This window comes from Schistocerca cancellata, chromosome 10 (genome assembly GCF_023864275.1).
Source record: "Schistocerca cancellata isolate TAMUIC-IGC-003103 chromosome 10, iqSchCanc2.1, whole genome shotgun sequence".
In the NCBI taxonomy this organism is placed as follows: domain Eukaryota; kingdom Metazoa; phylum Arthropoda; class Insecta; order Orthoptera; family Acrididae; genus Schistocerca; species Schistocerca cancellata.
Window position 1 is genome coordinate 101884801 of NC_064635.1, and position 288358 is coordinate 102173158.

Here is a 288358-nt window from a genome sequence, read left to right on the forward strand (position 1 = left end):
CTGACTTGTAATATCTCTCTGTACACAGTATGATAAACCAGTGTGTTACTTACGGTAACTTTATGCCAGACGTCAGGTGTGGTATCTGACAGAATGTGGGGTCGTGCAGCGAGTAGCTGGGCAGCATTCGTACTGTCCACCTCTACCACTTCATTTGTACTCTCCACCTCTGTCACTTCATTTGTATGGCCAATCACTTCATTTCGAGCATCTGCGATTTACAGCAATAAAAAAATGGAACATTTAGTAATTTTTTTAGTTCATTCAAGTTACATGAAATTCATATAAAAGGTGTTTCTAGTGGTGCAGTAAGTTTCCAATATACACAAATGTCAAAAAAATTACACGTAATCAGTAGAGGAAGATGGAAATAAGTAAGTTAGGCAAATTGAAGTTTAAGATTCCACTGATAATGAGGCCATGAGAGAATTCAAAAGATTAAGCAAGGATGGGTGTCGTATCCATGGATGAAAAGTCAAATCCTGACATCATTAAACAAAATGCTACCAGCAGAGAGCTTATAAGCACTCTGACTAGAGAAATAGGAACAGGAAGAAGGTGAAGATGCGACCTTATCAGACAAGTGGACACTGTATGTTTTTGGGACTGCAATGGTGTGATGCTATCAGATTATACTTGTAAGTGGCCAACTGTCACAGGCATACTACCGAAGCATCTCGACGAGCCTACAGGAGGTTGTCAACAAGAAAGGTCATGCAAAGCTGCCCAAGGAGGTGTGTTTGCTCCTTGACTTAGCATAGGGCACAGTCAGACATGTTGCTTCTTAGGGCTATTTACTTTTGCCCCTCTCCCTCCATCCCCCTAGCACCCCCTTATTGTCCTGACAATGCAGCCAGTGCCTTTTTCCTCTTTCCTCAGATGATGAAACTACTATGTGGCAGCCATATCCACAATGACGACTAGGTGACATTTCCTGAAGAATGCACACTTCTACAACCCAGAGCTCCATCTACAGTGGAGACAATGTAAGAGGATCCCCAACAGCTGGCACCGCTGTTGCCAGCTTTTAACTTCGAGGCTCAAACGCCTGTAGGGAAGAACAAAAGCCATCTGTTGATCTGTGACAATGTTGCGGTGTTCCCTCAGAGACATTTACAAAATCGTGTAATGTGATTGGATGTGACATGCACACAAAACTGTTGTGCGCAGTCTACAGTAATTGTCAGGGATCAACCTACACTGACTTGACTATAATCAGTTATCTTTGGGACAAATGTGGCACACGGAAGCAAGAAAAGGCTGATGGCTTAATTAAAACATTATGCCTACCCCTAGAAGTGTAGTTAAGATGCTGAGCCAGCATTCAAAATGTGACAGAGAGTGTAAGGTAAGAGAGCAGGAACGTGGGCCAGGAAGAGGACTCTGTAATGTTATAGGTAGGCAAAGAAGGCAGGAGATGCTAGGAATAACTCATCAGCTGCCAACAGAAATCAGAGCACCTCTCTCCCTCCCTAACCTGAGATCACTGCAAGGCAAGGAAGGTCTGAGGGTAGTGTGCTCTAAATCTCAGGAGAGAGGCCTCACAACATCAGTCAAATCAGGGCCAAGCAGTCAGAAGAAGTGATCGAAACCCTACACTCTAGTTTACTGTGTGCGCAGCTGTCTGAAGTGCAGTAGTCATGGACATATGCTGCTAGCTCTGGTTGAGTTGTGTACACATACTGACAACAGCACTGCTGTCCTTCCCATCTGAGCAACGTCAGATAAGTATGCATAAAATTGTATTTCAATGTGTTAATATTAGATTTATTTCCAATTAGTCACACAAATTTGTTTGTTTTCTGTTTCAAATGGACTTCACAAGATCATGATAAAGGGACATCGTATTTCTCTGCGGATGAAGCACTTTGCACTGCAAGACATCACAATTTTTCAGCCAATGGCAAGGATATGGTATCTGCATTTCCTAGGGCCTTGTTGTGCTTTGTTACAGTAATTAAAATATAATTGAAAACAAAAGCTTTGCAACTGATGTAATGAAAATGTTTATTATACTTTATGAGTAGGTTGACAGTGGATGTGGTCCGTGTCACAGAAAATATTTGTATTGTATGAAGTCAGAGAGGAATTTAAACATGTATCTCATGGACAGTCAACATCCATCTGAAATTTGTCAGGGAAACATATATGGCAAATATTTGTATTTTATTTTAACAACATTAAATATTTCACATCCCATGTGGTGTTACACATCACTGTTGAATGATTGTAACCCTTTGTCTTTCGAGCCGATGAATGATAGTCACAATCTTTAAATGATATAACAATTTTAGTCATTAAGAATATGAAACTGTTTGCAGGTTTTGTTACCAGTTTTAGCATGTAATGGGTGTATGGGGGGCCAATGCATGCCTACATGGTGGGGCAGTGATTGCAGTACCTCCATGAGATGAAAAACCTGTATGCGCTTAGTGTATATTCCTTGCATTGTTGTCATAAGATGGAGTAGTGCAGCACTCCAGGAATAAATGCAAACAATGTAACAATATAGTGAAATATATCTAAAAACAAAGATGATGTGACTTACCAAACAAAAGTGCTGGCAGGTCGATAGACACACAAACAAACACAAACATACACACAAAATTCAAGCTTTTGCAACAAACGGTCCACACATGGATGGATATGTGTGTGTGTGCGAGTGTGTACCTGTTTTTTTTCCCCCTAAGGTAAGTCTTTCCGCTCCCGGGATTGGAATGACTCCTTACCCTCTCCCTTAAAACCCACATCCTTTCGTCTTTCCCTCTCCTTCCCTCTTTCTTGATGAAGCAACCGTTTGTTGCGAAAGCTTGAATTTTGTGTGTATGTTTGTGTTTGTTTGTGTGTCTATCGACCTGCCAGCACTTTCGTTTGGTAAGTCACATCATCTTTGTTTTTAGATATATTTTTCCCACGTGGAATGTTTCCCTCTATTATATACATAACAATATAGTGAGATGTGTATGCACAAAAAGAGAAGAAGATATTCCTTCATTCAAGTGTCAAGCTGTCAGGCTAACATAAACTTATACAGGGTGCGATCAAACATAGTCTAGAAGTTCATATTTTAAGATATAGAAATCAATACATGCCAAATTATCAGTCAGCAGTTGGCAGTCAGTACGTGCATTAATTTTTGTTTCATTAACCCCATAACACATCTTTTGGCTCATAAAGGCATGACTAAAAAGCTCATATTAGTGCTGAAAAGATGAATGGTGTATTTTTGCGGTTGTGACAAGTTAAAATGTAAAATAAAATTTGTTATGTCATATTATGAAAAAGTGCCTTCATTTTGTCAGTAAAAAGCTCAAGGCTTGACATCTAGCAATATGATGAGCACTGTATTAAGGACAAACAATAAGGTGAGTACATCTTTCTTTACATTGTTATTCACAGAACTTTTTTAGTAAATGATTTCTCTTTTTATGAACTTAAAAGATGTGCCACATTAGCAATTTGTGATGCTAGAAGACTACATAATGTGAATACAAACTGTAAGAATAGTTTTGCATGTAATTTTGTGAAGAGGCTCATTTTAGACGTGAGGGCCTACCCCACCTTTCTCACCTCCCATGGCTTAAGTGCATTTAGAGTGTTGGCTGCACTTCTACTGTGGGCAATTTGAATTTGTTTCCACTGGTCATAGGCAGTCAAGTGAGAGTATATATAAACTAGTCAATGAGAATCACTGAATCTAATGACTTGTTTCAGTGGAAGATACAAATTGATTACTTTTGTTTTTAACATGGATAGCGCTATACTGATAATTATTGATCTGGCTATTAAGAATTATAAAATCAGTTACTGGTTTTTGTACCTGTTGCTTGTGTTGTACATTTCTCAGAGTATTACAGAATTTCCTGGGATATTGTATCACTTTCCAAAGTCATAATTTGGTTGTGAGTTGGTGATGTCAATAAATGTGACTGGTTGTAGTAATGGACAGATATGTAGCGTAGCCCTATGTCTAGGTTAGGTTGAAATATAACAGTTTGGTAGCGACTCGGCAAAGCCAACAATTGTGAATGGGGGAAAACTAGCAGTGGTGAAAAACTGATCTGTAGTGTAGCCCAATGTTCATTTTGAAAATTTTGTTGGTTACTTTTTAGATGTCCTGATTTACAAGGTTGTGGGGCTACACAAGAATCTAAGCATACAGGTTAAATTTTACAATATACTCTGTTTTACATGACAACATTCCACACAATATGTTCCATTACTCTGCCATGTACTTTCATACACTTCACATCATGATAACTTTTATCGAACACTACTTTTTCATTGGTTTTTCATGTGGTCTAATTGTCTGAGTCATTATTCTTCATGTTCTTCATGATAGGTATAAGATCTTCAATGTTCAGATAGTTACCAACTGCAGCATGCAATGCAAAAACCACTGACACTGTTAAGTGCTGTTTTACCACTTCCACAACCTGTCCCTCTTTTCTTCTTGAAGAATTAACTGGTAGTTGCTGAAGCTGGAACACTTCTGTTTACTCTTATAAGTGCCTATCAGCAGTAATGGAATTTTGTGTCTCGTACGTAAGTACTGACCAGCCATTCTGTCTCCTTCTAACCTTATATTTACACTTCAGACCATTCAAATTGCAACACTTGCAATGATAGCAAATAATGAAATTTTACTTATTGTTCATACACAGTATAGTACAAAGAATTCAACACTACATTTATGATTTGGGGTATACAGGGTGAGTAGCTTAGCACACCAAAGTCCCACCTCTAGTAGTAACAACCCTCTAATATGGCTGGGCACTAAGCCAAACAGCTCAGATGACAAAAAACAGTATGCCATTCTCTGCTGCTTCAGCTCTATGCCAGAGTTCGCTGGTCACAGAGAGTGGTGAGTGAGTCTCTCGTCAACTAGCGATCAGATGTTCCCATTGTGTGACATCTGTGAAGTCTGCTGTCAGGGCAACAGTCGAACATTGTCTGCATCAAGGTGTATCAGGAAAGCAAAGGAAACTGGTGCTATTGCATCGTCTAGTAGTGCTAAGGTGCCCAGGGGTACCAGCCGCAACACACACGATAGGTATAAGATGCAAGTAATGGAAAGCAACGCTCACACGGTCCATAGCAGACTGCCAAAAGGTGAACTGAGAGCTACAGACCACTAAGTACCTCGTCAGGCAAGATGTCGTTGGCTGCATTGCAAGATGACGCCTACATCCAGTCATGAGTTAATGGGGAGCAGCACATCTCTTCCTGAGAATAGCTATTTAAGGAAATCCAGGGAACACTGTAGACAATTCCCATCAATGAGAGCTGGCCGATTAATGTGCCAATTGCTTGCAATCTGTTAGTTATGCTCTCATCAACGTACCATCAGTGACGACAGTGCAACACCGAGAAGTAGGCTTCTGCATTGGAAAGCAGCTCTTCGAGTGCTGGTCATTTCAATGTCTATTCCAGCTCCAGAGAGATAGTTGCAGCCAAATCCCCAGAATGGTATTTTGGTCGAAACTGCAAAAGAGGTGGAATTAATTTGTAATTACAAATTGTGACAAACTTTTTTTTTGGTTTTCGGAAGGACAATAAAGAAGCTAGTGTGTTCCCACTGCTGTACAAATTATAGGCCATGTGAGGAAGAAGTTGTGGTGTAGCATGTCGCTTTGACAAAGTGATACGTTACCTGATGATTAATGTTTGCATCATTTAAATTATTATTATTATTCTTTCTCTTCTCAGATGTTATGTCTGGTCAAAAATGGAAAGTGATGTGGACCTTTATCAAGCGTGACTTCCTTTTAACTGTACGGTATTTGTTATATTGCATTTAGGAACTTTCGGGTGATTGAACATGTATCAATAATTTCGGATTTCTGTAGTTGTATATATAAGTTTGGATGTAGCTGTATTGCGTTGATGTACTGGTGGATACTGTGTGGTATGACTCCTGTAGTTGATAGTATAATTGGTATAATGCCAACTTTGTCCTGATGCCACATGTCCTTGACTTCCTCAGCCAGTTGGATGTATTTTTCAATTTTTTCCCCTGTTTTCTTTTGTATATTTGTTGTATTGGGTATGGATATTTCGATTAGTTGTGTTAATTTCTTCTTTTTATTGGTGAGTATGACGTCAGGTTTGTTATGTGGTGTTGTTTTATCTGTTATAATGGTTCGGTTCCAGTATAATTTGTATTCATCATTCTCCAGTACATTTTGTGGTGCATACTTGTATGTGGGAATGTGTTGTTTTATTATTGTTGTTGTTATTATTATTATTATTATTTTACAAACAACTGCTGTTTGGAAATTAATTCTTATCTCTGCATGGATGGGTGCAGCATGTCTGCAAGGTGGGATGACAAAAGCAGCTTTACTGTGCTTTGCAGTATGTGCCAGTTTGGAAGCTCTGTGTCATAGTGCCCTGTCTTGGAGACATGCCATGTGCTATGGAACAGGGAGTACAACGTCAGAGTGATGTCATAGCAGTGAGTCAAGGATTTGCTTTCAGATTTTGTGCTGAACTGTATGGAGTTAACATCTTACAGAGTAAATGACAAATTTATGTATGTTCGTGTAGTACATATATGAGCAGTCCAGGTGCAAACACAGCTAAGTCAAAGTTAAAAGATTTTGGGGTAAAGCGAAAAAATGTACCCTCAGTCTTTTGGCTGTGTTAAAAAGGTGATTATTTTCTCAATAAAACCGAAAAAGTCATGAATACCTGATTATATACGTCACGACAATCCTACATTAATCAGTTAATTATAATTTTTTTTAATTTATGTTTAGTCTGTTTTGCGATTGAATGGTCAAATTAACCACTTAGACAACTGCATCAGTGGACATGATGGAAATGCAGTCAGTTGCAAAACTGGCCACAAAAGTGATTTGGGTCCATATCTGGCTATGTCAATAAGTACAGTAGACTGCAGTAATATTTTAAAATAATGTGAAAGGAAGAAGTTTAAGAACAAAATGCTGAAATTTCTTTTTATTTTAAATCTTTAAAGACATTTAAAGCTTTACATAAGAATACAAAACTTGCTCTATTATGAAGCAGCAGCAGGGGAACACACACAAAATCGTTTAACTTTTACAAGCTATTGAAGCCAGTGACTCCTTCTTATGGCAGAAGAGTTGAAGGAGAAGGAGAGGTGAAGGAAAGTCACACAGAATCCAAGGTCAGAGGAGACTTATCAACTGGGATGAGAAGGAAAGACTGATTGTTGGGCAACTGTCAAAATGTAAGTACTGTTGCTTGTTAGTAGATTTGATGTGGACACAAGTGTGTAGCTGGCCTTCTTTGAAGTGTGTAGCTTTTGACAAGGCCATGACTTCCTAAAATCATGCCATGATATGAGATCCATTCTGTCTGACATTTTGCCACCCACACCTAGAATAGCTCTTTGTTGCCCTCCCAATCTCCACAATATCCTCACCAGACCTAGGGCCCTTGTGCACCCATCTCCCTAACCTATGGCTCTTACTCCAGTGACCACTCCTGCTGCAAGACTTGCCCTATGCACCCTCCTACCAACACCTATTCCAGCCCCTACAACTGGCAAAACATATGCTATCAAAGGGAGAGCCACCTGTGAAATGACACACATCATACACCAGCTGTCATGTAAACACTGTTCGGCCTTTTATATCGGCATGACTACCACCTAGTTATCAGTCAGGGTGAATGGGCATAGGCAGAGGGTGTATACAGGCAACACACACTATCCTGTTGCAGAGCATGGTGTGTAACATGACAGCCATGACCTCAATGCCTGTTTCACCACATGCGTCATCTGGATTTTTCCCCCAGACATGAGGTTCTCAGAACTCCACAGGCAGAAACTAGTACTACAACATGTCCTCAGTTCTTGCAACCCAACTGGCCTTAATTTATGTTAATCCTTCCATCTCAGCATTTCTTCACAGTAACTACTTCTTTCTTCAATCCATTTTAGTCTTCTACATCTTTCATTTTCTAACTGTCTATTTTTTGATGTCCCTCCTCCAAACTCTGTTACATACAATGCACTTTGCTTTTCACTATTATTAACTTGTGCATGATGTTTTAGTAGTAATCTCTGTCTTGCATGTTACCCTGTCTTCCACCTTTAAGCTCTCAGCTTTTCAAATCTCGTTTGGTGCAGTCCTCTACAATTTGCTTTTCCTTCTCATCCTGTCTGGTAAGTCTCTCCTGACCCGGAGTTCTAGATGACTTTTCTGAACTTTACCCCTTTCTCTAAACTTCTCCAGTCCTTTTCCTTCGCCACTCTTCCTTCCCCTTCCACTTTTCTGCCAGAAGAAGGAACCACTGGCTCAGAAAGCTTGCAAAAGTTGAGCCCTTTTGTATGCGTATGTTTGCCTGCTGCCACCTGGTGAGTAGATTTTTTATCTATCCATTTACATTACATTGTCAATAATTGGTTACTTCCATTGCTATATTTGCTCTATTATGAGTTATAGTAATAATTTTAGACAGTCTTGATCATTCAGTTCAGTCTTAATGTTAACAATACCTTTCATGGAAATGGGAAATCTTTGGACACTAATCTCCAGAAAATGAAATATTTCCATGAGCTCCTGCTGTTTTGGTGTAGAATTTTAACTTTTCCTCCTCGGGCCACGTCTCTCCCCACTGGACTGCTAGGAGCCACTTGTCCTCCATAATTTTACCTTTCTTCAGTGGCACCCCTTTTTTAATATCATTAGGAAGATCTTGTTTTGTGAAATTTTTGCCTCTCTTAAAAACAGATTTTGGCTCTCCATTCTAAAAATTGGACATTGGCTCTCCCTGCGCAATGCATAACTTCCTGTTTGTCATGTTTGTGAGGACAATTTTTTTATTACTTTTGAAAATGAAAGTGCCAAGATCCAGGAACTCTGATGATGTCATCAATGAGCTACTACCAGTCTTTCACTTCACAGCCATCTCTATCCCAATGCACTTTTTTCGACATTTTATTTCCATTCCTCTATATTTCTTTGTCTCTTCCTAGAACTACAATTTCTTGAGCCTTCTTCCCTGTCACCACTAATGCTGTTTCATCACTGTTTATGTAAGCCCCATTGACATTTTTTTTTCAATAGTAGAAGTTTTCTCTACATTATTCTTGTCCATTTCAGACTATCCTAAAATAAAGCTGACCACAAAGTACTTCTAAAATGAACAATGAAATGAGCACACCTTCTCGTACTTTCGTTCTTACAAGGGCTAGATGACATGTCTGGTTCTGCATCCATATCCTTTGTCAGCGCTGATGATTCCTTAAAACTTGGCCTCTTATGCAAACAATAGGATTTGGCCGGTTTTGCAACCCAGCACACTGAAGACATGGCCACCCTTACATCTGCACACCACTGTCCCACCTCATTTAAATGTCTTAGTGTCATTTTTGCAGCCTGATAGATGCCACATTGAATAATCAGTGAAATACTGTACAAGGGGGTGGTTCTAAATCAATTTTGGTTTTTAGTCACGTAGCTCCGTTTGTACCTGGAGTACCCACATGAAGCAATATACAGGTGTTCATGAAGAAGGGCTTTCTACTCTGCAGCAGAGCATTGTAGTTTTAAGAAAACTTTACAGTTTAAAAGTGTAGGACAAGTTGCAGAAGGGAAAAAGTCTGAAGTACAGAAGGAAAAATATAACAGGGTTACACTGAACAGTGAATAGGGAAGTGACAACTAAGAATATAAAAGTAATGGCTATTGTAATCCAAATATGCACATACAATTGTATCAAACTAGGGGTCACTTTGAGGTTATTGTTTTCTGTTCCCAATGGCATTCCATATCATTATCCCAGTTGCTAGACCTGTCATTGTACAATGATGACGAATGTTATTTGTAAATGTTCATTTTCCTTGGAAAGTACAAAGAACGGCTAGTGGGTGCTTCCAGACACACCCAGAACATAGTGTGTTAAAGTAGAATATCCCAAGCTTCCTTATATCAGACTGCCTAATACTATATCATTGTAAAAATGACCCCTGGATTAATAAATTACTATACTATATATCACTGTGATTCCATGTCATGTAGCCTAATTTTAGAGATAGTCATTCAGCTAAATCAACAGTTACATATAATGTTCAAAAGTCATGTGTGTATTTGATAAATGGCCTTGAAAGATTTTGAATTCTAGCCCAGTTAATGAAATACCAGCAAATCAGGCAAGGATAAAAATGACCAAGAATGGTTCAGTTGGGCAAAGTTGTGATTAAATTGTCAAATAGAAATCTGTAACAAACTGACTCCTGTTACAGTTTAACCTTCTGAGGCAGTAATGCAGAGGAAAGTGTGTGAAAAGTTTAACAGCAGTTTTAGTTCTCTTGGATCTTCTCTTATTGAACTTCAGAGTAAATGAAAACTTAATCAGGCACAGATCTTGGTAAAAGTTATGTCATGGATCCCCTTGCATTCCTTGTAGTTCTTGTATGGTATACATACTTAATATGCACCAAAATACACAGAAGCTTTTCTATTCTGAGTTTTACATCTACATCTACATTTATACTCTGCAAACCACTGCAAAGTGCATGGCAGAGGGTACATACTGTTGTACCAGTTATTAGGGTTTCTTCCCGTCCCATTCGCATATGGAGTGTGGGAGGAATAATTGTTTAAATGCCTCTGTGCATGCCATAATTACTCTAATCCTGTCTTCACAATCCAATGTGAGTAATACATAGAGGGTTGTAGTATATTCTTAGACACATTGTTTGATGCTGGTTCTTGAAACTTTGTAAGTAGTCTTTCTCAGGTTAGTTTCCGTCTATCTTCAAGAGTCTGCCACATCAGTTTCTTCAGCATTTCTATGATGCTCTCCAATAGGTCAAACCTGTGAGTAATCATGCTGCACTTCCTGCATACATTCAATATCCCCAGTTAATCCTATTTGGGATGGGTCACAAACACGTGAGCAATATTCTACAAATGGTGATTTGTAAGCCATCTTCTTTCTATACTGATTGCATTTGTTCAGTATTCTTCCTGTTGTTCATGTATTGGTACCATCCTATGGGCATCATAGCAACAGAATTGCAAAGTTATGTGAGAAGCTGACGGCAGTCATGCAGGATTTGGCAAACCCAACACAGCATGTCTGCTGAGCCATGCCGTAGTGACCTGGTATCATGAGCGCCCTCTGCTGCCGCAATATAAGACAGCAACTGGCAGTGATGTGCCCACTCGCACTTGGAGCCTCCTCGCTTTGACACCATAGTTTGTGCCATATTGCAGAGATCCTTATCCTTGTTGACATCGAGACTGCTGGATTCTAGTTCTTGTTGCATCATTTGTAATTAGTCTCTGTACCTTTGGAGAAATACAAGGTAAGTAAATATTCTGTTTTGCTGTGTTACTTGTTCACTAACTATTTCTGCTCCTATCCAGCTTTCTTAGGATGGCAGTTGCTGCACCAGTCGGTAGACAAACCTCTCCTTACTGTTGTATATGAAGTCGTACACAATGCCTGGTGATGAGTAATTGAACCTACGAGTGGCAGACACCTTGATTGCTTCTTCCTGTTCTGTTGTCTTTTTACTTGCTTTTTGCTGTTTTACAATGTCTTTGAGTACCTAGTGTTTGCCTTGCTTCTGTTCTTTAAATGTTCTAGATTCTGCAGCTGCTGCTTTTGCATCCCTTTTTGCTTTCTCTGTGATTCTTTGTCTTGCTATTTCTGCTTTTCACTGTTTGAATGTGTGCACTGCTTACTTATTTTGTATTATAAGGACAGAGTACAAGCAATGGCTGCCCATTACAAATTCTTTAGGTTTTGCAAGCAACAAGGATTGACATACTGTCATTGGGTGATGCATTGCAAGGCCTTGGTGCACAGCATAGATTCAAATGTGACTGGAAATTGTGATGCCATCACACTCAGTGTAGCTGGCTCTCAAATTTGGGAACAGAGTTTAACTATCCAGCTTTCCTTGCAACAACATCTGCAGATTCTTGACTATCAATATTCCCGTAAAAGTGCAGCAGACAGTTTTGAGGTAGCACCTGTTTGTTCTATTGATAGCTGCAATAAATAGGCCACAGCACTTGCATAAACATGTGGCACATCTGGCAGAAGGTGTGAAGTCGTATCCTTGCTATAACACAGGACACAACTGCCGATCTTAACCCTCACAGGAAGCTTACTTTGCGGCAAACAGGGATATGTACAGTCTGTGTGCTTAAAAAAGCATAACGCACCCACTTCTGCTACTACACAAATCTAGGTTTTGAAGTGTGTTTTCAGAGACCCACAGATTGTTTAATGCAAAACAACAGTGTAATAGCAACACAGAAAAGGGTCCCATCTTATTTACAGTGCTGCATGAAGACAACAAACTTTTTGTCTCTCTTAATATTGCTGGACAATCAGTCCATTTGCAACTTGACACTTGAGCTTCAGCGACTTTGCTAAACTGAAGCACTTACAAATTGCTTCACAATCCTAAGTTGCACACATCATGCCATGTTTTGACAGTGCATAGCACCCAAGAAATTTCTGTGTTTGGCACTCGTAACATCATTGCAATTTTCCAAAATTTGACAAAGACAGTGACATTGGCAGTGTTTTTCACCTGAGCCAGTGCACGTATTTTTGGTCTAGACTCTTTTGATTTGTTTGCGGTAAGCATTCAGGACAAAGTACTTCCTGTTTCTTCTTTTGATCATTGGGACAGTGTTGCTAAGTTATGTGCAGAATTTCAGGATTTGTTTTCTGAGTGTTTAGGCAAAGCCAATTAGTCAATAACTTTGTTGCCCATGTCACATTGAAGGACAGTTCACAGCCAAGTTCTATTACAGCTTCTCTTGTTACTCAGGTTCTCTGAGAACAGGTGGCCTGGAAATTTAGTGCTTTGCAAGACAATGGGGTCATAGCACCCATTACAGCCAGTCAGTGGATGTCTTCTCTTATTATTCTAAAGAAGTCATCTGGCATACTCCAATTTTACGCTGCTTTTAAGGATCCTGTGAATCCTCAAACAGTCATTGACAGGTTATCTCTTACTGTGCCTGGAAGAATTTATGGATAAATTTGGTGCCAGTTGTTGCTTTTCCAAAACTGATTTGTATGATCTCTACTTCCAAATACCTCTGAATGAGCAATTGCAGCAGGTCTTTGACATACTCATCTGGATCTCTTAAAATTTTTGAGATTGCCGTTTGGCAGTGCTTTCACACCTGTCATTTTCCAGCACTTACTGGAGCAGCTGAATGCAAAAGTTCCTTTTTGATTGGCACTGTCATTTCAGGTCACTCTCCTGAAGAACACATTGGTAATCTTCCCACTCTGTTTCAAGTGTTGTCTGCAGCTGGTCTCAAGGGTAACAGAGACGAATATGTTTTTTTTTTTTTTTTTTTTTTTTTTTTTTTTTTTTTTTTTCAGACTGAACTTGAGTACTTAGGACATGTCATTAATAATGAGGGTGTTCATCCATTACAATCACATTTGCATTCTATCAATGACATAATTTATTCCTAATGCTGCTCAAATTGTGGCTCCCTTATGTTGCATGTATAGGAAGAACTTTCCTTTTGTTTGGTCTCAAGAGCATCCACTTTCTTACCAAGAGTTGAAAGATGCTTTGCTTACTGATCAATGCCTTGTTCATTTTGATCCAGCCAAACCTGTGGTCTTGGCTATGGATGCTGCCTCTTACAGCATTGGTGCAGTTAAATCGCATAAATTTGGTGCTGTTGATAGGCTAATTGCCTCTGATTCAAAGTTGTTGAACAAACCTCAATGTAATTACTCATAAATTGAAAAAGAGGCTCTTGCAACTGTATCTGGTGTCACAAATGTTCGCAGGTATCTTTTTGGTAGAAAATTTTATTTGTTGACTGACAATAAACATCAACAATCTTAGTTTAGCTCTTCTCATTCAGTTCCAACTTACACAGTGGAGATGCTGCAATGGTGGGCTATTCTTTTGTCAAATCACCATTGTCAGATTATGTATCAGCCCACTTATAAGCATGCCAAAGCAGATTCTGTTTCTTGCCATTTTGTTGGCCCAGATTCCACACTCAACAAGAACTCTGCTTTTTGTTGCTACACCGATGCACAAAACACAGATTTTTTTACAGAGCTTTCCACTTAATCACCCAGAAATTTCCCAAAACACAGCAGCAGATCCTGATTTGAAGATTCTGTTGCACTAATTTACACTGGTTGGCCACATTCAGACAGATGGATTCGTAGATTTGTGGTTTGCTGATATTTTGCCAGTTGCCATGCCCTTACTGTTCACCAAGGTGTTATTTTGCTTCACACCAATAATGACCAGTCATGTGTTGTGATTCCCCAGGCTCTCCAGCATGATGTGCTGTGTTTGCTACCCAAGATCACTGGGGCACTATTTGCACCAAACAGTTGGAGTGACATCACTGCTCCTGGGACAGTCTGGATGCACAAACTGAACAGTTGGATTCTCTGTGCCAAGCCTGTGTTGGACTTCAGTTTGCCCTGCCTCAGTAGTCTTTGAATGCCAAAACCTCAAGCACCCTGGCAACATTTGCATTTGTATTTTATGGGTCCTTACTGGAATACACGTTGGCTCATCATTGTTGACACTTTCAGCAAATTTCCCTTCGTGGTTCCTCTGCACTCTACTATGGCTCATTCCACAGTTCAGACCTTGTCATTGATCTTTTGTCTTGAGGAATTGCCCAAAGTGATTGTGACCGACAATGAACCTCAATTTTTTGTTGCCAAGTTTGAACACTTTTGCTCCACCTCTGACATGAAACACATCATGAGTTCACCAGTCCATCCACAATCAAATGGCAAAGCTGAAAACTTTGTATGATCATTTAGCCAACAGATGGACACACTTCTTACCACCCACCCACAGGATCCAGCCTCGTCTTCCTACCACTCCCAGCCATGCAATGGACTATCACTGATGGAATTCTTACACGAACGGCACCACAACACCTAGCTTCAGTTGCTGCACATGCCATGCCAGGTGGCACCCACTCTGCCCAGACAAGCAAAGCAGCTCACTAATGATTCAGTCTTTTGCAGATTGTATGGCAGATACAAGTGCCAACAGCAGTGCACAATTGTGTGACATGTCGGACATCCTGTGCTTCTACTGCAGGGACCGAGAGGATTATTGAGACTCTACCAGAATCAAATTCGTCCTTGTGAATTGCGTAGCTCTGGTGCAGCCATTGTGCTTTCAGAGTCTGAGCCCAAGAGGAGATGTAGCAGCCCCACTGCATACAGCTCCTGCAGACCCTGCGCAGTCAGCGACGGTCCCAGAGCCGACAGAAGTTGACACCCTTTCATGATTGTCACCATCTTGAGAATCTGAGGGGGGGCCCTCTTCCTGGTGGATGTCCTGCATGCTGCCTCTGGCCCTCTACAGTCATTGAATTGCCTCCATCACCATTTGCTGCTCTGCCACTGAATGTGGGTGTGTGCCCTCTGCTCAGTTTTTGGCTCGTGTTCCTGGGCAGACTCAGCATGTATGCCAGGTCACGGGTGGGAGCTCAGCATCTGCATCAGTTTCAGGTCCCATCTCCTCTCAGCTACCTGCATCTAGCCCTCCCCCACTCCTCACTGTTTGCTCATCTACTCTAGAAGATGATGGTGAGGAGGTGTGGGGGAAGGGATACGGTATCACGTACTGATACCACCCCACGGATGTCATAGCAGTGGAATTGCAAGTTTCTGAGAGACACTGATAGCGGTCGTGCAGGATCTGGCAGACCCAATGGAGTGCGCCCACTGAACCGTGCCTCTACCGGCTCGGCACCGTGAGAACCCTCTGGCATTACAATACAGGACAGCTGGTGCCAGCCAAGCACCCCACTTGCCATTGGAGCATCCTCACTTGGACACCACACTTTGTGCTGTAGTACAGAGGTCCTCATCCTTGTTGACATCGAGATTGCTGGACTCTATTTCTTGTTGCATCATTTTTAAAGAGTCTTTGTACATCTGGGAAAATACATGTTAAGTAAATCTCCTGTTTTACTATGTTACTTGTTCACAAATCATTTCTGTTCCTGTCAAGCTCTTCTACGATGTCAGTTGTCTGTGGCCCACTTCCCTCACCATTGTGTACGAAGTCATACACAACAATCCTAATAAACCAAAGTCTGCCATCAGATTCACCCACAACTGAGCTATATGATTATTCCATTTCGTATACCTACAAAGCGTTACACCCAAATCATTGTATGAATTAACTAATTCCAGCTGTGACTCATTGATATTATAGTCATAGGATACTAGGTTTTATCATTTGGTGAAGTGCACTATTTTACATTTCTGAACATTTAAAGCAGGCTGACAATATTTGCTCCATGCTAAAATCTGATCAAAATCTGACTGAATATTTATGCAACTTGATTCGGACAGTACTTCATTATAAATGACTGATCCGTCTGCAAAAAGTATGAGGTTACTATTAATATTATTCCCAAGATCAGAAATATACAACACAAACAGCAGGGGACCCAACACACTTCCTTGGGGCACACCCAAACTTAGTTCTATATCTGATGACAAATCTCTATCCAAGATAACATACTGTATCCTCCCTATCAAAAAAATCAGTCCAGTCACAAGATTTCACTTGATACACCATATGCTCATAGTTTCGACAATAATCATAGAATTGGTACTGAGTCAAATGTTTGTCAGAAATCAAGAAATACTGTATCCACCTGTCTGCCTTGATCCAAAGCTTTCAGTATGTCATGTGACGAAACTGCAAGTTGGGTATCGCATGATCAGTATTTTAGAAATTGATGGTGATTGGCATGGAGGAGGTCATTCTGTTCAAGATATGTGATTATGTTTGAGCTCAGAATATGTACTAAGATTCTACAATGAATCGATGTCAAGGATATTGGACGGCAGTTTTGTAGATCACTTCTACTACCCTTCTTGTAGGTGGGTGTCACATTTGCTTTTTTCCGAGAACTGGGCATGGTTTTTTGTTTGAGGGATTGATGACAGATTATCATGAGGAGAGAGGCTACCTTAGCCACAAATTCAATATAGAATCTGTCAGGGATCCCATCAGTGCCTGGAGCTTTGCTCAATTTTAACAATTTCAGCTATTTCTCAACACCTCTGATTCTAATACCTATTTAATTCATCTTTCCAGTAGCATGAAGATTAAATTGGGGCAATTCTCCTAAGTTTTACTTTGTAAAGGAACATTTGAAAATGGAGTTAAGCATTTCAGCTTTACCTTTGCTATCCTGAATGTCACTTCTTGTATCATTCACTAGGGACTGGACACTAACTTTGTTGCCACTAACAACCTTTACATGCAACCAGAATTTCTTTGGGTTTTGTGAAATATCATTTGACAATATTCTGCTATGGCAGAAGTCACTGAAGGCTTCACACAATGCTCTCTTGACGACCATACACATCTCATTCAGAAACTCTCTGTCTGGAGTCCTGCACTTTGTTTCACACCCATTACTCAGAATTCTCTGTCTAGAAGTTTCTGTACAGCAAGTGTATATCACCGAAGGTATCGCCCTTTTATCAACTGCTCTGCTGGGTACATATTTACCCAGTGCATGGTCAACTATTCTCCTAAACTTGAGCCAAAGTTCATCCCTCCCCTGTCTTGCTGAGACAATCTCGCCTGTAGCTTCAATTTCTGTCTTGGAGGATGTGAGCATCTCGTCTATTGCAATAAATACAATGCCCCAATCTCCCTTCAAGAAACACTTAAATTTTTTCCAAAAATTTCACCGCTTTGATGGTTAATGGCTAAGAGTTTAATACTCCCACCTAGGGTTGGGGGGGTTATTCTTTTGAACCTTTTGGATCTCCTACAGTTCTCATTATCTGGATTGGATGGAGAGTCGCCTAATTTAAAAATCCTTTGCGTGAATTCCACACACAATCAGCTACCTGCGAAGTAGCCACTGATGTGTAGTGCACACCTGACCCATTGACAAAAAACCTACGTTCTCAACCCTATGGTGCAAGTCTTGGGACGGCCGGTGTGGCCGACCAGTTCTAGATGCTTCAGTCTGGAACCGCACGATCACTACGGTCACAGGTTTGAACCCTGCCTCGGGCACAGATGTGTATGATGTCCTTAGGTTAGTTACGTTTAAGTTGGTCTAAGTTCTTGGGGACTGATGACCTCAGATGTTAAGTCCCTTAGTGTTCAGAGCCAATTGAACCGTTTTTTTTTTTTTTTTTTTTCGCAAGTCTTGGGAGTTGCTGCCTAGCTTGTCACGGAACCTTCGAAGTATCTGACTCAATCCTTCCCCTCACCTCAGAACCAAGGGGCCATGATCTGTTCTGAGGACAATGCTGCAAATTGTGAGATTTACTGAAACTCTGTGCACAAGACTAATCTTCTCAAACTTCTCTTCCACTTGCTGGAATGATCCTCAACATTCTCTTCCACTCGTTGGAATGATCTAAGTGTAACATCAAAGCCCAGATAACAGGGACCGTTTGTTCCAACATGAACCACAGTCTGCAATTGGTTGCACCCTCTTCCCTCAATGGCTGGCTGAATAGCCTCTTCAACATGTTGAATGAGGCATACAAGCTGAGTGCACCTGGTGTTCTTTCCTGTTCCATGCTGGCATTTCCCTAAAGCATAGCATTATTCACCTAATGTTAGAACTGTTGATAATTAATAGACCCCTGCCCTTTTGTGTTTGCCGCCTCTGACACACTGGTGGATACATATGAGGGGCTGGTGGGGCGCCAGGCGCTCCACCCATCGCCCGCATTGCTACACGTGCCGACCCCGGAAGTCAGACCGCACGCTACTTGCTCCTTTCTTTTGTCAGTCGACTCGACTGAATCGAGTAGTTGTACTTTCCTATGCAGCTCGCGTGTCTGTGTCATCATATTATATACATTTCTGTCTGGCACATAGATGGCTAACACACACCTACGAGAGAAGTCGCGGCCATTGTAATGATCTCGGTACGTTATTCTGTCTTGCATTTGTTCGAGAAAGCCGCGAATATTCTACTGTTTTCTTTTACAGAGAGCCTTCGATACATAGCATTTATAAATACGGACTATTCGCTGAATAGGAAGCTAGTTTGCATTCAGAAGCAGAAATATTAAGACTGAAGAATGAATAAGTAAAAAGCCCTAGTTGTAGCAAGTGCAAGTTTGAAGATTAGTCAAAAGTGAGAGTTATCAGTTGATTGTGAAGTATTAATAATAGTAATTCATAGTAATGTCTCAGTAAAAATATTGTTATGAGACTTGTAACAATACTTTTTACTAATAACGTATCAACAGTTTCCCATACCGAACTCATAATATTTTTCAACATTGCGGCGTACAAAGACATGGTTGAGGTCGACAATGAAGGAGGATCGACTTAATGTCTTAGCTCTGTTGAACACTCACTCTGACATTGATTGTCCTATTGACGATGTAATTAACCAATTTGCCAGGAAGAATAGGGACATAGAATTCATCATTTAAGGAAGATAACCACAATTGTAAATTTTTAAAAAACAAGATGGCAATGTCTTGTGTATGTGTATAATCAGTTTTAAATAAAACTTTCATGTAACTTGATTATTTTTTTACTATGGTAAAAGTAAAGGTAGCTCAAGATATCCTTAGGGCTCCCTCCTTGACCCCCTCAGGAGACACCGCCTTAACGAAACACTGTCTGTGTGGGCGAGGGGGGTTTGTGTGATTCAATGAAGTGGAGGGCTATGCCGGCGGTGGTGTAACTACCAGCAGGGCCTCCCAAGCCGGACAGTTCTCCATAGAGGATCCAGACAAAGTGTGTCTCACAATGTCCCGTCTAGTGTCCTGTCCTGTCCTGTCCTGTCCTATCCTATTCTGTTCTGTCCCATCCTATACACTCCCTTCCTTTCCTTTTCCTCCTTGTGATTGTGTGGCAGCAGACACAGTCTCCTAATGTGGACAGCGGAATATCCTTGGAAACCAGGACAACGTTGATGCACATAGGCCTTACTGCGAAGGGATGGATAGCATTCTGTAGTCGTGGTGAAGACAAGCTATCTAAGGGGTAAGGTCCTGAAATAAAACCTTGGCAGGTGTCCAGGCCATGAGGTGGCAGCCCCACCAGGACACTCGGGGGCTGTGGGCTGATAACCTGCACCACCAAAATAAACACATATCACAGAAACTAAAAGGAGAAACAGCCGGATGAATCTTAAGGATATGACCTTTGGCCTGAAAAGGAAAACCCGTATCGGTTTTTGGAATGTAAGGACGTTGAGAGAGGCAGGGAGGCTGAGACAGGTTGAAAAAGAGATGGAGAACTATTGACTAGATATATTGGGACTAAGAGAAGTAAGGTGGCCAGAGTCTGGGGAATTACAAACTCAAAATGGTGGAGTGTTGCTGTATGCAGGTCAAATAGGTGAGGACGCGATGCATAGGAATGGTGTAGGGCTCTTACTATCTAAAAGCAGCAAGGAGAGCGTACTGGAGTGGGAACCAGTCTCAGAACAGATAATAACCGCACGCTTTAAAACAAATGTGCAATATGTCACTGTAATTCAATGCTATGCACCTACTGAAATAGCTAAAGGAGAATTAAAAGATGCATTTTATACAGAGCTTAACGGAGTCCTTAGACAGACAAATTCTAGAGACATAAAAATTTTTATGGGTGACTTGAACCCAAAAGTTGGTTCAGAAAATTAGGGCTTGAACATATCATGGGAGTGCATGGAATGGGGATCAGGAATGTAAATGGTGAAATGTTGATAGATACATGCGCTGAACATGACCTAGTCATTGGAGGCACATTGTTTCCACATCGTAACTGCCATAAAATAACGTGGGTTTCTCCAGACCACGTTACCGAAAATCAAATAGACCACATAGCCATAAGCCGCAAGTTCCGACACTCTCTGTTAGATGTCAGAAATAGAAGAGTGGCAAACATTGGAAGTGACCACCACCTAGTTTTGGCGGAATTCAGACTGAAGATAGTGGCAAATAGAACCAAGCTCAACCACAGGTGCAAGAAAATAGATGTGGCAAGATTAAAAGACCAACAGATCAAAGAAACATTTGCCCTTGAACTACAAAACAGATTCCAGGTCCTCTCTGAAGAAAACTTTATGGAAGAGGGAATTGAAACATGCTGGCAGTTATTTAGATGTGGGAAAAAAAATCTTAGGATTTAAGGCACATCAAAGGAAGGAATGGATCTCCGATGCTACGTGGAATGAAATCAGCCACAGGAAAGAACTAAAACTTAAGTTAAATTTTTGTAAGACAAGAGCGCAGAAGATTGAAGCGCATAAAGAATACATGGAGCCGAACAAAAAAGTGAAAACATTGCTACGTCGAGATACAAGGAAATGGATAGATGAGCAAGCAAAATTAGCAGAAGAGGCAGCAAGACAAGGAAATATGAAAGAGCTCTACAATATTACCAAACGGTTGTCAATGAAGAACTTCAGACATGAAGGACCAGTTAAGAACAAGGATGGGGTGATGCTTACAAATCAACAGGCACAGCTACAGATATGGGAGGAGCACTTCAAGGAACTGTTAAATTGTGAAGATAACCAAGAGGAACAAGTAAGAGATGTTCCATAGCAAGTCAAAGAAGATCAAGATATAAATTTGCAGTGCCCCACAATGGACGAAATTAGGATTGCCTGGAACACACTAAAAAATACAAAGGCTCCAGGCCTAGACAACATAGCATTGGAGCTCTTAAAAAGCCGATATTGAAAGTACTGTTAAAATGCTCCATCCTTTGCTGAAGCATATTTGGCTTGAAGAGAAATCTCCAAAGGAGTGGAAAAATGGTTTGGTGGTAAAGCTCCCAAAAAAGGGAAATTTGTCAGACTGTAACAACTGGCGTGGTATTACATTGTTGTGAGTGCCCAGTAAGGTCCTCACCAGAATTATTTTAAAGCCCGCATCTCGTAGTCGTGCGGTAGCGTTCTCGCTTCCCACGCCTAGGTTCCCGGGTTCGATTCCCGGCGGGGTCAGGGATTTTCTCTGCCTCGTGATGGCTGGGTGTTGTGTGCTGTCCTTAGGTTAGTTAGGTTTAAGTAGTTCTAAGTTCTAGGGGACTTATGACCACAGCAGTTGAGTCCCATAGTGCTCAGAGCCATTTGAACCATTTGAATTATTTTAAACAGAATTAAAGAATCCCTTGAAAAGCGACTGCATAAAGAACAGGCCGGTTTTAGGGCACAACACAGTTGTGTTGATCTTATTAACACTCTTAGGATCATTTTAGAGCAAAGCAAAGAATTCCAAGCAATCATGTACCTGGCATTCATTGATTTTCAAAAGGCCTTCGATTCCTTGAAACATAAAGTGCTCTGGCAGGTGTTGCGGAAGTATGGCATACCACAGGAGATCTTAAACATCATAAAAGATCTATATGATGGCTACAAGTGCTGCATACTCCACAAGGGAAATATGACAGAGCCCATAAAAGTAACAAATGGAGTCCGGCAGGGTTGCATTTTGTCACCAACACTTTTTCTACTCGTTCTAGACTCTGTTATGAGAAGAGCCACAGCAGGCAGGAGACAAGGAATCCAGTGGGGGATCCACGAACGTCTGGAGGATTTGGATTTTGCAGACGACATAGTTTTATTGGCTCCAAGGCTGACTGATATGCAAGCTAAATTAAACTTGGTGAAAGAAGAAGCAGAGACTGCTGGCCTCAAGATAAATATAGGCAAAACAAAGGAAATGAGAGTAAATTCAGGGAACATGGAGGTGCCACTGTTAATAGGTGAGCAGCAGGTGGAGACTGTCAACTCATTCCTGTATCTGGGTAGTATAGTGGCGGAAGATGGTGGAGCTGGAGATGACGTGAAAAACCGCATTAAAAAGGCAAATGCTGCCTTCATACAATTGTATCCAATATGGAAAAATAGAAATATCATGTACAAAACAAAAATCCGTATTTTTAACACAAATTTGAAGGCTGTCCTTCTGCACACCAGTGAAAGCTGGAAAATGGATAAAAAGATAACATCCCAGTTACAAAGCTTCATAAATAGATGTCTTCGACACATCATGAATATCTGGTGGCCAGAAAAAATATGTAATGAGGAGCTCTGGCGAATAACAAACCAGATACCTATAGAAGACCAGATACGAGAGAGAAAGTGGGGCTGGTTGGGGCACACCTTGAGAAAACCAGGTGGAGCCATTGAGAAAAAAGCATTGGAATGGAATCCCCAGGGAACAAGGAAGAGAGGAAGACCGAGGGGCACATGGAAGAGGACAGTGGAAGGGGAAGCAAAAAGAGTTGGCAAGACCTGGGCAGAACTGAGGCAAATGGCCAAAGACAGAGACGGATGGCAAGTTCTCCTGGATGCCCTATGCCCCCATAGGGGCCAAAGGAATTAAGTCAAGTAAGTCCCTCCTTGAGGTTTATCTGTATCTGCCATTGCTTGACACAGGACTAAGCAGGTTACTCCCAGAATGGACTAAGTCCACTGGCTTAGTTACAGTTTCATTGTAAGACAGCACCTTGAACTTATTGGTATAACACCTTGTGTCCTCCCTGCTGGCCGTATACTGTGTACCGGATGCCTTAATCTACCACTGACACCCCACTCGCAGTCAAGTGGACATGTACTGAAGATCCCGTAACATCCTGCAGAGGAGTCAGGATCCACAGCAGAGGATACTAGACTCTTCCAGTGCACCAATTTGCAGCATGTCCTGGAGATCTCCAGCATCTTACGAATAGCAACTAATTCTTTCCATATTCGATAACAGCATTCAAAGTATGTGGTGCAATGTATCACTGGACAGTGAACAAATAAGTTTAAGCTAAGCCTGCTGCATATTTCAATCTGTTGAGCTAAAAAAATTACTTATTCCTTATACGAATTGAAACAAATACACAAAACGTGATTGTTAGTGCATCAGGCAGAAGACATGGTTTGTTGGTGCTGCACATTTTAGCGATTTTCATCGAGATAAACTTACGCTGCAGTGTTCTCCTTCGGGACGCCAGTGTAGACGTGTGCACAGAATCAGCTAAGTGAGAAGTCCGCGCAATGCGCATATTTGTTTACATATAAAAAGCCGACTTAGGAATTTTCCCTTGTTTGAGACCGCTTTTACAAGATCGTGTGTCGATTTAAAGTTCTAGATTTACATATTTTACTGTTCGCATCGCGTCTTCTGTGTAATCTTTCGTTGATTGTACCAGTACCCGTTTGTATTGTGATATACTGTGAAATTTCAAACATTCGCGGGTGCCGCGTTAAGCTAGTATTGTTGCCGTCAATTGTAGGCTTAAACTACATTGTGCTCTTTTAAAATTTTCGAAGACAGTAGGTCTATCCTCGTTCAGATCAATTTTTCTCTAATTTCACTGTACAATTACGTGGGAAATAGGTTAGTTTCAGAATTTTCGAACGCTTACAAAATTATATTTTCGCAAGTTAGCGGTACGAATGTTTTGGATATGTAATTTAATTTGTAGCAAATCATCGTTTGTGGTTCACAATTCAGCCAAAAATATACATCATCCCTGAATTTCACTGCATATCAATATAAATAAATGTGAATTGTTGAGAATTTTCAGAAGCTACCATTGTCGTTTGCATAATCTACGAGCAATTTGTAACAAATCGGCTTTAGTGATTTAGTTATTGTAGTAGATTTTCTAACTAATATATTGTGTTACATCGAGTTTTTCCTTAAAGAGGAGTAGCGTTATACAGTATATGGATTTATCATAAATTGACTCTATTTTCGAGTTCGTTAACAACTATAATTAACGTCAAAACGTTTTAGGAAACTAGTAATTTTTACCTCGCATTTTTGTCTTGCCTTAATAGAAATCTCGTTTTGTGTATCTGCTTTAACTCGTGTAAAGTATTAGCAATTTTTTAGCTCAACAAGCCAAAAGTTATTTGTTCACTGCCTTGTAATATATTGCACCAGCCACAATGCAGTCCCACTATGAATGCTGTTCTCAAACACGGAATGAGTTAGTTGATGCTTGGAAGCACCTGGGAATCGCCCTGATTATTGTCAGACGACTGGCAGCTGATGCGAATCGGTGTTTTGGAAGAGTTACCGATGCTCATCTGTCTGTGATTCCTGCACCAGAGGTACCTCAAGTACTATCCTTTCCTGCGGATCCTGTCTCCTCTGCAAAAAGTACAAGGTCTGTCATTACCCAGCCACTTGACTGCGACTGCGGTTTTAACAGTAGAGCTAGGTGTCCTGTAAGGGTGTACGGGGACCAGGGAGGACTGAGGGTGTTGTACCATTCCCCCGACAAGTTAGACGTGCTGTCTTTCACTGTAACTGAAACTGAGCCAGTGGCACTCACTTCACCTGTTTTGGCGAAACCTGTTTTGTCCGGAGTCAGGAGGAGGCAAACGCAAAAATTAATCATTGGCAGCTCAAATGTATGGCAAATAATGGTACCCCTTAGGGAAATGGCAGCAAGGGACAGGAAAGGACACCAAGTGCACTCAGTGCGTATGCCAGGGGACCTCATTCAACATGTTGAAGAGGCTATTCCAGCAGCCATTAAGTGAACAGGTTGCAACCAACCACAGATTGTGGCATATGTTGGAACAAATGATGTCCCTTGTCTGGGCTCCAAGGTCATTGTTGGGTCATTCCAGCGACAGGCAGAGAAGGTTGAGAAGACCAGCCTTCCGTTTGGAGTTTCAACAAAGTTCACAATTTGCACCATTGTCCCCTGAGTCAAGTGGAAGGGATGAACCAGAGACGGTTCTGTGACAATCTAGGATGTGACGTCCTGTACTTGCGTCGTAGGATTGAGAACTGTAGGGTCCCCCTAAATAGGTCACATGTGCCCTACACATCAGAGGCTGCTACTCAGGCAGCTGACTGTGTGTGGGATGTACTCAAGGTTTTTTTTTTTTACATTAGGTGTCTCTCCATCCAGTCCAGATAACAACAGCTGTAAGAAACCAAGAAATATCAGTGAAAGATCGAAAGATTTGCCTCCCAAAGGTGAGAGTGTTAAAATCCTTAGGTTAACTGCCGAAACATTCACAATTAAGTGCCAGAGTTTAAAGCACTAATGAAAAGCAGTGAATCTCACATAATACTAGGTACAGAAAACTTGCTGAAAACTTAAATTGATAGCAGTGAGATTCTTGGGGAAAATTTAGGTGTATATTGAAAGAATAGGCAAATAGGAAATGGAAGAGGTGTACTTGTCGCAGTAGAAAAGAAACTCAAATCCACCGAGACAGAAACTGGAGTTGCATGTGAGAATGTTTGGGCAAGACTCAGTAAAAATCAGTGGTAAATATTACTATATTCCTAAAGCCTTTTGAGGTTATTAATAGTCATTAACAAACTCGAAAACAGAGTTAATTTGCGATAGATGTAGATAATACAGTGTATCGATACCTTAAGTTCCAGTTTCCAAACGGTGTAGAAAGGGAACCACTAATTAGAATGACATCAAAATTGACAAAGGGGAATCGTCATGGAAAATAAAACCAATAGATGGCACTGAAAGCCACTTCACGTGATTGGGGTCGGCTACAAATAACAAATGAATTGCAATACGATGGCTATGATTTGAGTTGCGCATTGTGGCATACGTACTGTTCAGTGTGCAATACTGAATAAGCTCGGGTATCAACAGTTGTGGCACTGCTAGTTACATAAGCCCATCCACCACAGCAAGGTCGTATCGTATCGTATGGGAAAAATAGGCTTTTAATTGTACAGAGGTCAAAAACAATATAAAAGGCAAAATGACTCGATTTTTAGTTGTCCTGGGGCCAAAAACCGCATACCGTACATAGCAAAATGACATCGGTTTCTAACTATCGTGAGATTAGCGAAAGATATGTTCAATATGCTTCCCACCGTTTTCTGTCACAAGTTGAAATCGAGAAATAGCATGTTTCACAACAGATAGGAGACACGTGCAAAACGCATTGCGTACCGCGTGCCTTCAGTTCAGCTGTGTTCGTAAACACAGAACACAATATTTTTCAGATAAGCCCACAGCCAGAAGGCCCACGGATTTAATCAGGCGATCTGGACGGTTAGACTGTGGAGAAATGATGGATGATAATTCTGGCAATTGCCGAAATGCCTCTGCAGTAGCCGCTTCACTGGCTGCGCAATGCGCGGAGGAGCGCCTTTTTGCAGAACAATGACTACGCACACATCCACGCTGTTTTAAGGGTTCGAATAACGTTGGTGCGTAAAAGACTCTCAAAACGTTTTCCAGTGACGGTACAGGTAATAGGACCCGCAGGACTCATATCCTCGAAAAAATACGATCTATAAATCAATTAATCATAAGAATAAACCTGATGTAAACATTGTACTATGTATTCTTCCGCGTTTGCTGGAACCTCGTCGGATTTCCGTTTCACGCGGGACTGCAGCCAAGCTGTCTCGAGTACAGTCAAGTACAATAATAAGGGTACGTTTTGCGCTGTGCGTTACGCTCACATCTACTTAGCGATAATACGGGACAACAGCTTTACCGGCGCATTTAACTTGGACAGCACTGACCGGTCAGCTGGTACAGCTAGCCTGCGATGACGTGGCCAGCTGCAGTTAACACGTAAAAAGAGACGAGCAGAGGAGCAACACAGCTTCGAATGTCATTCAATTTTCAAGCAGAACGAAATAATGTACTGCAAATCTCCCACAATACGCTCCTTTGACAACTAGACGAAAACCGCAACAGTTAATCGTTTTTAGCTAATGTACTATTGAAATTAAAAACAAGAATGTTGAAAATTCCTGACTTAACCACAGGGTAATTTTTCTGCATAATCTGTTTGTAACGTAAGAGAGTACCGAAGAATTTCACCGTATAGTTAAATATTCAAGCCACTGAAGGTAACCCGGCAATCTCTTAGCTCCTTCCTTATCCGAATACATGTCAGTTCAGGAAGTGTCACCTGCTACGTTGATAACGAGCCTATCAACAACAGAAACTACGAAGCCAACCAGGCACTGCATTTTCTCTTCTTTTATGACGAGCCGTTCTATATCCCGGCAGCGTTCGGCAGTTACGCGTGACCGAGCGAGGTGGCGCAGTGGTTAGACACTGGACTCGCATTCGGGAGGACGACGGTGCAATCCCGCGTCCAGCCATCCTGATTTAGGTTTTCCGTGATTTCCCTAAATCACTCCAGGCAAATGCCGGGATGGTTCCTCTGAAAGGGCACGGCCGACTTCCTTCCCCATCCTTCCCTAATCCGATGAGACCGATGACCACGCTGTCTGGTCTCCTTCCCCAAACCAACCAACCAAGTTACGCGTGAAAAAAGCTGCGTGCGTTAGTTACATAACGTCTGGCAGCTTAACAGTCTTGTCACTTCTCGGGCCAAGTCCCGCAGTTTGGCTCCGTAACAGTTCTGTTGGGTTCATATTGTAATGGTACAGTAGCAAATATAAGAATGCGGCATTTGTATGATGTGCTCGATGCTTTGAAAACGATTGTTTTTCATGTTTCTACGATGCTTATCTACCTCTGCGGCAAAAAACGATGGACATAGTCCAAATATAGAGGATTTGGTTTTCCATTTTTGCCTTAAAATTTAGATTGCTATGATTTCTTAATTTAAACAACTTTTATGGACAGTCTTTCATAAAACAGCCATAATTAAGAATTTGTATTTGAAATGGAAACAGGAATTTCGAGTCCAATATGTAATTAGAAACAAGAAGACGCGCATTATTCATAAAAAATGATGACGAGTCTTATAATTACGTGATGTAGGTATTTCAAATTGAACGAAAAAAAATGTTATGGGCGAGATTTGAACCAACGCACGAAGAACCGCATTTCATTACGCTACCGACTGCGCTATATGTTCGATAAATTTACGGTTATTAACTGCAGTATATAGAACGCTGGGAAAACTTCAAAGCCGATTATCTCCGTAAAATTTATGAAAAACATTAAGTACAGCCTGTTTCTGGGGCCTTTTTACCGTATTCCACTTGCGTGTTTCACTGAGGACCAGAAAGCAGCCTCAGCCATTTTCACGCTGCGAGTTAACAGCACGGCAATCGAAGCACAACGCTGCACAGGCTGTGACGGTACACGATTTTTGAAATAAAAACTACGTAGCTTAGGCGTGATTAAGAAAAACATTGATGGCTGTTAATACATTTGTATATCTTAAAGCTTAATTTAGTGTAACTTAGTAATAAGATATCTAATACATAAGTAGGACCTACTTCCAAGAGCGTAACAACACCAGTGTACGTGTGCTACGGCTTCTGACCGATCAGTCCGCCGCTCGTGGTCTCGCGGTAGCGTTCTCGCTTCCCGAGCACGGGGTCCCGGGTTCGATTCCCGGCGGGGTCAGGGATTTTCACCTGCCTCGAGATGACTGGGTGTATGTGTTGTCCTCATCATTTCATCATCATCCAGGAAAGTGGCGAAATTGGACTGAGCAAAGATTGGGTAATTGTACGGGCGCTGATAACCACGCAGTTGAGCGCCCCACAAACCAAACATCATCATCATCATCATCTGACCGATCATCGCGTTTGTGTTTGTTTGTATCAGGTTTTTTCTTATGATAAACGGATTATACAGGGTGATTCAAAAAGAATACCACAACTTTAAAAATGTGTATCTAATGAAAGAAACATAATATAACCTTCTGTTATACATCATTACAAAGAGTATTTAAAAAAGTTTTTTTCACTCAAAAACAAGTTCAGAGATGTTCAATATGGCCCCCTCCAGACACTCGAGCAATATCAACCCGATACTCCAACTCGTTCCACACTCTCTGTAGCATATCAGGCGTAACAGTTTGGATAGCTGCTGTTATTTCTCGTTTCAAATCATCAATGGTGGCTGGGAGAGGTGGCCGGAACACCATATCCTTAACATACCCCCATAAGAAAAAATCGCAGGGGGTAAGACCAGGGCTTCTTGGAGGCCAGTGATGAAGTGCTCTGTCACGGGCTGCCTGGCGGCCGATCTATCGCCTCGGGTAGTTGACGTTCAGGTAGTTACGGACAGATAAGTGCCAATGTGGTGGCGCTCCATCCTGCTGAAATATGAATTGTTGTGCTTCTTGTTCGAGTTGAGTGTACAGCCAATTCTCTAACATCTCCAGATACTGTAGTCCAGTTACAGTAGCACCTTCGTAGAAAAAGGGACCAAAAACTTTATTGGCTGAAATGGCACAGAAAACGTTCACCTTAGGCGAGTCACGTTCATACTGAGTTGTTTCCCGCGGATTCTCATCGATTCACTTCTGCCGTACTCAATAACATAAAAAGCTTTCTGTTGAGCGGTCGCCATCTTAGCATCAACTGACGCTGACGCCTAGTCAACAGCGCCTCAAGCGAACAAATGTACAACTAAATGAAACTTTATAGCTCCCTTAATTCGCCGACAGATAGTGCTTAGCTCTGCCTTTTGTCGTTGCAGAGTTTTAAATTCCTAAAGTTGTGGTATTCTTTTTGAATCACCCTGTACAATAAATGATGCCGTTTACTGGCCACAAAGTCACCTTTGCAGAATGAAGTGGTAGCTGTTGATGTGCGCGCGTACTTTCCGTTGTCCAAATTCTGCAGTTCTGCGTTAGTTACAGTACGTTTGGCAGCTTAACAGTCTTGTCACTTCAGTGGCCAGTCATTGTCCACTTTCATGTGAGCAAGAAATTCCAGAGCGAACATTTGCCTTATTGTCGGGTCAGTAGGAAGCAACTCGTGAACATGGATGATTTTCGAGCGAACGTTTGTCTTGGCGATTCAGCAGGAAGCAACTCCTGAACTTTGGTCATTTTGTATGGATGTTTCGTAGGGTTTTACGCATCGTGCTCGCTGGCATGTCCAATTTTTGGGCAATTTCCTGTGCACTACATGTTTGCACATCACTGCTCGACCTCTCCTGCAATGCTGTGACTAAATCTTCAACAGACGTCGGATCAACTGTTTTCCTCCCTCTGCCACATTCAACTTCATAAGAAACTAACTTTTTCAGATTTTGTAATCATTGTCTCCAAACCTTTAGCAGACATCGGACTATGCCGCACAATCACTGTTCTTGCAAGGAAAGGTTTACCAGCAGCGAGTGATCCTTCATGGAGACAAGTTGGACGCCTCAGATGCTAGGTGAGGAACAGCCGTGTGCACATGCTGAAGCTTACAGTGCCATCCGTTGATCAAAGTTTCGTGAAATTACTATTATTATTATTATTTTCCATGACGTTACCCCTGCTATTCAAACATGACGTCCTTCTGAGCAGTGGTTCTCTTTCTATGGCGTTTTGAAATTGAACTTTGAATTATAAACCCCCTGTGTATACTCCTCTTGAAGGGAAAACTACATGCAGCACAATTTGTCGGTTACAATATCTCATACAGTAACTAAATCACAAACACTGATTTACTACGAATTTTTCCTTCAGCTTTAGCTTTCGTAACAAGAGCCAGTGAAACATGGCACAAACATCGACATCTGGCTGTGCTACAGATCAATCTGTTACCATAACCGTTCGCTTCGCCACTCACAACCAAATTATAGGCTTTCAACCTTACCTAGACATTGGACTAAGCTACACAAAAAGTCGAATATCAGAAAATATAAAAACAGCAGAAGTAGATGTAAAAATCCACCTACTATACATGAAATCACTATATGAGTTTCCATGGAAATCTACTTTAAATGATTCGTTCACACTTTGACTCTTAAGTCTGTTCAGAATTCAGAATTGATTCAGCAGTTAAGTTACCTGATCCTCCAGATGTGCTAGTCACAGCAGCTGGCAAATCTTGACTTGACACTGATGAATGAGAGATGGGTGTGCGTCGAGTCTGTGATGCCGGCTTCTGAATATTCTTCCCACAGGTCCTGATCTCCTTCTTTGAATCTGCATTGAATTCCGACTGCGCTCTCGGGGGTTGTATATACACATCAGTGCCAGGGCGCTGTACATTCTTGCTAGAAATCTGTACATTTGATTTATATACAGGGCTGCAAAACGGGCAGAATATGAGCTTTTTATATCGTTAAAGAAAAAGTTCATACACATGTGTACAGGTGTGTTAAGTACATATGTGCACGTTAAGTCTTTATTCGCCTACCTTCTTTTCTGAGCCCAAGCCCTAGCTCTTGTTCTCTCGCTTTTATTCCCCATTCCCACGGAAAATGGAGTTTAAATTTCAAACTTTAAAACAATGTTCTAGTATAACCTTTGTATCCAGTCACATTAATTTTCGTGATACAATCACTACTCAAAGCAAAACACCCTAACGCTGGTTTTAAAAATCGCCGACGCACCACTATAATAGCGCACTGAAATATTTTCTCGATTACCATGCAAAGTTAAATAAACAAGACGTTTTTCTACCCCTTTTAAGGTTTAAAAACTAGTTCCACCGATTTGTTTATACAACTATAAATAGTGAGAACAAATGCCGTCTGTAGACCACCACGTTTACCGAGATCCTTGGATCTACAGGATTATTAAGCGTGTCCTAGACGCTCAATAATACTACGTAATAATATTATTCAATATTATTGACGTACTCCCTGACAGTTCAATAAAATTGTGCAATAAGATTGTGGTTCGAAATGTTGAAGATAGAGCTGCTGCTCATGTGATTATTGCCGTGCATTGTTGCAAGCAGAAAAGAAGTGGATGACAAATTTGGTCAAGGGCTGTCAAAGATCACTCACGAGAAATTGTTCGGAAAATTGGGGTTGAACAAAAAATCTTAACCTTGTGTGTGTTGATTGTCCAGCATCTGATATCTTACAGAAAATACATAGGCATCCCCATACACAGGCATTTCCCCACCCCTTTTCTCTCTCCTTGAAATCTGGAGTAAGATCTTTTGTTCATTGCAATATTTGTATACACTTCTAGAAGTGATTTCCCACGATCCGGCAAACCTCTCGTTTAGCCATATGTAGCAACCCGCAGCTGATCCCTGTGAGACAACACAGTTGCTTCGGGCAAGCCACCTATCGATGCACGTCACATATTGGCCGATGCCCCGCTCCTTGTGTAGGGAAATGCTACGAGATTATCAACACTTACCACTTTCGCCGAAAAAGCTTACTAATAATGATTTTCCTGTCATTAGGCCGTTACAGCAATAAACAGTGTCACACATATGTTGCATTGAAATAGATATTTAAAAGAACCCACATTACAGTATTATATTACAGTTAATAAAATACTGGTACTTTTAAGTCGTAGAGCGGGTGGGCGAGTAGCCAATCAAGCAGTGTTTGGTTAAACGCTGGTTCTGGTAAATCTTTTAAAATTTGTGAAAGGTTTCTAAGGGAACCTAGACGTCATCAGTTTAATGAAATGACGTCAGTGTTTAGTTTAATGAAATTCTGTGATTCTTCCTGCTTCCAAAAATATGTATTTTATATAGATTACTTCATCATTTTTGTGTTTAAATGCCTTTTTAAATCAGATGCAGCGCGTGTCTATTAAATGCTGTCACACTACTGTGAAACACAAAGCACTCCATCTTCAGGCCACAAGTGGCCCATCGGGACCATCCGACCACCGTGTCATCCTCGTGAAACACAAAACCTTGCCGAAAATGTTGCGGTATTTAATTTTGGGGCCGATATTACCATAGCAATCTTTAAGAACTTGTCGATTGTACAACAAGCAGGGATTTATTACAATCGATTTTTCTGTCGATACAAGTAGTTGCAGTGCTTCGTAGCCGGCACAATCAAGATATAAATGTCGATAATAAACTATAATGAGCACAGAGATTGTACAAGATTTTATTACATATAAATAATTGAATGGTGTGCACCCAAATTGAAATAAGCAAATAAAAAAATAAACCATAAAATCTTTGGCCTTTGCGTGGCGCTTAGCAGACGGCAATTGTTCTGGTGCACAATGTTTTGTGTGTAAACAAATCGGTGATAACACATCACTCGATGATTCAGGATTCAGTATGTAAAGAGGGGCAGGAAATATTTTGCTGTTAATTTAGCTTTGCACGTTGACCGAGGAAAGATATCAGTTCGCTATTATAGTAGTGTATAGGTGATTTGTAAAATTCTCGCTAAAAGTGTTTGTGTAGTGGTTTTATCTAGAAAATAATGAGAATGTGACGGGAAACAGACTTATAGTAGGACGTTATACTAAAGTGAGAATGGGGAGGAAGAGGATAAGGACGAGGAAGCGTACAGGCCCGAAAGGATTTAACCCTGTCAGCGCTAATTTTAAGTATGTAAAAGTTCTTAAAAACACTTATTAACATGATACATCCCCGCCGACGATTTGAAAACAACTCATGATTACCTGTTTTGCAGCCAGCAACCGAAACAGCAGACATATTTAAAGCGGAAACTACAGCCATATGTGAGTAGTACTCAGCAACTGGCATCAGAGTCGGATCACACATTGTCTGGTAAGAATTCTTCAGCTACTGTGACTAGTACATCTGCAGGAGCAGGTAATTGCAGATGGAGTGCTGGGCAGACAGTGTTTGAATTACAAGGCAAACGAATCTTTTATTGTATATAGTGAACTCATTTATATTAAGTAAATTTCTACACCTAGGCCTACTTCTGCTATTTCTGTATTTTCTAGTATTAGGCTTTTCTGTAGTATAGTCTGGGGTCTATGTTAAGTTCAAAGGCGAAATTTTTGTTCTAACTGGCGAAGCGAACGATTGTGAACGCGAATTAAAGGTTGTGGTGACTGATGCATCTCTAGCGTGATGTTAATATTTGTGCAGTGTTTAACATACTTTGCCATATGTAGCCCTAGCGCACTTTTTGTTACAAAAGCTAAAACTCTAGGGAAAAGTCACATTGTATTTTGATTCATATCATGTATAGGCCTATGTATGATTCATAAACTACAAAAAAGCAAGAATATACACGACATAACTTTTACAAAGCCTTGTGCATGACTGTGTTAGCATTTACTGACCCTCTGAAGCTCAGTAAGGGGAACTCAAAGAGAACTCAAACTGCTGTTAAATTTCGCATGTGCTTCTGCCTACGCAACTTCATCAGAAGGTTAAACTGTAACGGGTGTCTATTTGTTACAGATTTCCACATGTCAGGTCAACCACAACTTTTGCTGAACTGATTTGTTCATTGCTTCATTTGCTGGGCTAAAAAGTCTTATGTCTTCCATTGGCTGTTTATCAAATATGTACATGAATTTTGAACATTGTATGTGATAGTTTAGTGAACATCTCTAAAATTAGGCTACCTGACTTGGAATCACAATTCAGTATATTATACTAATTAGTCATTCATGTATTATTGTTGAGTGATGTATGATTAGTCAGTTTAGTACAATGCAGTGTGAGCTATCTCTATATTTCATGTGCTGGGCCCACTCATTAGCAATTTCTCTTTTCGCTGTACCTGTTACTCTCTAAGGAGAATTGGCAGTAAAGGGTTGCATTTGTCAAGCCCAGTGTCTGAAATTGTGGTATGTTGTGCTACTGGATACACAGAATGATCACCTCTTTTACCGCTTAGTGGTAATTTTGACTGCAGCCGTTCTATTTCTGATATTTTTAAACTAATAGCTGCACCCTGTTTTTAAGGTATCTGTGACATTATTTATCAAACAAGAACATAATTGACTGCTTGTTACCAATGCTACCATGAGTTACATAGATACAGTGGATGGGAGAAAAGATGGACAGGTTGTGCAAGGTGAGAAAGACGGATAGGTTCCACAAATGTCAGCTTGAAAGTGGCCCATCTATTGAGAGGACGAAGGGAAGCATGAATAATATTTTTTGTTCCCAATGACTATTAATAAGGAAGGGTGGAAAACGTGCTCAGTTTCTGAAAGTGTATGTTGCAAGCCAAAAGATCGTGTCATTGACCCAGTAAGATGTGGGACTTTAGCTATAATGGAACTATGTCTGCTGCTAATGTTTCATTAAGCCATCTTTTGAGTGAGACTGAAAGATTGACTGGAAAGTGTCCTCATTATGAGGCCGGCAGAGTGAGCATAGTGTGTATGAGTGCACCGCAAATTATTGTGGGAGAAATACCACACGGTTGGCAGATAAGCTCACCCCAGCCTTCACTGCACATAATTACCCCACCTCCTAGTTAAAAAGCAGATTTCCTGGGCCATCACATCCAATCCTGGTACTGCTGATCCCTCCAAAAACCAACTTCGGACTACACCATTGGTGACTCAGTATTATCCTGGTGTGGAATACATGTTAATCAGCTACTTTAACAGGACCATGAATGCCCTGAAATGAGATTCATTCTGTCTGAAATTTTGTACACCACACGTAGAATATCTTTCCGTTACCCTCTCAATCTCTGCAATATTCTTGTCAGACCCTATGCTTCTTTTGCACCCATCTTCCTTCCCTATGGCTCCTATGCCTGTGCTCGTCCCCACTGCAAGACTTGCCGTATTCACCCTCCTGCCACTACTTATAACAGTACTGTAACTGGCAAAACATATACTGTCAAAGGGAGAGCCACCTGTAAAACGACATGTCATATACCAGCTGTTATGTAAACACTGTTCGGCCTTCTACATCAACACGATTTCCACCAAATTATCAATTCGGATTAGTGAGCATAGGCAGAGGGCATGTACTATCAACCTGCAATGTCCTGTTGCAGAGAATGCGCTATAACATGACATTTGTACATCAGTGCCTGTTTCAGCACAAGTGCCATCTGGATTCTTCACGAAGTTTCTCAGAGCTCCACAGGTGGGAACCAGCACTATGGTTCTTGCCACCCACCTGGCCTTAATTTATGTTAATTTATTCTGTCTTAGCATTTCTTCACTGTAACTACACTTTGCATCATTATGCTTTAGTTTCCTACATCTTTCATTGTCTTTCCCATCTATTTTTCACCGTCCCCCTCCCAACTCTGATACATAAAATGCACTTAGCTTCAAATGCAGAAAACAAATTACTGCACGGTACTCCACTATACTGGCACAATTTTGTTTTGGCTCCTCTTCTGGCATGCAACGGTTTTGTGGCATGATGATTTAAGTGTGTAACAGGACTGCAGCATGAATCTGCAAACAAATAAAAAACTTTCTTTTCAGAGTGATAATAAGTAATTAGTGTCTGCACCTCAAATGCTTGTTATGTTCTTTCAATGCTTTTACCTTAGCATATTACCAATGTTCATACCAACTGCCTAAATGCAACAAATGTGGCACATAACAGTGACTCCCCCGTTTGCCAAACATTCTCATACATCTTTCTCGTTCCAGCTGATTGCGGATCTTATATTATCTGTGCTTTGGTGTGACGGTGTGATTCTAGACCTACTTCTGCGATTGAGCCTAGAGTCCTATCTTTTGATAGCATTTTGTTCAATAAAGTCAAAACTTGACTTCTTATCCGTGGGTATGACAACCATCCTTCCCTAATCCTTTTGATTCTCTAATGGCCTTGTCATCAGAGGAATCTTAAACTTCATTCTTCCTTCCTGCCGTCTTTTCAGTTTCCTCATCCAGTTATGTGCAACTTTTTGACACCACTGTATGTTATAGGTGTTCTGTGCCACTGGGAACTCTTTTTTATGTGAATTTCATATGATCGTCATGCACTAAATAAATTGCTAAATGCTACTTTTTTATTTTTTAGGAAGTACAACTACTCCGAAGGAAGCGATAGAAGTGGACCCTACGGATGAAGTGCTAAATGTGAAACATACAAATGAAGCAATAGTTGTGGACCTTACTAAAGAAGTGACAGAAGTGGAGAGTACAAATGAAGTGATAGAGGTGAACACTACAAATGCAGCCGAGCTACTCGATACACAACCCCGTATTCTGTCAGATACCTCACCTGATCTCTGGCATAAAGTTACCGTAAGTAACACACTTGTGCATCGTATTGTGTGCAGAGTGACATTCCAAGTCAGTAAATAAAGGAACAAGACTGGTAGTGTAGCACTCCATCTGCCAACAGCAGCTGCCATTCTAAAATTTCAAGAACCTGAACTATGGGCTAAAACTGTAATTGGACTATATATTTCTTTATTGTCTTTTGTAACAAAACTGCATTAGTGATATTGATGATGGGTGATGACAGTGTATGACCTTTCAGTTTTCAAATATGTATAAAGTGTCCAGAATGAGATTTTCACTCTGCAGCGGAGTGTGCGCTGATATGAAACTTCCTGCCAGATTAAAACTGTGTGCCCGACCGAGACTCGAACTCAGGACCTTTGCCTGGTAGAACACTTGCCTGCGAAAGGCAAAGGTCCCGAGTTCGAGTCTCGGTCGGGCACACAGTTTTAATCTGCCAGGAAGTTTCATGTATAAAGTGTGTTTTAATAGAAGTAAACTGTGCAACAAAAAAAAAAAAAAAAAAAAAAAAAAAAAAAAAAAAAAAAAAAAAAAAAAAACATTTCCTCCAAATACATATAATGAAGACATCAAATTATACTTATGGTAAAAGGATAAGCCACATCTTGTTTCCGTGAAGAAAGTAAAATTGTGAACAGAAATCAGTCAATTTGTAAAAATGTATCTGAACTTAAATTGTTAACCACCAAATTAGCTAGTAAGTAAGTAATTTGCACAGAAATCTAACATTTTGTGAATAATTCTCACAGTTTAGAACATAACAAAGAATTGTGCTGTATTTTGGCAAAATACTTGGAAATTACAATAATCGTAGCTCAACTTTGGAGCGAAAGAATGAAGCATCCATAATAAGGTCATACTAGTAGTTGCAATTGGCAACAATAATAGAATGATTAAATAAATTCCTGGTAGGAATATATGTTTAGTTCATTTGAACAAAATGAAAGAAAATATGAATCTGATAGCGTAAGATGCTGTTGGAAAGGCGCACGATTAAAGAAGAGAGAGAAAATATGAGTGTGCATTCCTATATAGAACAAAATACAGATGGAAATGATACACCACTCTTATTATTCTGGGCATGCATATTCGCTGACTTGCAGTGCAGTTCATTGACTCAGTGGTTAAATTAAATCTTTAAACCTTAATATTCCGATAGAAAAAGAAAATGGTATGTTATTACGTTGTGGGCAGGGCACAATATTATATCATTCTGCACAGAACATAGTCAAAGACACTGCTTCTTTGGGTTATCAGATTTTGTCTCATCCCTGCATTCTCCTGACACAGCACCTGATGACTTCATTCTCTTTCCTTAGATGCATAAACTGTTGTGTGGCAGGCATTTCCAGAATGATAGTGAGATAATTTTTAGTTTAAAAGTTTACCAAAAAGTCTAAGTGCGGACTTCTGCAATAAATTTCTCCAGCAAGTCATTCACCATAGGGAAAAATGTGTCCCATTGGGGGAGGGTGAATACATAGAGGAGGACTTGACACCGTGGTCTCACCTCTAATTTTTGTGGTGATAATTAAAACTTTGACACAAAAATATTTTAGAACTCATTTACAGAAACACACCAGAAGCAGTGACAGTAATCAATCTAGTTTCTTCTCACATATAAAAGACCAGCACCACACTGCTTAGAAAATTGAAACTGCATTACAAATACTACATTGGATAGCTGACAATTTTCACAACACATCAGAAGAAGAAAATTTTCAACTCTCAGTTATTAACACTTAATAAAATCATTTACTATTATAGATATGTACGTCACACCATAAAGATGATTGATGGAAATAATAAAGACATCCAAGAAATCTACATACAACTTAACAACCTACATCCCAAAATCAAATTTACCATGGTAATACAAACAGAAAATTGAATAAATTACCATGGCCTCAAATTTAGCAAAAACGACAATGACTAAACATTTGCACGGTTGCCACAAGTTCTGGAAGTCAGGGAATTTCAGAAGTGTCAGGGAGATATCAGTGAAATTTGAAAAAAAGATAAACACTGGAAAAATCTCGTTTTTGTCTCATTAGATGAAATGGTTTGTTTACTGAGATGTCATACATTGTCACTGGCTGTACGCAGCTAAGAACATGCGCTGCTTCCCTATTCTCCCATTCTTATTGCTTCTCCCCTTCCTACCACCCCCTGCGGGTTCGGGGTTAAGAATAGGCCCGCAGTATTCCTGCCTGTCGTAAGAGGCGACTAAAAGGAGTCTCAAACTTTTTGGCCTTAATGTGATGGTCCCCTAAGGGGTTTAACCACTACCTTTCAAAATTTTCTGTTAGTGCGTACCATTTGGGGAAGGATGCCTTACGTGGTGTATTATATATCCATCTTGCCCTAAGATCTGGCACACCCGATATTGTCCTGGAGTTGGACTTCCATCGAGCTTCCGGCCACATAGGCAGCAATGTGTTCCGGGTAGCATACGTTCCCTCCATCGTGCACTTCCATCTTTGCCTTCGTGATGTACATGGATATTTCGACACCCGACATCCAGCACGGTAGCCAGTCCGTTGTGGTGGGGTCATCATGTACCCTCTTGGTGGTAGCCCCCTGACTACACAGGGATCACACTGCTGATGCCTGAGCTGGTACATCCCCATGTATGCCGAGGAGTAGATGCCTATCTCTCTGGGACATCGGGACTCCTGGCAAAGGCCATCCTGCCAGGTGGTCTTTGCTGTGGCTGGGTGGTGCCCGTGGGGAGAGCCCCTGGATAGAGTGGATGGCATCAGGGCGGATGACCCGCAATGAAGCGTGGTACATCATCTCTCGCTGGTGGGCCTCCACCGGCAGTCTCTAAGCGATCGAGGTCTAACCTCAACGGCAAACAATTCAATCCAAGATCATTTCCCTCCCTGGCCACTCCATGGGAGGAACGCATGGCTAAAGACAGCAGTGGAGATTATTCACCCCGGTACCTTGTCTGTACACAGGTCGATGGTGAATCTTTTATGCCAACCAAGCCTCAGTTTTTTGTGGAGCATTTAGAGGACAAGTTCGGGGAGGTGGAGGGTTTGTCCAAAATGCGCTCTGGGTCGGTTCTCATCAAAACAGCATCCTCTGCCCAGTCACGGAGGTTGCTCACTTGTGACAAGTTGGGGGATGTTTCCGTCACCATCACTCCCCATCAAAGTTTAAACATGGTCCAGGGTATTATATTCCACAGGGATCTTCTACTGCAGTCCGACGATGAACTATGCGCCAATCTAGAACGACGAGGTGTTCACTTCGTCCGGCGCGTCCATCGGGGTCCGAGGGATAATCAGGTAGCCACCGGTGCCTTCATCTTGGCCTTCGAAGGTGATGTTTTATCCGAAAAGGTCAAGGTGATGGTTTACCGCTGTGATGTGAAGCCATATATCCCTCCTCCGATGCAGTGTTTTAAATGCTGGAAGTTTGGGCACATGTCATCCCGCTGTACTTCCGGCATCACATATCGAGATTGTGGACGTCCTTCACATCCCAATACTCCATGTGCTCCGCCTCCCATCTGTGTTAACTGTGGAGAACACCATTCCCCCTGCTCGCCGGACTGTATGATCTTCCAGAAAGAACGGAAGATAATGGAATATAAAACCCTGGACCGCCTGACCTACTCTGAGGCTAGGCGGAAATATGAGAGGCTCCATCCTGTGCCAGTGACGTCAACGTACGCCGCTACTGCAACGACGGTTCTTCCATCTCCTGTGTTGTCCCGTACGGTAGGTTCTATGATTGGTCAGAATCCAACAGCCCCCTTGATTGTGGGGGGCACTTCACACCCTGTTGCTCCTGCTCCATCTTCTTCAGGAGCAACACCCCCCCCTCCCCACCCCAACCATTGGGGACATCAGCTCCCCCTTCCCAGCCGGAGAAGTGTAAGAGTTCTTCGGCTACTCTCACCAGGAAGGGGTCCCTTGGGGACCTCCCTTCGCAAGTTCCAACCAGTGGAAAAGCGGACACCCGCAAGTGGCTGAAACAACCACCAGTCCCTGGTCGTAGGGCCTCACGGTCGTCGTCCATCCCTGAGACTGACCCAGTGAAGCCCATGAAGGCTGAACCACCGATGGCACAGCGGGAGAAGCCGAAAAAGAAGAAAGTCCCCAAGACCAATGACATTGCGGTGGCACCCGTCCCACTACTTCCTTCGAGCTCTGGGTCCGAGGACGAGGTGGAGATTCTGGCGTCCGCTGAGGACCTCGATCTTGCCGGTCCCTCAGACGCCATGGCTAGCACTAGCACTGGTGCTCAATTGGAGGCAGCAGGTGACCCAGCGGCGTAATTTGCCTTTCCAGTCCTGTCACACCTTTCTCAGACATGGACAATACCATCCTCCAGTGGAACTGCAGCGGTTTCTTCCACCATCTAGCTGAGCTCTGCCAACTTATCAGCCTTCACCCTTTCTTCTGCATTGCTATTCAGGAAACTTGGTTTCCAGCAATGCGAACCCCCGCCCTCCGTGGCTATTGGGGTTATTATAAGAACCGGGCAGCTTATGAAAGGGTGTCTGGTGGCGTCTGCATATATGTCCTTAACTCTCTTCACAGCGAGTCTGATCCTCTACAAACAGTTTTAGAGGCTGTCGCTGTTCAGGTGTGGACGCCACAGGCTGTTACCATCTGCAGTCTTTACCTTCCACCGGATGGTGATGTCGTGCAGCATGTCCTGGCTGCGCTGATAGCCCAATTGCCGCCACCTTTCCTGTTACTGGGCGACTTCAACCCCCCTAACCCTCTGTGGGGTGGGTTGGTGGCGACAGGTCGAGGCACCACCATTGACCGTTCATTGGCACAGCTCGATCTTTCGCTTTTAATTGATGGTTCCTTCACACACTTCAGCGTGGCACATGGCACGTACTCCGCCATCGATCTTTCGATCTGCAGCCCTAGCCTCTTACTGTCTGTCGACTGGAGTGTGTATGACGGCCTGTGTGGTAATGACCACTTTCCGATCTTTCTGTCACTGCCACAGCGTCAGTCCTCTGGGCGGCCTTGCAGGTGGGCTCTGAATAAGGCTGTCTGGGACTTGTTTTCCTCCACTGCCGCTATTGAGCCTCTCTCTAGTGATGACATTGATGCGGTGGTTCAATCGGTCACCACCGGCATTGTTACTGCCACCGAATCTGCCATTCCCCGTTCTTCTGGGTCCCCTTGGCGGCAGACTGTGCCTTGGTGGTCGCCTGAGATCACTGAAGCGATTAAAGATCGCTGGCGGGCGCTCCAGCGTCACAAGCGGCATCCCTCCATCGAACACCTTATCGCCTTCAAACAGCTGCATGCGCGAGCCCGCCGCCTTATCCGCCAACGCAAGCAGGAGTGCTGGGAGCGGTATGTGTCCAGCATTGGCCTCCATGTCACTCCATCGCAGGTCTGGGCCAAGATTTGACGCGTCTATGGCTTTCAGACCCCTGTCAGCATCCCTGCGCTCTCACTGAATGGAACAGTTTGTACTGACTCTGACATCATTGCAAACCACTTGGCAGAGCATTTAGCTATGAGTTCCGCTTCTGCGATTTACCCCCTGGCCTTCCGCTCCATTAAAGAGCGGATAGAACGTCAGAGCCTTTCATTTCACAACCACCATCCAGAATCGTACAATGTTCCATTCAGTGAGTGGGAATTTAGCAGTGCCCTAGCCGCTTGCCCTGATACCGCTCCTGGGCCAGATGGCATCCACTGCCAGATGCTGAAACGCCTTTCAGTGGACTGCCAGCGACGGCTCCTCAACCTTTACAACCGTCTCTGGGTCGAGGGTGAGTTTCCGTCGCAATGGCGGGAAAGTATTGTTATCCCCATTCTGAAACCAGGCAAGAACCCTTTGGAGGTGGACAGCTACCGTCCCATTAGCCTCACCAACGTTCTTTGCAAGTTGCTGGAACAGATGGTGAGCCGGCGATTGAATTGGGTTCTGGAGTCACGGGGCCTTCTGGCTCCATCTCAGGGTGGGTTCCGTAAAGGCCGCTCTGCCGCCGACAGTCTGGTGAGCCTGGAGTCGGCCATCCGTACTGCCTTTGCCCGCCGTCAGCACCTGGTCGCTGTCTTTTTCGACATGCGGAAGGTGTACAATACGACATGGCATCATCACATCCTTTCTACGCTTCATGGATGGGGTCTTCGGGGCCCTCTGCCAATCTTTATCAGAAATTTTCTGTCGTATCGTACCTTCCGTGTGCAAGTCGTGGCCTCCCATAGTTCCTCCCATGTTCAGGAGAATGGTGTGCCACAGGGATCTGTTTGAAGTGTCTGCCTGTTTTTAATAGCCATTAACGGACTCGCTGCGACGGTGGGAACGTCTGTCTCAGCGTCCTTGTATGCTGACAACTTCTGCCTTTACTACAGCTCTATTGGCATTGCAGCTGCTGAATGTCAGCTACAGGGCACTATCCGTAAGGCACAGTCTTGGGCTGTAGCTCATGGGTTCCAGTTTTCGGCAGCCAAGACCTGCGTTATGCATTTCTGCCGGCGACGTACTGTCCACCCGGAGCCGCGGCTTTATCTTGACGGCAAACTTCTTGCAGCGGTGGAATCACACAGGTTTTTGGGGGTGGTTTTCGATGCCCGGTTGACTTGGCTGCCTCATATCCGGCAGCTTAAACAGGCGTGTTGGCGGCATCTAAATGCTCTGCGATGCTTGAGCCACACCCGCTGGGGCGCCGACCGATCTACCCTGGTATGGCTCTACCAGGCATTAATCCAGTCCCGTCTGGATTATGGGAGCCTGGCTTATGGCTCGGCATCCCCATCTGTGTCGCGGGTGCTGGACCCAATCCTCCACAGCGGGATACGCCTTGCCACTGGTGCTTTCCGGACCAGCCCAGTGGACAGCATACTTGCGGAGGCAGATGTCCCTCCATTGCGGTTAAGGTGCCAAAATTTACTGGCCGCTTATGCTGCCCATGTTTTTAGCTTGCCCGGACATCCAAACTATCGTCTTCTGTTCCCGCAATCGGTCTTCCATCTGCCAGAATGTCAGCCCCGGTCAGGTTGTACGATCGCGGTCTGTGTCCAAGAGCTTCTCTCCGGGCTTAGGATTTTCACTGTTCCACCTCCTTTTCGGGCCACTTTGCGTACACCCCCATGGTGTGTTCCTCGCCCTTGCCTTCGGCTCGACTTGTCACAGAGCCCGAAGGACTCAGTCCATCCAGAGGCCTTCCGCTGCCACTTTTATTCCATCCTGGCCACGTATCAGGGCTCTGGCATTGTTTACACTGACGGCTCTATGGTTGCTGGTCGTGTCGGTTATGCGCTAACTCTAGGGGTCCATTCCGAACAATGTTCATTGCCGGCTGGCTGCAGCATTTACACTGCTGAGCTGGTTGCCATCTTACGTACCCTAGAGTATATCCGCTCCTGCTCAGGTGAGTCCTTCGTGATCTGTAGCAATTCCCTGAGCGGTTTATGAGCTCTCGACCAGTGTTGCCCTCGTTCTCGTCTGGTGATGGCTATCCAGGAGTCCCTGCATACTCTTGCCCGTTGCGGCCGCTCTGTGGTCTTTGTGTGGACACCAGGCCATTTTGGGATACCCGGCAATGAGAATGTTGACCGCCTGGCGAAAGAGGCCACCAGTAAACCATCTCTGGACATTGGCCTCCCGGAGACTGATTTGCGAGCAGTCCTTCGCCGAAAAGTTTTTGCGCTCTGGGACGCTGAATGGTGCGATCTAACCATGCCCAATAAACTCCGTGCTATAAAGGACACGCCGACTGTGTGGCGTTCCTCCATGCCAGCCACTCGCAGCGACTCCGTTGTCCTTTGTCTGCTCCGTATTGGCCACACCCGGGTGACGCACGGTTATTTATTCCGTCGTGAGGACCCGCCTCTCTGTCGCTGCGGGGCGGTTTTGACGGTGGTGAACATTTTATTGTCTTGTCCGCTTTAAGCTGTGCTCAGGCAGACATTTGCGCTGCCTGATACGCTCCCTGCCCTTTTAACTGATGACCCTGTTATGGCTGGCTTAGTTTTACGTTTTATTCGGGCAGGGGTTTTTTTATCATTTAATCTGAGTGTTTCTGTTTTATTTTAATGTTTTGTGTTGATTCTGGCCTTCGGCCTACGATTTTAAACTGAGTTTTTAATGTGTTCTCGGTGGTTGGCTTTTCCTTTTTATCTCTATGGTCGGCCAACCACCGTCACACTCTGTGTGATTTTAATTTGTTTTGTCTCATCTCTGTCTGAGTATTTCTTGTCCTGTGTCGTCTGACGTCTTTCCTGTTGTCCGTTTTTTCACCTCTTTGGGTGGTTTTAGTTTTTTGGAAAAAGGGACCAATGACCATAGCAGTCTGATCTCTTTAATCCCCCAACCAATCCATTAAAATCCTTCCTACCACTCCCCTCAGCTTGTAGTCAGCACTGCATCCACTTCTTGCTGCTAGCCTAGTAGATGTGGACAAGGGGCAGGGAGGTGTGAGGAGTGATTTGTTTGTAACTGATTCTCAGAGATTGTTGACACAGCAGCTGGAGACGGTGGTCATGTGTGCATGAGTCGTAATTGTGTGGGAAATACAGAAGCGTCCAATCCCGCCCGTCTGCTTTGACCCATGACGTCACAGATATGGCGGGCCGATTGGGCTGCCCTTACAGCCAACAAGCTTCGGGCCTTGAAACCTCTTCCCGTGGCTTGGACGTCCTCCTCACGCCCTTCTCGGCAGGAGGAGGTAGTTTTGGCCCGGTTAAGAATTGGACACTGCCGGTTCAGCCATCGCCATCTGCTGACGGCTGCGCCGGCGCCGTTCTGCCCATGTGGGCAATTGCTGACGGTCTGCCACATTTTAATGTCGTGTCCAGATTTTAACGCACTGCGTCTAGATCTTAATCTGCCATGTACTTTAGATGCCGTTTTAGCGGATGACGCACAAGCAGCTGCTCGTGTTCTTCGTTTTATCAATTTGACAAACCTCACTAAGGACATTTGATGATGCTGTTTTTAATCCTATGCCTGTCAGTCTGTCTTTTATTGTGTTTTCCCTTTTAGTTGTTGTTTTAAACTTGTGCCTCGCGGTGCATTCTTAATGTCGTCAGGGCGCTAATGACCATTGAAGTTGTGCGCCCTAAAACCACACACACACACACACACACACACACACACACACACACACACACACAAAAAACCAGATATGGCGGAAAAGACCATAAACCACAATTCCAATATGGTGCATATAAAATTGTTACGTACACATTATGAGGACGAAAATACATCGAAAAGCAAAAACACACACGTTCCACAAAAAGCCTAATGACACTAATGGGTCAAGTGCAGGAAATGGCTTTTGGGTGGGTGCAAACTAAATATAAACAAATTTAGACACCCACCCCCATACAAAACCATGCAAAATGACGGAAAAAACCGACATCACAAAACTCCCTAAATACCACTAAACACAATATCATCTGGAATCGGAGGACACTTCCCTTGACCTATATAACTCAACAGCAGCTCCCGATCCCATAAATTAGGACCTAACACTTCCCTTGACCTATATAGCTCAAAAACATCTCCCGATACCAATACCAACATTCGCAGCCACACATTGGGATCGAACACTTCCCTTGACCTGTTATCCTTACGACATTTTCACATACAGCCGTCCCTGGTCCGAGATGCTGGAACTTTAAGTAAGCCTCATTTCTTCACGACATACTGAACACTTCATGACTTCATCCAAAAATCCGAATAGTTGAAGAAATTTTATTAGAGACAACCCACTGTCCCCCATCATAGCTGACAACCGAAAACTGTTGACCCTGTCAGTCATATCCATACCTACCAAAGACATAAAAAAAGCAATTTACCAAAATTCACACAAGACGCCACACTCACAAACTAAACCAAAAACATCACCTAACACACCGCCAGAGATCACCACCGATCGCATCAAAACGATACCTACAAACATACCAGTCTCACAAACTAAATTCCGCGCCGTCGTGACGTCACACACCACAACAGCCTTACGTCACGGATCAAAGCTGACGGGTGGGATCGGACACTTCGGTCGACCTATTGTGTGAATGTGTGTGCGCTCTCATTTCCAGGCAAACGTTATGGCCAAAAATGTAGTTGTAAGAGTGTGATTGTCTTTTCTATGTGTCTGACTGCGGCTCTCAGTGATCATCTTTACGGTGAGCTGGTACCTATCCTCACTAGTATTGATTCTCAGAGTATTGGATCTAATCTCACCCATCAGCCGGCAGGCCAGCTCTGTTTGTGTGTAGTATAATGCGGTGATTTTTCGTGGTTTATCCGTGGACCCAGGACCGATGTGCTCCTTGGCACAGGCGATGGGTTTCAGGAATTGTGACTGTCTCACCGCAAGTACATTGTACAGTGTGGCATTTTATAGACAATTTTATTTATTGTCGTACATTTTGGCACTTTGAAAGTAGTTTATATATCAGAAAGTTTGGACAATAAGAAGAAGAAAATTGTAGCAGTCACTGGCGGTTTGTATGCTATCTACTCGTATATTTCTCCGACAATACCTGTAAAATATAGACAAATCACAGTGGGTAATAACCAACAATAACAAACATAGTAGAACCAACATTTTATTGGCAGTCACCTATAGTGTTGGTTTACAGAACTCTTCCCTGCCCGATACACTCCTTTCAAGAGGCCTACTTTTTTCTGAGGTTATTTCTGAAATCGGTGAAGGTATTTTAAATGTCTTGCAACTCCAAGGAAATGTGAATTTTTGTTTACACCTGTGGTGTGCAGGGTGCAGGACATTTGACAACCAAGCACCCAGTATACCACTGATAGTGGCAGAGGACAACTGTCAAATAAATGTCAAATCATACTCTATAGTTACGGAACTATCACATAAGTGTCAACGTGTATTTCTTATATTTTTAAATACCATATGTCATGTAATGTTTTAGAGCATTTAAACTTGTTGTTGCCTTATGTACATTTACATTTTCTAGTGATTATTGCCTTTTGTTTCCAGGTGAAACCAACAGGAGGTGACAGAGTAGCTGTTCTTTATGCCATCAACAGGCAAATTTCTCCACGGAAGCTCATTCCATATTTTGTAAGTTCATAGCTGCAGGCAGACAATACTGTCTTGTCCACCCTAATTTTTAATTTTAATGTTGTGCTTGAAAGGAATCTTTAGTGATATTGTTCGTACACTACTGACTGTAATATTTGTCCCAGCCGGCTCACAGAGGACAGTTAGTGCTGGACTTCTAAAAGAAATTCATTCTAGGCTTTAGGTAATATTTTTTAATGTTAAGACTGTGGCAGTTGTTTCTACCCAGTGCACCTGTCACTTATATACTCATGACCTTGATTTATAAGTTTAAGACTTACCAACCTGAATAGAGCCAGCAGTGCTGATTCACTTGCCTTATCAGAAACAATACAGAATATAGTTAGGAAGCTCAATCCACATAAAACTCCAGCAGTTTTAATCGCCCGTAAAAGACTTTTCCCATTTGTTCTGTAAATTTCTTCCAATTTTAACCTTAGCGTGTTTTCAAACAGTTTTCTCTTCCTGAGCAATGAATGTGAGCATAACACTGTTCCATCACATTAACACTAGAAATTCCCATGTTGGTGTAACAGGATGATTCGGTGGAATATTATGTTCCTCTTTTAAACACTTAGGCTGACAAAAAATGTTCGTAAAAACTGAAAAGATAGTTAGGTAGTTATTAAGTGAGGAACATTCCAATGTGCATGCCTTGGTTGGGTGTATGTGCAGGTGGGTGGAAAGGAAATCATCTCATCGTATCAACAAGGCGTGAGGGTGAATGCTCATCTCCACTGCTGTGGAGGCGTGCTTATGGTTTCACATTGCAGCTTGGTGGTGCCCTGGAAGTCGTGGAGAAAAGGAGTGCAGGCAAGAATGTAAAAGCTCTGACAAATATGGGAGAACTCTCATTCGGGCTGTATTGCCAAAGCAGTACATATACATGTTATTACCTTTTGTGAACTATGTTGTGTTAGCAGTTTGTACCACTGGTGTATGTAAAAGTAAATGTCCAGAGAAGAAACTGAGATTACAGTATAGAAGAGTTGTCACAAAAGTATTTACATTACTTAGTTGGTAGAACTGATCGAAACACACTTTCAGCACACACCCCAACTACAAGAGGCGATGAAGTAATACGGCACGGTTTAGTGGCACTGCATACCGGGTTCACTGAAGCAATGAATTTCAAGAATGGTGACCGCAAATTATTTGTTAAGTTGTAACACATGCAGTGGGTGACAGATCGTACAGGGAGTGGAACCCGATGACAGTGCAACACTCCATTTTGGTGTTATACGATAGGATGCAAATTAGGGGTACTAAAAGAAGAGCACTTGAATAATAAAAAATTTCAAGAATTTTGATGAAAATAATGGGAGAAGGTACGATATTGACCAGAGCAACGGAGATCTAAGCGGGCACACGCAATGATGTCACCTAGATTAATTCAAATATTTAAGAAGAAATAAATTTAATTTAATTAAGACCAAAGAAATGTTAACTGCTGTAAAGAGTTGAGAAAAGAATACTAGTTGATCAAAGCAACGGAGTCGACAGCAAAAGATATTCACATGATTAAGTAACCTTTGGCATATAAATGTAGAAGAATGTCATGAATGACAGAAGAATTCTGCGTGGCGATTTCAAGACCGTAGATGCAGCAGTGATCTGTGACAGCATCCCTGTGGCAGCTGGCCAGCACAACTACTGTGCAGCATCACTTTGCAGTGCAGTGGCCAGTAAGCTGTCAATGCAATGGCTGTGAAGCAGCTTGTCGCTGCGTCACTTAGCCCGTACATAAAGCGTAGACAGCGCTATGCGGCTAGCAGTATGCCTTCTTAGGTGAACTGTAATTATTTTGTGAAGAAACGTAAAGATGCATTTCACCGGGTTTGAATAGTTGTGTTGGAATCAAATGTCATTGTTTAAATGTGAATGAAATTTTACCCTTTGCTGTTAGTTATATGCTCATTCGGACTAGGATAATGGAAGAATTAATGGCTCTAATGAAGGCTCAAGCAGAGAAATTAAAAATTTAAATGAGTCCTCTAATAGTATTATTACTTGAGGAAAGGAATTAAAAAAAAACTTAAATACAAATTTCTCAAATTTAAAAATGCAAGAGGAGGAGATGTCTACAAAGGTAATAAAATTTTTGTATGTGTTGTGTACATAGTTCCGCGTAGTCAGCGCGTACACAACTTTCCCACTAGAGCGCGCCCCGCTAAGCACAACAGCGCAGGCGCAGCGCTCGCCCATGTCCGCACTACGAGATGGCATTGTCTTAGAGATGGACCAAATTCTGCTTCCTCCGATCCGTGTATTAATATGTAACGCAGCCAATGAGATTGCTGCTAGCGTAGAACCTTTTCTCCTCGTGGATCACACTCGCGCAGTGATACCTGAACGCTTGAGGTATTATAACGAGTGTACAGACCTCTGATTAGTCAGTCTGCATCAGCCTGTACCAGTCTGCATTTGTCTGTACCAGTCTGCATTTGTCTGTACCAGTCTGCATTAGTCTGTAGTCAAGTTTCAGTCTGCGCCTAATAAGATTACCGTATTCCTGTACATAGCCATGAAGAGAAATGTATAGACACTTTGTCAAGTATCAGAGATGTGATAATAAGATTAACGTACCAAGACCCAAAGGAACTTCAGATAGTCAATTGTAAATAGCATCAAGAACCAAGTTAAGTTATGTTTATGCTTGTTATTATTTTAATAAATGTGTGTGAAAATTAATCAAGTTCTGTTTAAAGTTGGTCACCGTCAATCTGCTACTCTAAGCGTGCAAGTGGCATTTCTATCGTCTGACCTAACGGCAGAAGATAAACACACCACAATAAGACCACGAGACATATTGTTGACACTCGCCTACTTAGTTAGAGCGACAAGTCAAATAATCTGATGGTGTGTGTACTGAAGGTCTTACAGTACACACACCACAATATGGAAGTGATCTTATTAAAGTTACCTAAGAAGTTACAAAGTGAAATAGAAAAATAATGCCATTTAGACCAGAATGAGGTTAAAGAACAGTTTAAAGAAGTAAATTCTAATGTGCAACAAATAGAGGAATTGTCGACCCAGGAATTTGGAGTTATATGTAATTAATTGGTGCCCCAAACACTTTAATTACGTTGGAGGGGTGTCTATGGTATTAGTTGAACAAAAGGTACAAAAGAAAGTTGGATCTACTAGTGCATCAAGTAATTCTTTGGACAATGCTGTAAAACACAAGAAGGAAATTCAGAAGTTATGGAAAGCATTACAAAATATCCAGAGAGAATAAGAAAATAATTGTCAGTAACACTGTGGTATCGAGTGATTTCATAGAACTGCAATTAGGAAATGGCATGAATTTATCAAAACAGTTTCCAAAATTCGGACCTGACAGACAGGTACATCCAACTTAGTTTTTGTATTTTCTAGATCATATTACAATAAAGTGTAACCCTAGCTTGTACAGGTGTGTCTATGTATGTATGTACGTACGTACATACGTACGTACATAATGTATGTGATACATTAAAGATATGCATAATGATTGGCTAAAGTAATTAAACTTTGGATTACTAAGGATGTGTAACTGTAATGACTTGTGGCTACTGCTTCTATACTTATAAAAGTTAATCTGATAATTAAAGGAAATTATTCTCGTTAATTATCCAAAGTCCAAACTAATGTAGCAAGGCCTAACGGTTTTGTATCATATTGTCAAAGTTGTGCAGAACATAAACATTAATCATTATGTCATTGCCAGAACTGTACGATATAATGTACTAAAATAAAATTGTGCTCTGCCAATAGTTGTAAAACTGCAGTTATGGAAACTCGTCGATTTTGTGGTACAGAAGGAGCTGCCGATGATCTCCAGTTGCCTGTGAATTTACTGTTCATAACTAGGATCATATATATAGAATCCTCAGATACTGATTCAGTGCTATGGTGTGTGGCCTTAAAGCAGATTTATCTTAATTGCAGGAAAACACTTCCCAAATTTCCTTGACTGTGCTTGCAGATTCACCCCCAGACATCACTAACCAAATGTCTGAAGTTCCTGTGTAGAAGCTTGACACAAATATGCTTTCCACAAATTCAATTTGTGGAAATAATTAAAACTGGCAGAATTGCCTTTTAACATACTAGTATATTCATGCTGAAACTTACACCAATGGCTTCTTTATGTCTTTCTGTGCTCATCAAATAATTCAGTTTAATCTATTTTACAAATAGCATCTACTAATAGACAGTTATTAGCATCAGAATCATATACCTATTCACACTAGCGTCTCTCATAATGGGGAGACCCCATTGATTGCTAATTTTTTGCCCAAGTGATCCGCTCACTGCAGAGAAACTGTATGTCACAGAGTAAACACATTTCTCCCACAGGCAAAATGCTCTAACCTGCTGTATTGTAAATATTTTCACCTTGACAATTGACAGATCACTGAACTGTCAGCTGATTGGCTCAGCTTTATTACAACAAATGATAGAATGTTGCAAACTACGAACTAGCACAGCTTGAGCCCTGGAGTATTGTACCAGTAAATGGGAATATCATAGAAAAATAGATTTTACACATAGTTATTTAGTAGGGTATGCCACAGAATGGGGAACTGCTCATTCAGAAGATTTTAAATTGTGGGATGATTTTCAGGAAAATTTCGAGAGGAAATACTGCTTGTCTAGCACACAACAAAAGTTGATTGTAGAATTATTAGATCCAAAGTACTGTAATAGTTCTTGGGGAAGTTATAAGAAGTACACTGAATGTCATTTAATTCGATCTAAATATTTAGGTAACCCAATCTAAAAATCGATCCCTGTGAGTGTTGGTATGCAGATTACCACACAGTATTATAAAGGAAATTTGATACAGGGGGTGGACAACTGTAAGTGATTTACTGGCCTTCGTGGAAGGGCAGACACTTTAAATAATGCAATGAAGATAGCCAAGGAGAAAAACGAGGCAATAATAACATGGAGGGTGTGGCGGTACAAGATTTCTCAGATGTTTTGTAGCCAAGGTTTTTCTAATTAAATCATTTCATTGATTGAAGGTGAAATCTTGTACCATTTTTGAATGTAAATGAACAAGCTTTATTAGCAGAAGTTCTGTTCATTTGTTTATCTGGAAAAACTGCCCAGAAGTCAAAAGTTTAATTATTATGTAAGAGGATTTATTAAGGAACATGTCTTGTGTTTTATGTTTTATTATTTTTGTCTGATGTATTCCACATGAGCTCCATTCTGTCCCAACAAGTGGCAAAGAATCTTCTGCACAAACCACGATCTCAAGCAATACAATTGACCAGAAAATTAGAGTAATAATGTAAATATGATGCATTTGGGGTAATATTATTACAGGAACTGATTATGTGCATAGAAAGTGTTATAATTGTGTCCAAAACATGGAAAGAGCATTGTACCATGTTAACAGAAACTCTGCAGGGGTTTAATGAAAATGATATTACCATTAAACTGTCAAAATCTTATTTTGGCGGGGAGGAATTAAAGCTCATAGGACACCTTGTAGGGGAATCCCACTATGTAAAACAATTACACCCTTTCCTCGGACTATCAATGATACGTGCAGGGGTCAGATAATGAAAGCTCCTAGACTACCATTATTAAAAACAAAGATCTAAATGAGTATGGGACATCAGAAGATTTAAGAATTTTCAACTCTGTTGAACCATCCTGTGATGTAGGAGCCATTTAAATTAGCAGCAGATGCATCAGAATGTGATGTCACTTCGGAATTATTTCAAGGGAAATGGAATTTTGAAATTGGTGAGTGCAAAACTATTGCTTTCACAAGTAGAAGTCTAAACAAGTATGAGTTTAATTACACAGCCAGGGAAAAGGAGTTACAGGCTATTGTTTGAAGTATTCACATATGGCTTACACTGACTGTCAAGCATTAGCATTCCTGATGGAAAGTGGATTGCTGCACAACCACTCGGTCCCCCCTGCGGGTCCGGGGATTAGAATAGGCCCGAGGTATTCCTGCCTGTCGTAAGAGGCGACTAAAAGGAGTCCATCCCCCTCACGGGGGTAGTTAGCGCCTGCGTCCGGAGACGGACGGTTTCACGACCTATAATCGTGGTCTTTTTGGTTTTTCACTTCTCGTTTCTTCCTTCCTTTTGTTGGTCCCTTTCTTTGCTCTTCTCCACCTCACTGTCTTCCTTACTCTTTCCCTTGACTTCTCCTTGCCTTCTCATTGCCTTTTTCTCCTTGCCTTCTCATTGCCTTTTTCTCCTTGCCTTCTCATTGCCTTTTTCTCCTTGCCTTCTCATTGCCTTTTTCTCCTTGCCTTCTCATTGCCTTTTTCTCCTTGCCTTCTCATTGCTTTTTTCTCCTTGCCTTCTCATTGCCTTTTTCTCCTTGCCTTCTCATTGCCTTCTTCTCCTTGCCTTCTCCGGTCTCCGCCTCGGCGTTTGAGACAGTCTGTCCTCTTTCTCCCTCTCTCTCTTCTTTTTCCTCTTCTTCCTTCCTCCCTGTGCGTGTATGAAGGCCGACCCACGCGTTCGCACGCGTAGCCGGTGACGGGGTAACGCGTAAGTCCCCGCCCTGGGTAGACATGTAAGGCACGCGCGTACCCCCTGGTAAAGGCCAGGCCCGGGGAGGGGTGATTGCCAGAGCTGATACCTTCTGACCATGCCGATTGTTCCCTCCGTCTGTTTCTCGGGAGGTGTGACCTGAGGTGTAAACATTCACCTAAGGCGGGAGTGCCCTCTGAGAGGGTCCCCACAAGGAAGGAGCGCGCCATCGGAGACGCTGGCAATCATGGGGGATTCCTCCGCAATGGATTCTACTCCATCGCTTTCGACTTCGACCCAAAAACGGAAACGTGACCAGCCAACAGTGACAAAAGTACTACCGCCTGCCCCACAGTTCCTCGTAGTTTCTCGCACTGAGGACGGAAAAGATTTTTCCTCTGTCAACCCTTTTGTTATTCAGAAGGGCGTTGATGCCATAGCCGGATCTGTCAGATCTTGTACCAGGTTGCGTAACGGCACCTTATTACTAGAAACTGAGAGTGCCTTTCAGGCACAAAAACTGCTTCGGGCCACCCTCCTGTACGCGTTCCCTGTCCGGGTGGAGGCCCACCGAACTTTGAATTCGTCTCGTGGTGTAGTGTATACTAGCTCCCTCGACGGATTGACTGACGAGGAGCTTCAATCTTTCCTCGCTGAGCAGGGCGTGACGGCTGTCCATCGGGTCATGAAAAAGGTCAACAACGACCTTGTACCGACCCGGACACTCTTCTTGACCTTCGATAGTGTTAAGCTGCCATCGCGCATCAAGGCGGGCTACGAGGTTATTTCTGTTCGCCCCTATGTCCCGACACCTACGCGCTGCTACCAGTGTCAGCGTTTCAATCACACTCGACAGTCTTGTTCCAATGCGGCTAAATGTGTCACTTGTGGCAGGGATGCCCATGAGGGTGACTGTCCACCTCCGTCTCCTCATTGTGTGAACTGTCAGGGTGACCATGCCGCATCCTCCCGCGACTGTCCTGTCTATAAGGACGAACGTTGCATCCAAGAAATTCGTGTCAAAGAGAAAGTGTCCACCTCGGCTGCTCGCAAGCTATTGGCTAGTAGGAAGCCCACGCTGCTCCCAGCGGGGAAATATAGTACTGTCCTCGCCTCTCCTCGGACTACCCGGGAGGTCGCAACCCAGACATGCGATCTGACCTTCAGCACCACGGTCGTCCGTTCGGCCAGTGCTAAGATTGCGCGGTCGACGTCTCCTCTTCCTCCCATCACACCACAGACACCAGCCACTTCCTCAGCTTCTGCTAAGTCGAAGACCCCGAAGTCAGATGCACGGTCCTTCAAGAAGGAACCATCCCGTGCAGACTTCCTCCGTCCCTCGACCTCCCAGCCTTCGACCGGTGCTTCCACCAAACGTCCTTCCAAAAAGGCGCATAGGAAGCACAGTTCTCCTTCTCCGCCACGGCGCATCTCTTCTCCTGCGCCACCCAGCGGTTGCCGCCCCAGGCCGTCATCCGTTTCGCCTGGCCGCACCGCCGGTAGCCGTACATCTGGCCGTTCACCGGCGGAGGAAGCTCCCCCTCCCGGCCATCCTCCCGAGATGGCCGATGACCCTATAGACCCCATGGACGATGACTGTCCGCCTACTGATGGCGGCAGTGCTCGCTCGAAGCCAGGCCCTAAGCGGCCTTCGAGGTGACCCCTTCTCTCATCTTCCTTTTCTTACGATGGCACTTATTCACTGGAATATTCGCAGCATTCGCTCCAACCGAGAGGACTTGAAGTTGCTGCTCCGCTTGCATCGTCCGCTCGTCGTAGCCCTCCAGGAAACGAAGCTACGCCCATGCGATCACATTGCCTTGGCACACTACACCTCTGTGCGTTTTGACCTACCCCCTATGGTAGGAATCCCAGCTCATGGAGGGGTTATGTTGCTGGTCCGGGATGATATTTACTACGATCCCATCACGTTGCACACCGGCCTGCAGGCAGTCGCCATCCGCATTACTCTCCCCACTTTTACGTTTTCCTTTTGTACCGTTTACACTCCCTCGTCATCTGCCGTTACCAGGGCAGACATGATGCAACTTATTGCTCAGCTACCTGCACCGTTTTTGTTAACTGGAGACTTCAATGCCCACCATCCCCTTTGGGGTTCTCCAGCCTCCTGCCCGAGGGGCTCCTTGTTAGCAGACCTTTTCAACCAGCTCAATCTTGTCTGCCTTAATACTGGCGCCCCTACTTTTCTTTCGGACACATCTCATACCTATTCCCATTTAGACCTCTCTATATGTACTCCCCAACTTGCACGCCGGTTTGAGTGGTATGCACTTGCTGATACATATTCGAGCGACCACTTCCCGTGTGTTATCCATCTCCTGCAGCATACTCCCTCTCCGTGCTCCTCTAGTTGGACCATCTCCAAGGCAGACTGGGGGCTCTTTTCTTCCAGGGCGACCTTTCAGGATCAAACCTTCACAAGCTGCGATCGTCAGGTCGCACACCTCACGGAAGTCATTCTCGCTGCTGCTGAATATTCCATCCCTCACCCTACTTCTTCTCCACGTCGCGTACCGGTCCCCTGGTGGACCGCAGCATGTAGAGACGCTTTACGTGCTCGTCGACGTGCTTTACGCACCTTTAATCGCCACCCTACAGTGGCGAATTCTATTAATTATAAACGATTACGTGCTCAGTGTCGTCGTATTATTAACGAAAGCAAGAAAGCCAGCTGGGCTGCTTTCACAAGCACCTTCAACAGTTTTACTCCTTCTTCTGTTGTCTGGGGTAGCCTGCGCCGGCTATCTGGCACTAAGGTCCACTCCCCAGTTTCTGGCTTGAAGGTCGCGAATGAAGTCCTTGTGGCCCCTGAGGCTGTCTCCAATGCCTTCGGCCGCTTTTTCGCCGAGGTTTCGAGCTCCGCTCATTACCACCCTGCCTTCCTCCCCCGCAAACAGGCAGAGGAGGCTAGGCCACCTGACTTTTGCTCCTCGAATTGTGAAAGTTATAATGCCCCATTCACCATGCGGGAACTCGAAACCGCACTTGGCCGATCAGGGTCCTCCGCTCCAGGGCCTGATTCTATTCATATTCAGATGCAAGAACCTTTCTCCTGCGGGTAAAGGTTTTCTTCTTCGTACATACAATCGCATCTGGATTGAGGGACATGTTCCCGCATGCTGGCGCGAGTCTATTGTTGTCCCGATTCCTAAGCCGGGGAAGGACAAGCACTTGCCTTCCAGTTATCGACCCATCTCGCTTACCAGCTGTGTCTGTAAAGTGATGGAGCGAATGGTTAACTCTCGATTGGTTTGGCTGCTTGAGTCTCGACGCCTACTTACCAATGTCCAATGTGGATTTCGTAGGCGCCGTTCTGCTGTTGACCATCTGGTTATCTTGTCGACCTTCATTATAAATAACTTCTTGCGGAAGCGCCCGACCGCGGCTGTGTTCTTTGATTTGGAGAAGGCTTACGACACCTGTTGGAGGGCGGGCATTCTCCGCACCATGCATACATGGGGCCTTCGCGGTCGCCTCCCTCTTTTTATTCGTTCCTTTTTAATGGATCGACAGTTCAGGGTACGTGTGGGTTCTGTCCTGTCCGACACCTTTCGCCAGGAGAATGGGGTGCCACAGGGCTCAGTTTTGAGCGTCGCTCTGTTCGCCATCGCGATCAATCCAATAATGGATTGCCTCCCAGCTGATGTATCAGGCTCCCTTTTTGTGGACGATTTTACCATCTATTGCTGCGCGCAGCGTACACGTGTCCTGGAGCGCTGTCTTCAGCGTTCTCTTGACCGTCTTTACTCCTGGAGTGTCGCCAATGGCTTCCGTTTTTCTGCCGAGAAGACGGTCTGTATTAACTTCTGGCGCTACAAAGAGTTTCTCCCACTGTCCTTACGACTTGGTCCCGTTGCTCTCCCAATCGTGGAGACAACCAAATTTTTAGGCCTTACCTTTGACAGGAAACTTAGCTGGTCTCCACATGTGTCATATTTGGCCGCCCGTTGTACCCGTTCTTTAAATGTCCTCTGTGTTCTCAGTGGTATGTCGTGGGGAGCGGATCGAACCGTCCTACTTCGTCTATATCGGTCGATCGTCCGCTCCAAGCTGGATTATGGGAGCTTCGTATACTCCTCTGCACGGCCATCCATCTTACGCCGCCTCAACTCCATACAACATCGGGGTTTACGACTTGCGATCGGAGCATTTTATACCAGTCCCGTAGAGTGTCTTCATGCTGACGCTGGCGAATTGCCACTCACTTACCGGCGCGATATACTGCTTTGTCGGTATGCCTGTCGGCTACTGTCAATGCCCGACCATCCGTCTTATCGTTCCTTTTTTGACGACTCTCTTGACCGTCAATATAGGTTGTATGTCTCTGCCCTGCTACCCCCTGGAGTTCGCTTTCGTCGCCCCCTTCAACACCTTAATTTTTCACTCCCTGCAACCTTTAGAGTGTGCGAGAGCCACACGCCACCTTGGCTCCAGGCTCAGGTCCGCGTTCACCTTGACCTCAGCTCGCTCCCAAAAGAGGTCACCCCCAGTTCGGTCTACCACTCCCGTTTTTTGGAACTTCGTTCGAAGTTCATCAACATGACTTTCGTTTATACAGATGGCTCTAAGACCAATGACGGGGTCGGGTGTTCCTTTATAGTCGGGGCACAAAGTTTCCAATACCGGCTCCATGACCATTGTTCGGTCTTCACAGCTGAGCTCTTTGCCCTCTACCAGGCTGTTCTTTACATCTGCCGCCACCGACATTCTGCTTATGTCATCTGCTCAGATTCCCTGAGCGCCATCCAGAGCCTCAGTGATCCGTACCCGGTTCACCCTTTCGTACACCGGATCCAACGCTCTCTTCAGCGGCTGGTGGACGTCGGTCCGCCGGTTAGCTTTATGTGGGTTCCTGGCCATGTCGGTATCCCTGGGAACGAAGCTGCAGATGCTGCGGCCAAGGCTGCGGTCCTCCAGCCTCGGACAGCTTCTTGTTGTGTCCCTTCGTCCGATTTTAGCAGGGTCATTTGTCGGCGCGTTGTGTCGCTGTGGCATGCCGATTGGGCTGCACTTACCAACAACAAGCTTCGGGCCTTAAAACCTCTTCCCGTGGCTTGGACGTCCTCCTCACGCCCTTCTCGGCGGGAGGAGGTCGTTTTAGCAAGGTTAAGGATTGGACACTGCCGGTTCAGCCATCGCCATCTGCTGACGGCTGCGCCGGCGCCGTTCTGCCCATGTGGGCACTTGCTGACGGTTAGACACATTTTAATGTCCTGTCCCGATCTTAACCAACTGCGCCTCGATCTTAACCTGCCTAATACTTTCGGTGCCATTTTAGCGGATGACCCACGAGCAGCTGCTCGTGTTCTTTGTTTTATCAATTTGACAAACCTCGCTAAGGACATTTGATGTTGTTTTTTAATCCTATGCCTGTCAGTCTCTTTTAGCGTGTTTTCCCTTTTAGTTGTTGTTGTCAACTTGTGCCTCGCGGTGCATTTTTAGAGTAGTCAGGGCGCTAATGACAATTGAAGTTGTGCGCCCTAAAAACCACAATAAAAAAAGAAGAAAAAAAAAACCACTCGGTGAAATGAGCCTTGTTTCTACTAGAATTCCAAACCGAACTTAATTACATAAAAAGCTTTCAGAACCAAGTTCCTGATGCGTTGTCAAGATTATTTTTAGGTATGAATGAAATGTGACCTAGTGAAGAACCTGGTCTCATTTCCCCAATAAATTCTTTAACCTTAAATTGTAACAATAAATAAAACAGGAAATAAAAATATATGAGTATTTTAGCTTAAAATTTCAGTAATGTGACAGACATTGTTGTTACCAGCTGAGATGGCTTTATGGACAATAATCCGCTATGAACCATGAACCTTGCCGTTGGTGGGGAGGCTTGCGTGCCTCAACGATACAGATAGCCGTACCGTAGGTGCAACCACAATGGAGGGGTATCTGTTGAGAGGCCAGACAAACGTATGGTTCATGAAGAGGGGCAGCAGCCTTTTCAGTAGTTGTAGGGGCAACAGTCTACATCTGGCCTTGTAACGCTAACCAAAATGGCCTTGCTGTTGTAATACTGTGAACGGCTGAAAGCAAGGGGAAACTACAGCCGTAATTTTTCCTGAGGGCATGCAGCTTTACTATATGATTAAACGATGATGGCATCCTCTTGGGTAAAATATTCCGGAGGTAAAATAGTCCCCCATTCGGATCTCCGGGCGGGGACTACTCAAGAGGACGTCGTTACCAGGAGAAAGAAAACTGGCGTTCTACGGATCAGAGCATGGAATGTCAGATCCCTTAATCGGGCAGGTAGGTTAGAAAATTTAAAATGGGAAATGGATAAGTTAAAGTTAGATATAGTGGGAATTAGTGAAGTTCGGAGGCAGGAGAAACAAGACTTTTGGTCAGATGAATACAGGGTTATAAATACAAAATCAAATAGGGGTAATGCAGGAGTAGGTTTAATAATGAATAGGAAAATAGGAATGCGGGTAAGCTACTACACACAGCATAGTGAATGCATTATTGTGGCCAAGATAGACACGAAGCCCATGCCTCCTAGAGTAGTACAAGTTTATATTCCAACTAGCTCTGCAGATGATGAAGAAATTGATGAGATGTATGATGAGATAAAAGAAATTATTCAAGTAGTGAAGGGACTCGAAAATTTAATAGTCATGGGTGACTGGAATTCAACATTATGAAAAGGAAGAGAAGGAAACGTAGTAGGTGAATATGGATTAGGGCTAAGAAATGAAAGAGGAAGCCGCCTGTAGAATTTTGCACAGAGCATAACTTAATCATAGCTAACACTTGGTTCAAGAATCATGAAAGAAGGTTGTATACATGGAAGAACCCTGGAGATACTAGAAGGTTTCAGATAGATTGTATAATAGTAAGACAGAGATTTAGGAACCAGGTTTTAAATTGTAAGACATTTCCAGGGGAAGATGTGGACTCTGACCACAATCTATTGGTTGTGAACTGTAGATTAAAACTGAAGAAACTGCAAAAAGGTGGGAATTTAAGGAGATGGGACCTGGATAAACTGAAAGAACCAGAGGTTGTACAGAGTTTCAGGGAGAGCATAAGGGAACAATTGACAAGAATGGGGGAAATGAATATAGTAGAAGAAGAATGGGTAGCTTTGAGGGATGAAGTAGTGAAGGCAGCAGAGAATTAGGTAGGTAAAAAGACGAGGGCTAGTATAAATCCTTGGGTAACAGAAGAGATACTGAATGTAATTGATGAAAGGAGAAAATACAAAAATGCAGTAAATGATCCAGGCAAAAAGGAATGCAAACGTCTCAAAAATGAGATCAACAGGAAGTGCAAAATGGCTAAGCAGGGATGGCTAGAGGACAAATGTAAGGATGTAGAGGCGTATCTCGCTAGGGGTAAGATAGATACTGCCTACAGGAAAATTAAAGAGACCTTTGGAGAAAAGAGAAACAATTGTATGAATATCAAGAGCTCAGATGGAAACCCAGTTCTAAGCAGAGAGGGGAAAACAGAAAGATGAAAGGAGTTTAGAGGGTCTATACAAGAGTGATGTACTTGAGGACAATATTATGGAAATCGAAGAGGAGATAGATGAAGATGAAATGGGAGATATGATACTGCGTGAAGAGTTTGACAGAGCACTGAAAGATCTGAGTCGAAACAAGGCCCCAGGAGTAGACAACATTCCATTAGAACTACTGATAGCCTTGGGAGAGCCATTCCTGACAAAACTCTACCATCTGGTGAGCAAGATGTATGAGACAGGCAAAATACCCTCCGAGTTTAAGAAGAATATAATAATTCCAATCCCAAAGAAAGCAGGTGTTGATAGATGTGAAAATTACCGAACTATCAGTTTAATAAGTCACAGCTGCAAAATACTAACACAAATTCTTTACAGACGAATGGAAAAACTAGTAGAAGCCAACCTCGGGTAAGATCAGTTTGGATTCTGTTGACATGTTGGAACACGTGAGACAATACTGACCCTAAGACTTATCTTAGAAGATGGATTAAGGAAAGGCAACTTATGTTTCTAGCACTTGTAGACTTAGAGAAAGCTTTTGACAATGTTGACTGGAATACTCTATTTTAAATTCTGAAGGTGTCAGGGTCCAATACAGGGAGTGAAAGGCTATTTACAATTTGTACAAAAACCAGATGGTAGTTATAAGAGTCGAGTGACATGAAAGGTAAGCAGTGGTTGGGAAGGGAGTGAGACAGGGTTGTAGCCTATCCCTGATGTTATTCATATTCAATATATATATTGAGCAAGTAGTAAAGGAAACAAAAGAAAAATTTGGAGCAGGAATTAAAATACATGGAGAAGATATAAAAACTTTGAGGTTTGCTGATGAAACTGTAATTCTGTCAGACACAGCAAAGGACCTGGAAGAGCAGTTGAACAAAATGGACAGTGTCTAGAAAGAAGGATATAAGATTGTCGTCGTCGTCGTGGTCTTCAGTCCTGAGACTGGTTTGATGCAGCTCTCCATGCTACTCTATCCTGTGCAAGCTTCTTCATCTCCCAGTATCTACTGCAACCTACATCCTTCTGAATCTGCTTAGTGTATTCATCTATTGGTCTCCCTCTACGATTTTTACCCTCCACACTGCCCTCCAATGCTAAATTTGTGATCCCTTGATGCCTCAAAACATGTCCTACCAACCGATCCCTTCTTCTAGTCAAGTTGTGCCACAAACTTCTCTTCTCCCCAATCCTATTCCATACCTCCTCATTAGTTACGTGATCTACCCAACTTATCTTCAGCATTCTTCTGTAGCACCACATTTCGAAAGCTTCTATTCTCTTCTTGTCCAAACTGGTTATCGTCCATGTTTCACTTCCATACATGGCTACACTCCATACAAATATGTTCAGAAACGACTTCCTGACACTTAAATCTATACTCGATGTTAACAAATTCCTCTTCTTGAGAAACGCTTTCCTTGCCATTGCCAGTCTACATTTTATATCCTCTCTACTTCGACCATCATCGGTTATTTTACTCCCTAAATAGCAAAACTCCTTTACTACTTTTAATCTAATTCCCTCAGCATCACCCGACTTAATTTGACTACATTCCATTATCCTCGTTTTGCTTTTGTTGATGTTCATCTTATATCCTCCTTTCAAGACACTGTCCATTCCGTTCAACTGCTCTTCCAAGTCCTTTGCTGTCTCTGACAGAATTACAATGTCATCGGCGAACCTCAAAGTAAGGATATAAGATGAACACCAAAAAACGAGGATAATGGAATGTAGTCGAATTAAATCAGGTGATGCTGAGGGAATTAGATTAGGAAATGAGACACATAAAGTAGTAGATGAGTTTTGCTATTTGGGGAGCAAAATAACTGATGATGGTCGCAGTAGAGAGGATATAAAATGTGGACAGCAGGCAATAGTAAGGAAAGCGTTTCTGAAGAAGAGAAATTTGTTAATATTGAGTATTGATTTAAGTGTCAGGAAGTCGTTTCTGAAAGTATTTGTATGGACTGTAGCCATGTATGGATGTGAAACATGGATGATAAATAGTTTGGGCAAGAAGAGAATAGAAGCTTTTGAAATGTGGGGCTACAGAAGAATGCTGAACATTAGATGGGTAGATCACATAACTATTGAGGAGGTATTGAATAGGATTGGGGAGAAGAGGAGTTTGTGGCACAACTTGACTAGAAGAAGGGATCGGTTGGTAGGACATGTTCTGAGGCATCAAGGGATCACCAATTTAGTATTGGAGGACAGCGTGGAGGGTAAAAATCGTAGAGGGAGACCAAGAGATGAATACACTAAGCAGATTCAGAAGGATGTATGTTGCAGTAAGTACTGGTAGATGAAGAAGCTTGCACAGGATAGAGTAGCATGGAGAGCTGCATCAAACCAGTCTCAGGACTGAAGACCACAACAACAACAACAATGGACAGTATGTTGTTCTGGAGATAAAATAATATGGTATCCAGTTGGAAATTGTGTATTTATTGAAGTTGGACGATGATCTTTTATGGTTTATCCATAAAAAGGATTGGGATATTTCTATATTTGCACGTGTATAAGACGCAGGAATAAATTTTATTACTTTAAGAACTTGAGCCAGAAGCTGTAAAGCTACTGTGATATTGTGAAATATTCCAGAAGGAAAAAGATGATAATAGCAAGTTACAATATAAGTTATATCCAATAATGCCAACAAGGTTATGTGATTAATCCACTACTGTTTTTTTTTTTTTGGACAGGTACCTACAAGTCAAGGAGGGGTCACTTACATATTTTTATTGATGCTGGTTGAAGTACATTAAACTTTATCGTGTCAAACAAGCCAACTCGGTACAGTAATAAAATGTTTAAGAGAATATTGTAAAGATGTAGGTAAGCCTCACAGACTTCTCAAGGGCGATGGGTAGCAATTCACAAGCAATAATTTTAAAGAATTTTTAATGTGGAAAAATATAAAACGTATAGCTGTTTCAAAAATTACTCGCAATGCAACCTTTGTGAACACGTAATGGAGGGGGTTGGACATCTATGTAGAACATATTATTCTAACAAACATACCGCATTGGGCTCAGTTGATTCCTAAGTTCCAAACTATTTTGAATGAACTACCCCATATATCTACAGGTTTATCACCAGTAGAATTTATGAATAAAACATTCATTGATGAACCACTATTATAGTTGTTCGAAGTGTCGACCTTCAGTGTAAAATACAGAAGAAGAACAATGGAATATGGTGAAGGGGAATTTTCAAGAACAAACAGAAATTATAATACACAAATAATAAAAAAAGCGGGGTTGATGTAGTATTAGTCAAAGATAACCGTCAACTTGAACAGGGAAACAATCGATTTCTTTCCAAGCTGCAGAGGACCCTTTAAGGAAGATACATCTCCTCCAAAAGCAGTATTTTTATTAGACTCAGAGACTGGTTAAGAAAAGAGCTTATACAATACTGAAATGCCAAAGAAATTCCTATCCCCAGGGGAATCTTCAGTTCTTGCAGAGCCACCCAGTTGATGGGCATCAGGTGTCTGAGTTAACTGACTCAGTATTTCACATTTCACTTTCCTTGGAGCAGTTTATTTTCCTGTTTCTGTCCTGTGATCTTTACCTTGAAGATATTTTCCACTATCTTATTCTAATTTTAATTGCAGAATGGCATTATCAGTGAGACTTACTACAGTTGTCTCATACGTAAAAGAAACAGTTATGATAATACACCACATACAGAACCCATTACTTTTGTGATACATGATACTGTTGAATGCAAATGATGTGCTGTGTCTGTTATGTGTAATAAGAATTTTATACATTTTCTGTACTGTGACACATTACACTGAGGTGACAAAACTACAGATAATTGTTTTACAAGTAAAAAATTTGCAAGCAGTTCGTGTCTAAGTAAAAGAATATGCAAAAACTGCAATTGAGATTCCCTGAATATACAGGGCTCTCCATATAGATGTATGTAGTAAAACACTACTTACTTGTTACAGAATGAAATTGTAAAGTGAATAGCATAACAATTCTATGATGATACAAGCAATCCTGTAGGGGGAACATCCTCAGCTGAGCATCATAATAGGCATGGATACCACAGCTTTGTTTGTAAGGATTTTATTTTTAAATTCACTACTGGTGTTGGGCTAAGAAATACCCATCATCAGATGCAATTACTGAAAACAAACATGAGAAGTGGCTAAAAACTAATCCTTACATACACTTTTATGCATGTAGTAAAACAAATGAGGACTACAATTTACAAAATTCTAACAGTGGTTAGCTAGATACAGTGGAGTTCTGCATGTTGCAATACCAAAGTGACAACTAATAATAAAATAGAGGAACTGCCTAGGCCCTAAGTGAAGATTGGTGATATAAGATAAGCACTAGAATAGTTATGTCATGTGCTGTGACCTTGAATCTTGTGAGTCTGGGTAGGGTGAAGGCGAGTGCTCAGAATGGAGTGATGCACGTGAAAGAGGTAAGCAAATTTGTATACTTTGGTGTGGCAGTACTGTAGCCATATGCTAGGATGGTTGGAAGTATGTGGCATGAGCCATTCTGTTACGGATGGTACGTCAATGACATTTTACTTCTTTATAATGGGACTGACACTCAACTGCAACTTTACAACAAGATTTCAAGAAAATGCTCCCTGAAATCCATTGTAGGTTAGAACACCACTATATCTTCCCTATCCCTTACCAGGGTCTAGAAATAACTTTACGAGATAGTAAAGTTCATTTTAATATATTCAGGAAACAAACAGTATCTAGTTCTATTATTCATTGCTCTTCAAATCATCCAAAGTAGTGCAGGCACCCCAGTGGTCCCGGTTGCCTACGGTGGACTGAAGGCTGAGCGGTGACCTCTCCAGTTGTCAGGATGCTAGGAAATGACTGAGGACGTGTCAGAAACGCCAAAGAAACATTATTAATTCATAACACCTTTATTCCTGCTGGGTACAATGTGGCCCGCGTAACACAGGCTGGCTGAGCTTGGTGATATCAACGACCTTCCCAGAGTCCTCGCTGACTCGTAGCAATGACACCAGCTCTGGGCCGCACATCTTCCTAGCGCAGCGCCGCATGCTGTGACGTAGTGGAGGAATGCCCTTACTTTGGCCGTACGTGGCTGGCAGTGCCCGGGCGGGCGGCCGGCTCGGCTGTGGACAGCAAGCTGCTGCGTGAAGGAGGCTCCGGGTTGGAGTTCCGTCACTGTCAGCACGAGAGGTGTTCTCATAGTGCGGAGTGTACTCTATCCCACCCCGTCTTCTTCCCTGTTCCTCCTGGTGGCTCGTCCGCAGTGGACGGGCAGAACGGGCTGCAGTTCCCCAGTGTCGTTGGCTCACCCAGTTGTGAAGGCGGATGCACAGGGCCTAGGCCCCGCACGATCTCAACGACGGCTCACCGATGTGGTCAGCATTGGCGGCGAGCGAGTCTGCTGCGATGTCTGCTAATGCTGGGTTGATGATTGACAGCGGCAGCAGAGAGGACCACAGCTGGTACTGTCCCCTCATGTCTGCTGCTAGATGGGCCGCCCTTACTGCAACATCTCCTTAATAAAGATTAACATGTCAATCACCGAGCTGAGCACTACGCAGTGACCCAGTACACATCTAACTGCGAGTGCTTTGTTGCTATCAAAGCTGGTGTATTTAAAGGAAGCACGAGCGACATACTGACGTCATGCTCGTTTGTAATGAACGCATTCGTTCCACCTATACTGCTGATTCATCTGTCGTACTCGCCCCTTAGGTGTTCTTGCGACAGAGTTATGTGTTGTTACGGCAGAATTACGCGAAGTTGTGAAATGCAGTACAGCTGACGCTATACCTCTGTCTTGCACTCTACGAAAGTCTCCGTCTAACACAAACCCGCATGCTAAGCAATTCTCTCTCTCGCCTGTTGTGTGTAACCAGGACATTGCTCCTGTGTGACAACACATTCCATACATGTGCAATCATCTTACATCTTGGCTAATCTACTGCCTCTGGCTCTCGGCATAGGCAGCGAAACTTTGACAATATTCCACATTTCCAACTCTTTACTATTCCGCGACACTACACATCCCCCTCCTTTAAGAAAATTCGTCCCGAATTTTACAATTCTGGACTTATTGGTTGTGCACACCATACTTCCTTATACCCTGCAGGTATCTTATAACTACCCCTTCAACACTGTCAAACTTTTCTTATCTGCTAATAATCTATTTACACTTAATACTGATTCCAATCTTATCATAGGTTATCTATTTATATTACGTTCCACTATTCCCGATCCATCCCATAGGTATTTGATGTATGGTTGTTATTTCAGAACGAGACATCTTTTTCCATATACAAAAGTAAGTTGTACAAATAAACACTAGAACTAAGATTATACTAGTCATCGACACACCAAATATAATTGTGTTTTGCTTAAGTTTCTCCCGATATTGATGCATGTGCTGCAGTAGTTGATTAACTGAGATCTGCTCTTTTTCTGAGATAATCAGGCTATCTAAAGATTGTAGCTATGTGGGATCCAAGGACTCGTTAATAGGTTCTGGCAAGGCAATATGTATGGTGGTTTCTCTGGACAATACAAGATAGGCTGTGTCACGTTAATCATTGTTGTACCCGTGAAAGTAGCTGCTAGTGAAAATGCTTCCCCACTATTTCACATTCAGTGCCATTAATCAGTAACCCACTGCCCTGCAATTCAAGCTTTGATATATCTGTCAATTTACAATTTCTGTAACAAGTGGCAACTACAGTCTCTAGTTCGAACACAGAGTAAATCCAACGTTCCCCAACTTTCTGAAATTTCAGTCTCAGAAGTAACACCTTCTTTTCGCATTCTAAGGTTCCTATATTCCCCAAGAACAACTGCATCTCACACGAATGATTGTGGGTTGCCACCTCCTTTGCTGGACAAATAAAAACACTTCCCCTGAAACAGTCTGTCAAATCTTTCGTAGACATTACCACATGAGCACTCCTCCGTCTTGACACTAACGACACTTCCAGAGTTTGCACTTGCACCCACTGCCCAAGTTCACCCCATGTAATTGGATACAGGTGTACTGTATAACACTGGTGCCGCGAATTGATACCCATCACTGGTATTTGCACTTCTGCGTGTATACTCGCCTGATCCGTAATTACTCTCACTTTAGACATGCGATAGAATAACGGTAAATTCCACTTCGCCGGAGGCACGACATGATGCACTCCTTCCGAGAATTCTTTCTGCACTTTCAGCAACACCTTCAGCATCTGATCTGGACATAACAAAGTGGCACTCTATTGCCCATGCACTGCGTGATGCATAGCTTCATATAATGCTTCCAATTCGACAAGCGTGTCATCCACCCTGTCTGCTAATGCCCTCAATATAGCTGCTACTTGTATTTTCCCGTCTATTTGACTCAATCTCGCCTGTATAGCCTCTATATCCCCATTCAGCACTTTCCTGGTATTTGCAGCATACCGTTCCAGGTATGACGTCAACTCCCGCACTGTTCTAGTGACATTCACTATCCCCTGCTCCATGTTACCTATACGTGTCGTGTGCCAAGCCACTTTCGACTTTGTCTCCTCCCCGAGGACATTTAATCTACTTATCCCTAGACCTAAGTGCATAAGGAACGTTCCTCTGCTGTTCTTTTAGCTTCTGTACCCTCACACCCTTTGTTACTGCTGGAGGAATCTGCGGTAATGCATCCACTGCACCCTTAAACGGCTTAATCCTACTCACATGAACTACTGACGACTTGGTTGGTAACTGCAACTTTACGTTCACTGGAGACACTATTTCATTTACCTGATCCAGTCCAGAATATTTCGTCAAAAACTTCTTCGTTTTACCCTTCAGAACATAAGGATTAGCCAACAATACCCATTGACAAATTCTATATTGCGGCAGTTTACCTGTTCTTTACCCAATACTCTCTTGTTTCTCCAAAGCTTTAGTATTAGCACGCCATACCCTTTGCCAAATCTCTCTCAATTTCTTGGCGAAATGCTTCACTGACTCATCCTGTGAACCTACCTGAGGTTTGAGCACATCAAATGGTGATGGCATTTTCTGACCATAAATTACCTCATGCGGAGAGAGCCCCGTTCCTGTATGAACTATCGCGTTATATGCGCTTGTCAACACATTTAAATACACGTCCCAATCTGTGTGTTCTGAATTTACGTAATGACTAATCATCTTGACTAATGTCCTATGACCCCGTTCTGTTCGTCCATTCGACTGAGGATGAAATGGGCTTGTCCACAATTTCTTAACTTTCAATAAACGGCATAACTGCTTCATCAGCTCCGACATAAAGTTACTACCCTGATCTGTAATTATAGTATCAGGCACACCATACTTGAGCAACCAGTTATTTACTAAGGCTTGCACAACAGTGCTTGCCTTCTGATCTGGAATAGCTACCATTACCAGGTATCAGGAAAAATGATCTAATATTGTTAATACGTACCGATTACCCGCTTGGGTCTTGTTAAATGCTCCGATTACGTCTAATCCGATGAATGCGAACGGACGATCTGCTTCAGGTAGTCTCTGTAACTGAATTTTCTGATGACTTAAATCTGCTCTCTGCGCACACGGTATACAATTTTGCACATACTGATGTACATCATTGCGACACGTCTTCCACGAAAACCTTTCAGCTACCCGTCTATCAGTCGTTCTTTTACCACCACGACCCGTCAATACATGGTCGTGCGCTTGTTTCAACACTTCTTCCCTCAGTGACTCCGGTACTACGACGCGTAGTCCGCACTTCGTCTTCCTGCAAAGCAACCCATCCTGCATTTCAAACTGCAGTTGCGTTCGGAACAATTGACATTCTCTGTCAGTGGCTTGCACCTTTATCCACTCCTTCTCACTTATGCCCACAACTTGTACAGCTGCTATTTTTCTACTAAGCGCATCTGCATTCGTATGTTTTACCCCTGGTTTGTGAATTACCTAGTAGTCAAATTCACTTAGTTTCAGTACCCATCTCCTTAAACGACTCGAAGTATCTTTCAACCCCAACAACCACTTCAATGCTGCGTGATCTGTAATCACCTTGAACTTATGCCCATATAAATAACAGCGAAAATACGAGATACTGTAAATCACTGCTAACATATCTTTCTCTGTAGTTGAATAATTCTTCTCTGCCTTATGCAGTTGCCTGGAAGCATAAGCCACTGGATGTTCCTGTCCATTAACCCTCTGAGAAAAAATACAACCTACAGCAATATTACTAGCATCACAAGATAGTATGAACTCTTGTTCGAAATCAGGAAGTATCAACACTGGGTCCAATGTTAGTGTCTGTTTGAGCTTCTCGAATGCCTCCTGACACTGTGCTGTCCATTCAAACTTGACACCTTTCTTTGACAGTCTCGTTACTCGATGTGCAATTTCCGTGAACCCATTTACATATCGTCGGTAGTAATTACATAAACCGACGTATTGCTGAACTTGTTTAGTGGTCTGTGGTACTGGAAAATCATGCACAGCCGACGTTAGATGAGGATCCGTTCTTACTCCATCCTGACTGATAATATGCCCAAGATAAGTCACTTGCGTCTGAGCAAACTGACATTTCTCGACATTAATCATAAGATTTGCCACTCTTAGCCTACTAAACACTTCGTTCAGTCATTCCACATGCTCTTCTACATTACCCGAGAAAGTAACAATATCATCGAGGTATACCATAGCAATCTTTGATTTCAGTCCCCGAAGCACACCATCTAACAGACGCTGGAAAGTAGCAGGAGCGTTTTTCAACCCAAATGGCATTCTGTGATACTGAAAGTGACCAAGGCTTGTTGTAAAGGCCGTCTTCGGTCTATCCTCGGGACTTACTTCTATCTGATGGTACCCACTCTTTAGATCTAGTGTCGAAAAATACTTACACTGACCTAGGTTGTCCATTGTTTCCGTGATGTTCGGTATTGGATATGCATCTGTTACAGTTCGTGCATTCAAAAAACGATAGTCACAACAAAACCTATACTTTTTAGTACCGTCCAATGACTTCTTAGGAACTACCACTATGTTGACAGACTACGGGCTTCCACTGTTCTCTATAATACCGTCCCTTAGCTGTTGATTAATAAATTCTTTCACTAGTGCTTGTAGGTGTTTCGCTATCCTGTATGGTTTTCTATAGACCGGCGGACTATCGCCAGTTGGTATACGGTGCTGTGTAATAGGAGTTGCTGGTAATGGACCTTCTGAATTAAACAAATCTAAATACTCTAATAACAAAGCTTCCATAGCTTTCCGATCACCATTCTCCAAATGACGAATCTTATCATGCAGTACAGATGCCTTGACGGTTTGTTTGACATTACAATCACCTTGGGATTCACCTATATCCTCATCGTCAAGTATTTCCAAACTTGCTACCACTAAACCCTTTGGGAGATCCACTTCATCTGCCCCAAAATTATCGACACTGACCAGAATCATCAGTTCCCCATTTATATCCGTTACGCGTGCAATGCTCCTCCTAATAAAACAGTGCATTTCATCCAGTGCTTCATTGCTCTGCAGTGGCTCCACCACACATAGTCTCTGCTGTGGTACATCGGTACCTACTGGCAACAAAACTAACTTCCCTGTACCCGAAGGCACTTTGACATGCGTAATCATCTTTAATGCCCTTGTACGCGGTTCAATTGGTGACATCTTAGCAACGGATGCACCTCGCAACGTAGAAACATTTACAGCTGTTGTATCCACTGAAAACAAGTTTCCACCAAGTTCAGCTGTACGCTGTGAAAGATTAATTTTGGCATGGTGTTTATCGAGGAAGTCCAGTCCGAGAATCACAGAATACCCTTGTCCCACAGTTGGCAACACTTCCATTTGCTCTCCAAACTCTACACTTCCAATCTTAAAAACGAGCTGTGTTGTCCCCAATAATTGCAACTCATTATTCCCTACCCCACGTAATCTATACCTAGGAGTACCTAGTCTTCTGCTACTCACGAGGTCTAGACTAGTAACAGATCCTGCATATGCCCCTGTGTCAATCAAAAACGTACATCTGTTATTCCTTACAACACCCATCAAGCAACAATCCGTCTCTGTACTAGTTTTCACCGTACTTCTGCTTACCGGGAGTGTCTTCCGACAGACGAAACATTCCCGTTCCCGTTTAACGCTTTTTCCTATTTATTCCCGTTATTATTCTGCTTACTACAACACTCATTCACCTTGTGACCATAGCGTTTACAAGCATAGCACTGCGGCTGTCTGCATTGAGCCTTCGCGTGACCTTTCCTCCCACAACGGTAACAATTCCTCTCCGACGCAAAGATGCGTTTGTCATTGGGAACCCTTGCTGCAATGTCTATCTCCTGCAGATGCATTGCAATATGCACTGCTGCAGCTAAGTCCCCAGGATTCTCCATCCTAACCCTACAAGAAAATTCTGCAGGAATTCCCCTTAGGAATACATCGAGGGCACTGTTTTCTGCCTCTCGTAGTAATACACGATCCGCATCAGGATTACCCGATAACTCATAGGTCTGCAACTTAATTTTTCGTATCCTATCTGAAAAAGACTCCACTGTCTCATTGACCTGTGTCAAATTAGCTAACTTCTCCCTAAAAAATCTTGCACTATTCTGCTTACGATATCTTTGCCATACCCATCTGCCGATTCTTCAAATGTGCTCGCCTTACTAAGTGTCTTGTGGTACATCACGAACATCTTGGCTTTCCCTGCAAGTCGCAAATTTGCCGTACATAATGTAGTTACGTCTGACCAATTGCTCATTGCAGCTGTTGCCAAAGCATCGTTACTGAACGCTGTGACATCCTCTGTTGTTTTACCCGAGAAAAGCGTGATCAGGTTAGCTACTGAAGGATATATTGCAAGGTTGGACAATGCTACTGACTTGCACTCACTTAAACCCGTTTGTGACTCTTGCGCCGAACGCAAGGTCTCCATTTGCGTAATTAATTCTACATGATGTAACTTATGCTGCGCATTCTCTTCTAACAATTTTGAGACTTGCTCCATCAGAGCAGCTATACTCACTTCAGTACTAACGGATCTTGTTTCCGGCATGGTTTGTGCAAATTACCAACAACTTACTCTATACTGAATTTACTCCTCAGAACAATAACTACAGTAGCTACTGCTCAACTCCTTTGTCACAGTTGAGCACTACACACAAGAAGACAAACCAAACTCACAATGCACAACTAAACAAAATTAATCCTTCTGCCTTGTTATTGCCCAGCGACACTCTCTACAATTGTGCGCTGCGTGACCAAACCATCTACAAACTGAACATTCTACTGGTACAAACTTCGTGCATGGCTCCCCATGCCCCGTTAAATTACACACAGTACATCTGACTGGTACCAAGTTCTTTTCCCAACTGTTTCCCTTAAACCCAGATAAATCTGCTGTTTCCGCAGGTCTCACAAAGTGCACTCCCAACAAAGAACGTGCATCCATAGTTATTAACAAAAATCGCCTCGTGCACTTACCACAAGGCTGCGTAGAGTCGGCAGTTCTGACCGCAACTCTGTGGTGCGAGTCCTGCAATGGCGGTGTCGACTACTCCAGATACCAGATCTGCAGGCCAATGCTGTAGTGGGCGGTTCGAACACTTCTGATACGAAATCCATAGGTGGTGGGCGCGAGGACTTTTGACACCAAAACTGTAGGTGCCCCGGTGGTCCCGGTCGCCTACGGTGGACTGGATGGTCGAGCGGTGACCTCTCCAGTTTTCAGGATGCTAGGAAATGACTGAGGACGTGTCAGAAACGCCAAAGAAACATTATTAATTCATAACACCTTTATTCCTGCCTAGTACAATGTGGCCCACATAACACAGGCTGGCTGAGCTTGGTGCTATCAACGACCTTCCCCGAGTCCTCGCTGACTCTTAGCGATGACACCAGCTCCGGGCCGCACGTCTTCCTAGTGCAGCGTCACGTGCTGTGACGTACGGAGGAATGCCTTTACTTCGGCCGTGTGTGGCTGACAACGCTCGGCTGGGCAGCCGGCTTGGCTGCGGACAGCAAGCTGCTGCGCATAGAAGGCACCGGGTTGGAGTCCTGGCATTGTCGGCACGAGAGGCGTTCTCGTGGTGCGGAGTGTACTCTATCCCACCCCGTCTTCTTCCCTGCTCCTCCTGGTGGTTCGTCCGCAGTGGACGGGCGGAACGGGCTGCAGTCCCCCAGCGTAGTCGGCTCACCCGGTTGTGACGGCGGATGCTTAGGGCCTAGGCCTCGCACGATCTCAACAATGGCTCACCGATGTGGTCAGCATTGGCGGCGTGTGAGTCTGCTGCGATGTCTGCTAATGCTGGGTTGATGATTGACAGCGGCAGCAGAGAGGACCAGAGCTGGTACTGTCCCCTCATGTCTGCTGCTAGATGGGCCGCCCTTACTGCAACATCTCCTTAATAAAGATTAACATGTCGACCACTGAACTGAGCACTACGCAGCGACCCAGTACACATCTAACTGCGAATGCCTTGTTGCTATCAAAGGTGGCGTATTTAGAGGAAGCACGAGTGTCGTACTGATGTCATGCTCATTTGTAATGAACGCATTTGTTCCACTTATACTGCTGATTCATCTGTCGTACTTGCCCCTTATGTGTTCTTGCGACAGAGTTACGTGTTGTTATGGCAGACTTACGCGAAGTTGTGAAATGCAGTACAGCTTACTCTATACCTCTGTCTTGCACTCTACGAAAGTCTCCGTCTAACGCAAACCCGTGTGCTAAGCATTTCTCTCTCGCCTGTTGTGTGTAACCAGGCCATTGCCCCTGTGTGACGACACATTCCATACATGTGCAATCCTCTTACCTCTTGGCTAATTTACTGCCTCTGGCCCTCGGCATAGGCAGCGAAATTTTGATAATATTCCACGTTTCCAACTCTTTACTATTCCGCGACACTACAGTAGCATAAAATCGCTGCTCTCTGTACAACGCTTCACTACGCTAATAGAGTCCCACTCTGGGAACAAAATTACCAGTGTGAGCTGGATAAAACTAAATTCTTACCGTGTGCAAATGGTTTTTAGCCAAATGTTACTGATGTACTTACTCAGCAAATGAAATTGAAAGTTGCACCTAAAAACCATTAACAGATTACTCAGTCACCCAAAGACAAAGACAACTTAAAAAAAAAAATGTTTTAGGGTCCCCTATGTATATGAGATAAATTGGTAAATGGCTTAGAAAAGTGGGGATTGTATCCACCTTCTATGCCTCCAGTAAAATTGGATACTAATTGAAATACTGCAAAACTAGATAAAATAGTCACTATGCTCAGTCATGTGTCAGTTGGATTCCGTACAATGATTGTCCGTCAGTCTACATAGGCCAGACCAGCCACTCATTTAATGTAAGGTTCTGAGAGCACCAAGATCTCAGCAATTGAAAATAAGGTCTGACAAGTCACTTGAATAATTGTCATTCCATCTCAGATATAAACATAGATTGCAGTATTTTACATCTTCAACCTGAGGGGCCCTGTTCTAAATGTTACAGCGGAAATTGAAATTCTCTGCAATGTTCACCATGATATGTTGTATGCTTTAAATGACACACTTCGCTTAAGCACACAACTCTGTTGAATAATTTTTCTTTTGTGAAGCTGAGTCTGACTTCACCTGTTCCTCTTCCTAGTTTCTCATAATTACATACTGCATATGTACTTCCAACAGTCTTATCAATTCCTGATTATGGCACATTACTGGAATTTTGCTAAGTGTGTGGCCACTAAATTGCATATGCTAATCGCCTACAGCAAAAACTTATGGTTCAGTTAGTTCCTATTCTGCTCACTTTTAAGAATTCTACTTCCAACAGAATTTTGCACACTTTTAATGAATGGTTTTAGTGGCCTTATTAACCTCTGATTATGGCAGTCTACTGGAACTTTATTAAATGTATGGCCACTAAATAGCATATGCTCATCACTATCATTTTATATTTTCTCTCCTGTTCAGCGTTGAATTGTCAATTTGAATCTGAACTGCCTGGCTAGTCAGTTTCGTGTCATGCACTTCAGCTGTCTAAACAGATGGCCACGGTATCGTCACACTGAATTTTACCAATGTAGCTCCTTCTTTCCCGTGCACTACTCTGCGCTCTGCACTCACTCGTGGTAGTCGCCTCTGTCCTAACCAGTCTCAAGTCACTCGAGGTCACAGCACACAATGGAAGTGTTATGATTCTTATGTTATGAGAAAAGTAATGACACTGATTTTTTGTCTGCCATAGTTTGTGTTTATTTCAAACAACAGTATTGTCCCCTTCAAAGCTGTTCCCTTTGGCAGCTATACACCAGTCTTGATAACAGCTCTTAGAGGCTTTGAGTGTTAGGGCCTTTAACATTCTCTCCCACTCTTTTGAATGTCCTCCAGAGTCCCAAAACAGCGTCTTTTTAAGATATTTTTCAATTTGTGGGGGAAAAAAAATGTCACAAGGACTTAGATCAGTTGAATTGTGGTTTGGGGGGAGGGGGGGGGGGGTGGTTCGGCTACAGAACAAGGGAAACGTATTTGAGGTCAAAAATTCTGTGATGAAAGTGACTGTATGACATGGGGTGTTGTCACCATCCGGCATCCACTTGTGTGAAATGTCTGATCTCACTCAATTCAGCCTTTTCTTCAGGCTTCGAAGGACATATTTGTAAAACAGTTGACAGGTTTCCCTGAAGGAACAAATTCCTTATGTGCGATGCCCATACTGTCAAAAAAAGCAAATCTGCAGTGTTTTGATCTTTGAAGATTTGTCTGAGCTAGGTCCATCTGCAGCATGTTTTTGGCATTCCAAAAATGATTTGTGCCAGGGAAAAACTTGTGCTCTAGATAAGGAATGTTCCTCATAGATCTGTTTCAACGTTTTGAAGGTCATGCTCACGGATTCCCCAAGTTTAACTCAAAACCTGATGGCATAATGCGGCTCTAAATTATGCTGGTCGATTTTTGTAACACACAGCAAAAACATGACTTCGCTAATGGTGCTCTCAAAATTCACGTGATAACCATACGGAGCTGAAACTTGGACTGAGCATCTGGAAGGAATGAACACACCAGTTTGCACAAGGAAAAGAAAACAGCATCACCATATCACTCACAGTATTGTAAGTCTTATAACTTTTCTCACACATCTAGCAGCGCTTTCTCTAGTTCATTATTAGGTGTCGCCGCAGTAATGTGACTTATTCCTCTCTCACTTTCCACCGTATCTAGCCAGACTGCTGCTAGAATTATATAAATGATAGCCTTCATTTGTTTTATTTTATGCTTACAAGCATCTCTTATTTGTTTTAGTAATTGCTCTTGATGATGGACATTGTTTGTATTGAAACTGGTTGCGAATTTAAAAATAAAATCCTTGCAAGTAAAGTGGTGATTTCTATGTCTGTTTATGATAACATCATTTGTTACCTATTGTTACATGATGTAAACCTCAAACACTGGAAATGTAAGCAGTTGTATGTAGTTCTTAATGCAGTGACACTTATTTTTGTCTGTTGTAATGTGGAAATAAAATATATCAGGTTCAAATAAAAGTGTCCCCTCATAATTATTATATATGGAAAAATAATAAAAGCAATATTAAAGACAAAAATATCAAGTAGTGTTACATTTTGGAGGCTAAAAAAAGAAAAGAAAATGCTTAAAAATGCAATGGAAACCTTAGCGATCAGTTAGCCATCATTGGGCGTTTTAAGTGATAGTTTGAAGCTGGGCAATCTAGTGTTTATCTCATTCCAGGCATGTAAGATACTTTTTAGAGCAAGAATGTCCCACCTGGGGGCTATGCATGGTATTCATTTTTAATCCACTGTTTTATAATCTGGGGACTCTGTAGGATTGCAGTAAGTCTTTCCCTTATGAAATTTGTTGACATTGTGTCCTTGTTTGAAAGGAACAGAAGCATCCAGTCACCAAACATTGGACAAGTTATCTACATGCAGGGAACACATTGTTCCCTCTCATTGACGAAGTCTTGTATCTTCTGCAAAAGCTGAAGGCAATGACTGACAATCTGAGTATTTTTAAGGCCAGGTTGAAGACTTTTATATAGGCAATCTCTTTCTATTCTCTGCAGTAAATGCCTAATGCCCTTTAGTAATGTGCATGGTATTTGGGATATATTATTATTACATAATACTGCTAGGTTATTATAAGCACATTGTAGTAGAGAGTCTAGTTTTCCCATAATTTTGCATACTTCATTTTTTTGCAGTTTTGTATGGAGGATGGACATATAACATTCTTAGTGAAAAACTGCAGTGCTGCCCTCACAGAATTGTTCAAACAGAACCTTAAAGTGCAATACGGTCCTACTAAGGTAAGTTTTTGATGGCCCTCTTTGTACTATAAATTAGTATGTGTAACTGTCTGTGGCTTTATCATATAATTTGCTCCCATTGAATTTAAATTTGGATAAAATTCCAAGCTGTCAATGAAATATATGGTGTGAAACTTAGTACACAGCTCTCACCTGTGGCAGCAACTGCAGCTCCGACCCAGCCAAGTGCTGAGTTGAACTGAGGTCAGATAACAAGTATGGCTATGTCACTCCAGTCTGCTTCATCTCTGTGTCAAAGATCATCAGTCATAGTGGCCATAAGTTGTCAGTCTGTCTGAGCAACTGATGACCAGATAAAACCCCCCCTTTTTTTTTTGTGTATCATTTTTTAACACAGTCTTCCTGCAATTCGACACACTTCTTCTAGTCTGTAGGAAGTGCACAGATTGCTCTGAAAAAAATTCTTTCAGTTGTGTGTGCAGCGAACGACTTTTGCACCGCCTGCTGCACCTCTCCATCATAACAAAGTTTCTTTCCTCCCATCACCACTTTGAATGGTCCGATATGTGGTAATTTCTCATTGCGAGGTCTGGTGAATGTGAAGATGTGGCAGAGTTTCAAAGTGTGGGCTGTTGACACAGTTGCAAGTGTTGCATCGGCAGTAGGAGACTAAGTGGTGTCATATCGCAAAATGACATCTGTAATCAGAAGTCGATGTTGCTTTGATGTTATTTGTAAGGGCGCAAATGTACATGGCAGTCAATGGGAGTTGACGATATGCACCCTTACTGCTGATTTGAGTTGCGAGATCATATGGGATTGTGTTTATAGAAAATACTGAATTGCGAAAGACTAAGTTTAAGTAATAACAGATTTAGGTAAAAGGAAATTAGGTTCTGTTTGGATTAGTGTAGTAATTTATGTCGGAGATATTGTGGGGCCACCAGATGGCTGCTGGTGACGTCAGAGCAGGCACGGCTCAGAGTCTGTAGAGTAGTGTAGTGCTCCATGGAGCTCCATCCATGGCGAAGTTCCGTGATAGCGAGACTTGATGACCTGGCAGACATAAATAACACACAACCAAATTTAACTCCGAAGCAACATGTGAGTCTGTTCTTGTTATTAATTGTAAGAAATTATTGTTACTCAGAAGCGAAACTAATTTGTAATTGGGATAATAAACCCTTGTTTGTGAACCTGCCAGCAACTGCTACTGCATTATAGTAGTCCTTTCACAGGAGGGGTCTTGTGGAAGGCAGTGTCCCTCCAAAATGTGTAAGATCATATTAAAAAGGAGAGAACTCTCGCACATGACAACTGTGGATTTGTGAACCTATGAACCTTAAGGGAGACAAAATGTGATGCAGGAAAAAGAAAAATAGTACAAACACCTGTACGACATTTCACAGAAGTAATTAAGACATAATAAGCAGTCAAAAGATATCTGCTGACAAGTATGCGGAAAATTCACAAAAAAACGGTATAAATAGGTGGTACTAATCTGCAATGTTCAATTACAATTGCAGTTACAAAACTGATATCGATAAGACAATACAGCGTGTGCAATTACAACACGAGAAACAGTGAGAATCACATTAATTTTGCAACTGAAAGTGTTGTACTCTGTTATATCATGGAATATTTATAATTACCAGGGAAAACTATAATTTCATCGTTAAGAATAACCGTAGTAACAAGAATCAATGACGTATTGCCATGCATATAAACAACTGGTAATGAGTTGATCCGTTGACAATATCACACGTTGTGGCCGGTTTGCATCTACAGATTATTAAATGTGAATCAATATAACAATGAAGACAATCAATTGTTGACAGAATAATTTAACTGGATAGATAAAAAATCTACTCACCAAGTGGTGGCAGATTGCATACATAAAAAAAGGTTGTAATTAGGCAAGCTTTTAGAGCCAGTGGCTCCTTTTTCAGGCAGAAAGATTGAAGGGAAAGGAAGAGGGGTGAAGGAAAAGGACTGGAGAGGCCTAGGGAAAGGGGTAGATTTTGGGAAAGTCACCCAGAACCGCGAGAGAGACTTACTGCCCGGGATGAGAAGGAAGACTCTCTTATCCCATGTGGTGAGTCTCCACTGATTCATGGTTCTGGTTGACTTTCCAAAAATCTATCCCTTTCCTTAGACCTCTCCAGTCCTTTTCCTTCACCTCTCTTCCTTCTCCTTCAACCCTTCTGCCTGAAGAAGGAGCCACTGGCTCCGAAAGTTTGCCTAATTGCAATATTCTTGTATGTGTGTTGTGCTGCAGCTAAATATGAGTAAAGCAATACATCAGGACATTTTGAGCATGCCATTTTAAAACTATCAAGAATTGCTGAATACGGGTACATCAGCTGTCTGCATCAGCACGCAGTGTCATGACCACACAGTAGCTGTAGTGGGCATGCATTCCAGCCTTTCATGTCAACACCTTGCAGCAGCGCAGCCTGTTGCTTAAGAGTGAAAGTCAACATTTACCTTTCTAGCTTAAATATCCAGTGGCTCAAAAATGAGATATGTTTGTTTGTTTGTATAATAATAAATACCTTCTATGGAAAGCCTTACCTGTTTAATATGATAGTATACCGTATTTACTCGAATCTAAGCTGCACTCGAATCTAAGCCGCACCTGAAAAATGAGGCTCGAAATCAAGGAAAAAAATTTTCTCGAACCTAAGCCGCACCTGAAGTTTGAGACTCGAAATTCAAGCGGAGGGAAAAGTTTTAGGCCACACCTCCAAATCGAAACACAGTCGGTTTATTGTAATATGAGAGACAATTTAGGTCGAATAAATGACGATACAGCTACAGTAGTTTGGTTCGAGTCGTAAGCTTAGCAGTTAAGCTTTACCAGGTAGCCATTGCTATGCATCAGGCGCTCTGTCCGTATTTATTTGGGTACCCTTCCTTTTTCACGTGCTTCGTCTGGTATGAATTGATTGCTTATTTTTCTTTGATCTGATAAGTGTCGTTCTCTTTGTTATAGGTGTTTACGTCACTCTAAGCTGAAAATGCATTACTGTACTGTGTCATGCATTGTTTGTCGCATTCTGATAATGAGTGTTTACGGCCTGTTGCCGCTCGCGGCATGACTTGCTTTTGTGCGCGCTACCGCTGCTTACAATTTAAAGAGAGAGAGAGAGAGAGAGAGGAATCGTCTCATTATCGAAACAATGGCAAGAGACTGCTGTTTGTTGTTACTTACACTACTGCTTTCTTTGATAATGATCAACAAGAACCAAATAATAGGCTGCGTATGATAGATGTTCTAAACGAGAGTTTAATGAAAATTTTTCTCCGTTTGAAAATCTTTGCAGACGCCTCTTTAGTACATTATATTCTGCACAGAAATTAGTCATCTTAGATTTAAAAATCTAGTCAATTGCCGTGCTTCAATTCTGACTGTATCACTATCAGGCATAAGAATAATACGAATATAAACATGACATGATATGTATATTCTTCCGCGTTTGCTGTTGTCTCACTCTAGTTTCGTAGTTTATTAGGAAGACAGGATTTAAATGAGATAGCAGCAAACACGAAAGAATTAATGGCAAAATGTTTATATTCGTATTATTCTTATGGTGAAGATAATAATGTGTGTGATTCACAATTCATAAAAGTTCCTATTAGCAACCATCTTTTCTCACAGGTAGGAAAAAATTCAGAACGTAGAATTGGCCATATTGACAAAGATCCCAAACAATCTCGCCAGTTGGATTTTCGTAGTACATTGAAATGCTGCTACATTCGAAGATGAACAATACGGAATTTGTATTTACTTCGTTGGACAATGTATGAAAATGAAGTGGTCGAAACTCGGGGCGGAGAAAAAAGCTCGTGTTCCACCGGATTTTTTAAATTTTTTTTACTAACACAGAGGTTTTGGTGCCAGTATTTATCTTTGTGCCTGCAAAGCATGCCTGTGTAGCCCTACATACATTCGACCGCAGAAGTTAGGTGTGGCGGCACCTACCAACATTTTTCAGAAATTCCGCTTACTTCGTACTCGATTCTAAGCCGCAGGCGGTTTTTTGGATTAAAAAAACCAGAAAAAAAGTGCGGCTTAGATTTGAGTAAATACGGTAGTAATAACTTTGTGTCGATATACCAAATAGTTAGGGCAAGAGTGTAACAACTGTGGCTCTCATAGATCACCACCATACAGCCGAAGTGTTGTTACATACATTCATGCTACAGATCAACAAGAAGTTGTCACAGATGGAATCATGATGTTGACAGATGAAATCGCATTGTCACCAGTTTGTGGTAACAATGACAGATCAGATGAATAACAAATTTATCCAATTAGATTCAAGGTTAAGGAAAATGGATACCAAATTACAACAGATGGAATTAAATATCAAAAATCTTACGACACAGGTCAATAGGAGAATGGATAGATTGGAAACTGGACTTGACCTAGGGTCCAGACCCATAGAAGAAATAGACATACAATTAGAATTATTAGACAGCAAGGTTAAGACAACCCAAGACATGATAATTAAAGGGATCCAAACAGCAGAAACCAGAGTACTAGAGACAAAAACAAACGTGCAAAAGTTGAAAGATGTAGGAACAATATTGTTCTTAATTAATGAAGTTGACGTTCGTGTACAAATGTCTTAAAGAGCACAAAGAAACTACATGACCGTCACAGCCGAATAATACCTCAAACATACAAGACATCCCACATTCATACATTGTAGTCAGACCAGCAGACATCAGGTCAACTACTTTAACAATAACAACAGACTCATACATTTATTGTCTGATAGTGACAATACATCCACTCAATACTGCCCACAACCAGAAAGAAAGAATAGCGATGAGGAATGAATTAAGAGCAATCAATACAGTAGTGACTATGATGATTTTATATCAACACTTAGTAAAGAAATCAACCATACATTTCCTAAATTTAGACTGGGTGGAGTTATGAGTCCTGTGTTATTCCTCAAGGCATTCTAAGATATGTTATCCAGCACTTGCTCAGATACAGCAAACTTAGATTCGTGGTCAGCACAATGGGGTATGCTTGAGGGTAGATGATTACAAGTCTTTAATTGATTTTCAAAGAGAATTCAAAGCTAAATACTGGGTGAGAGATCACAAAAGAAACTTTGCTTGGAATTATTGGGGTTGAAACTATGTAATAGCAATGAATGGATGGGATACAGAAATTTTGTTGAATGTGAACTAAACAAAGCCAAATATCTCAATGACCCGATTTGTGAGGAGCACTTATTGGAAGTTATTATCAGCCACCTACCTTAGAGAGTACGAGATAAGTTATTAGGGAAAGCCTTTTAGAATATTTGTAACAGCTGGATACAATAGAAAGCCTGTCAGAATGTTGGAAAAATAATCATGATGTAAACATGATTAGGGACAGTAGATAAGTTCAGACTAACAGTCAATTTACGGACAAAGAGAACAGAGAAATGAATATAATAACAATGTAACAATAGATGGAGAGATGGCAATCAAATTACTCCTGATGGAAGTCGGGACACCCAAGAATTTTATAACACCACACAGAGGGAAAACTGATAAGCTTTGGAAGAGAGGCTCAGTCTTCTGAAGCTGTTGCGATTGAGCCAGCATCATTGGAATCCCGTGTGTTAGGTGTGATAGAGGTAATATGATGCTGAATGTTTTATTAGATGAGAATCTATGTATAACTAAAAATTACATCCGACCAAAGCTACGTGGCACAATAGATGAAATACCAGTATATACTATTATGGATTTAGGCAGTGAAATATGTGTTGTTGACCACAATTTTCTAATGACTTATAATTTGATGCATCTATTCAATGCATATATTCCTGACACTGCTGGTCATGGGAGTGAAGTTGATAGGGATTATAGGAAAAGATGGTAAATCAATGTAGGCAGAAATATTAGTTCATTTTTTTATGGGCCATGTAAGTCTAGTTACCCGACATTCCGTGTATCTGATTTAAATATCCCCATTCTTCTGGGAACAGGCTGACTATTAGATGCGAAAACTATTTTAGATTTTTTTAGAGACATGTTACTTTTCTATATGGTGACACTCAGCAACTAGTATCATTACCACTCGATTCCATGGCAACTTTAAATGCGAACATATTAGGTTAGGCTTTACTGTGACTGTTATTGACATTAAATGAAACAAGTTTACTGTTACCAGTCACTGTTTATTTATCTCCACGGCCCATTTTAAAGGTTCAAACCTCCACTTGTGCCACAAGTTCCTCCAAAAAATCATAACACAACACACACACAAATGTCTCACTAACAAATGTAAGTCCATCTGATGATGGAGGTTTAAACCTTTGAAATTCGTCATGGAGATAAATAAACAGTGACTGGTAACAGTAAAATTGTTATTTCATCTAATATCCATGGCAGCTGGTCAGATGAATGCAATACTCGCAATAGAAACTACGATACATGAAACAGAGATACATATACGCATTATTGTGGCCAAGATAGACACGAAGCTCATGCCTACTACAGTAGTACAAGTTTATATGCCAACTAGCTCTGCAGATGACGAAGAAATTGATGAAATGTATGATGAAATAAAAGAAATTATTCAGGTAGTGAAGGGACACGAGAGTAGGAAAAGGGAGAGAAGGAAACATAGTCGGTGAATATGGATTGGGGCTAAGAAATGAAAGATGGACCCGCCTGGTAGAATTTTGTGCAGAGCAAACTTAATCATAGCGAACACTTGGTTCAAGAATCATGAAAGGGGGTTGTATACATGGAAGAACCCTGGAGATACTAGAAGGTATCAGATAGATTATATAATGGTAAGACAGAGATTTAGGAATCAGGTTTTAAATTGTAAGACATTTCCAGGGGCAGATGTGGACTCTGACCACAATCTATTGGTTATGAACTGTAGATTGAAACTGAAGAAACTGCAAAAAGGTGGGAATTTAAGGAGATGGGACCTGGATAAACTGAAAAAACCAGAGGTTGTACAGGGTTTCAGGGAGAGCATAAGGGAACAATTGACAGGAATGGGGGAACGAAATACAGTAGAAGAAGAATGGGTAGCTTTGAGGGATGAAATAGTGAAGGCAGCAGAGGATCAAGTAGGTAAACAGACGAGGGCCAGTAGAAACGCTTGGGTAACAGAAGAGATATTGAATTTAATTGATGAAAGTAGGAAATATAAAAATGCAGTAAATGAAGCAGGCAAAAAGGAATACAAACGTCTCAAAAATGAGATCGACAGGAAGTGCAAAATGGCTAAGCAGGGATGGCTAGAGGACAAATGTATGGATGTAGAGGCTTATCTCACTAGTGGTGGGATAGATACTGCCTCCAGGAAAATTAAAGAGGCCTTTGGAGAAAAGAGAACCACTTACATGAATATCAAGAGCTTTGATGGAAACCCAGTTCTAAGCAAAGAAGAAGTATATAGAGGGTCTATACAAGGGCGATGTACTTGAAGACAATATTATGGAAATGGAAGAGGATGTAGATGAAGATGTAGTGGGAGATATGATACTGCGTGAAGAGTTTGACAGAGCACTGAAAGACCTGAGTCGAAACAATGCCCCTGGAGTAGACAACATTCCATTGGAACTACTGACAGCATTGGGAGAACCAGTCCTGACAAAACTCTACCATCTGGTGAGCAAGATGTACAAGACAGGCGAAATACCCTCAGAATTCAAGAAGAATATAATAATTCCAATCCCAAAGAAAGCAGGTGTTGAAGGATGTGAAAATTACCGAAGTGTCAGTTTAATAAGTCACAGCTGCAAAATACTAATGCGAATTATTTACAGACGAATGGAAAAACTGGTAGGAGATGACCTCGGGGAAGATCAGTTTGGATTCCGTAGAAATGTCGGAACATGTGAGGCAATACTGACCCTACGACTTATCTTAGAAGAAAGATTAAGGAAAGGCAAATCTACGTTTCTAGCATTTGTAGACTTAGAGAAAGCTTTTGACAATGTTGATTGGAATACTCTCGATCAAATTCTGAAGATGGCAGGGGTAAAATACAGGGAGCGAAAGGCTATTTACAATTTGTACAGAAACCAGGTGGCAGTTATAAGAGTCGAGGGGCATGAAAGGGAAGCAGTGGTTGGGAGGGGAGTGAGACAGGGTTTTAGCCTCTCCCCGATGTTATTGAATCTGTATATTGAGCAAGCAGTAAAGGAAACAAAAGAAAAGTTCGGAGTAGGTATTAAAATCCATGGAGAAGAAATAAAAACTCTGAGTTTCGCCAATGACATTGTAATTCTGTCAGAGACCGGAAAGGACTTGGAAGAGCAGTTGAATGGAATGGACAGTCTCTTGAAAGGAGGGTATAAGATGAACATCAACAAAAGCAAAACAAGGTTATTGGAATGTAGTCGAATTAAGTCGGGGTGATGCTGAGGGAATTAGATTAGGAAATGAGACACTTAAAGTAGTAAAGGAGGTTTGCTGTTTGGGGAGCAAAATAACTGATGATGGTCGAAGTAGAGAGGATATAAAATGTAGACTGACAATGGCAAGGAAAGCATTTCTGAAGAAGAAAAATTTGTTCACATCGAGTATAGATTTAAATGTCAGGAAGTTGTTTCTGAAAGTATTTGTATGGAGTGTAGCCATGTATGGAAGTGAAACATGGACGATAAATAGTTTAGACAAGAAGAGAATAGAAGCTTTCGAAATGTGGTGTTACAGAAGAATGCTGAAGATTAAATGGGTAGATCACATAACTAATGAGGAGGTATTGAATAGAATTGGGGAGAAGAGGAGCTTGTGGCACAACTTGACTAGAAGAAGGGATCGGTTGGTAGGACATGTTCTTAGACATCGAGGGATCACCAATTTAGTATTGGAGGGCAGCGTGGAGGGTAAAAAACGAAGAGGGAGACCAGGAGATGAATACACTAAGCAGATTCAGAAGGATGTAGGCTGCAGTAGGTACTGGGAGATGAAGAAGCTTGCACATGATAAAGTAGCATGGAGAGCTGCATCAAACCAGTCTCAGGACTGAAGACCACAACAACAACAACTAAAGATAAAACCTCATGATCTGTTCTATGTGTGACCATACAAGGTTCCAGTAGCATTAAAGAATATGGCAAGGCATGAAATTAATAGGATGGTAGATTGGGATGTAATAAAAGTATCTAATAGTTGTTATAATAACCCACTGGTTGTTGTTAAGAAACAAGATGGTACAGTCAGGCTAGTGGTCGGTGCAAGGACACTAAATAGGACCACCCATAATAGATGAACTGTTGACAAGATTTGCAGTGTGAAGTACATTAGTATTATGGATTTAACATATGGATATGGGCAAATTAAACTACATAGATGCCACTTGAATATACAGCATTTCTGTTTGAGGGTAGAGCATATCAACTCAAGGTTCTACTACTTGGCTTGAACTTCTCAGTGCTTGCCTTCATAAAGAGTTATTGATAAGGCAGTCGGAGGTGATCCGAAACACCAAGTCTTGGTATACACAGATGACATTGTAATTGTATCGAAAACCTGGGAGTATCACATATGCACACTGGATAAACTAATACCTCAATTAAATTCACAGGGAATTGCCCTGAAACTTTGTAAATCTCAGTTTGCTAGGATTGAATTTAAATTTGTAGGATGTGTGATAAATAGGGAAGTAAGACCAGACCATATAAATCAGACACTATTAGTAAATGGTCACAACTGTTGAACAAAAACCAACTGTGAGCATATTTAGGGCTGGCACGATTTTACAGAAAGTTTTTGAACAAATTATTGAAATAATATTCAGTGTGGCAATGGCCACAAGAATGCACAACAGAGTTCTTTGCTATCAGGGAAAGTTTAGTATCAGCACCGTTACTGATACATCCCAATTACAACCAACCGTTTCATCTCGCAACAGATGCCTCAAATGATGGCTTCGGGGCCCAGTTGTACTAAGAAACATGATTGGATGTTATAGTTGTAAACACACTTACAGCATCTGTCAGGCACATGCTCACTTATACTGAAAGAAATTATGGCATAATGAAAAAAGAGACATTACCATTAGTATGGGCTTTTGAAAAGGTTTAAATACCTATTAGCAGGACACGGTAACATTGTCCATAGTGCTCACACATCTTTAACGCTACTCTCAAAAAGTACGTTGCTACACAGTACGTGGACATTATTCTTGCAGGAATTTATTTTTTCTATAAGGCATGTCACTGTGGGGAAAAAGTGTGAGGATTCTCTCCTCCTTAATATGATCTTCTTACTTGTTTTGGAGGGACCCTGCCTTCCACCAGACTCCTCCTGTGGAATGACTACTACTATGTAGTAACAGTCACTGGTGGGTTCACAAACAAGGGTTTATTATTCCAATTACAAATTGGTTTCACTTCTGACTGACAACAACTTCTTACAATCAATAACAAGAACAGACTCTCATGAAGTTTCTGAGTCAAATTCAGTTCTTTGTTACCCATATGTCTCCCTGGTCACCAAGTCCACAATCACAGAACTTTTCCACAGATGGAGCTCCATGGCGTGCCAGCTGCTCTACAGACTCTGAGCCGTACCTGCTCTGATGTCATGAGCTGTCATCTGGCACCTCCAGAATATCTCCGATATAAATTACCACACCAATCCAAACAGAACCTAATTTCCTTTTACCTAAATCTATTATTACTTAAACCTAGTCTTTCGAAATTCATTTCTCAGCCTTCTATATGAAGTCTGTTCAAAATTCCGGAACTTCGTCCACGAAATTTTTCTCTGCTTACCTTTTAATTACTGCGGGTGGCCTCCTTCAAAATACTCTCTCGCACATTTGATACATCTCTCCCCACGCCATTTCCACTTTGAGAAGCAGTCACAGTATACCTCTTGCCGTATTGTGCTAAGTGCCGACTGTGAATTTTCTTTTGTGCTGTCTGTTATTGCAAATCTTCGTCCTGTCAGTGTGATTTTCAGCTTTGTAAATAAAAAGAAAAGTTTGCAGGGGCCAGGTCTGGAGAGTGTGGAGGATGAGGCAGCAGAGTAATTTTGTTTTTTGTGCAATAGTCATGCACCAACAGCAAAGAATGTGCAGGTGCATTGTCGTGATGCAAGAGCCATGAATGATCTCATTACATTTCAGGATGTTGCCTTCTCAAATTTTCTTGCAGATATCACTGCACATCCCAATAGTACCACCGATTAACAGTTTGTCCCTCTGATACGAATTCATGATGAACTAATTCTTCAAAGTCAAAGAAATCTGTCAATGTGGATTTGACATTTTACCTGACCTATGAGATTTTTTTGGTCTTGGAGAACCTTTCCCGATCCACTGCAATGATTGAACCTTGGTCTCAAAATCATAACTGTTGACCCACGTCTCATCACCAGTTATGATTCTCATAAGGAACATCTCGTTCTCATTTCCGCTATCCAAAAGCTCTTCACAGATTGTGAGGCAAAGGTCTTTTTGGTCTTGATTCGTGAGCCTTAGGACAAACTTGGTGGCAAGACGATGCATTTCCAGTTACTGTGTCAGGATTTCATGACATGATCCAACTGAAATGTTACATTCTTCTGCAATTTCTCGGACAGTCAGTCTTTGATTGGCACGCACAATTTTGTTGACATTCCTGCTATAAGCATCATCAGTTGACACTGAAGAGTGTACTGAACAAGGATAATCATTAACTTCCATCCGGCCATTTTTAAACTGTGTGATCCATACGTAACACCAAGTATGGCTTCAGCATGCATCTCTGTAGGCTTCCTGCATCATTTGGTATGTCTGTAAAGGTTTCCTTGTGTTACACACAAAATTTAATGCAGACATGTTGCTCGTCTAACTCTGCCACCTCGAAATTCGCAAAACTGTGCAATGCAACGTTCTACTTAATAAAGCACTGAACGATAACTAACAGAAATACAACAGTGAAACTTCTGGTAGTTACACAGTAAACACAGGCGATTGCAGGGATGTGAACATCAATTCGTTCCAACACACTATTTGTGTGAAATTACGAATGTTCCAGAATTTTTTGAACAGACCTCATATTTTCTGTAAACACAAACACTCATGATCTCATAACCTCAAATCAGCAGTAAGGGTGCATATCGCCAACTCCCACTGGCCACCATGTGTATTTGCACCCTTCCATCTGCTGCTCCTCAATATTGCTTGACCGTGCCTGCTTACACACATGCCAATAATAAATGAGAGCATATAGTAACTTACGTAATTACTACTCATTTATTCACGACATATGCTTCTTATCCTGATTATGTTTTTCATTACTACTGAGAGGGTCTATCTGTGCATAAAACCATTGTTCATGTAGCATGGCCACTATAAACTTCTTGCTTATTATGGCCCCAACTGTTCATATACTGAAATCCTGATTCTTAGATACACAGTTATTTCATAGCATTCTCACTGTTCTAGTACACATCCACTTACTGTCATACCTATATCACACATCTGGTGGGTTCCTTAGTTTAATTATGTTTACCACCATTATTATTCTAATCAAAAAATTTACATCCATGAAGTTTGAACTATGCCATGCAGGTCCAAATTCTCTTCCAGATAGAAACAGGAGATATCATTCCTGAAGACCTGACGTGGATCACATCTTCTTATCCACTAAAGCTTCCAACATGTGCACCATTTAATACTAATACCATGTATCTTTAATCTAAATTGATTGAACCAACAATGTATTCTTAACTAATATACCCAATGCACGCCAAAAAAAAAAAAAAAAAAAAAAAAAAAAAGTGGAAATTTCAAATCTTAAAAGAACATCCCAGTGGACAGTTAATAACTATTTCTATTAGTAACTGTAACATTAATACTTAATTCTCCTTTATCATGTACCTCATGGTTTGATATCAACCATGACTTTCATAGTTACCATCCCATTCCTCTCTGAATTACTATTTTAATTTCCATATTTCATCTCTTTACTGCTTTGCATATGGATCATTGTTGACATCACACTCTCTAACCTAAAAAATGGTTGTGGGATTTTGTTGAATCCTACTTTGCTCCAAATTTGAACATAATATAGTGGGGGATTTATTGTTCACTGACTACAAAGAGTTTTGAATCTTGCATGTTAAACATCCATTTTTCTTTTCTAGTTATTGGGTTGGTTAGCACAGTTGCTTTCGGGTGAGTGATATGTGTTATTACATATGGTCCTTTGTAAGAATGTTAGTCCTTCACTCTTTAGACTTCTATTATGCTTCTTTACTAATACTAAGTCCCCTGATTTATGCACTATTGGGGCACTCCTTTCCCATCTTGTTTTTTCTCTTGTTACCTTCTTTATTTTATGTCTCTTTAATATTTGATTGTGGTACTGGAGTAATCCACACATTCTCTTCAGGCCAGTTGATATACAGGATGTATCGAGAAGAATTGTCCAATTAAAAAAAAATCATAACTATTATGTTGTTTGAGATATGTGCATAAGCAACATACTGTTGGAAAGAGCAAACTCCGAGTTTTGCATGGTTCCCCCTAGGTAGCAGCAGTGTGTACCCACTTCAGTTCTAGCAAAAATGGTGCCGGGACAACAAGAAGCATTTTGTGTTCTACATTATGCGCAGTGCAGGTCAGTAATAACTGTTCAGCATGATCTTTGTACTAGGTTTGGTGTGTTTCTGTGGATCCTCCCACAGAATGAAGCATTAAGACAGTGGCATGGAAAATTCTGAGAAATAGGTTGTATGGGCCATCCCCAAGTGTCTGACACATCTTGAACACATCTGCTATAGTTTCACAAGGAGCCTGCAGAAATATCTTCATCATGTAGCTTGACAGCTCAACATACCCCCACTGGCATATGTTGTGTCAACATTTACACATGGAACCATACAAAATGTAGCTGTTGTAAACTCTTCAAGAAGGTGACAAACAACAGTGTGTGGAGTTCTGTAATTTTGTTCATGGCAAGATGGAGGATGACAGTTTTCTTCCATGCTTAGTGTTTAGTGACGAGGCAACATTCCATTTAAATGGAAAGGTGAACCGTCATAATGTGAGAATGTAGCGTATGTAACAACCACATGAAGCTGCACAACATGAGAGGGTCTCTCCGAAATTTGATGTGATTTGTGCAGTTTATGGGAAAAAGTGTGTGGTCTAGTTTCATTTGCCAAGAATGCTGCTACAGGAAGCACTTATCTTGATATGCTTGAGAACTTTCTTTTCCCACAGTTGGAGACTGATTTGAACAACTTCATATACCATTTACCAACAGGATGGGGCATCGCTGCACTGGCATCTGGAAGAGAGGGAATTTTTAAATCAAAGTATTACTGCATGAAAGGTGCTAATTTGTTCACACCTATCAGCACCTGCTTTTTTTTTTTAAATTGGAAGTATGACATTCTTCTTGACATCTGGGAGTATTTTGACACACTCATATATTTTGCATACCAGGTTGGATAGTTTTGTCACAGTTGGCTCTCCCAAGGATCTCAGTAATACTGAAATCCTTTTCCCATCTGACCCTCAACTACTTCATCTTCCTTTTCTGTAATACTGTGTTCAGGCTCATTTCCCTTGTACACGTCTTCTGTATCTCCCAACTTTCAGCTTTTCCGTCTTTGCTTAGCACTGGCTTGCCATCTGAGTTCCTGATATTCATGAGCTTCATCTCTTTTCTCCGAAAGTCTCTTTAATTTTCCTGGCGGTATCTATCTCTCTCTCTCTCTCTCTCTCTCTCTCTCTCTCTCTCTCTCTCTCTCTGTCTCTCACCCCCTCCCTCCTTCCCACCCCCTCTCCCTGTCCTGCCCCCCCCCTCTCCCGCCCCCCGCTCTCTCTCTCCCGCCCCCCTCTCCCGCCCCCTCTCCCGCCCCCTCTCCCTACATATGCCTGCTCGTACAGTCTTGCATTTTTCCTCTAGCTGAGCCTACATAGCTCTTTTGCACTTTCTGTCAGTCTCACTTTTTACATCCTGTGCCCTCTTTTGCCTATTTTCATTTGCTGCATTTTTATTTTTCTTTCATCAGTTAAATTCAACATCTTGTTTGATATCCAAGTAAGTCTTATGTTTCTACTTACTTATTTTATTTACCCGATTATAAAACAAGTTTTTTTTTCCCCAAATTCATCATTAAAAAATACAGGATTGTCTTATATTTGCAGATTAAATTATTGCTGCTGAGGTTAACATTTTTACAGTATTTAATAGATTAATCTAGGGCTCATCTTATATTTACAAATGAAGCTTTGGTTACTGAGGTTTCATACAAATTTATTTTGAATGATTCTGAAGGGTAGAGTTTAGCAAACAAAGCTTACATTTGAAGAGGCTCGAGAGTTTCTGATATGCCAAAGAACTCTATACATTATCAACCTCGCTCGAACGGTCACCTGATATTTGACTCGCAGCACTAGTGCAAGGGATCAGTGAGAAACTGTGAACTAGCCACTACAACAACCTAAATGCTCTGCGTAAAAAATTGACAATTTTGTGAGACATTGGAGGAAATAGCATTAAATTCTACTAACTTACAGACCTTTGTTGCATTTGATGCATTTGAACAGGTTTACAATAAAAGTTCTCATACACATATGGATGCCATACACATACATTTATGCTGGTTTTTAAATAAAGATAATGTTCAAAGGTGAAAATCTTGTTCCTCATAAACCATTACTTGATTCTGAATGCAAGTCAGTATTTTATTTGGTTATGAGAAAATGTAATGATTTACTGAGAGTGTTTCAAATGAGAAATTACCTTGCTGTTCACGTATTAGAATACCAGGGGAAAACTTCACCCAGCTTTTAGTCAGCATTAGAAGCAGATGTAGACATTCAGATGGAACAAGAAAGAAAATTAATCCAGTACTGAATGTCTGACAAATGGAATAAGTCACATCAAACTGACTGCAGACTGCAGTTGTTACTGCAAGAATATATACAGCGGAAAGACACATTGTGAAGGTAGTAGCAACAGACATCCTGGCTCGCAGGACGAGCGAAAGTTATAAAATTGGGCTGCATCGTGATTGTGATCTTTTATTTATGTACAGTTGCTATTGTTGCATATGACCTGCACCCTAGAAGGCATTGCCATCTGTGTTTCACTATTGCATAAGCACAGCACTACAGAAGGGTTGAAGGAGGAACAGTGAAACCAACTTGGCTGAGAACTATGATGAGCACGGGAAGGGGAGTGTTGAGCAGACAGCAAATTTTGTCATGCTGCCAACCACAGGAACCTATGCTGTGCACTTTATATACTGTGCACTTTGGCTTTTTATGAACATCTGCCAGGTTTAAACTTCAGTTTACATGAATCTATTTGTACTTGGAATCGAACTGAGTTTAAAATTTGACAAATAGTCATCAATAGCATACATTTCTGCAAGAGATGTTAAAAATCTAGTTTGAGTGGCATACTTACATATTTCATGCAGCAGTGTTGTCGACACTCACTGTGAGGTACGATGGAAACAGCAGGGGGCCAGTGAGAGAGCAGTGGGCAGACAATATGGTTAGGAGCAAGGGACATTGTAACATTCTCACATCAGTGTAGAAGTGAAATCCACTATGTGTTCAGAAAAAAACAGCTGCATTCTTGGGTCCCACTGTAATCATAATCTTACAAATTGCAACATATTCGGAAGAAATAGCCAAATATTTGTGACAACGAAGAGAAAAGTTTCACAGCTGTCCTGTTATAATGATGATTAAAAAACTGATACCACAGATGACAATGAACAAAGAAGTCTGAAGATAATGTAAACCATTTCTTTTTGCTTATTCTATTTCTCCTAGTATTATCAAAATGTAGACAGTGCTTAAGTTTGGAATAGATTAATTGTTAATCTTTTAGGCAGAGACCTTACATCACAAAAAATTGTAATTTTGATTAATGAGGCATTTTAAAAAATAAATTTTTCTCAGGGAGCCTCTTAAAAAAAAGGGGATCGACTTATATTCAGGGTCACATTATATTCAGGTTAATAAGTAATCTTCTGCTACTTTCATTATTTCTTCTCTCAAAACTACCCATTTTGTAATATCTTTTTTTTATTTTTTCTCGCAATATCAATTGATATGCATGTTTTCTTTTCCTCATTAGTAAGAAGAAATTGGTACATTGCTGCAGAAGATGGCAAAGACAGGCTTTTAAAATTATCTTTGCAACAAAAGAACAATGTTTGGAGAATATTCAAATTTTTTTAACAACTTTTGTTTCAGTCTTACTTGAGAGTACTTATGTTTTAGATCTCACACAAAAAGGACATGTAATTTTTACTCGTGTGTCAACGATATGTGTAGTAAATGATATGTGTGATAAAAATGCAAACAAAAATATATATATACTAAGAGTTATTATAGACGCAAGAATATTTTTATTTACAAGCATGACTTTTATGTGCAACCATAAGAAGAGACAGTAATTTCTTCCATCGTGCAACACATTTTAAAATATATATGTGTTAATCATCGAGATTTAGTGGATGAACTGTACGATCGGCAACAACAGAAAATTAGAGGTAATTTAATAATATCAGCGCAACTTAATAGTGACTTCTATTAAATATATATATATATATATCTGTAATAATCGAACAATTGACTTTTTGTTAAGCACCAAGTTTGCTGCACATTACGGTTTGTGTGACTTCAGTATTGGTACACTGTATTGTATTTTTCTTGCGCTGCAAGGAAGGCTGTTCGTGGCACCAATTTAGTTTCAACAAGAATTCATGCTTTAATTCAGTACTGCAAGTAGTAACTATCTCTCATTACATAAATTTCATGCCAATTCATACTCTTTGTGTTAGCTGTTGGGCTGCATCTCAGCACGGTTATTCCAAAATCGGCCAAAACAGAACTAACACAATTGGCAACTGATTTTACAGGACAGAGTCAACATGAACAGACTTTTTCTAGCAAATTTTAAATGAATCATATGCAAAAATTTTGTCATTATTTTGTAAAAGAAAAACTACTTTCTTATTGCATGAATAAAAGTGCAACAAAATCCATATTATATGAAAATGAGGAGCAGAGAATTAAAAAGACAATTTATTCACCAACGGGAGATGTAAGTGAGCTGTTTGAGTACACAGATGGTGTAGGAAATTTGCACAATAGCTTGCATGATTATGCTTAGTAGCATCTGTCTTGTCATATTTAGCTTTTTTCCTTTTTCCTCACCGTTTCCGTAGTAGAAAATTTATTAATCGAAAGGACTTAAAAATCATACCAAACTTGACTCATCAGTATAGTGTAAATTATTATGAAAATTTCAATCATTTGTGTCATAATACTTTTCGACAAATTGACAGGAATTTATCGAAAAGTGATTTACAGGAAATTTCTGGTTCCAGGTGTTCCCACATTACGACCCTCTTCAACTGTCGGCGGTCTCTGTCAGTCAACAGACAAGGTCAGCCTGTACGCTTTTGTGCTGTACGTGTCCCTTCATGTTTCCACTTAACTATCACATCAGAAACAGTGGACCTAGAGATGTTTAGGTGTGTGGAAATCTCGCATACAGACGTATGACACAAGTGACACCCAATCAGCTGACCATGTTTGAAGTCCGTGAGTTCCGCAGAGTGCCCCATGCTGCTCTCTAATGATATCTAATGACTACTGAGGTCACTGATATGGAGTACCTGTCAGTAGTTGGCAGTACAATGTGCTTAATAGGAAAAATGTATGTTTTGGGGAGTGTCCAGATACTTTTGATCACATAGTGTAGGTTTGATGCTACCAAACAAGTGAGGGGCCGACCTGCACACAGGATACAGTCACTGCTTCAGAAACTCCCAACACCCATTTTTCTCTTTACAATATGTATATATGTATATGTACGTGATGATTATAAACAACATCATTTATGACAATCAAACACATGTCATGAATACTTAAGTTACATGTCATTTGTAGTAAACTATGTCTATTTCATGCAGTAGGAACATAACAAGGATCTACCATGAATAATGATGACCGAGAGTCTTCTTGTAAGACAATATATGAGTTATACGTTCTTTCCTCGGTAATCCGATGGACCTGTAGTCAAATCGATTCCTTCCTTAATTCCTAAAGGAGTAACTAAGTGTAGTTAGACAAGCAGCGCATAGTGTATTTGAAGTAGATGCCGATGCTTTCCCACCTTCTCCATAGATAAATGACAAGATCCCATGAATAATGTGAAAGGAATTATGTATAACGTTTCTCATGTAAAAAAATTCGTGATAGCCAAACATACGGATGTATATATGTATATAAGGATGATCAATGTAACTGAGGTTATGCATGTTTATTCTATAATATGAATGTAAATGAATCTATTACAGGGCTATTACAAATGATTGAAGCGATTTCATAAATTCACTGTAGCTCCATTCATTGACATATGGTCACGACACACTACAGATACGTAGAAAAACTCATAAAGTTTTGTTCGGCTGAAGCCGCACTTCAGGTTTCTGCTGTCAGAGCGCTCGAGAGCGCAGTGAGACAAAATGGCGACAGGAGCCGAGAAAGCGTATGTCGTGCTTGAAATGCACTCACATCAGTCAGTCATAACAGTGCAACGACACTTCAGGACGAAGTTCAACAAAGATCCACCAACTGCTAACTCCATTCAGCAATGGTATGCGCAGTTTAAAGCTTCTGGATACCTCTGTAAGGGGAAATCAACGGGTCAGCCTGCAGTGAGCGAAGAAACGGTTGAACGCGTGCGGGCAAGTTTCACGCGTAGCCCGTGGAAAATTGGCTCATGCCAGAACTGGAGACCGACAGCGCCGACTTCATCTTTCAACAGGATTGTGCTCCACCGCACTTCCATCATGATGTTCGGCATTTCTTAAACAGGAGACTGGAAAACCGATGGATCGGTCGTGGTGGAGATCATGATCAGCAATTCATGTCATGGCCTCCACGCTCTCCCGGCTTAACCCCATGCGATTTCTTTCTGTGGGGTTATGTGAAAGATTCAGTGTTTAAACCTCCTCTACCAAGAAACGTGCCAGAACTGCGAGCTCGCATCAACGATGCTTTCGAACTCATTGATGGGGACATGCTGCGCCGAGTGTGAGAGGAACTTGATTATCGGCTTGATGTCTGCCGAATCACTAAAGGGGCACAGATCGAACATTTGTGAATGCCTAAAAAAACTTTTTGAGTTTTTGTATGTGTGTGCAAAGCATTGTGAAAATATCTCAAATAATAAAGTTATTGTAGAGCTGTGAAATCGCTTCAATCATTTGTAATAACCCTGTATTTACAAACTAAACTTATATACTGTTTATGAAGTAAGTAAGTAAGTGCGAGTGGAATGTAAGCAATAATATGTAATATATGAATGTATTAAAATTGTAACTATGTAAATAACAGTTTGTAGTTTGTTTAAAGAGTAACAGCATACGAAAGCAGGCATGCTATGCAAAATAAGTGATTAATAGAGTTTGATGGCAGTTCGGCAAAGAACCTGTGTAATAGCGATTTTTTTTTTTTTTTTTTTTTTTTTTTTTTTCTTCTCCCTCCTCCTTCCAAAAGTTGAGTGTGTTGACACTTAGTACACATGTCCAGGCCTACAATTTTTTGTACTAAACCACACTCAGCTCTGAATAAATGGAGAAGTATTTATAAGGAGCTCACCTTATCATCAGGTGCTGATTAACGGATTTCCTCTCCGCTGAATAAGCTCATTATGACGGATAAACAGTGGGTCCCGGGCCAGAAAATTGGAGGTCTTCTGCCACAGCATCAAAATTATCACATAGATACCCACCGTTTCCAAGAAATGAATAAATATTTCTGGAAGAATCCACGGTGCAATACATAACAACTTTACTATCTCACTCCACGGGAAATGGACATGCACGAGTTATAAAAGTATTCAGCGAGAATGCAACTGTTAAAGTCCCAATGCCAGGCCGCCAACTACTTGGTATGTGCGTGGGTGCAGTAATGAAACAGACTGGGCCAAGCATTGTTGAATATGCACAGTATTTGATATTTGTACCCCCCTTTTTTTTATAACTTGTTTTCCTTTTAATTATTTGTATTAGTATATGTAGATATAATAAGGTAAAGCTGAAATCTCCACTTAACTTGATGTAAGTCTGTCTAAAAGATCGAGAATTAAAGGGCTTTGAGACACACCCCCCCCCTCCCCCCCCCCCCCCCCCCCCCCCCCCCCCCACACACACACACACACACACACACACACACACACATCGGTAATATAGCATCCAGTTAATCATTTGATACTGCCTAACACTATACACCTCCATACAACGTCAGTGTACAGTGTGGGACAATTGTGTAATACTGTTTTTTATTTGTCTTGCAACATCAATTTATATGAATGCTTTCTTTTCCTCATTAATAAGAAGAAATTGGTACAATGCCACAGAAGACGGCAAAGATAGGCTTTTAAAATTATTTTAGTAACAATAGAACAATGTCCAGAGAATATTCTTTTTTTTTTTTTTTTTTAACAGCTTTTGTTTCAATCTTGCTTGAGGGTACTTCTGTTTTATATCTCACACAAAAAGGATGTGTAATTTTTACTCATGCATCAACAATATGTGTAATAATTGATATGCATGATAAAAATACAAACAATATATAGTGGATTAACTGTACTATCGGCAACCACAGAAAATTAGAGGCAATTTAATAATGTCAGCGTAATATAATCAAACAATTGACTTTTTGTTAAGCACCAAGTTTGCTGCAAATTACGGTTTGTGTGCCATCAGTGTTGGTACGTTGCATTGTATTTTTCTTACATTGCGAGGAAGATTGTTCGTGGCACCAATTTAGTTTCAACTAGAATACATGCTTTAGTTGCAGTACTGCAAGTAGTAATTATCTCTCATTACATAAATTTCATGCCGATTCATAGTCTTTGTGTTAGCTGTTGTGCAGCCTCCAAGCACGGTCATTCCAAAATTGACCAAACCAGAACTAACACACTATTCTTCTTTTATTGTATTCCTTTCCATGTTTTAGCTCTAAATAGTCTCTGGTTCTTCCAATTTATCCGGACTCCATCTCCTTAATTTCCTACCTTCCCTTAATTTCTTCAGTTTTAATCTGCAGATAACACCATTAGATTATTATCAGAATCCACAGCACCCTCTGGAAAAGTTTTACAATTTGAAATATGTTTTTGAAGTCTCTCTTTTATCATTATATATTGTACCAAACGCTTCCAGAGTCTCCAGGGCCCTCAACTACTCTTCACTTAGCTATTGCAATAATATCCTTTTTCTCTTCATATATTTTTTTCAGTCTCTTCATTGTCTGTGCAGATTGTAGACATCTAAACTTGTAAATTTTTGTTACACCTTTGGAATTTGAGTTTAAAAATGGTTGCTTTCAACTTTGGTTGTGGTCATCGTATATTCTGTAGTGAAACCATTTACATGGTTTATTTGTCTAGTATTTAACATTTACAGTAGTTCCTTTTGCACAGTACTATCTGAGGATTTTTGTGTTGTCTTTGGCATTTGAAGTGACCATTTGGTGTTGTGTTTTATTCTTTCAGGAAATTTTGATAGTTTTCTATGCTGTCTAATACATATTTTTAATGACAACAGATTGAATTGAAAGTCGAGCTTCGTGCCAAGAAAGTGAACCTCTCTGCAATTCTGCGGAAAATTATCAGTGAAAGGCTCAGCTCTGACGGGACTTTCTTAGACCTGTCACACCTGACTAGCATTCCTGGTGAGTATATGACTTCATCATAAATGTTAATGTGTGTAAATTTTACGCACTTTATGGCTGTGCTTCTCAACAAAGTCTATATTGCTTCTGGGAGCAATTATATGGTAAGGTATTTTACACTGGCTTATGTGAAAGTGATGAATGCATCATATCAACTTTATTGCCTAGGTTACATTCCATCTTGGATTTTCCCTTGTTTTATATTGTTTTTGCATAGGTTGTTGTCCATCTTTTCCTGTTGTCAATTTTTTCCTTTAAGGTTCTAACTTTTTCTTTGGTCATTCCACTAATTAAATACGCTTTGAGAGGTGAAAATTCATGAAATATTACTGTATATATCTGCACCATCTAAATTAGTCACCTTCTTAATAGATTGCAGTGGTTGATTTGAGCACTGCAGACAGGTTCTATGGCCATCCACTTTTGATGTAAATCAGGGCAGTAAAGTGGCGTTATGTGCCAGTCTGTTCGTGAAGCGTGCTGGGAATGGTGGGAGGTGGAGGGCAGGGATAGATGCTGACAGTCCGTGGGGCCCAGTGAAAACTCTTTTAACAATTGCAAAGAGTTTTATTAATCTCGATACATAGCACAGTGAGTTGGGGGCACGCCTCTTGTCATTGACCTCGGCTGGGGCTGTTGTACGAGCGCTGCTGCTGAGCAGGCACCTTTCGCTGCTGGGTCAGCAGCCTCCGTAGTCCACAGCCATCGATGTCAGCGGTGCGTAGTGTTATGCTGCTACGGTGTCCCACTCGGGAGACAGCCGTCGGCTATGCACGCAGATACGGTGGTGGCGTGAGGAGGTTGATGTGCATGGAGTACAACTCGCTGCCCTCGGACAGCCATCTAAATCCATGCGGCTTTTCGCGGATGTTGCTGTAGTATACAGAGAAGTTGCAGCATTAGAAAACTGCAGCAAAATGCAGGAAGATCTACATCAGATAGGCACTTGGTGCAGGGAGTGGCAACTGACCCTTAACATAGACAAATGTAAGGTATTGCGAATACATAGAAAGAAGGATCCTTTACTTCTGTAAAATATCTGGGAGTATGTGTACGGAACGATTTGAAGTGGAATGATCACATAAAATTAATTGTTGGTAAGGCGGGTACCAGGTTGAGATTCATTGGGAGAGTCCTTAGAAAATGTAGTCCATCAACAAAGGAGGTGGCTTACAAAACACTCGTTCGTCCTATGCTTGAGTATTGCTCATCAGTGTGGGATCCGTACCAGATCGGGTTGACGGAGGAGATAGAGGAGATCCAAAGAAGAGCGGCGCCCTTCGTCACAGGGTTATTTGGTAACCGTGATAGCGTTACGGAGATGTTTAGCAAACTCAAGTGGCAGACTCTGCAAGAGAGGCGCTCTGCATCACGGTGTAGCTTGCTCGCCAGGTTTCGAGAGGGTGCGTTTCTGGATGAGGTATCGAATATATTGCTTCCCCCTACTTATACCTCCCAAGGAGATCACAAATGTAAAATTAGAGAGATTCGAGCGCGCACGGAGGCTTTCCGACAGTCGTTCTTCCCGCGAACTGGAACAGAAAAGGGAGGTAATGACAGTGGCACGTAAAGTGCCCTCTGCCACACACCGTTGGGTGGCTTGCGGAGTATAAATGTAGATATAGATGTAGACAGGAGTCGGCTGGCACCTCACGTCGCAGAGCCGAGTCATGCTAGGAACTTGGTGCCCGAGGCGGCAGTCGTGGACGACAGATTGGCGGTCCTGCGACACCGAGTCCCGTGAAGGACTTGGTGCAGATGGCGGGTTCACCCCGGTCTCGAACCTATGGCTGCAACTGGCAGAGTCCAGTTTGTCTTACCGTCCAGCGTTATTCTGTCTTTGTGGTGGCAAAGCTGGCCTCCGGTAATGACGATTGATCCCTGCCTTAAAATCCAGATTTGTTTATATGCCTCCAGTGCTCATTTGTTTCACAAAAACCCAGCAGCTAGTCACGTTGCCATAACCAGAGATTCACCCTGGTGTCATGACACTGCCTGCCTTTCCATTTGGCTACCACTGTATGGTACTATTATTGCCAAGCACTGCTATTCTTACTGCTGAGCTTGGCTATCCTCGCTGCAGTATCTGCTGGTGTGTGCGTTATTGTGACCCACCTGTCACCACACTGGCATCTACTGACATGCTACATGGTGCTTCTGTGCTACTTCTCCTTATTGTAAAGACTAAATAACTTTTTTATCAAAGACTGGGTTGCAGCACTACACTGCCTTCCTCTATAGAGAAGACCCAGTTTCTCGGGTCCTACCCCAGCCCAGTTTTCTGTTATAATTACTTCTACCCTCGACCTGTAAAACTAGTTGTTGTTGTTGTTGTTGTTGTTGTTGTTGTTGTGGTTGTGGTTTTCAGTCTGTAGACTGGTTTGATGCTGCTCTCCATGCTACTCTATCCTATGCAAGCTTCTTCATCTCCAAGTACCTACTGCAACCTACAACCTTCTGAATCTGCTTAGTATATTCATCTCTTGGTCTCCCTCTAAGATTTTTACCCTCCACACTCCCCTCCAGTACTTATTGGTCGTCACTTGATGCCTCAGAATATGTCCTACCAACCGATCCCTCCTTCTAGTCAAGTTGTGCCACAAATTCCTCTTCTTCCCAATTCTATTCAGTAGTTCCTTATTAATTACGTGATCTACCCATCAAATCTTCAGGATTCTTCTGTAGCACCACATTTCGAAAGCTTCTGTTCTCTTCTTGTCTAAACTATTTATTGTCCGTGTTTCACTTCCATATGTGGCTACACTCCATACAAATAGTTTCAGAAAAAACTTCTGGACACTTAAACCTATACTCAGTGTTAACAAACCTCTCTTCTTCAGAAACGCTTTCCGTGCCATAGCCAGTCTACAATTTTTATCCTCTTTACTTCGAGCATCATCAGTTATTTTGCTCCCCAAATCTACTACTTTAAGTGTCTCATTTCCTAATCTGATTCCCTCAGCATCGGTTAGACACTCGACTCACATTCGGGAGGACGACAGTTCAATCCCGCGTCCGGCCATCCTGATTTAGGTTTTCCGTGATTTCCCTGAATCGCTCCAGGCAAATGCCGGGATGGTTCCTTGCAAAGGGCACGGCCGACTTCCTTCCCCAGACCTCGCTGTCTGGTCTCCTTCCCCAAAACAACCCAACCCAACCCTTAGCACCACCCGATTTAATTTGACTGCATTCCATTATCCTCGTTTTTTGATGTTCATCTTTCATCCTCCTTACAAGACACTGCCCATTCTGTTCAACTGTTCTTCCAGGTCCTTTGCTGTGTCTGACAGAATTACAGTGTCATCGGTGAACCTCATAGTGTTTATTTCTTCTCCATGGTTTTTAATTCCTACTCCAAATTTTTCTTTTGTTTCCTTTACTACTTGCTCGATATATAGATTGAATAACATTGGGGATAGGCTACAACCCTGTCTCACTACCTTCCCAACCACTGCTTCCCTTTCGTGCCCCTCGACTCTTATAACTGCCATCTGGTTTCTGTACAAACTGTAAATAGCCTTCACTCCCTGTATTGGACCCTGCCACCTTCAGAATTTGAAAGAGAGTATTCCAGTCAACATTGTCAAAAGCTTTTTATAAGTCTACAAATGCTAGAAACGTAGGTTTGCCTTTCCTTAATCTATCTTCTAAGATAAGTCGTAGGTCAGTATTGCCTCACGTCTTCCAATGTTTCTACGGAATCCAAACTGATCTTTCCCAAGGTCGGCTTCTACTAGTTTTTCCATTCGTCTGTAAAGAATTCGCGTTAGTATTTTGCAGCTGTGACTTATTAAATCTCTAGTTCAGTAATTTTCACACCTGTCAACACCTACTTTCTTTGGGATTGGAATTATTATATTCTTCTTGAAGTCTGAGGGTATTTCGCCTGTCTCACACATCTTGCTCAGCGGGTAGAATTTTGTCATGGCTGGCTCTCCCAAGGCAAATAGTAGTTCTAATGGAATGTTGTCTACTCCCTGGGCTTTGTTTTGGCTTAGGTCTTTCAGTGCTCTGTCAAACTGTTCACACATTATCATATCTCCCATTTCATCTTCATCTATATCCTCTTTCATCTCCATAGTATTGACCTCAAGTACATCGCCCTTGTATAAATCCTCTACATACTACTCCCACCTTTCTGCCTCCCCCTCTTTGCTTAGAACTGGTTTTGATATTCATGCAAGCAGTTCTCTTTTCTCCAAAGATGTCTTTAATTTTCCTGTAGACAGTATCTATCTTACACATAGTGATATATGCCTCTATATCCATACATTTGTCCTCTGGTATCAAACACTAAATCTGCTATTCTTAAATACTACACAGACTACTGGTTAATTTCTGGCTCCCTAAATCTTCCATCTCTCACTCGAATTATCTGACCTACAGCAACTTGGATGAGCACTGGGTCAGCCTTCTGCACAGCATGCCGTTTCAAACATGCGAGAACTAGGAAGAGCAAAATTAGAGTCACTACAGCATTAGGAATTGTGACGCTTGTGGCCACAGTTACTTGTTGTCCACCATCTCTGCACTGTTCCACATGCTGCAACAACCGCTTCAGTGATCTGCCCCTCCTGTGTGCCTGTCGTCTGACTTTGTGAACAGTCGAGTCTTGGGTTCTCTGGTGTCATTTAGGAAGGTAGGGTTTTGTTTGGACATCATCTCTTTAGTTTCTTCTGACCAATACAACTGTGGCCATTTCACATTCAACAGAATAACTCATAGTAACTGTCAAATGAAACGTAGGTCCCTTAATATCACACACAGTCCTGTTGAACATCAGCTGACTGCCTCCTAATTCCAAACGTGTTCGGGACTTGGTAAGAATGTCTTCCACGAGTAATGAGTGTGTTGGGTAGGGACACTACAAATGTAGTGTGTGGATGTATACGGTGAGAATGTGGGTCTTGTGAGAGGCGTGCACGAGATAGTCCCTGCAGTCGCACTATCCTCTGTGCCCTCGGTGGCTCTGATGGATAGAGCATCTGCCACGTAAGTAAGAGATCCCGGGTTCGAGTCCCAGTCAGGGCACGCATTTTCACCTGTCCCCGTTGATATATATCAATGCCCGTCAGCAGCTGAAGGTATTAATATATAATTATATTTTCTTCTGTTAATAGCAGCACCTCTTCTTGTCTTACTTTAATAAATTTCCCGACTTGCTAACTTCACCACATAAGTGTGTACCGTGTAACACCTGAACACTGTGTTCATGCCCGCTACTGGTACTTTCACCGATACATACAGTCGTGTAGCATTCGTGGTTACACCCACTTTAGCACCATGGTAGTAGAGCGGCAAGTTATGGCTGGTCAGCTTTACCACTAGCTGTAATTCTAATGACAATTCTCCTTGTATCTTCCTCAATCATCTCAAATACTGCTCAAGTGACAGCAACTGCTCACGTAGCGCCTGAAGGATGGCTTCCTGCGAGCTCATTAACTTCAATCTTGCATCCCCGATACTATCCTCTGATGACTTCAATAGCCTCATGAACGATACTCTTGCATCTGGTACAGGCACTCGAGCTCATACTGCTTCCAAATCCCAGTTCAAAATACTAGTCGAGGCCCTGGCTTAATCCACAATTTCCTTAGACAGTTTTTGGATCATTCGTAACTTGTTTAGCATGCTGCTCCCTGTGTTCACTATCTGCATGGAACTCCACTCCACAGTTTCTTTATTTGCCTCTGCTAACCCCTGTGCAGTCTCTGCCATTTCGCTCAACTCACTCACATAACTAGTGTCTGCTGTCTCGAAGATGATCTCCAGTGTCTGACCTTCCCCTTTTTTACTCTTTGATCACCTACTGCATCTGCTCCTTTTGACATCTGTATGCCTCAAGCAAATTCCTGTGCTCCTTCAAGACCTCTCTCAGCCTCCTGCTACTAACCACTAACTGTTTTATCCCACTAAACAATTCGTCCAACCTACTAATTTCATTCCATGACTCCCACACATTAAATAATAACCATAATGACCACCTATGGCTGGATAACAATATGTCTGGTTGCTTGCAAAATATATTCCTCTGTCCAGGTGATGGTCCTGCAGTGGCCTCAGTCTGCCCCCAGCAAACAGGTACAGCACCCTCAGAACTAGCATCCTTCTTCTCCAAGTTTCCCCCCATACAGCAATCTGAGGACAAGGACCACTACCAGGTTCCCTCCCTCCCTCCTCCTCCCCCTCCCCCTCTCCTCCCCTTTCCATTTTTGGGCTAGATTTTGGCGCAACTTCTAACTGATGGTATCCACTCCATTCCATTGTCGAGATGTATTGGCTTTGCCCTAAATTGTCAATAGTCTTCGTGAAGTTCAGAATTTGGTAGGCATCGGTCATAATCTGAGCCATTAATAGACTTTCAGTACAATCACAATTCCAGTTCCCAGGAACTACTATTCTCTTCTGTAATTCTAGCAGCCAGTTGTTGGTTTATAAATTCCTCCGGAACTGGTTGCAGTAGTTGTGGAATTCTGAACAGACCCTGATACATGGGTCCCTTGTTTCCTGTTGGAATCTTGTTTTGTGTTACTGGCATAGCAGGCAGTGGCTCTATTGGGAGGGAGAGGAATCAAATCCTGAAATTCTAGCAACTGGTCCTCCAACTGTGTCCTCTCCGTCCCCTTTAACTGCTTCAGTTTCTTATTAATGCAGTCCTAGCAGCATCCTGTGCCCACTGTAGCCAACACCCTCTGTGTGGCAATTTTCCTCATCCAGAATTTCCATTGTAGCCAGTAACATTCCCTTTAACAACTTAAATTCTTTGGGTCCAAAATTATCCACACTGACAGGTACTACTGTGTCTCTGTGCCTCTCTTGTATGCATACAGTACTGTGTTTCACCAAATGATACATCCATCCACTGTTTCGCTACCCTGTAATGGTTTTCTATTAGGCGTAATATATCAACTGGTAATGCAGGATCCACATTCACTCCACATTCACTCATAGCGACTTTCCAGTGCTTCCTGACACACAATCATGTGAATCGAGCCTTCATGTCACTGCTTGTAGCATAAGTGGGTTGTTTTCCACATTAGATAGTTTTCGCAAAAGATTGGCATTGATAACAGTTTCCCATAGTCAGAATGTCTTCCCACTAAGTACCACTACACACTGTCAAAGGTCTATTATGGCATGATACTGCACCTCTAACTTAGATGAGACACCACCTCCTGCTTAAACCTGGTTGCCTCAAACGAAAAACTCATCACTACTGCTGCCTGTGGTCGTGTAATACTATTCCCCATACTGTGCAAATTATAATGTAATGGGTTCCAATGCCTCCTTCCCACTGATTCTGTTGAGGCCATTGATACATGCACCCCTGTGTCCAACAAAGCTTTATATTTTCTACGGTCTGTCACACCCATTATAGAACATTCCTCCTCTGAATTCGTTCTCACTCCTCCTTGCCTGGTAGCACTGCCTGGGCATTTGACCTGTTCGTCTACAATTAAAACACTTTATATTTGATGCAAATAAATGTCTTCGATCCATCACTCTCACCACTTTTTCAGTTTATTGGTATTTTTGTGCTTGTTTAACCCTTGAGTTTTAGCTGCCCCAGTATGCACCATCCTAGACATCTCTGGTGTCAAATCCCTCAGAAAAGCATCCAGTGATCATTGCTTGGCCTCCTGCAGCACCACCTTGTTCACTTCATAATTCTGTGATCTTGTAGGTGTGAACATTCAATTTCCTAGTCCTGTCCATGAAATTCTTCACTGCCTCGTCATGCATTCTGGACACAATACCCAACTCCTCACCAAAAACTGTGCACTATTCTGCTTCCTATACTGTTGTTCCAACCCCTGCCTCGGTTAATAAAAAGTCTCTGCAGTAAATGATGTTTCTGTGCACCTTACAAATAACTTCACTTCCCCATCAAACTTCCTAAGGATCTGCGATAACTGCTTATCCGACCAACCACCTAAATCAGCCGATGACTTGGGATCTCCTACAAATGCTACCACATCCTCAGATGTCCTGCCAGGGGAGGGAGAAACAAGGGTAGCAATAGCTGAAGCCGCCCTTAGAACCTGAGACCTCAACAATTCTGTTTCGTGATCCTTCTCTGCCAATAAATTATTTACAACCACATTATCTGCTCTCAACTGAGCTACCTTGTTGCAAATCCTCATCACTGGTGACACCTCGTATCTCTGACTTTGACTTTACCTCTGCCTCATCCTTACTCATTTTCATTACTCACAAGGAGAGGTTCTCTTGGGTGAGATCAAGTTTCTGAAACCATCTATACAGTCATGTAGGTCAAGTTCCCATGCAGCCATTCACCCTGATGTGCTCTCATTTGTGAGAAGTTGGAAAACAAAGAACCATAATTTTATGTGAAATTCTGGAGCCTTAAAAATTGACAGTAGAGGTATTGTAGTATACTGGTTAGCATATGCACCTGACGTGCAGAAGGTTGTCAGTTTGAAACTCATCAAGTAATTCAAAATGTTTTAATTTTTAATATATATCAAAATAAGTTTGATATTTGTTTTTATTCACTTAATTGGTTTACATGTGATTTTAATTTCTAACCTTCTGTCACACCATGCTTATCATCATATTAAATTTTATATTTATACTTTTTGCTGTTATTTTTTGCATTTGCTTTATTTGTGCACATGATTTTTTGTATTAATTTCAATTTAATTACTTCTGTTTGATCATCTCATGTTATTATTGCATTCATTCAGGGTTGCCACAGGTTCTGGAAATCAGGTAAATCAGGAAATTTCAAAACATCAGGGAAATATCTGGGAACTTTGAAAAAAAAAAAAAATTGAAAAATCTCGTTTCTGTTTCAGTAGATGAAATGGTTTGTTTACTGTGGCGTCATGCATCGTCGCTGGTTGGGTGTAGCTGAGTATATGTGCCACTTCCCCACTCCCTCATTACTACTGCTTCTCCCCTCCCCACCACTCCCCTCAGCTCTCAGTCAGTGCTGCCATCACTTCTTGTCACTAGCCTAGCAGCTGCCAACAAGAGGCATGAGGAGTGGTTTGTTTGGATCTGATTCTCAGAGACTGTAGACGCAGCAGCCTTAGGTAGTGATCATGTGTGCAGGAGTTGTGTCAGAGTGATTCTGTGATTGTGTGTGTGCTCTTCTTTTGTGACAAAAGCTGTGGCTGAAAATTTAGCTGAGAGAGGATGATGGTCTTTTTCTGTGCCTGTTTGTGGCTCAGCAATCATCTTTACAGTGAGTTGCTACCTATCCTCATTATTGATTCTCAGAGTATTTGAACAAGTTATCTGTTGCACGGATTGATCACCTCCGTCTCATTTCATTGACATGCTGTCTGTGGCTCGTGAATAGCTGGCCACAAGAGTGGATTTCTGTGATGGGCCAAAACTGCAGGCCGTTTCTGCAGGTGTCTATAATGGATTGGGCCTGCCGATCTGAAGCCATTCGGTTTCTACTAATGTGCAGGCCCTGCCTACCCGATCTAGTCTCACTGATCTGCCCACAGGCTTGGGTCTGTTTAAGTGTGGCATAATGCAGCGGATTTTCGTGGTTCATCCATGGACCCAGGACCGCAGTGCTCCTCAGCAAGCCAGAGACCATGGTTGGTCGATTTCAGGAATTGAGACTGTCTCACCACAGGTACATTGTGCAGTGTGGCGTTTGATAGATATTTTATTTGTTCTAGTACATTTTGGCACTTTGAAAGTAGTTTATATGTTAGAAAGTATGGATGATAAGAAGAAGAAAATTGTGTCAGTTGATGGCAGTTTGGACACTATGTACTCATATATTTCTTGAAAGAAAATCACACAATTCATGTAAAATAATAGGTATAACACAGTGGGTAATAACTGACAATAGCGAACATAGGAGAACCAACATTTTATGAGTGGTCACTTACAGTGTTAGTTTACAAATTCTCCCCTTCCTTATACACTTTTTTCAAAGGGGTCTACTTTTTTCTGAGGCTATTTCTGAAATCGGTGAAGATATTTTAAATCTGTCTTGCGACTCCATGGAAATGTGTATTTTTGTCACCAGATGTGTTTTGTTTTATTGAAATAAAATAACATCAGTGGTCCTAATGAACACATACACTATTTGGCTTGCTTTCTCCATAATTCCATCTGCCTACAAGATTTTTTATATATTTTTTTATTTTTTATATTTCTTCATTTGCACTATTGTTTCTTGTACCACAGCTGCAAAGACAGATTGTCAACTTACATCTTAACTTACCCTAGAGATCTCAAAATTTGTCAGGGAAAAATCTTAAAACTTGTCTGGAAATCAAGGAAACATCAGAGAATTACACTTGGGGAAACTTGTGACAACCTTGCCATTGCTTCTGTTCCTTGTTTTGCTAGAGTGGAATTTTGTTTATAGTACCTTTTTTCATTTAAAAATCTTCTTCTGCAATATTTGGTCCACAGTGAAGAAGAATTTGTTTTAAATGTTGGTATGGTGATTACCATTCTAAAAAAGAAAAAAAAATTACACCTTTTACAAAATGAAAAATATATTTTTGATACTTTTGCACAGCCAGTAGAAATAGATTATTTTGTATTTTGTTTTTTAACTGATAGATCGGCATTTTCAGATGTTTAAATTCAAATAGAAAAATAAGAATAGATAAGTGAATAAATAAATACACTATGCGATCAAAAGTATCTGGACACCCCCAAAACATACGTTTTCCATATTAGGTGCTTTGTGCTGCCACCTACTGCCAGGTACTCCATACCACTGACCTCAGTAGTCATTAGACATCATGAGAGATCAGAATGGGGCACTCTGCGGAACTCACGGACAGAGAATGTGGTCAGGTGATTGAGTGTCACTTATGTCATACATTCGTACGTGAGATTTCCACTCTCCTAAACATCCCTAGATCCACTTTTTCCCATGTGATAGTGAAGTGACGACATGAAAGGACATGTACAGCACAAAAGCGTACAGGCCGACTTCATCTATTGACTGACATAGACCGCCCGCAGTTGAAGAGGGTCATAATATGTAATATGCAGACATCTCTCCAGACCATCACACAGGAATTCCAAACTGCATCAGGATCCACTGCAAGTACAAGGCTGTGAGTGGGCTAACACCATATTGGATTCTAGCATTACCGATAGAGGGTGCCACGAACTTGTAAGTCATTTTCAGCCAGGTGTCAGGATACTTTTGATTGAATAGTGTAGATAAAAAATAAATAAGTAGATAAACAAAAAAAAAAATCCTTCGCACAAAGATTCCAAATGAAACCAGAATGTTAGGAAGAAAAGGTAAGAGCAAATGAAAAAGTTAATTTGTCGATTAAAAAGTTGTGACAATGGATTAGAAATTTATAGAAAATACATTTAAATCAGTTAACTGAATAAAAATAGTGATTAATTATTTCAATAACAATTTAAAAACAAAAAATTTTGAAGCTCCAGACAAGATTCAAACTCACAACCTTCTGCATGTCATACAGCTTAACTGCTCTACAATACTGTCATATCTAGTGTTATTAATATTAAAGTTCTAGAATGTCACACAAAATTACAATTTTTTTGTTGATTATTTGCAAACAAGGGCACACCAGGGCGAATGGCTGCAGAGTGAGATATGAGGCCTTAACCTACATCAGCATATAGATGATTTCAAAAAGTCAATCCCACTCCTTGGGACCTCTCCTTGTCAAACAAACAATGGGAAACCACAAAACTAATATAGGTAGAACAGATAGTTGCAGAACCTACTATTTTTGCTGATTGTGAGCCACCTGGACATTATACACTGTCTAGCTGTATGCCCAAAACAATTAACACGGAAAGCAATTCACAACTACTGATTCCGCACAACAGGCAGAGCGCCCAACTAAATTACACTCAGTACAACACACAGGCACCGAACATTCATCTCTAAAGTTTTCCTTGAAGTGATCAGTCAGCCGGCTCCTGTGCCCTCGAAAAGGTAACCCTCGCATAATTACGACTCATAAACTTTGACTCCAAGAGTGCCACCACGCGAGAGCAAAAATAATCTTACTCACTCTAACCACGATAGTGTGGGCTGCAGCTGAAACGTTGTGCTGTGGTTGCGGCAACATCGTTTCTCCAGACACTGCTCCTTAGCACGCTGGGCATGCTGTCGGGGGTGGTGAGTGAGTGTTGATGACAGGCCATGGGGCCCAGCACAAACTCTCTTAACAATTACAAAGAGCTTCAGTGATCTCGATATGGGGCGTAATGAGGCTGACACACCTCTCCTCATTTACGTGAGCTGGGGCTATCATACAGGTGGCAGCTTCCACGTGGCGCCTTGTGCTGCCGGAGCTGTCACCCTCTGTCGACATCGGTGTTGTGCCATGTTATGCTGTGACGGTGTCCCACTCGGGAGACGGCCTATCGGCTATGCACGTGGAAGCGGTGGTAGTGTGAGGATCTTGCTGCGCGTGGGCTGTGACCTGCTTCACTCGGACGGGCATCGGCCGGCAGCTGACGTTGTGGTGCTAAATCACACAAGTAAGTCAGCAACATAGTTGGCAAGAGTGGATGGCAGATCGGTTGGGCTGCGACACCGAGTCCCATGAAGCATTTAGTGCAGACTGCAGGCACAGCCAGGTCTCGAACTGTACAACTGGCATAGTCCAGTCGTCTCGCCGTCTGGAATCATTGTGGCGGTACTGTCGGCATCTGGTGATGACGGGTGATCTGTGTCGTGAAATTCCAGACTCGTTTGTGTGCCTCTAGTGCTCACTTGTTTCACTAAAACGCGGCACTTAGTCACGTTGCCATAACCAGAGACTTGCCCCAGTGTGGTGACACTGCCTGCCTCGTCACGCGGCTTCCGCAGTGTGGCACTATTACTGCTGAGCTTGGCTGCCTTTGCTGCTCGATCCACTGGCGTATCTGTTATTGTGGCTCACACTGGCAGCTTTAGACCTGCCACTGCTGACCTGACCTTCTGTGCCACTACCGTGCTACTTCTCCTTACTTTTGTTAAAAACAAATGATTTTCTGACCAAAGACTGTCATGGAACTACACTTGGAATTTGCACATTAATTTGAGTTGACGTGGAGATGTGACAAAATGACAGGAGGTAATTAGCGTGCGGAAATGTACCTGTTACCATACCGCGAATGAAGCTGCCCAATTTGTTGTATCGACAATGACTGTTGAATTTGTCTAAAAGGAATGGCATATCACTTAAAGCAATGCAAAACGACGTAAACACATTGGTCATTACGATATCCTGACCGACAGGGATCAGAGACAAGTGTCATGACTCATAGTTTCCAAATGCCTATGTAAGTGCACACAGTGGAGATTTGGAGTTGGGTGCCGTGCAAAAAACCATTGCTCACAGTGATACGCAAAGCTTCGTGTCTTCAGTGATCCAAGCAATACACAAACTGGATTGTACCTGACAGGAGGTGTACACTGTTGTATGACAAGTCACAATTCTGCCTCTTTTCAACTGTTGCAGAGTATCAGACACATTGATGGCCTAGTGAGGCCTTTAACCCATGATGTGTAAAGCATGCAGTTCTGGCCAGAGATAGTTCTATGATATTTCTGGTGATGCTTTCCATGTCACAACATGTGAACATGAATTACAATGTTTATTTCATCATTCTCAGTGACGGAGTGTTGTTCTTCCTACTACAACTTCATGATGAGTATGCTGTGGACACGTTTTCCAAGATTTCAAGAACTGTATTCACGGGTCTACATGCATAAAACCTGTGATAAAAAAGAAACAATCATATTTTAATTTCACGGGCTTTATACATCTGATTTTAAATGTGTTCTTACATTGTTCGCTTACATGTTTTCGATGTATCTTTGCATTTTCAACAGATTGAATATTTAGTTTATTGTTGACACTCGTAGAGGTAATACATGTTTGTGAGTGCACAGCAAATTGTTACTTTTGAAAAAGATAGATCAAAGAATATGCATTAAACTTTGCTTGAAAATGTAATAAAGTGCTGCAACGCATTGGAAACATTGACTGTGGCTTTTGCCGAATGTGCTACGAGTAAGACAAGAGTTTACGGGTGGTATAAATGATTCAAAGAGGGTCGAGAAGACATTGAAAATGACAACTGCCGTGGACACCCTAGTGTATCAGTTACTGGCGACGATGTGGAAGAAGTAAAGAAAATGGTTCTGGAAAACTGCCAAGTCACCATCAGAGAGGTTGCTGATAGTGCCGGCATGTCCTTCGGCTCATACCAAGCAATTTTTTGGATGTGAAACATGTAGCAGCAGAGTTTGTTCCAAAATTGTTGAATTTCAACCAAAAACAATGTCACGTGGACATAGAAGACGCAAGACCATAAAAAATTTGACAAATGTGATCACATGTGTAGGTTTTCTTACTGTTTTCTTTGAGTGCATCATGAAGACTGCCTTATGGTTGTACACCAGTAAGGAATAATACCTGGAAGTTATGTGCCACTTTTGTGAAGCAATGCAAATAAATCAGCCAGAATTGTGGCAGAACTGCTTGTGAAAATTACATCACGATAATGCTCCTGCTCACACCTCAATACTAGTTAGCGATTTTTTGGCAAAAAAACAAAACCGTTATGTTTCATCATCCACCCGATCCATCAGACATGGCCTCTTGCAACTTCTTTCTATTCCTGAGTCTGGAGAGAACCATCAATGAACATTATTTTGCCACGAGAGGAGAACAGAATTGCTGATGATGAACTGAACATGAAAACAAAGAGTGAGTTCCAGAAGTGCTTCCAAGACTGGAAAGAGCATTGTCACAAGTGTTTTATATCTAAGGAGATTACTTTAAAGGGAACATAGTTGATATTGATGAATAAATAAATGTTGTTTAAGAAAAACAAAAATTCCTCCTACTTTTCGATCACACCTTGTACAATCGCAGTCTGACACACATTAGGGCACCCCGTCTCACCTTAACTGGTCCACAGAAATCACCCTTTCTTAATTCTATAGAAAATATCCGAGACTATTTGGAACAGCAGGCAAAATTTGGTAACTCTACAGGTTGTGATCATCTACATATACATATATACCCTGCAAACCACTGTGATGTGCAGGCCAGAGGATACCTGCCATTGTACAAGTTTCTAGGATTTCTTTCTGTTTCATACATGTGTAGAGCACGGGAAGAGTGATTGTTTGAATGCCTCTGTATGTACTGTAATTAATTTAATCTTGTCCTCACAAGTCTTATGTGAGCAATATGTAGGGGATTGTAGTATACACACAGAACCATCATTTAAAACCGGTTCTTGAAAGTTTTCAGTAGATTTACTCTGGTTAGTTTATATCTGTCTTCAAGAATCTGCCAGTTCAGTTTCTTCAGCATCTCTCTGACACTTTCCCACAGGTTAAACATACCTTCGACCATTTGTGCTGCTCTTCTCTGTATACGTTTGATATCTCCTGTTAGACCTATTTGGTACGGGGTCCACACACGTGAGCAATATTCCGGAATGGGTCACATGAGTGATTTGTAACCATTCTCCTTTGTTTTCCCAGTATTCTATCAATAAACTGAAGTCTATTGCCTGCTTTACCAACGACTGTGCCCATGTGGTGATTTCATTTCATATCCCTACAAAGTGTTACACCCAGGTATTTGTATGAGCTGGCCAAGTCCAGCGTGACTCGTTAATATTATAGTCAAAATGTACTACGTTTTTTTGTTTAATGAATTGCGCATTTTTAGATTTCTGAACATTTAAAGCAGGCTGGCAATCTCTGCATCACTTTGTAATCTTATCAAGATCTGACTGAATATTTATGCAGCTTCTTTTTGACAGTACCTCATTATAGATAACTGCATCATCTGCAAAAAGTCTGAGGTTACTATTAATATTCTCTTCAAAGTTATTAATATACAACACGGTGTGCAAGGATCCCAGCACACTTTTCTGTGTAACACTCGAAGTTACTTCTACATCTGATGTCGACTCTCGATTCAAGATAAATTGCTGTGTCCTCTGTAGCAAAAAGTCCTCAATCCAGTCACAAATTTCACTTAGTATCCCATACGATCAAACTTTTGAAGTAACCATAGACATGGCACTGAGTCGAACACTTTTCAGAAACCAAGATATATTACATCTTACCCGGTTGCCTCAACCCAAAGCTTTCAGTATGTCATGCGAGAAAATATGAGTTGGGTTTCACGTGATCAATGTTTTTGGAATCTGTGCTGGTTGGCATGGAGGAGATCACTCTGTTCAAGATACCTCTCTGTGTTTGAGCTCAGAATATGTTCTTAGATTCTACAACAAATTGATGCCAAGGATGTTGGATGGTAGTTTTGTGGACTCTTTCTATTACGGCTGTTGCAAACAGCTGTGACCTGTGCTTTCTTCCAACACTGGATATGGTTTTTGTTTGAGCAATCTACAATAGGTTGTAGTTAAAAGAGGTGCTAAATCAGCTGCAAATTCGTTATAGAATCTGATTGGGATTCCTTTGGGCCCTGGAGATTTCTTCAATTTTAACAATTTCAGCTGTTTGTTAAGACCGCTGACACTATTTCAACTTTGCCTCGGGCGCCCTCAATTTCAGTTCCTGTCTCATTCGCGAGTGACTTGACAGAAATGTGGTGCCACCAATGGCCTTCGTGTGCAATCAGAATTTATTTGGGTTTTGTGAAAGATCATTTGACAATATTCTGCTAAGATAGTCATCGAAAGCTTCTCTCGTTGCTCTCTTGACAGCCAAATGTTTTTCATTCAGCATATCTCTATATCTGTAGTTCTGCGCTTAGTTTACAGCTACTGTGCAATAGTCTCTATTTCTTTAGAAGTTTCTTTACAGTGACTGTGTACCACGGAGGGTCCCTTCTGTCGTGAATTGTTCTGCTGGATACCTATCTGTCTAGTGCGTAGTCAGCCGTTCTTTTCAACTTGAGCTATAGTTCCTCTACAAGCTCTTCTCCTGTGCTAAAAGTTTCATGTTCCTTTTTCATATATAACACTACTGCTTTTTTATCTACTTTACTGAAAGACGTATCTTTCTACTTGTTTTATATGTTTTTCATAGTTCAGTAATCATTGTTTCCACAACCGCCTCTTGGTCACTGATACCAGTTTCAATGCGGAGGTCCTCAAAACTTTCATGTCTGTTTGTTGCTTATAGATATATTTCCATATTGAGTAGCGTTATGACCTGTCTCTTCTATGTAGTTTTCAGAGAAGACATTTAGTAAAGTTTGGCAGGGTATCTTGCCATGTCAACCACTAACAAAACTGTAATTTTCCCAGTTGGTTGTTGGACTTACAAGCATATTGAGGTTTCTCTAAAATTTTTGGCTACATCAGGAAGTGAGTGGTGGGTGATAGAAAGTTCCAACTATCGTTTTATGCACATTATGCCCATCCCTGATTCTGAGTTATGTCCAAACAGTCTCACATACAGCTTCGATTAGTGCCTCAGTGGTTACGAGTTTGTCTACTGAGATAAATACCACTCCTCCATTTCCCATTAGCCTGTCATTTTGAGAAATACTTAAAATACTTAAAATTTTCCCAAAAATGTCGCACCAATCAGGTTCAAGTTTCAGACTGCTTTCTGTATGTAGTGTTATGTGAACTTCACACTTTTCAGGAGCACTTCAGCCTCTGGCACTGTTGCAATTGCTTTGATAGTTAACTACTAGGATTTTAATACTCTCTTCTGTGAGGGAGGGGTGGTGTTCTTTTGGATCTTCCTCTTATTCTTATGGGTCTCCTACAGCTGTCATTATCTGGGCTAGATGGAGAGTCACCTAATGTAAGAAACCCTTTTCTGTACCCTGCACACCAGTCAGGTAGCTGGGTGGTAGCCTACAATGGGTAGCTCACCTGACCCATTTTGGGAAACCCTACAGTTCTCAGCTTCTTCTTCTTCTTCTTCTAAGCCTTTTCCAAGTCATGTGGGGTCGGTGTTGCCCTGCTGGATCCTTCTCTTCTGTAAATGCCTATCCAATGCTTATTCTCCAAGCCATCCTCTCTCCCATAGGTCCCCTGCTACCTTGTCTTTCCATCTCAGTTTTGGTCTTCCTCTTCTCCTTGATTCTTCATTTTTTATGTCTTCAACTCTTCTCCCCACATAGTATTCTCCTCTTCTCTGCACATGTCCATGCCACCATAGCCTACTTTCTTGGATCTTCTTCCCTATGGGCCCCACTTTCACTGTTCCCCTGATGTACTCTTTCCTTAGTCTATCCTTTCGTGTCACACCACTCATCCACCTTAACATTCTCATTCCTGACACTTCCATCTTTTTCTCTTGGGCTTTTGTAATAGGCCAAGTTTCTGCGCTATACAGTATTGCAGACCTCACCACCAACATGTAAAGCTTTCCTTTCATTCTGCAGCTAACCTTCTTATCACACAGTACTCTGCTCAGTTTCCTCCAGTTCATCCATCCACTATTTATCCTGTGCTGTATTTTGGCCTCCTGTCTTCCATCACTTTGCATGTAAGAGCCTAGGTATTTAAATTTCTTGACTAGTGTCAGTTGTTTTCCTTGCAGGTTAATATATACATCTTTGGCATCCTTTGTACACATATACTCTGTTTTCACCTTGCTAATTCTCATTCCCCTTTCCTCTAGAGCTTTTGTCCACCGTTCAAGGTTTTCTAGAAGTGCCTCCTGGGTGGGTTCACAGATTAGAACATCATCGGCAAACATCATGCTCCAAGGTGCCTCTTTTTTCACATCTTTGACTAGTACACCCATGACAAGGTCAAAGAGATGTGGGCTGAGAGCAGATCCCTGATGTAGTCCTACTCTCACTGGAAGTGCCCTTGTTGCAACTGCACTGCTCCTGACTTGTGTCATTGCACCCTCATACATGTCTTCTACCACCCTGATATATTTTTCTGGTAGGCATTTACTTCTCGGACATCTCCATATCTCTTGCCTCAGCTCCCTGTCATAGGCCTTCTCAAGATCAATAAAGGCCATATGAATTTCGGCTTGTACTTGTCTGTGCCTCTCCGTCACTTGCCTTAGTGCAAATATTGCATCGGTTGTTCCTCTTCCTGGCATAAATCCAAACTGTTCTTCACATACTTCAGTTTCTAGACGCAACCTCTTCTCAATTATCCTTTCCCAGATCTTCATTGTGTGGGACATCAGTTTTATGACTCTATAATTGCCACTGTTTTGGATATCCCCTTTCCCCTTATATATGGGAATCAGTATACTGCTTCTCCAAGCATCTGGCATTCTTTCTCCTTTCCAGATCTTCTGCATTATATCCCAGAGAATATCAGTTCCCTGTTCTCCCAGACTTTCCCATACTTCTGTTGGGATTTGGTGTGCCCGTAGGCCCTTCCCATTTTTAATTTTCTTCATCATGTTTTTGACTTCTTCTCTACTTATACTTTGGGTCATTCCTTCATTTATATCTACAGTTCTTAGTCCTATGGCACAAATCCAGGAAGTTGTGGCCTAGCTTCTCACAGAACCCTCAGAGCCTTCTGTTTGATCCTTCAATTTGACTCTGAACCAAAGACCCACAATCAGTTTTGGGGACAATGTTTCAAACTGTGAACATCGTTGAAACTCCTTTCACTTGGCTTGTCTTTGCAACTTTCTCTGCCAGTCACTGAAATGATCCAAGTATGACCTCGGAGCACAGATGCAGGTGGTATCGTTTGTTCCGAAATGCGTCACAATCTGCAATTGGTTGAGCTCTGTTTCCTCAGTGGCTGACAGATAGCCTCTTCAACATGTCGAATGAGGCATATACTCAGAGTGCACCTGGTGTTCCCTTCTGTCCATTTTCTCTACGTGGTACCATTATTTGCCATGTGTCAGAACTGCCAATGATTAATATACCCCTGCCCTCTTGGTTTTGCCTCCTCTCTACACAAGATGAAGCAGGTTTTCCCAAAACAGGTGAAGTAAGCCCCACTGGCTCAGTTTCATTGAAAGACAGCACTTCAAACTTCTTGGTTATGGAGATCGGTATAACACCTTGAGTCCTCTCAGGTCCCTGTCCGTCCCATACGGGACACCTAGATATACCAATGACACGACACTCACAGTCGAGTGGACGAGTACTGACAGATCCCGTACTTCGTGCAGAGAGAGGATCCCCAGGTGAGGATAATACTTTATATCTTTGTTAGCACAGGTATACGACTCTAGGGGGCTGTTGCAGCACACCACAGCAGGTGCCAGTTCGATGTCAGTCAGGGCAATTTCCAGCTTAATTTCATTTGTCATATTCAGTGATATAAACAAAAAAACTTGGAGAAAATCAGACATTAACCTTAAAATCAGATAAAAGCCACACATTTGTCATTATGAAAGAAAGTGAATACATTGTTCACAGAAAGCAACATAGTACAACTTAACAAAGATACAACAAAACAATTCCACAACAAAATCAAAGGACAATTAAAGAAAATACATTTCTTACTGACAGAGTATGGGAAGAAATACATCACCTGTATGACTTCTAAGGCTCCCCTATTAAGAACCAAATCTAAAGTACGCAAGGAAGAATGTCCTATAGGGCCTGTAATTAAAAGTATGAACAGCTGTACATACAAACTATCTCACAAAAAACAGTACCACACTAGTCACTGAAATAAAAGAAATAAACAATTCAGATTGTGCCTACTTAATATCACTAGACATCGCAAACCCATTCAGTGGCAACATTTATCGACAAACATATGAGCTACCCATGGACTCACCCATATCTGGCATAATATTAGATTTTTTCATAAACCATCTAAAACAGAAAATATTCAGCAACCAGGAACCCTGCTCACGATACATAGTATACTAAAAAAGATACGTGGATGATACCTTAATTTTACTCAAAAATGACACCAATAACACCATAGATTAGTTTAATGATATACATATGGAAATAAATTTCACGGCTGAATACAAAAAAGTACCATTAATTTTCTAGATTTGTGCACAGAAAAAAGACAACCTCAGCTAGCAAAATCCCTGCCACATCATGTACACAAGAAAGCTGCACACAAAATGGTGATACACAGAGCAAACAAAATCCCAATGAACAGTGAGGACAAGGAGAAAGAATTAGAGATCATTAAGCAAATTGCAGTGGCCAATGACCTCCCAGCTCAGTGATCGACAGTATGCAGAGACATGTAACAAAAAAAGAAAGAAATTTCTGGTTCTTTCGAAGAAACCAATAATACAACCAAATTTATGGCCAGCATACCTTACATAAGTAACATTTCTCAAAAAATAGCAAACCCACTTAGGTCACATAAAGTAAAACTAGCTGTCTCCACAAACAACAAACTACAACCGTAACTAGTCCACACATTAAATAATAAAAAGATAAATTCTCCGACTCAGTAATACACAAAATAACATGTAAAACTTACTCAAGCTACTAATAGGACAAAGTACCAGGAATTTTAAAATTAGATACAATGAACATGTCAACTGTTTCACACATAACCAATTTACAAATCTGCAATAGCCACACACCTAAAAAAACAGTGGACACCCATTCGGAAACACACAAGAAAATCTTAAGATACTCTACCACTTTTGAAAATCTTATACAATGAATTTAATGAGGGAGCTTTAAATTTTATGTACACCACAAACCCTAAGAGAAAAAGTTCTCAGGGACAAACTAGATAGTGATTCAGTTAATTTCTTCAGATGTTTCTCCTTCCTATGATAACTGTAACAATTTTCATAAATATGTACATATCATCATTAAGAAAAAAGTAATTGATAGTTTAGTTGTTATTAGCGGTATAAAATATGTTTTATAATTTACAACCTTAACTGCAACAACGCTGGCTGTGTACAAACTCTTTGTGAAGCCATGTTGTCGTAATATCTTTGTAGCATGTTTTGAAAACACAATGCATGTGATGATTTGCGTTTGTTTGATATTCTGTATAATAGAGGAGGCACAACACCTGTAAGCAGGCAAACAAAAATACCATTTCTAACATTAGCATTTAAAAACACTCAAAGATTCATTTTGTCGGATTTTCCAATTGCAGTCTAACTTCAAAAAGGTGCAAAAGAAGCAGAAAATCATGCATGCAAACATCACAAAACGTATTCATGTAAACAAATGCAAAAATGCACCTGGAAATGAGAATAAATTCTGGAAACCTGTTATGATAAGCATAAAAAAAGTAACTGTTACAGTTTTCATTATTTAAATTATGATTTCTAGCTGCTTACGAATATCAACTAAATCATCCTGTGTTCAAGAACAGCACTTACAATTGACAATGGAGCTGCATTGTGGGTGGTGCAGTGTTTTACATGACAATGAACAAATAACTTTAAACTAAGCTTGCTGACTATATTTTAATCTATTAAATTAAAAGATTGCTAATTCTGTACAACTGAAGCAAATAAACAAATCAAGATTTCTGTTCAGGCAACAGAAAAACCTGTGGTAAAAATTACTAGTTTCCTAAAACTTCTCGAGCTCAATTATAGTTGCTAACAGACTTGAAAATAGAGTTAATTTATGATAAATGTAGATAATATATAGCCAACTCCTCTTGAAAGGAAAAACTAAATGTTACACCATATGTTGCTTACAATATCTGATACATTAACTAAATCACAAATGCTGATTTAATACTACAAATTAGTTTATGCACAGGACAGTGGTAACTTCCAAAAATTATCAGAAGTGTGTGTTTATTTGCATTGATGTGAGTGACAGATGCTGATTAGGTGCAAAATAAATTATCCACAACTCTCATAATTAACAAAACTTTTCTAAAATATACACTGATGGGAAAAAATCTCAACACCAAAAAATAATTAATACAAGTAATAAAATTTTCAGAATACATTTGTCTAGGTAATGCAATGAAATGGTTAACATTGCAAGATCACAGTGTAATGTAAGCATGAGGTAAGCTATTGCAAACGTGAAATGTTCTACATTAATAACCGGTATAACTGCCAGAATGTTTAGTGCAAGCATGCAAATGTGCACACATTGTACTGTACAGGTGCCGGATGTCATTTAGTGTGAGGGAGTGACATTTGTGTTGCACTTCATTGGTAAATACAGTGGCAGTTATCGATCGAGCAGACCAGTGCAACAGGTTGACATTCTGTGGAGCACATTGGATTACAACAGCAGTATGTGGGCAAGTGTTATCCTGTTGGAGAACACCCCCTGGGATGCTGTTGAGGAACGGCAGCACAATGGGTTGACTCATCAGATTGACATACAAATTTGCCATCAGGGTGTGTGGGATAACCGCAAGAGCACCCCTGCTATTGTACGAAGTTGCACCTCAGACTGTAACTCCAGATGTAGGTCCAGTATGTTAAGCATGCAGACAAGTTGGTTACAGGCCTTCAAATTGCCTCGTCCTAACCAACATGCGACCATCACTGGCACCGAGGCAGGTTTCATCAAAAATCACAAGAGACCTCCACCCTGCCCTCCAATGATATCACTGAAGTAGCCAGTTGTGCTGGCTCAGGGTTATTGGAATGCACGCAACAGAACATCTCGCTCGAAGCTGTCCTGAAATAGCCAATTTGTAACAGTTCCTTGTGTCGTTGTGGTGCCAGCTGCTACTCAGATTGCTGCTGCAGATGCAGTACAATGTGCTAGAGCCATATACAAAACACAATGGTGTTCCCTCTCAGTAGTGCCACGTGGCCGTCTGGAGCCCTGTCTTCTTGTGACCACACTTCTCGTGACCACCGCTGTCAGCAGTTGTGTACAGTGGCTACATTCCTGCCAAGTTTTTCTGCAATATCACAGAAAGAACATACAGCTTATTGTATTCCCATTACATAACCTCATTCAAACTCAGTATGGTGTTGAAAGTGGAGTCTTTGTCACCTTACTGGCATTCTTCACTAACATCAACTCACCATATTCAGCCTCAATTCTAACTAATGCTGATGACCGTTACAGCGTGTATTTAAAGTAAACCTGATTTGCATCCTCACAGTGCCACTACTAATGTCTCTCTTATGTGATTGGTGTGAAATTTAAATAGACATTACTTTTCAGATCTAGAAACACACCTACCATCTTTCGTGTATGTCACACAAGTCGTTCTTGGTGTTGCGATTTTTTTCCGTCAGTGTAGTTTTGTAAGCATTTGAAAATTCTCAAAACTAACCTATTTCTCTCATAACATTCCATCCTGGATTTCCCATTGTTCTGTTTCTCACATAATTGTGCAATGAAGTCAGAGAAATGATTGTTTTGAATGGGGATAAGCCTCTTGTTCTCCATAATGTCAAATTTGTATGTATCCTGTAGGCAGATTTTCTGCTATTGTGCTCATTACATCTCGAGGGACCTGGAGTGTGATGGCATCGTGTCTGATTATCATCTTGTACCCATGTGGTATCTTAGCATGTTGCTTTTCTGAGGCAGTGTCACATGGTACAAATACAGGAAATCCTAACCATCTGATACTGTTGTGATACTTAGACTGTGTCATACTTGATCGGTGTTGTACCACTTTTTACATCTGCAAATTAACTAGCGTTCACTACATGTTGTCCTGGTGGTTATCATACCAATTAGTACACACTTTACTAAATATTCGAAATATCACACTATGAGATACCAGTTGATTCCTACTAAATTAAACACACTAAGTTTCTGCTATTTACATTGCCACTGTACAAATTCCAGCTAATAGAAGTCTCAACTAAAAGTTCCTTTAATTTCTTACCTAAAGGCACAGTTTAACGATCCCCAGTTCTCTCTCTGCTTTGCAAAATTCCTATTTACAGGAAAAACCTTATGGCTATTCTAGCTTATTCTTAAGCTTTCACAAACCCAAGCCTGAACCAGGTGCACTCTCAGCACAGGGTGGCGTAATGCCCTTTCTTTCGACAAACTACATCGTGCAACTTGTGCACGGGGCATGTGGGCCCTGGTAAATTAAATGGAGTTTATGTTGCAGGAGTTAATGGTTCGGCCCTCTGGCTTTTAACCAATACTGCCACTTTATCTAAACTGACATAATGGAACAGAACCATGTGTATAAGGATATCTGAGTGAAAACCCAAAATCTGATCTATTACTTGGATATGTTGTTTTTGTCCAAGACAAACCACTATTTGCAGTCTCCGTCTGATTCCGTCACCAGAATGAAGCAAGCCTTATTCTTCATGAATGAAATTTTGACTCAGCAGCAGAGTGTGGGCTGACATGAAATTTCCTGGATGATTAAAACTGTGAGCAGAACAGAGACTCAAACGTGGGACCTTTACCTTTTGTGGTCAAGGGCTCCACTGATTGAGCTATACAAGCACAACTTACAACCCATCCTCACAGCTTTAGTTCTGCCAGTACCTCAATTCCTATATTTCAAACTTCACAGAAATTCTCTTGGGAAACATAGAAGAGTAGCACTCCTGGGAGAAAGGAAATTATGGAGACATGGCTTACCCACTGCCTGGATGATGTTTCCAGGAAGAAATGTTTACTCTGCAGCGTGTGTACACTGAGATGACACTTCCTGGCAGATTAAAACCGAGTGATTGACTGAGACTCGAACTCAGGACCTTTGCCTTTCACAGGCGAGCACTCTTCCGACTCAGCTACCCGAGCACGACTCACGACCCGTCCTCACAGCTTTACTCCTGCCAGTACTTCATCTCCTACCTTCCAAATTTCACAGAAGTTCTGTGAAACTTTCCTGTGAAAGGCAGAGATTCCAAGTTTGAGTCTCCGTCCAGCACACAGTTCTGATCTGACAAAAAGTTTCTTATTCTTTTTTGTTGATTGATTGGACTCTGGGCCTTTACACTTCTGAATCCAGAAATGTATGGATGGGTTGTGGAATGATTGCTGGTTTTTACCAGGAACTGGGTTCGTGATTGTCAGTAGGCATTTGACTCCCACTTGCACATCCCCCTTTTGGATGATGTCGAGGAAAACTGGAGGATCTAGTAGGAGACTGCATCAAAACAGTCGGTGGATTTAACAATTCTTTATTATTCTGACAGACTCAAACAGTAACGTGTGCATTCTCATCCTGATAGCAGCCCGGTGTCATCCCGTAATGTCCCCGTGGGCAGTTGGAAGTGAGGTAGTGGACACGACAGATGTGGATATGGCCAGTAGAGGTGGGGTGGCTGTGGCCAAAGCACTGGATGCGTCTCTGCTGCTGGTAGGAGGCAGCTGGCAGCTTTTTCCAGAGCACCAGTACACAACAGCATCGTTCTCAGTGAAACTCTAGAGAGCAGTGGCGAGCAGCAGGCAGACCCCGGGGGATTGAGCTGTGAAGTCCGTCATTCGTACCTGACACTGAAAGGTGATGGCAGAATCCATGTGGCACAGAGAGCCACCGAATTCCGAGGCAGTCGGGCAGTGTAGGCATGGTGACGGCGGTGGCGACTGTGTCATAACATTGCCCAGCTGTGCGAATGGTGGTTGGAACACCCTGTGGGGTTTAAGTACAGCTATCTGGTGAGAACACCGGCAGGAGGAACCTCATAGTCGTATTCCTTTGTGCCAATGAACCCTCCAGCTATCACTGAAGATTCCTGAAAGGGGATCATTGTTGTAGACCCGACTGTTGCCTCCTGAAAGAGGACATCATGGAAGTGGCCGGCTTCTGCTGAGTTGCCGTGTTGTCAGTTCATTGACTGCAGGATCTGGCAACCACTGCATCCTAGAAATGGCTGCGGGCACTGGCTGTAGTCTGTGCCGTAACAGCTCAGCTGGAGATATTTAAGACATTTCCGTCAAGGTCCTGATGACTCGACAGCAGATGTTTTACATTAAATATATTTAATGACACTGAAGGTGAACTAAAAGTGTTAAGCTCATTTGATGTTGTTGACCATCCAAAAAGTTTCTAATAATTGTGTTACAGTTTATTTCATTTATAGTTTTCAGGAGTGTGCACATCTTGTGTGGATTAAACTTCCTTTACGTACTTATTTGCATAAATTGTTGTTTCTTTACCTTTTCTTTTTAGAATTTCAACAAGTGATGTACGACCCATCAGAAAACGTCCATTTGCAGCAGCAGTTGCTGAAAACAGGAGAAATGTTCCCGAACGTCATTAGTCTCAGTCTTGCAGGAAATGGGCTGTTCACACTGAGCCATCTCGCCACTGTCTTTGCCGATAAACTGAAGTGGTGCTCACTAAAAGTATTAGATCTGACTGACAACAAGGCAAGTATGCACTAATTTTTAGTTTTTTAATACAATACTGGAGCGTCCTGGGTGGAATACAAGCAGGGGACAGCATTCAGCATATAGTTGACGCATCTACGTGAATGAGATTGCAGTCGTAACTGAGCTTTCGAGCAACGTCCTGCTTTGGATCTAGATGCCCACATATAACCCACTCCACCTGTCGTCACACACACACACACACACACACACACACACACAATTGTTTGTTTGGGAACCACATGCTCAAAAGAGGTAGGGACAGAAAATTTCAAAAAAATTTGCCGGGTAGAAGACTTTCCACGGCCCACCTGTGGCATCGTGACTTGCTACTGACCTGTTGTCGTACACACGGTAAGGATAGGTTATTGAACTTAGGGTGACTCTGTTCACAATCTCTGGCCAATGGGGTTGCAGAAGAGAGTCACGGGAGTGTGCCGGACACGGGTGGCGAGGGATGGAGCACCATCACTTCACCGTCTCGCTCACCGGACTCAGACCAGCTAACACGGGCCTCTTCTGGACTTTCACACCATTCATGGGACTTAGGTCATATTAGCTACTTTTCCAAGCAATTAGTAGCTTCCTCATGTGCCTCAGTTGTACCCCCTGTTATCGTGAATAAATCCTTTGGGGCACTTCCTTGAATTTAGAACTTGATTATTCCAGTGGACCCCACTGATCCAGATGCCCACATGTAACCCACTCCACCTGTCGTCTCACACACACACACACACACACACACACACACACACACACACACAACACACACACCAGCAGACAATGGTTCAATCTCGTGTCTGGCCATCCTTTCCCTAAATTTCCTCAGGCAAATGCTGGGATACAATTCCTGTGACAGGGCATGGCCGACTTCCTTCCTCATGTTTTCCTAATCCGATGAGACCGATGACCCCAGTGTTTGGTCTCCTCCCCCAAAGCAACCCAACTCTGAATATAGCTTTTTTGTGGAACATAACTCTCCCTTTATTCAGTTGAAGTAATGAGTGTTGTCGACAGGGGATGTCAGATTGGTTTCACATTTTTAGATTTCCATAAGGCTTTCAACATCATTCCTCACAAGTGATTTCTAATCAAATTGTGTGTCTACACAGTATCACGTCAATTGTGTGTCCAGATTCACGATTTCTGTCAGAAAGGTCACAGTTCATAGTAATTTATGGAAAGTCTTGAGTAGAACAGTAGTAATATATGGCATTCTCTGAGGAAGTGTTATAGGCCCTCTGCTGTTCCACATCTATGTAAATGGCTTACCGTATTTACTCGAATCTAAGCCGCACTCGAATCCAAGCCGCACCTGAAAAATTAGACTCGAAATCAAGGGAAAAAAACTTTCCCGAATCTAAGCCACACCTGAAATTTGAGACTCGAAATTCAAGGAGAGACAAGTTTTAGGCCGCACCTCCAAATCGAAACAAAGTTGGTCCATTGTAATATGGACACAATTTAGGTCGAATGAATGACTATACAGCTACAGTAGTTTGGTTCGTGTCGTAAGCTTAGCAGTTAAGCTTTACCAGGTAGCCATTGCTATGCGTCAGGCGCTCCGTCCGTATTTATACGGGTACCCTTCCTTTTTCACGTGCTTCGTCTGGGTTGAATTGATTGCTTATTTTTCTTTGATCTGATAAGTGCCATTACTTTGTTATAGGTGTTTACGTCACTCTAAGCTGAAAATGCATTATTGTACTGTGTCACACATTGTTTGTCGCATTCTGATAATGAGTGTTCACGACCTGTCGCCGCTCTCGGCATGGCTTGCTTTTGTGCGCTCTATTGCCGCTTAAAATTAAAAAAAAGAGAGGAATCGTCTCATTAGCGAAACAATGGCAAGGGACTGCTATTTGTTGTTATTTATACTGGTGCTTTCTCTGATAATGATCAACAAGAACCAAATAATAAACTGCGTATGATAGAAGATGTTCTGAACGAGAGTTTAGCGAAAATTTTTCTCCGTTTGAAAATCTTTGCAGATGCCTCTTTAGTACATTACTTTCTGCACAGAAATTAGAGTCATCTTAGATTTAAAAATCTAGTCAATTGCCGTGCTTCATTTCTGACTGTATCACTATTAGGCATAAGAATAATACAAATATAAACATGACATGATATGTGTATTCTTTCGTGTTTGCTGTTGTCTCACTCTAGTTTCGTAGTTTATTAGGCAGACAGGATTTAAATGAGATAGCAGCAAACACGAAAGAATACATGGCAAAATGTTTACATTCGTATTATTCTTATGGTGAAGAGAATACTGCATGTGATTCACAATTCATTAAAGTTCCAATTAGCAACCATCTCTTCTCACAGGTAGGAAAAAATTCAAAGTAGAATTGGCCATACTGACAAACATTGCAGTCAGTCTTGCCAGTCGGATTTTTGTATTACATTGAAAAGCTGCTACACTCGAAGATGAACAATACGGAATTTGTATTTACTTTGTTGGATACTGTAAGAAAATCCAGTGGTCGAAATTCAGTGCGGAGAAAAAAGCTCGTCGGCCACCTTTTTTTTTGAAATTTATTTACTGACGCAGGGGTTTTGGCGCCAGTATTTATCTTTGTGCCTGCAAAGCATGCCTGTGTAGCGCTACATATATTCGACGGCAGAAGTTAGTTGTGGCGGCTCCTACCAACGTATTTCAGAACTTCCACTTACTTTGCACTCGATTCTAAGCCGCAGGCAGTTTTTTGGATTACAAAAAACCGGAAAAAAGTGCAGCTTAGATTCAAGTAAATACGGTAGGTGACAATCTGAGTAGCCGTTGTAGATTGTTTCCAGATGGTTCTGTCATGTACTGTCTTTTTAAGTCATTAGATCGTCAAAATGATTTAGACAAGAGATCTGTCTGGTGAAAAAGTGGCAGTTGATTCAAAATAACAAAAAAGTGTGAAGTCATTCACATGAGTACTAACAGAAATCTGCTAAATTCCAGTTACATGATAAATCACACAAATCTGAAGGCTGTGGATTCAAGTAAATACTGAGAGATTACAGTTACGGAAAACTTAAATTGGAACAATCACGTAGATAATGTTGTTACAATGAGTACGCATTTTGCACAGTGCCAAAAAAAAAGGTAGACATTGTTCCAACACTAGCTGCAAGTACTCCAGCAAGATTAAGTGAGTAATTGTTAACGTCACACAAACACTGATTTGGGGTTTTACAGCCAAAATATATATCTGAACACCACTAATGTGTCCAGCCACAGTTGCAGCATTATCATATCCACATTGTCCACAGTACTACTCCAGTCTTAGACCACCTTATTACAACTTTTCACAAATTTGTTGTGCAATTTCATTGGATGATTTCCCATGTAATAGGATGAAGTCAATGAAGATTTCTCTACAGTGACTTCTGAACCTTCAGTATATACTTGTATACACAACAATTACTCGAGACATTTGCTTGGTATGCGATATATCTGGTACGCTAGCAATTGTGACGGAGAAACACTTAGCCATACTTGTTAGCAATTCCTTAAATATCTCTGTTCTGATGTGACCACCACAAAGTTTAATGAATTCATTTTGACTTTGTGAAGAAAGATAAGATACAACACAGTCATCTGTCTGCTGAGCTTTGCGAAGATGACGATTCACAACAGGTTTGTATTTTACACGGAGCTTGAAAGATTTCTTTCCAGTTTTCAAACCCTTCAACGTGATGACAACTTTTTTTATGATTTAATACTCTGAGTTTAAAATTTTTCCATTTTTTAGAACAGTGTGACTGTACAGAAGAACTTGTTCCTTTATTTTTTTATAAGCATGTGAGAAAAGCAGTAAGTGACACACAGGAGAATACCACGACTGTATCCTTAAATTCCTCTCACCATTTTCTAGTTTCATACAAAAACAATCCTCAGATTAATCTGTTTTATCTGTTCAAAAAATGAGTCTTTATTCTGTTTTCACATGTCCCTCTCTTAATTCATTTTTCAAAGTCTTACCATTTTCTGTCCGATTGCTAATGTCAGTGAAAACTTTCAAATCAGTCTGCTCTTAGAGAGTGATTTTCTGCATAGTCGTCAAAGCATTTTCGGGCAAAGTTGTCTCTGCTTGTGCTGTAGAGAGTGAACAGCGTATGGACTTCAGATTGTATGAGCTAGTAAGTTCTGGTGTACTTAGAACTGGAGCAGTTTTCACAGTAAATCTGTCACGACTTCCAGTTCGTTTAGAAAGCAGTTCCTGTTCTGCTTTTTACCTTTCCTGCATTGGCCACCAGATTTCTTTCTTAAAGACATTATGGGTGAGGTACATTATGAAAAAATAATTGTAAAGAATGCATATAAACGACTAATAAATGAACACAACTAATAGCTAACTGATGTAGAAAGTTTTTAGTTGACACAGCAGCACTGGTGAAGGCAAGAAGACTACTGGGGCAACAGTAGGTTGTGGTACATATTTACGAGTAAGAACAGGAATGGCAAGCAGGACAAGACGTGCAAAATAAGCCGTGTAGTTAGTCAGAAATCACTGTTACAAGGTACATTGTGTAGAGTATTCATGCTACTGCAGCTTACTTCTTTAGATTTTTTATTTTTCTGGTCTACATTAAATTACAATTTTTTTCTTTTGACAAATGTTTCAGTGTGCAAATGCAAAAAATGTAGTCCATTATTTGCAATAACTAATAAATTGTGAACAAAAAACTTGCTTGGGGTAACTGTAATACCCCTCTCAAACAATGAAAAATCCAGGATGGAATGTAACAATATTATGAAAAGAAAAGTTGCTACTCACCATGAAATGTAGATGCTGAGTCGCAGATAGGCACAACAAAAAGACTTTAACAAATAAGCTTTCAACCACAAGACCTTCGTCAAAAATAGGCAACACACACACACACACACACACACACACACACACACACACACACACACACACACACACAAAACTGCAGTCTCAGGCAACTGAAGCCACACTGCAAGCAACAGCACCAGTGCACGATGGGAGTAGCAACTGGGTGCGGGTAAGGAGGAGGGTGGGGCGGGAAGGGGGGAGCGATAGTAGGGTAGGGGTGGGGAACAGTGAGGTGCTGCTGGGGAGCACATAGGGACAAGTTGGAGAGAGGGTAGGACAGCTATGTGCAGTCGGGAAGTTAGATGGTGGGCAGGGGGGAGGGGGAGGGGGGTAGTGGGGTAGTGGAAAAGGAGAGAAGTACACTACTGGCCATTAAAATTGCTACACCAAGATGATAAACGGGTATTCATTGGACAATTACATTATACTAGAACCGATGTGTGATTACATTTTCACGCAGTTTGGGTGCATAGATCCTGAGAAATCAGTACTCAGAACAACCACCTCTGGCCGTAATAACGGCCTTGATATACCTGGGCATTGAGTCAAACAGAGCTTGGATGGCGGGTACAGGTACAGCTGGCCATGCAGCTCCAACACGATACCACAGTTCATCAAGGGTAGTGACTGGCATATTGTGACAAGCCAGTTGCTCGGCCACCATTCACCAACCGTTTTCAGTTGGTGAGATATCTGGAGAATGTGTTGGCCAGGGCAGCAGTCGAACATTTTCTGTATCCAGAAAGGCTCGTACAGGACCTGCAACATGCGGTCGTGCATTATCCTGCTGAAATGTAGGGTTTCACAGGGATCGAATGAAGGGTAGAGCCATGGATCGTAATACATCTGAAATGTAACGTCCACTGTTCAAAGTGCAGTGAATGCGAACAAGAGGTGACCGAGACGTGTAACCAATGGCACCCCATACCATTACGCCACGTTTCTGAAAGTATTTGTATGGAGTGTAGCCATGTATGGAAGTGAAACATGGACAATAAATAGTTTAGACAAGAAGACAATAGAAGCTTTTGAAATGTGGTGCTACAGAAGAATGCTGGAGATTAGATGGGTAAATCACATAACTAATGAGGAGGTACTGAATAGGGTTGGGGAGAAGAGGAGTTTGTGGCACAACTTGACTAGAAGAAGGGATCTGTTGGTAGGACATGTTCTGAGGCATCAAGGGATCAGCAATTTAGTATTGGAGGGCAGTGTGCAGGGTAAAAATCATAGAGGGAGACCGAGAGATGAATACACTAAGCAGATTCAGAATGATGTAGGCTGCAGTACGTACTGGGACATAAAGAAGCTTGCACAGTCTCAGGACTGAAGACCACAACAACAACAGCCATCACGCCAGGTGATACGCCAATATGGCGACGGTGAATACACGCTTTCAATGTGCGTTCACCGTGATGTCGCCAAACACAGATGCAACTATCATGATGCTGTAAACAGAACTTGGAGTCATCCAAAAAAATGACGTTTTGCCATTTGTGCACCCAGGTTCGTCGTTGAGTACACCATCACAGGTGCTCCTGTCTGTGATGCAGCATCAAGGGTAACCGCAGCCATGGTCTCCGAGCTGATACTCCATGCTGCTGCAAACGCCGTCGAACTGTTCGTGCAGATGGTTGTTGTCTTGCAAACGTCCCCATCTGTTGACTCAGGGATCGAGACGTGGCTGCACAATCCATTACAGCCGTGCGGATAAGATGCCTGTCATCTCGATTGCTAGTGATATGAGGCCGTTGGGATCCAGCACGGCGTTCCGTATTACCCTCCTGAACCCACTGATTCAATGTCGCGGTACGATAAACTGCAATCACAATCTGACCTTTATCAAAGTCGGAAACGTGATGAAACGCATTTCTCCTCCTTACACAAGGCATCACAACAACGTTTCACCAGGCAACGCCGGTCAACTGCTGTTTGTGTATGAGAAATTGGTTGGAAACTTTCCTCATGTCAGCACGCTGTAGGTGTCGCCACCAGTGCCAACCTTGTGTGAATGCTCTGAAAAGCTAATCATTTGCATATCACAGCATCTTCTTCCTGTCAGTTAAATTTCGCGTCTGTAGCACGTCATCTTCGTGGTGTAGCAATTTTAATGGCTAGTAGTGTATGTTCAGCTGTGTACTTCTCAAGATGTTTCCGGGAGGGTTGAGGGTGGGGACGACACCCACTCCCACGACCAGATGTGTAAAATAATAACTGTTGGAAAAACATTAACATAGGACATCAGTTATGATGCGGATCCTGTGTGATCCCAGAAATATTGTTTTTTATTTTATGATAAATATTGTATTTTACAATTTTTTGTGCCCCTAAAAACCTTGCCACCAGAGGCATCTGCCCCACAGTCCTCTCCTGCTCCCCAGTCCCCACCCCTCCCACACACGATTGCTGACAGTCGTGATGTTTTCAGGTGCACTCACCCTTTTATTGGGACCCAGTGGCTTCTTATTAATAATGTGTCATGTTTTTATGAAAATTGTAGTCCATCATAGCATCATACTGCAATGAAATATCTGCCACCTTGCAATGGCTGGTGTGGTATTTAGGGCAATGTATGCAAAAATGCAGTGCCCTATTGTACTGTGTTCCGCTGCTACGAAAATACCAAACAGTTCTGAAGTGAAAGACATATGTGCCGTCTCCTACCCACCACTGACAGCTCTGTACTAGCCAATCTGAAAACATCAATTTTGTGTACACCACTGTTTGTATTGTCTGGCAGCATATGCTTCCTTACCTGCTCCAAAATAGATCACAAATCATTGCCTGGATGCTGGTTATAAAAGGCGTCGGCAACCCTCACAAATAGTTGCCTCAGGTTGCGACCATGGAAAAGTTACCGGAAGGTTTTTAAATTTTTATACTTAATTTAATTGAATCATTGCCTGTCATTAAAGAACAATAAATGTAATAATGAAGCAATGTATTTAGAAATCCAGTGCTAAGAAATAGATTTGAGGTGATGTATGTAAAACAATTCAACTGAAATTGCTACAACCAGGCTTGTCAGCAGGAATTTTGTAAAGTGGAAGCTCCAAAAATGAGATGTCTCTTTCACTGTGTTTTGAGAAAAATATGTCACTGTGCTTTTCCCAGAGTTACAAGATGTTGACATCTGATGTTTCTTTTCTAATTTGTACCATGTATGTGTAATATGAATGGTTGTTTTCCAACCTAGTTGTGTGAAAAAAGTAAGTTGTTAACGTGCAATTGAGAGTGTGTGCTACTTGATGTTCATTAACTCTGGAATGGTTTTCAGATTACAACTACTTCTGATCTGACGATCTTCAGTTCTGTACCTATCAGAGAATTGTATTTGAACAAAAATCCTGTGTGCGGGAGACACAGAAACGATGAGACCTACATAAGGTTGGTGGTGTCTACTTCTGCTTTATCCCTGTATATTTTTCAGTTGAATGTTATGTAGATTGAAAGTGAGTGATGTGTACTACCAAAATACAAAATTTTGTTCATTGTTTGTTTTGTGTTTATTTAGATACACAATGGGTTTATATTTCAAGGATACCATTGGTTTCTGAGTCCCTTTCATATAAATTAATTTTCCAGAGTGTAAGGAACTTAAAGCCTTGAACAAAAGGATCCACTCCAAAGGCAATAAACAAAAGAAAGCGCAACTATTCTCATTTGTGATTGAAATTCTTGAAAATACTGATTATTTTTATTTTAAATGAAATTATATTCATTGACTTTAATAGAATGAATAAAAATGAGCTTCTGGCCAAAAAGTCACTGTTGGTTGACGACTTGGTGGCAGTCGACTGTGTATGTAGTTAATGTCCATACAAAAGTAGTTATTTGTAAAAGTTAGTCAGACTTCAAATTAAGATGCAGGCTCAATTTTTTGTAATAAAATAACCAGTGATAGGATGCTTATGGTGCTTGATTGTTGCATCACCAAACAAGCACACCCAGTTTAATTTAAATAGCAAGAAATTAATTGCCCAATTTAAATAAAACAGAACTGCAGAGAGGTTTGTCTTCTTACTGAGTGAAAAATGTTTAAATTTCAACTTTCCAATAATTATTGGCAAAAAGATACAGCTCACATCCTTATAGTATTGATGCCAGAATGAGACCAAGAAGACAACCTAATGTCTCACAGTTCACAGATACAAGAATTATAATTATCGGAGAACAAAGATTTTTATAGCATCAGTGTACTGTGTATAATTTTTTTCAAGACTTTGCTTTTTGATAAGTACAACCAAAAGAAATAGCTTTTTTGCCATTCATTCAACATAACTGACATAATCTTGCAAATTTTCACTTGAAATGATATCGTATATATTCGTTCTTTTATACATGTAAGCTATGTACAGATAACGCCAAAGGTAAATTAACGAGTTGTTTTGTAGCAGAGATAATGTTTTGATACAGCTCCATGAAAAAAAAGGAGAAACATGCTCTTCAAATTATTAATTCATGTATCTTCACTAGTTTGTTTCCATAAGTATTAGCATGCAGACGTATTCTTGGATCCATCATACCAGCACTGTTAAAAAAATGTGTATCTCAACCGTACATTAAAGGTGCTATAAAAAGTTGTTAGAAAGGTAAAATTAATTTGCATATGTGAGATATGTGTCCCTGTCTGTTCATCATTTCGCCCACCACCGAGATCCTGCATCAGGAGGCATGGAGCAGAGAAGAGGAATTTGCACAAGCAGCAAAGGAATGATTCTGCATTGCTATTGTTATAATCAAAACTCCGCACAATGGAATTATTGTTAAGCAGTACGTCATGCAAATTGTGAATGTTGACCTTGAATGTATTGATATTGAAGGTCTGTTGATATTGGTATCAGTTATACTTCACCCAGGATATGTGTACAGATTTATAAATTACCTTGCAATCTCTTTCAACTTTTCTTTCCAATCAATTTTTTCTGTTTATTCAAGCAGCAGTTATTAATCAGTTCCCATTATTTGCCCGCCCACATATGCCACTATTCAGTAGCGACCGTTTAAAGTACGGTGCCGAGTGAAATATGAATGTACTTTCAATTGTTGAGATAAAAAAAATTTTGAGATAAATGAATCACTTTATTGTTACAAGAAACTAATGAAACTTTCATTGTATTTTTTACAAGTCTGCGAGATTGGGAATTGTAAAAACATTGAAGGAGCAAATTAAAATTAAATTCTGCCTACAAACGAGACACGCCAGGAATGCTGATTTTGAATTTGAAGCCATTTTCAGTGGTAAGGGTAGGAAGCTGCTGCAACTTTTGTTTACTTCTTTGATTCTTTTGAATTGATAAATATACTCCCACAAGAAATTATTGTACATTGAAAGGAAATGTATATCAATCTGTGCTATAATTGAAAACACACTCTATTATTGTATGAATGTTATACGAAGAATGTATAACCAAATGAGTTTAAAATGTGTACTCACATAATTTGAATTGAATAAAGTAATAGAAATGAAAACAAAATGACATGCAGTGACACTATATATAAAAAGGAGAGAAAATATCTTACAGACCCTAATGTATATAAGTGGCAATAATGGCATGTCAGCAAATAAATAAGTGTATTTTGTAATTGTATTTGTATTTTATTATGTGTGTAGTATGTGGAAAGGACACTACAGAAACTTTATGTAATGCAGCTTTATGAAAGACGTTCAAAAACAAAGCGCAAAAACATACGAAACCTGGCTGCAAAGTGTTAAGTGTGCGTGTGATAAAACAATATGTGGTTGTGCTCATGATAAATACTTCGTATAACATGAATTTTCCATGTTCGACAATGTCATAAAAGTGGCAAGGAACTTACCTTATTGATGGATGTCAGATGTACGGCTGGTGTCCCCACTGAATAAGTGAGAGTCACGAGGTGAAATAAATTCCTCGGGCCGCCGATATGGAAACCAGTTGTCACTGCACCAAAGATTTCACAAAGGATCACGCTGCTGAACACAAGCTTCATGAATTTGTGTAGTGAAAGCAACTGTGAATGCATGACACAGATACTCTGTCCACCTCGTATAACATATGTTACGTTGCGGGTGCATGCATTGCAAGTTGAACACTGTGCAGATGCTGACTGACAACAAATGGGCTATGCGGTTACAGCAAGCACTTTGTTAGGAGGGAAAAGTTATATGTGTTAAAAGAAGCTGACATGTCCATATAAATTGATAACCATTCAGGATAACTCCAATGGCTGAAAATAAAGGCTATGACCATACCATCCAGGATTATCAACCCTAAAAAAGGGAAATAAGCTGAGACACTGTGCACCTCAGTTAAAGGGGGGGGGGGGGGGGCAGGCAATTATGTTGAATTGTTGTTTTTGTTTCCCCCCCATACATGTAAGCTATATATACACAATGCCAAATGTAAATTATTTGTGGCAAAGATAATGTTTTGATACATCTGCATGGAAGGAAGGAAAAAAAAAAACCAAGCAAAGAAATATTCTCTTCAGTTTATTAATTGCTGTATCTTCACCTCTTTGTTTCTATAAGTAGTAGCATGCGGACGTATGCTTGGCTCTGTCTTACTAGCATTGTTAAAAAATGTGTGTCTCAACCATACAACCGAGCGAGATGGCGCAGTGGTTAGCACATTGGACTCGCATTCGGGAGGACGACGGTTCAATCCCGTCTCCGGCCATCCTGATTTAGGTTTTCCGTGATTTCCCTAAATTGCTTCAGGCAAATGCCGGGTCAGTTCCTTTGAAAGGGCATGGCCGATTTCATTCCCCATCCTTTCCTCACCCGAGCTTGCGCTCCGTCTCTAATTACCTCATTGTCGGCAGGACGTTAAACACTAATCTCCTCGTCCTCCTCAACCGTACATTAAAAGTGTTATAAAAAGTTATCAGGAGGATGAAATTAATTCACATATGTGAGATGTGTGTCACTGTCTGTTCATCATTTCGCCTGCCACCGAGATCCTGCATCGTGAGGTTTGGAGCAGGCGAGAGGAATTTGCACGAGGAGCAGAGGAGTGATCCTGCATCGGCATTGTTATAATCGAGACTATGCACAATGTGAAGATGATAGTAACGCAAATCGTGAATATTGACCATGAATGTATTGATACTGAAAGTCTGTTGATATTGGTATCAGTTAAAGTTCAACCAGGATATGTCTACAAATTTATAAACTACCTTCCAATATCTTTCAACTCTTCTTTCCAATCATTTTTTTCCAATTATTCAAGCAGCAATTATTAATCAGTTTCCATTATTTGCCAGCCCACATATGCCACTACAGTCCCTTAGCGACTGTTCAGTCAAGCATAAGAGTTCACCCTTGCATCTTTATCAAGAGATATGTTAGAACCTTACAGAATGGCCGTCTTTGATTTTGTTCAGACTCGTAGGTCATGAGACAGAGTCCAAACATCAATTTTGTAATCCAGCACAATACAGTTCTCAAAGATACTTGAAATAATGTACTTTGAAGTTTTCCAAGTGCTATCACAGTCAAAACTTTCCTACCATTCGAAGCAGAATGCATGTAGCATAGTGTATAGTGTTGCAGCCCTGTTGTTATGAGTTCACTGGTATGATTCTCAGCAAATACAGATTTCTTGAAGTTATGTATCAATTCCATATTTATTAATAAATTGAAATTTTAATTAACAAATTTTGATGTGACTCATGTTTTTAATAAAAATAATATATTTTCATTTTTGTAATTAATTAATATTTGGTACAAAAATGGGCAGAATCGAATAGAAGTTAAAATATTTTCTTATTTGAGGAGATTTTAAAAATACAAACATAATTTCAAAAATGCAAATATTAAATTCTTAAAAACATTTTATTTATATTGAGTATGGGAAAGAAATGTTTTATTTGTATTGAGTATGGGAAAGGTTTGGTGCAGACATCTCATGACTTAGTTGAGGGCTTTTATCATGTTCTAAGAGAAAAGGTATTGGGAGTTGGAAAACAAACTACTGGAATTCTTCAAGGAATGTGTGACAGAAGCTTCAGATGTGTCCAGACCCAAGTTGGAAGAACTGATTGGCTTAGTAATGTTAATCAATTGAGATAAGGAAGTGTGGTGTCGCCATTGTTATATATAATTAGCGAACCCGGAAATACTTCGCAATTGCTAAACATGTATTGGAATTGGACATACATTGTATCGTCCTCCTCCCCCCTCTCTCTTTGCCTCTCCTTCTCCCCTCTCCTTTTGTCCATCTCCTCCTCTGCCCTCTATCTGTCCATCTCTTTCCCCCTCTCACTGACCTTATTTATTGTTATTGCAAACAGAACCTCGATTGGGAATAGAAGTCGAAATGAATGGGTAAATCAGTTGAAACGATTAGTACACGGAATATGAGAGAGACCTTTTTTGATCTTTGAGGATAGTAGCACTAATGACAGAATTTCACATGGTTGTAATTTACGAACAGGTAGGATTATAAAGTTAGCCAAAACACAATTTTATTATTTTCTGTTAAAAATGACTGTGAAAAGGAAAACAAAAGTGCACAATTTCACAGCACAGCTTAGCATGTTCTTTCTCGCAGCTGGTTTAACTGGAAGTTTTATTTCATAATATGTCTCTGTCCCCAATTGTTTAGGCTTTGCATTATCTGTCAGTCAGTTGAGAAGGGATTCATCCTACTGAATCTTTCCTTGAATTTGTGTGAAGTGAAACGAAACAATTTCAGTAAGATCATGAATTCATTGAAGTGAAATAAATTGTTCTTTGATAATATTGCCTGAAGTGATGTTATTTGAAAGGAGCTGTTGTACCTTTGTTTGTTCTGCAAGAAATGCTTCAGTCGAGGTTCTTGGCCAGAAAGCAAAGCCGCCAGTCGATCTGATGGTGGTGTCAATTGTGGTAATTTTACCATTTTGCTCATACAACATAATCCTGGCAGTCCGCGTCAAAACCTCAAAGCATTGCAATGTTGACAAGCATTATTCATTGTTCCGAAGTTGACCAATACATTCGTGGCATAATCAACTGTTGGATTGTATTTGAACACTAAGTGTTCAGCTCGAATTGTGTTGTTTGGCCATCTGTTTTGTCGATGTTCCAAATTATTTTGTGTGTAAGCTCCTACTGAGCAAGTCAAACTCAATTGTACACATCATGATGGATCACGCTTGAGAAATTCTTATTTTATTTGTTTCCATACACCGTCTACACTCTTTGTCAGTTCTCATTGACTCAACAGTTGTGTAGTTGGCTTGTGTTGTGTGTGTGCTGACAGATGCCTCACTGGTGGCATTATTTCCAAAGAAAGAAACCACGAACTGAAATTGGGTGTTTGTAACACACCAAATTATGATGAACTAACATCACTTCAGTCTTCCCAGCACACCAAAAATATTATCACCATCAATAACACACTGAAATATCCCTTTCAGTCATATTCTTTTTTGAAGAATATCAATATTCAATGCAGAATTTGTAGTTGTTACGAAAATATGTGACAGCAGAGCTGTCAAACTAGGCATCACATCTTTTTGTATTGTTATGAAAACATATGACAATAGAACTGTCAAACCGACTATCACATTTCCTTTATTGAAATTTTCAAACAAAAATGCCATCTAAATTTCCAACTTTTCTGGTGGATTTTCCAAGAATATTCTTACATTTCTTTCAAGCCAATCTTGTTCCAACAATTATGAACACAAAAAATATATCATCCAAATCACCAAAACCGTTCTCAAGTGATGACCTTTCATACATGTGGCGATTGAATTTTATGTATATAGATGGTGAAGAATGAAATTGTGAAAGAGACAAAAGGAGCTCATAGAAGAAGGGAGATGAAGTTGTTGCTATTCGCCAATCATATAATGATGTGGGGGAACCAACAGTTGGGAGGTAAAGGAACAAAGAGACATGCTAAATAAAAATATTGAGATATATGGAATGAAATGCAATGTGGAGAAGATCAAGACTATGGTGGTGACCAGAGGAGACAGAGAACAAATTACCATTAAAGCACAAGATATTGAAACTGTGGGTAACATTAAATAGTAGGAATTGTGAAGATAGAAAATGCAAGAATGAAGGAAGAAATTATCAAAAGGGTGCAACGTACCATTACATTTTACCAATGCGTGGGGAGGCTTAGTATGGGGAAGACGGGTGCCTACGAAGTGCAAGGAAGTGCTGTACTAGGCATACTTTACACCAATACTGACATATGCAATGACAAGAAGAGGGTAGAGTAGAATTAAAGTTAGTGAAATGAAATGAAATTCCTAAGAAATATGTTATGGAAAATGGGGAGAGAGAAAGTGAGAAATGAAGATGTTAGGAATGAAATTAGATTAGGAATCCTGAATGACAGAATTCAGAAGAACGGGTTAAGATGGTTTGAACATGTAAAGAGAATGGAAGATGGAAGAATACCAAAATGGGTGATGGAGACCAAGTTTGAGGGCGAGAGAGAGTCCTGGAGCAATATGGATTGACTAAGTAAGGATAAGTTTAAGAAGAAAGAATCAGGACTGGAACAAAACTGTTATAGAAGGAGAATGCTGGGAGGACAGAGGAAAGGGGAGAAGTACCATAAATGTCCCAGCTGAGCCTGATGCTGGATAAAGGGGAAACAGAGATGACAATGACCCTTTTTTGTGTGATTAGTAATGAACAATGAAAAATGTTAGTTTCGTTAATACAGTATGATCCACATCACTATTTTTAATTAATATTTCAGTTTTATAGTACATATGAATTTAAATAAAACTTAAAAACATCTACCGGTAGCAGGATTATAATTAATGACCATGTTGTAAGGAGACCAAAGCACTACAAGCATAACCACACACCAATACACTTGAACATTTTGTGTTGGACAGCACTTGGAATCTTAAAATTTTTGAACTCTATTTTTTAATTATTTTTGAGAATTGCACCATACTGCTTTAGGATCCATTACCTACAAGTCATATAAATGTGATGAAAATCAAAAGTGCCAATCTGTGAGGTCACGTTGATAGCTTCATCCTGGTTCTGCTTTTAGATATTCTGATAGAGGCACTGAGGTTAGACAGGCAGTCACTCCTTAGTTGCAAAGATCATATGCCCACCTTTTATTATAAAATTGTGGAAAAAAATAAGTTTTTATGTTATGGTGATTCAGCTAAACAATTTACCTTAGATATTTCATGAAGAGTTTAAGATACCATAATACAGTTTTCACTCAAATAAATAGTGAAAAAGTCCTCACTAAATCACATATTGTTTCTTTGGATAGCTGTAGTAATTACAGATATATTAATATCGAGATCACTTTGTCAAATGGAATTATACTTATTTCTGCTGTTAGTGCCATAATCCTAAAAGAGAAGAATTGAATGGTGTTTCGCTCTTCAGAATCTGAGTAATAGTTTTGGAGAAATTGTAATATGTATAACTTCAGATTTACCTGTTTTGAACATGAAACCAATTGCTGTCTTATGCAGAAGCTCAAGATCTCGTACCCGGAAAAGGAAACGGGTCACATCGGGTGGAGAGGAAACACAGGATAGCAGTGCTGCAATGTAGCACTATAAAATGGGCACCAGGCTTTTATTCTGTGTGTGTCTGTCACATGTGTCGAATGCTGGTTAGTTTGAAAAATAAATGCCTTTCACAAACCAAAAAATGATACTTTACAGAGACTGCAGAAGGTATGCAAAGAGAACAGTTGAGCTGCAGATGGCACACACACAGAGTGAAAGCTACATGTCCTCTGTGGCCCATTTATACAGGTACCGTGGTGCTGCAACATGCTGTTCGCTCTATATCTGATGTGATGTATTTCCTTACTTGGGTATGTAATCACGAATTTCCACATAAAACACCTGACAGTTTTGTCTCCAAAACAGATAAATCCAAAGTTTTAAATATTGTAATTTCTAAGAAACTAGTCATTGATTTTGAAGAGTGGAACACCACTTTTCAAGGTACGGTTAGCTGCTTAAATTGCTATAATATTAGTAAAAAAACAAAATTGATGCTGATATCTCTATAATTAAAAGAGCTATAAAAAGTGACTATACGTAATTCATTCAGGACATTTTCATAAATCATCTGGGTAAAAACAGAATGATGATATCTTACGCACTTCTGTAAGTATTTAAGGTGAATGTCTTGGCTGAATCACCCTATAAACATAACGTGTTGGTATGGGGCTACATACCCCTTTACTTTGTTTATCATAAATTCAACTCATATGTAAACAAATTCCTGCTCAGCAAGTGCAATGCATTTAGATCAGATGTTGTGACACCACTGGAAACGGTTGCTACTTATCTATTAGTTATTTCATTTTTATTCTTATCTAAGTGGCACAATAAGACACAAAAAGCATTGCAAGTCTTCACTGTTTTTTTCCAGTCATTATGTTAGGTGCTTAACGAGTTTAATTCTCATTTCAATTCTAATTCGACAGTTGCTTTCCCTTTCCTGCTAGTTGCACATGTACAGTCCTGTTGTTCGTATCAGCTGTGATAACATATGAAATTGTTGTGTGTTCTGCAGTGAATGAGAGGTATGGAAATCCTCAGAAGAACAGCAAGAAACAGATTGTGCGTAGTGTCATTGAAAACTATGTAGGGAATAATTCGTCATTACTGGTACAGCGGAATTCACTAATGATATGTGGGTTTACTGGAGTTTCTGTCTTCAGTATATTAAGTATGCAGAAAAAAAAATTGGACGCTTGTCCACGGACTACTGCTGACAACACGAGAAGTCAGCAGTTGTGTGTGATAAGAAAATGTGACAATTTTGCGTGATTTTCTATGCAATTGAAGGAGCAGGTGTGAGAATTGGACGGCTTCACAGATGTCGCTGTCGATCAGCTTGTCATCTGTGTTGCAGACGACAGCATCAGTTGTAAACTGGATTCCTTGAATCCTGCTACAAAAGGAGTTGTGAGATTACCAGATGACTGATGACTGATTGTAAGTATCATCATATGTGGCTTTAGTATTTGGTTGTACAATGAAGTCTTGACAATCTGTTTTTACATTAAGTGTGTTGTACGTAAATAAAATATGCTATGTTTGTGACAGTTTTTCTGCTGTCCAGTTTCTCATAACTTTCACTTTCCACCTGATCCATTGTAAAGTGTATTATGGCATTATACACATTAGCTTTTTATTGTTCTTATAAATTATACTAAATGTAATTCAAAGTTCTAATTTGCCTACTGTGTACTACTTTTACAAATCACATATATAGAGAATTTGACATTTTTTGTTTGGCTGTTACTGTACATTGATTCTACAGCTGTAGCTTGATCGTCTCCTGCCTCGGATTCCAGAGATGGGGAGGACGGTGCAGCTGCAGACTGTAGTAATCGTAATTGGACGGACAAAAAAAAATCTACTCACCAGGCAGTGGCAGGAGAAAATATATATAAAAGTATTGAAATTTGCAAGCTTTCTTACCCTGTGGCCCCTTCTTCTGGCAGAAGGATTGAAGGAGGAGGAAGAGAGATGAAAGAAAAGAGCTGATGAAGTTTAGGAAATGGGGACAGTTCAGAAAAGCTTCCCCAGAACCCTTGGTCAGCGGAGACATGGCAGTCGTTTTCCTTCACCCATTCAACCCTTCTGCCAAAAGAAGATGCCACTAGCTCCATATGCTTGCAGATTTCGATATTGTTTCTTCACCCACCGCTTGGTGAGTAGGTTTTCTTCATCTATACAATTACATTATATTTTCAAAAATGATTCTTTTCATTGATATACTGTAATACTCATTCGGACACGCCTGTACTCTATACATTGTTACCTACATTCCACAGCAGTAGACTGCAATGAGGTAACACTGAACAAGGAGGAATATGTAGTACAATGTTTACTTCCTTGCTAAAATTATGATTGTTTGAGTATAAGTATTGTCATTGCTTGTGTTTAATAACAAAAATGAATGCATTACTCTTTAACGTTACTCACCGTACTTTTGATAATACTCTACGTTAACCGATGAACGTAAACGTAAAAGACTTTCTTCCTAAGTTATCATGTTCCCTTGCAATAAGAGACATTAATGACAGGACACATTGAAAATTTGTTAAGATAATAATATCAATACCTCTATGAGGTCTGTTCAAAAAATCGTGGAAAATTCATAATTTCATTGGTGCAAAATGCGGTTGGCATCGCTGCACAATCCTTTGTTTAATGCGTAACAGCTGGAAGTTTTGTTATTGTATGTCTGCCAGTTACTGTTTAGTGCTGTATTGAAAAGAATGTTGTGTCGCACAGTTTGTGAATTATGAGGTGGTGGTGTTAGAGGAACAACGTGTCTGCATTACATTTTGTGTGAAACCCAAGAAAGCCTTTACAGAGCCACACCAAATGATGCAGGTAGCCTACAGTGATGAGTGTTTAAGCTGTACTCAGTGTTACGAATGATTCACATGGCTTAAAATGGCCTCATGGAAGTTAAAGATGGCCCTCATTTTGGATGTCTGGCGGTTTTCGGTGAATAAGGGTGGCAGCGTGGTACTAGTGTGCAAGACTCACACTCCCCCTTGGCTGTTGAACTTACTTGGAGTTGCTTCGCCAATCTTCTTTCAGGATAGTCGGCTGCGATATTCGGCCCAGCTTCTTCTCCAAAGAATAGATGCTACTGTGGAGGAATTTTTCTATACTTTTAAATAACTCGGTACACTTGAGAATACTTTGAACTCAGTCTCACTGTATTTTTATAACACAACAGTTTTCATACACTGAAACATTTCCTGCAAGCACAACACCTTCCAGTCCGACAGAAGCTATTGCAATCATCTTTCTGTAAATACAGTTTATAAATCTCTCCAAGTTTAACAAGACAACTGTCCAGACTTTGACAGTAGGTGAGAGAATGAATGAATAAAAAGCCCCTTCTTTTCTTTCATTAACCTTCAGATGTTCACAACAATAATGTTTTACGTTGCACAGAGTACGACGCATTTATTCCTTGAGCGGGCTGTGTAACTTCTTAGGCGGGCTCAGCGACTACCTGCTCACGCCGATCATCCGTCTGATACACGTCCGTCCGGCACACACATAATTGTGGGGCAGTAGACATGTTTCTACTTTACCACACTTATCCCTAAAATAACATGTGTTCGAGATGATGGAATTATGAGTGTCTCTGGAATTTACCCCGAAATTCTCAAGGCACTACAGATGCCCTTCAACATCTACTGATGACACCCGTATTGAGAACATCAACGAAATTGTGTGTGCCAGTCGAAGACTGACTGACTGGGAGATTTTACAGAAGAATGTAACATTTCAGTTGGGAAGGAAATGGCCCAAAATGTGGCAAGACAAATCGTCACTCTTGCATCATGGTAATGCGCCTGTGCATTCATCCCCATTGTTGCAAGACTATTGCACAAAAAATGAAATCACTGTGCAGCGTCATCCTTCTTACTCTCCGGACGTGACCCCTAAAGACTTGTTTTCATTTCCAAAGTTGAAAACACCATTGAAAGGGCGAACATTTGCAACAATGGACGTGAAAGAAACTTCGCACATGGTGCTTCGCACAATCCAGCAAGAGGTGTCCCGAGACTGCTTCAAGGAGTGGGGATGACATTGGGAGCAATGTATCAGTTGTAGAGGAGAGTGTTTCAAAGGAGACCATACACAATAAGTAAAAAGTAAGGGTAGAAAAGTTTTGTGGACAAAGTTTCAGGGTTTTTTGAACAGATGTTGTACTCAGTAAGCTACTTTACAGTCTGTGGCAGAGGGTGTCTTTTGTACCAGTGTCACCTTCCCCATTTCCTCTTCTAATTGCTAATGGTGTATGAAAAAAACAACTGTTCATAAGCCTCCATATTACCTTAAATTTTTGTGATTTTACCTTTATAGCCCGTATGTGAGTTTTATGTAGGAGAAAGCAATTGAATGGTTAAAGCTTTTGCAAACATATGCTCTCAGAATTTTCTTTGCACAGTAAGGACACACCATGATACTAGATCCCAGACTGAGGAGCAGTGCTCAAGTGTTGGTCAAACTATTGATTTGCAAACTGTTTCCTTTGACACTGGGCTAAACATTTTGCAGGGACTCTTCTGCCAAATTTCAGTATTATTTACTTTTCCTATAACTAGTTTTACGTGGTTGTTGCAATTCAGGTAATTCCATAAAAATTCTCCCAGATATTTAAGAGATTTGACCGTTTCCAGTGACTGGTTTGCCTCGAAGAATAGCAGTGATGCAAAGAGTGAACTGTTATTGCAGTTGGTTATTGGAAAACAGGAATTTGTGCTGTAGTTTAGGTGAGAGTGAGTGAGTGTAGTATAGGTGGATAATTTTATGTAACATCATAAATCCTCTCTGAGATACTGAAGCATACATTGTAACATCTATCTGAATGTCTGGTTCTGTCTCGTTTTTTTTGTATTAGCAGTCATCATGTCATCCACATCAGAAACAATTTAAGTGCTTGTATTCACTTTTAATTAAGTCTGATTTTATCTAGGAGGAAATAAAAAGGTAATTTTATGTAGGCGAAAATAAAAGTGTAACGACAATTCAGAACTAGGGAACATCAGAACGTTTACGAAGTCCTAAGTACATAGAAAGTGGAATAAACTGTATCTGGAAGTGAAGCACAAAAAGTAAAACCAGGATAGCAATGGGGAAAGAGGCATTTTATAAGAGAAGGAGAGTTTTCTGAAGCAATATGGAATATGGTTTAAGGGAAAGACTGATAAAGTGCTTTGTATGGAGTGTTGTGTACAGTGCTGAAATGGCGCAATTATGAAGAGAGACGGAGTGAGGCGGTGTGGTTTTGAGATGTGGACTTGGAGGAAGACTGCAAAAACCAATTGGATGAATAGGTGAAAATAAGGCATTACTGAGAAGAGTAAGAGAGTGGAGATGATCACTGAGTGTAATAAAAAGAGGGAAGAGAAACTGGATAGGGCATATTTTATGAAAGAAGGAGGTTTGTGTGAAAACAGTCTGAGAAGGGCATGTAAAAGACATGCAAGGAAGAGATTACAGATTCCATACAAAGTACTGGAGGGCAGCACCTATGGCAGTGTTAAGAAGAAAGATATGGACCGCTAGAATTGGGGATGCGAAAGATGCTCTAACATAGCAGAACTATGATGATGATAATGGTGACGATGATATTAGAGTTTCTTCATCAGATTGAAATTAACTGTTGATCTTTCTATATTAATCATTTCCAAAATGACTTCCAACAGTTTTATTGACTAACCAACATTTATTAAGCGATGACAGAAGAAAATGCACATAAATTATATGGCAATGCCCAAGCTTTTGGAGCCAGTGGCTCTTTTTGGCAGAAGGGTTGAAGGGAAAGTACGAGGGATGAAGGAGAAGGACTGGTGAGGCTTAGGACAGGGGGAAAGTTATGGAAAAATTGCCAATAGTCCTGAGTCTGGGGAGATTTACCGAATGGGATGAGAAGGAAAGACTGATTGTTGGTGTCTGCACTGGGGTGAGATAAGTCTTCCCATATCCTAAACCGTGTCAATTCCTGTCCTTCGTCCCTCTTCCTTTCCTATCAATCCTTCTGTCAGAAGGTGCTAGTGACTCTGAAAGGTCGCACATTTCTGTATCTTTAATATATTTTTCTCCTGCCACCACGTGGTGAGTAGATTTTTTTATCTCCACACATTATACTATATTTTCAAATGTTGATTCTTTTTCATTGATGTAAATCAATATTTATTACAAGCTTGCATACAGAGTTGTATATCGAGCAGATACTAAGTTCTCTGAGTCCCTCCTCGGCAGGCCTTGTGGTGTCGGGGCACTATGCAGCATCTGCTGTGTTGTATGAACATCTGCTGACAAACACCAGCTGCCGTGTGCTGCACGAGGAGTAGCTCAAACAAATATTTGAACTAATACAGGATTTATACTTACAAGTGACACATTTCTGTGATATTTAAACATCGTACTCTTTTTTAATAACATTAATTTCAGATACACTTACTCATTTATAGATGATGAGGGTACAGAAAACTTTGTACCATTAACACTTTCAGGGAAAAATGCGAATTTCATTCAGCTAAATTGTGTGCCCCCACAATGTGTAGGTATTTACCATTACTATAGTGGTTATCAGCTAGCCACATCAATTTAATGTGAATCAAGAATTATTTTATACTGTTACTGTTGGTGTTATTCTGACATACTGAAAGTAGAAATTTATGCAGAACAGAATTAGTGAAGAACCTCAAAGTAGAGTAGCTTAACCCCAACGTTGCAACCCATATCTGCCAGATTTAATTGCAAGATGCAGTTACTTTAAGAGCCCAACCATAACACTGTAATGAGCCTAGGTATTTGATCTTTTTAAGGGATGTTACTAAATGGACACACCAACAGTTTTTAAATACTCTCGCCATACATGGTGCATGTTTAATTGACAGGTGCGATGAAAGTTTGTTGTATCTTATGTCTTACTTAAGTAAAACGGCTGACAAGTAATTTTAATATTGTCGTTTTCATTCCAGTGTCATCAGAGTGAACTTCCCTCGTCTTATTAAATTGGTAAGTTACAAAGTATATATCCATGATCTTTATAATTTCAGCTTCTTGATATTTTTTGAATTAGTTTGTTATTTATATATTAGTTCTTAGAATACTGCAAGAATTTGTGATCGTGCCAAGAAGGCATCCATTATTAATGTTATTTTATACCTTTATATTTTGATGGATTACACCAGGATGTATATTTAAAAAGGAAGGAGGGAAGAAGGACATTACCAATTTCCAGGTGTGAGTGTACAGAATTCGCATAAACATTAGAGATGAGATTTTCTGTACTCTCATCGTCTATAAATGAGCTAATGTGTGCATAACTAATTTTATTATAATTTCAATGATGATTAAATAGGACAAGGGTAGTACAAAATGTTGTTATTTGTATGTAGATGATATCCTATAAATGTTCAAATATTTGTTTGGTATTTTCATTATTTATTTGAGATACCCCTGGGGCAGCATGCGGTAAACGAGTTTGACAGCAGACATCCCTACATCGTAGCAGGTGCTGTCAGTGACTGCCAAGGTCGATCTCAGAGTATAATGTCGGAAGCCAGTCTTATAATAATTAAGCCGTGCGGTATTAGCCGAGCGGTCTGAGGCGCTGCAGTCATGGACTGTGCGGCTGGTCCTGGCGGAGGTTCGAGTCCTCCCTTGGGCATGGGTGTGTGTGTTTGTCCTTAAGATAATTAGGTTAAGTAGTGTGTAAGCTTAGGGACTGATGACCTTAGCAGTTAAGTCCCATAAGGTTTCACACACATTTGAACATTTTTTATAATAGTTAATATTGCCTTCACAGAATATATAAGGGTGAATTTTTCATAGCAACAGTACTCAAAAAGGAGCCTTCAGACATTCAACAGTGAGATCAAAAAATAAGAACTATTGTTCCGCAGCATGTACCAGTCACTATTAAATATGAGGAAGGAAGTCTCAAAATTTAATATATTTTTGAATGGTCTCGAAGGAGAAAGGATCAAATGTGAAAGTTGGAGCTGCACATATAGAAGCTTTGCATACACCATCCCTGTGATGGGCAAGTAGCTTATTTTCTGTGAAAAATTGTCTGGGGCAGTGGTCGCAGAGAGTGCAGTGGATGTGCTACACCCATCTAGCAACAATTCGCACCCAGCCGAGGCAGCCGGCCCAGTGCGGCATCTGGTGATGGCCTGGTTCACACAGCCTTTACAGAGGAGCAGCCGACATGTCCTGTACAAGCTCTAATTGGGGTTCACTTTACCAGAACTTGTGAGTTTAATTGTGTAGTGGAGCATTAATTTCAGTTTATACAGTGACCTTGTAAGGTAAATTTCAATTTATACAGTTACTGTGAGAGACAAATTTCAGTTTAGACAGTGAAACTGTTCAGTGAATGTCATTAATTTATAATCAAACGATGAAAAATCCAGGATGGAATGTAACAATGTGGCTGCAGTTGCGTGAGACTGCCCCCCCCCCCCCTCCCTCCCCCCGAAAGGCTTACTGAGCTTTATTTGTGACAGTCTTTTTGTTGTACCTATATGCGACTCGGCATCCCTGCTGTATGGTCATTAGTTTATAAGTCTTAGATAAAAAGAAGTGTGTAACATGTACTATTAGTAAGTTCTTAATTATTGTCAATACCAGTAATGTCAGTTATTGTCTTTTTAAATATTATTTGTGAGGAGATTGACAAACATAGTTCTGAAAGTGGGAAAATGAAGTATTCAAAAAATTTATACAGTTAGTGTCACACTTGACAACAAGAATGCACAAAGGATTTTCTGACACTGACAACAGATATTCAATAATTGATGAAAGGTTTTCGCAGAGAGACAAGAGATTCTGGAACTGTTTGTGGCACAGATTATAAACGCCTTGATTTAGGTTCAGAATTAAATGGGGTAACATATAAACTAGAAAAGAGAGTGGAATGAGCATTAAAACACTACAAGATTTAAATGATCATCTACATCTGGTGGAAGAGAAATTAGAAAGCAAAGTTGCACATTTACATATCATTAAATTGGTACAGAATGTTCTGGTGAATAGAAAGCAAGTATCAGAAAAAGTTCTACAAGATGGATGTTGTCTTGAAAGGAGAATATAAGATGAACATCAACAAAAGCAAAACAAGGTTAATGGAATGTAGTCAAATAAAAGCGGATGATGCTGAGGGAATTAAATTAGGAAACAAGACCCTTAAAGTAGTAGATGAGTTTTGCTATTTGGGCAGTAAAATAACTGATGATTGCCAAAATAGAGAGGATATAAAATGTAAACTGGCGATGGCAAGGAAAGTGTTTCTGAAGAAGAGAAATTTGCTAACATGGAGTATAGATTTAAGTGTCAGGAAGTCGTTTGTGAAAGTATTTCTATGGACTGTAGCCATGTATGTAAGTGAAACATGATGATAAACAGTTTAGACAAGAAGAGAATAAAAGCTTTTAAAATGTGGTGCTACAGAAGAATGCTGAAGATTAGATGGGTAGATCACATAACTAATGAGGAGGTACTAAATAGGATTGGAGAGACAAGAAATTTATAGCTCAACTTGACCAAAGAAGGGATCAGTTGATAGAATACATTCTAAGATGTCAAGGGATCATCAAATTAGTAATGGAGGGAAATGTGTGGGGTAAAAATCATAGAGGGAGACCAAGAGAAGCAGATTCAGAAGGTTGTAGGTTTCAGTAGTTATTCAGAGATGAGAGTAGTGTGGAAAGCTGCATTAAACCAGTATTCTGACTGAACTGGAGACATAGGATAACTTAGAACAAGTCACAACTAAGGATTTTGAAATGCTTGCAGTAATTAGAAATGAAATAGAACCTTGGTTGGGAAATCTGGAAACTGATTCCAATAAAGATTTGATAGAGGATAAGTTGCTCTCTGCTGTTACTACTGTACAAGCTGAGATTGGAACCTCATTAAATAATGAAGTGTATAAATGACCTGCTACATGGGATTCACATGTCAAAAAGAACCTGTCAGAAGTGATTTAAGCTAATAATTTTTATTTGGCTCCAGTATGTGTATATAAAAAACATTATTAATTTTAGAATAGTATATAAAATACTGAAAACATGTAGCATAAGTCTTAAAGTAATTACTTCACACATATATACTATTCCATAGCCAGTTATATTAGAATGCCTCATGACCAGGAAGTAGTGGTATTCGTTAAGGAATGTTTATCAGTGTGGGAGAGAAATAGAAGGAAAGATGGAAACATGAGACCTCTGTGGTGCCCTTTGAGGGAATTAGTTATTGTTAAAAGTCATAAGCACAGTATAAAAAGTGAGAAAATAGTTGAAAAATTCTATCCGTTATAGTAATATTTTTTACTTGTTACAGAGAAGTACCAATTTCATGGTTGGAAATTAAGCTTATACAGGAGAGTCTACCAGATAAGATAATGCTAGAATCGGCAATGTGAGACGAAGGAGAAGATCCTTTGGGATTCTCCCTCTCTGAGAGATAAACTCTAATGAGTGATTGAATCAATTCCCTGACAAGTTTCTAAATTAAGATTACTGGTTTATAATTTTACTTATTTTGTGTGGTGAGGTTTTGAAGGTTCGATTTATTGAGTGATGACTTTTTTAAGAGTTTGTATGTATTTCTCTGATTGATAACACTAATGTGGTATAGGTTTTGTACAAAGAGAATTTACATTTTCTGGAATTTTCTGAATGACAATATGGATGAGTTTCTATAATTTTCTGAGGCTGATTAGCTTAACAGCAATATAAGTTCCTGCCTGTTCATATGTAACAAATTTAAGAAAGGTCTGCATGTATCACTAATTACTCGTATCGATTTGTAGTCTGGTTCAAATGTCAAACTGAAGTGTTATAGCATCACTCTCCATAGGCTTTCCTTAATAGGGTGTAAGAACCTTTTTCTGGGCATTTGGGGATTAAGCTGGTGGTGTATGTCCTGTGGGTTTGATGAGCACCTGTATCCTCTGGTCCACCAACAAAGAACCTCCCAGGAAGGGATCCTGGTGTAGCGGATGGGAAAGGCATCTATCTTCAAGAGCTGTCTTCTTTTTTTATTCAGTCTTAACATCTCTAACCTTTCTTTTCATTTCTTACTTCCCCTTGTGGATATGATTCTATTGTCTTGTTATCCATGTTCAAATATTCCACTGCATGAACCTGTCTACTTTCCAGTATACTGAAGACCTGTTTTTAGAGATCTGCCAGAGTTGAGGCTGTGGTGTCGTAAGCACAGCACACACTACCAGGCAGCACGATAGCACTGATAGGTCGGCAACCCACTCCAGAGACGGTCTATAGCCCAGCAATTGCCCCACCAATAAGGCGCAACAGTGGCACCGCCAGAGAAATGATGTGTGTCTGTGCTACAGCAGAGCGGGCAGTTGCGAGTCAGCTCGACTATTGAGAAGATCACCTTCTACTTGTGTACTTCTTGCCACATCGTACTTCGTGCCACACCGTCTGCTTCTAGTGAGTCCACGCCAGCCCGTCTGTAGTGAACATTCTAGTTGGACAAGAAATGTTTACTATCTAGCCTTAGCTTCTGGAAACAGTTGAACTTCAGGATCTTCTGCCTGAGACAGTTGGTACAAAGTTGAGTATTTGTCATTAAATGTGTGTTCTTGTCATATATCATTATCAGTGTTCTCCTTGTTATCATCTCATAGTGTTTCCCTCAGTGCACTGTAAACAGTTGACAGAGGTGACAAATAAATTTTCGTTCTGTGATTCTGTCAATATTACAATATGACAATAACAGTTATAATAGTTTCCAATTTCTTTTTATATGGTATTGTGCTGGAAAGAAATTAAGATTTTTGTAAAAATGAAACCTTATTAAATATTATATTGAAAAATTGTGTCTTATCAAATATGGAGTATATATTTTTTTAATAGAGTAAAATAAGTAGAAGTTTGTGGTATGGCCAAATGTGACAGGTCTCTTAAAGTAGAAAGTGATTGAAATATTTATTGTATAATTACAATGACAACTCTTATTATGATATCTCATATTTGAATTAGATGGCTGAAGGGGTACAAAATTTTCCGTGGTAATAATTCTGGTTACAGTTAGTTGGTTAATCAGAAACTCCGATACTGTAGTTGTGTACAAATGAACAAGCGTGACAAATCTTGCATTAGTGGGAATTTATTCGGAAGTTAGATAAATCCATATTCACGAGATTTAAAGTTACCTATATTTTGTATCGATTTTAGTTTAGATCACATTCTGTTGTTGCTCTGTATGAGGTATTTCTTTTGGGATTCATGTAGCGACGAGAGTAGATGAGTGGCGCCTGATGTCATCACAAGTAAAGCGAAGATATCTCCACATTATACGCTGGTCTGAGGAATAGTGATGACCCAAATGTCTGACAAACAATAATGTTGACTCTGTTGATGTTATTTGTAATTTCATTTATTTTGTCAGTTAAATGTTAGACTCGGTGAAAATCAGAGTCACTGTATGCTAAGAAAAGAATAAATCATGCATTTATCTTCAAATAGAGTTCCAAATTAATGAATAACTATGGAGTATCTGTCAGGAACCTGACGACTTTTACTAAGTACAGAAGTGTTTGATGGTGACGGACTCTTGCTTAGCTTAGGAAATAGAAACAGGCTTATCCATTTATATGGGGTGGAATATATGAGCATACAGAATCTGATTAAATTAAATTCTGAAATTTTCCCACAAGTATTAGAGTCGTGAAAGTTTCTGTACCCTCATCATCTATAAAAGAGCTAATGTGTGTCCAACTAATACATCTAACATCGAAAGCACAAGAGTAGTCATAAAAGTTGTTACTTTTATGGATATGATATCCTGTACATGTTTAAATATTAGTTTTGTATTGTTGTTCTTTGTTTGAGGTACTCCTTGGGAGTCAAGGAGTGGATGAAGTTCATACATCATAGAAGGTGTTCATGGGGCTACCAATGCTGTACAGAGTGACAACGAGGACCTCAGTGTATGTCGTCCTGTGTAATTCTGCGAGGTGGAAAACTGCAGTATATTGAATTTAATTGATGAAAGGAGAAAATATAAAAACGCAGTAAATGAAGCAGGCAAAAGGGAATACAAACGTCTCAAAAATGAGATCGACAGGAAGTGCAAAATGGCTAAGCAGGGATGGCTAGAGGACAAATGTAAGGATGTTGAGGCTTATCTCACTAGGGGTAAGATAGATACTGCCTACAGGAAAATTAAGGAGACCTTTGGAGAAAAGAGAGCTACTTGTATGAATATCAAGAGCTCAGATGGAAACCCAGTTCTAAGCAAAGAAGGGAAAGCAGAAAGGTGGAAGGAGTATATAGAGGGTCTATACAAGGGCAATATTCTTGAGGACAATATTATAGAAGTGGAAGAGAATGTAGATGAAGATGACATAGGAGATATGATGAGAGCCAGTCCTGACAAAACTCTACCATCTGGTGAGCAAGATGTATGAGACAGACGAAATACCCTCTGACTTCAAGAAGAATATAATAATTCCAATCCCAAAGAAAGCAGGTGTTGACAGATGTGAAAATTACCGAACTGTCAGTTTAATAAGTCACAGCTGCAAAATACTATTGCGAATTCTTTACAGATGAATGGAAAAACTAGTACAAGCTGACCTTGGGGAAGATCAGTTTGGATTCCGCAGAAATGTTGGAACACGTGAGGCAATACTGACCCTACGACTTATCTTAGAAAATAGATTAAGGAAAGGCAAACCTACATTTCTAGCATTCGTAGACTTAGAGAAAGCTTTTGACAATGTTGACTGGAATACTCTCTTTCAAATTCTAAAGGTGGCAGGGGTAAAATACAGGGAGCAAAAGGCTATTTACAATTGTACAGAAAGCAGATGGCAGTTTCTAAGAGTAGAGGGGTATGAAAGGGAAAGCAGTCGTTGGGAAGGGAGTGAGACAGGGTTATAGCCTATCCCCGATGTTATTCAATCTGTATATTGAGCAAGCAGTAAAGGAAACAAAAGAAAAATTTGCAGTAGGTATTAAAGTCCATGGAGAGGAAATAAAAACGTTGAGGTTCGCCGATGACATTGTAATTATGTCAGAGGCAACAAAGGACTTGGAAGAGCAGTTGAACGGAATGGACAGAGTCTTGAAAGGAGGATATAAGATGAACATCAACAATAGCAAAACGAGGATAATGGTCAACAAAAGCAAAACGAGGATAATGGAATGTAGTCGAATTAAGTTGGGTGATGCTGAGGGAATTAGATTAAGAAATGAGACACTTAAAGTAGTAAAGGAGTTTTGCTATTTGGGGAGCAAAATAACTGATGATGGTCAAAGTAGAGAGGGTATAAAATGTAGACTGGCAATGGCAAGGAAAACATTTCTGAAGAAGAGAAATTTGTTAACATCGAGTATAGATTTAGGTGTCAGGAAGTCGTTTCTAAAAGTATTTGTATGGAGTGTAGCCATGTATGGAAGTGAAACATGGACAATAAATAGTTTAGACAAGAAGAGAATAGAAGCTTTCGAAATGTGGTGTTACAGAAGAATGCTGAAGATTAGATGGGTAGATCACATAACTAATGAGGAGGTATTGAATAGAATTGGGGAGAAGAGGAGTTTGTGGCACAACTTGACAAGAAGAAGGGACTGGTTGGTAGGACATGTTCTGAGGCATCAAGGGATCACAAATTTAGCATTGGAGGGCAGCGTGGAGGGTAGAAATCATGGAGGGAGACCAAGAGTTGAATACACTAAGCAGATTCAGAAGGATGTAGGTTGCAGTAAGTACTGGGAGATGAAGAAACTTGCACAGGATAGAGTAGCATGGAGAGTCTCAGGACTGAAGGCGGCAACAACAACAACAACAACAACAACAATGAGAATAATGATAACAGCAACAAAGATAATGAACTCACAGAAGCTAAAAATGTGATTGATATAACCCTTCAGTATATCAAACAAAGTGCTGTGTTTACCACAACAGACATTTTATGGTTTAGGAAGTGAAAGAACATTGCAGCAAAATGGAGATTATCATCTGGTAAGCAAAAGAACATTATAGACTTTTTTCATCCTGCCTAAGAACAGAACATTTTTATAGTGACTGAGCATTAAACTGCAATCTTCTTTCCTTTTTTAAAATTTTTTAGCATTTGATTTCTCATGTTTTAAATAGTTCAGTGCAGTTCAGTTGTGTGTCAGTGGAGTACTGTAATAAAGTTTGTACAGACGTTAAACTTTCACTCACAGTAACATTATCTTACTATATGATACAGATATATTTTACCGATATATTTTACAGATATATTTTACAGTATAGGTACTACTGTTCGTTACACTTTCCTGTAAGATTTTTAAGTGTGTCAACTTTTTATATTTGTATTGTCACTGTTTTAACATACTGCAATATTTCAGACAGTATTTCCAGTTGAAAATGAATGTTGTATTGAGCTGTTTTGTGCTATTATGGGTCAATAAAAGTTTTCTTCTGATAATCTGACCTCTTTTTGGGTTCCAACCATGCTCCCAGCCTCATAGGGGACAAATTGGCAAGGTTCTACTTTTTTCCAAGTGATTTATATTTATTTTGTGATAATAGCAGTTCTTGTAAAATATTATTTTTGTTAATAACTGCTCATAAATAAAAGACATTCATTGTTTCAATAGATTACAAATAAACTATCAGGAATAATAAAAATGTTAATTGAAAATTTATTTTTACTGAATTGTAAAGAAAGACATAAAATACTTCTGAAAATGTTACTTTTGAAATGAATTAGGTACTTACGTAATACCATACATCAATAAAAGCATTGCATCACCCCTTTGTCATGTAAATGTGTTGCTGTTGTAATTGTTCCTGCACCAGCCAGAAGGTCACCCTGACTTTGTAAATACACACAGTTACCACCATAGGTAGAAGAGTGCACTTGGATTAATTGGAGCATTTCAGTTGAGAATAAAGCACCAGTAGGGACGCATTACATATGTCTGTGGAACACAGAAAGTTTGTTGACAGGGGAAGTTGCGCCCATACATGTGCACTGGAGTCAAAGCGATGTGGTGCAGACATGGAATCAGTTCCAATTGACAGGTAGTTGACAGTTTTCAGTAAATTTGTTCCTGTTTGAAAGGCGCATGGGATGATTGATATCTGTGATTTTTTAAGTCAAAGGATATATGGGCTGAATGCTCTAGAATTGAATTCAGCATTCAGAAAGGCTCAGTGGTGTCATGGTTTGCATCAAAATCTTAGGAGATAATTACATAATGTGGATCTCCATTTCCAATGACTGTGGCAAGCACCACATTGTATACGACATTGTGGATTCCATTACAGATGAGCAAAAAATATTGTAGAAATTTGGATCTGTTTGTACACTTATGATCACAGACAACATGTTTGGAGACAACCCAGCAGTATCATATGCCTCCAACACTATGTCCTACATGTGCAACAAGATTATGGTGGAGTGATGTCCTGGGGTGGCTTTACATGTGGTCAGTGTACAGCTCTCATGGTTGTTGAGGGTAATCTCACTGCTATGTGGTACAGGGGTGAGATTCTGCAATCAATAGTGGGACCGTATTACCATTATTTTGGTGACAGTCATATTTTGATGGACAAGTAAGTTGCATGCTCATCATGCTGTTCTTGTGAACACATTCCATCTGCACACTGTGATAACCAGAATGGGATGGCCTGCCTGTTCCTTGTACGTGAACCCAAACAAACATGGGTGTGATCAATTGAAACAATGTTTTTGGATATTAACAGCGATCACTTACTCTGTCACACATATACAGAATATCCACTGAAGAGTGGGGTGATTTCTATGAGGTGGTGTGCCTCAAGAGATTCAATGCAGCATTCGAGCAATGGGACATTTCACCATGTATTGACGTTGATTGTGAGTGCTATGAAAAAACACATGAGAAACAGGTTGTTCTGTCATCACACAAGTGTTGTTGTTGGTGTATTTTTTTTTTTTTTTTTTTTTTTTACATGTAAATAAATAATAGATGTTTCAGAGCTAATTTTTGTTTTCTGTGCGATAAATTTCGAAATAAAGGGGTGACACAAAATGTTCGTTGATATGTGTACAATGTTATAATTAACCAATCATTATCTGTTTCATTACTTAGTTTTCAAAGTTCATAAACAGTTGTATGTTCAGACATTGAGATTGATATTTAGAAACATACATATATCACGAGAAGTCAACAATTCTTAATAAATAACCAGCTTTAATTGTATTTAAGCTTGTTACAATGGAATATGAATTTTATTATTAAAAATTTTATAAATGTGTCACACACTTACATCTGTGCTGCAGTATTTGGTTTGTCAGTATTGAAAAGCAGTATTCAAGGTACAGTATTTCATGGGTCAGTATTCGAGAACAGTATTTGATCAGTTCAGCACTGCCGTGTGTAAAAAATAACACTGGTTTCTGTGCATATTGCTATGTGAATGGAAGAAGCTAAGTTTGAAGATATTTATAATGATATTTTGTGATGGAAAAATAAAGAAGTTAGCAAAATAAATGTGTGAGGTTATTGATTTATGAAAATAACTTTGGACCAGTACATCCTGCATAGAAGATGAGTAAATTATTTTTATTTTTATTGTTCTAACAACATCCATTTTTAATTCTGCCATGTGGGTAGAGATTTTGGTTATTGTATCAAGAAAAATCACCTGCAAGTTAATTGTATGTAAAAGTGAAAATGGATTACATTAGAGGATGGATCCATGATGTAAGTGTAGGGAAGGAAAGACCATCAGTGCCAAGTAAGTGTAGAATCATGGAACAGCAATGGAAGTAAACACTTTTAAACGGGATAGGGAGTAAAGGAGTGAAACAATTTGCCAGCAGATGCCCTCAGCCCATTTTAAAATAGCATCCCCAAATTTGAATACCAGCCCAATAGTGGCAACACAGCAAAGATTATGGAAATATGGTTATGGTAAATTTGTTTTTATAGTAACTTATTGAATAATAATACTAGGGATACATAGAGATTCCATGATTTAAAAATGTTATGTTCACCAATTTGGCAACAGCCATAGTTAAGAGCAAATAAAAATTATCTGACAAAAAACAAAGCTTGTCTGCTGTGATGACTAAGTTTTAACACAAAAGAAATTATGTACTGTAATTTTATCAAACTGTATGATCTTGGAATGTATATTTATGATTGATCTTCTCTTTAGGATGGGGCTTACCTTCAACGCACTCCGGGCTTGCCTCGCTGGCGGCCAAATTACATTTTCTGTAGGAGTGGGGGTAACTCGGGTGAGCTCGCTGACCAGTTTCTCGAGCATTTTTTCACACTGTACGATGGTGAGGATCGGACGTGGCTGTGGGAACTCTACCACAAGGATGCCTACTTCTCACTCTCTAGCATGTACCTTCCTGATCAGAGCACATCACGCGATGCAAGGTAAGTACACTTCCACCGGTATTCTCTCATTATCTGTTGTGGGCTCCTAGTCTATTCTAAGCACAAATACAGTGTGGCCTATGGAACATTGATAGTTTTCAAAAGTGCGGTAGTGAGCAGATTTTTAAGAAAAACACCTTTATTTACACAAAATCAAAGATTAATGTCATATATTAGATTTACGTGGTCACTCAAGAAATTATGTCATCGTGGTGGCAGCCATTCTCTCAAACACAATTTTCAACTCTTAGCCATAAATTACTTGTAACTCAGGCCAACAGGTGTTGGTCAGTCAAACACACCTCATCTTCAATGGCAGCCTTCAGTTCCATTAACATTTTGGTTTGTTATGAGGGCAGATCCCCCCCCCACCCCCCCCACCCCCACCCACCCCACCCCCATTGAACCGTGGACCTTGCCGTTGGTGGGGAGGCTTGCATGCCTCAGCGATACAGATAACCGTACCGTAGGTGCAACCACAACGGAGGGGTATCTGTTGAGAGGCCAGACAAACGTGTGGTTCCTGAAGAGGGGCAGCAGCCTTTTCAGTAGTTGCAAGGGCAACAGTCTGGATGATTGACTGATCTGTCCTTGTAACACTAACCAAAACGGCCTTGCTGTGCTGGTACTGCGAACGGCTGAAAGCAAGGGGAAACTAAGGCCGTAATTTTTCCCGAGGGCATGCAGCTTTACTGTATGGTTAAATGATGATGGCATCCTCTTGGGTAAAATATTCCGGAGGTAAAATAGTCCCCCATTCGGATCTCCGGGTGGGGACTACTCAAGAGGATGTCGTTATCAGGAGAAAGAAAACTGGTGTTCTACGGATCGGAGCGTGGAATGTTATATCCCTTAATCGGGCAGGTAGGTTAGAAAATTTAAAAAGGGAAATGGATAGGTTAAAGTTAGATATAGTGGGAATTAGTGAAGTTCGGTGGCAGGAGGAACAAGACTTCCGGTCAGGTGACTACAGGGTTATAAACACAAAATCAAATAGGGGTAATGCAGGAGTAGGTGTAATAATGAATAGGAAAATAGGAATGCAGGTAAGCTACTACAAACAGCATAGTGAATGCATTATTGTGGCAAAGATAGACACGAAGCCCACGCCTACTACAGTAGTACAAGTTTCTATGCCAACTAGCTCTGCAGATCACGAAGAAATTGAAGAAATGTATGATGAAATAAAAGAAATTATTCAAATAGTGAAGGGTGATGAAAATTTAATAGTCATGGGTGACTGGAATTCAGTAGTAGGAAAAGGGAGAGAAGGAAATGTAGTAGGTGAATATGGATTGGGGCTAAGAAATGAAAGAGGAAGCCGCCTGGTAGAATTTTGCACAGAGCATAACTTAATCATAGCTAACACTTGGTTCAAGAATCATGAAAGAAGGTTGTATACATGGAAGAATCCTGGAGATACTAAATATCAGATAGATTATATAATGGTAAGACAGAGATTTAGGAACCAGGTTTTAAATTGTAAGGCATTTCCAGGGGCAGATGTGAACTCTGATCACACTATATTGGTTATGAACTGTAGATTAAAACTGAAGAAACTGCAAAAAGGTGGGAATTTAAGGAGATGGGACCTGGATAAACTGAAAGAACCAGAGGTTGTACAGAGTTTCAGGGAGAGCATAAGGGAACAATTGACAGGAATGGGGGAAAGAAATACAGTAGAAGAAGAATGGGTAGCTCTGAGGAATGAAGTAGTGAAGGCAGCAGAGGATCAAGTAGGTAAAAAGACAAGGGCTAGTAGAAATCCTTGGGTAACAGAAGAAATATTGAATTGATGAAAGGAGAAAATATAAAAATGCAGTAAATGAAGCAGGCAAAAAGAAATACAAACGTCTCAAAAATGAGATCAACAGGAAGTGCAAAATTGCTAAGCATGGATGGCTAGAGGACAAATCTAAGGATGTAGAAGTGAGTATCACTAGGGCCTACAGGAAAATTAAAGAGACCTTTGGAGACAAGAGAATCACTTGCATGAACATCAAGAGCTCAGATGGAAACCCAATTCTAAGCAAAGAAGGGAAAGCAGAGAGGTGGAAGGAGTATATAGAGGGTCTATACAAGGGCGATGTACTTGAGGACAATATTATGGAAATGGAAGAGGATGTAGATGAAGATGAAATGGGAGATACGATACTGCGTGAAGAGTTTGACAGAGCACTGAAAGACCTGATTCGAAACAAGGCCCCCGGAGTAGACAACATTCCATTGGAACTACTGACGGCCTTGGGAGAGCCAGTCCTGACAAAACTCTACCATCTGGTGAGCAAGATGTATGAAACAGGCGAAATACCCTCAGACTTCAAGAAGAATATAATAATTCCAATCCCAAAGAAAGCAGGTGTTGACAGATGTGAAAATTACCGAACTATCAGCTTAATAAGTCACAGCTGCAAAATACTAACGCTAATTCTTTACAGGCGAATGGAAAAACTAGTAGAAGCCGACCTCGGGTAAGATCAGTTTGGATTCCGTAGAAATGTTGGAACACGTGAAGCAATACTGCACGGGATAGAGTAGCATGGAGAGCTGCATCAAACCAGTCTCAGGACTGAAGACCACAACAACAACAACAACAACAACAACAACAACATGTATCCAAAAATGTTTAAAGACCAACAGGGATGCGTTTCAAAATCATACAGATAATCGATAGACCAACGTGTGCTGCATGCTAGGTGCATTGGGAAACAAGGTATTTTCCTCAAGAATATGAATTTGCCCCCCCCCCCCCTCCCCCTCCCATTGCCCCTGAAATTGCCACCTGAGACAGATACTCCAGTTTGCCCCTGCCCCCCCAGATCCAGGTGGTGGTAGTTGTTGGGATGTTTAAGGGGGACTAAACAACGAAGGTCATCAGTCCCCCCAGATCCAAGCCTGTTGTGCATGTGTGAATATGGCAGCCTGGGCATGCTAATAAAATTTTTCCGGGTAGCATCTGGCTGAATGCTGATGCTGCTTATACAGTTAACAGCCACACATCTGTAGCCAGAAATGTGAGAAGGTACTACTCTCACGCAACTCAACAGCACATGTGCATGAGCCTGCTCGCAACTGCTCAAACAAATCTAATGTAAACAGTTGTAATGTCACACTCGTGGGAGGCAAGTCGTTGTACTGAAGCATTGCATAGTCTTCGTACAGCCTTTGACACATTTTGCTGTCGGCAGATGCTTGTATGAGCACTGTGTTTTGTTGTTGTATATGACACATTTCCTTTGCAGCTTCGGTTTTATTTCCTTTTTTTGTTTTCTCTTGTTAATGTTTTATTACTGCAGTATTATTCTGCAGTACCGGAATAGAGTAATATCCTTTGTTAGAATATCGATTCCTACCAGCCAAAATTGCCAAAATCTAACTGAAAACTAAAACAATGAAAAATTCCTGGGTTTTTCCCAGTTTTCTCCCAGATGAAAAAATTCCCAAATTTTTCCCAGATCTCCCAGTTGTCCAGGGTCGTGTACACACTGAGATAATTTTTCTGAGAAGTTACATTGATTGAATTTTGTACATTTGAAAAATTGAAATTTGTGTTTTATTGCAAAATGTAACTTGTATTGAAATTGATTATTATTTTTATCTGGTTTCGTTTTAATTTGAGATTAAAAATGGCTGGATGACTGGTTTTACTGAATGCAAGTATTTTACTTACTACTTACTAAATATTTTTATAATTACCCAAAAGCATAAAGGAATAGAAATTATCAGTAAATATAATACAAAGTAGCACCTCAGCAAAAGCTGACAGTGACGTAAATATTGACAAAAACAGGTACCTAGTAGTTCATTAACAGTGTGACCCCAGCATCGTTAGAATGCCACCCTGCAATCTGAAAATCAAGTCTGTGTTGGGGGAGGACAATCAGTGGGCAATGAACCCAAGGCATTGGATTGTTGCAGATTTTTCAGCACTCACATGTGGCCTCACATTGTCATGCCCCATGTGCAAATGAATTCTTCATACTTGTGCTTTCATTTTTCTGAGGGTGTCACAGTACCTTGCAAAATTTATGGCATTGCCTTTAGGCATGAATTCTAAATGCCTCACATTTTGAATATCCCAGAACATAGTGAGCATGGCTTTACCTCCTGTTGGCATGATCTTGAACTTTTTTGTGTCGGTGATCCCTTGTGATGGAACTTCAGTGGTGCTCTCTTGTTTTCAGGGTCAAAGTGGTGAACCAGACTTTCATCACTTGTCACAATGTTGTTAAGGAATGATCTGCCTCACATTCAAAATGCAAAATAAATTGTCGACAAATGTCAAATCTCTTCTGCTTCAAGTCAGGAGCGAGCATTTGAGGCACCTATTGTGCACACAGTTTGCTGTATGACAGATCTGCTGTGACAGCCTGTATGTGCTCATATGATATGCCAAACTTACCTGAGAGCTGTATCTGTGTTAGTTAATGATTCCTTCCGAAAAGTGCAACCGGTTCCGATGAGTCTCGTCAGTTGACGTACGTTGTCATCCTTTCTGAACTCTCTCACACTATGGGGTAAACACCACAGTTCTCTTCATTACAAGTACGAGCAATCCAATTTTGGGCTTTATTAATGCCAATATAATCATCACTGTACACAAATTTCACTCTTCTATGAATTTCAATAGGAGCACATTATCTGCAGTTAGGATGTTGTTTACAGCAGGCTTTTTCTCATGCTCAAACATAATTACATTCCACACTGTCATGCTACAAGCTACAATTCAGAGCCCTCAAGTGGGAGAGAGTTGCAGCTTGTGTCAGCGAAGTGGGAAAGTCAGCCAAGTAATATGCGTGACTTGTAATACCTCAACCGATATTGAGAACAGACTTACTGAATTGTTTTTTAGCACACTGTTGTAAAATAGACACTCTCTTTCAAAAACTTCCACAAGGTGTTGAGTCTGGTGGATTTTACTGACACAGCATGTTGCTGAAAAGAGGAAATATGACATTCCTTTGTTTTATGTGAACTTTTAAAATTTTGAAACCTTGTAACTCATTTAGGCATACGAATAGTTTGACAACTGTTTGAATGCACACCTGTTGCTTACAGTTGTTAGTTTGTGCTTCCACTTGGTACTGTGCTGCCGTGACTTGTATGCCAAGAATAAAATCAGTCTCAGAACTTTTTGGATGGCCATTGTACTTTTCAATTGATTCAATTACTAGGACTGCAAAAGGACTTAATTCTGTTTTTTGTATGTTAGGTGGAAGGTAGTTTACATTATGAGAAACAAAAGTGGACCTCAGATTGAGTCTCGTGTGACTCCATAAGTGATTTCTTCCCAGTCACAGTTACCTCCCCCGGTTTTATTGGTCGAATTATTGAGTTCAACTTTCTGCATTCATTTTATTAGATATGGCATTACCAATTGCTTGGCTGTACATCAGTTCCATAACACCTCACATTATCTAGGTGGATGTTGTGATTCACATAGTCAAAAGCCTTAGGTAAGTCTCAGAAAATACCAGATGGTACTGTTTTGCTATTTAGAACTTGTAAAATTTGGTATATGCATGTGCAAGTGACATTCTCAGTATAGCAACTGTTTGGAAATACAAACGGTTTTCTACCAGTGATTCTATTTTTGCTCAGATGATATGCTATTCTAGAATACAATATCTCTTCCAAATCTTGAAAAATTAGGTCAGCTTAATATGCCTTGTTTTACCCATGTTATACGTGTCACTCATTTTCTCCTCTTCCTGTAGGCTGAGCTCATATATAGCAGAGTGCCGTAACCTCTTGCACACTTCTGCCAAACTGAGGTCAAAGACTGCACTGGCCCATGGGGCAGAGGAGGTCATCATGAGATTAGAGAAGCTGCCAAGGACTCGACATGACCCGTACTCCTTCACTGTAGATCTTCTACATGATTCTGTGAGTAGAAAACATTTACTACTGCTGTATTATCCCTTCCTTACGATTTCATCATTTGTCAGTATTGTTTTTACTCTGTTATTTAATTCTGAGGGGTGATGCAAGAGAAAATCATTATCACTGACTGATTAAAGAGATGCAGCCTTTTCTTTTCTCCTCCTATATTCTTCCTCAGAACAGTATGTTAGTAAGCACTGTTCCATCTTCAGTTCAGAGATTATAAAAGGCGCAAAGCGACAAGTAAAGTTGCATTAAAGAGAAATGAAAATTGTACAGAATAATACATTCTAAAAAAGTAGGTAGGAAGGGACAGGGAAGACAGAGACAGAGAGAGAAGATGGGAGGGGTTGTTAAAGAAAGAGAGGAGGCAGAATTAAAATAAAAAGGAATAAATTATGAAATGTTATTATTGAGAAAGGGGGGTACTAAACTGCAATATCTCAACTTCAAAATGCCTCTCCATCCACATCAGCCATTCCTTGCTTCCAGTTTAGACTTTCATGTGAATGTATCTGTTTCTACACCAAATTCCTCGATATGTACTCTTAATCTCTTCAAGGCGTTCCTCCCAAGCAAACAGCTCACATCAACAGTCTAATCTTGTGAACAGTTTCCTATAATGACACTCTTTCTTGAGATTTACTTTCAAATGGCAAGCTCAGTTTGAGGAAAGGATTTAGTTACGATCTAGTACAAAAAAATGGTGGCCTGTTATTTCCGCCGATACATAATATATTCCTCCATCTGTATTTGATTTTGCTCACTTGGGATCATTAACAAGCCTTAATACTTTTTGTGGTAAGCTTCTCAATCCAGTTAACCAATTAACAATCATTTGTAAATTATTTAGGAGTAAAAAAGACCACGCACTGAATAGCAGAAGCATTAAGTCACTAACAGGTACAAGCAGAAGAGAAAGGAAACTCGCCAGCTTTCAGAATCAGTCCTTTCTTGAGATACTGTCATCCCCCCCCCCCCCCAACACACACACACACACACACACACACAAAGAAAGAAAAAGAGAGAGAGAGAGAGAGAGAGCGCGAGTCGAGATTGTCTGGATTGAGTCTGTTGTGCTAAGCTGCATGTGGTGCCAGTGGATGGACAACATTGTTCTTGGCAAGTTTTGCAGTGACCATTCTGTCTGGTGGACAGCTGGTTGGTAGTCATATCGACATAAAAAACTGTGCAGTGTTTGCAGCAGAGCTGATACGACACGGCTGCTTTCACGAGTCGCTCAGACTCTTATGCGGTAGGATAAGTGTGTGGCAAGACTGGAGTGGGAGGTACTGGGCGAGTGAATCGGGCAGGTCTTGAACGTTGGTCTGCTACAGGGATATGATCTCTGTGGCAAAGGACTGGGAGTGGGAGTGGCATAAAGATGGACGAGGGTGTTGTGTAGATTGAAAGGGTGACAGGATGATGCTTTAGATGGTGGGAAGGATCTTGGGCAGGATGTCCCTCACCTCAGGACACGACGACAGATACATCTGCACTCTCAGCTGAGGGGTCAGAGCCTCCAACTGCCATGCAGTGGGCCCAAGCTTGATTACCAGCTGAGTTGGAGATTTTCTCCACTTTGGGACTGGCTGTTGTGTTGTCCTCGTCATTATTTCATCATAATTGACACACAAGTCACCCACTGTGACGTCACCTGAAAAGACTTGCAATCGGTGGCCGATCTTCCCCTGGTGGTGACACCCGGTCTTCAATGCCATATGATCATTTATGTCATTTCATGATGACAGATAATGAAAGCACTGGTGAAGGATATTAGTTAGCTGTTCCGATCCAGGGTGGTACTGGATGACTGGGGGAGCTCATTTGAAGCTCATTTGTGGGTGTTGTCAGGGGCTAGGGGTCTGTGAGGATACGGCATGGGAAATCTTTTTGTGGACAAGGTTTGGGCAGTAATGTATCTGTGAAAACCCTTGTGAGACTTTCATTATACTGGGCAAAGGAATTCTTGGCACAGTAGATATACTGTCCAAGGGTGGTGAGGCTGTGTGGGTGGGACTTTTTGGTATGGAAGGGATGGCAGCTGTTGAAGTGCAGGTATGTTGGTCGTTAGTGGGTTTAATATGGATATAGGTGTTATTGGAGCCATCAGAGAGGTTAAGGTCAACTTCCAGGAAAGTTGAATTTAGGGGAGCAAGTTGAAGCAGATGGTAGAAAAGGTGTTGAGTGTGTGGAAGAATGAGGATAGGGTGTCTTGGCCCTGAGTCCAGATCATGAAAATTTGTGTCATTGTGGAATACAATGGAATTATTAATGAAAGATATAAGCATTTCAGATTTTATCATCACATAACTGATGGAACCTTAAATAATTGATAGTAATTGAGAATGAAAAACATATAAATTCTAGTACATCAATTTTTTCTTTGATTTTTACTTTTATATTTCAAGAGAACCAGTACGTTCCCAGGGCAATATCTCTCATAAAAAGCATAAAAATTTTGGAACACCTCGAGTAACGTACAAAGGCGTATGTGCCACAATCAGATTTTTTAGTGTGGTTATCATTAGGAAAAGCAATCTCTTTAATGTAGCTAAATAGCTCATGATGAAGAGAGAATTTTGCAGCAAACTATGCATATTGAAGCATTTTCTCAAAAGTTGGAACCTTTTTATTTCTACACATTGATACATTACAGAAACCTGTTACCAAGAAATCAGTGGCAAAATTGGTCCTCGAGATGAGCAAAATGAAAAGCAATTAATGAAATGGCTTCAGAATGTATGCAGAAGAGCCACAAAATCTGTAAAGCTCACGAATGGAACCTATCATCAGTTTATGGAGAAATACCATTGTAATGAAGTAAACACACTGACGGAAAAAAAATTGTGACACCAAAAAATATTTAATGTAGAATAATGAAATTTTGGGAATACATCTACATGATACATTTAACTGATTAACGTTGAAAATTCACACAATAGTGTAAGTGCAAGATACACCATTGCAAATACGAAATGGTGGTACATTAATAACCAGAATGTTGAATGCAAGCATGCAAACATGAGTGCATGGTGCTGTACAGGTCTTGGATGTCAGTTTGTGAGATGGAGGTCAATGCATGTTGCACTTGGTCAGTGAATACAGATACAGTTAATGCTGGTTGTGGATTATGCTGGAGCTGTTGTCCGATGATGCCCCATGTGTGCTCGATTGGTGACAGATCTGATGATAGAGCAGGCCAAGGCGGAGTTATGACACTCTGTGCAGCATGTTTGGTTACAACAGCAGTATGTGGGTGAGTATTATCCTGTTGGAAAGCCGGCCAGAGTGGCTGAGCGGTTCTAGGTGCTACAGTCTGGAACCGCACGACCGCTGCGGTTGCAGGTTCGAATCCTGCCTCAGGCATGGATGTGTGAGCTGTCCTTACGTTAGTTAGGTTTAAGTAGTTCTAAGTTCTAGGGGACTGATGACCTCAGAAGTTAAGTCACATAGTGCTCAAAGCCATTTGAACCTGTTGGAAAACGTCCACAGAATCTTTTTCCAATCCTTCGTGAAGATAGAACTTTTGTCTCAGTGTCATAGTTATGAACCGAGCTTTCATCTCCTATTACTATACTTTGCACGATTATTTCAGTGTCATTGGTTCATTCAAGGAATTTCTGAGTAATATCCACTTGATTTTATTTTTGTTGTTCTGTTAGCAAATAGGGAACAAATTTTGCTGCAACTCGACACACTTTGTTTTTTCCATTAAAATTTCATGCTGTGACCCAGTTTACATGCTAATCTCTCCTCCAGTTTCTTTGGCAATCAGTTGGTGAGTTGTGCACATCAGATCATTGATTTCCTAAAAATGTGAGTCATCAGTTCAAGTGGGTGGCCTACCTGGCCCAGGATCATCTCCAATTATCTGACAACCACTTTTAAATTGTGAAAACCTTTTGTAACACCGCTTACGACCCAGAGTGTCATATCCGTAAACTCTTTTCAAAACTCGAAACAATTTCTGTAAAAATTATCCTACGTTTCACACAGCATTTTACATTGCATCATTACTCAGAAAATTGCATATTTCGAAAATTGCCTCTAAACTTAAACACATTGTGCTGAAATAACAATATCACGAAAACTAAACGAGATATCGACAATCCGAAAACATGTGGTTACGAAGGTGGTGATGTGTAAGGCAGTGGTGCCAACCGAATATCATTGACTACCTCTGTTGTCAAGTAATTCAAAATGTTCAGTTATTTTCTAACAAATGCCATGTATGGAGACTGAAACCTGAATACAATAAACAGGCTCAAATTGATGTTAGTTGTGGTAATTATGCACTGGCACAGGATAGACTAATGTGGAAATCTACATCTGACTGGTCTTCAGGTTGAAGATTACAACAAACATAAGAGCACTGGACAAAATATTAGTCACCCCTATAAAAGACTGCTGTGGTCACATTTTAGAGTTGTAGCTGTGCAAAACTGCCACTAGGTGGTCATGTTACCCTACTCCAGCGATACAAGTTGTGGCATTGAAACAGTGTGTATGTGCCTGTGGGTTGCACGGGATCAGTTGTATTGTATCCCTTTCAGAATAAAAGAAGAAATGTGATGGAAAAGTAATAAATGTTCTTACTTCCTCCAAAAACTAATTGTTCGGAGTCAGGATGCCTCACTGTGACCACAGAAGGATCAGAACAAGGAATGATACAGTGTAATGAGTTCAATATTGAATAAATTCTCATACTGATGGGCAAATAAAATGCTTCCATTACCTAATTTTGTAGCTGTCGTTGGAAACTGTATAAGCTTGGTGACAGCAGACTGCAATATTACGAAATGTAATGTGAAAGAATGTTTTTCATTACACAACAAACATTGATTGGACTTCACGACAAGAAATTTAGATTGTAAGGTTAGATTTATATAGAATGCAAATATACACATTATTGCATGCATATGGAACACAAGTTGACATGTCTCCGAATCGATCTCTTCCCGACGTAATCAGAACTGAAACACAGAAAATTTTAGGACTTATCATTAATAACAGAATCTATTGACTACTGTAAAATAAACATTGAATGCATCAGAATACTGTGGTTATTATTTTAGATATTGTAAGTAACAAAAATGTGTCCTTAGATTAAGGTGGATGGATGGAGAAAGATGATTGCATAAATCCTCTTCCCATTTACATGGAGAAATTTGATCCTGGGTAGAGAAGGTAAGAAAAGTTTTAGTCTCTCGTACCAAGAAGACACAGCTGAAAAAAATTCATGTGATAGAAGATTCAGACCAATGCAGAGAAATCAAGTAGGAGAATATATTCTGTCGAAAACTCACCTGAAGTACAGAAGAAACTGTAAATGGCAACTTCTGTATATGGTTGCGTAAAAGATAATAAGAATTCCACACAAAGTAAGTTACCTATTCGTAGCGGTTGGCATTCCTACCATGCAGCTGCGGACAGTTTCTGCCAACATACAGTGATTGGAGCTCTTGCATTGATTGTTCCGACGGCATGTTATACGTTCCTATACTGAAGTGGAACTCTCTAAATTAATTATAAGACCAATAAGATTATGGGACTTGAAAAAATACTTACACAAATGAATGGAGTTATTTACATTACATGTGATACTTTGTGTTGGAATGTAATTATTATTTATAATCTGTGACTGAATAGATTAGTGTTGTCTGTGGAAAACTTAGTGCTGAATGCAAGAAAGATACTATATGAACTGGAGAAATTCTAGGAGTCTAATGCTACTAGTATTTGGACGTTCATTTGAAGAAGGAAGTTTAAGCTAATAGTATCCAGGATGATCATTTCTACTTACTGACTGTGTGTGTTGAATATGTTACTTGCTAGGCTGAGTACTGCCTAAGCAGTTCAAATACTAATTCGTATATAAAAATATGTAAATAATAGTTATAAGGAGAATAGAGCAAAAATGCTGGATTTCTAATTTATGCTCTGTTTGGACAGTAAACTGTAACATAGAGCCAAAGTGCTGTAACGATCATTGATGCAGCCATTTTAACCTGTGCACTGAATCAGAAGATTCACTGCTTCTTATTGCTAGATAATAAGGGGTTGGACTATTCCCCTGGAACATTAGTATATTTATGTTAAGAAAAGAAAATAAAGACCTGATATATTAGTCTCAGCTGACTTTCCATGATATAAACTGTTTATTGTAATACCTGCAGTACTTAGTAGTACAGTTGCACAACATATAATTACCAATATTCTTCCAGTACTTCTGGAATCAGTAATAGAAAAAAAGAAGTACTTGGCACAAGAAAATGCAACCTTATTACATATTTATATCTACATCTACATCTACATCCATACTCCGCAAGCCACCTGAAGGTGTGTGGCGGAGGGTACCTTCAGTACCTCTATCGGTTCTCCCTTCTATTCCAGTCTCGTATTGTTCATGGAAAGAAGGATTGTCGGTATGCCTCTGTGTGGGCTCTAATCTCTCTGATTTTATCCTCATGGTCTCTTCGCGAGATATACGTAGGAGGGAGCAATATACTGCTTGACTCTTCGGTGAAGGTATGTTCTCGAAACTTTGACAAAAGCCCGTACCGAGCTACTGAGCGTCTCTCCTGCAGAGTCTTCCACTGGAGTTTATCTATCATCTCCGTAACGCTTTTGCGATTACTAAATGATCCTGTAACGAAGCGCGCTGCTCTCCGTTGGATCTTCTCTATGTCTTGTATCAACCCTATCTGGTACGGATCCCACACTGCTGAGCAGTATTCAAGCAGTGGGCGAACAAGCGTACTGTAACCTACTTCCTTTGTTTTCGGATTGCATTTCCTTAGGATTCTTCCAATGAATCTCAGTCTGGCATCTGTTTTACCGACAATCAACATTATATGTTCATTCCATTTTAAATCACTCCTAATGCGTACTCCCAGATAATTTATGGTATTAACTGCTTCCAGTTGCTGACCTGCTATTTTGTAGCTAAATGATAAAGGATCTATCTTTCTGTGAATCCGCAGCACATTACACTTGTCTACATTGAGATTCAGTTGCCATTCCCTGCACCATGCGTCAATTCGCTGCAGATCCTCCTGCATTTCAGTACAATTTTCCATTGTTACAACCTCTCGATACACCACAGCATCATCTGCAAAAAGCCTCAGTGAACTTCCGATGTCATCCACCAGGTCATTTATGTATATTGTGAATAGCAACGGTCCTATGACACTCCCCTGCGGCACACCTGAAATTACTCTTACTTCGGAAGACTTCTCTCCATTGAGAATAACATGCTGCGTCCTGTTATCTAGGAACTCCTCAATCCAATCACACAATTGATCTGATAGTCCATATGCACTTACTTTGTTCAATAAACGACTGTGGGGAACTGTATCGAACGCCTTGCGGAAGTCAAGAAACACGGCATCTACCTGTGAACCCGTGTCTATGGCCCTATGAGTCTCGTGGATGAATAGCGCGAGCTGGGTTTCACATGACCGTCTTTTTCGAAACCCATGCTGATTCCTACAGAGTAGATTTCTAGTCTCCAGAAAAGTCATTATACTCGAACACAATACGTGTTCCAAAATCCTACAACTGATCATGTTCTAATAAGCTAGTCTTAAGAAAATGGTTTAGCTTTAGTACCCTTAAAAACCATATACATTTTTGCTTTAGTAAAGCAAGTACAGTTTTGCTAGCCTCTCAAATGTTTAAATATATATTCTGTTTAGCTTTGAGTCTAAGCTCAGCCCCTCCTTCCCCAGTTTCACGTGTTGCTTTGATCCAACACGCTCTGCAACAGTTAGATTTTTTACTTTATAACTAGATGATGTATGAAAAGTCATTCTTATGCAATGCAGGAGTACATAAGATCAGGACAGAATCACATATAAAAGAAGATTGATGATTCTGTGTCCATTTTTGTTGTGGTGTATGGCAATTGTTTCTACACAGAGATACATGCAATTGTTTTGTAAATACGAGGGTTGAAACTTAAATAGTGGCAATTATTTATTCATAACCGATACGAAAGAGTTACATGTTCACACCTGTTACTGCCCTTCAAAGTAGTCACCAGCGCTGTGTAGAACCCATGCCAATGATGTGAAAGGCGTAGTATACCGTTGGCAGAGCCAGTTCTGTTGATGGTGTGTATGGAGCGGTCCACTGCCTGTCGAATCTCTGGAACAGTTCTGAAGCAAATGCCATGAAGTGGTTCCTTCATCTTCAGAATCAAATCAAAGTCACAAGGACTTAAGTCTGGGGTATATGGTGGATGGTACAGTACTTCCCAGTCCTATCGACCAAACAAAGCAGCTTATTCACTCCTGAACGACCCTGAATGTGACAGCTACAAAATCAGGTAATGGAAGATTTTCTGCTGTCAGTGAATGCGTTAAATCTCAGACAGTTAATAAGCAAAAATTGTTATGGTAACTGCATGTAACATATGAGGTGATCAGAATGTAGTGGGAACTTCTGCTTTTCTTAAAGAAGCTTTATTTATTCATCATCAACATCAACTTTCTCCCCTTCAAAGTAATCCCACTCAGATATAATAGACTTGTACCATCACTTTTTCTAATCTTGGAAGCACTTCTGGAACTCACTTTTCATTATAGTATTCAGCTCCTTCAGTGATTCTATTTTTATCTGTGGCAAAGCAAAATTGTTTCACAGTTCTCTTCAGCCTCGGGGATAGAAAGAAGTCACAGGCGACCATGTCTGGCAAATATAGTGGCTAAGGCAAAATAACGATTTTGTTTTATGCCAAAAAAATCATGAATAAGCATGAGTTGTGAATGAGAGCATTATTGTACTGCAGTTTCCACAAATCGTTTTGTCACAATTCTGGTCCTTTTCTTCAGATCGCTTCACGCAAACAGCGTGTAATGTCCAGATAGTATTCCTTATTGACTGTACGACCATAAGACAGGAATTCATGATGCACTGTCCCATTGTAATTGAAGAAAACAGTGAGAAGAACATTCACACATGATAAAGCTGTCAACATTTTTTCGGTCTCGGCTCTTCAGGCAGTTTCCGTTGCGACAGTTAGGCCTCAGTTTTTATGTCGTACCAGTATATCCACGTTTCGTCATCTGTGTTCTGGACCATTGTCGACTTCATCCAGCAATTCCTGAGAAATGTGTACGCAGTGTCACTTTTGGTCAAAGTACAACAGTTTCGGAACAAACTTTGCTGCTATACTTATTGTGCCCAAAACACCCAAAAAATTGCTTTGCACGAGCCAAAGGATAATGTTGACATTGTTGTCAGAAATTGATATGCTGGGGTGTCCAGTGTGGTTGTCATCTTCAATGTCTTCTTGACCCTTTCTGAAATGTTTATACCACTCGTAAACTCTTGTCTTACTCAAAGTAGATTTGCCAAAAGCCACAGGCAACATTTCAAATTTGGTGCTTCACTTTATTCTGTTATTCAAGAAAAATTTTACACAAATTCATTAATCCATATTTTCTGAAAGTAAAAATTTGTCGGTCACTCGAAAACACGTATAACTTTCTCGACCGTCAACAATAAAATAAATATTCGGAACAGCTGGAAATGCAGACATACATCAGGAACACGTATACTGACAAGATAAAAATATGTTTTGAGAATCTGACGTATAAAGCCTGCGAAATTAAAAATTCCCTTTATTATTTTATCACACCTCGTACATTCGGAGACGGGTGCCTCGCAAAAGTTTTACCTCTGTAGCCGAGAGGTCAGTGCGGTCAGCTGCCTGTGGAGGACTCCTGTTGGATTCCTGGCTCTATGAGGGAATTTTTCCTCGGGGGACGAGGAACTGGAATGGGGTGCAGTGAGCCTCGTGATGCCAATTGAGGTGCTACTAGATTGAGGAGCAGTGGCTCCAGGTCATGAAAACTGACAACATCCAGGAGATGGTGTGAGTGGGGGAAGGGGAGCATGTAGTGCGGTCTGCTGAATCATGATTTTGCCTTTTTTTGAAACAGTGTGATGTGTCGAGTTTCCTGGTGGCCCAATGAAATGTTGCAACCCACAGTGTGTGGAGGATGTAGTTTGGGCTGGAGGAGGATCTGTGATGTTGTGGGGGTGTTTTTTTGTACCGAGACTTGGTTCCACTATCTTTATTACAAATAAGCTGCAGTTGCTCACATCTTCCAAGATGAAAGAAAATAGATTACTACTCACCGTAAAGATGACGTGAAGATGACACGAAGGCTGTTACACATTTGAGCTTTCAGACAAAGCCTCCTTCAGAAAGGAAAACACACGAGTGAGCACACTTCATGCCCCCGTGATTGCTATTCTGGCCGGAGGTAGCAGTCATTTGTGCACGAGGTGTGCTTGTTTGTGTGAATTGTGTGTTTTCCTTTCCGAAGAACTCATTGGCTGAAAGATGAAATGTGTAACAGTCTTGCTTGTCTGCAATTCCGTGTGTCATCCTTACAGTGAGTAGCAATCTATCTTTTTCATAATATTGTCGATATTCCGACCTGGACTTTCCATTGTTTGAGAGGGCATTAACTGTAATCACAGGACTGCAAGCATATGTTCCACGGCAATCAGTGGGGCACACTATATCACCTCGAGTGGCCCACTAAATAACCTGATCTCAGACCTGTGGAACAGGGGTTCCCAGACTTCTTCTCACTATGCACCACTTGACATTTTTAAAAATTTATGTGTACCGTGATAAATTGTTCACCTTTTAACGAACACTGATTGGGAGAGAGCACTTCTGAAGGTCAGTCAATGACTAATGCGAGGTCAGGAACAGTAGGGGGGGGAGTTTTCACTATTTTGCTCAGTGCTGACAACATACGTATGTTCCCCGATTGACTATCATGTAGGATAGAAAAGTGATATGCACAAGTCGTAAGGTTTTATGGAAGGGGTTTTTTACAGAGTCGTTCATGTCCACATGTGGTACTTACTTGTAGCAAGTAATTTGAATGAATAAGAGATGAATTACATTTAAACACTTAAAGAATTTATTGAACTTTTATGGTAGTTTTCGTCATACTCACTGTCAGGTGTAGATTTAGAATTTTTTAACTGCATCGTTTGAGGTAGGAGCTTTGTGCCATAAAAAATCACTTCATGGTTAACTTAAAAGACAATCACGTACATGTCACACAGTCAAGTTTAACTTCACATCACACTTATAGTAGTCAAGAATCTGCTCATTGTAATATGCGCACTCCAGTTCGCCATTTAAGATAATTTCCAACAAAGCAATAATAACAACACTGAACCGTTCACTGCATAATGACTACTGCATTTTCACATGTGGGTATATCGCATGAGGTGGCAGCAATTGCAAAGTCGCACAAAAACTTTTGAATGACCACTGACGAGATCCGATCGAAATATCACTGACATCAAAATGAGGTGAATCATTCCCGTCAAAGGCAGTGATGACTAATGAAGGGAAGGGTGGGGAGGGTACTGTTTGAACTTCCTGTGTCCTGCCAACAATCCAAAAGAGCCGTTCTGCTGTAAATCCATTTTTTTAATGTTTTATAGAGTCACTTTTATCAATCAATATAATTTTACTTTAAAGATAAAGTAATATAAGAGAATAATTTTACTTGTGTCAGTATGTATTTTGTTTACTTGTACATGTACCACCTGATACGTCCTTGTGTACCACCAGTGGTACACGAGCCACTGTCTGGGAATGTGTGCCATAGAATGTCTGTGACTATTTGGAACAGCAGGTGATATGTAGCAGTCAGTGTGTCCACAATTTGTAAGCTCCAAGTAATTTAATGTAAATGAGTGGCCTCAGTTTATATACCATACCTGAAGAAACTTGTGGACTTTCTTTCTCACCAAATAGAGGTTCTTATCAAGTCTAGAGGAGAGTGTAATGTCTTGTGGGGTGACAAACTTTTTGGCTACTGGTTGCATGTTGTGTGCAATGTTGTAGAACTACTTTCAAGCTGGTGTGCAGGCAGAACTGAGGACAGGTGTTCCACATTCAGAAGTAACATCACCTCACCTTTGGCTGTTTTCCTACTGAGGTCATTCTTTCTGTGGTGGCTACAGCATCTCCAGATAAAAGCATCAGCATCTCTTGTTTACACAGACACAGGGGCTTTCTCTGTGCCAAGAGTGGCAGTTCCTTCTTATGACTGCTGATCCCATCCGTGTGGGAGCCGTTTTACTCAGAAAATGATTCTTTCTCTTTGCTTTGTGCACACTTTGCAGAGAGATTATGTAGTTATACATAAGTAATAGAATTTTGAGTATATGCCACCTGTATATCTACTCTTGCTGTAGCATATATTAGGATACCATATCTACTGGACCACACTTTGCTGCAACGCAGTGTGCTTAATGAAAAAGAAAAAAAGAGGAAGTAGACATTTCTAATATATATATAGGAATTGGTTGTACGTCCTAATTACTGCCCCCCCCCCCCCCCAATCTGGGAAAAAAGGACAGGTATACACTCGCACACACACCCATGTACAACCGCACATACACCACATTGTGTTTGTTTGTGTGTCTATCGACCTGCCAGCACTTTTATTTGGTAAGTCACATCATCTTTGTTTTTAGATATATTTTTCCCATTATTGTTATTTAAAATTCAATTCAGTAGTATTCTAATCATAAACCAGTAAGCGCTTAATAAACTTTCCTGTTTGCTAACAATGTTTCTTCATCTATATGTTAAAAAGTACATTTATCACAGTAACATGTAAAAATCTGAAATAAATCAGAAAGCTACATTTTGAAACGTTTTGGTAACAGTGTTTCCCCTTTATATATTACATATCATATGTATTAAAAATATACATGTACTGAAGAATTAGGTACATGGGAAAACACCCGTAACAGAATTCAGCATTTTGTCAGAATTTCGGAGCAATCAGTCAAGTACTTTCAGAGATCAGAGATTTTGAACAAACCAACATTTATATTTTTATAATGTTTCCTGTTCTATTACATATATTTTACATATATGTAAGAAGGTATTCCAGTAGGTATATTAAAACACGAGTATTTGAATGCAATGTTGTGTCAGAATTTCAAAGCAATCCATGGAGAACTTTTGGAGATTTGAATTTTGATGAAATGAAGATCTACAGTAACAGTCTAGGAAAAGATAGATTGTTACGTATGGTAAAAAAGACAGTCAGGTTGCCGACAGGCACAAATAAAAGACACTAACATATAGCTTTTGGCCACAGCCTTCATCAGTAAAGAGAGACACACACACACACACACACACACACACACACACACACACACACACACACACGCACACACACTGCCCAAGATGCTGGAGTTCGTTAATCGTACATCGTACCTGTCTGCAACTTGACGTGTCTTTTTTACGGTAAATAGCGATCTATCTTTTCCTACACTGTTGATATTCCTACCTGGAGTCTTGATTGTTTGAACATCTACATTTGTACTTATGTAGAAACTATTAATGTTCCTAATTGCAAGTCTCCAAAAATTTTTGCTGAATGTTTGAAATTTTGTCACAGTGTTGCATTGGAATATGCGTGTGTGTTTTTATATACCTATTTTTTAAATGTATGTAATATAAAGTTTTTATAAATTTAATAATAGGGAACCATTGTTACAAAAAATGTCTAAAAGTTACATATGTACACATTATATATTATAGAAATAGGTACCTAAAAACATGCCTGTTTTAGAATGCAATGCTGTGTCTAATTTTTCATGCAATTGATCAAGAATTTTTGGAGATACATGATTTTGAATGAATAAACATTTACATTTTTATTTATATATATATAATGGTCTTTTCAAATATCTAATTTTTATTTAAGTGTCTGAAGTAGCCAGTAGAATGATTCTAATGACTGCAAGATATTGCAATGAACATTTTCCAAAATTATATTTATTTTTACAGGACAAAAGTACTATATTGACTGTTACGGGCGTGTTCAAAGAGCAAAATCCAAAACAGAAGACATCACCTCGACATTTTATGCGCACCTTTGTCCTGGTCAGACGACCAAATGGTGAATACCAGATAGCAAATGACATCATGTATGTTACAAATGCAACAACAGATGAGGCGGAGGTAAGCTGCATTACTAGAATTGTATTATGTCTCATGTATTTATATCCTAGGCTGCATTTGGACAAGTTTGACTGTGCATTGGGGGTGTAATGTAGATGATGAGATGCAGAAATATTGTACATGGATCTCTTCTTCTGTGGTCTTTGAAAAGTGAACCATGTATGTATGATTCAAGTTGAACTACTTCTGCTTTAATTCTCTGATTACAGCACCGCCACTTTCTCCATTCCCATCCATGAATAATTTTTTTTTCCTTTTCTGTTCTTGGTGTAATAAATAATTAGTTTCTCAGATTGTCTCAAGTACTTCCATTTAACCAAGACAAACTTGTAATAATTTACAATCTGCTATTCTTTCATGAATACAGTCTAGGCTCCCATGAACTGTTTCTGTTTCTGTGGCCAGTATCTACGTTATTTCTTTATCCAACTCTGAAGAACACTAAATCACAATATAATTTAAAATTACAATATAGTATTAATCACAAAGAATTTGACATTTTATGAGTCCATTGTCCAGCAGCCAGGATGACACAGTCATTTGCTGCAAACAAGTCTTCGGTTTCATGTGTTTTGCTCAGATTATTGCAAACTGAGAACTATTCAGAGTCCTGTCTTGCCCCACATTCACAAAATTCATCATCACTGATAAGCCACTTCTTTAAATTAGTCTTGCAGCTCATCACTCCTTTTCTTAACCTGTTGAGGGCCTTCCAGGTCCCACATTTGAGATAACAGCCTAACTGTAGCATTTGTTTGCTGTCCATAATTCTCCAGGGGTCTTTGTTTGCTACAGCTCAGTTCAGTGGGCTTCTGCTGGACTTGAAACTGATGCTGTTGTAAGTGGGAATTTTTTTTATCTGGATCTCTTTCGTGCTGCTTCTTTTCATTCTGTGCTGCTACCTGTTTCCTTGCATCTGGAGGTGCTTGCTCCCATTAGTGGAAATATCTTGTTGAGTGGGGCTGGTCTGAGGCACCCTCTGACTATTTGGCTTGTCTCATGAAGAGACAGCAGAGAAACAGTGAGTGAGTGGAGAGGTGCAGAGGATGTTGGACCGCACTCCCCATGTGGTGTTTGTCAGTTTGCAGATAAAATTGTTCCTGGTACAAACCTTTGATATAGTGACTGTCCAGTGTTGTTTGCAGGTTAAGGTATCCTAGGTATTGGGGCTAGACACAGGGATTTAGATTTTATCCTTTCCAAATGATGTACAGTTTTCTTCTTGCATCCTTATTGCGTGGGTGGAACACACGAGTTTCAAGTGGTTGTTGTTGTAGTAGGTGGCAAGTTCTTTGACATTACATGTTATCTCGGATTCTGCTTCTGCAAGTGTCACTCCTTGAGCAGCAACAGCTGTGTCATCTGCATAGATGAAGGAGCAGGTTCCAACATTGAATGGCTGATCATCGATATATAAAGTAATATTGGAGGCAGCACACTTCAGTGGGGGAAGCCATTCTTCTGCATTCTCCAGTGACTTTCTGTCATTTAGAGAGACATAAAAGTCTCCTGTTCTGCATCATTAGTTGTTATGTTCAGCTTATTTGTTAGTTACTTATGATTCATGGTATCATACACATTTAAGAGATTAACAGGAAGAATCAATACACAAAGAAGTGGGATATGGAAGTACTATGGAATGATAGATACGCCTGAAGTTCAGGGAATAGTACAGTAGGCAGTGCAGTTGAAGAGAATGCACATCTCTAAAAAAAAGCAATCACAGAAGTTGGAAAGAAAAACATAGACAGAACGAAGGTAACTGGGAAGAAATCATGGGTAACAGAAGAAATATCTGAGTTGATTGATGAAAGAAGAAAGTACAAAAATGTCCAGGGCAATTCAGGAATGCAGAAATACAACTTGCTGAGGAATTAAATAAATAAAAAGTTCAGGGAAGCTAAGATTAAGTGAAAAATGTGAATAAATTGAAAAAGAAATGATTATCGGAAGGACTGACTCAGCATATAGGAACATTTGGTAAAATTAAAAGCAAGCGTGATAACATTAAGAGTGCAGAGGAGAGAACTGATAGATGGAAAGAGTACATTGATGGCCTCTATGAGGAGAAAGATTTGTCTGACGTGATAGAAGAAGGAACAGGAGTCAATTTAGAAAAGATAGGAGATGCAGTATTAGAATCATAATTTAAGACAGCTTTGGAGGACTTATAATAAAATAAGGCAGGATAACAGTCCATCAGAATTTCTAAAATCACTGGGGGAAGTGGCAACAAAATGACTATTCATGTTGGTGTGTAGAATGTATGAGTCTGGCGACATATCATCAGACTTTCTGAAAAATACACCAAGCCGTATTACAGAGAGACATCAAAGCAATTTAGGAGTCGGTTGCTAGTTTTGTTACTATTATGTTCAGTGTGCAAGTATTACGGAGATGCTTCGGGAACTCAAATTGGAATTCCTGGTGAGAAGGTGACATTCTTTTTGAGATCAGAAAATTTAGAGATCCAGCATTTAAAACTGACTGCAGGAAGATTCTACTGCCATCACTGCACATTTTGCATAAGGACCATGATGATGACACTGTTTGGGAGTGGAACGGGGAAATAAATGAGTAGTAACAGTACAGTGCACCTTCCACCACACACCATATGGTGGCTTGCGGAGTATGGATGTAGATGTAGAACTCCTGTAATCTGCTTTCTTTTGTACTCTTCCTCTGTTTATTTGGTTATATCAAGTATCTGACTAGTACATGACTTTCCTGGTCTGAAACCTGGCTGTTCTTTAATGATCTTGTTGACAGACTCATACATCTGATTCAAAACCATCCCTTCCATAACATCAAACAATGGCACAGAACTGATACAGGTCTGAAGTTGCGTGGGTTATTCATGTTTTTGCCTGATTTAAGTTGCACCACAACTTTCTCCTTGTGCCAGATCCTTGGGATTATCATTCTAGCAACACAAGTGTTCATGATGTTCAGGATTCAGTTGATAGTTACAGGGCCAAAGGACTTTGTTTGCTCTGATCTCATGCCATCCAAGCATTTTCATCAGACAAATAGTTCTTCATCTGTAAACAGAATGCCAAGATGAGCATTCTCCTCTTCACATAGTTCGAGTTTTATTATGTAATTGTTGTCTCGGTTATACGTAGAAGTAAATTTTATTAGAGTACTCTGAGGTCCCCCTTGGCATTCTTGCAGCACCTGTTGTGATGTCGGGTTTTTGTTGAATAAAAAACCAGGATGAAAAATACTGCTGTCATAGTACAAAAAAGTCGAATATGTTCAGGACAGCATGAGGGACGTTACACATATGCTCTTCAGCCTGTGATATTATATAGGCCCTATTGTTTCTATAGCTGGTGAATCTTCTGGATTTTGGGCAGAGGATCAAGGACCTTATTCTATAAATTGCAATATTCAGATGTGCCGACACCTTGCAGCTAAGAGAAGTAGGTTTAACTCATAAAAAACACTGATATGTCGAGATGTTTTGATTTAATGTCTTTGAAGCTGCCGGATAAGTCAGAAAGCTATTTCCCTTCTTTTGCATCCCTAACTCTGCCCAGGATATCTTTGCCTTTTTGGTGCTACAATACAAGCATTTTTCATTCTGGTTCCCTACTTTACCATAATTTTCACGTTAGACTGGCATAGCTCGACACCTGATGTAAATTTTCGTTGACTCGGCTGATGAATGATTCATTGTAGGTTTGTTTATTGTCTTTGAACCATGCTGCTTGAGTTGGGCATTGTTAGTCTGGCTCCTCCATGGTTATTCGCCTGATATCATTGAATCTGGTCACTGTAGCCTTCTGTGTTCTCAGGGCACATGAGCCTCACCACTATGTCAAAGTCACAATCCTACTGGAGGTGTTATGTTTTACTTTTTCTCATATTTTTTTAAATTTTATTATTTTGTTTTGTATTCTTTATTTTTTTAAATTTTGTTTAATTTTTATATATTTTTTACATTTTATTCATATACACATGAGACTGTATAAGCAAACATATGAAAAATAACCATATATACTTAATGTTGTTGTTCATGTTGTCGCTGTTGTTTTCGTGGTCATCAATCTAAAGATTGGTTTGATGCATGTCTCCACACTATTCTATCCTATGCAAGCCTCTTCATCTCCAAGTAATTACTGCAACATACATTTTTATGTCTCTGCTTACTGTATTCATCTGCTGGCTTCCCTCTACTTCCGCTGGCTTCCTACTCAACCCAACAAGCCACCTTCTTAGATGTTGACCTCCACCTCAAAGATGACTACATCAGTACCTCCATCTATACCAAATCTACTGACTGCCAGAAATACCTCCACTTTCACAGCTGTCACACGTGTCTTATCAAGAAGAGCCTTCCATCCAGCCTAGCCACCCATGGTCGTCACATCTGCAGTGATGAGCGATCTCTCTCAAAATGTACCGAGGGTCTAGCTGAAACTTTGACAGGCCGTAATTATCTTCCCAACCTTGTACAAAAACAAATCTTCCGTGCCTTATCTTTCCAGTCTCCCACGACCTCCCAAAGTCCCACCGTCTGGCCACAGAGGAACATTCCCCTTGTAACTTATTACCCCCAGGACTGGAGCAACTGAATTACATTCTCTGCCAGGGTTTCGACTACCTCTCTTCGTGCCCTGAAATGAGAAATTTTGTGCCCACTATCCTTCCCACCCCTCCTACAGTGGTATTCTGCTGTCCACCGAACCTACACTATAAACTCATCCATCCCTACTCAATCCTCATGGCTCATACTCCTGTAACAGACCTGTACCATACATCCTCCCATCACCACGTATTCCAATCTGGTCACAAACATCATCTATCCCATTGAAAGCAGGGCTACCTGTGGAAACAGTCAAGTGATCTACTAGGTAAGCTGAATCATGCTATATCCTGTGGCAATCTGACGGGGGGGTTTGGATTTGGCAAATGCCTAGAGAACATTACTTGCTGCTGTGTGTTATGCCAGCTGCAAAGTACGGGGGAACTGGTGTTACAGTATAGAGCTGCTTTTTGTCGTTAGATTTTGGTCCGTTCATTGTGCTTAAGTAAACACTAAATCCAGAAGGGCACAAATACATTTTCCAGCATCATGTTCTGCATACAGGAACTGAATTGTTTGGAAATGATGACTATGGTATCAGTTTGAGACTGCATATATCAGTTTGAGACTGCGCCCTTGTCATAAAGCAGCATCTTGAGGCAATGGTTTGTGTGCAATGACATTCGTGAATGAATTAACCTCCCTAGAGTCACAACCTAGAATGCCTCTGGGATGAATGAGAGTGTCAACTTTCTTCCAGGCCCCAGCATCCAACATCAGTATCTCCTGTGGCTTCAACTCTTGAGGAAGAATGGGCTGCCAATCCTCTACAGACATTCAGACGCCTTATTGAAAGTAGTCCTAGGAGAGTTCAAATCATCATAAAGGCGAAGGTTGCACACACCGCATTTCCATTAAAAGATGTCCAGATACTTTTGATCGAATAGTGTATTTCTTGTGTCTACTTGCACTCACTCTCTGAAAGAACCGACACCACTTTAGTCTTCTTTTCCTAATTTCGTCTGTAATATATGTTTGTATCACTTCTTAATTTAAATATTTCTGCCACTGTACTATTTCCTGTTATATTCACTACAATCTTTCTTTTCTTTTCGTAATGATTTCATTTTTTTAAACTGATTCTAAAATGCATTTGTGCATTCTGAACAATGGTTTTTTTATGATAAACATATTTTGTTATGTGAAGTGCTAAAACCATAATTTTTTAGGATTTAAAATAGTATTGGGCCACGATTGTTTTTGTAATTTAATGACAAATTTCAATTGAAATATTGTCATCAAACTGTTATATAAAACACAAAAATCTTGTAGCCAAGATAGGCACCGTCAAAAGGCGTAAAAACATAGTGAAACTGTGATAAATGCAAAGCACCTGTAGTGTTGGATCACCATACCTGTAGTGTTGGCTCACCATCAGTCGCTGTTAGTATGTGGGCTATTTCTGTTTGTTTATTGAAATTTTAATATTTTTTATGTCCTCTAATGGTGCAGATCATGGCTGCAAGTGTAATAATGCCTGTGTGATTACAAAACTAGAACTGTGTGCTGTAACAGCAGTTAAGTTATTTGGCTGATAGGCTGAAGTCTGTGGGTTCACATCTTGTGGAGTGCCCTCTGTTTATGTTTAAATCTTTATTGAAATGACTGATAATCAGTTTTATTCAGTCAATTTGTTTAGTTACAATTTCTTTCATATGTAATCCTTTACGTTTTAAAAGACTGAATGAGGAATGACAGCCAAAAAACTATACACTTAACAATGAAAGGTAATTTTTGACACTATTGTACAGCCAGCAGAAATAGATTATTTTAACTTTTGTTTTTTAATTGATAGGTCAGTACTTTTAGAACTGATTTGATACAGTTCTCCATCCTACGATATCCTGTGCAAGCCTCTTCATCTCCAAATACATACTGTAACCGACATCCTTTTGAACCTGCTTACTGTATTCATCTCTTGGTATCCCTTTGTGATATGTACACACCTCTCCTCCTAAATGGCGATACCTTGATGCCTCAAATGTGTCCTATCACTCATTCCCTTCTTTTAGTCTTTCCTCCCCAATTCTATTCAGTATTTCCTCATTACTTATGTGATCTACCCATCTGATCTTCAACATTCTTCTGTAGCACCACATTTCAAAAGCCACTTTTCTCTTATTGTCTGATCTGTTCATCATTCATATTTAATTTCCATACAAGGCTACATTCTAGACAACATTTCCTAACATTTTATATTTTATGTTAAAAATTTCTTTTCTTAGAAACATTTTTCTTGCCATTGTCAGTCTACATTTTATATCCTCTCTACTTCAACCATCATCAGTTATTTTACAGCCCAAATGACAAAACTCATCTTCTACTTTAGTGTCTCATTTCGTAATCTATCTCCCTCAGAGTTGCCTGATTTAGTTCGAGTACTGTATTTACTCGAATCTAAGCCGCACTTTTTTTCCGGTTTTTGTAATCGAAAAAACCACCTGCGGCTTAGAATCGAGTGTGAAGTAAGCGGAAGTTCTCAAAAATGTTGGTAGGTGCCGCCACAACTGACTTCTGCCGTCACACAGGCATGCTACACAGGCATGCTTTGCAGGCACAAAGAAAAATCTGGCATCAAAATCTCTGCGTCAGTAAATAAATTTAAAAAAAAGGTGGAAGACTAGCTTTTTTTCTCCGCCCCGAGTTTCGACCACTGCACTTTCATACATTATTCAACGAAGTAAATACAAATTCCGTATTGTTCATCTTCGAATGTAGCGGCATTTCAATGTACTACGAATATCCGACTGGCAAGACTGTTTGGGATGTTTGTCAATATGGCCAACTCTACGTTCTGATTTTTTTCCTCTCTGTGAGAAGAGATGGTTGCTAATAGGAACTTTTATGAATTGTGAATCACATGCAGTATTCTCTTCACCATAAGAATAATACGAATATAAACATTTTGCCATGTATTCTTTCGTGTGTGCTGCTATCTCATTTAAATCCTGTCTGCCTAATAAACTACGAAACTGAAGTGAGACAACAGCAAACGCGGAAGAATATACATATCATGTCATGTTTATATTCATATTATTCTTATGCCTAATAGTGATACAGTCAGAAATGAAGCACGGCAATTAACTAGATTTTTAAATCTAAAATGACTCTAATTTCTGTGCAGAATGTAATGTACTAAAGAGGCATCTGCAAAGATTTTCAAACTGTGAAAAATTTTCACTAAACTCTCGTTCAGAACATCTTCTACCATACGCTGTCTATTATTTGGTTCTTGTTGATCATTATCAAAGAAAGCAGCAGTGTAAGTAACAACAAATAGCAGTCTCTTGCCATTGTTTCACTGATGAGACGATTCCTCTCTTTTTTTAAAAAAAATTGTAAGGTAAAATTGGTAAAAGGTATGTTCACTGTATTTTCTAGAAGGAATTTTTTTTTTTATTTTACACAAAAATTGTAATTATAATGGATACAGTATGTCTTATCTACAGTAACCTCCTGTAACTATTTTAGGATGCAATTTCGCTCTTTGTGTGGTAAATTCTGAAGCACAGCATTTTGCACAATGCTACTTTACATTCACTACACTGGTAGCTTGTGTCTTTCCGCTACACTTTTCCAGTTAGTTTTTTTTCCTCTCAGAGAACACACTGAACACTGTTTTTGTTTCTGTTTCTTACCTACTTCTGTCTCAATCTCTTCCAGGAAATGATTTCCAGTTGATAGTCTTTAGAGTCCAGATGGATCAGGTTGGGGTTCAAGATCTTTGCTTTGTGCAAGATCTGCACAGATAACTGTCATGAAGTGAGATGTTGTGAGGCATTTTCCAGTAACATTATTGTATAATATGCAGGAATTTACAATCTCTATCAGTATAACATGGAATGCCAACTTTCTCCACCACTTCACAGTTCAATGTTCAAATGTGCCGTACGACAATCACTGATCTGATAAGTCAACACCAAATTTGTTTTATTGTAGTCCACTACACAGGCTAGCTTTGACTTCTCTCTTCCTCTCTGATCAGTGAAAGTGACCATCTCAGCAGTGTGCCTTGTACTTATCATATGCACATTTCTTTTGTCCCTCCAACACAGTGCTAACATATTTCCTTTACTCCTAAAAATAAGTTCACCTCGCTGAAGGTTCGGATCTTTTATAGCACGAGGCAATCCCTGCCGATATTTTCTTGTTGTTCCCACAATCGCAGTTTTTGCAGCTTCCAGTTCTGAAGCAAGTGTTGGACTTGTGTAGAATCTGTCCGTAAACAAAGTGTAGCCTTTTCCTGACAGATTTGCAAGCAATGTCTTTACCAGAGTCACTGTGTCAGACTTTTCACCCACGTAATCAGAGGAATTCCAGATGTAACCTGTGTCAGATTCGGATAACATGTACAGTTTCATACCGTATTTATTTGGTTTTTGTGGCATGTACTGTTTGAAATAAACACGACCTCGAAATTTACACATGCCTTCATCTATTGTAATTTTTTGAGATGGTGTATATGCACACTGGAAATTAGCACACACATTATGTAAGAGGGGTCTCACCTTGTGCAGTGGGTCATAGCCAGTTTCTCCTTTCCTCTTAGCTAAGGAATTATCGCTAATGTGGAAGTTTCTCAAAATAGAAAGAAATCTGTCACGGTTAAAGATATTTGGACAGAAATTCCACAACACAACAGGGTTTTTGGACCAGTGCTCTCGTATACGTGGCCTCACACTTACACACATATGGACTATAGTTGCCAGAAACTTCCTTACTTCCATAAGTGTAACTCCTTTCCACTTTGATAATGAGCAAGTGGGTGAAAGGGAATTTGTGCTTCGTAATTTCCTGATGCATTGTTGAGCATGCAGATTAGTTTGTTCCTTTATATGTTTCATCATACTGTCTGTCAGGAAATATGAAAAAAAAATCTAGAGGTGCACTGTTCTGGTCTAAACTGACAACATTGCATATTCCGGATTGTCCTGAGAATAGATCAATATCTGGTGCACGATCAGTAGTTGTCCAACCGTCCTCAGAATCGGTGCAGCACGCAGGTCTCGGCTTCCCCTTCGCCTTCAGTCTCGCTCGTTCTTCAGGCACAATATCGACGGGATTACTTGCTGCTGAAGTGCTTGGACACCTGCTCTCCTCTTCTGAATCTATCAGAAGAGTAGTATTTGCAAATAAAATCATAATTACTTACTGAGAGTTTTTTCAGTGAAAATCTGAACAAAAATTATACATGTTTTGTTGTCAGAATTCTTTACCTGAACTGCCAGAAACTTCTTCTTCAACATAGTCCACATCATCATCAGAGTCATCTACAATATCTTCCTCTGACAAATCAACGTCACTTTCTTCTAAATCACGATATAACTTGCGAGCAATTTCTTCGTCCGTCAAGCCACGCTTTGCCATGTCGACGCTACTGACCGCGTGGGAAAAAATCGCCACCCACGAAACCCGACGAATAAAAAGGGAAGCACACCCTTCCACAGCACGCCAGCACCATCTAGTGACCAATACTCGAACTACAGTCCATGCAGCACCTCCTAGACAAGTGGGAGCCGTAAGAACACACTAAGGAAGGAAGGAGAAGAATGAGAACATGCGCCCATAAAATTACGGGCGCCGGACTTTCGGGCAGGCCGCGCACGCCCGTAATTTTACGGGCGTCGGCACCTAAGTGTTAACAAAAATCCCTGATATGTTACCTGCTTAAGACTTATGCTTGTTTAAGGTGGCCATTTTGTGACAGAATCCAGTTACAAATAATTTTGTTGTACCATTCTGACACTTTCAGCGTGTCATTTGTATACATGTTAGTTCTCTATGACATACACTTTATTGTTTCCTAGTGATTGTTGCAAATGGGTTGTACAGGTTTGTTTGCTGTGTCCTTGTTAACTTTTTAGTATTGTTAAACAATAACTAACTGTAGATACTGTATGATGACACAATGGTTAATTATTTATCTTTCTCTGCAGGATGCATTTAGATTCACAAAGCCAAATACAAACCTAAATAAAATCAGGCCACCAAGGGAAGTAACAGAGAGTGATAAAAATTCCATGACAGAAAAGTACTCACAACTTACCAACATGACGTCTGAGTGGTCACACAAGTATGTACACCATTTTTGTACTGAGTTCCTATAGGGGAAATTTTGCATTTCACTTTCTTGTACTTTGCTTTTATTGAGTTACACATCTGTTTTAATGTAAAGATAATTAAATTTGTAGCAACACATCCAGAACTTGTTAAGGGTAAGAAGAAGAAAATTTGATAGAAGTAGAATAATAAAATGTTGATCTGTGAGATTAAAAGAATGATAAAAATAATTATAATATAACAACAATGATAGTAAGTATGGTGTATAAGAATAATTTCTGTCATTTTACAAATATAATGAAACTGTAGGATTTTGATTATGGCCTATAGTGGGAATTTTTCTATCATTTGGCTGATATGACTTGGGAGCTCAGTGGGGCTGGGTTAGGTAAATGAGCCAGAATAAATTTTCATGTTTTATTATACATTTTCATGAGCTATAATTGACTTAAGTACAACATAAACATGGACAAAATTATTGATTTTGGTGAATAACATTGTCACAATGTAACAGTATTCCTACAGGGAGTAGAGGTAACTATCCAGGAAGGAAGCTTTCAGCTTGTGCTTGAGAACAAGTCATGCAGATTTATTGTAATGCGCAAGCATTGTGATCTTTCTCTAAAGGCATAGCTGTACATCTTATTAGTAGACTTAAGTCCATCATAATCATTAACAACAACACAGCTGCATCAACCGTGGTGTCCCACGAGGAATGGTCAGTATCCAGGGATATGACAGGTATAATCATTTGAAGCAAAAAACTTCATATGGACATATGACGTGTTCTGAATGGTTCCCAAGATAGAATGCATATAGTGTACATTGTTGTTTACTTTCTTTATTATTCAATAGATTGTCAGTAAACATTACAACATGCATTTTCAAAGTATCAATTGAAAAATACATATTTTTAACACATTCTCCTCTATGCATTATTGTTCACATCACATTACAGCTGTTGCACAGTTCAAATTAAGTGTTTGAATATGCTATTGTCAACTTCAGTGCATTTGTGTGCTCTAGGGAGAAGATTTGTGTACTTGTATGAGTGGCTCTGCACATTCCTTAACAAGGGCAGCAGTGTCCGTGATGTGACCAAAGTGTTCATCCTGCATATTCACATTTTGTTTGTACACTTCAAACTTCATCCAACACCCTCACACATCTCGCAAAATGTGGACAGCTCTGTCATGCTAGAAGTAAATTGTACATGGCCAAAGGAATGTCCTCAGGGTACTCTACAAATGAATTTTCCGAAAAATAGAAATAATTCTATCCCATCACTCATTCTTCTAGAATAACTAGACCTATCAGTGTGTTACCGATCATTTCGCACCAAAGATTGATCTAAAAATGAACTTGGAAATCGGGGTCCACTGTGGCGTATGGATTTTCCTGTGACCATCAATGCTTATTATGGATGTTGTTGATTTAATTTTGTGTAAGTGTGGCTTCATCAGCAAATGATGATTGTCATTTAACCAGTGACAAAATTCAAGTCATGTGAACTGTTGCCAATGTGAAAACTATTGACATGTACGTGAAATGTGTACAAGGTCTGCGCATTTAATGTTTGCCTTAAACATGTTTGTTGGATATTGATACATGCAGAAAGATGATGTGTGCTGTTTCATCAATGTGTTGGTGTTCCTCCTCAAGTTGTTGACCTTCATGTTCTGAACAAAAATGGGAACTTGGAGCGCTACCTGTTTCACACTTGTAAACCCCCTACTATCAGTAATTCGATGCATCAGAAACAACCAACATAATTCTTTGACAGCAGCAGTAGCACTACCATAGCAGATACCGTAAATACGCACTATAGATATGTGACAATTTAGCCAGTGTGTGTACATAACACTTAATTGATGCTTCTCTCTGATACATTCTCAATCCCTCACACTACTTCACTCGCAACACATTGTGGACAACTAAATGTCCAGTGGGCCAGTTTTAAAAGCAGAAAGATATCCCAGGCAAAGAGGTTAAAAGCAACAAGCGGGTTTACTTAGAATAAAACATTGAAGATGTCAGATGGGTACGATGTTTATGTGTGCGCCCTTAGCCCGGAAACAAATGTGCATTAAATGTGTCCTGTCTCTTGAAATAATTTGGAATAGTGCATTTGTCCATGTGAAGTTTCCTGCTTCAAATGAGTGTTCCAGTCATCCCTGAATACTGACCTTCCCTCCATGGGCATTCTTTATCATGCAATGACTAGGAAACGAGTTGATCATCTTCCTGTGAATGGGTTTGCAATATTGTTATTCCTCATAACAGGCATGTTACCTGAATCACTTTTAACCACATGAATAAGGCTGCCAACAATTGAGAGATACATAGAGACGACAGAAAATCCCTGAGCTTCTGACTAAAAACCTTTCCTCATTCCAGCTTTCCTTCTCTCTCTCTCTCTCTCTCTCTCTCTCTCTCTCTCTCTCTCTCTCTGTCTGTCCCTGCACTTCTCCCTCCTACCCTACCCTCCCCTGCCCCCCTCCCTCAGCTTTCCACTTTCATTAGCTTTCAGTGTGAAATATGGCATCCCGGCTACAGTCCCCAGTTGAAATATGTTTTCCCGGCTACGACACAAGTTGAAAATATGCTCACTATTTTTTATTTACTTAAATTTGCCATATTTCGTGACAGTACCTTTTCCGTTAGACATTTGCAAGGCGATATTAGTCTTGGCTTCAGTTGTCTAAGTATGATTCCACAATGCATCGTTGTCGGTTGCAGAAAAGACGTGGTTCAACGTGTTTCTCTCATTTTGGTGTTTCAAATAGTTTCTTCAAATGTAGTTTCTTCTTTTTCGTTAATACAAAAATAATAGTAACATAATTCAAAATTATTTATGACGGCGACCTTCACATTGTTCTTCCGTCAACACACACCAAGAGTTCGCTGCCGACTGACTATAGTCAAAGACGACTCCAACGTCAAAGATATTTTACACAATTCACAAGTTTCCACTTGTAATCAGTCTCTTTGCTATTCTTCGATACATTTTCTAATAGTAATCAATATGCTTTTACTCTCAAAAACAGAAGTAAATTAACATATAATAAGACAAATTATAATAAATCCTGACAAAAATATAAGAAAACATTTACAATTCGGTATCGACAAATACGGTAAAAAAAATACCATCTCCCAGATCCATTACAACTGGGTTTGTTGCATTCTGATGAGACCATTGCTGATTTCATCTGTAATTAGTCACCCACAACAGAATGCTTCCCATCATACACAATCAGGTTGTGTAGCACCAGTGTTCTAGTTGTCTGTCACACAGTATTTGCTCATTACTGTTGATTTGTATACTGAAGTTTGTTACGCTCTTCCCTCCCTTTCTATATTTATAATGTTCATTGAATTGTCACAAATTTAATTAATGCCATTGGAAATGATTTGAGGGAAAGAAATGAGTTTAAATTTAATATGTCCGAAGCTTTACTGTGATTTAATGGCTGGACAGATTTAGGTGTTCATTTTTCCCACTTTACTATTTGAGAATGGAACTGGAGATATAGTAGTCTGAAGTGGTTTTATGCACACTCTGCTAAACACTTAAGCATGAGCTGAAGAGTTATTATGTAGTTATAGATATAGAGAAATAAATCATTTGTTTTGGAAAAAATTATTTCTCCTTCCCTAACAAAGGTGTTTAATGAATTTCCCATATATGTTTGTTTGGATACTTGTTTTTCATATAGGCATGCATAGAGATTGTGCAAAAAACTACAAGAAGCAGCTCTCATTCATATTTCAGAAGATTCTAGTGCCTTAATTAGTAAAAAACACTCTTTTCTTTTCAGGTGCCTGGAAACTGCGCACTGGGACCTAAGAAAAGCGCTCATATCATTCATTGAAATGTACAAAGCACGCAAAATTCCAGTAGAAAGATTCATAAAAGCAAAAGAAGCTGCAAAATCTTAAAAAGGGAAAAGCTGTAGTCCTCCTTCGAATACCTGTGTCTGTATAGTACTTGAACCAGCTACTGACAAACGTTACACGTATTGTGAATGTGGTAATTGCTGTAACTGCAACAGCATTATTCCAGAAAAAGGTGCTGCAACTTAGTTTTGTGACTGGTTAGCGCAGGTTTATCAGCAGGGAGCAGTATGCTGAGAGTAGTTAATCTAATGTGCATTGTGTCAGAAGAAAAATTCAGTCGAAAAAAATATTAAATTATGAGACAGAATTACTAGGCAGTCCTTACCTTCAGCACTGCTGATACACACTATCCTAACTTTTGGAACTATCAGTTTCTTTCTCGGAGATTAGAAGGGCATATCTCGGGGAAGGCTAAAAAGAAAGTTCAGAGCACTCTGACCTGAGGATGAGAAGGAATGAGCAAGTCACTGAGGATGGATCGTCAGTGCTTGTGGTGATGTTTAAGCAAATCGCTCTTGACCTAAGTATGGTAAGGAATGTTCTAGCAGAGTGAAAATAATTTAGGAGTAAAGCATTGAGTCGTCAGGCACACAAAAAAGAATGAAAACCTTGCTAGATTTTGGACAAATGCTGATAGGAATGGAGTATACACACACACACACACACACACACACACACACACACACACACACACACACACACACACACATTTGCAGCTGTATTAGTCTGGCTGAACACACTATATTGGAGCTGCAGATCGGCAAGTAGACGGGGTGAGGGGTTGTGTGGGGTAGGACAGGTAGAGAGAGAAATTTGTGGAAAGTGGGAGGAGCATTGGTAAAGGCTGGATGACGGCTCAGAGGAGACAGTCCGTGTGTGAGATAAGAATGAGATGCATGGGCACCGGAACCAGTGAGTTCGAGACAGTCCGTGTGTGAGATAAGAATGAGACACGTGGGCACCGGAACCAGCGAGTTCACGTAATGGACAGTGCCAGTGATGTGGAGGTGTGGATTGGAAGGGGGTGACAGGAAGGGGAGAATGTTGGGTAGAGAGTGTGGGTGCAGTGAGTTAGCAAAGGTTTAGGCTGGAAGGATTACGGGAATGAAGTGTGAGGATAACTGCTACCTGTGTAGCTCAGAAATGAGAGCAGAGTTGACCACCCAATAGTGGAAAACATTAAATGGCTGCTTCCCAGCCCTTGCCATCTGGATGCTTTCTCCCAGCACCAGTTTTTTTTTTTTTTAACTACATAAATGGGCATTTCCTCACAACACGCCCTTTATTCCATAATCCCCCTGGCCTCAGTTTCTCCTACCCCACTACAGACACCTTCTACCCAACAGGCTCCCCTTCCTATGTCCTGTCGCCCCTCTCAATCCACTCTACCACATCGACAGCATTGTGCACTGCACAAACTCACCAGCTCCTGTGTCTGTGTGTCTCATTCTTATCCTGTGCAGATGAGCAGTCGGCCATCCTTCCCCAAACCCTCCCCCTACTTGTGCCTCTCTTGTCCCTCTACCCACACCACGTGAGACAACCCCTCACCGTAGTCTACCTGTCATACATGTGTGTGTGGGGGGGGGGGGGGGGGGGGGGGGGCACATGTCAACATCAGTTGACAACTCAACACTTCTCCTATTTGGCAAGTTGTCTCCTTTACTTCCAAATTATTTATCTCCCTCTCCAACTAACTTTGACCTGTGTGCCTTGCCAATGCCAGTGAATATCTAACTGTCATTTATGCTGGATGTAGGTCTCATAACAGGCTTCACAGAAAATAAAATCAGCAGTTTATGCCAAATTGCACTAAGAAGACCAAGTCTTCAGACAACACAAGTTTATTAACCAAAACCTGGTGCCAACCGACATTGTTTTGGCTCAGTAACCTACATAAACAAATTATCATTGATTATTCTTCAATATTAATTTGTTACATGCAACATTCATATTATTAAATTATATTTTGTAAATACGATCTCCACAGTTTCCGTGACATCCCAAAACTGGGGAGCTACAAAATGCGTATGCTCACCTGTCACTGCTACCTTGGCCGTGTGTTGTTGCTTCTCGGACACATGGGGACCTCAAATACCATCCGAACAAACTACTAGCACTAGCTATTCTAACATAAAATAATCCAGCAGTTAATTACTCAAGATAGTTAACAACATAAATTTTTCAAGCAACCCTTTCTTATATATATTTTACTTTGATGTCACATGTGGCGGCCTTTTAGAGACATAATTTATAAGCACAATTTGTAGCCCCACACTGTGTCATAGCACCCTTTCATCTTGTAGTGTTGAGTGATTTTCCCTCCCTTTTGAATGTTCCATAGCTTATTTCTCTCTCCTCCTCCGAGGAATGATCTAATAGTTCTGAAAGCTAGTATGTGTCGTGTACATTTTCTTTTATATACGTTTATCGGTAGCACTAAATATTTTGCCTCCTGAAAGTAAGCAGTGGCTAGTAATTCTGTCTGATAATTAAATGTAATGATCATTAGACAGTAAGTAAATAAATGATTTCATATGTGAAATCAGCCTTAAAACATAATCTCGAGTCAGCTATATTTTTTTGTATTTGTACATACATTACGTGAGTTATGTTCTGTGGCCCACAGGAGTCTCTGTGATGTGAAAAATGTAAATTTCATTTTAGTTCACTACAATAAAGATATAGAAGTTGGAATATAACAGTGCTAATATGAATTTTAACACACCCAAATACGTGAATTTAAATCGTTCCTTGCATAACAGAAATTTCTTTGATCAGCTCCTAAGTCTACTATATTAACAAGTTGTACACACACACACACACACACACACACACACACACACACACACACACACAGGAACAACTCTTACACACATCGACACTATCATTTCTGGTTACTGAGGTCTGACTGTAGTGAGCAGCAATCTTGGGTAGGTGTGTTGTGGTGGAACAGGAGAGGTGTGGTGTAGGGAAAGAGAGGGATACTGGAGTAGGGGTAGGGGAAGATGCTGCACTGCTGCCTCTGGGAGTGTGTAGGGCGACATTGGGGACAAGATAGTGGGCCCCTAGCTGCAGCACGGGAGGCTGAGCTGGATGAGAATAGGGGAGGTAGAGAAGGGATTGTGCAGGTGCAGTGGGGTACATCACACACGTGTGAGGCTGGAGATGAAGCAGGGAAGGGGACAGAGGAAGGTGGGAACAGGGACTAGCGGAAGTAGAGGCCAGGGTGGCGGGAACAGAGGAACAGAGAGAGTTCCCACCTGCACAGTTCAGAAAAAGCTGGTGTCAGTGGGAAGAATCCAAACAGCACAGGCTGTGAAGCAGTCATTGAAGTTGGACACACCGTGTCAGGTGGTACGCTTGGTAACTCTTACAGACTGTTTGGCAGTGGCCGTTCGTACAGACAAGCGGCTTGTTGGTGGTTGCACCCACGTAGAGTTCCACAGGGTTTCAGCTAAATCAGTAGACCACATGCCCACTCTCACAGGTGGTCCAGCCTCTGGTGGGGTAAGATGTGCCTGTGACAGAACTGGAGAAGGTGGTAGTGGGATGATACGTAGCGCCACGTAAGAAATGGAACACGGATAGTTTTTCGGTACGGCATCAATGTTACATTTTTGTGTGCAGTCTGTAATCCTTTTGTGTTTGGTATCAGTAGATTTATTCAATAAAATTTCTTTTGATCACCTTTCTTGATTTTTGCTGAGGTGGAACTGCTATTCGATATCACCTAATATGTTCCAGCAGTCTTCACAGGACTCCTTTTCTTTATGTGTGGATGGATGCTGAAGGAGAGCACCGCACCAGCTTTTCCGAGCTCCTTGAATAACACAATCTTCTGCACTTTTAACCTTCTGTATTCAAAATTTATTTTACAACAACATCATCTTTCAGAACACAATATCATCTACTAAGCACGTTTGCACATCATCTTAAAACATACAGGGTGAGTAATTCGGAAAGGTACATGCTTTGAGGGTTGATTGTATTAGTGATTCTGAACAGAAAAGTAATATGAACGTATGTCCTGTTCTTAACAATTTCTGAGGAAACTAATGAAAACAATGGTGAACAGGATAAATGAAACATTGTGATCAAATGTTTTGTTTTATTGTGTGTGTTTCCTCACAACTGCAGTGAATTTTGCAGCTCTTGTAGACAGCTGCTGTGTTGCTGACACGGGCTCATTTGTGCAGTTCTTTACTTGAGCACACGCATGTAAAATACGAGCATAAAGTTCATCCTTTGTGTCTACTCTTTGCTTGTAGACCTTACCCTTAAGCCAGCCCCACAAAAAGTAATCTAATGGAGTAAGATCAGGTGACCTCAGTGGCCAAGAAATGACACTGTGGCAGTCGATTCGATGCCCAGGATATGTTTCACTGTGTCACTAGCTGTAAGTATGCAAGTGAAGTGCACACTGAAATGGTCAGTAAAGACAACACTATGTGGCCTAATGTCAGTTTGGTTGGATTCGCATGCGAGTGTTGGTGAAGAAGGACACGCGACTGATGCTTGCAATTTTCAAACAGCCATTTGCGGATACAGTTAAAAAAAAGTGCATATGTTCGTATGAATATTTTTGTTGAGAAGCATTAATACTGTCACCCCTCAAAGCAATTTTTTTTTTCTCCTAACTCACCCTGTATGTAGCTTGTGAAAGATCAAGACAAGAAGTATCTCCTTAAATAAACCAATTCAACAGTCATTTGTCACGGGACCATTTTAGCTTTTATCTGTGAGTTTTCTCTTTTTTTCCTCGTCTTTTTAAATACTTATAAAGCCTGATGCCAACGAACAAAAAAACCCCCAGCAGGAGGAGATGCTCACTCGCCATCTCGCATTGTAGAAGCGATGCATTCAAGCTGTTCTCCCACCTGCATATATTGTAGTAATGTGTCCTATAGAGGCACTCTGCAATACTTATTCATTACTAAATGTCACAGACATCTTTTGGTGTCACCAAAGCTGGGAACTGGGACATGCCATCCTATACATGTCATGTCACACTTCAGTGGCCAGGCTGGGTAAAGTAGCCATTGCATATTCTTTGCCCTGCACAGTGCAGTTGCCTGACAAGTTCTGATACACAGCTTCCTTGTTGCCAGTGGGTTTGACAGAGGAGGTTTGTTCTGTTATTTTTTAGTAAAAGCTTTTCTGATTTTCAGGCACCTGACATAAGATAGCCATTAGTATTATTTGTGTTACCTTCCACATACGTATATTTAGATTTTAAAGCACTTCAGTAACATCACTTCTCATTTACCCTTCTACACCAATTCAATGCTTTGAAAGTTTAAACGTAAACAAATCACATGAAATGTCAGTTCTGGTCTGAATGCAGCTCACTGGCTGATGAAAACAGCCTGCCGCAGTGTGATGTCAGTGAGCAGCAAATGCGTAGGTGAAGCGCAGTGTGTCGAGGAACGGAGCCGCAGATGATATGTGGAGATCACCCACTGCCATGTCGACCATCAACTGCTGTAGTGGCATTGAGGACTGCTGAGTCAGTTATAGCCCTCTGACCCAACAAATAAAATCTCTTTTATATATATATATATATATATATATATATATATATATATATATATATATAAAAAAACAAAGATGATGTGACTTACCAAATGAAAGTGCTGGCAGGTCGACAGACACACAAATGAACACAAACATACACACAAAATTCAAGCTTTCGCAACAAACTGTTGCCTCATCAGGAAAGAGGGAAGGAGAGGGAAAGACGAAAGGATGTGGGTTTTAAGGGAGAGGGTAAGGAGTCATTCCAGTCCCGGGAGCGAAAAGACTTACATTAGGGGGAAAAAAGGACGGGTACACACTCGCACACACACACATATACACATATACATATACACACACACACACACGCACACACACACACATATATATATATATATATATATATATATATATATATATATATATATATATATAAACAAAGATGTATCTAAAAAGAAAGATGATGAGACTTACCAAACAAAAGCGCTGGCAGGTCGATAGACACACGAACATACACACAAAATTCTAGCTTTCGCAACCAACGGTTGCCTCGTCAGGAAAGAGGGAAGGAGAGGGAAAGACGAAAGGATTTGGGTTTTAATGGAGAGGGTAAGGAGTCATTCCAATCCCGGGAGCGGGAAGACTTACCTTAGGGGGAAAAAAGGACAGGTATACACTCGCACACACACACATATCCATCCACACATATACAGGCACAAGCAGACATTTGTAAAGGCAAAGAGTTTTGGCAGGGATGTCAGTCGAGGCGGAAGTACAGAGGCAAAGATGTTGTTGAAAGACAGGTGAGGTATGAGCGGCGGCAAATTGAAATTAGAAAAAACAAAGATGATGAGACTTACCAAACAAAAGCGCTGGCAAGTCGATAGACACACAAACAAACACAAACATACACACAAAATTCAAGCTTTCGCAACAAACAGTTGCTTCGTCAGGAAAAAGGGAAGGAGAGGGAAAGACGAAAGGATGTGGGTTTTAAGGGAGAGGGTAAGGAGTCATTCCAATCCCGGGAGCAGAAAGACTTACCTTATGGGGAAAAAAGGACAGGTATACACTCGCGTACACACACACACACACACACACACACACACACATCCATCCGCACATACACAGTGTATGTGTGTATGGATATGTGTGTCTGTGTGTGCGAGTGTATACCTGTCCTTTTTTCCCCCTAAGGTAAGTCTTCCCGCTCCCGGGATTGGAATGACTCCTTACCCTCTCCCTTAAAACCCACATCCTTTCGTCTTTCCCTCTCCTTCCCTCTTTCCTGACGAGGCAACCGTTGGTTGCGAAAGCTAGAATTTTGTGTGTATGTTTGTGTTTGTTTGTGTGTCTATCGACCTGCCAGCGCTTTTGTTTGGTAAGTATATATATATATATATATATATATATATATGTGTGTGTGTATATATATATACTCGTCCTTTTTTCCCCCTAAGGTAAGTCTTTCCGCTCCCGGGATTGGAATGACTCCTTACCCTCTTCCTTAAAACCCAAATCCTTTCGTCTTTCCCTCTCCTTCCCTCTTTCCTGACGAAGCAACCGTTGGTTGCGAAAGCTAGAATTTTGTGTGTATGTTTGTGTTTGTTTGTGTGTCTATCGACGTGCCAGCGCTTTCGTTTGGTAAGTCAAATCATCTTTGTTTTTAGATATATTTTTTCCCACGTGGAATGTTTCCTTCTATTATATATATAGTTTCTTCCGTGAACCACTAACACTGACATGGTTTCCTACTGTGGAAAGTGATCACGTTACTCACCTTAAAAAGTGGCCAAAGTGCTCACCCCAGTAAGAGTTAGTTTTTACACATATCGTGCAAAATACTGTATATTTAATCAGATCTTCAAATCAGATTGAGTTCTAGACCCTTTTATATAAAAAAACTATTACTGTCATTCTAGCCTTTTGGTATGATTTTAAATTAATATGTATTACTTATAACACTCTCTGTTCTATTATATTTAGAGTAATAAAAAAGTTGGACTGAAAATGGTCTGCTCCAGCAGCCTAATACTGTTTCAGGTATGGCGACATCAAGTTGCCTAGAAAACATGTCTGGAAATCAGAACAATAAACTTGGGATGCTGCTGTGATGGCACTGGACACACTACATTTACATCTACCTCTTCATCACATTCAGCAATTTGCATTTAAATGCCTGGCAGAACGTTCATCAAACCAGTTTCACACTATTTCTCTTCTGTTCCACTCTCTGACAACACACAGGAGGAATGAACACTTAAATCTTTCACTGCAAGCTCTGATTTCTCGTATTTTATTACAACAACTTAAATTGGAAGGAACACACAGAAAATGTTGTGGGGAAGGCTAACCAAAGACTGTGTTTTATTGGCAGGATACTTAAAAAATGTAACAGACCTACTTAGGAGACTGCCTACACTACACTTGTCCATCCTCTTTTAGAATACTGCTGCACGATGTGGGATCCTTACCAGATAGGACTGATGGAGTACATCAAAAAAGTTCAAAGCAAGGCAGCATGTTTTGTATTATCACAAAATATGGGAGACAGTGTCACAGAAATGATACAGAATATGGGCTGGACATCAGTAAAAGAAAGGCGTTTTTCGTTGTGACGGAATCTTCTCATGAAATTCCAATCACCAACTTTCTCCTCCGAATGCAAAAATATTTTGTTGACACTGACCTACAGAGGGAGGAACGATCACCATGATAAAATAGGGGAAATCAGAGCATGTATAGAAAGATATAGGTGTTCATTATTTCCGCACGCTGTACGATATTGGAATAATAGAGAATTGTGAAGGTGGTTTGATGAACCCTCTGCCAGGCACTTAAATGTGATTTGCAAAGTATCCATGTAGATGTATATAGATGTAGACAATGATCGTTTCTCCCTATGTAGGTGGGTTCAAAAAAATATTTTTGCATTCGGAGGAGAATGTTACAGATTGAAATTTCGTGAAAATATCTTGGTGCCATGAAGAACACCTTCGCTTTAACGATTTCCTAACCCAAACTCGCATATTGTATCTGTGACTCTTTCTCCCATATTTTGCATAAACGAGCTATCCTTCCTTGAATTTTTTCGATGTCCTCCATCCTGCCAATCTGCTGAGGATCCCATACTGCACAGCAATACTGCAGAAGTGGATGCACAAGCGTAGTCAAGGCAGTATTTTTGGTAGGCCTATTGCATTGTCTAAGTTCTGCCAATAAATTGCAGTCATTGGATTTTTTTTCTCCACATTATCTATCTGATTGTTCCAATTTAAGTTATTTGTTTTCATTACTTTGGGTCAACTACCACTTTGTACACCATACGGATATCTCGTCTCAAGTCATTCTCCAACTGGTTTTGATCTTCTGATGACTTTACTAGAAGGTAAGTGACAGCATCATATGCAAACAATCAAATATGGCTACTCAGATTGTCTCCTAAGTCATTTAGATAGATTAGGAATGCCAGAGAGCCTATAACACATCCTTGGGGAATGTCAGATAACACGTTTTATTCAATGACTTTCTGCCAATTATTATGAACTGTGGTCTTTCTGACAGGAAATCACAAATCCAGTTGCATAACTGAGATGATACTCCATAGGCAGGCAACTTGATTATAAGCCACGTGTGAGGAACCTTGTCAAAATCCATCTGGAAATCTAAAAATACAAGTCAGTTTGACGTCCCCTTTTGGTAACACTCAATACTTCATGAAAATAAAGAGTTTGTTGTGTTTCAGAAGAACGATATTTTCTGAATCCATGTTAGCTGTTACGTAATGTCAGTAGATCATTTTCTTTGAATGTTGTTATTAATTTAGTCTCGTTGTCAAGTATAACGTCTACCCATACTAACTCACAGGTTCTATTTCAATTTTGCTACAAGATAGACTACTTCTAAGAGCAACAAACGTGCCACTACCAACTGTATTTAATCTATCCCTCCTGAATACTGTCAGGTCCTTTGTGAAAATTTTGCTGAACTTATCTTCAGTTTTAGCCACATTTCAGTACCAATAATGATTTTGCTTCAGTGCATTTCTATTACTGCATGAAGCTCTGATTGTTACCCAACAGAACTACAACAGTTTACTACCACAATACCTATTGTTCCTATGTCAGCACTAGTCGTGTTTGACATGTGCCCATTGAAACTAAAACTCTTTTGGTTCTCTCCCAAGACTCTCTGAACCTGCTAACCTAAAAAACCGCCCAGCACACTTCAAACAGCCCTTGCTACCACTTTCTGTATGCGGTGGATCCCTGACCTATTAAGCAAGACACAATAGCGCATCACATTACGGTGTAAGTCGAGGGATCTGCAGCATACACAGTCACAGAACTGTCTGAGCCTCTGATTCAGTCCCTTCACCTCACTCCATGCAAAGGTCCACAGTTGGTCCTGTCAAAGATACTACAGATGGTGAGCTCTGCCTTCATCTCGCAAGCAAGACTGGCAGTCTTTACCAATTCAGCTAGCTACTCGAAACCAGAGAGAACCTCTTACAATACAAGTGGCATGCATCATTAGTATCGACATTAGCCATCACCTGTAGTTGGCTGCACCCTGTGTGTGTAGAAGGACAATTTACAAAACTTGGATGACTCTCCCTGGTGTGCATACTGTATTTCTTCACCTCTTTGGCACCCGTGTCCCTAAGTGTCCCCATTACATACCTAACATTGGAGCTCCCAAATACCAGTAATCCTGCCCTCCGTGACTGCCCAGATCTAGTAGGCTGAAAGGCTTCCTCTTGAAGAAATGAAGTGACCACATCTGGCTCAGGGTCTACATCAGTCACAGATAGGGCGTTAACTTATTTGTCAAACAAACTGGGGAGGCCTTTCAATTGGCGTCCTGAAAAGTCTTTAATGCCTTCCGCACGTTGGAACAATCTCCCACTCAACCAGTGGTGAGGGATCAACCTCATGTGGGCAGTAACTGGGACATAAACAGTAGTGGGCTGATGGGGGAATCAAGCAATGTGCTGGACATTCCTTGGATTTTTTCATCCGGCCTCAAACAGTGATGTTCACTAGCAACAGTCTCAATCTGCATGATCACAACCAACAACACCTGGAGCTATGAGCAAGGGGCACCAACTCACCTGCATCCATTACAGAGCAATCACAGTCCCTATGGCAAAACTCTACCATACACAGCTTTTAAAATGCTAGACTGCGCCTAGTATGCACACAGACACACAAGCTATTTAAGAAACAAACTAGTAACCACTCGGGTGACTAAAAATAAGTCACTCCTGGTTGGAGCTCATAAAAATAATTTCAAAGAAATACTGTTCTTGCCTGTTCTCCCGTAGGATCAGAAGGAGCTGCCTCATTGATGGTCTAACTAACGCCACCCCCCTTTTTCCATGTAAAGAAAAGTGGTCATTATGTAAGCCTTCAAACTTCCTATGTATTACTTTCTTTTTCAGTTAAAAATATTTGGTGTGATAGTTTATAACACGTAGATACAAAATGTGTATCGGGCAAACTTCTATCAATAACCATGGTTTGGTGAAAATTCAATTTCCCTTTGAGTGGCCACTTTACCCCTCCACTCATTAAGCATAATTGTCTGAATTCTTTTTGGAAGTTTTAGATTGGCACCTGATGTTATACTTATGTGTTCTGAAATGCCCTTTTGCCCACAATGCTTACACAAGTAATAATTTCGTAACTTAGAAGTACTTAGTAAAATCAAAATTTATTGGCAGTCCATTTGTGTTGAAACATCCAATATTTAATTAAGAATTCCATCAATAAGGGCCAGTGTTATTTTTGTTAATAATCTTGGATTACCTGCAAGATGAATAAAATTGATAAACTGTGACACTGCTAGTGGAAGATTATTAATATTTATGGAAACAATACAAAGGCCATTTATATTTACTTTGCTTCATCATATGTAGGGAGTTACACACTGTGAGGTAATCATCACCCCGCATCGTCTGTCACAGATCTCTGACATCTGCCTTTACATTAACGCATGTATAGAAATATCTCATTCACTAATGAGTGTATTCAAGTCTCTATGTACTTTACTAATTTGGAGAACTCTCCACAATTGGGAAACAAAATTCACTATCACTCCTTACTTCTGTAAGAACTGCTCAGACACTTTCTTCTGTAGGAAGATACTTCTCAGTCACAAACAATCTTTACAGTACTATTGTTACTCTCAAAATTCATCTATCCACCTCCCTAACGTATGTAACACCCCAAATACAGAACCCATAATGAACACTCTTTTCAGTTTGATTAACTGGAATGTTTATAAAAACTGTACTAATGCTTATCATAAAGAAAGGACTGAATGAAAGAATACCGCGTGATACAAAACAGAAACTTTAAAGAAAGAATTCAAAAATTATTATTTACGAAGGTTAAAGCCCAAACCATAAATCGACCAAAGACAACATTTATCCCACAAGAGAGTTGAGGCCACATCGTGCTGTAAGTTCGCTGTGACTACAATGCAACTCGGCAATTGAAATGTTAACTTCACTTCTCTCTTGTATTCTGCAACAGTAGTACGCATGTTAAGCGCTGCTAGATGGTTTTAAAACTGATTTGAAGTTTAAATTTTTACGATGTAGATTGGAAATATTAATCAGAAGTCGGACTAAAGTAGGATCATCTTTACCGTTAGACAAATAACGGGAGTTCGATGTATGTGACAGAAAAGTGAATCGTGTGATTACCGATTTGTGATTAGACTTATCCTTCGTGATACTCAATAGCCAAGAACATCAAAGAACACAGGAAGAGACTTATCGCCGACATAAACTCCATTGTTAGACTTGAGTAGGCTACAACGAAACGCAGTCACGAAGAAATTGCAATTTCGCCGTGTTGTCAGAAGTCGACGTCAAGGTCAGAATTACTGATGTTAACATATGCAACTCCCTGAATGAAATATCGGTGTGTGTGCTCAGCGTAGGGGACTAACAATAATTACGAAAGAAAATAAACCTTAATTCATCTTTAATTTTTCGTGTCGCCTACATCATTTAAGGGACATTTAACATTTAAAGTGTATTCGTGAAATTAACTGATTATTCTGATAACATAAAATTGCTAAGTGATTTAGTTAAACTGTGAACAGTAATAACTTTTCGCTAAAAGTACGACGCATTCTGAATATTGCTCAAGGGTATGTTATCTCTGGAGTTACGTAGTGTAGTTGTTGAATACGCGACGTAGCGACACCTTGACTACGCAATAATAATTAACAAATTAATATCCTCGCAAAATTCATAATGTGGCCTTGGCTTGAGTGATGGAATGATGATTCAGGACACTATTTTCTAACGTTTGAATAACCATTCTCAAACCGGGCATAAGAACTATAGTCAGCAAGTTAGCGTAAACACGCAAGGGACTTTTGGTTATTTCAGGTTGTAGCGACGCTGCCGCGCGCTAATTCAAGCTCGCCGGTGTGTGTGTGTGTGTGTGTGTGTGTGTGTGTGTGTCAGTCAGTGCAGTGGTGTGCGGTCGTAATTCCTTTACGCGACGTTTGTGTAGTTCCGCGCCCAGCCTCTAGAGGCACTGTGTTTTCTAGCTTTTATATACGTTCTGTTTATTATTATTATTATTCCTTGTTTTTGAGTTAGTTAGTAGTTCCGTGCCTCCTGACTTGTGTGGGCGAGTACTGTTTTCTCTCCTAACTACGGAAGTTTTCCGAGGATTAAGGATCCTGTGTATAGGCCGGAAGCAAATTTTATAGCTCCGATCTGCCCATGCATGCCGGGCGTCGTCAGATACGCGCTCGCAATGAAGTTATTGTTGCTCAACTGAAGGTCTTCATTCTTCTGAATCACGTTAAGCAAAGGTCGGACAGCCACCAGTTTAGCTGAACCGGACTAGGGGTGACCCCGACGTGATTCAGCAGCCGTGAGCTACGTAAGTAACGAGCACATAATGACCGAACAGCAGGCCGTCTCCAGGATTGCAGTCCGTTTGCCGCCGTTCTGGCCCGACAACCCGGTACTCTGGTTCGCGCAGGCAGAGGCAAGTTTTAGCTGCGCTGGAATAACGGTCGAAACAACTAAATTTGCGCTGATTGTGAGCCAACTCGACCAACGTTATGCAGCCGAGGTGCATGACATAATCACACCACCGCCCGAGGCTGGAGCTTATGCCAGGCTAAAATCAGAGTTGATTCGACGGGTGGCCGCGTCACAAGAGGACCGGATACGTCAGGTTCTGACACAGGAAGAAACTGGCGACAGGAAGCCTTCTCAATACCTGCGACATCTACGCAGCGAAGTTGACACCGTTACTGTGCCAGAGAGTCTGCTCAGAACGTTGTGGAGCAGTAGGTTGCCGCCGCAAATAAAAGCCATAATCGCCTCACAAACGGACATGCCGCTGCATGACGTGGCGCAGCTAGCAAACCGGATTCAGGACGCGATCACATCAGCTCCGGTCAGCGCAGTCGCGGCGTTGGACAACAGTGCAAACAGTACCGCGTCTGTAGCACGAGCCGACCATGATTCTCTCACTGCCAAGGTTTAGCTTTTGTGCACCCAGGTCAGTGCGCTGCTGGCACGTGACGACGACAATAATAGAAGAAGCCGATACAGACGGCGGCGTTCGAGAAGCAGATCTTCCGGCGGTACTACCACTCCGCAAGGCGAGGTACCGTTGTGCTGGTACCACCGACGATTCGGCGATCAGGCAAGGAAGTGCACATCGCCATGCTCGCACCCAAACGCCACCGGCGGTCGACAATAGGCGCAACCGACTGCCAGTTATCCTCCAAGCGCCTGTTCGTTACCGATAGGAGTTCCGGCGTAAAGTTTTTAATTGACACTGGGTCGGACCTGAGTATCATACCACGAACAGCCGTACATCGTTGCCGGCCGCCAAGTGCCTTCCGTCTGACGGCTGCCAACAATTCTTCCATCGCAACATATGGCACACAGAGGATGGAGCTTAATCTCGGCCTACGTCGCGCGTACGAGTGGAATTTTACAGTGGCTGACGTCACGGAGGCGATCGTCGGGGCTGATCTCCTCGCGCACTACCACCTGCTGCCGGACGTCGCGAACGCTTGCTTGGTAGACAGCGTCACTGGCTTAGCAGTCACAGGTTTCCGTCGAAACACCGCAACGCACAGTGCCAAGTTGGTCCATGCTACGGAGGGTGAGTACACTGAATTACTGCTTAACTATTCGAACTTGACCAGGCCGCCCGGCGCTCCCAGGTGTATACCACATGACACGGTGCATCACATTCAAACGACTGATGGTCCCCCAGTGGCATGCCGACCTAGGCGTCTCGCTGCGGACCGATTGAAGATAGCGAAGGCAGAATTTGACGCCATGATTCGCGAGGGCATAATGCGGCCATCTAAGAGCCCGTGGTCCTCCGCATTACATCTTGTTCCGAAGAAGGGTGGAGCTTGGCGCCCATGCGGTGACTATCGTGCGCTTAACGCGCGAACAGTGCCGGACAGATATCCCGTTCCGTTACTGAGGGATTATAATCACGCTTTACATGGTGCCACGGTGTTCACAGTTCTGGACTACGCTAAAGCGTATACACAGATTCCGGTGGCCAATGACGACATTCCAAAGACTGCAATAATAACGCCTTTCGGTTTATTTGAAAGCAAATTTATGACTTTCGGTTTACGCAATGCCGCTCAGATCTGGCAAAGGTTTATAGACTCGGTTCTCCAGGGGCTGCCGTTCTGTTTCACCTACCTGGACGATGTGTTAGTGTTCTCTGCTGACCACGAACAACACCGACAACATCTGCAAGAGATTTTCGAGCGATTGGAGCGTTACGGTGTCTTCTTGAACGTGGACAAGTGTGTTTTTGGGCAGTCAGAGGTGACATTTCTTGGCCATAAGATTTCTGCTGAAGGCTCTCTTCCTCTGTCCGAGAAGGTGGACGCTATCTTGCAGCTACCCCGACCAACTACGATCAAAGAATTACGTCGTTTTTTGGGGATGCTCAATTTTTATCGACGACACCTTCCTCACGCTGCGGAGCTGCAGGAACCTTTGACGGTGGCATTATCAGGCCCTAAAGTAAATAGCAAGTCTCTGATACAGTGGACAGAGGACATGCATTCTGCGTTCGAGGCAACAAAGAGGAGCATGGCCGACGCGGCGCTTCTCGCACACCCACGGCTCGACGTGCCATCAGCAATTGTCGTAGATGCGAGCCAGACGGCGATCGGTGCCGCGTTACAACAATGGTCCGACAACGCATGGCAGCCATTGCCGTATTATTCCCACAAGCTTTCGCCTGCACAGAGAAAATGGAGCACATATGACCGTGAGCTCCTGGCAGTATACCAGGCAGTGAAATATTTTCGCCCCCAAATGGAAGCGCGAACTTTCACGATATATTCCAACCACAAGCCACTCACGTTCGCCTTCCGTCGGAATAGTGTCAACTGCTCTCCCCGTCAATTTCATCACCTTGAGTTCGTGGCCCAGTTTACTACCGACATTAGACATATTTCTGGGATCGACAACATTGTTGCGGATTGCCTTTCACGGATCAGCAGTGTTTCCAGTACCATAGACTTTCCTGCACTGGCACAGGCACAGAGAGACGACGAGGAACTCCTTGCCATTGTTAAAGACACGGCTTCCGCATTGCAACTGAAACTCGTTAATGTTCCGGGGGAAGATACACAGCTATACTGCGACGTTTCTCGCGGCCGACCTCGTCCCTTTCTGAAGCCGGCTTTTAGAAGACAAGCCTTTGATATAGTACACGGATTGTGCCATCCCGGGGTACGCCCGACATTCCGCCTAGTATCGCAACGTTTCGTGTGGCCAGGCATGCAAAAAGACTGCCGCGAGTGGGTCCGATCTTGTCTTCAGTGCCAACGCTGCAAGATTAACCGCCATGTACACGCACCGATCGGCGATTTTCCGGATACCACCGCCCGCTTTGCCCACGTTCATTTAGATGTAGTCGGACCACTTCCACCTTCGAACGGGCAAAGATATCTGTTTACAATGATCGACCGTTTTACACGTTGGCCGGAGGCAGCGCCGGTGGATAGTATCACAGCAGACACATTAGCTTCCGCTTTTGCAATGACTTGGTTGGCAAGATTTGGATGCCCACTACATATTACCACTGACCGCGGACGGCAATTTGAAGCAGACCTGTTCACACAGCTGGCCAAGTTTTGTGGTTACACCCACCATAAGACCACAAGTTATCACCCTGCAAGCAACGGAATGATCGAACGCTGGCACCGTTGTTTGAAGGCCGCGCTGATGTGGCACGAAGAAACCTGGACAACCGCGCTACCAGTGGTCTTGTTAGGCTTACGGTCTACTTTCAAACCAGACCTGGGGTCGTCAGCGGCAGAACTGGTTTATGGAGAAACACTGCGCCTTCCTGGGGACTTTGTAGACGCCGATGCCACAGAGACAGTTGCTACTGGCCAGCCGGATTTCTTGCGACGATTGAGGGACCCTGTATCAAAGATTCGCCCTCCGAAAGCCACACGTCATGGCAAGCCGCCCACTTTCGTGCACCACGACCTGGAACAATGTCGTCACGTCATGCTCCGCACTGAGGGCGTTAAACCGCCTCTACAAGCTCCTTATTCTGGTCCATATGAAGTGCTACGGCGCAGTGCCTACACCATGGATAGCCTAGTGAACGGCAAAACCACGACTGTTGCGTTGAATCGGGTTAAACCTGCGTATGTTTTTCCTGACACTCCACTAGCGGCACCTCGTCGTAGGCATCCACCTACCGTTGTTCCAGACACTGACGCCACATCTCCGGCGCCGGCTCTTCGACATCCGCCGCCCAACGCAGCACAACACCCGCCTCCTGACGTTGTTCCTCCTCCTCCGACGAGGACGACCCGTTCTGGACGTCGGGTGCACTTTCCGGCGCGGTATCTCGACGCCGACGCTCCGCTTCCGCCCGGGGGGCTGATGTAGCGACGCTGCCGCGCGCTAATTCAAGCTCGCCGGTGTGTGTGTGTGTGTGTGTGTGTGTGTGTGTGTGTGTGTGTGTGTGCTGTGCGCGTGTGTCAGTGCAGTGGTGTGCGGTCGTAATTACTTTACGCGACGTTTGTGTAGTTCCGCGCCCAGCCTCTAGAGGCGCTGTGTTTTCTAGCTTTTATATACGTTCTGTTTATTATTATTATTATTCCTTGTTTTTTGAGTTAGTTAGTAGTTGCGTGCCTCCTGACTTGTGTGGGGGAGTACTGTTTTCTCTCCTAACTACGGAAGTTTTCCGAGGATTAAAGATCCTCTGTATAGGCCAGAAGCAAATTTTATAGCTCCGATCTGTCCATGCATGCCGGGCGTCGTCAGATACGCGCTCGCAATAAAGTTATTGTTGCTCAACTGAAGGTCTTCATTCTTCTGAATCACGTTATGCAAAGGTCGGACAGCCACCAGTTTAGCTGAACCCGACAGGGTCAATGGAGGCATCGCGTTATCTAGTGGTGCAGTAACTACATTTATAAGTGAAGAAGATCGACAGACAATGAACTCAATTGCTTTCATTACAAGCAAGGAAGGTGCCCACACACTCCGGCGTGCAGTTCCAGTGATATTATTTTCGAGATACAGTATCTGAAAACAACCAAACCATGCGAGGAGGTTGGTTTTTTTTATTTTTATTTTTTTTATAGTTACAGATTGGCGTTGTCGTAATCGACGGATGCTGTTCCACATCATCTTGACTGGGACAACCATCACCATCGAGCCGAGAAAGAACAGCGCCACACACAGTATATTTCTTCCCTTCTATGGGCCCACCTAACCTTTTCTTCCAACATTCAGTTTTTCCACACACACACACACACACACACACACACACACACACACACACACACACACACCACCACCACCACCACCATTCCTATTTCTATGTTTGTAGAAATTGCTTCTTACAGGTATTAATTCGGCTGATCTGTTAAATCCATTTACGAATGACCATTTCCTCCTTTCTCCTGACCATAAAAACTTCCACCTACATTTCTGTGTTAAAGTCCTTGGTGGATGGTCGTAAGTCATATATTTCTTGACTCATCTGATGTCACACTTTCATTTACTCCTAGGCAATTTGTGTGTTCCTCCTGAGGCATTCCTGTGGAATGTGCAGTGGAATTAAGAATGGTTTCTGCGATAGAAACTATTGAATACTGATAGGAGGAGAATAGAGCCAGTAGTCCTGTTAGAGAAGGAAGAAAGAAAAAGTAAGACTAGGTGTGAAACTTCCTGGCAGATTAAAACTGTGTGCCGAGCCAAGACTCGAACTTGGGACCTTTGCCTTTCGCAGGCAAGTGCTCATCCAAATGAGCTACCCAAGCATGACTCACGCCCCGCCCTCACAGCTTTACTTTCACCAGTACCTCATCTCCTACCTTCCAAACTTTACAGAAGCTCTCTTGCGACCCATGCAGGACTAGCACTCCTGAAAGAAAGTATATTGCGAAGACATGGATTAGCCACAGCATAGGGGAAGTAACGCTGTGAGAATGAGACGTAAGTCGTGCTTGGGTAGCTCAGTTGGTAGAGCACTTGCCCACGAAAGGAAAAGGTTCTGAGTTCGAGTCTTGATCTGGCACACAATTTTAATCTGCCAGGAAGTTTCATATCAGTGCACGCTCTGCTGCAGAGTGAAAATCTCATACTAAGACTAGAAGTGTTAGGATCTAAGAAGGATAGAAGACAGACCTCAAAGATTGCTTTCCATACCACCCTCTCACCTCAAGATTCCGTACCTCACATGTTCTTCACTGAATAGCCAAGGCTGAAGGTCACCGTATCCTACAGAACAGACATCCATCGCTTCACCCATACAGGCCTCAAAAAGTGAACATAACAGTTCGCCCCCCCCCCCCCCCCCCATGAGCCAAAGGAGAGCGAGTGACAACACATAAAAAAGGACGCATTTTGTAATAGGATATGGCCAGTTTAATTGTATGCTTATCAGTGTGAATTTTTTAGGCAGGTAAAGTCATCTAATGGGTTACAATTACCTGTTTGCCCATTTAACTTCCCGCACAAAAAATGGTACCATTGGACCTTCGTCGCCTTTTCAGGCAGAGTTAAGTTGCACATATACAAATTTATTATAAAAATTGTTAAGATTCTAATCAAGAAGTTAACCAAAACTATACTGACTTTATGATTATTTTCAAGACTATATTATCCAACCACAATATTATTGCACTTGGCCTTCGGTGGCTGTTGTCAGAAACATGGTGACATTTTGGCAAACAAATACAGTAGCTACTAAGGAAAGCGCATCACATTTGAATGGTTTCAAGACAGATGTGCATATGCTATCAAGAGGTTCGGAGTGTTGTGAAATATCACGATAAAGGCTCACTATGAGCCGACTGAAGCGCCCTCATTCTCAAATGGTCAACCTGATATTTATTGACCAAATGCTCAGATTTGAACTGCGAGAAAGTACTTCAGTTGCTCCTTAGCATTTTAGATTAGTTTAGATTTACTTTCATTCCAATTCATCCGTAGTGGGGAATTCCTCCAGGATGTAGAACATGTCAGAAAAAGACTAATACATGACAAATATTTACAACTAAAACAAAGAAGCTAATACACCTTTCACAGGTCCCAAGTCGAATGATCGTCATTTTTTTAATGAACACTATATGAAAGGAGCATTTTACAACACTTATTTACTACAACTGCATTAATGCACTGAATAAAAAATTAAAAAAAATGTTTTTTATTTATAAGGTATTAAACATATAACAGAACTACTACAATACTTATTTACAATGAACACATTACTGCACTGAAATGGAGCAGAAGTCAGATTGTACAAAACAAACAGACACACACACACACACACACACACACACACACACACACACACACACACACACACACACACACAAATCCTTTAGGCTTCTCTTAAACTGAATTTAAGCTTTTTATGGCTGCTGGCAGGTTATTGAAAATGTGTGTTCCTAAACAATGCACATCTTTTTGTACAAAGGTAAGTGACTTTAAATCCTTCTGAAGATTATTCTTATTTCTTGTATTGATTCTATGAACTGAACTGTTGGTTTGAAAAAGTGATATATTTTTAACAACAAATTTAATTAAGGAATAAATATATTGGGAAGCAGTAGTTAGTATTCCTAGGTCCCTAAACAGGCCTCTGCAGGATTTTATTGAGTTCACACCACATATAACTCATATTGCACATTTTTGTGCCTGGAAAACTTTAGCTTGGCTTGATGAATTACACCAAAAAAGAATCCCATATGACATTATGGAGCGAAAGTAAGCATAGTATGCCAGCTTTTTCATTTTTATATCCCCTATGTCTGACAGAACTCGCACTGCAAATAATGATTTGTTTGGACGTTTTCAGCAGTTCTGTGGTGTGCTCCTCCTAGTTGAATTTATCATCAAGCTGTAACCCCAAGCATTTAACACTGTCCACTTCTTTTATCAGCATGTCATCATATGTTAGGCATGTACTCGTGGGACACCCCTTACAAGTTCTGAACTGCATGTAATGTGTTTTTTCAAGGTTTAGTGAGAATGAATTGGCTAGAAACCACTGACGAATGTCCACAAATATTTTATTAGTCGATCTTTCTAAGACTACACTTCATTTACTGTTTATTGCAGTGTTTGTATCATTGGCAAGCAAAGCAAACTTGGCATCTGGTAATGTTACTGATTAAAGGTCATTGATGTACGCAAGAAAAAGTAAGGGCACTAAGATGGAACGCTGTGGGACCCCACATATAATTAGTTTCCAGTTGGATGATACCTGATAGTTTAATACATGTTTCTTTCCTAATAACACCCTCTGTTTCCTGCCAGATGTAAAAGATTTGAACCAGTTTGCAGCATTTCCTGTAATACCATAATATTCTAATTTACTTAAAAGATATTGTGATTTACACAGTCAAATGCCTTTGACAGATCACAAAATAATGACATTGATGCTTCACTTGATGACTTCAGCGTGGATCAACTTATTACATCGTAAACAACTATATCCTGCGTCAAGTAGAACGTCGCCTCTTTGCATAGAGGCAGGGCGATAGGGGAGCATGGAGGAGATGGAGGAGATGTGTGGCGGCAGAGAGCGGGCAAACAAGGTCCATGTTGCCAAAGCGTGTTGCTGCGGACAACAATCAGGCTCATTCGCCGCCGGTATATCGTATTATACGTTCAAATCTATGAGGGAATAATATATTTTAAAACGGATTTCAACCAGTCTCCTACATGAGAGAGGTCGTACATCACATCTTAAGATTGTGTCCACCACTCCAAAGCAGTTGACAAGTCGTTTTTTTTTTTCAAAAACGACAATTGTCTAACGACAAAATCATAGATAATGGTTGCAGTAATTGCCATTTATTGCGATTTGGACTATATTATAAGTAAAAATGTAATACACAACAAAATAAACATCGAACTCAAACCGAAATCACTACATTTGTTTGACAGTTGCTTCTACTACATGTAATTTTTTAAACGTATATAATGCGCGTATGTGGATACGTTTCACTGCAGTTCAATGTAAATCACTATGCGTGAAGAACAATTACTGGCTGCAAAGATTAGTGCAAAAAACTATCGTAAAAATTGTCAGTGTGTTATATTTTTCGGTATCAGGCGGCAAACGCATTTATGATCGATTTGAACAATTAACCATCTTCCGGGAATAACTCGACGGAATGCTCACGATAACGTCGAGAACCACCGATATCTCGACAGGTAACTTTCCCTTTCGTATTTTCCAATTCGTTCCTTGAAAATGACAGGGGTTTACTTGTCGAAATATTGCAGTTTTTGACGAATTTATCCGGCCACATTCCCGTGATTAATTACAGCTACAACACGCTGTGAAAAACTTAACTTCTCCTTGGGCAATGTGCTGAGCATTATAGTGTGAAAACTTCATAGGCTACATATCCCTGATCCATAAAGCCTTGGAAATTCCCATGTACTATGTATGCAGTTGATATGCTGACAAAAACATTTTTAAACCATGAATACTTAGAACCAAGAAAGATTATTACTTTACTTTCTTTCAAAGTCAACCGTCTGCTATCCGAGTCCACGTCCGAACCATCGTATTGCAAATCTAAGATGATAGGTTCAGCGCTTTTATCCATCTTCACCTCCCTGTCAAAGTCTTATTTATGACACTTTTCAGCATGCCGCATGCAGTGTACGCACGACGAAGGGTAATGTTTTCTATTGCCTCATGCACAAGTGTTTCCAGTGTCTGTTATCTTGAATGTGTTATCGTTTCCACACATAGCTTGTAACCTGTACGCAGATTAATTCTATCGGATTATACTGACAGTGGTATGTGAGTAGACGCAAAACTGTGTCACCACGTTCATATGCAAGAAAGTAGAATTTGTATAACGTGTCGCGTGACTTTTATAAAGTAACGAGTTGTAGGAGTTTAGCATGGGTCTGGCTTATATTGCCCGGGATATTTTTATTTTTCAGCCAGAGCACAATATCCCATTTCCTGGTGATCGTAATGAATGCAACTGAATGATAATTGCCATGGTAATTACAATGGTCGACTTTGAAGCGAGCAAGGCAAGAATTGAGAGAACCACTTCTTGAAACTGACAGCGTTCGTTTCCGAATGGTAGCCACTGCTGATTTTCTTACGCCTAAATGCAAACTTACTCTCAGGAACCAAATCAGAAGAAGAGCCAACATGAAGAATAAGTATGAGGGAACCTTTTTTTATGGGATATTAAACCGCCAGTACCATCGCTCGTATCCCAGCAGGTATTAATTAATGATTCTGATTAATCCGTGTTTCATCAGTGTAATACACTGTAAAACTACCTCCCCTTCTTGTATCGTGCATCTTTAGAAGGGACATGGTTCGTACTGCTTCTATATATCGCTTCTTTCAGTCAAAAACTCTCTTCTTAACAGATTTGGAACCCATGTATTTTAAAATTCTTTGCATTGACGAAGCGTTTGAAGCCAATTTGCTGAGACATAGTTGTAATACTTTTATATGTCTGGTATTCCCTGCTTATTTACATTTCAAACATGGAGTGCTTTAAAATAATGTAGTCAAAACCATTCATTTGTGTTACAGGTTTCTTGCAATTTCGCTGCTTTCCAGGTGACATGAAAACAAATTTTCCTGAGGTTTCTATAGCTCGGACACTTCTGTTTAGTATTCTCTGTACAGTTCCCTTGACAACACGCGCTTCTGTAGTTCATTTTTGAGTTTTCAAATTGTCAAAAATAAGAGGTCTCACTTTCCGATTCACATTTGAAAAAGTTATAAATGCGGGACATAAACCTCCTCGACTGCTTGTGAAGTATCTGCGGCTACATCACATGATTACTCTGCAATTCACACTGAAGTGCCTGGCAGGGGGTTCACCAAACCTCCTTCAAGCTATTTCTCTACCGTTCCACTCTCGGACAGCGTGCAGAAAACACAAACGCTTTAATCTTCCCGTGAGAGCTCTAATTTCTCTTATTTTGTTATGGTGATCACTCCTCCATATGTAGGTGTTGCATTTTCTAAGTGTTCTACGAATGAACCGCAGTCTTTGGTTTGATTTCCACACAATGTTATCCATGTGACTGTTACAATTTAAGGTATTTGTAATTGTAATCCTGAAGTATTTAGTTGAATTTACAGCTTTTAGATTTGTGTCTTTTATCCTGTAAACTGAAATTTCTCCGATTCCTTTTAGTACTCACGTGGATGTCTTCAGAGTTTTCATTATTTAGAGTCAATTCTCATTTTCCTCACCACACAGATATCTTGTCTAAATCGTTTTATAATTTGTGTTAATCGTTTGATGACTTTATAAGACCGTAAATCACACCATCGTGTGCAAATAGTCTAAGATGACAGCTCAGATTATCTCCTAAATAGTTTGTGAGATCAGGAACGCCAGAAAGCCTACAACACTTTCTTGCAAATGCCAGTTATCACTTATGCTTCACTCGACGATTTTCTATCGATTACTGTGTACTGTGACCTTTCTGACAGGAAACCATCTAGTCGCACAATTTAAGAAGGTACTCTATAGGCACGCAATTTAATTAAAGTTATTTGTGAGGAACTTCACGTCTAATGCCTTCACCTGACATATTCATTTGGAAATCACACTAAAACGTTCACTGGTACACAATCGCAGCTATACTGTTACAAGAAAGTAACATCGACATCTGGATGAATAATTCGGTGGCTACATGAATGAAACTACACTGTCGCGAAATACGGCAACAGCGCACCTTGAGGGAGAGAGGTTCTCGCAGTCTAGTTTGTAACTCGCGGCTAGCCGCTCAGAGAGAGAATGAGCCTTATAGGCTGCTAGCAGTTACTGTTGGGGGATGTGCAGAACGGTTGAAAATAGGGCCGCCTTCCTACATGACGCGAACGTCAGGTACTTACAGCCAAAGATGTTCAGCAAATATAATTAACATTTGCTAACTAATAAAAAAAGGAGAGAATTTAAGGAGACCTGGATAAACTGAGAGAACCACAGGTTGTAGAGAGATTCAGAGAGGGCATTAGGGAACGACTGACAATAACGAGGGAAAGATATATAGTAAAGAAGAATGAGTAGCTTTGAGAGATGAAATAGTGAAGGCAGCAAAGGATCAAGTAAGTAAAAAGATGAGGGCTTAGTAGGAATCCTTGGGTAACAGAAGAGATACTGAATTTAACTGATGAAAGGAGAAAATATAAAAATGCAGTAAATGAAGCAGGCAAAAAGGAATGAAAACGTCTCAAAAATGAGATCTATAGGAAGTGCAAAATGGCTAAGCAGGGATCGTTATATGACAAATGTAAGGGTGTAGAGGCCATCACTAGGGGTAAGATAGATACTGCCTACAAGAAAATTAAAGAGACCTTTGGAGAAAAAAACCAGTTGTAAGCAAAGAAGGAAAAGTAGAAAGGTGGCAGGAGTATATACAAGGGCGATGTAGCCTACTTGAGGGCACTATTATGGAGATGAAAGAGTCGATGTAGATGAAGACGAGATGGGAGATATGATAATGCGTGAAGAGTTTGACAGGGCACGGAAAGACCTAAGTTGAAACAAAGCCCCAGGAGTAGACAACATTCCATTAGAACTACTGACAGCCTTGGGAGAGCCAGTCCTGACAAAACTCTACCATCTGGTGAACTAGATGTATGAGACAGGCGAAATACCTCAGAATTCATGAAGTATAGAACAATACCAATCCTAAAGAAAGCAGATGTTGACAGATGTGAAAATTACCGAACTATCAGTTTAATAAGTCACAGCTGCAAAAATACTAACACGAATTCTTTATAGACGAATGGAAAAACTGGCAGAAGCCGACCTCTGAGAAGATCAGTTTGGATTCCGTTGAAATGTTGGAACATGTGAGGCAATACAGCGTATCTTAGAAGATATGTTAAGTAAAGGCAAACCTACGTTTCTAGCATTTGTAGACTTAGAGAAAGCTTTTGACAATGTTGACTGGAATACTCTCTTTCATTTTCTGAAGGTGGCATGGGCTATTTACCATTTGTACAGAAACCAGATTGCAGTTATAAGAGTCGAGGGGCATGGGAGGGAAGCAGTGGCTGGGAAGGGAGTGAGACAGGGTTGTAGCATATCTCTGATGTTATTCATCACAGGGTGATTCATGAAGATATGCAAATATTTTCATATGTTATTTTACACATAAATCTAACGAAAAAAGTTCATACAAATATAGGTCCGCAAATGTATAGTTACGGAGTCGCGGTTAATAAAAGTTTTTGCCTGAAATTTGGCAACTTTGCTAATATGAAGCCATCACAAAACTATATGACCTTAAAGTAAAGCACAGTTTACATTTATTTTGTTGTTATTGATCTGGTGAATCCTAATAAAACACGTCACAGACGTGTATCTGCTGTGCTTTTCTAGAACATTCAGAGAAGCAAAGAAGTAATTTCGTAATTTTTTAAATTTAGTAACTACTTGGCCCAATTTGTTTCTTAAATTCCAGTCAATTGCTCAAAGTTTTCAACAGAAGATGTAAAGAATTTAATTTTGGAAAAATAATGGTAATAACGTTAACTGAATCTGTATGAATGTACAGATAATCTGCTTTTATTTATACATAGCACATGTGAGTTCAGGTTAAATTGCAAAAAACAAAGCTCCATGTTAAGGAAGTTGTACAGTGTACATAAAATTTCACAATACATCCACAATAAATGTTAAAAAAGTCTCCACTGAGTTCAATGCATTTAGCTGCATGAGTATGAATAGATTGCATTGCTCGTTTCAGTTTCCACTCTACTACACTAATAGTTCTTGCATTTAGAATATTTTTTTTCACTTCGAATCACTCATCTTTGGGGTGCATTAGATCAATCACTTCTTAAACGCGTATGGTCTCTTTTTCTCCAAATAGCTCTTCATTCTATCTGAATTCTTCTTTCTTTCCTCCTCTTATATCTGAAGCGGTTTCCTGCTGTTTATCTTAACTTGGAACCTCTTAGTTTTATCTTTGTTCACAGTCTTGGCTCTACTATTCTTTAACATGACTTCGATAATCTGGAGTTCTCTCAAATCCTTTGCCACTTCCTTAAACCAATTGGGTTCAGGCCTTTTTTGTAAAAGAAGTCAAAGATTTGTTTAGTTAGTCCGTCAGGATTCATTCAGAGTATGTGTCCATAGAAATCAATCCTCCTTTTCCCAGTGGTTTCCGAGAGTCTGTCTGACTCTGCATGGAGGGCTCCATTTCTATAGAAAACTTCTTGTTATTTTGTAGATTGTGGCCCATGATCTTCCTCAAAATTTGTCTCTCCTTGATTTCCAATTTCTCCATTTGCCCTTTCCTCCCCACAACTAGTGTGTCTGCAGCATAGAGTGCTTACAGCTTAGTTACTGTCTTATAATGCCTTTTTTGGTGTTTCAAGAGAGGGCTTTCTTGTTGTATACGTTTTGTGTTTTCTGTATAGCTAGTTCCATTTTTATCCTTTTTTGTTTTTATTTGTTATATTTTATTGCGAGTTCCATTGATCCTGATAGCAATGGAGTTGCAAGGATATGGTTTGAATCAGTATTTGTACAATTCTAACAATACTGCAGCACACAATATGGTTAATACATGAGAAAACTCATAGTAACGACATAGGACAATAGAAGAAATAAAAACATATTACATACATCAGAATCAACACATGTGTATACATTCAGATTAACAATATCAAAGTATTTGAGCAACAATATAACTTTATAGCAACAAATAGTTTATATTTATGCTTACATTGCGTGGCTAACTCGGTTGTATAATAAAAACTTGCTACTACACAATAAAATAATTCAATAATTGAGTGGAATGACTTTTGTATTAGGTATTCCTTCAGCTTGCTCTTGAACTTTTGTGTTTCAGGGGAAAAACTTTTGATTACACCAGGTAGAGCATTGTAAGTTTTAATGCCCATATAATTTACTCCTTTCTGTACAAGGGTATAGTTTGACTGGTTACTGTGGAAGTTTTCTTTTAACCTTGTGTTGTGACCATGGTATTCACAATTGGTTTTTAAGAGAGAGTGGTTTTTATTGATGAAACATACAGGGGGGTACATGTACTGAGATATCATTGTAAATACCTCTTGATAAATACTTGTTTTAAAGACAAGTAACTATTTTGTGGTATATAAAAGAGAAAACTTTAATATATCATTCACTTATATACAGCACTACAGCATGCTTGGATATTGCATGGAACTTGGATCATATATAAAAACACCTTGCATAACATATTACAAGACACAGAAAATAATTAACACTTAACACTCCTCCTTAATTAGTTTTCTTCTTATTTCTTGAAGCACTTTTACAGTCTGTGGCTTAGTGAGTATGTCAGCAAGTTGATATATTTCAGTTTGACAGTCGTTCCCATGTGTTGTTAAATAAACTTTCGTGAAATTTCGATGTGTTTCTTGCCTCTTGCAGCTTGATTATCAACACAGAGTTCTAAGTTCTTGTCCAAGGCGTCGTCTCCAAAATATATCATCAATTGAAGAGACAGCAGTTTGGTATACTGCTTCAGCAGTTGAAGTTGCCACAAGACATTGCTTTCGAGCATACCGGACAATGGGCCCTCCTCAGATAATAAGAACTCCGCTGGTGGAGCATCTGATTGCAACATCACCACCATAATCAGAATCAGTATAAGCAAGCAATGTTGAGCCTCCATCAAATCATAAGCAATACTTCATAGTTCCTTTTAGGTACTGAAAAATTCGTTTCACCATTTTCTAGTGACTAACCATTGGTTTGTTACTGAATCTGCTTAAGTAATTAACAGCAAAACTAATATCTGGACATGATATTGTTGCAAGATACAGTAGACAGCCTATAGCTTATCTATAAGGTTCAGTCCTTTCCAATGGTTCATGATCGACAAGATTTACTTCAATTGTCATCATTTAATGTGAAATGTCCCCTTTGAACAATTATACATGCCTGTCATTAAACTGACACACAATATTTTTAGCGCAACGCAATCTGACTTTCAATAATCCCTACAAAAGAATGGCCTTGACTAATATTAACCTATACCTTTCACAAATCACTTACCTCACAAAAATCTTCGTTACTCGAACTACTGCAATACAGCGAGCGCCACTACTGCCAGCTAAATAAAAGATTCAAACTACGGAAGGCACTAACTGCTGATAGGCATAGTTAACAAATGAAAGATTTTAATAGAGAACAAACAATGTATTTACCTTAATAGTGTTGAAAAATCATAATATACATAGCAGTTCATGCCATCCAGTCTTACAAATTTCCAAACTCCGCCATTTCTCTCCCCACATCCACCACTGCTGGCGGCTCACCTCCAACTGCGCAATGCTACGCGCTGTTCACATCCAGCTGCCCAACACTACAATGGCAGACAACAATGCAAAGTAGCCACAGACTGTACACAGCACAGCCAGTGATTTTCGTACAGAGTGCTACGTAATGTTGCCAATAAAAAAACATAAACAGCCTACTTACAAATGCTCCATAGGTGTGGCAACTGAATTCAAGTCATCAAACTTAAATTGTCTTAAGATTTTCTTTGTAGATGTAGATTGATGTACAAAGATTCCTTGTGGACTTACTTTAATTTCCATTCCAAGTTATGTCATTTGATTTCGCATTTTCCTGTCAAATGTTATTTTGAACATCTGATTAAGTATGTTCAAAACTTCAGTGATGTTGTCTGTCATCCTCCCAATGACTAGTCCATCAGCAACAAAACTGCTATAATGATGCTTCTGTCTTCATTGTAATAGATACAAGGATCATTGTCTGTATTTTCAAATCCTAATGTCATCAGATAATTTTTCCGCCCTGATAGCTGAGTGGTCAGTGTGACGGATTGCCATCCTATGGGCCCGGGTACGATTCCCGGCTGGATTGGAGATTTTTTCCGCTCAGGGACTGGGTGTTGTGTTGTCTTCATCATTTCAACCCCATCCAGTGTGCAGGTCGCCCAATGTGGCGTCGAATGTAATAAGACCTGCACCAAGGCGGCCGTACAGGGCCTCCTGGCCAATGACGCCAAACGCTCACTTCACTTCACGCCTGTAAGATGATGTGGATGGTATCAGGGCTCCATTCATTCTTTACGGAGCGTCCATAAACTAATATGCACACCAGGACGCTCTTCACTGACCTGTGACTCGTCTGAAAAAGCGAAGCGGTGCCGGTGTCATGCACTTTCTGACTGTGGGCTCTGCGACCCGTGACGTCAGTGTGGAGTTTCCCACCAGAAACATTTTAGGCGTGGCCTTTTCGATCGTCACGGAAGATTCAACAGTGAGGGAAGCCCACGAGTGCAAAACTCACTGGTGTCAGTCGTCACTTTTCCGACCATTTTGTAGTAAGAACATCACTTTTATCCAGGCTTAGGACAGGTTACACATTGTAGTGGGACGCGAAATTGAAGCGTCACCCATCCACCAGTGTCAGCCCAGATTTCAGGTGAATATAAGTTTAATTTAGTTTTTGTCTATGTATTTTTGTAATATTTTGTAATGGTTGTGAATTGCCTAAAGTTTTATATTTTTTTAATGTTTCATGTACGGAGAGGGCGGCGCAACGAACGGAGACAGCATCTTCGCTGCCGCGACCAGAGAGAAAATTGCTGGCCACTATACGTCGCGGGTCGACAGCCAAAGAGCAACAGAAGATTCTGAAACCGAGTTGTTGCGTCGTGCTTCTAAAAATTGATAAATGAAAATATGTAATTTTTTTGTACAACAATGACGTGATAGAGAGCTTAATCTTATTGAAAAAGTCAGTCCTATCTTGTCAAGGCTCAGGTTCACGTCTGTATGTAGGAAGATAATAAAATAGTGGATGCTACTAAAGTTGAAACACGTGTTCTGAGGATTTATTTATGAAGAATTATGTGAATTGATTAATAATATATTTGACAAGATTATTGAATTTTGACAGCGTTCATCGCAACTTTGAATCTCAAAAGTTTATTCAATGTGTGATTCTAATATCGATTAAATCAAGATAACGTGTGTCAATATAATTTCTGAGGAGAAACAAACGAAATTTAAATTGAAAAAGTTACGCAAACCAATTGGCCCGAGCGACGTAATTCTGTGCAAACGACTCAAATGATGTTTTACAGTTTCGTTCAAGAACCATTCTGAGCCAATTTAAAAAGAATATAAATAATTTTGAAGTGGGTTGTAACTGACGTAGGTGACGAAGTCTGCACATAGTCATATATCAAAAGAAAACCATTTATAAAAACTTACGTCGTTACACTACAACATGTGGTACGCAGGCATGTTTAAATGTTTTTTTAATTTTTAGTCTGATTTGCCACACCCCCCCTCCCCCCATGAGCCATAGACCTTGCCGTTGGTGGGGAGGCTTGCGTGCCTCAGCGACACAGATAGCCGTACCGTAGGTGCAACCACAACGGAGGGGTATCTGTTGAGAGGCCAGACAAACGTATGGTTCCTGAAGAGGGGCAGCAGCCTTTTCAGTAGTTGCAGGGGCAACAGTCTGGATGATTGACTGATCTGGCCTTGTAACACTAACCAAAATGGCCTTGCTGTTCTGGTACTGCGAACGGCTGAAAGCAAGGGGAAACTACAGCCGTAATTTTTCCCGAGGGCATGCAGCTTTACTGTATGATTAAATGATGATGGCGTCCTCTTGGGTAAAATATTCCGGAGGTAAAATAGTCACCCATTCGGATCTCCGGGCGGCGACTACTCAAGAGGACGTTGTTATCAGGAGAAAGAAAACTGGCGTTGTACGGATCGGAGCGTGGAATGTCAGGTCCCTTAATCGGGCAGGTAGATTAGAAAATTTAAAAAGGGAAATGGATAGGTTAAAGTTAGATATAGTGGGAATTAGCGAAGTTCGGTGACAGGAGGAACAAGACTTTTGGTCAGGTGAATACAGGGTTATAAATACAAAATCAAATAGGGGTAATGCAGGAGTAGGTTTAATAATGAATAAAAAAATAGGAGTTCGGGTAAGCTACTACAAACAGCATAGTGAACGCATTATTGTGGCCAAGATAGACACGAAGCCCACGCCTACAACAGTAGTACAAGTTTATATGTCAACTAGCTCTGCAGATGACGAAGAAATTGATGAAATGTATGATGAGATAAAAGAAATTATTCAGGTAGTGAAGGGAGACGAAAATTTAATAGTCATGGGTGATTGGAATTCGAGAGTAGGAAAAGGGAGAGAAGGAAACATAGTAGGTGAATATGGATTGGGGCTAAGAAATGAAAGAGGAAGCCGTCTGGTAGAATTTTGCGCAGAGCATAACCTAATCATAGCTAACACTTGGTTCAAGAATCATGAAAGAAGGTTGTATACATGGAAGAACCCTGGAGATACTAGAAGATATCAGACAGATTATATAATGGTAAGACAGAGATTTAGGAACCAGGTTTTAAATTGTAAGACATTTCCAGGGGCAGATGTGTACTCTGATCACAATCTATTAATTATGAACTGTAGATTAAACCTGAAGAAACTGCAAAAAGGTGGGAATTTGAGGAGATGGGACCTGGATACACTGAAAGAACCAGTGGTTGTAGATAGTTTCAGGAAGAGCATAATGGAACAATTGACAAGAATGGGGGAAAGATATACAGTAGAAGAAGAACGGATAGCTTTGAGGGATGAAATGGTGAAGGCAGCAGATGAGCAAGTAGGTAAAAAGACGAGGGCTAGTAGAAATCCTTGGGTGACAGAAGAAATACTGAATTTAATTGACGAAAGGAGAAAATATAAAAATGCAGTAAATGAAGCAGGCAAAAAGGAATACAAACGTCTCAAAAATCAGATTGACAGGAAGTGCAAAATGGCTAAGCAGGCATGGCTAGAGGGCAAATGTAAGGATGTAGAGGCTTACCTCACTAGGGGTAAGATAGATACTGCCTACAGGAAAATTAAAGAGACCTTTGGTGAAAAGAGAACCACTTGTATGAATATCAACGGCTCAGATGGAAACCAAGTTCTAAGCAAAGAAGGGAAAGCAGAAAGGTGGAAGGAGTATATAGAGAGACTATACAAGGGCGATGTTCTTGAGGACAATATTATGGAAATGGAAGAGGATGTAGATGAAGATGAAATGGGAGATATGATACTGCGTGAAGAGTTTGACAGAGCACTGAAAGACCTAAGTCGAAACAAGGCCCCGGGAGTAGACAACATTTCGTTAGAACTACTGACAGCCTTGGGAGAGCCAGTCCTGACGTAACTCTACCATCTGGTGAGCAAAATGTATGAGACAGGTGAAATACCCTCAGACTTCAAGAAGAATATAATAATTCCAATCCCAAAGAAAGCAGGCGTTGACAGATGTGAAAATTACCGAACTGTCAGTTTAATAAGTCACGGCTGCAAAATACTAACGCGAATTCTGTACAGACGAAATGAAAAACTGGTAGAAGCCGACCTCGGGTAAGATCAGTTTGGATTCCGTAGAAATATGGGAGCACGTGAGGCAATATTGACCCTACGACTTATCTTAGAAGCTAGATTAAGAAAAGGCAAACCTACGTTTCTAGCATTTGTAGACTTGGAGAAAGCTTTTGACAGTGTTGACTGGATTAATCTCTTTCTGAAGGTGGCAGGGGTAAAATACAGGGAGCGAAAGGCTATTTACAATGTGTACAGAAACCAGATGGCAGTTATAAGAGTCGAGAGACATGAAAGGGAAGCAGTGGTTAGGAAGGGAGTGAGACAGGGTTGTAGCCTCTCCCCGATGTTATTCAATCTGTATATTGAGCAAGCAGTAAAGGAAACAAAAGAAAAATTCGGAGTAGGTATTAAAATCCATGGAGAAGAAATAAAAACTTTAAGGTTCGCCGATCTGTCAGAGACAGCAAAGGACTTGGAAGAGCAGTTGAACGGAATGGACAGTGTCTTGAAGGGAGGATATAAGATGAACATCAACAAATGCAAAACGAGGATAATGGAATGTAGTCGAATGAAGTCGGGTGATGCTGAGGGAATTAGATTAGGAAATGAGACACTTAAAGTAGTAAAGGAGGTTTGCTATTTGGGGAGCAAAGTAACTGATGATGGTCGAAGTAGAGAGGATATAAAATGTAGACTGGCAATGGCAAGGAAAGCGTTTCTGAAGAAGAGAAATTTGCTAACATCGAGTATAGATTTAAGTGTCAGGAAGTCGTTTCTGAAAGTCTTTGTATGGAATGTAGCCATGTATGGAAGTGAAACATGGACGGTAAATAGTTTGGACAAGAAGAGAATAGAAGCCTTCGAAATGTGGTGCTACAGAAGAATGCTGAAGATTAGATGGGTAGATCACGTAACTAATGAGGAAGTATTGAATAGGATTGGGGAGAAGAGGAGTTTGTGGCACAACTTGACAAGAAGAAGGGATCGGTTGGTAGGACATGTTCTGAGGCATCAAAGGATCACCAATTTAGTATTGGAGGACAGCGTGGAGGGTAAAAATCGTAGAGGGAGACCAAGAGATGAATACACTAAACAGATTCAGAAGGATGTAGGCTGCAGTACGTATTGGGAGATGAAGAAGCTTGCACAGGATAGAGTAGCATGGAGAGCTGCATCAAACCACTCTCAGGAATGAAGACCACAACAACAACAACAGTCTGATTTGAAAAAAATAAAAGGCTAAGTTTCTGCGAGTGAAACAAGTAACAACGACATTTACATTTTGGCTGTTTTTTTCCTAATGTTGTGATGCTCCATATTTTAGTGGGGAGCATCATCCTTATCTCCCGTTTGAGTGACATCAGGTATCTGTCGTCACCGGACATCTGTTGTATTGCAAAATGGCATCAAGTCAAGCAGCAATGAAATACAATCCTTCATTTGCTTTAAAAGATTAAAGATTTGTCTGCCTTTTCTGTGAAGCAATAAAAGAGGTGAAAACTATGGTGACAGTAATAAATTAAAAACTTAACAACGATTCATTAATATTATACAATAAAAATAGAAAGTAGCTGATCTGCTACCTGTGTGTACATAATACGCCTTTATCTGCTTGTAGCCTTTGAAAACAAACAAAATAACTCGAACCGGCTTTAAGGTCGGATTGTAGCCTATCGCGATTGCGGTTTATCGTATCGCGACATTGCTGCTCGCGTTGGTCGAGATCCAATGACTGTTAGCAGAATATGGAATCGGTGGGTTCAGGAGGGTAATACGGAACGCCGTGCTGGATCCCAACGGCCTCTTAGCACTAGCAGCCGAGATGACAGGCATCTTATCCGCATGGCTGTAACGGATCGTGCAGCCACGTATCGATCCATGAGTCAACAGATGGGGACGTTTGCAAGACAACAACCATCTGCACAAACAGTTCGACGACATTTGCAGCAGCATGGACTATCAGCTCGGAGACCATGGCTGCGGTTTCCCTTGACGCTGCATCACAGACTGGAGCGCCTGCGATGATGTACTCGACGATGAACCTGGGTGCACGAATGGCAAAACGTCATTTTTTCGGATGAATCCAGGTTCTGTTTACAGCATCATGATGGTCGCATCCGTGTTTGGCGACATCGCAGTGAACGCACATTGGAAGCGTGTATTCGCCATCGCCATACTGGCGTATCACCCGGCGTGATGTTATGGGGTGCCATTGGTTACACGTCTCGGTCACCTCTTGTTCGCATTGACGGCACTTTGAACAGTGGACTTTACATTTCAGATGTGTTACGACCCGTGGGTCTACCCTTCATTCGATCCCTGCGAAACCCTACATTTCGGCAGGATAATGCACGACCGCGTGTTGCAGGTCCTAGTACGGGCCTTTCTGGATACAGAAAATGTTCGACTTTTTCCCTGGCCAGCACATTCTCCAGATCTCTCACCAATTGAAAACGTCTGGTCAATGGTGGCCGAGCAACTGGCTCGTCACAATACGCCAGTCACTACTCTTGATGAACTGTGCTTTAATGTTGAAGCTGCATGGGCAGCTGTACCTGTACACGCTATCCAAGCTCTCTTTGACTCAATGGCCAGGCGTATGAAGGCCGCTATTATGGCCAGAGGTGGTTGTTCTGGGTACTGATTTCTCAGGATCTATGCACCCAAACTGCGTGAAAATGTAATCACATGTCTGTTCTAGTATAATATATTTGTCCAATGAATACCCGTTTATCATCTGCATTTCTTCTTGGTGTAGCAACTTTAATGGCCAGTAGTGCAAGTATTAGTGTCAGTGGTGCCGAGAAACAGTCGAGATCGTTACATCTGAACAAAGCTCCAGGCCCCGATGGAATCGCTGTCAGATTCTGTACAAAATTTGCGGCTGAGTTAGCTCCTCGTCTAACTTTAATCTATCGCAGGTCCGTCGAACAAAAACTGTGCACAGGTCACACCAGTCTACAATAAGGGTAGTAGAAGTGATCCAGAAAACTACTGTCCATTATCCTTGACCGATTTGTTGTAGAATCTAAGAACATATTCGGAGATCAAACATAATGAGGTATCTTGAACAGGATGACAATACAATGAGGTATCTTGAACAGAATTACTTCCTCAGTGCTAACCAGCACGGATTTCGAAATCACCGATCATGTGAAACTCAACTTTTCTCTCATGACATATTGAAAGCTTTGGATCAAGGCAACCAGGCAGATGCAGTACTTCTTGATTCCCGAAAAGCATTTGACTCACTACCACACCTACGCTAACTGTCAAAAGTACGATCATCTGGGGTATGAAGTGAAATTTGTGACTCGATTGAGGAGCGGCTACACGGGTAGCAGGGGTTGTGTGGCGTGGGCTGGGCGGTTTTTTAGGTTAGATGGCCTCGGGCAAGTACAGAAAGGGCAACAGCCTCAACGGGTGCGGGGCAAAGTCAGGACATGCGGGGACCAAGCAGCAATCGGTATTGTAATTGTAAACTGTCGAAGCTGCGTTGGTAAAGTACCGGAACTTCAAGCGCTGATAGAAAGCACCGAAGCTGAAATCGTTATAGGTACAGAAAGCTGGCTGAAGCCAGAGATAAATTCTGCCGAAATTTTGACAAACGTACAGACGGTGTTTAGAAAGGATAGATTGCATGCAACCGGTGGTGGAGTGTTCGTTGCTGTTAGTAGTAGTTTATCCTGTAGTGAAGTAGAAGTGGATAGTTCCTGTGAATTATTATGGGTGGAGGTTACACTCAACAACCGAGCTAGGTTAATAATTGGCTCCTTTTACCGACCCCCCGACTCAGCAGCATTAGTGGCAGAACAGCTGAGAGAAAATTTGGAATACATTTCACATAAGTTTTCTCAGCATGTTATAGTCTTAGGTGGAGATTTCAATTTACCAGACATAGACTGGGACACTCAGATGTTTAGGACGGGTGGTAGGGACAGAGCATCGAGTGACTTTATACTGAGTGCACTATCCGAAAATTAACTCGAGCAATTAAACAGAGAACCGACTCGTGGAGATAACATCTTGGACCTACTGATAACAAACAGACCCGAACTTTTCGACTCTGTAAGCGCAGAACAGGGAATCAGTGATCATAAGGCCGTTGCAGCATCCCTGAATATGGAAGTTAATAGGAATATAAAAAAAGGGAGGAGGGTTTATCTGTTTAGCAAGAGTAATAGAAGGCAGATTTCAGGCTACCTAACAGATCAAAACGAAAATTTCTGTTCCGACACTGACAATGTTGAGTGTTTATGGAAAAAGTTCAAGGCAATCGTAAAATGCGTTTTAGACAGGTACGTGCCGAGTAAAACTGTGAGGGACGGGAAAAGCCCACCGTGGTTCAACAACAAAGTTAGGAAATTACTGCGAAAGCAAAGAGAGCTTCACTCCAAATTTAAACGCAGCCAAAACCTCTCAGACAAACAGAAGCTAAACGATGTCAATGTTAGAGTGAGGAGGGCTATGCGTGAAGCGTTTAGTGAATTCGAAAGTAAAATACTAGGTACCGACTTGACAGAAAATCCTAGGAAGTTCTGGTCTTACGTTAAATCAGTAAGTGGCTCGAAACAGCATGTCCAGACACTTCGGGATGATGATGGCATTGAAACAGAGGATGACAAGCGTAAAGCTGAAATACTAAACACCTTCTTCCAAAGCTGTTTCACAGAAGAAGACCGCACTGCAGTTCCTTCTCTAAATCCTCGTACAAACGAAAAAATGGCTGACATCGAAATAAGTGTCCAAGGAATAGAAAAGCAACTGGAATCACTCAACAGAGGAAAGTCCACTGGACCTGACGGGATACCAATTCGATTCTACACAGAGTACGCGAAAGAACTTGCCCCCCTTCTAACAGCCGTGTACCGCAAGTCTCTAGAGGAACGGAAGGATCCAAATTATTGGAAAATCGCACAGGTAGTCCCAGTCTTCAAGAAGGGTCGTCGAGCAGATGCGCAAAACTATAGACCTATATCTCTGACGTCGATCTGTTGTAGAATTTCAGAACATGTTTTTTGCTCGAGTATCATGTCGTTTTTGGAAACTCAGAATCTACTATGTAGGAATCAACATGGATTCCGGAAACAGCGATCGTGTGAGACCCAACTCGCTCTATTTGTTCATGAGACCCAGAAAATATTAGATACAGGCTCCCAGGTAGATGCTATTTTTCTTGACTTCCGGAAGGCGTTCGATACAGTTCCGCACTGTCGCCTGATAAACAAAGTAAGAGCCTACGGAATATCAGACCAGCTGTGTGGCTGGATTGAAGAGTTTTTAGCAAACAGAACACAGCATGTCGTTATCAACGGAGAGACGTCTACAGACGTTAAAGTAACCTCTGGCGTGCCACAGGGGAGTGTTATGGGACCATTGCTTTTCACAATATATATAAATGACCTAGTAGATAGTGTCGGAAGTTCCATGCGGCTTTTCGCGGATGATGCTGTAGTATACAGAGAAGTTGCAGCATTAGAAAATTGTAGCGAAATGCAGGAAGATCTGCAGCGGATAGGCACTTGGTGCAGGGAGTGGCAACTGACCCTTAACATAGACAAATGTAATGTATTGAGAATACATAGAAAGAAGGATCCTTTATTGTATGATTATATGATAGCGGAACAAACACTGGTAGCAGTTACTTCTGTAAAATATCTGGGAGTATGCGTGCGGAACGATTTGAAGTGGAATGATCATATAAAATTAATTGTTGGTAAGGCGGGTACCAGGTTGAGATTCATTGGGAGAGTCCTTAGAAAATATAGTCCATCAACAAAGGAGGTGGCTTACAAAACACTCGTTCGACCTATACTTGGTATTGCTCATCAGTGTGGGATCCGTACCAGATCGGGTTGACGGAGGAGATAGAGAAGATCCAAAGAAGAGCGGCGCGTTTCGTCACAGGGTTATTTGGTAACCGTGATAGCGTTACGGAGATGTTTAACAAACTCAAGTGGCAGACTCTGCAAGAGAGGCGCTCTGCATCGCGGTGTAGCTTGCTCGCCAGGTTTCGAGAGGGTGCGTTTCTGGATGAGGTATCGAATATATTGCTTCCCCCTACTTATACCTCCCGTGGAGATCACGAATATAAAATTAGAGAGATTAGAGCGCGCACGGAGACTTTCAGACAGTCGTTCTTCCCGCGAACCATACGCGACTGGAACAGGAAAGGGAGGTAATGACAGTGGCACGTCAAGTGCCCTCCGCCACACACCGTTGGGTGGCTTGCGGAGTATAAATGTAGATGTAGATGTAGCCCATAGCATGTTATCTTGGAAGAAGTGTCACCATTAGATGTAGAAGTAACTTCGGGTGCGCCACAGGGAAGTGTGTTTGGACCCTTGCTGTTCATGTTATATATTAATGACTTTGCAGACAATGTTTAAAGTAGAATCAGATTTTTTGCAGATGGTGTAGCTATCTATAATGAATTACTATGTGAAAGAAGCTGCATAAACATTCAGTCAGTTCTTGATAAGATTTGAACGTGGTGCAGAGATTGGCAACTTGCACTAAATGTTCAGAAATGTGAAATTTTGCACTTCACAAAACGAAAAAACGTAATATCGTTTGACTATAATATTAATGAGTCACTGTTGGAATTGACCAACTCATGCAAATACCTGGGTATAACACTTTGTAGGGATATGAAACGGAATGATCATATAGGTTCAGCCGTGGGTAAAGCAGATGGTAGACATCGGTTTATTGGTAAAATGCTGGGGAAGTGCAATCAGTCTACAAAGGGGATTGCTTACAAATCACTCGTGCGACCGGTTCTAGAATACTGCTCAAGTGTATGGGACTTATACCAGATAGGACTAACAGGGGATGTTGAACGTATACAGAGAAGGATGGCACGAACTGTCACAGATTTGTTTAATCCGTGGGAGAGTGTCACAGACATACTGAAGGAACTGAACTGTAAGACTCTTGAAGATAGACGTAGGCTATATCGAGGAAGTCTATTATCAAAGTTTCAAGAGCTGTCTTTAAATGATTACTCTAGGGATCGTAAGGATAAGGTTAGAATAATAACTGCACGCATAGAGGCATTCAGACAATCATTCTTCCCGCGGTCTATGCGTGAATGGAACAGGAAGAAACCCTAATAACTGGTACGATGGGATGTTCCTTCTGCCGTAAACCTCGCGGTGGTTTGCGGTGTATAGTTGTAGATGTAGATATAGCATTGGATTACACCACTGTGGTCACTGAGACATCGCACTGTCCCTGTGAATACTTGTCTCGTTCTAGACGAAGTGTTTCTCGACTCAAGGTGTGTGACGTGGCTAGTGAGCATTGAGTATGTGCCCTCGTACGCTACTTGTACTGGACTGGTGAGATCCCGCGTGGAGCTGAACCCACGGATTCCATACTCGGGTGACAGCCGTGAGATCTCGACCTAGACGAGCAGATAAACCGCAGTTTCGACCGGCTGTTATGACTGGACAGTACCTTGCATGACATGACCATCTGGAGAGTGTTCATAATGTGCATAATTTTTATTTATTTACCTCGATCGCCCAGCTTTTTGAGTAGAACTACCAGTTTCGGCTATGTAATAGCTATCTTCAGACTCTACAGTAGAAGTAAAAGAAAGTGCATTACTAGCTATTAAATTAAGAGATTAAAAAAATGACAGACGTTATAACAAAAACACTACATATCTCTCATTCTGCTGCACTACAACGAGTCATGACATGTAAAAAAATGACACGAGTCAAAACTGCCATGCATACTTCACCCAGTTACATGTAGGATGCAAAGCAGTCGTACAGGTCGTTCATGCATGCATAATACACAAATAATTGTACAAAGCAATTAAAAGTGCAGGTTTTTTACAACTATTCTCAACAAGAAGGAAGATTTATTAAAAATGTTTAACTTTTAAAAATTCATTCATGTTCTGACAGTTTAAAGCTGGTCAGAATTTAGCAAATTGAGCAAAATATAAAAAATAACAGCGGATTACAGAAATATCTCTAGAATATAGCACATTGTGACAGCTTTAAAATTAGTCTTACAATAGAAGTAGATGGAATAAACTTTGAGAACATGCATAGTGTCCCGTTTATCATATTCCACTTTATATTTGGATTGGGACAGAAAGTAATGAAGGTGAAAACAGATAGCATAATTCATAGTGGGAAGGTCAGAAGACGAATACATTTTAATGGTTAAACATTTTTTTAAAATCTTGCCTTCTTGTATACAAATACTCCAAACGCGTTCTCCTAAGCGTGAAAATATCAGTACTGATTCAGTTTCTCATTATTTAAATCATTAATGACACAGTTCCAGGCTTTCCTAAAACATCGATTGTGGTGAGCAGAATTAAACATTGAGAATAATTTTAAGAATTTCACTTTTAAATGAAATTTCTTTTAATTACTTTATACTACTATTTGTGCCTTATGCATCCGATAACGAACTTAGGATTGCTTTGCATCTTACGTCGGACTGCGTGAAGTGTGCATGGCAACTTGGATTCGTGTTTTTTTTTTTTTTTTTTTTTTTTTTATATGTCATGACTTGGTGCAGCGCAACAGAATGAGAGGTGTGTGGAGTTATAACGTTTATCATTTCTTTTTAACTCTTAATGTAGTAATCAGTAATATCCATTCTTTTACTTCTATTGTAGTGTCTGAAGATTGCTACTGCATAGCCGCAACTGCTAGTTTTTTTTTTTTTCAAAAATCTGGGTGATCAGGATAGTTAAATAAAAATTATTCTGTTATGACTGATATCTCTGGTGTCTTCGACAACCGTTGGTAGCCCTCTCCATTTGCGCAGCTGAGATACGCTAACAGTACAGGTAGAACGAACAAATGTCTTGCAGACTACTGTGCGCATAGGAAGATTACTCTGTCGAGTCCTAACAAGAATCTGACCAAAATATTCACCGAACGCTGCCCTCAAACCTCAAGCCTTGAGACTAAATTTGGGGACATTAATCTCGAAGCTCTTCTCGTTTTTTTTTTTTTTTTTTTTTTTTTTTTTTTTTTTTTTTTTCATCAGTCTACTGACTGGTTTGATGCGGCCCGCCACGAATTCCTTTCCTGTGCTAACCTCTTTATCTCAGAGTAGCACTTGCATGCAACCTACGTCCTCAATTATTTGCTTGACGTATTCCAATCTCTGTCTTCCTCTACAGTTTTTGCCCTCTACAGCTCCCTCCAGTACCATGGAAGTCATTCCCTCATGTCTGTACAGATGTCCTATCATCCTGTCCCTTCTCCTTATCAGTGTTTTCCACATATTCCTTTCCTCTCCGATTCTGCGTAGAACCTCCTCATTCCTTACCTTATCAGTCCAGCTAATTTTCAACATTCGTCTATAGCACCACATCTCAAATGCTTCGATTCTCTCCTGTTCCGGTATTCCCACAGTCCATGTTTCACTACCATACAATGCTGTACTCCAGACGTACATCCTCAGAAATTTCTTCCTCAAATTAAAGCCGGTATTTGATATTAGTAGACTTCTCTTGGCCAGAAATGCCTTTTTTGCCATAGCGAGTCTGCTTTTGATGTCCTCCTTGCTCCGTCCGTCATTGGTTATTTTACTGCCTAGGTCGCAGAATTCCTTAACTTCATTGACTTCGTGACCATCAATCCTGATGTTAAGTTTCTCGCTGTTCTCATTTCTACTACTTCTCATTACTTTCGTCTTTCTCCGATTTACTCTCAAACCATACTGTGTACTCATTAGACTGTTCATTCCGTTCAGCAGATCATTTAATTCTTCTTCACTTTCACTCAGGATAACAATGTCATCAGCGAATCGTATCACTGATATCCTTTCATCTTGTATTTTAATTCCACTCCTGAACCTTTCTTTTATTTCCATCATTGCTTCCTCGATGTACAGATTGAAGAGTAGGGGCGAAAGGCTACAGCCTTGTCTTACACCCTTCTTAATACGAGCACTTCGTTCTTGATCGTCCACTCTTATTATTCCCTCTTGATTGTTGTACATATTGTATATGACCCGTCTCTCCCCATAGCTTACCCCTACTTTTTTCAGAATCTCGAACAGCTTGCACCATTTTATATTGTCGAACGCTTTTTCCAGGTCGACAAATCCTATGAAAGTGTCTTGATTTTTCTTTAGCCTTGCTTCCCTTATTAGCCGTAACGTCAGAATTGCCTCTCTCGTCCCTTTACTTTTCCTAAAGCAAAACTGATCGTCACCTAGCGCATTCTCAATTTTCTTTTCCATTCTTCTGTATATTATTCTTGTAAGCAGCTTCGATGCATGAGCTGTTAAGCTGATTGTGCGATAATTCTCGCACTTGTCAGCTCTTGCCGTCTTCGGAATTGTGTGGATGATGCTTTTCCGAAAGTCAGATGGTATATCGCCAGACTCATATATTCTACACACCAACGTGAATAGTCGTTTTGTTGCCACTTCCCCCAATGATGTTAGAAATTCTGATGGAATGTTATCTATCCCTTCTGCCTTATTTGACCGTAAGTCCTCCAAAGCTCTTTTAAATTACGATTCTAATACTGGATTCCCTATCTCTTCTAAGTCGACTCCTGTTTCTTCATCTATCACATCAGACAAATCTTCACCCTCATAGAGGCTTTCAATGTATTCTTTCCACCTATCTGCTCTCACCTCTGCATTTAACAGTGGAATTCCCGTTGCACTCTTAATGTTACCGCCCTTGCTTTTAATGTCACCAAAGGTTATTTTGACTTTCCTGTATGCTGAGTCTGTCCTTCCGACAGAAGGCCTAGAGGAAATATCTGAAGCTTTGGACGTGACTGCTATTACCCCAAGATAACAGCAGACTAAAACTAGTAACGTACGTAAAGTTGTGCGTGAAATAGTTCAGGGAAGGTGCAGAGGAGTATAGCATTTTTAATCGTAAACTAAAAATGTTACAGTTCTTTTTTTGCATACATGGTATTTAAAATTAAAAAAATTAAACTTTAATCATTCGATGTATATTACTAAGGAAGACAAAACTGAGACCCTAGCCATAGGCTACTTCATTTTGTTTTCGTCAAGGTTATACACTAAAGCGCCAAAGAAACTGTAGGCATGCGCATTCAAATACAGAGGTATGTAAACAGGAAGAATGCGGCGCTGTGGTCGGCAACGCCTATATAACGCAAGAAGTGTCTGGCGTAGTTGTTAGATCGGTTACTGCTGCTAAAATGGCAGGTTATCAAGATTTAAGTGAGTTTGAACGTGGTGCCGGTGAATATCAAGAATCCGGTACAACATCAAATCTCCGACATCGCCACGGCCGGTAAAAGATCCTGCAAGAACGGGACCGACGACGACTGCAGAGAAACGTTCGACGTGACAGAAGTGCAACCCTTCAGCAAATTGCTGCAGATTTCAGTGCTGGGCCATCAACATGTATCAGCGTGTGAACCAGAAACATTATCGATATGGTCTTTCGCAGCCGAAGGTCCACTCATGTACCCTTGATGACTGCACGACAGAAAGCTTTACGCCCTGCCTGGGACCGTCAACACCGACATGACTGGAAACATGTTGCCTTGTCGGACGAGTCTCGTTTCAAATTGTATCGAGCAGCTGCATGTGTACGGATCTAGAAAACCTCATGATTCCATGGCTCCTCTATGTCAGCAGGGGACTGTTCGAGCTGGTGGAGGCTCTGTAATGATGTGGGGCATGTGCAGTTGGAGTGATATGGGACCCCCCGATACGACTAGATATGACTGACAGGTGACACGTATGTAAGCATCCTGCCTGATCACCTGCGTTCATTCATATCCATCGTGCATTTCGATTGACTTGGGCAATTTCTGCAGGATAATAAGACACCCCACACGACCAGAATTGCTATAGAGTGGCTCCAGGAGCGCTCTTTTGAGTTTAAACACTTCCGATGGCCATCAAACTCCCCAGGCAAGAACATTGTTGAGCATATCTGGGATGCCTTGCAACGTGCTGTTCAGAAGAGATCTCCACCCCTCGTACTCTTACGGATCTATGGACAGCCCCGCAGGATTCATGGTGTCAGTTCCCTCCAGCAAGTTCCCTCCAGCACTCCTTCAGACATTAGTCGAGTCCATGCCACGTCGCGTTGTGGCACTTCTGCGTGCTCGCAGGGGGCTCTACACGACGTTAGGGGGGTGTGCCAGTTTCTTTGGTTCTTCAGTTTGTTACTTACCTATTTACTTATCTTTTTCCGCCTGATCGTGGTAGAAGCAATATGTAGTTTTTGTATAGTGCTTGCTTAGGGAATAATGATTTAAAAATCAATCATCCAACCGTGTTTAATTTCGTAGTACTGGATGAAACACCTTATCTGAATAACATTTTCGATGTGTTTTTACGATTGTCAGAAGATCTGTTCAGAGGATTGGAGTTGAAATGTTCAATGACCAGACCTTTTGAGCTCCAGTTGTCTTTCGTTAATCGGTTTCCTGTCTTCGTCAATATCGAAATCCGATTACATTAATTTCTGTATTTTTCTTTTCAACATAAGAATTTCAGTAAACTTTCACTGTACAAAATCACTGAACTATGACAGCAGATAATCAGAACGAACTGGCCGGAGATATTATCATTTTTAATAGCGGTGGGAATAACTATTATTGATATTTTTTTTCTTTTCAGATCGCTAAAGAAGTTTTCTAGCAGGTATTGTTGCCGATTATAAACATAAAACGTAACCCTATCGCCGTTGATATTTGCCTGCTTGATGCGACAAAATACTCACGCTTGACTTTTAAAGCATTCGAATTTTCCAGTGTCGTTTATCTGGAGGTTTGGTCCTTTGAACAACTGTGACACGGCACATCTCAGGTGACGAACTTTCCATCGTACTTCAGAATTCAACCTAATGTTTCACAATTCCTGCTACCAGCTTGGAAGTATTGTATAGGGAACTTGACTGAGGTGTTGGTAGGGAGCCCAAGGCCGAGAATGTACCACTTGGATGTAAGATAAGCTTGAGTATTGGATCACTGTCAAATCTCCCGCTTCACACACACACACGCACACACACACACACACACACACACACACACACACACACACACACACACACACACACACAAACACACAGTGGAGACGTTGAGCTCTGACCTGTTTCTCCTACAGGAACCCATTGAATGGATAAGGTTTGGGCTACTGTTGTCGGTTCTCTTCTACACTGCTCTACAAAACATAATGACATGCTATTTAAACTAACATAATATATTAAATACTCCGTGGAAACGAATGAACGTGCTGGAGGATGTTGCCAGAAGTCTGTCAGTCGCGCGTAGAAAGCTGGACGTGACATGACGTGATGTCAGCATGACTGTAACGTCCAATGGGGCAGGCCCCGCAACACTAGGCCGTTGAAGGAATGGGGAAAGAAAGCGTGTGTCATTCAGCGAGCAGTTACAGTGCACTGCGGTGCTGGTCTTCATTACAACATGGTCCGGAGACAACATTTGGCTGCTTTCACACAGTTGGGAAGAACGATCGAGAAACTGGAAAAAGGATGAAGTGTGACGAGTGTAGCCCAAGAGTCTGGTATTGCTCACAATATTGTTTGATGCGCTTAGGGAGCGTCCGGAGCCACAATCACTGCTGTCCAACAGGGACGAGAGGTGGTCGACCACTTTCAATCACAGCGACAGATAACAGCTGCTTTGTACGACAGGCAAGAAGGAATAATCCTGATAGATTGCTTGGAAATACTCGACCCTACTATGCTGTATTGTTGTCTGAAACAAGACCAAGGTTGGCAAGCAAAAATGTGCTCCATCAGCAGGATAGCGCACCATTCCATACATCAGTGATAGCAATGGCGAAAGTGCATGAGCTGGGCTCTGAATTGATTCCTCATTCACCCTATTCACCAGACATACCCCAAGTCATTTTTTCCTGTTCCCTAACTTGAAACTTTGGCTTGCTGAGAAGAAATTTTCATCAAATGAGGAAGTAACGGTTTCAGTAAACGAGAACTTTGCGGAGTCTGAGAAAACCTATTCTTCCGATGGGATGAAAAAGCTGAAGGATCGCTGGACCAAATGTATATCCTTCAAAGGAGATCATGTCGAGAAGTAAGCTGAGTTGTTTACGAAACAAACTTTATTTTTGATTTTTACCAGGTTTATCAAACCACACTCATACGTATTGTGAACAGTAATGAGTAGGGGGGCAAGACAGATTCTGAGCCATTTCGTGGGTTGCGTACATCAGGGACAGGTATGCACTCAGGGGCAAACCTATTGTTCTCCTTCGATTGACAGGTACTTTATGTATTGTTCTGTTAAGTGCTTTTCCTTGTCACCCCCATTTCCTTTTGATTGACAGGCACTTAACCTATTGTTCTGTCCACCACCTCCCCCTCCTCCAACCCCCTTCCCCCTCGCTGCTACAGGTACACTTTCAGGTCTGAGTTATTGGTACAGGCCCCCCACTCTCTCTTTTCAATTTGATTGACTATTTAATTAAATTGATCAATTAGTTAATCTCTCTGGTGGGAAAGTGCCTCACCCCCTGGTGGGAAGTTGGAATTCCATCAGGTCATTACAACCTCTACTCACCTATCTTTTCTTGGGTTAGTAGAGGTTGCATTGTCCTGGTGGAATTTGAACTTCCTGCCAGGGGGGTGTGGCACTTTCCCACCAGAGACGTTAATTAATTGATCAATTTAATTAATTAGTCAATGTACCCTATCTTCCTGCCATTTTCTTAGGTTGGTAGAGGTTGCATTGTCCTGATGGAATTCGAACTTTCCACCAGGGGGCGTGGCAGTTTTCCACCAGAGAGGTTAACTAATTGATCAATTTAATTAAATAGTGAATCAAATTGATAAGAGTGAGAGGGAGGCCTATTCCAATAACTCAGACCTGAAAGTGTACCTGTAGCAGCGACAGGGGGGGGGGGGGTTGGAGGAGGGGGAGGTGGTGGGAGGAATGATAGGTTAGGTGCCTATCAATCAAAAGGCAATGGTGGATGACATGGAAAAACATTTAACAGAACAATAGGTTAAGTACCTGCCAATCAAAAGGAAATTGGGGTGACATGAAAAGCACTTAACAGAACAATGGGTTAAGTACCTGTCAATCAAAGGAGAACAATAGGTTTGCCCCTGAGTGCATACCTGCCCCTGATGTAGGCAACCCACAAGTTGGCTCAGAATCTGTTTTGCCCCCCTACTATAATGCTCCTATAACGCTCCCTTGAGGTACACTGTAAGTTACTTTTACTTCTGAAGCCTCCTCTCCATTGAGAATGACATTCTGTGTTCTGTTTGCTAGGAACTCTTCAATCCAGTCACAAAGCTGGTCTTATGTTCCGCATGCTCATATATTGTTCAATACCAGCAGTGTGGAACAGTGTCGAACACTTTCTGGAAGTCAAGCAGCACATCATCAACCCATCTACCGATATGTACTGCTTTCTGGGTCTCGTGGACGAACAGAGCGGGCTGGGTTTCATACAGTCGTTGTTTTCGGAATCCATGTTGACTTCGACAGAGGACCCTTTCGGTCTCCAGAAATGTCATAATATGAAAGCCTCAAACAAGTTCCTAAAATCTACAGCAGACCGACGTCAGAGATATTGGTCTATAGTTTTGTAGGTCTGTTCGAGGACCGTTTTTGAAAACGGGGATGACCTCTGCATTTCTGCCAATCACTGAGATCGCTTCGCTCGTCTGGAGCCCTACGGCAGACTGCTGCTAAAAAAGGATCACTTTTTTCGCATACTCTTCGTAGACTCGTGTAGGCATTCCTTCAGATCCAGTCGCCTTACTTCTGTTGGATGATTTTAGTTGATTTTCTACCCCGCGATCACTTGTTTCGATATCTGCTATTTTGACATTCGCGCGACGTTTAAAAGGAGAACGGTTTTGAGATATCACTTCGTATCTGGGATTCACTATCTGGTTTGTTACCGCCAACAGATGTTCGGCCTAATCACAGAAGATTAGCATTGCTGTGTAATCAAATTCGAGATTGTTGCATGACTCATTTCATGGAATTCCCAAGCCGCTATGACGGACGCTCATGAACATTTGCAATCAGTATTTGAAGCTCTTACAGCGTTTCCCAACGTACTCTTAGTTTCCTGAGAACCACTTGTACGAAAAGCTCTCCTCTTTTCATTCACTGTTTTGGCCACATTACGTGCGTCAGATGTTCTTTCTCAACCAAAGCGTCATCAAGGAGTTTTTCGTGTCAAAACTTTAAATGATGACAAAAATAACATCTCCCCCGCAGAGGAATATCGTATTTTTCGTTATTTTGCTATTTCCTTTGCCATTCTTGAACAGGAGACTACTTACTGTCTTTCATTGCTTTACACATAGGTGTCCATAGCAATTTATCCAAACATTTCTATTTCTGACATGACGGACTCAGTGCGTTTGAAAATGTGTCGTATCCAACGAACAAAATTTGACAGTAAGTATACACAACGTCTTTAAAGTCAGTACGCCATTAGACTGTTGTTATTTACAGTGCTACATTTACACTTACACTAGTGTATTTTAATACGACAGTATGCCATCCCAGGCAATTTATAACACTTAAAACACTTAATAATGGCACTTTGATTGTGTAAATGTAACACTGTAAATAAACAACAGTCTAATGATGGTACTGACTTTAAAGAACTATATTATGACTGTGGCCCCGCATTATGAAAAAAAGTATTATACGCAACGTATTTCGAATGACTAACAGATATCCACCCAGTGTTTCTGAGGGAGATTGTTTGATATATACTTATATTTCATTAGCATACGCAATTTGTACATTTTTTATGCAGAGCTGCTATAAATGATTCATTCGTTTTAAAAGTTGTACAAGTATATTTTCCGACGTATAATTTGTGCATTATGATTGATGCATGAATAGAACCGTAAAGTCGTCGAATTTTCATTGTGTTCAGCAGCTAGCGTTATGAGTGCGGTATAAGGATGGGAAAAACTGACCAGTTAATAACGATACCGGTTCTGCATAACAGGTATTTTCCGGAATTTATTTGGCCTCGGTTATAACAGTTCTTTTTAGTTTTTTTCAATAATAGAGTGAAAAACCAGTACGTCAGTTATTTGTCAATGCTAACATTTTTGGTTCTTAAATAAAACTTTTTATAAAAACGAGTAATGCTGATTGTTTATACATATTGGTTTATTATAGACAATGGGAAAAAACAATCAATATTATTTCAATAGCAACGTCAACAGTTAAAAACGAGCAACACACACACGGCATCAGAATCGATACAACTTTACTAGGACGATAATGTACCTGTTGTCAGGTGGTCTTACCATTTTTTGGGACCAGAGTAAAAGATGTATGTCTAGCTTGTCATTTTTCGCACAATAATATTTGTTGTTAGTAGGAAGTTCTATAGCTTCTGAAAGACTGATATGGTCTTTGGGTGATTCCAAAGAAAAGAGTTGACATATACAGTAGATCAACACATTATAAAACGAGTATTTACGAATATATTGTACAATAAATGATCACCGTTGGAGTAATTGATTACTGAAATTTTAACTATTGTCGTGTAATTTTTCCTGGTAAAACTTCTATTTTGCCGACTACCTAAATTATTAATTTGAATTTTTTGAGTGAGCAGTGTTAGTTTTTGTCAACAAAAAATCGGATATATTCAAATTCCTATTAAAATTAAATGAAAGTATTTGACTACAATACGGGTTTTTCATTCGATATATTTGAGGAAGAAGAACTCTACAAATTTTACACAACGGCTTGTTATCGGCCATTTCTATGAAATAATGAAGGGGAAAGGAAATAAAGGCAACAGTACAAATTAAAATCTTAACAATTCTTTCGTGGTTTATAACAAAAATAGAAAGTAGTTCATCTGCTGCCAGTCCTTGAAATCGAGCAACTTAACACGAAAAATTGCGTCCTCAAACCTCAGTTTTCACCCTTTAGCACGAGCTACTCGTAAAGCCCAAACAATGGTATGATCCCCGATACAACATGTTTCTTGATCAATTCTTCAAAAAATTAGAATAGGAGAACACCAGTGATTTTTTTGCAGTGTTGAACCACTAGTATTTTGAGACCAGGTGGACGAACAGAGGTTTCTTTTATTCACGTATTTTATCAGCTATTTTGATTCTACATAAATTGTAATGTGCGAGGGTATATTAAATAGTGGCAACTATTTATTCACAACCGATACAGAAGAGTTACATGTTCGCACCTCTTACTGTCCTTCAAAGTAGTCACCAGCGTTGTGTAGACTACGTTGCCAGCGATGTGGAAGGCGTAGTATACCGTTAGCAGAGCCTGTTCTGTTGATGGTGCGAATGGAGCTGTCTATTGCCCGTTGAATCTCTGAAACTGTTCTGAAGCGAATGCCACGAAGTGGTTCCTTCATCTTCGGAATCAAATCAAAGTCACAAGGGCTTAAGTCCGGGGAGTATGGTGGATGGTACAGTACTTCCCAGTCCAATCGACCGAACAGAGCAGCCACAGCTTGCGCTGTATGCGCTCGCGCATTGTCGTGCAAAATGATGGGTGTGTTGCGCAGAAAGTGTCTCCGCTTCTTTCGCAAAGCTGGTCGCAGGTGATGCTCCAAAAACGAACAGTAATACTGTGCATGGACGGTCTGCCGTGGAGGAACGTAAAGCGTTAGGATAACACCATCACAGTCGTACGCGAGAATCACCATAACTTTAGACCGCTCCATTCGCCCATCAACAGAGCAGGCTCTGCTAACGGTATACTACGCCTTCCACATCGCTGGCAACGGGTTCTACACAACGCTGGTGACTGCTTTGAAGGACAGTAACAGGTGCAAACATATAACTCTTTTGTATCAAAAAATGGTGCAAATGGCTCTGAGCACTATGGGACTTCACATCTGAGGTCATCAGTCCCCTAGACTTAGAACTATGTAAACCTAACTAACCTAAGGACATCACACACATCCATGACCGAGGCAGGATTCGAACCTGCGACCGTAGCAGCAGTGCAGTTCCAGACTGAAGCGCATAGAAGTGGCTCTTTCCCTTGACCGCGCAGAGAGCTTCGCCCAACCCCTTGTGGCTTTTTTCCTTCGGGGATACACTAGTAACCAAGATTACCCCCCCCCCCAAACCCCAAACCCTGCCGACCCCCCCCCCTCCCTCCCCCCACCAGCTGACAAAAGCTCACACTCAGACCACCAGATGTCAGACACTCAGATCTGGACCAGATATATGTAGATAGAGTGTCAACCAAAACTCCGATTTAGTGCCCACTATGTGCTGTCGTAAAGCAGAACGGGCGTAAACGTTAATTAAAGGTAACACCAGAACTACCAGAGCACATGAAAAGCATACCTGTGAGCTTTGTTGTTTGTCGTTACCGTGGGTGGCTTGGAAGTGAAGGGTCGTTGTACGAAGGGTCCGGGGTTTAAATCCCAATGATTGTTTTTTTTTACTGTATTATGTGTGAAAGTGTTATATGAGACAGCATGTCCCTGGCATGGAAAAAGACTCTCTGGAGTTCGTAGAACTGTTCTTCTGGCAATCTACTTTCGCTTTGTTAGTTGAGATACTGACACGAATTCTTTACTGACGAATGGAAAAACTGGTAGAAGCCGACCTGGGGGAAGATCAGTTTGGGTTCTGTAGAAATATATGAACACGTGAGACAATATTGTCCCTACGACTTATCTGATAAAGATTTGCAGACTTAGAGAAAGCTTTTGAAAATATTGACTGGAATAATCTCTTTCAAATTATGAAGGTGGCAGGGATCAAATACAGGGAGCGAAAGGCTATTTACAATTTGTACAGAAACCAGGTGGCAGTTATAAGAGTCGAGTGGCAGGAAAGAGAAACAGTGGTTGGGAAGGGAGTGAGGCGGGGTTATAGCCTATCCCTGATGTTATTCAAACTATACACTGTGCAAGCAGTAAAGGAAACAAAAGAAAAAATGGAGTAGGGATTAAAATCCATGGAGAAGAAATAAAAACTTTGAGGTTCGCCGATGACATTGTAATTCTGTGAGAGACAGCAAAGGACCTGGAAGAGCAGTTGAACGGAACTGACAGGTCTTGACAGGAGGCTATAAGATGAACATCAACAAAAGCAAAACGAGGGTAATGGAATGTAGTCCAATTAAATCAGGTGATACTGAGGGAATTAGATTAGGAAATGAAACACTTAAAGTAGTAGATTTGTTTTTTGGGGAGCGAAATAACCGATGATGGTCGAAATAGGGAGGATATCAAATGTAGATTGGCACTGGCAAGAAAAGCGTTTCTGAGGAAGAGAAATTTGCTAACATCGAGTATAGATTTAAGTGTCAGAACGTCTTTTCTCAGAGTATTTGTATGGAGTATAGCCATGTATGGATGTGAAACGTGGACGATAAATAGTTTAGGGAAAGAGAGAATAGAATAAAGAAACAATTGCATCACGAGTGCGGAATTACTAATAGTAATAATAATAATTAATAATAATAATAAGTGACTGTAGATGGCAGCGCCGAGTATATTAGACGTATTATTCTGTTTATGTTTACTACTGTTAGTTTTATTGTGTGTATTATTATTATTATTATTACTATTACTTCCCCACGTGGGATTCAATTGTTTCTGTATTATTCTGTTCTGATTGTATATTCTGTGAAATTACAAATGTACTCTATAGATATGCAACTTTCAAAGAAACAAAGCGACAGCAGACTGCCAAGAGAACATTGCTGTAAACTCCAAACAGCCGTTTTACATGTCAGGAAAATGTTGTCCCATATAACACATTTACACATAATACAGAAAAAAAGCTATCACTGAGATTTGAAGACGAACAACTTGCTGCCATCTCACCCACGTAAACGACAAACAATAATCCTCGCACATGTGCTTTTCATGTGCTCTGGTGGTTTTGGTGTTTCTTTTAATTAACGTTATGCTGGACGACAGGATAATACGAATTAAATCGGAATTTTGATTGTGAAAATCATGGAATACTTCTAGATAAGCTCAAGTACTGTGGTGTGAATGGGACAGCGCTCAAATGGTTTAAATCATACCTAACTGGAAGAGTGCAGAAAGTTGAAATAAGGAGTTCACATAATATGAAAAAACTTGTGATTTCTCAAACTGGGGAACAATAAAGAATGGGGTGCCGCAAGGTTCTGTCTTGGGTCCACTGCTGTTCTTAATATATATCACTGACTTGCCCTTCTATATTAACGAAGATGCAAAGCTGATACTTTTTGCCGATGATACAAGTATAGGTATCACAACCAACAGACAAGAATTAATTGATGAAATTGTAAACGATGTTTTTCAGAAAATCGTTAAGTGGTTCTCTGCAAATGGGCTCTCATTAAACTTTGACAAAACACAGTATACAGGGTGAGTCACCTAACATTACCGCTGGATGTATTTCGTAAACCACATCAAATACTGACGAACCGATTCCACAGACCGAACGTGAGGAGAGGGGCTAGTGTAATTGGTTAATACAAACCATAAAAAAATGCACGGAAGTATGTTTTTTAACACAAACCTACGTTTTTTTAAATGGAACCCCGTTAGTTTTGTTAGCACATCTGAACATATAAACAAATACGTAATCAGTGCCGTTTGTTGTATTGTAAAATGTTAATTACACCCGGAGATATTGTAACCTAAAGTTGACGCTTGAGTACCACTCCTCCGCTGTTCGATCGTGTATATCAGAGAGCACCGAATTACGTAGGCATCCAAAGGGAACGGTGATGGACCTTAGGTACAGAAGAGACTGGGACAGCACATTACGTCCATATGCTAACACCTTTTTATTGGTCCTTTTCACTGACGCACATGTACATTACCATGAGGGGTGAGGTAAACGTACACACGTGGTTTCCGTTTTCAATTACGAAGTGGAATAGAGAGTGTCCCACTGGAAACGCGTCGACGTATGTGGTATCAGCATGATGGTGCACCTTCACATTCCGCAATTAACACAAGGCTGACCCTTGACAGGATGTTCGACGGGCGTTTCATAGGACGTGGAGGACGCATAAATTGGCCAGCCCGTTCTCCTGATCTTACACCTCTGGACTTCTTTCTGTGGCGTACGTTAAAGGAGAATGTGTACCGTGATGTGCCTACGACCCCAGATGATATGAAACAACGTATTGTGGCAGCCTGAGGCGACATTACACCAGATGTATTGCGGCATGTACGACATTCATTATGCCAGAGATTGCAATTGTGTGCAGCAAATGATGGCCACCACATTGAAAATCTATTGGCCTGATATGTCGGGACACACTCTATTCCACTCCGTAATTGAAAACGGAAACCACGTGTGTACGTGTACCTCACCCCTCATGGTAATGTACATGTGCGTCAATGAAAATGACCAATAAAAAGGTGTTAGCATGTGGACGTAATGTGCTGTTCCAGTCTCTTCTGTACCTAAGGTCCACCACCGTTCCCTTTGGATCCCTACGTAATTCGGTGCTCTCCGATATACACGATCGAACAGCGGAGAAATGGTACTCAAGCGTCAACTTTAGGTTACAATATCTCCGGATGAAATTAACATTTTACAATGCAACAAACGGCACTGATTACGTATTTGTTTATATGTTCAGATGTGCTAACAAAACTAACGGGTTTCCATTTTAAAAAACGTAGATTTGTGTTAAAAAACATACTTCCGTGCATTCTTTAATGGTTTGTATTAACCAACTACACTAGCCCCTCTCCTCACGTTCGGTCTGTGGAATCGATTCGTCAGTATTTGATGCGGTTTACGAAATATATCCAGCGGTAACGTTAGGTGACTCACCCTGTATACAGTTCCACACAATAAATGGAATGACACCATTGAGAAATACAGACTTCGATCAGAAATCGGTAGCTAAGGTAGAAAATTCAAAATTTCTAGGTGTATGCGTTGATGAGGGGGTGAACTGGAAAAAACATACTGAAGATCTGCTGAAACGTTTGAGTTCAGCTACTTATGCTATTAGGGTCATTGCATATTTTGGTGATATAGATCTCAGTAAATTAGCTTACCACATTTGGTTTCATTCTCTGCTTTCGTATGGCATCATATTATGCGGGTAACTCATCATTGAGTAAAAGAGTGTTCATTGCACAAAAGCGTGTAATCAGAATAATTGTTGGAGCTCATCCAAGATCATCCTGCAGACACTTATTTAAAGAGCTAGAGATCTTCACTGTAGCCTCACAATATATATATATTCACTTATGAAATTTGTTATTAACAATCCGAACGAACTCAAAAGTAATAGCAGTGTACATGGCTACAACATTAGGAGATAGGAAGATCTTCACTACTCAAGGTTAAATCTAACTTTGGCTCAGAAGGGGGTAAATTATGCTGCCACAAAAGTCTTTGGTCACTTACCTAATAGCATCAAAAGTCTGACAGATAGCCATTCAGCATTTAAAAGGAAATTAAAAGAATTGCTGAATCGCAGCTCCTTCCATTCATTAGATGAATATTTGGATATAGTAAGTGGGTAATTTCCCCCCGCTCCCCTTCCCCCCACCAAAAAAAAAAAAATTAAAAATATTAAGTGTCATGTAATATTTTGTGTAATGTAATATCTTAGATAGACACCTTTTATTAACCTGACACGTTCCACATCAATACGAAGTGTCGTATTCATGCTCTATGGAACAAGTAGGCCTACTAATCTAATCTAATCTAATCTTATCTAATACTCTATCGACATACCATCTGTGACCTTTCTGACAGGAAATCACGAATCCAGTCGCACAACTGAGGCGATATTCCATAGGCACGTGGTTTGGTTAGAGGACGCTTGTGAGGAACGGTGTCGAAAGCGTTCTGGAAATCTAAGAATATGGAATCAATTTGACTTCCCTTGTCGATAGCACTCATTACATCATGAGTATAAAGAGCTAGTTGTGTTTCACAAGAACGATATTTTTTTGAATACGTGCTATGTGTCAATAAATGGTTCATAATGTTCAAACACAGCATATGTTCCAAATCCCTACTGTAAATCGACGTAAGTGATATGGCCCTGTAATTCAGCGGATTACTCCTATTTCCCTTTATGGATATTAGTGTGACTTGAGAAATTTTCCAATCTTTAGGTGCGGATCTTTCTGTGAGCGAGCAGTTATATATAATTACTAAATATGGAGCTATTGTATCAGCATACTCTGAAAGGAACCTGACTGGTATACGATCTGGACCGGAGGCCTTGCCTTTATTAAGTGATTTAAGCCACTTTGCAACACCGAGGATATCTACTATGTTTCTCATCTTAGCTGTTGTTCTTGATTGGAATTCAGGAATATTTGCTTCTTCACACTTTCGAGCAAACTAAACAAACCTGTGACAAACGTGCTGCTCTTCTTTGGATGATTTCCATTTCTTCTATCAATCCTTTCTACATATACACTCTTGGAAATGGAAAAAAGAACACATTGACACCGGTGTGTCAGACCCACCATACTTGCTCCGGACACTGCGAGAGGGCTGTACAAGCAATGATCACACGCACGGCACAGCGGACACACCAGGAACCGCGGTGTTGGCCGTCGAATGGCGCTAGCTGCGCAGCATTTGTGCACCGCCGCCGTCAGTGTCAGCCAGTTTGCCGTGGCATACGGAGCTCCACCGCAGTCTTTAACACTGGTAGCATGCCGCGACAGCGTGGACGTGAACCGTATGTGCAGTTGACGGACTTTGAGCGAGGGCGTATAGTGGGCATGCGGGAGGCCGGGTGGACGTACCGCCGAATTGCTTAACACGTGGGGCGTGAGGTCTCCACAGTACATCGATGTTGTCGCCAGTGGTCGGCGTAAGGTGCACGTGCCCGTCGACCTGGGACCGGACCGCAGAGACGCACGGATGCACGCCAAGACCGTAGGATCCTACGCAGTGCCTTAGGGGACCGCACTGCCACTTCCCAGCAAATTAGGGACACTGTTGCTCCTGGGGTATCGGCGAGGACCATTCGCAACCGTCTCCATGAAGCTGGGCTACGGTCCCGCACACCGTTAGGCCGTCTTCCGCTCACGCCCCAACATCGTGCAGCCCGCCTCCAGTGGTGTCGCGACAGGCGTGAATGGAGGGACGAATGGAGACGTGTCGTCTTCAGCGATGAGAGTCGCTTCTGCCTTGGTGCCAATGATGGTCGTATGCGTGTTTGGCGCCGTGCAGGTGAGCGCCACAATCAGGACTGCATACGACCGAGGCACACAGGGCCAACACCCGGCATCATGGTGTGGGGAGCGATCTCCTACACTGGCCGTACACCACTGGTGATCGTCGAGGGGACACTGAATAGTGCACGGTACATCCAAACCGTCATCGAACCCATCGTTCTACCATTCCTAGACCGACAATGGAACTTGCTGTTCCAACAGGACAATGCACGTCCGCATGTATCCCGTGCCACCCAACGTGCTCTAGAAGGTGTAAGTCAACTACCCTGGCCAGCAAGATCTCCGGATCTGTCCCCCATTGAGCATGTTTGGGACTGGATGAAGCGTCGTCTCACGCGGTCTGCACGTCCAGCACGAACGCTGGTCCAACTGAGGTGAAAGTGTACGCCGTTATCTGTATTAAATAAAAGACAGCGTTATAAATATATGTTTACATGATAATAAACGTTAATATTAAGTGCAAAAGTATCTAATAGTTAAGCCAATCGCCGTTATTATCGATTATAGCTTGACTTTTTTTGGTATGCTTTTCACGAGATTTTCTGCATATCCTCTCGGTAACGATGTCCATATCGTCCTGATTTTGTAGCTACTTCAAAGTACATACTGGCGTTCCTTTAAGGTTCATCTTAATACACGACCAAACATTTTCGATGAGATTTGCTTCGGGAGACATTGCAGGCCAGCCCAACGTGGACACCCCATTGTCTTGTTTCCACGCTATACACAGACGACTGCGTTGTTTCGGATCATTATCCTCTTGAAGCACCCAGTTTACCTCGTTCGAACCAAATAGCTTCTTAACGGATCATAGAAGGCAGTTTTGATAAATATTGCACATTTTTTCAGCGTTTAAATTGGCTGTCAATAAGTGCAAATAGCCAAAACTGCAACTGAAGAAACAAAACATTCAACTCTCACACTGTTTATCTATAAAAAGCATTGAGTACAGATTCGAGGCCACTACCAGAGATGTCGTTACATTTAACATTATGGCGTACATCCTCTTGTGGAACTGACTCAGTGATCATTCCATTTCATATCCCTACAAAGTCTAAACTTACTATTAATACTTTCCGCAAGGTAAATAATATACACCTGAATTTACTTCTCCAACTGACGATGACTCTCGATCCACGATAGCATGCTGCGTCTTTCCTACCAAAATATCGTCAACCCAGTCACAAATTTAGCTTGTTTCCCCGCATGACCGTACCTTTGGTAATAAGCATAGATGTGGTATTGAATCGAATGATTTTGGGAAATCAAGAAATACTGCATCTACTTGACTACTTTGATCGAAGTCTTACAGTCTGTCATTTGAGAAAAGTGTGAGTTGGGTTTCACGTGATCGTTGATCTCGGAATCCATCCTGGTTGGAGCGGAGGAGGTTTGTGGTCCAGGTCCCACAGTGTTCAATGTTATTCAAGTTTCCGTAGAACAAGGGTTGTGTATGTGGGTGGACTACACTGAAGAGCCAAACGAGCATGCAGAAGTGCCACAGCACGACGTGGTATGGACTAGGCTAATGTCTGAAGTAGTTCTGGAGGGAACTGACACCACGAATCCTGCATGGCTGCCCACAAATCCCTAGGAGTACGTGGAGATCTCTTCTGAACAGCACTTGCAAGGCATCGCATATGTGCTCAATAATGTTTATGTCTAAGGAGTTTGGTGGCCAGCGGAAGTGTTTAAATACAGAAGCGTGTTCCTGGAGCCACCCTGTAGCAACTCTGCACATGTGGTGTGTCGCATTGTCCTGCTGGAATTGCCCAAGTTCGTCGGAATGCACAATGGACATGAATGGATGCAGGTAATCAGACAGAATGCTTAAGTACGTGTCACCTGTCAGAGTCGTATCTAGACGTATCACGGATCCCATGTCACTCCAACTGCTCACACTCCACACCGCTGCAGAGCCTCCACCAGCTTGAACAGTTCCCTGCTAAAATAGAGAGTCTATGGATTCATGGGGTTGTCTTCATATCCGTACAAGTCCATCCACTCGATACAATTTGAAACGAGACTCGTCGGACCACGCAACATGTTTCGAGCCATGAACAATCCAATGTCGGTGTTGACGGGCTCAGGAGTGGCGTAAAGCTTTGGGTCGTGCAGTCATCAGTGGTACATGAGTGGGCCTTCGGATCCGAAAGCACATATCGCTGATGTTTCGTTGAATGGTAATGGTTCGCACGCTGACATTAGTTGATGACCCAGCACTGAAATCTGCAAAAATTTGCGGGAGGGTTACACTTGTGTCACGTTGAACGATTCTCTTCAGTCGTCGTTGGTCCCGTTCTTGCAGGATCCTTTTCCGGCCGCAGCCATGTCGGACATTTTATGTTTTACCGGATTCGTGATGTTCGCGGAACACTCGTTAAATGGTCCTACTGCAAAATCCCCACTTCATCGCTACCTCGGAGATGCTGTGTCCCATCGCTCGTGCCCCAACTATAGCACCACGTTCAAACTCACTTAACTCTTGCTAACCTGCCATTGTAGCAGCCGTAACCGATCTAACAACTGCGCCAGACACTTGTCGTACACAGGCGGCGCTGACCACAGCGCCGTATTCTAACTGTTTGCATATCTCTGTATTTGAATACGCATAGCTATAATAGTTTCGTTGGTGTATCAGTGTATACTGCCTGAGTATTCAGCTAATGAATCTCAGTCTGGCATCTACATTTCCATCGATTGGTTTTATGTGATCGTTCTGCTTTACATCATTCTGTGCTCATACTCCCACAGATTTATGGGTGTGACTGCTTCCAGCACTTCTGCAGTCGTCCAATCATATGAGGGGAGGTCAATAAGCAATATAACACATTTTTTCCCGACAAATTCCGGCTGGAAAAATGCGGAATTTGGTGAGGGACATCGTGGAATATTATCTTTTCAACCCCTATAGTTTAATGAAGTTCCGATAGGTGACGGTGCTATAAGTAGCCTTCAAAATGGCGTCTGTAACGGGCGAGTGTTCAAAGCAGAGAGCTGTGACTGAATTTCTTTTCTCGGGAAACCAGAGTATCCCAGATATTCATAGGCGCTTCCAGAGTGTCTGCGGAGACCTGGCAGGGAACAAAAGCACGGTGAGTCGTTGGGTGCGGCACCTGTCATCATCGTAACAAAAAAGCGCAAACCAGTCCGATGTACCATGCGCCGGCCGGCCGCACACAGCTGTGACTCCTGCAGTGTTGGAACGTGCCGACACTCTCACTCGAGGTGATCGACAAACACCTGTCTGGTCAACTGGACAGTGCTGACACACTCGTCCACCAGCTGGGGTACCCAAAGGTGTGTTTCCGCTGGGTTCCTCGCCCCCTAACAGAATACCATATAGAGCAACGAAGAACCAGCGAATTGCTTGCGCGTTACGAGGCCGATCGTAGCAATTTTCTGCGAACATCATCACAGACAAACCGTGGAGTGGCGCCACACCACCTCTCCTTTGAAGAAAAAGTTCAAAGCTGCACCCTCAGCCGGTAAAGTCATGGCGATGGTCTTAAGGAACTCTGAAGGAGTTGTTCTGTTTGACGTCCTCCCTCACCCCATATGCTAGATCAGCAAACTGTTATTTATTTTGTCTTACTGTGTTTTGTAGCGTTGCGACTGCTCTTTATATGACATCATCAGCGAAAAAACCTTATGAAGCACCACACTTATCCACTAGATTATTTACGTATTACATACTTGTTATTTCCTTATTATCGGTGTCTTGCGCAATTTGCATACAAGCTCCGTGGTATCGACATTCACTCAGACAGGCAGCAGATATGAAATCTCTATCAGACCATGCAGCGAGGTCAAAGGTCGTTGCAAAATTTCATGAAACCCTAGTAAGGCTGTGTGTAACACCTCAAGAAACTCGAAAACCCAAATAAGAATGTCATGATAATTCAAAGTAGGGAACAGTGTTAACCCGACAGATACGACAACTTTGACATTAATATAACACTTTAAAGTTTTGATGAACACCAATTTCAATAATTACTGAGTATGTCATGATGTAAAGCTAGAAAGAAAGAAAGGTTATTTTTAATTAGCTATCAAACATCTTAGTAATAATTGCAAATCAGTGTGACGAAAGTTAAGTCCAAAGTAATATGTCGGTCAGAGATAACATTTATTGTGAAAGAGAGTTGTAATCGCGGCAAAAAGGAAATTCAATGCGTCTACAATGCTCGATCATGGAAAAGTTAGTTGCTTGCTAGTTGCTTGCTATCAAGTCCAGACAGAGCACCGTTTGTTATAGTATTACGAACGGAACGCTACGAGATTGTATCTATTAAAAAAAAAGTAATATTGTGTGATAGAGATGCGCGGACTTTGTTCTCAGTTATTCTGACTTGAGAACTTGAACTGAAGTGATATTCTGATAGCGTACGACGAGTTAATGAACTTTAATTATTGGAGATATTATTGTTGGACTCAACCTTCATCAAAGTGAACAGTTACAGCGAAGAATGGACATAGTATCGAAGACTGCAATACCTGACTAGCCTGGAGTAGGAAACATTAATACGACCACACGAAGATAATACAAATACGCCAATTGTAAAAGTTGTCGTAATTGTCACGATCACCGAATTTAAAAGAATCGTAATTGATCTGATCCATCGATGTACCTTTGGTGTGATGATTATAAAATAATTTCTAAAAAGGAACAATAAAATTGTTCGTCAGAAATGAAAATCTCACGTGTTGGCTCCATCATTAACTGTGTGATAGTTGATGATCAAAATTAATTAACTGTGAACATTTTAACTGAAAGAGTGACTTGAGGAACATGAGCATTGAAAGGAGTGTTTAGGCGAAATAATATCACGACGCACGAAAGCAAGATAGCATTATAGAGTATCTCTGGATTTGGGTCGAGCCGTAGTGAACAATTCTGCCTAGCAACGTAACAGCAACTACTGATACTAAGCCGCAAATGAATTTTTCCTCGCTTCAGTGGTGTGATGAATGATTCACTCAGTACTGCAGTAACTAACTAACCGGGCATATCAAATCATCAAAAACCCATAACAGACAATTAAAATCAGCAGTTCGCATCGCTGAGAAGACTGTGCGGACTCGCAAACGGTCTTTCATACATTACGCGAGGAACAATTTTTTTTAGAGGTTTTCAGGTGATGTTCCACGTTATCCGACGGGGACAACCATCACTGCGCGTCGCGTCTCCATTCTACCGACCGAGCCGTAGCAGTAGCTGCTCGACATCAACAGCGACAACAACAAGGGGAGAGGGGACGTCACATAGGGGAAAGCAACAGAGTAAGCCTGTGGTGACGAACAAGCTAAGAGACTCGCCAGGGCTGAGGTGATGATTCCATTTGCTGGAACAGAATCTGTCCTATCCAACAGCAGGGCGAGGGTAAAACCTAAACTACACAGCTGGATTAAGAGGCAACACATGGAATATTGAACTAAAATCCAAAAAGAAAGACTTGGCAAGCTAATGATGCTGAAACTGTGATTAAAGAGAAGTTGGGGAACTCGGGGAAGAAATGGATAGCGGGGAACAGCGACATTGTGCTGTTTTATGGACTGGAGAGTGCTGGAACCCACTGCAGCGATACGTAGCTATGTCTCTGAATGGTAGGGAAGGTGTCACAATCATTTTGAATTGGTTTGGAGTGCGACTTGTAAGTGAACGGTTGACCTTAACTTTTACTGTTGTGTTTCTATAGTTTTTGGCGATTTTAATCGCAAGATAATCCGTTAATTGTTAATTGTACATCCTTAAATGACGTGTACTCTTAAAATGCATACCATTCGCTACAAGTTAGTTACGTTTAAACCTGTCAGTTATTAAGCCCCATATGCCGGCCGGTGTGGCCGTGCGGTTCTAGGCGCTTCAGTCTGGAACCGCGCGACTGTTACAGTCGCAGGTTCGAATCCTGCCTCGGGCATGGATGTGTGTGATGTCCTTAGGTTAGTTAGGTTTAAGCAGTTCTACGTTCTAGGGGACTGATGACCTCAGATGTTGTCCCATAGTGCTCAGAGACATTTGAACCATTTTATTAAGCCCCATAAAAGTTGTTAACCTGAACTGTGTTCTTACGGCGGAAATGGGACGGGGCAGAAAGGGGTTGTTCACCGTTCTCTCCGCTCATTTCCTGATACATGTAGATTTCAAACAATATATTTCTTTTTTTTTCTTTGTTTTTTTTCAGATTACATTAGAAAGACTTAAAGAAAGCTACTAAATATTAAATCAACGTAATGACTGGTTCAGCCGTTTTATCTCGTGAAATAGGAGTTTTAAAACCATCTAAGAAGTTAACGTACCCAAATCAAAGTTTGAAAGATACAGGGTACTATTGAACTTTACGAAAAAAACGTAAGTTAGTTACAGACTACGGCGTGCACACACTTTATTCAACATATAAACGTCCCTGCAGATATTCGGGTTTAGGTTACGACAGGTTCGATATGCCTGCCATCATTGTCGATCAAGTGACGCTGACGAGTAGCGAAATTCTGCTTGACCCGCGGAAGTGTCGGAACATCGATGCTGTCGATAACCTCCTGAATGGCTTCTTTCAGCTCAGCAATAGTTTTGGGGTTATTGCTGTACACCTTGTCTTTAATACAGCCCCACAAAAGGAGTTGCATGTCTCCGGGTACCACAGAGCAATAATGCGGTCCCCAAATTGCTCCTCCAGGACACCAAACACTCTCCTATTTCGACGGTGTCGAGCTCCGTCTTGCAATAGCCACATCTTGTCGAAATGAGGGTCACTTTGGATTATGTGAATGACATCATCTTCCAAAACCTTCACGTACCGTTCGGTAGTCACAGTGGCATCAAGATTATTCCTTGACTGGACATTGCACACCAGTCACCTGTTGAAAAGACTTCTCAATCGCGAAATGCCTTTTCTCAGGCCCCCAAATGCACCAGTTTTGCTTATTGACGAACCGATTCAAATGAAAGTGGGCTTCTTCGCTAAACAAAACCATGCGTGTGCATACTAATTCCTGAATACTAATTCCCATCATGCCCCGCGGCCAACCGGGTTGTTTCAACGTCCTAACGCAAACTGTTCAGAAGTTATGGCGATTTTATTTCATATAGTTCAATAATTGCGCCCTGTATGTTCGTAAAACTAAGTATAATGTGAAATTTAAAAGTGTGTTCACTGCAGAACAAAAAGACGAGCTGATAGCATATCTGAAGTCAATGGAGAGTAGACTTTTTAGTCCAACTATGAAACATCTCATTGTCAGATTAGCCAATCAGCTAGCAGAACTAAATGTCCTATCGCACAGACTTGACAAAGAAACTTGCCTAGCTGTGCAGGAACCGTTTATAGTATTTATTACTAGGCACCCTATGTTGCCTATTCGGATGCCAGATACGAGTATCTGGTGCACGACCGATGGGATTCAATAACGTAGTAGGAACAGTAATAGTAACTTGGTACTAAGCATTAAAAATAATTATGCATTTTAAGGATAGACACTAAAATATTTTCTTAGTCATAACGATGTTTCAAAGATTCCATATTCTTGAATAAAAATTGTTCACTAAACAACTTCATGTCCTAATTTTAAGATAGTGTTTCTAATAATTTCAAGTTTTATGCAAGAATTTTGCAAGAAATTGCCTTATCCCATTTTGCCCAGTAGGTGGGACAGAATGGGAAATATGCAAGTATTTGTTTGAAAAAAAAAATGTAAAAAATTCAGAACATAGAATTGTAAGCGATTTTCAAGTAAAGTACGTTAGATTATACTACAAGGTGATTTTTTTTCACCTTTAAGAAGCGTTTTCTTGTGCTCCTTTATTTTACAATAATTTTTAATCACTAAGTATCCCATTTCGCCACGAGTTCCCCTATGTTCTCCTGGGCTTAAACAAGAGGCAGATTATCTCATGATATGTGTAATGCCTGGTCAAGGGAACTCCAGGAAGCACCTACAGACAATGGGAGTAGAAAAAAAGCCCTTAAGAGCAGATTGTGTGCTACGGGAGATGAATGCGCACTCCACATTTAATCTTCCAGCGCAAAGCATTCGAAGCCAAAAGACACAAAACGTTAGGATCATTAATTCCTGACGAAACTGTGGGGAATGGAGATCTAGAAAGGGAACTCCTGCTACTGTTTAAGGGTGCTGGTTGGATTTTCTAGAATGACAGAGGGAGATATCGCACTACAAACGTATTACTCAGTAAGTTATGTGTTTCATAAATTATTTGAACGAGTCTTCTGTCGCAATTATGTGGAACGAGTTAGTTTACAAGACACTTGTACATGATTAGGTTTTAACATTAACTGAGACATTATTTTGTTTTTAGTCCTATTCTTGAAACTACATTCAAAGTCCAGTTTCTTTTCAGGGTGTCAGTTTTAAAATAGAAATTCGTCCCAGGAATAGAAGAATATGTCCAGATTGTTAAAAACCATTCAAAAGGCAAGATCGCACAAAATATTTTTTATTCAAGACAACTGGTTTCAACAGCCTTAGCTGTCATCTTCAGGTCTTAAACATTTTTTGTAGCAAAACATGTTCATTTTACGCTGAACCTCATGCATAAGATGTCAAGTGTATAAAACTCAGCACATTATAAACGTTTGTCATGGCTAAAATATTTACAGACACACAGCTCCTTGTCCAAATGTACTTAGTTTAATCCACTTTACATCTTGTGCGAGAGGTACAGCATAAAATGAACATACTATAAAAATGTCTAAGACCTGACAGCTAAGACTGTTGAAACCAGTTGTCTTGGCTTTTGAATGGTTTTTAACAGTTACCAATCAATATTTCCAGAAGAGGCGATTTTAAGTTAGATTTAAAACATGCATTGCTGCTTCTTAGATATTTTGTGCTATTAAGCAAATGATCATAGTTTTTGTTGCCTTATGCTGCACTCCTTTCTGGGCTTCTGACAGCTTTAGCAACGGGTAATAAAGGTCGTTATTTCTACGTCTAGTGTTGTAGGTATGTACATCACTCTTCTTTTCAAACTAACATGGATTATTTATAATGAATTTAACTTGCTGATATATGTACCGCGACTATGCAGTTAAGTTGCCAAACTCCTTGAACTGTGGGTGAACATCACTTATTATTCTTACTGCCCGCTTTTGCGCAATCAATGCTTTCTTTCGAAGTGGTGAGTTACCCCTGAAAATTATTCCATAAGACATTATTGAATGGAAGTACACAAAATGTGTCAGCAGGTTAATTCGTTTGTTTCCAAGACTAGCAACTATACGAAGAACGAAAGTAGACTCTTTATTTGTTGTACAGAAATGAATATAGTGTGTTTTCTACAAATTTAGGGAGAGTTCATTTTCAGAGAACCACTAAATAATTCTACGGAAAACATGCTTTACCAATTCTGTTGTTTTCTTTCTACTGGGATTTATTATAACACTAGTATCATCTGTAAAAAGTACCAATTCTGCTTGCTGAATGTTAAGTAGAAGGTCATTCATATACATAAGAAATAGGAATGGACGCAGTGTTGAACCCTTTGTGATTTCTCTCCAGACACTAAAATTTTCTACCTTTCCAACATTGAAGTATTCAGCACGAGTTTTTGCATTCTGTTTGTTAAGTGTGATTCAAACCAACTGTGTGTAAAGCGACCAGTTCTGTAAAACTTGAATTGTTCTAAGAGTGTAACAAGATCTACACATTCAAACGCTTTGTTAATCTCAGTGTAGGCAACAGGGAGCTGGGGCCACTGTTGTCTCGTCTGCCTGGCTAAATCGCATCAAATCAAATCATGCGCGAAAACTTTCGTGTAACTTCCGACGTTATCGGTTACACCACTAATATACGATTTGTGTTCAAGAAGTAAGGTGACTTTATACTGTATTTTTATGAAAAAATATTTATTTATTCATCAATATTCATGATGTCCCCTTCAAAGTAACCCCCTCAGATACTGCACACTTGTCCCAACGCTTCTTCCAATACTCAAAGCACTTCTCAGAAGCACTTTTTGATACAGCCTTGAGTTCTTTCAGCGATGCTGTTTTTATTTCCTCAATCGTTGAAAATCTTCGTCCTTTCATAGGTTTCTTCAGTTTTTAAAACAGGAAAAGGCCGCAGAGGACCAAATCCGGTGAATGTGGTGGCTGAAGCATGATTGTCGTGTTGTTTTTGGCCAAAAAACTCTCACAAGCAACGATGAATGAGCAGATGCATTGTCGTGATGCAAAAGCCATGAATTGTTTTTCCACAATTCTTGAGGTTTTTCGGGTATTGGCGCATAACGTCAAGGATACTCCTTATTGACCGTACGACCTTGAGGCAAAAATTAATGATGCATTACGCCACGGTAATTGAAAAAAGAAACAGTGAGCAAAACTTGGACGTTTGATGGAACTTGGCGTGCTTTTTTCGGTATTGGCTCTCTGGGATGCGTCCATTGGGACTATTGGGCTTTGTTTTCGACGTCATAACCGTAAACCCATGTTTCGCCACCAGTTATGATGCTTCTGAGTAAATCAGGATCATCACTGGCGTCATTCAAGAGCTCCTGAGCGATCTCATGCGACGGTTCTTCTGGTCAAATTTGAGAAGTTTTGGAACAAACTTCGCTGACACACGTCTCATGCCCAAAACACCCGAAAAATTTGCGTGACAGGAGCCGACCGATATGCCAAGATCCTCAGCAACTTCTCTTACGGTAATTCGACGATTTTTCGAAACAATTTTCTTCACATCTTCAGCGTTATCATCTGTTGTTGATGTGCTGGGGCGTCCAGAGCGAGGTTCGTCATTGGCATCTTCTCGGCTATCTTGGAAGAACTTGTACCATTTGTAAACTTTTTTTTTGCTTAGACCAGACTCATCGTATGCCACTGTCAATATTTCAAGTTAGAGCACTTGATTCCAATTTTCACACAAAATTTTATGCAAATTCTTTGCTCCATTTTTTTTAATCATCGAAAATCACCGAGCACACTAAGAGAGGTCTAATCTTTCCATCTGTCAAAAACAAACGAAGTATGCTGTAGACTTGACACTGTGAACATATGTTCGGGACATGCGTAGCAATATAACAAAAAAAATCGATAATCCGATAATAGAATGTACGTTGCCCGCGCAATTTGAAAAATCGCCTTACTTTTTGAACAGCCCTCGTATGCAGTGAACAGTAATGATTCTACAGCGTTCCCTTTTCGTTGTTACTGCACTTGAGTAAAAGGTGCGTGTTTGACTGGTTTCCTGAGAGCGCTCTCCGTGGTATGCACGGATTGCGACTGATGTAATGTGATCGCCAGACGCCCAGCTGAGACTGACCTCCGCTGCTGTTGGCGGTAGCAGCAGCAGCGACAGACAGGTGGTGCGCGCCGAACCGAAGCGCCCCCGCGCGTGGGCGAGCTCACACTGCCGATTCTGCGGCCTCGCCGCCCATGACTGTCGTCTTCTGCAGGCTCCGTTATCGCATTGGCTGTCATCTGAAGCGCTGATAGCCACGCGAGACGATGGAGATCCGATACCGTGCACTCTCTCACCACTATAGGTGCCATTCCAACACAGCGCCTGAATCCCGGGTTCACACCGGAACACATCTGTATCTACATCTACTCTGAAGCGCCAAAGAAACTGATATAGGCATGCATATTCAAACGCAGACATACACTACTGCCCAATAAATTGCAACACCAAGAAGAAATGCAGATGATAAACGGGTATTGGACAAATATATTATACTAGAACAGACATGTGATTACATTTTCACGCAATTTGGGTGCATAGATCCCGAGAAATCAGTACCCAGAACAACCACATCTGGTCATAATAACGGCCTTGATACACCTGGGAATTGAATCGAACAGAGCTTGGAAGGCGTGTACAGGTACAGCTGCCCATGCAGCTTCAACACGATACCAGAGTTCATCAAGAGTAGTGACTGGCGTATTGGGACGAGCCAGTTACTCGGCCACCATTGACAAGACGTTTTCAGTTGGTGAGAGATCTGAAGAATGTGCTGGTCAGGGCAGCAGTCGAACATTTTCTGTATCCAGAAAGGCCCGTACAGGACCTGCAACATGTGGTCGTGCATTGTCCTGCTGATATGTAGGATTTCGCAGGGATCGAATTAAGCGTAGAGCCACGGGTCGTAACACATCTGAAATGTAACGTCCACTGTTCAAAGTGCCGTCAGTGCGAACAAGAGGTGACAGAGACGTGTAACCAATGGCACCCCATACCATCACGCCGGGTGATACTCCAGAATAGCGATGACGAATACACGCTTCCAATGTGCGTTCACCGCGATGCCGCACCCCATACAATCACGCCGGGTGATACTCCAGAATAGCGATGACGAATACACGCTTCCAATGTGCGTTCACCGCGATGCCGCCAAACACGGATGCGACCATCATGATGCTGTAAACACAACCTGGATTCGTTCGAAAAAATGAAGTTTTGCCATTCGTGCACCCAGGTTCGTCGTAGAGTACACCTTCTCATTCGCTCCTGTCTGTGATGCAGCGTCAAGGGTAACCGCAGCCACGGTCTCCGAGTTGATAGTCCATGTGCTGAAAACGTCGTCGAACTGTTCGTGCAGATGGTTGTTGTCTTACAAACGTCCCCATCTGTTGACTCAGCGATCGAGACGTGGCTGCACGATCCGTTACAGCCATGTGGATAAGATGCCTGTGATCTCGGCTGCTAGTACTAAGAGGTCGTTGGGATCCAGCACGGCGTTCCGTATTACCCTCCTGAACCCACCGATTCCATATTCTGCTAACTGTCATTGGATCTCGACCAACGCGAGCAGCAATGTCGCGACACGATAAACCGCAATCGCGATAGGCTACAATCCGACCTTAAAGCTGGAAACGTGATGGTAAGCATTTCTCCTCCTTACACGAGGCATCGCAACAACGTTTCACCAGGCAACGCCGGTCAACTGTTGTTTGTGTATGAGAAATCGTTTGGAAACTTTCCTCACGTCAGCACGTTGTAGGTGTCGCCACCGGCGCCAACCTTATGTGAATGCTCTGAAAAGCTAATCATTTGCATATCACAGCATCTTCTTCCTGTCGGTTACATTTCGCGTCTGTAGCACGTCATCTTCGTGGTGTAGCAATGGCCAGTAGTGTATGTAAACAGGCGGAGTACGGCGCTGCCGTCGGCAACGCCTGTATATTATACATGTGTCTGGCGCAGTTCTTAGATCGGTTAGTGCTGCTACAATGGCAGGTTATCAAAATGTAAGTGAGCTTGAACATGATGTTATAGTCGACGCACGAGCGAAGGGGCACAGCATCTCCGTGCTAGCGATGAAATGGAGATTTTCCCGTATGACTATTTCACTAGTGTACTGTGAATATCAGGAGTCCGGAAAAACATCAAATCCCCAACATCGCTGCGGCCGGAAAAAGATCCTGTATGAGCGGGACCAACGACGACTGAAGAGAATCGCTCAACAAGACAAAAGTGCAACCCTTCCGTAAAATGCTGCAAATTTTAATGCCGGTCCATCAACAAGTGTCAGCGTGCGAACCATTCGGTGAAACATCATTGATACGGGCTTTCGGAGCCGAAGGCCCACTCGTGTACCCTTGATGACTGCATGACACAAAGCTTTATGCCACGCCTGAGCCCGTCAACACAGACGTTGGCCTGTTGATGACTGGAAAATACACTCCTGGAAATGGAAAAAAGAACACATTGACACCGGTGTGTCAGACCCACCATACTTGCTCCGGACACTGCGAGAGGGCTGTACAAGCAATGATCACACGCACGGCACAGCGGACACACCAGGAACCGCGGTGTTGGCCGTCGAATGGCGCTAGCTGCGCAGCATTTGTGCACCGCCGCCGTCAGTGTCAGCCAGTTTGCCGTGGCATACGGAGCTCCATCGCAGTATTTAACACTGGTAGCATGCCGCGACAGCATGGGACGTGAACCGTATGTGCAGCTGACGGACTTTGAGCGAGGGCGTATAGTGGGCATGCGGGAGGCCGGGTGGACGTACCGCCGAATTGCTCAACACGTGGGGCGTCAGGTCTCCACAGTACATCGATGTTGTCGCCAGTGGTCGGCGGAAGGTGCACGTGCCCGTCGACCTGGGACCGGACCGCAGCGACGCACGGATGCACGCCAAGACCGTAGGATCCTACGCAGTGCCGTAGGGGACCGCACCGCCACTTCCCAGCAAATTAGGGACACTGTTGCTCCTGGGGTATCGGCGAGGACCATTCGCAACCGTCTCCATGAAGCTGGGCTACGGTCCCGCACACCGTTAGGCCGTCTTCCGCTCACGCCCCAACATCGTGCAGCCCGCCTCCAGTGGTGTCGCGACAGGCGTGAATGGAGGGACGAATGGAGACGTGTCGTCTTCAGCGATGAGAGTCGCTTCTGCCTTGGTGCCAATGATGGTCGTATGCGTGTTTGGCGCCGTGCAGGTGAGCGCCACAATCAGGACTGCATACGACCGAGGCACACAGGGCCAACACCCGGCATCATGGTGTGGGGAGCGATCTCCTACACTGGCCGTACACCACTGGTGATCGTCGAGGGGACACTGAATAGTGCACGGTACATCCAAACCGTCATCGAACCCATCGTTCTACCAATCCTAGACCGGCAAGGGAACTTGCTGTTCCAACAGGACAATGCACGTCCGCATTTATCCCGTGCCACCCAACGTGCTCTAGAAGGTGTAAGTCAACTACCCTGGCCAGCAAGATCTCCGGATCTGTTCCCCATTGAGCATGTTTGGGACTGGATGAAGCGTCGTCTCACGCGGTCTGCACGTCCAGCACGAACGCTGGTCCAACTGAGGCGCCAGGTGGAAATGGCATGGCAAGCCGTTCCACAGGACTACATCCAGCATCTCTACGATCGTCTCCATGGGAGAATAGCAGCCTGCATTGCTGCGAAAGGTGGATATACACTGTACTAGTGCCGACATTGTGCATGCTCTGTTGCCTGTGTCTATGTGCCTGTGGTTCTGTCAGTGTGATCATGTGATGTACCTGACCCCAGGAATGTGTCAATAAAGTTTCCCCTTCCTGGGACAATGAATTCACGGTGTTCTTATTTCAATTTCCAGGAGTGTATGTTGCCTTGTTGGAAGAGTCGCGTTTCAAATTGTATCGAGCGGGTGGACATGTACGGATTGTGCAAATATATATAAGAAAATAGTACAAATTAATTACAAAGTACCAAATTTGATTTTTATAAATTTTGAAGTGAATGAATTGAATCGAATGGATTATCCTTCGCTCTTAATTTACAACTCTTGTAAACTGTAAGTCAGTAGTAGTGTGAACTTACGTCGATTTTTGCGTTCTCTACGCCGCTGAGATTTCCGTAAATTAGTTATATATATATATTTCTTCTTCCGCCCTAAGTACTTATTATTTTTGACCGTGTATACTTTGCTGATTTTTATCGGACTTCCTCTTCAGATACAGGCAGCTACAGTGACATGACATTAGCATAATGCGCAGAAAGAAATGAAATCTTTCGTGGCTTCGCACTAATAAGAATCCTCACACTTCATATTTTCATAAAAATTATTATTCAGATAATAAAATGTCTACTACACACTTCTCACAAGTATACGTCTTCTCCTTACGAGAACTTAAGACAGATTTTATTAAACAATTGACAAAAAAAATTGAATGAAATTTCCAACATTTGGCATGCGCCTTCCGGCGTAGCAAAATACATCTTCCCGTGCTTACAGCAGTGTTCATTAACATTGGTTTTTAACTTTTGTCGTAGCGTGTTGGGGCTTTTCCTTATGTATCTATACAGGGGATGGAGACAATCTCATGAATCCATGGACCTTCCATGTTAGCACGGGACTGTTCAAGCTGGTGGAGGCTCTGTAGCGGTGTGGGTCCTGTGCAGTTGGAGTGATATGGGACCCCTTATACGTCTAGTACGACACTGACAGGTGACACGTACGTAAGCATCCTGTCTGATCACCTGAATCCATTCATGTCCATTGTGCATTCTGACGGACTTGGCAAATTCCAGGAGGATAATGCAACACCCACACGTCCGGAACTGCTACAGAGTGGCTCCAAGAACATTCTCCTGAGTTTAAACACTTCCGCTGGCCACCATAGTCCCCAGACATGAACATTATTGAGCATATCTGGGCTGCCTTTGCAACGTGCTGTTCAGCACAGTTCTCCACTCCTCGTTTCTTTGGCTCTTAAGTACACATCAATACTTCGCAAGCTTCCTGACGGTGTGTGGCGGAGGGTATTTCCCTCTTTCGTTCGTGAATGGCGCGTTGGAGGAATGATTGTCGGCAATCCTCTGTGTCAGCTCCAATTTCAATAATTTTCTCGTTGTGTTCGCGAGACGTATGTGGGGGGAAGTAATATGTCGTCTGACTCTTCCTGATAAGTATTCTCTCGAAATCTGAATAGTAAACTTCTGTGTGATGCACAATACCTCACTTGTAGCGCCTGCTGCTGGATTTTGCTGAGCAGATGGTAAACGCTGTAACGCAGTCGCGCGGATTAAACGCTCAAGTGACGAAACGCGCCGCTCTTCGTTGCATCTTCTCTGTCTCTTCAATCAGTCCCGTATGGTAAGGGTTCCAGATCGACAGCCAATTCTCAAGGATCGGTCGAACAAGCGTCTTGTAAGCCACTACTTTAATGGATGAATTACATTTCCTTAAGACTCTTCCTATGAATTTCATTGTCAGCCTGGCGTCTGCTTTTCTCACTATCTACATCTACATCAGTACTCCACAAGCCGCCGTACGGTGGATGGCGGAGGGTTCTCTCTATCACTACAGGCCACTTCCTTTCCTGTTTCACTCGCAGATTGAGCGAAGAAAAAACGACTATCTATATGCCTCCAGGTGAGCACTAATTTCTCTTATCTTCGTGGTCCTTACGCGCAATGTATGTTGGCGGCAGTAGAATCCTTCGCAGTCACCTTCAAATACCGGTTCTCTAAAATTTTTCAATAGTGTTACTCGAAAAAACATCGCCTTCCCTCCAGGGATTCCCATTAGAGTTCCCGGAGTATCTCCGTAACACTTACGTGTTGTTCGAATCTACCGATAACAACCCGCCTCTGAATCACTTCGATGTCTTCTTTCAGTCCGACCTGCTACGGATTCCAAATATTCGAGCAGTACTCAGAAACAGGTAGCAGCAGCGTCCTATATGCAGTTTCCTTTACAGGTGGACCACTCTTTCATAAAATTCTTCCAATAATGCGAAGTCGACAATTCGCCTTCCCTATCACAGTTCTCACACGCTCGTTCCATCCCATATCAAAAATGGTTCAAATGGCTCTGAGCACTATGGGACTCTTAACATCTGAGGTCATCAGTCCCCTAGAACTTAGAACTACTTAAACCTAACTAACCTAAGGACATCACGCACATCCATGCCCGAGGCAGGATTCGAACCTGCGACCGAAGCGGTCGCGCGGTTCCAGACTGAAGCGCCTAGAACCGCTCGGCCACACCGGCATCCCATATCCCTTTGCAACGTTATGTCCAAGTAGGGCGTTAGCAATACTGTATACAAATAATAAAAGTTTGATCTTCCTACTCATCCGCATTAACTTATATTTTTCCGCATTTAGGGCTAGCTGTCATTCATCACACCAATTGGAAATTTTGTCTAAGTCGTCTTGTATCTTCCTACAGTAACTCAACATCGACACCTTGCCGTACACCACGGCATCATCAGCAAACAACCGCAGGTTGCTGCCCACCCTGTCCGCCAAACAGGGTGCGATTTGTGCTTTTACCAGTGGGGGGGGGGGGGGATGTCTTAGGGGGTTAGTAGAATTAGCTTGGACCGTGGCGTTATGCATGGTTAAACAGCTATTTATAAATAGATGTTAAAGCCGAAACTCACTATTGACGCGTATGCACTATCAGAAAAGCCATCCCTTGTTATATCTTTAAAAGTACATAATAGGTAAAGCTTATTTACAAAATCATCTACATACAGGTACAGATATACGAGGGAAATTCAAAACGTAGAGGCACATTTGTGAAAAGTTGTACTTATTCTGATGATAGAAAACTGAAACATAGTAATAGTGTTAATAGTAATACTTATTAAAAACTTTGTGTTCAGCTCCACAAATTTACATTATATGTCAAGTTTTACTCCAGTGCGTGGGAAATAAACATCCCAGGTTGGGATGCATAAACTAAAACCAGAGGAGGGGATGGTCTGATGCAGAGGGGGGGCGGGATCTCCCCCATCCCCCCCTGCAAATCGCACACTGCCGCCAAAGCATTTATGTATACAGAGAGCAACAGCGGTCTTATCACACTTCCCTGGGGCACTCCTGACTATACCGCTGTCTCTGATGAACACTTACCGTTGAGGACAACATACTGTATCCTATTACTTAAGAAGATTTCGAGCCACCCATATATCTGTGATCTTATTCCATACGCTCGTACCTTCGTTAACAGCCTGCAATGGGGCACCGTGTCAAATGCTTTCCGAAAATCTTGAAATATGCAGTCTGCCTGTTGCCCTGTTTGTGTTATATGCTCATTCCACTTGAGGTCGCTGTTGGTAGTTGCTCCAATATATTTTACGGTAATTATTATTTCCAGCTATTTCTCATAAATAGCATAGTTGTACATTGTGGATTTCTATCCCCATGTAGGCGCAATTTGTAACATTTATGACATGATAACTAAATCGACACCGTAGCTGCAAACAGGCGTTGATATACATCATGGGAGACATGTTGAAAATTTGTGCCGCAATCGGGACTCGAACCCGGGATCTGCTGCTTACCTGGCAGACGCTCTATCCATCTGAGCCACCGCGGGCACAGAGGATAGTGCGACTGCAGGGACTTATCCCTTGCACGCTCCCCGTGAGACGCACATTCCCAACATGTCCACACTACTATATCCGTAGTGCGCCTAATAGATGTTTGCCAACACATTGCCGGCCGCGGTGGCCAAGCGGTTCTAGGCGCGTCAGTCCGGAACCGCGCGACTGCTACGGTCGCAGGTTCGAATCCTGCCTCGGGTATGGATGTGTGTGATGTCCTTAGGTTGGTTAGGTTTAAGTAGTTCTAAGTTCTAGGGGACTGATGACCTCAGATGTTGAGTCCCATAGTGCTCAGAGCCATTTGAACCATTTTTTTGAACCAACACATTCACATATATGTAACATTTATTTGTGTTCAGGATCAACTGCCAGGCTCTGCACCATTCAACAACACTCTATAGGTCCTTTTGCATATCGCTATTGTCTTCTGATGTTTCTACATTCTTGCAGACAAGCGCATCATCTGCGAACAGCCTTAAAGAACCTCCGAAGCGTTCTACTAGGTCATTTATACACAACGTAAGCACTAACGGTCCTGTCACACTTCCTTGCTCTACTTCCAGAAATTACATGTGTCGATTTTGTTCCGTCAAGAGCGACACATTCAGTTCTGTCTTGAATCCAGTCGCAAATCTGGTCCGGTACTCGATAACCTCAATTTCTTTTTTTCGCTGAACGGCAGTGCGGCACACTGTCAAATGCCTTCCTGAAGTCGAGGAACATATGAGCGCCGATGTCTGAAGCCCATGGACCTCACGAAGGAGCAGAGCGATCTATGTATCGCAAGATCTCTGTTTGTGGAATCAACATTGATTTTTGTAGAAGAAATTTTCGTTCTCCAAAAACACATGAGCATAAGACATGTTCTATAATTCTACAACAGACAGACGTCAACGATATAGGCCTGTAATTATGTGCATGCGTCCTTCGAGTCTTCTTGAAAACGGGTAATACCTGCGCTTTTTTCCAGTCGCCAGGTACCCTTCGTTGCTCCAGCGACCTATGATAAACTGCTACTAGAAGAGGAGCAAGTTCTTTCGCGTAATCTTTGTATAATCTTACAAATATCTCGGCTAGTCCTAACGCCTTTCCACTAAAAACTGATTGTACTTGGTTTTCTATTCTGCAATCGGTTATCGCAAGCGAACGAGCATCAGTAGGTGCAAGCGATAGTCGATCGCGAGCCAACTGGATCCGGTCGCGTTCGGTTCGCAATCGCTAACGTTCTCTCGCGTTCGTCTCGTTGTCTGTGTCTTTAGCAAAGCATCAACCGAGGATCGCGTCCTCTCTGCTTCAGCGCTAGTAGTACAGAAGGCTGTCGTGTCCTGTCTAGACTACTTGTGCTGTTGAAATGGACTGGTTGCGTGATCTGAAGAAAATGTAATCTTGCTGGTAGAAGAACATGCATATCATCAACTGACGTGATATTGACATATACAGACAATGGTAGTATCGCGTACACAAGCTATAAGAGGGCTGTGCGTTGGTGGAGCTATTATGTAAACTCAGGTGACTCATGTGAAAAAGTTTCCGACGTGATTATGGGCACACGATGGGAATTAACGGACTTTGAACGCGGGATGGTGGTTGGAGCTAGAATCACGGGACATTCCATACCAGCGATCGCTACAGAATTCAATATTCCGAGATCCACAGTGTCAAGAGTGTGCCGAGAACACCACATTTCAGACATCATCTCTCACCACTGACAACGCAGTGGCCGACGGCCTTCACCTAACGACCGAGAGCAGCGGCGTTTGGGTAGAGTTGTCAGTGCTAGCAGACAGGCAACAGTGCATGAAATAACCGCAAATCAATGTGGAACGTACGACGAACGTATCCGTTAGAACAGTGGGGTGAATTTTGGATTAACAGGCTATGGCAGCAGACGATCGACGCGAGTGCCTTTGCTAACAGCACGACATCACCTGCAGTACCTCTCCTGGACTCGTGACCATATCCGATGGACCCTAAACGACTGGAAAACCGTGGACGGGTCAGATGAGTCCCAATTTCAGTTGGTAAAAGCTGATGGTAGGGTATAGTGTGGCGCAGACTCCACGAAACCATGTGACAAAGTTGACAACAAGGCATTTTGCAAGCTGGTGGTGGACCCGTAATGGTGTCCGCCGTGTTTGCATCAAATGGACTGGGTCCTCTGGTCCGACTGAACCGATCAGTGACTAGGATTAGCTACTTGGAGACCATCTGCAGCCATTCATGAACTTCAGTTCCGAAAAAATGATGGAATTTTTATGGATGGTGAACCGTGAATTTACTTTCAAAACTTTTTCTTGAGAATTTACTTTATTTACTAGCGATTCATCAAGAACATTAACACCACATTAACTGAGCGTGGAAGTAGTTGCCAGTGGGTAACTGATGAAAACAAACTAAATTTCTTTCAACAAATGGAAATTTTATTCCTAAAAGACCTTTTTCTTTTAAACAGATTTAAAATTATAATCGGAAAGCACCCTCAAAATATCAAGTTACAATTTTATTCAGAGGCAGAAAGAACAAATATTGACAGTATGAGCTTTCTGGCTGAGAACCTTGCCGCTGCCTTTTGACGCGGCCGTAGTCACGACTGCTCACAACAACCTCTGAAAGACTACACTGAAAATCTGCAACACACCAGATTACTTTAAACTAACAATTTTAACAACTCACACAAAAATGGTTCAAATGGCTCTGAGCACTATGGGACTTAACATCTGAGGTCATCAGTGCCCTAGAACTTCGAACTACTTACACCTAACTAACCTAAGGACATCACACACATCCATGCCCTAGGCAGGATTCGAACCTGCGACCGTAGCGGTCGCGCGGTTCCAGACTGAAGCGCCTAGAACCGCTCGGCCACTCTGGCCGGCCAACTCACACAAGCATATAAACTATGCACCCTGTAGGAAGGATGGAAATGGTACAAAACACTAACATTAAAAATATTAACTTGCCACCGAAGGTGCAACTTGATTTTAAAAAAAATCTCTTACGGTGGAAGGGTGACAACTTTATATACTAAAATAACCATTTAAATAAAACCCATGAAATGCAATCTTACGTAAAATATACAAACATGCTCTACATTACACATGTACCGCCTCTCAAGATGATAGGCAAGGTAAAAACATATTTCAGGAATTCGGCCGTTACACTTCAAGCAATAAATTTGATAACACCGAATCTGGCAGACATGACAGAGGCAGCTATTAACGTATGGCAGACCGACCGACAGAGAGACAGACAGACAGTAACTGCCTAATAAATGCGGACGAGAGACTGACCAAGAAAACAAGTAGAATTTAACAAGTAAATGAAACAACATATCACGAATCAGACAATGACTGTCCCACACTGACCCGGCTGACCAACTGACTAGACTCGCCGCCTAGCGAGCTCATAGCGCTCCTTAAATGCACGTGAACAGGCAACCTTTCCTCTTTCCCACCAGAGGGAGACACCAAAGCAGCGACTGCCACGGCGGCGCCACTGCCAGAAACGGAGGGCGACTGCTTCACACTACGCGTTGCGGCGCGCTCTTCAAAACAACCATTTTTACCACGGCTGCGATGGCAGTGCACCATGTCACCAGGCCACAACTGTTCGCGATTGGTTTGAACAACATTCTGGACAATTCGAGCAAATGGAATGACCGTCCAGTTGCCTGACGTGAATCCCATCGAACATTTGTGGGGCATAATCGGGAGGTCAGTTTGTGCACAAAATCCTGCATCGGTAATACTTTCGTGATTGTGGATGGCTATAAAGGCAGTGTGGCCTAATATCTCTGCAGGGGACGTCCAATGACTTGTTGAGTCCAAACCACGTCGAGTTACTGTACTACGCCTCAGGAGATCCAACACGATATTAGGACGCATCCTATTACTTTTGTCTCCTCAGTGTACATCTTTCTGAGATCCATGAGGTCCACAGCACATATGTGATTGGCAGAGACTTGCTGAATCAATCAAAGGTCCTACGGGGGATGTGAGATTGATGATAAATTCATTAGATGCTTCCATTGCACAGGAACGTAGTAAATAAGCACAACCACTGTATTTTGTTATATAAAAGGAAAAGCTCCTTAAACTTCCTTAAAAGTAAACAAGCTCAGATTTGTGGGTGTTTAAAATTAAAAATGTACAAAAGATCTGATCATTGGTTGGTTGGTTGATTGGGGAGAGGGGAGGGAGGAGATGGGGAAGGAAGTCGGCCATGCCCTTTCAAAGGAACCATCATGGCTTTTGCCTGAAGCGATTTAGGGATATTGTGGAAAATCGAAATCGGGTTTGAACAATGTTCTCCCCATTGCTAACCACTGCGCCACCTCGCTCGGTATCTGATCATTCTTGTTGCTTATGTTCATCGTATCTGTAATTACATAGCTGATATATCTCTATCATATTAGAGATTTTTGATGATAAATAAATATGGTTTACCTGGGGCCGGCCGCGGTGGTCTAGCGGTTCTGGCGCTGCAGTCCGGAACCGCGCGACTGCTACGGTCGCAGGTTCGAATCCTGCCTCGGGCATGGGTGTGTGTGATGTCCTTAGGTTAGTTCGGTTTAAGTAGTTCTAAGTTCTAGGGGACTTATGACCTAAGATGTTGAGTCCCATAGTGCTCAGAGCCATTTGACCCACTTTTTTGTTTACCTGGGAGCACATTATCTGCTCTCTAACAAACTGTGTTTTACAGTACTTTGCTATACAGGGTGTTTCCATAAGAGCGTGCAAAAAATTAACAGAGAATAGAGAATACTCTACTAGACAATTTGACGTAGAGAACCTGAGATCGGAGAGGTCATCTTCACAAGCTAATAGGAATAAAATCATATTGCTGTGAACTTTTTGTTTACATTAGTTACAGTTGACTGAAATGACCATCATTGACACAATGGACGTACCATTTGTACTGCGTCTTACAAAATGTGCTGAAACTGACGGCCATCAACCTCATTCCAAGCATGACATCAGCGAAGAAATTTCTGACGCACAGTGACGAAGGATCCCGGTTTGTTTCGAATCACATCACAACAGTAGTAGTAGTAGTAGTAGTAGTAGAAGTATGGTATTCTGCCTTACGGCAGGTCTTGTCATGGGTTAAACCTCTTCCACTTTTGTCTGTCCATAGACAGTCTTTTCATTTCTGAATATTTGTCTCCTTTGATATAGTCCATCATTTGATATCTTCTTTTTCCTTTTACCCTTTTTCCCCTCCACCATTCCTACTATTCCTTACTTCAATAAACAGTCCCTCCTTAAACAATGTCCAATCCAGTTCAGTTTTCTCTTTCTGATGACTTTCAGCATGCTTTTTTCTTCTCCAATTCTTCTTAATACTTCTTCTCTCCTTACTCAGTCTTCTCATTTCACTTTTTGCATTCTTCTCCATATCCACATCTCTGGTGCCTCCAGTCTTCTTTCATCTTTCATCCTCAATGTCCAGGTCTTTGCACCATACAGTGCAACGCTGCAGATGTAACATTTGGCAAGTCTTTTCCCCAGATCTTTGTTTAGTGGTCCGCAAAGTAATTTCTGTTTCCTCTTGAATCCTCCTTTTTCCATTGCAATTCTTTTCCTAATTTCTGTTGAGCAAACATATCATCCATTATTATACCTCCCAAGTAATTGAAGTTATTCACTTGCTCTATTTCCTCTCCCCCTGTTTTCATATGGCATTTTCTCCCCTCTTGTCCAATTACCATGCTTTTGTTTTCTTCTTGTTAATCTTCATTCCATATTCTTCTAATTTTGTGTTTAAGTCATCTAACATTTGTTGCATCTCTCTTGCACTCTCTGCCACCAGAACCATGTCGTCTGCAAATCTTATACACTCCGCTCTCCGACCCCCTATACAAACTCCTCTCCTTCGACCAAAACTTTCACTAATAATTTCCTCCAGATAGATATTGAACAGCGTTGTTGATAAACAACAACCTTGTCTTACTCCACTTCCTAATTCAATTTCTTCACTCATCACACCTCCTATTCTTACTCTTGCTCTCTGGATCAAATATAAATTTCTAATTAGCTGTCTATCCCTCCAGTGAACTCCATGTTTCCTTAGGATTTCCATCAGTTTGTCCCATCTGACACAGTCAAAAGCCTTATCAGGATCAATGAACGCAACCTACACCTTCCTTTTCTTCTCCATGTACCTCTCCCCTATCACTCTCAGTAGCCCAAAGGCATTTTCAGTTCCCACTCCTCGCCTGAAACCAAATTTTTCACCTCCTATTATGCAATTCAGGCAGCTACAATTCTGGCACCTAATTCCATCCATATCCAGTGGGGCCTCATACGCAAGTGATTTTAGATATCCGCATAGGAAATAATGAAGGGGCTTCAGATCACATGACCTCGCATGCTGTGGCATAAGACCCGCCTTCCAATCGAGCGACCAGAGACTACAGCACTGAGATGGTTGGGGGCATCCAAACTAAAGTGAGGCAGTGCAGCATCATGTTGTATCCTATTTACACCGTCCCATGACAGAACATGCTCTGAATCAACGATACAATGGAGCTATCTTATGGACAAGTAAAGTAAGTAAAACCTGCATCATGACTTCCTGGAAATCAAGCTCGTCCTCCTTGTTTCCCTGCAGGAAATAAATAATTTACATGTAAATAAACAGCAGAGTACATGTAAACTGTACGCATGCCAGCTATTAATAAGCTGGAAAAAAGTAATGCTAGACAAAGTGGTAGACAAGTTTACTTCCATATCTCCTCAAGCTGGCTTCTCCGACCCTACCTCAAATTGTTCAGTGGTGCAGTTTCTATGTCCTGTCACATTTTTGCATGCTCTTATGGAAACACCCTGTATACACGGAACAGCTGGTATCATGTAGCCGGTCTGAGATCCGTCCTCCACAGCCGGGTGGTCAACGTGACACACCCTCACATGGGAGACCTGGGTTCGATTTCCGATACTGCCAGGGATTTTTCATTGGTGGGCGGTCTGCACCCAGTTGCACTCAGCCTCATATTGCCAACTGAGGAACAGTAGCAGCTCCAAAGTCGAAACGTCGACAAGGGCAGGAAATGTAGTGCTTTGACCCCTTGCCCCGTGCCAGCCAGGGTGGCCGAGCGTTTCTAGGCGCTACTGTCTGGAACCGCGCGACCGCTACGGTCGCAGATTCGAATCCTGCCTCGGGCATGGATGTGTGTGATGTCCTTAGGTTAGTTAGGTTTAAGTAGTTCTAAGTTCTAGGGGACTGATAACCTCAGAAGTTAAGTCCCATAGTGCTCAGAGCCATTTGAACCATTTTGAACCTTGCCCCGTAAACCGTGTCCGGTGATGAACACGCTTAGGATGACACGGCGGGCGGTCGACAGTCGTGTGGCCTTCAGAGCCTGGTCGCGGGATAAGCAGTCCAATGTGAGTGCAGAATATACTACATGTCGAATTTCATTAGTGGTATTATATTGCTTACGTATATGCGCTTTCATAAAATCCTGAAAGAGCTTCCCACATCTTACATTAGACATCAGAAACCGTACGAGATACACTAAGGTGACAAAAGTCATGAGTTAGCGGTCTGCACAGATGCAGATGGCGTTAGTGCGTTGCCGGAGTACTCAGGTGATTCATGTGAAAAGATGTCCACGGGACTTTGAACGCTGAATCCTAGTTGGAGTTAGACGGATGGGACATTCCATTTCGGACATCGTTAGGGAATTCAGTATTCCAAGGTCCACAGTGTCAAGAGTGTGCCAAGAATACCATATTCCAGCCATTGCCTCTTTTACTTAACGACCGAGAGCAATGACGTTTGCGTACAGTTATCAGTACTAGCAGAAGAGCAACAGTGCGTGAAATAACCTCAGAAGTCGATGTGGGACGTACGACGAACGTGTCAGTTAGGATAGTGCGGCAAAATTTGGTGTTAATGGGCTGTGGCAGCAGACGACCGACGCGAGTGCCTTTGCTAACAGCACGACATAGCCTGCAGCGCCTCTCCTGGGTTCGTGATCACATCGGTTGGACCCTAGACGACTTAAAAACAGTGGCCAGATCACATGTGTCCCGATTTCGGTTGGTAAGAGCTGATGGTGGCGCGGACCCAGTGAAGCCATGGGCCCAAGCTGTCAACAATACACTGTGCAAGCTGGCGGTGGCTCCATAATAGTGTCGGCTGTGCTTACATGGAATGGACTGGGTCCTCTGCTCCAACTGAACCGATCAATGACTGGAAATGGTTATGCTCGACTATTTGGAGACCGTTTGCAGCCATTCATGGATTTCATGTTCCCATACAACGACATATTTTTTATGGATGAGAATGCGCCATGTCACTGGACCACAATTGTTCAGAATTGGTTTGAAGAACATTCTGGACAATTCAAGAGAATGATTTGGTGACTCAGAGCGCTCGACACGGGACATAATCAAGAGGTCCTTTCGTGCACAAGATACTGCAAGCCTTTCTCAATTATGGACTATTACAAGGCAGCATGGCTTAGTATTGTTGCAGGAGACTTCCAACAACTTGTGGAATCCTTGTTACATCGAGCTGCGGCACTGCGCTGGGCAGAAGGTGGTCCAACACAATATCAAGATGTATCCCATGACTTTTTTCATCTCAATGTCGCTAACGTAGATTCTGGTTGTTAACGACAAGACTGTAAATGCTAGGCTTTACTCAGGTTACGTTTGTTGTCAGTAATTAGCATTCTGCTTAAAGCGCCAAGCGACAGATGTGCAGAGTTTCGGAATACTGCTAAGGAAATTTGGACCTGTAGTTCAGTGTTCACAAGGGAACCTCTCCAACGCACCCCACGCAGATTTAGAGGTACGATGGGCCAGTGGATAGCCCGACACAAACTGAACACAGATCAAGCATGGAAACGGAAAGAAAGTGTACCGAACTGTAAAAAAAAAAAAAAAAAAAAAAAAAAAAAAAAAAAAAAAAAGCAAAATAGGAACAGTGGACGGTTCAAGCTTAACAAGTACAGCGTAAGAGCGACGGCATCACGGTTAAATGGTCACGCTGTTGTACTGCAAGGCCAACGAGTGTCAACACTTTTGTTTATTAATTTTTTATGAGCAGTCCATCTGGTAACTGAAATGTTTGTTTTCTTTCTATAGGCTTGGCAGCAGTTATATTATACAGGGTGTCCCACTCACACCTCCCTGATTTCAAAGACCCGGGAAAAAAGACACAGTAGATGAAACAATGAAAAATGCACCACACTGTACAGCATCTCAAAGATTTTATATATTTATCATCAATACACCTCTACATGTGAACAATTTGTAGCACTAAGAATATCGAGTGAATATTCAATTTCTTGCCAAGTTGTTTGTAACATTTCCCCTGTTATTGTTGCAATCGGATTAGTGATACGACGTCGCAATGTAGGAATATCATCCACTTTGGTCGCATACACGCGGTCCTTCACGAATCTCCACATGAAGAAATCATGTGGCATAATGTCGGGTGAACGTGGTGGCCAGGCAATGGGTCCTCCGTGTCCGATCCAACAACTGAGAAATTTCCTATCCAAGAACTTGCGAACAGCCGTTAACCAATGCGTCGGAGCTCCATGTTGTTGAAAAATAATGTTGGGTTGCAAGTCTTGTATCCGAGGGTACACAAACTGCTCCAACATGTCCAGATACACTGACCCATTCACTGTTTGTTCCGCAAACAAGAACGGTCCAACAATCCTGTCATGCATTAGCCCGAACCAGATGTTTAGTTTAGTGCAATCAACATGTTCAGTGACAACGTGCGGATTTTGCGAACCCCAAATCCGAACATTATGCCTATTGACGCTTCCTGATGGATGAAACGTTGCCTCATCTCAGAATAAACATCTTTGCAGGAAGCTGGCAACCATATCAATACGCTGCAGCATATCCACAGCAAATTGTTGTCAGCATGGTTTGTCGTTCGGCTTCAGATGTTGCACAATTTTCACCTTGTAAGCACACATACGAAGATGCTGGTGAACTACACGATCAATGTTGATCTAGGTACATTAACTTGCATAGATACTTGAAGAATTGACTTACGTGGGCTTCTGAGAAACGTTGTCTGATGTCCTCCACTGTCTCTTCTGAAACTCCGTAACATACTCCACCAGAATGTTCCAGAACACTTCCTGTAGCCAGAAACTTCCTATACCATTCCTTAATTGTTTTCACATCAGGTGGATCACATTCATACACACAACGATCATTTCTTTGCACAGTAATCGGCAATTTTGTTTCTGCAAACCACACTACTGCTTGAAACTTCCTGGCAGATTAAAACTGTGTGGTGGACCGAGACTCGAACTCGGGACCTTTGCCTTTCGCGGGCAAGTGCTCTACCAACTGAGCTACCCAAGCACGACTCACGCCCCATCTTCACAGCTCTAATTCCGCCAATACTTCGTCTCCTACCTTCCAAACACAACTGCTTGCGCGCGCTGCTGTGGAGTCGCCATTTTCACTTCATGCGACCATGCTGCACTCTGGCGGCGATACTTCTGACATGGGAATATAAATTCTTTGAGATGCTCTACAATGTGGTGCATTTTGCATTGTAATATCTAGTGTAGTTTTTCTCTCCTGGATCCTTGAAATCAGGGAGGTTTGAGTGAAACACCCTGTACATTGGTGCCACACGGTCTGAGGCGCCTTCCACGGTTCGTGAGGCTCTCCCCCGTCCGAATTCCGAGTCCTCCCTCGGACATGGGTGTACGTGTTGTCCTTGGCATAAGTTAGTTTCAGTTAGATTACGTAGTGTGTAAGCGTAGGGAGCAATGTCCTCATGGGAAGTTACTACAGATTTCCCGTTTATACATTGGTTATAGACTGAGTCATGTGGCAAGAAAACGTTACCATCGCAAGTAAATGTGATGAACAGTGAGAGCAGGCGAGGTAGCACATAGGCATCTCACTGAAATGAAACCACCAAATAAATGCGTGTCAACTATGTTAAAATGAAAACTTCTAAAACGGAATGCAACGTGAAAAACGTTAAAAACGTATTATTTGACAGAGGACAGAGAAACTGTGTGGTTGTGAAACTGTTGCCTTCAGTTGTGGCAGATTATGTGACAAACTATTATGTTTTCATCATTTCCTTGGGAGTGATCAGATTCACGTTCATACGAGCACGTAAATCGGGCAACGAGGCATATCTCACTAACTTACCAAGCGTACAAATTAGGTGAGTCGATAAGAGATTCCTATCATATGACACATGTACTGTCACTAACGCCGTGTATGACACACCAGACTTGTTTTCCGGTGGAGGATTCGGTTGACTTGTTGCCTTGTCATCAAACGTTTGCGGTTCCCATTCGAAAGCCTCTTCCTTTCGGCTGCTAATAGAGTAGTTGTGCAAAACCATCTGCCATTATAGGTCCCTACCTTACACCTCGCTGTTGCAAACAGACGTTACAAATTTGAATAAAGCGAACAGCGAAAAAAATTAATTAATAAATTGCTTAATAAAGACACGAGAGAAGAATCATCAAAACGTGCAACACAGATCGAACGAGAAAGATGGACATTGGAGAGTAGCTACAAATGAAACAGTCTACAAGGAAATAGAATCGGTAATGAGTACAACCAGGAAGGAACGCATTTCATTTTTCGGACATCTAATCAGAACACCTGAGAACAGGATCATCCGGAGAATAATAGAAAAATTGTGGAATAGTAAGGGCAACATTAAGTGGATTACAGAAATCAAGGAAGATATGGATGAGCTACAGGTTACATTGGAAGACCTAAGAAACAAAACTGACAAAACCAGGAAACTCACAGACAAACAAAACAGACCGCAAACGGGAATCAACAAACAGACAATAGGGAGGGTGATTTCCGATGAACAAAAAAGGATAATTTCCAGAATGAGATTTTCAGTCTGCAGCGGAGTGTGCACTGATATGAAACTTCCTGGCAGATTAAAACT

The 288358-nt window shown here is 41.2% G+C and overlaps 1 protein-coding gene across 1 annotated transcript; it reads left to right on the top strand.

The window, feature by feature from the left end:
- The first annotated feature begins 33648 nt into the window (after window positions 1–33648).
- On the top strand, window positions 33649–202716 carry LOC126106856 (nuclear RNA export factor 1-like). The gene is made up of 14 exons (XM_049913252.1): window positions 33649–34130; window positions 34217–34314; window positions 37516–37742; window positions 48697–48780; window positions 79992–80096; window positions 102633–102759; window positions 129676–129875; window positions 137985–138094; window positions 153169–153205; window positions 164372–164601; window positions 170319–170487; window positions 184343–184516; window positions 195044–195180; window positions 198986–202716. The coding sequence occupies exons 1-14, from the start codon at window positions 34057–34059 to the stop codon at window positions 199104–199106; spliced, it is 1893 nt and encodes a 630-aa protein (XP_049769209.1). The 5' UTR covers window positions 33649–34056; the 3' UTR covers window positions 199107–202716.
- The last annotated feature ends 85642 nt before the right edge of the window (window positions 202717–288358 follow it).

Bases quoted from the DNA above. Each gene is read 5' to 3' on its own strand.
- LOC126106856 (XM_049913252.1), top strand. From the start codon at position 34,057: ATGGGGAGGAAGAGGATAAGGACGAGGAAGCGTACAGGCCCGAAAGGA. The intron at 34,131-34,216 runs GTATGTAAAAGT...CCTGTTTTGCAG, and splicing joins CCTGTCAGCGCTAATTTTAA to CCAGCAACCGAAACAGCAGA. The intron at 129,876-137,984 runs GCAAGTATGCAC...AATGGTTTTCAG, and splicing joins TAGATCTGACTGACAACAAG to ATTACAACTACTTCTGATCT.